At 45.6% G+C, this 288,358-nt stretch overlaps 1 protein-coding gene across 1 annotated transcript; it reads right to left on the bottom strand.

Moving 5' to 3' along the window:
* Positions 1-89,668: 89,668 nt before the first annotated feature.
* Positions 89,669-216,753, bottom strand: RNF114 (ring finger protein 114). Its single transcript, XM_078652026.1, has 6 exons — positions 216,582-216,753; positions 191,370-191,520; positions 143,413-143,519; positions 131,105-131,219; positions 129,477-129,584; positions 89,669-92,424 (listed from the first exon to the last, which is right to left on the bottom strand). The coding sequence occupies exons 1-6, from the start codon at positions 216,719-216,721 to the stop codon at positions 92,359-92,361; spliced, it is 687 nt and encodes a 228-aa protein (XP_078508152.1). The 5' UTR covers positions 216,722-216,753; the 3' UTR covers positions 89,669-92,358.
* Positions 216,754-288,358: the final 71,605 nt, after the last annotated feature.

Raw genomic sequence — 288,358 nt, 5'->3', positions numbered from 1 at the left:
AATGGGAAGGCTGAGGGTGCATTTAAATGCTGAGGGTGTCTTCGAGTGGGAAGGCTGAGGGTGCATTTAAATGCTGAGGGTGCCTTCGAGTGGGAAGGCTGAGGGTGCATTGAAATGCCGGGGGCTCAATCCAGTGCCAAAACTAAGGCTGAGAGTGTATGTACATGCTGAGGGTACAGTCGAGTGCCATAGATGTGAACGGAGGGAGCATTCGAGTTCCATTTCAAGGGAAGATGCAAGTCTTATTTTGAACTTTGATCTGATTCAGAAGAGCTCCAAAGTCTTTTAATTTGCTTTTAGCTGATCTCTGGGGTCCAGCATTGTGCTCCAAGTGAACCCGGGTGCGCCCTTCCGCCACGTCTGGGGGCTCATTAGTGGGATTTAGGGTAGCTGCCTTTAGCAGTGAAAGAGACAGGGTTCTCGTGTTGCCCATGCCTCACTATGGCCAGGGTGCATTATGGAACTGGTATTTCTGGCTATCACTTTGTAAAGTCATTAAATCCAAAATGCTAAGGGAAAAACTGGAGTGCATAGGTTGCCGACGCATGAACATAGCAAACTTGAGCACCCGGTGTTATGAATTATGGCAATTATGCGACCGCAACGTTTTTCCGCATAGCTCTAGATTTGCCATATAATCCATCGTCTGCTGCATAACCTGCAGATTGTAACTAAACAAAAAGTTTTAGCTCAAACGATTCAAAAGTTACTAAAAATACAGTGATACGTGCTGCTGCGGAGTGGAAGATCCTTTGTAAAAGTTTACTAGTTATGCTCTCTATTGCTATATTTGATTGTTCAACTGGTACTAACGAGGTGCAACCAACGGCCAGACAGTGTTAAACAAGTGTGAGAAAATGGCCAAATAATGAAATAATACTGTCCAAAATGTGCCGCATTACGCCGCATAATTTGCCCTTCTTGCAGTACGGGTGGTCTTTTCTTGTCTCATAATTTGGCCCTCTCTTCCCGCATAATTCCAGTGGCCCACATTATATATAGCGCACACAACAAATTAAACTTCCTCTTGGCGGTTAATCCTGGGTGTTAATTGATTAAGGGCTTTAGACTTCAGAGCATGAAATGAGTAAGTGTGAAATGCACCCTCATCCTCTTCCGGGTGTGCGTTAGCCGAGCAGAGCCTCAGGGACGGCTGACGAGATTTGGGCAGGCATACACAGCTGCTGCAAGTAGCAGACACCAATGTAGGACTGAGCCTCGTTTTGAGAACGAAAGCTACACTTTTTAGGTCGAGCTGACGTTAGCATTCATGCGAAGCATGAATGCTGTCAGCTCGACAACTAATGTGATCCGTTTTTAGGAGAGTGGACACCAAAGTGTTACGAGCGTTTTCAGTGCCGGATTTCACCTCGGGAGCGCGCAGCATTGTCTGCAGTGGCAGTGTCAGTTTCGCTTTTGTATTACTTTCGTTTTTTCTGAGGCTGGCTGAGGGTAGCTTGAAATGAACAGGCTTGCTTTGAACATCATGAGTAATTATTTCTAGCCGTCTTGTAATGAACATGCACGCTGGTATTCTTTTTAAAACACTTCTTTGTAAAGGCACATTTTTAATTATCGGAAGCATCACAGTGAATAAATGGGTCAAGCTGCTGGTTTATTTATTTATTATTTTGGCGTCATATTTACTTTTAAATTTAAATGAGTGGCCCCCACCCCTCTGCATGCACGCACGCACACACACACACACACACACATACACACACACATACACACTGCCGCCCTGCACCCCCTGCATACACACAGACACGCAAGCACGGAGCCCCACTCACCCGGACTTCTACTCGTCCCGCTCCGGGCTGCTCCCTCCGGCGTCAACGGGCACAGGGACACTGGCACTCCGCTCCTTGGCTTCCCCGGCGGACGCCGGCTGCACGCAGGGCTCTCCTCTCTCTGCTCCGGAGCCTTGCGCCAGCCATTGCAGCCTGCCTCCTGGGAAGCTCCGGTCGCGGTCGACTTCCTGCTTCTGGTCAGGCCCCGCCTCTGTCTCGAGGAGGGCTGCCTGACTTCCGCCCAGCCCGGCCTGCTTTCGCTGGAACAGCCGCTGGACGATCAGAGCCATCAGACGAGCACAAGAGGTTTACGGTCAATGTCTTTTTAAATTTTTTTTTTATAAACACTATTACTAGCCTAAGCACTGATTCTCTTATCCCATACCCGCATATGCTATCTCTCATCACGCATCTCACTATATGAGTGACATTTTGATAACGTATGAAACTTTTTGAGAGGCACTTCACTGCGAGTAGAAGGCGGCAGTTATGTCGTTGTAATAAAATGAATATAAGAAATAGATTCCTTTGTGCGTTACAGTAGGCACTTAGCTTTGTTCCCATTCAAGCATGGGTTTCCCCGGTCCAACATACAAGTGGCGATGACTAAAAATACAGGACTGCCTGAACAAATAAACTTTCAAACAACACAATGATTTTGGACTTTAAGCAAAAAAAACCTGATAGATTAGTTTTGTATAGCCCACTGTTAAACAGCGCCTTCACTGAGTGAATTTAATTGTCCTGGTGGCAGACACTCACGAAAGCTACACAAATGAAGCCTTTTTTCCTACATATTGCCCCTTTGTTTCTCTCTTCTCTGCTTTATATCAACCGCCTCAATACAATTTCTTTTCCCCTCTGCCTTTCTCTCATCTCCCTGCTCTCGCTCTCCCTCCCTACTTACACCCTCCCCTCTATCCACACCCTGTGATGTCGGCTTACAGGCCCTCTTGCCGCACATGGAATCTACCCGTCTCTCACTGAGAGGGACTATTTTAAGTGAAAGTCGATGACATTATGTAAGCCACTGGTTTTTAAATGCCGCAAACTTTTATCCCCCTCCTGTGATGTAAACCTTCTTTCGGGACGTGGTCGCCTATCGCCACCTGCAGGCCAAAACTGCAGGCCTCACACCCTCACTCACCCTCACTCACCCTCACACCTCCTCACCCTCACACCTCACCCTCACACCGCCTCACCCTACCCTCACTCATCCTCACTCATCCTCACTCACACACCCTCACACACCCTCACACACCTTCAGACACCTTCAGACCGTCACACCCCCTCACCCCCCTCACCCTTATCCTCACACACCCTCACTCACCCTCACCCCCTCACTCGCCTTCGCCCCTCACCCACCCTCACTCACACCCTCACCCACCTTCATACCCTCACACACCCTCATCCTCACTCACCCTCACACCTCCTTACCATCACACACCCTCACATCCTCACCCACCAACACACCCTCACCAACACACCCTTACCCTCACTCACACCCTAACACCCCCTCACCCCCTCATCCCCTCATCCCCTCATCCTCATTCACCCTCACACCTCCTCACCATCACACCCCCTCACCCCCTCACCCACCCTCACACACCCTCATTCACCCTCACACACCCTCACTCACTTTGACACCCCCCACCCTCACACCCTCACCCCCTCATCCTCACTCACCCTCACACCTCCTCACCATCGCATACCCTCACATCCTCGCACCCTCACCAACCCTCACACACATAATCACTCACCTTCACACCCCCTCACCCCCTCATCCTCACACACCCCTCACCCTCACAACCCTCACACCTGCACTCACCCTCACCCCTCACTCACCTTCACACCCTCACACCCCCTCACCCTCACACACCCTCACCCCCTCACCCCCTCATCCTTATACACCATCCCTCACCCTCACACCCTCACCCCCTCACTCACCCTTACACCCTCACACACCCTCACTCACCCTCACCCCCCCTCACTCTCCCTCACACGCTCAGCCTCACCCCCCCATCACTCACCCTCACACCCCATCACCCTCACACCCCCACTCACCTTCACACCCCCTCACCTTCACCCCTCACCCCCTCATCCTCCTACACCCGCACTCACCCTCACACACCCGCACTCACCCTCACACACCCGCACTCACCCTCCCACCCTCACTCACCCTCCCACCCTCACTCACCCTCACACCCTCTCACCATCACCCCTCACACACCCTCACTCACCCTCACTCACCCTCACCCTCACACCCTCCGCCTCACACACCATCACTCACCCTCGTCACCCTCACACCCTCATTCACCCACCCTCACTCACATCACACCTCCTCACCTTCACACACCCTCACATCCTCACGCCCTCACTCACACCCTCACCCACCCTCACACCCCTCACCCCCTCATCCTCACCCACCCTCACACCCCTCACCCACCCTCACACCCTCACTCACATTCACACCCTCACACACACTCACCCTCACACCTCCTCACCATCACACCTTCACATCCTCACCCACCCTCGCACCCTCACCCACCCTCGCACCCTCACCCACCCTCACTCACCTTCACCCCCTCATCCTCACTCACCCTCAAACCCTCATCCTCACTCACCCTCACACCTCACTCACCCTCACACCTCCTCACCCCTCCTCACCCTCACACCTCCTCACCCTCACACCTCCTCACCCTCACACCTGCTCACCCTCACACCTCCTCACCCTCACACCTCCTCACCCTCACACCTCCTCACCCTCACACCTCCTCACCCTCACACCTCCCCACCCTCACACCTCCTCACCCTCACACCTCCTCACCCTCACACCTCCTCACCATCACACCTCCTCACCATCACACCTCCTCACCATCACACACCCTCACATCCTCACACCCTCACTCACACCATCACACCCCCACACACACTCACCTTCACACCCCCTCACACCCTCATCCTCACTCACCCTCACACCTCACCATCACACACCCTCACAGCCTCATCCTCACCCACCCTCACACCTCACCATCACACACCCTCACTCACACCCTCACACACATACAACCACGCACACACACACAACCACGCACACAACCACGCCCAACCACACACCCAACCACACACATACAACCACACACATACAACCACACACATACAACCACACACATACAACCGCACACACACAACCGCACACATACAACCGCACACACACAACCGCACACATCTATCTATCGCCCTGACCCTATCTATCGCCCTGACCCTATCTATCGCCCTGACCCTATCTATCGCCCTGACCCTATCTATCGCCCTGACCCTATCTATCGCCCTCACTCAATCTATGGCACCACCACAGCATCACTCAGGGGCACCACAGCATCACTCAGGGGCACCACAGCATCACTCAGGGGCACCACAGCATCACTCAGGGGCACCATAACATCACTAAACACCACACCATCACTCAGCGCCACCACAGTATCAATCTGTGCAACCATTCAACAACAACTGGTTCAAATATGTTCTCTCAATGTTTCAAGCTTTATTACAAATGTCACAAAAAGTTGGTAATATTTCACTTCTGTTCTTGGATTTTCATCACAATAAAATACACTGAACATATTCTTCACAAAAGTTATTTACAAAAGTTTAAGATATTGCCATTATAAGTTACAATAACTTTTATTTAAGTATTAATTATTGAAAAAAATTAAAAGCCATTGTTATTTGTAATATCAATACATCTAAGTCACGTAAATACAAAACATGTTGCATTACAAATGCCTATAGGTGTCACAATTACAAAAGATAAAAGTATTGGCATTGAAAATGACAAAGCTATTAATTTCGCTATTTTCAAAACAAACACATAAATAAAAAATGTGTCATTTACAAGACCAATAGCTCAAACTTTCCTAATGCGAGACCTATTGCATTGCAAATGCTTGTTTTAAATATTGAAGGAGCATGCTTCTTCTTACAAATCCAACCAGCCCCAATACTTTCACTGGATATCTGGATATATCCGAATCACATATACCCCCAGGGGCTTAGGTTCCCCGTGTAGTGCCTGCGTGCTGGTGGGGTGGGTGGAGGTGGGGGTGTGTGCAGTGCCTGTGGCTCTGAGAAGCATGCCGTGCCTCGGTGCGCGCAGCACCGTGGTGCACCTGCAGTCCCAGACTACCGAGAGGACTCCGGCTACGAAGTACGTGCACCGCGCGCCCCCTGCTGGATCAACTTCATATCACTGCTACTTGGTGTTAGGGAAGCACTGATGAAGATGACCCGCAGCGCTCCCGTAAGCATCAACTTGTTTTAAAAAAAATAATACTGTGAAAAGTCGCTTTTATTATTCGTTTTATTATAAAGGTAAATACATAAAAACGCACAACATCGCCCAAATGCATTTTTACACAACATAAATACTTGTTCACGTTGCCAGCCCGAGATTGTCATCCCCCTCGAAGATGGAGGGCATAGCAAAAGATGTTCCCGAAATAGAGGTTGCCCTCAGATTATCCAATGCTCCTGCAAATAAACAACAACGTCTAGTGCAGTCAGCCACTTAACCAAGATCACCAGGCAGCACCACTTTCGTACAAACGTGACAACTAACCACATAGACGACAACTTCCCTAAGTAAGAGAATGAGTACTCTCATTTCATTTTATAAGAAATGTTGGTTTTCAACTTTAACCCCTTCCCCACCGTCATTATGTTTTCATATCTAAATAATTTAAAGTAGGTATATATTTAAACATTAAAAAGCAAGTTATTTCTTTACCAAAAAAATAGACAAATGGGTTCAATATTGAAATATAACAATAAAAACCAGAATACGATGAATAAGAATTAATGAATATATACTACTTTTTTGTATTTATTAATTTATCATTTCGTTGAGCTCGAGCTTTCAAACTGCAGACACAACTTTGCCCTTGTGTCTAGACATCGGTTTTTAATGCACTTTAATGACTCAGGCCACTCAGGCTTAAATCAACGCAATACATTTGGGACAAAGAAGGCCAATGTGAGTTGGCGTCTCTGCCGCCACTCCGTCACCTATAGCTGTTTATAGCAGGTGCGGTGCGCCCTCTAGTGGAGAAATGGTGATGACACATCTGGGATGAACGAAAAAATACTCACACAATTGTAAATTTGCCTTCCAGTGTCCGCCACGCCCAGTGCTGCCTCGAGGGCACGGTTCAGGGCAACAAGAATTGGCAAAGCCAATAGACCTGGTTCTAATGAACTAACGAGGAGGGCCGTGACCAAAGCCAGGAGATTCGAAGGGAAGGCCGATCCAGGGTTCTTGCTTGGCTCTAAGGTCCAAATGAAATGAGTCATCAAAAGAGTCACTATGTAAATAATGCAGCAAATGTGAAGTAAAATATGATAAAGACTTGAACATTAAAAATAAGTTATTTTTTGAACTCTTGTTGTTCATTATAGTAAATCAGATTCTATCACTGTGTTGGCACCAGTTGAAAGTAATCGTTTTTAACACTAAGCTTTTCCCCTCCCATGATGCTCTGAATACACTGCTCTGAGCAAATCAAGAGATGTCAGTTTTTAATGTGTATTGCATGTTTTGCCAATATTGTTATATGTTGATCAGCATTATTAACTATTAAACCTTCATAAGTGCGACCACTGGCTTCCTACAAGATGCTATCACTAAAAGGGTTTCAACTCCTAAGAAATAGCAACTATAGGTGCAAGTAAAGCACAGGTCTCCCCTGCAAAGCAAAAGGTTTTCTTAGAGGCAACGGTGAAGTGCAGAGCTCAGCTGCATACAGACACAGGTTCAAATAAGATGAAAAGGCTCTTTGCGATTGTAATGCCCTGCTAGGGGTGGGGTGGTGTTGATGGGCTGACCATGAATGGTCTGTGGAGTACAGCCTATTCATAGCACTCTGTAGCATCTTTTTGATTAGCCCATCTGAATCCGCCCCCTTAGTGTTAAAAACAAATGCAGAGACTGCGCAGCACATTTGACTGGTACCGCTTCTGCAGCACAGTGGTCTTCGAGCAAGAGGTACGACCATTACAGGAAATGAAGGGGATCCAGCCGGATCTACAGCTGTTAGCCAGCTGGATCCAGGCCGACCCCAGCGAAACATGCTGAATTTGATGCATTATAATTTGGTGACAGTGTGGCATATTCAGCAGCACCCACACATTGCCTGCTTTCTATTCGAAGAAGCAACCTGAAGGGGGGTGAATGGGTTTCTTAGTTTCTCTTCCAGCTGTGCCCAATAAAATGCCTCACTTAAAGGGCCATCAGCCCTACTTTTCTATGAAAACACCCTCTACGCCGGTACTACCGCTAAACTCCAGAAAAAACTCCAACGGATCCAAAACGCCTCAGCCAGGCTCATATTAGACATCCCACGTAAAGAACATATCTCTGGTCACCTGAAAAACCTCCACTGGCTTCCCGTCAATAAGAGGATCACTTTCCGGCTCCTAACCCACGCACACAAAGCACTCTACGAAATCGGACCAGAATGCCTCAACACACGACTTTCCTTCTACACCCCCTCCCGCCAGCTACGATCATCCAACCAAGCCCTTGCCACTGTACCTCGCATCAACAAAACCACCATGGGAGGTAGATCCTTCTCCTACCTGGCAGCCAAAACCTGGAACTCACTTCCCACTTACATTCGCCTTACCCAGAACCACCTAGCATTCAGAAAGCAACTTAAAACGTGGATATTTGACAAGTAATTCCCCACCCCTCCTCAAGCGCCTTGAGACCCTATGGGTATGTAGTGCGCTATATAAATTCTCTGACTTGACTTGACTTGACTTTTTAGGTTTCGCCTGGCGTTTACTGCGCAAGCAGTATCGCGCAGGCGAAAACTTCCATTGGCTAGCTCCATAAATGGAGGCTAGCCATTGGAAGACAGATCTGCCCGTCATTGCCGGAGCAGATTCGTGGGCGTTCCCGTGATTTGTACTCATCCCACCCCTTTCCCTACGTCATGCGGCGGTGGGCGGTGTTTTTTTTTTCTTTTTCAAGCCATGTTTTTGTCATTTGGTTGCCTGTGGTCTCCGTGTTATGTTGTGCTTGGCTCGTGGCTGTCGTCTCCGTCTTCCGTCTTTGCCCGGTATGTATACTCCGGTTATCGTGCGTGGCTGTCGTCTTTGTGCCTGTGCTTCGGTTTTCGTGCGTTTTTTAATTTAAGTTGCCATGGAAGTAATAGCACCGCACTTTCCCGCCTTATGTCTTTTAGTAATCAGTGCAATGTATATCAGCGGTAACGCATATGTCGTCCAGTTTGTGTGTGTCCGAATTCCACCACTGCTCTCAATTCGAGTTGCACTATTTCTTGTTTTTTTTTAAACATCCATCGTGCGTCGAGTTCCCTACCAGGGTAGTACAACACTCCGTTTTGGTTATCAGCATTCACTCCTGCCTCCGCCGGGCATCATTCAACTTACAACTGCCGTTACTATCCACGTGGCCTGGTCGTTTTCCTGGCACCGTGTCTGTTGCGTAGCTCTCGCCTGCCGTTTCTATGTATATCTTATGAGCGTCGCGCTGCCATTCATCCAAGGGTCCACGCACTCTGCAGCAATTACGTTAATGCCCCGTAGTCACCCCTCTTTCTCCTTGCCTGTTATGCAGTGCACTCGCCTCTGGCAGTCCTGGGTCTTGGGCCAATCTCGACTGTTTTCAAAATGGCCGCCTCCCGGTTGCCGCGTAGCATAAACCAACAATAACTTGATTTTCGCCAGTTCCTTCACTTTAAAAGCTGGGTGATTTTTTAAGGGCAGCACAGTGGAGCATTTACCTCTATTTGTCCCCGACCATCACAGTCACTGTTGCGCAGGTGACACTTTCCTCCCCCGCGCGGCCTGCCACCCACGGGGGAACCATGGCACTCGCTTGATTGCGGTATCAGCCCCGCGCTCCACTCTGATTCCAACGTCTCTCCACAGGCAGACATCAGCCGTCACCGACACCTCCCATCTCGCAGTACGGCCAGGTCGCTCTCTCCGTCAGGTGCACCGCACATTAGGCTTTCATGGGCAGTGTTTAATGATGCAGCAGTGTAGTGTAGTTCCTATCATCCCAATAGGCTCTGCGCATTGGAATAATACCTACAGCAGTAAAGGCCTAGGCCAGACGTTAACTAGGTCTACTACTGTCGATACTAGACTTAAAGTTTTGGGTTTGCCAGCTTAGCTCAGAGTTCACTAGAAACTTTCTCGAATGTTCAAGGAGGACTTAACTTCCCTGATTAGACAAGAAGGGATTTAGTTTCTGACAACCATAGAACATGACAACTTTGCTCTCCCCTAATCAAGAGCAAATCTCGAGAGTCGTGTGAACAAAAGGCAATTTATTTTACTCAGTCAGTACGTGCATTCTTAGTCTCATCAGAATGTAGAGAAAAGGAAGAGACGGGCGTGTTCAATAAAAAGGTGTTATTTATTGATCAGTCTCTTTTCTCGTACAAGAGAAATGGATCGATATTATTGCAATACTTATAGCTAAGTAAAGTGCATACATTAAAAGCAATAGTATAAAATAATACTGTAAAAACATTGATATGGTTTCTAAGCCATAAGATGTTTTAAAATGAATAAAATATATTACATACACATATATATTTGACTAAACGTGCTCAACTGGTGTTTCTAGATACGCCTACCCCGTGTACCTGACCTAAGCCTAATACGTGGGCGGGAATAGAAAGTTACAGTTTAAGTTAAGTTTGTTTTTGCCAAGTGAATAACTAAAGAATTCTCTGCGAGGGGTTATTCAGTTCTGTACCTGGAAGTTAGGATGAATGAGGAATGGTATCTCTCTCTCTGGTCTCGATATTCCAGGCTGCCTGCGAGGGCTACCCAGAAACGCCGGTGCTGGATTCTCGGCAGGAGAAAGCAGCGCGTCTCTCAGCGGGGTCTGCTCTGCTCTTGGCTTCGGCAAGTATGGCTGCTCCGTCTCGTCACCACGCGTGTGTTTTCATAGGGCAAGATCGGTAATATTTATACCTTTAAGGTGCCGAGATTGACGTAAGGATGGACATAGATACGTCAATAAGGATGTCATACGACTTGCTCGTTAGCACATTCTTTTACTGAAGTTCTCTGTGAAATCAAAACAATGGCCGCAGGGTTTTGCCCAGGTTGTCATAGGTTTGATTTGTTATGAGAACTCCGTATGCCTTATCAGGGGCTGGAGGAATATCGCTTGTCTAATTAGATCGCAAGCGTTATGACCTAATCAGATAACACGTTCCTGTGCCGTAGTGTGACTGCGTCAGATAACGGTATCTGCATCAAGGGGGTTTTCTGCCTCATGGGCTGACTGCTAGTTAACTTGTTGGTTTGTTTAACTAGAATAGGGTCAGGAATAGGGGGATCGATTCAGAACCTATAGGAATACATGACACCCACTCCATGCTAACTATGGACATATTTACTAATCTAGGCATAGTATAACAGAGTACAACATACTGTAGAGTAGTGTGTATACCTTACCACCCCAAAATACATAAATGCATTTTGAAATTCTTCAAATATACGGAAAATTTGCAGACATATATATTGTATGCACTTAAGCCATGGAATAATGCTAAAGTAATCACGCATTTGTATACATTATTGCTTATTTGGTATATGAGAATTACACATGAAATGGTTTCTTAAATACAGAAAAAAGTTTCGAGACCATTCCATCACAGAATAAAATATTTGTGAACATACCAGCGGGCAGCTAAAGTCTATAAAGTATCTAAAAATAGAAATCTTAGTTCTTTAGGAATAGTTTCTTACTTTAAGCAGAAGATAAGTGTCCCGAAAAACCGAAAAAATGAATTGGGGCTTCTGAAAGAGTTGCTGTCCGTGAACTGGAGTGAAAAATAGTTCATGTGACTTTATTATTTAAAGTTGAAGGCCGAATTCAGGGAACGCCGTGTGCGAGCTTGCTCAAAAGTCTCTATTTCTGTTCGGGTGAGAACATCATATCATTTAGGCTTTCGAAAAAACTGTCAACAGCTTCCTGGGAAAGTTCCACTAACTCGGAAATAGGTGTAATCATGCATTCTTGTGCATGATTGTCTCCATTGACATTCTGATTCGCATTGCTGACAGAAGGTCGTACCTGTTCGATGCTGCTTTCATCTTGAACTTCACTACCCATCAATCGCAGTGGTGAAGCTTCCATGAATGCCGTCATCAGGATTGGTAGCCTTTGAGGGCAGCACAAAGCATGAACCTTGATCGGGCTCAACAATGTTTCTGCATCCATCGGCGCATCTGATTGTAGCGTCAGACATGTGTCTAACACGCATTCTTCTCCGCATAGCAGACACCTCAATACAGGTAAAACACATCTTTGCCACATTGGTCGAAATGATAGAAACCAAGTCATGTTCAGGTCTCTAAGCCGGGAGAGTCCCAGGATTTTTGATATCCGGTCCCGGTATCCAATGGCTAGGATTGTTTCTTCTCTTGTCGCCAGAGTTTTGTCTGTGACATGGGTTGCCATAACGAAAAATAAGGACTAAGAATAGGATTCCTGCAATTAGTCCCAGGATCAGGGGAAGTCCGCCAAAAATCGAATGGACGAAATCTGGAAAAATACCCAGTATGGCTTTGAATGGTGTTAATGCCATCGAAAATACTGTCTTAAATACCTTTGAGACCCCATTGGTATCAGAAATATTTAAGATTTCATTCAGGATTTCCGCGAAATGTACGGGGGAATTAGTTGATAATAATGTATGTATCTCTGCAGTCGTCCTTGCGACTTGTAGATCATACGTTTCTTTTGATGACGAGAGCCTGGTAGGCGTCTGAAGAAGCACTGTTTTCACTCTGCTTAAAGTATCTATTCGAATAGAAGTAATTTTCAAATCGGGCCATGCCCTTGCCTCCCTGTCTGGGAAGGAGCTGGGGAACAACGAGCGTCCACAGCACTTGACCTTCGCAGTGGTAGTTACTAGATAAGGAGTCCCGGGCATAAGACTACAACATCTGCGGTCTACAATTAGAATGTAACTCCCATTATAGAGTCTTTGAAAGAATGGTTCTATTTCTGTTGCAGGTGCGCCTTGCTGGTGACATGAAAGGTTGTATGAATTCCCTTCACAGGCTCCATGCAAACTAATTCCGTTACACAGAAGTGTGCCACTTAGTGACATCGCACAATTGTTGCCACTAAGAAACACTTTCTGTCCTTTATTACTGACACATGCATGTGAATAGGGCAGGTTCCATGTTGTTTTAAGGTACCCCTTTCCCAATTTCTCGTACATGCCAGCCTGTATATATTTTTGGCAGTATTGAAACCTGAAGGTTGAGATTGGAATATTTATTATCCCATGTATTATCCATTCACTGACAGGTCGTTCTGACATTGTCACTGGTAATCTTTCGAGTTTTTCAATGCTCAAGATTGTATAATCAGCACCCTTTTGTGCCATACTGATTTGTCTATCAGTAAGGTTAAAGATTTGGAATAATGACGTTGTGTTGATTAGACGCCAAGGCACATAGCCTGAACGCAGATTTTGTAACGTCCAGCCAAGCTGTACAATAGAACGCAATTGTGACTGACCGTGTTGTAATAACAGTAAGTCTTGCGATAATATGTCGATTGCTGAAGACACAATGCTGTCCAAAGAAAAAATTCTGGAGGACAGAGTCATTAACCCATTGTCCACTACAGAAAGTGATTTTTCCAAATTAATACGGTCAATTTCCCGTATTCTCTCTGCTGTTTCAATTTGAGTAACCTTCCAGGCCTCATTATATGCTGCATATACAGAGGCTGCTATGAAACGCTTTTGACGCTGTTTGCGTGGTCCCATAGTGAAATCACGCAAGTCAGCACCATCAGTAAGTAAAGTTAGGTGTTGCTTAATTTCTGCCAGTGTGGAAGTTTGTAGCCATTGAAGGCATAATTTGCCCACACTGTAGGTGGTTATTATCCCTGGGTGATGTCTTTGAGGATATCTAGGGTCTGGCCTGGTCATTTTGAACCCCTGCGTTTTGTTCAGGAATCTGTCTTGACAGTTATTAGTATCTGTGGGCCAGATCAACCACTGTTTCCAATCAGGATGTGTTCTGTTTTGGTTTAATATATGGTTTACGTCTATCTCTTCATCTGTATCAGAGTTATTGCTAAACATTGTTGGCTTTGGAATAGACGGTTTATTTAAATCTTTGATTTTGGCTAAGCCAAGACAGGTGGTCTGTTGAACAGTGTCATTTAAAAATATCATTTGTTCTGGGATCATGCAGGCTCTAAACAAAGCTTCTATACCCTGTACTTGCCAATCTTTTGTACCCCAAACACTTTTCAATTCAACATTTTTGTCCCAATAATCAAACCCAAAGGTATTCATTTTTTCAAAGAATGAGTCTGAATATAACAATTTTGTGTTGGTTATCATGGTCTTGGTCCCTGTCTTATTTGATAATTTAAAATAAAATGCTTCAGCATTACTTGTGTTAAAACCTGAAAAATATGAATATTTGTCGTAAACGGTTCTTGAGCTCCCTTTTGGAGGTGTTGCACAATGTTCCAATTGATTATAGTTTAAAACATTTCTAGGTTGTGCAGATCTATGTAAAAAATGGTTACCATAGTGGTTATAACAGTACATACTATCATAATTGGTAGAACCCAGCAAATAATCATGTTTGGTAAATTTAGCAGACATTACTAAATCAGACATCATATTATTAATGCTTTCGAAGTCCCAATCATCAGCAAATGAGTTTGGTTTTACAAAGTCACTCAAGGAGATCTTAATTTGGTGTGGATATTTCAGGATCTCGACCGGACCATAAATTTCATAGTCAGTGTTGTCCCAGGCTACCCCACCAGGTATCGGATTGGCTGTGAAGTTGGCTGAAGAAAGTTCTCTTTTCTCGACGTGTGAAGATGTGTGTGGTTTGAGGATCAAGTTGATTTTCTGACTTGCTGTGTCCATTTTTGCATATTTTCCCTCAATAAAGCGTCCCAATGTTAGTATCATGATGAGCCAAAGTATGAGGATAAATGCACCAAAACCCACCCAAAATTCAATCCATGGAGAAATCAGATATGTTTCTTTCAGTTGTTTCAAAAGTTCTTTAGCTTTATCTTTAAAGGTTTTTGATGATAGCTGTGTCTTTGATTCACTGAAGCCTTCAGAGGAATCATCGAAGTTTATGAAGTAGCCAGATGCTGTTCTGTCAATTGTTCCAATTGCTTCAGGATTACTGTTTCTTGCATTTTCACTTGGTACTTCATTATAGATTGGTGTGTCTCTGCTAAATGTTTTTATTTGGGTTTTCAGAGGTCTGAGTTCTATTGCATTGTTGCATAGTCCTTGTTGTTCTTCTGTAGGCGTTTCGAATGTGATGAGCCTCTTCGTTAGGACCTCTGTACTGGTAGCAAACCTTGGTGTTCTGCTACTTATTGGGAGTCCACTTGGCCTACTGTTTGTTATCGGCCACATGTTGTGGTTTTACCAGGTCGATGGATACAACTCGGTTCTCCTTTTTACCAGCAAGTGGCGGTAGTACAACTGATCTTGTCCCGTTGACAGACAAGACAGGAACTGCTTTTCTGTAAGAAGGCCCAAATTCCTTCTTTACCGCGATCTTCTCCCTGACTAGATCCCCGACTTTAGGAATCCAGACAGGTCTTGCTGGGACAGGTGGTGGTTCTTCAGTGGTTGTTGGCTGTTGTTTCAACTTTATGTTGCTCAGGTCTTTTCTTGTTTTGTATAAGTCCTGCAAAATAGCCAAACGGTCTTTGATATCAAAGCTTTTTTCTTTCACCACTGAAGTCTGACTGTCAAGGTCAGAGATAATCATCCTAGTTCCGAATAATAATTCGTACGGACTGAATCCCTTCAGAGAATTTCTTGGCAAGTTATTGAGACTACGTTGGACACTTATTAGATGTTTGACCCATCCAGCTCCCGTACCTAATATCCTTTCCGTTATAGATTGCTTTATGCCTTGGTTTTTTCTTTACACCATCCCGTACCCTCAGGAAGGAAGTGAGAAGATTCCCGCTGGGCTATGCTCATTTGGCCATGTTTCCCCCCATGCTTGAGGGCTAGAGTGGAGACAATGGTCAAACATAGCATGCTCTTAGTGTATATGCCATTTAGACTCGCGAATCTTTGTATAACAGTCCGGACGTCAGCCGAGTGCTGGCGACCTACATTATAAGTGGAACTAGCCTGTATAAGTTAATCGCAACCCTTCCTTTTTACTCCAGATTTTTCCTGGAGTAAACCGACGAGGTATTAAACTGTTTCTCTCCCCACTGCGATCTCTGTTGCAGTTTGGGCAGTTTTTTACAAACATGGTGTGACGCAGGCTCATGCCTGGCCACCAGTACCGTGATTGTAATTCTTCCAGAGAATCTTTTAGTTTGAGGTGTCTGAGACCCTCGCCCATATGTGCGTCTGTGATTAACAAGTTTCTCCTGTCCATGTTTGGAATCACTCTATCCCCCACTCCAGGGATTCGAGCAAAAGGGACGGAGTTTGCATCGATTTATGTATGTATAATTGAGTGGATAGTTGATCGGTAACGCTGAGCAGTCGCCTTTTGATGACGTTTTCACTGCCAGCACTGTTTCACCGTCAATGTATTTTAATGTACGCTTTTTTCGATCTACGGGAGCCGTTTTAGTCGCTGCCGCTGTGGCTGTTTCAGCCAATGAATTCCCTGCAACGTGAACGCCATCACGCTGATGACTCAGTGAGTGTGTCACGTGAGTCTTTGGTAGTTCTTTTTGTAAAAGAGCTATTTGTTCCCAGAGCAGTTTCTGCTTTATTGGTGCATCTGTGTCATCTTTGTAACCATTTTGAATCCATGTCTGCAAATCCTTGTTATATGATTTGACGCAGTAATATGAATCTGACACTATAAGTGTCGGGAATTCGCGATCCGCATTATCTAGCGCCATTTTCAATGCTATTATTTCTGTTTGTTGTTCAGAATTAGTTTCTACTGAGTGTGTTTTTGTTAATAGAGGTTTTAGTTTACCTCCGCGCCACACTTCTTTTGTAATCTCACATGTGGGGTTGTATGCCTGTTCTCCCCAAACGGGGGGTTGAGCATGTCCGTCTGTATAGATTACACAGGCGTAATGTCGTAAAGGCAGAATGTCGATTGGCAGAGGATATGTTTCTTCATATTCTAGATTTTTTAATTCTTCTAGTTCTGGATCAAAGTAGTAGTATACTTTGTCCGTTGTGATTGAATTCACCCATTGTATCCATTCTGGATTTAATGTTGTTGTTGGTAAATTACACGGTGTTGTTAGTGCCTCGAAGGCTGATTCTGCTGTTCTGACTGTGATATGTCTACCGTCAGCTTGATCTTTTTCTCTAGCTATTGCGGTTTGAACTGCATGAACAATTTTTTCTTTGTTGCTGAATTTCTGTTCAGCTTCTGTGTACAAGTGTGATTTGAATGCAATTGGTACCTTTTCTCCCTCATTCGAGGTCAGGTATGTGAATCCGCATCTTCCTGGGATGACTCGAATCACAAGATTGCGTGTGTTATCACGTGTTTCTAATTTTGTTTTAATTAGCATGTCTGTTTGTAGGGATCTCAAAATTTCTGTGTGTATTTGAGTCCAATTGGATCTTTTAAAATCTGGTTTTATCAGATCATAAAGGGGTTTGACCCTTTCTGCGTAATTTGCAATGTATGTTCTTCCGAAATTTAGGAAGCCTAGAATCGACTGTAGGTTTTTTAGTGTTCTAGGTGCTTGGATTACGGCACATTTCTCTAGGAAATTGTCAGCCAGGCTTTTGCCTTCACTTGATAACTCATATCCTACGTACAAGACTGTTAGATGGGCAATTCTGGATTTTTTAAAGTTGAATTTGTAACCCTCTGCTGCGAACCCAAGTATTATGGTGTTCACTCTCTTCAAGTGAGTCTCCAAGTCATCATCTGTTAAGTAAATGTCATCGACATAAGATAATGCTTCATCATCATATAGTTGTAGTAATTCTGTTACTCTCGCTGAGAATACCCCCGGGCTGTTCTTGTACCCCTGGGCTAACCGACAGAATTGTTTTTGAGTGCCATTTATTGAGAATGCAGTTAAATATCTGCTCTCTGGTGCTATGTTTTGACAAAAGAATCCATTAGAGATGTCCAAGGTTGTTTTGTATTTTTTGCGCACTATGTTATTCATTAGTGCAGCACTGTGTGAGTTTTGCACTGCAAAAGTTTTGCAACATGTGTTAAGGTGTCGGTAATCCAAAACTAGACGATATGAATTGTCTGGTTTGGAGACCGGAAACAAAGGGTTGTTCATTTGTGAGGTGCAAGTTTCAATCACCCCCTGGTATTCTAATTGATCTAGTATTTCTTTTACCTGTTTTTTAGCTTCTTGCTTAATTGGGTACTGCCTTTGTGCAGTTGGTTGTGATTTTAACTGGATTTTGTGAGGAGGAGAGTCCTCATCCCATCCTACATGATTTTTATATAAGGCAGGAGCTAGAGCCACTGCCCATTTTCTGGCAAGTGTGTATTTTTTATGAATCGGGATATGATTCGAGAAGGCAGGCATAATTACTTCTTCGCCATGAGGGCACTCCCTTACAAACTCTGGTGGCCAGTCTTTTTCAGCTAGAAGGATATCATAGCCCTTGGAGAGATTATCCCAAAATAGTCCCCTTATTTTCCTAGTCTTATCTCCCTCTATACGCAATGTTATTTCGTATATTTTGTGAGGTTTGCTAACTCTGGTGTCCGCAGTTTCCACTTGAAGATATTCATTCGTGTCCACTGTCTCCAGATGATTCATAAGGACTTTGCGAGCTATGCTCACTTCTGCTGCGCTGTCTAGCATTGTCTGAGCCCACTCTCCGTTTTTCAGTTGTGTCCTCAGTATTCTCGGCATTGTTAACTACCTTGATACTGGCTACCTTTTTTTTGGTGAAATTGTAATTTCTTTTTTAGCTGAGCAGGTTCATTGTCTTTGGACTTGGTGTGCTCTTCTCTTTGTTCTGATCGTCCTCTTCTTTCCGATTTCTGCGAGGAAGTCTGAAAAGATTGAGAGGGACGTGTATCAATGTCTTGATATCTATCAGGCTTTTTTATATTATCCCTATTTCTAAGGTTATATCTTTTCCCAGAGGGGTCACTCTGGGGTGACCTGTGTCTTTGGTTCGGAGATTTCTCTCTTCGCCTAGGAGACCTTCCTCTGGACTGGAATTTCTTTTCTTTAGGATTGGATTGTTTGTTTCCATCCCAGTTCTTTTTTGGTGAATTATTATTAAAAAATATTTTTTCTGGACTTTCAGTCAGTTGTGGTTTTACTGGTATTCCACCTAAACTATCTCTACCTAGTTCCTCATAGGATTTTTCTATGATTCTGGCAATTTCAGCTGGTTGGTCTGCTATATCTGTCTCTTTTAACCTCTGGCGGATCGCCACGTTTGCTGCTTCTCCTTTTATGTTGGATAATAATATAGCCGAGACCTGCTTGAAGTCTTTTAGTAATTTCATACCAAGAGTTAAAGCGGGTTCAGGTCCATATTCATCTTGAATTTGTTTTAGCACATCTGGTATTACCGAAATGGATGGAACACCGTGCGTTTTTGTGTAGATGGAAGCAAAGACTGTACCCCAAGTGTCACAGTCCTCAATGTGTGGTGCGATTCCCATTGGAAGGCAGATAGTCAGAATCCTGTGCTTTTCTAGCGGGGTGGTGTCAGGAAACACCGCCTCTATTTGGGTGATTTTTTGCGCTAGCCAGAATGGTATTTGTTCCCGTTTAGCCGGTACTTTACCTAGGCAGGATTGGATGTTCTGTGGTGTAATTTTATTTGTGTTCCCCTGGTGAGGGGTCAGCTGTGGAAGTTTAATCGCTGGCTGAATTGTTGATGTCCGCATCACATACTGAACTAATTGTCTATGAATTTTTATTAATTGTTTTATTTGTGTTAACAGCTCTGCTGCAGACATCCCATTGATGTCTGGATGTGGTGTGTATCCGGCTAGGACCGGCCACGTTGCTCCTGGTCTACCTAAAGGACCGAGCCTGGTGATGTGATTGTTATGTTTTAGGGCGCCATCAAATAAGAGCAAATGCTCTTGAAATTTGAGTGGTACTTCCACCTCCTCGAAAGGAGTGTACTCATTAGGAGGTTCCTCTATTTTGTAATAGTGGAAGTACTTTGTTACAGCATTTGCTGCTGGAAAATGTATCCATGAATAGTATACCTCTGTCTGCCGATATTCGTGCGCCTCAATTACGAATATGACTGTGCCACCTCTAGGTGTCAGTCCATTTTCTATAAGTTTCAGGGTTATAGATCTCCTTTTGATGACCGGGATGAGTATTATATCCCCGTCCGCATCTAGTGCTGCAGCATCAGCCGCTGCGAGTTCAGCTGCTAATCTAACTGCCTCTCTTTCTTCTTCATTGTCTGACATTTTACTGTCCTGAAGGTTATTTCTTTTGTTTGCAGATCAGGTTCCTTATGGAAACAAAGATTAGATGCACAATATTTTGGAACAGTGTATCCTTCAACGTTGACTATACCAAGACCCATACATAGGAGTTCCCTCCTGCGAGGTCTGGCGGATATAACCTTTCACCCACTCCAGACGTCTTTGGAGTATTTGGGAAAAGGGTCTGAGTGAGAAAGCACGACTGAGTTACTCTAAATGTCTTACGTTAGTTTTATCGCCCTTTCCAAACGCGTTGGGCGCCATGTAGTGTAGTTCCTATCATCCCAATAGGCTCTGCGCATTGGAATAATACCTACAGCAGTAAAGGCCTAGGCCAGACGTTAACTAGGTCTACTACTGTCGATACTAGACTTAAAGTTTTGGGTTTGCCAGCTTAGCTCAGAGTTCACTAGAAACTTTCTCGAATGTTCAAGGAGGACTTAACTTCCCTGATTAGACAAGAAGGGATTTAGTTTCTGACAACCATAGAACATGACAACTTTGCTCTCCCCTAATCAAGAGTAAATCTCGAGAGTCGTGTGAACAAAAGGCAATTTATTTTACTCAGTCAGTACGTGCATTCTTAGTCTCATCAGAATGTAGAGAAAAGGAAGAGACGGGCGTGTTCAATAAAAAGGTGTTATTTATTGATCAGTCTCTTTTCTCGTACAAGAGAAATGGATCGATATTATTGCAATACTTATAGCTAAGTAAAGTGCATACATTAAAAGCAATAGTATAAAATAATACTGTAAAACATTGATATGGTTTCTAAGCCATAAGATGTTTTAAAATGAATAAAATATATTACATACACATATACATTTGACTAAACGTGCTCAACTGGTGTTTCTAGATACGCCTACCCCGTGTACCTGACCTAAGCCTAATACGTGGGCGGGAATAGAAAGTTACAGTTTAAGTTAAGTTTGTTTTTGCCAAGTGAATAACTAAAGAATTCTCTGCGAGGGGTTATTCAGTTCTGTACCTGGAAGTTAGGATGAATGAGGAATGGTATCTCTCTCTCTGGTCTCGATATTCCAGGCTGCCTGCGAGGGCTACCCAGAAACGCCGGTGCTGGATTCTCGGCAGGAGAAAGCAGCGCGTCTCTCAGCGCGTCAGGAAGGCGGGGCTGCTGCCAGCGGGGTCTGCTCTGCTCTTGGCTTCGGCAAGTATGGCTGCTCCGTCTCGTCACCACGCGTGTGTTTTCATAGGGCAAGATCGGTAATATTTATACCTTTAAGGTGCCGAGATTGACGTAAGGATGGACATAGATACGTCAATAAGGATGTCATACGACTTGCTCGTTAGCACATTCTTTTACTGAAGTTCTCTGTGAAATCAAAACAATGGCCGCAGGGTTTTGCCCAGGTTGTCATAGGTTTGATTTGTTATGAGAACTCCGTATGCCTCATCAGGGGCTGGAGGAATATCGCTTGTCTAATTAGATCGCAAGCGTTATGACCTAATCAGATAACACGTTCCTGTGCCGTAGTGTGACTGCGTCAGATAACTGTATCTGCATCATGGGGGTTTTCTGCCTCATGGGCTGACTGCTAGTTAACTTGTTGGTTTGTTTAACTAGAATAGGGTCAGGAATAGGGGGATCGATTCAGAACCTATAGGAATACATGACAGCAGAGGATCGAAATATACAGGATAATTAAAATATAATTAGCTGGACAGCAGGAGCCTCACATAGATGTGGCCATTTCGCTCGTGTGCCACCTAGCACCCCCACTTTTCAGCTGTTTATTTCATTTTGCTATTGGCCACAATAAGAAAAGATAGGGGAGAAATGTAGCAGCGCACTTCAGTCACTGTTTCTCTTGCACTGTGAGTGAAGGAATTTTCCTCATCACATATGCACATTCACCTAAAATAAAGTGCACTTCAGTGCCCTGGCTGGTAAGCTAGTACTATATTACACCAATGCTTTTGCTCTTTTCCTTTTTTTTCTTAAAGATTACCTTTTCCATACGCCAGTAATTTTTAACATATGCCTGCATGTTTAGGCAGTGTTGTTTTTGTATTCTTTGTATAATTGTGGTACGTATTTGTTTTCAATATAAAGTAAAAAAATAACCACTATGCCACCCTGCTAAGGCCAAGCCTATTAGCTTTGTCAAAGCTTATTGAATTTTTATCTTGCAACCCAACCTAGCAGGGAGCTTTTTAGGATTTATCCACCAGTCAGTGCAAGCTGTCTGGTTGGAAAACACCTTTTGTAAGCTTACCAAGAACTTACAGTGGACTTACCATTGGATGGCTTCATTGTCACTCTCATGTTTTGTTTCATAGTCGATGGCTTTCCTTGTGCATATTGTTCTTGTGTTTGTTCCTCCCCTGTAGCATAGACTCTTTACCATCCTTTGACTTCTATGACTTGTATTCTTCCACTGCTCACTTTAGAGAACTATTTTATTCTTTTTGCTTAAGCACCCCCTGAGAATACATATTTTCCAGCTCTCTCCCTCATGCACTTTCTACATGTTTCTGTCTTCGTCCTGTTGCAAGCTGTTTCTCATGTGCTTCTCCCACTGGCAAACTATCCTTCCCCCCCGAGCTTCAGACCGAGACCCTGTCATGGCGACTTGGATGTAGCTTGTTCCCTTGTGCCTGAAAAATGCGAAAGATAAATAAAAGTGTAGGTTTAAGTGTTGTTGTTTTTTTTTTTTTAAAGTAACAAACGTTATAGATGGAAATGAAAATTGGGTTCTGTTTTGCCTGAGATGACTCTTGTGGAATACAAACCTACTACAGCCGTGTGCCGCTTCAGCAAGTATCAGTAACACTTTCTAAAAAGTTTGGCTTACAGATTCATCACTTGCAACAGCTCATTCAAATGCATGCTTCAAGTTTAGTTGCCTGATTCAAGTTAGCAGGACATCAAGACATCAAAACACGAAAACGTGCATGGTCAATGCCTTCTGGCACTTTAAAAACATCATTAACAAACAGAGGGGGGAGAGAGAGAAAGAGAAATCAGAATGGATTCATTCTCCCTGGGCATAGATAAATGAACAATTAGAATCCACTCCTTGGGGTTAAGGGTGTATCCTCCACAGTGGGGAACACCCTTATTGTTTTTAGTTCCCCTCACACACCAACAGGCCCCTTGGAGTCATGCTTCATCATCGGGGTCATCGTACCCCTCTACGGGGTACGGCGTGCTGCGACCTACGGATACGTGGGAGCACTTGTTAGACTATGTGTGGTGTTGGTGAGGGAATTGTTATTATATGCGAGTGTAATGTGGGGTTTGGAAAATAGTGAAAGTTTAAAAAGAACCTGGCTCGTGGGGTATTTAACAAATATTTAATAAGCCCCCGGGCTGGTGCTGTTAAAAAATGAGGGTGGGAGGTCACTACGCTGACAATGTGCGTTACCTCCTTTTGGTGTGCGTCGACATGTTTCGGTGCCAAAAGCACCTTCTTCAGGACGGGGTGCACAAATCCCCACCTTACTCACGTTTCTCTAACTAATACATGAATTTTCTAATAAAAGTGAGGAAAAAATATAGTGCAGGTCAAAACAAATGTACCTAGCAAAAAAAGAGACGTTCGTCTGTTGATCAACCTGTAAAGGAAATAAGACAAAAAAAATTTCTGGTAGTCTATCTTTCCATATCCATAGGTAAAATGTCCAGTGGTTACAGGTAATATACTATAGCTACATTCCAGTGCTTATAGTGGGAATTCCTTTTTTTTTTACATAAAACACACTAGACTCACTAACACATTACACTTAATAAAGAAATTTTAGTTTAGGTGTTTTCAAATTATTTTCTGGTCGTGACACCGTTGTTAAAGAGGGAAAGGACAAAGATATGTTATGTCTCTGTAAAGTGAAGAGGAAAAATATCATGCCAATACATATTCACAACATACTGTTTCGGAGTTGGAGGAAATGCCTCATGAGCCAAACGTCAGGATCTGGTGTGCTAATTAGCACCTGTTTGCAAAAGAAAGGCATATTCAGGTCCTAGTTCTACTCACATTGACGTAGTGATGGTAGTGCTCGCGGTCATCATACCTTTCTACTCACGATTTCTGCGAGGAAATACCTCCCGATCGATCCCTTCGTGGCTCCGGTGGTAATGCCCGAAGGATTCTTGAAAACGGGGTTTTATACCTTTTCCCGGGTTAAAGTTAATTAGTTAATTGCATAATTGAAGCTTCCTTATGGTCATATAAGGTCTTTGTCGGTTTTAGCTCGTAGTTGCTGTTTGGACGCGTCTTCTTTCGCGCATGCGCCTATATGCGCGTCTGGTCCTTCTGTCGCGCATGCGCTCTCTAAGGCGTATTTGTTTAATGTTTTGCGCATGCGCTATCCTGCGCGTGTATCATTTCTCACGACGTTTTTTTGTGGCAATGTGAATGATATCCTTCCTCATATATAAGGCACTATGGATGGTGTTTTATAGGAATAAGTGCCTATTTTGTTCTTAATAAAGCGTTTTATTGTTTGCTAGTTTTCTCATTTCACGGTTCATTTTCTTTTACAAACGAACAGAGAGATACCCATTCTAAAGGATGAGTGGTCCATGCAGAACCCTGGGCATGTTGTAATTCCCTTGATAGATGCATCATGTGGGGAAAATATGGAAATCTTCATGGGATACTCAGTTTCTATAGATTGTTTTTACCTCGTAGAAGAGGTCATTCATCAGGACACCATCTATGTTAACTGACCCCAGGGGATAGTATGGAAAACTTCATGGGATACCCAGTTTATATAGATTGTTTTTTACCTCGTGGACGAGGTCATTCAGCAGGACACCATTTATGTTAACTGACCCCAGGGGATATCGTCATTTAGACCTGTGGTGTTAGTCCCCAGTCTAAAGACCCATCTCTGCTCCTTCTCAAAGAGTCCTTGTTCCGATAGGAGTTGTTCAACTACTGTCCACCTGATGTCATTTACACAATGTCCATTCTCTATGAAATGTGTGGCCATTTTCGTCGTCGTCTTCTTACATCGGATATTGCTCTTATGCTCCCCGATTCGTATTTTCACTGGTCTCTTTGTCATGCCAATGTACTCCAAGCTGCAAGGGCAGGTTATCATATAAATTAAATTTTTGCTGTTACAATTGGTTAGCTTCCGTTGCTCCCATTTCGTACCATTTGCAAAAGTCAGATCTTTACTCTTCTGAGTCAGGTGACAACTCGCACAATTACCACATGGGTAGTGGCCTCCCAGTCCTTGAAGACTGAGTTGTGACATTTGTTGTAGTTTTGGGCGTGTGTGCACTAGCATGTCTTTGAGATTTTTGCCTCGTTTGTGGGCAAATAGGGGTTTCTCAATGTTTAATTCGCCACTTGTCAGGATGCGCCAATGTTTATTCAGCAGTTTGGAAACCTCATTGGTTTGGGGGCTATAGGTTGTCACGCAGATGGGCCTGACTGTTGCCTGGTTGCTCTGGGTCTTGTTTTCCAGTAGTGCCTCCCGATGATTATTTCGCGCCCTTTTCATTGCGTTGTTGATAATCTTCTCTGGGTATTGTCTTCTCTGTAATTTGACTTTTAAATCCTGTGCTTGTGCCTTGTAGTCCTGGATTTGTGTACAATTACGTCTCAAGCGTAGGAATTGTCCATACGGCAAATTGATGCGTAAGTGCCGTGGGTGGAAGCTGTCATAGCGAAGGAGACAATTCCTCGCCGTTGGTTTAAAGTGGGTATTGGTATGCAGTTTCTAAAAACAATAAGGTTGTTTCCCACTGTGGAGGATACACCCTTAACCCCAAGGAGTGGATTCTAATTGTTTATTTATCTATGCCCAGGGAGAATGAATCCATTCTGATTTCTCTTTCTCTCTCTCCCCCCTCTGTTTGTTAATTATACTTAGGCGGCGCACAGCTTGTGATGTATTTCCTATGGGAACTGTATCAATATTCCTGTTTCTGACCCTTGTCCGGTTAATATATCAATAGTGGCCATACAACGGCACAGAAACCCGTTTTCTGATTAGGTCATAGCGCATGCTACCACGTTAGGCAAGCACTATTCCCCCAGCCCCCATAGAAAGCATACCGAGTTCTCAAAACAAATCAAACCTCCAGCAACCTGGGAAATCCCCCGCAGCTATTGTTTTGATTTAACCAAGAACTCCAGTAAAGAATGTACGAACGACCAGTTCTTATGACATCCTTATTGACGTATTTATGTCCATCCTTACGTCAATCTCGGCACCTTTCAGGTATAAATATTACCGACATTGCCCTAAGCAAACACGGTGGTGGTGACGAGATTGGAGCAGCGATACTTGCCGAGGAGCCCAGCAGAAGCAAGAAGCCCACGGACGCTGCCCCTCCCTTTTGACGCGCTGAGAGAGAGACGCTGCCTTTTCTCTTGCCGAGAAATCCAGCTCCGGCGTTCCTAGCCGCCCTTGCGGGCAACTGGGATATCGAGTCCTGAGATTGAGATACCAGCCCTCCAGCCTTCTAAATCCCAGGTACTGAACTGAATAACCCCTCACAGAGAATTCTTGAATCAGATCCTTGGCAAAGCAAACTTAACTTAAACTACTTATCTACTCCCGCCCACGTATTAGGCTTAGGTCAGGTACACTGGGGTAAGCGTAGTTAGAAGCACCAGTTGAGTACGATTAGTCAATGTATATATGTATATAACTTTTATCCATTTTAGTATCATATGGCTAAGAAACCATATAAATGCTTTTACAGTATTATTTTATAATTATGTTTTTACTGTATGCACTTTACTTAACTATAAGTATTGCAATAATAGCGATTCATTTCTCTTGTATGAGAAAAGAGACTGATCAATAAATAACATCTTTTTATTGAACCACGCTCATCTCTTATTTCTCTACAAACTGGTGAAACTATGAATGCACGTACTGACTGAGTAAAATAAGTTGTCTTTTGTTTTCACACGACTCTAGAGATATACTCTTGATTAGGGGAGAGCAAAGTTGTCATGTTCTATGGTTGTCAGAAACTAAATCCCTTCTTGTCTATCCAGGGAGGTTAAACTCCTCCTTGCCTATTCGAGAAAGTTTCTAGTGAACTCTGAGCTAGCTGGCACACACATAACTTTAAGTCTAATATCGTCAGTAGAAGACCTAGTTAACCACAGTCCTACGTCTATACTATTGAAGATATTATTCCAATGCGCAGAGCCTATTGGGATAATAGGAACTACACTACATGGCGCCCAACGGTTTGGATAGGCGATAAATCTAACGCAAGACATTAGAGTAACTCAGTCGTGCTTTTTCACACAGACCCCTTTTCCCATAATACTCCAAAGACGTCTGGAGTGGGTGAAAGGTTAAATCCGCCAAACTTCGTAGGAGGAGACTCCTATGTAAGGTTCTTGGTTTATTCAACGTTGAAGGATACACTGTTCCAAAATATTGTGCATCTAATCTTTGTTTCCATAGAAACCTGATCTGCAAATAAACAAAAAAACCTTCCTGACAGTAAAATGTCAGAAACTGAAGAAGATAGGGAGGCAGCTAGAGTAGCAGCTCAACTCCTAGCGGATGACAATAGTCTCCTACAGCAAGACCCGGAGGCAATACTCATCCCGGTCAACATAAGAAAAACTATAACCTTAAAACCTATAGAAAATGCACTAACACCGAGAGGTGGTACAGTCATATTTGTAATTGAGGCACACGAATATCGGCAGACAGAGGTATTCTACTCATGGATAAACTTTCCAGCAGCAAACGCTGTAACAAAAGAGTTCCACTATTATAAAATAGAGGAACCACCGGATATCTACACTTCTTTCTAGGAAGTGGAGATATCACTCAAATACCAAGAGCACCTGCTCTGGTTTAAAGGCGCCCTAAAACATAATAAGCACATCACCAGGCTCGGTCCACTAGGTAGACCAGGAGCAACGTGGCCGGTCCTAGCCGGATACACACCACATCCAGACATTGAAGAAATGTCTGCACCAGATCTTTTAGCACAGCTAAAACAACTAAATAAAATACACAGACAATTAGTCCAATATATAATGCGGACTTCAACAGTCCAACCAGCTATTAAAATTCCACAGCTGACCCCTCATCAGGGGAACACAAATAAAATTACACCACAGAACATACAGTCCTGTTTAGGTAAAGTACGCGCAAAACGGGAACAAATTCCATTCTGGTTAGCACAAAAAATCACTCAAATAGAGGCGGTATTTCCGGATACCACCCCGGTTGAGAAACACAGGATTCTGACTATCTGTCTTCCAATGGGAATCGCACCACATGTGGAGGACTGTGACACTTGGGGTACAGTCTTTGCTTCCATTTACACAAAAACACATGGTGTTCCATCCATGTCAGTAATACCAGATGTGCTAAAACAAATTCAAGATGAATACGGTCCAGAACCGGCCCTAACTCTGGGTATGAAATTACTAAAAGACTTCAAGCAGGTCTCGGCAATATTACTAGCCAATATAAAGGGAGAAGCAGCAAATGTGGCGATGCGCCAGAGGTTGAAAGAGACAGATATAGCAGACCAACCATTTGAAATTGCTAGAATCATAGAAAAATCCTATGAAGAACTAGGAAGAGATAGAGTGGGTGGAATACCTGTGAAACCCCAACTAATTGAAAATCCTGAAAAGATATTTATTAAAAATAATCTAAACACTCAAAAAAAGAGCTGGGATGGAAATAAACAATCCACTCCTAAAGAAAAAAGATTCCAGTCCAGAGGAAGGTCTCCTCGGCGGAGAGAAAGATCTCCGGACCAAGGACGCAAGTCTCCCCAAAGGGAGCCCTCTGTGAAAAAATACAACCTCAGAAATAGGGATAATATAAAGAAACCTGACAGATATCAAGATATTGATACACGTCCCTCTCAATCTTTTCAGACTTCCTCGCAGAAATCGGAAAGAAGAGGACGATCAGAACAGAGGGAAGAGCACGTCAAGTCCAAATACAAGGAACCTCCTCATCCAAATAAAAAGTTACAATTTCCAAAGAAGAAGGTAGCCAGTATTAAAGTAATCAACCATGCCGAGAATACTGAGGACACAACTGAAAAATGGAGAATGGGCTCAGACAATGCTAGACAGCGCAGCAGAAGTGAGCATAGCTCGCAAGATCCTGATGAATCATCTGGAGACAGTGGAGACGAATGAGTACATTCAGGTGGAAACTGCAGATACCAGAGTTAGCAAACCTCATAAAATATATGAAATAACATTGCGTATAGAAGGGGATAAGACTAGGAAAATAAGGGGTCTATTTTGGGATAATCTCTCTAAAGGCTATGACATCCTTCTAGCTGAAAAGACTGGCCACCAGAGTTTGTCAGGGAGTGCCGTCATGGCGAAGAAATAATTATGCCTGCCTTCTCTAATAATATTCCAATACATAAAAAGTATACACTTGCAAGAAAGTGGGCAGTAGCCCAAGCTCCTGCATTATATAAAAATCATGTGGGATGGGATGAGGACTCTCCTCCTCACAAAATCCAGTTAAAATCACAACCTACTGCACAGAGGCAGTACCCAATTAAGCAAGAAGCTAAAAAACAGGTAAAAGAGATCCTAGATCAACTTGAATACCAGGGGGTGATTGAAACATGCACCTCACAAATGAACAATCCTTTGTTTCCTGTCTCCAAACCAGATAATTCATATCGTCTTGTTTTGGACTACAGACACTTGAACTCATATTGCAAAACTTTTGCAGTGCAAAACTCACACAGTGCAGCACTAATGAATAGCATAGTGCGCAAAAAATACAAAACAACATTAGACATCTCTAATGGATTCTTTTGTCAAAATATAGCACCTGAAAGCAGATATTTGACGCTTTCTCAATAAATGGCTCGCAGCAAATTTCTTTCGTTTGCCCCAAGGGTTCAAGAACAGCCCAGGATTATGCTCAGCAAGAGTAACAGAGTTACTACAAATATATGATGATGAGGCATTATCTTATGTCGATGACATCTATCTAACAGACGATGACTTGGATACTCACTTGAAAAGAGTGAACACCATAATACTTGGGTTCGCAGCAGAGGGTTACAAATTCAACTTCAAGAAGTCAAGAATTGCCCATCTGACTGTCCTATTTTTAGGATATGAATTATCAAGTGAAGGCAAAAGCCTGGCTAAAGATTTCCTAGAGAAATGTGCTGTAATCCAAGCACCTAGGACACTTAAAAACTTGCAATCAATTCTAGGTTTCCTGAATTTCGGAATAACTTACATTATAAACTATGCAGAGAGGGTTAAACCCCTCTATGATTTAATAAAACCAGAGTTTAAAAGAATCAACTGGACTCAAAAACACACAGAAATTTTGAGATCTTTACAAACAGACATGTTAATTAAAACAAAACTACAAACACATGACAACACACGCAACCTTGTGATTCGAGTCATCCCAGGAAGATGCGGATTCACATACCTGACCTCTAATGAGGGAGAAAAGGTACCGATAGCATACAAATCACACTTGTACACAAAAGCTGAAATGAAATTTAGCCCAACGGAAAAAATCCTTACCGCAGTACAGACTGCTGTAGCGAAAGAAAGAGCCCTAGCACAAGGTAAACGAATAATCATCGTGACACCAATACCAGCCCTGGAGGCGGTAACAAAGGCAAGCATTCCAAATGCTAAAGCACTTCATCCGAGATGGATACAATGGGCTAATTCCCTTGCTGCAACAGACGTGGTATACGAATTTGATCCTAATTTAAAAACACAAGAATTTCTCCAATATGAATTTGAATGTCCTCTGCCCACAGAAATTCTGCCTCTGGAACATTACGGCTGTATAATATATACGGACGGATCAGCACAACCCGCAGTGGGGGGTAAGCAAGCTTACAGTGCTGCGTGCGCGATTGTTAAAGGTCGCTGGCACGAAGGAAAATTTAGACCACTTGTAACTAAAACACAATCTCTAGGAGATTGTACAGCTCAGCGAGCTGAACTACTAGCATTCAAGATGGCGCTTGAAAATACCGATCGAGAATTCCCCACACTCATAGTGTGCGATTCGTATTATTGCGTTCAGTCTTACAATGAATACTTGCAGATCTGGGTTCAGAACGGTTTTAAAAGATGCAAAAGGTGGCACAATCAAGCATAAAATGCTTTGGGAACAAGTAGTTCTTTTACAAAAAGAACTACAAAAGATTCACGTGATACATACACTGAGTCATCAACGTGATGGCGTTCACGTTGCAGGGAATTCATTGGCTGATGAAGCAGCGAAGGCAGCTGTGCAGACGGCTTCCGTAGCTGCTATCACCCGGTCAAAACCAAAAATAGACAGCAAAATATTACAGGCTGTCAGCGCTACAGTAAAAGATGCGATAGAAACACTCCCGAAAGGCTTTCCAATAAAGTACTCATACATAACTGATGCGAATAACGTTCCATTTGCTCGAATCCCTGGAGTGGGGGATAGGGCAATTCCAAACATGGAACATAGGTTAGGACTCATTATAGCGGCACACGAAGGGCTTGCTTCTGTACATGCTGGCGTTTCAGCCACAGTATCATTATTAAAACAGAGATACTGGTGGCCGAGAATGAGAAGACAAACTAGGAACTATGTTCTAGAATGTGAAATATGTCAAAGAATGAAGGTATCAACAGTGAAACGACCAGCCCAGACGCCCCTTCTAATCTCAGATAAACCATTAGCGTGTGTTTACCTGGACCACTGCGGTCCCTTACAAAGGGATGGTAACTATAAATATATCATGGTCACAGTGGATTCATGCACGAGATTCATATGGATGTGGCCCCAGCGATCGGCTGACGCCAGAACTGTTATAAAAGATTTGCGAGTCTTTATCGGCACATACGCAATTGGCATGCTGCATTCTGACCAGGGTCCTGCTTTTAGCTCTCGGGCTTATAAGGAGGCCATGACCAGCATGGGCATTGCATTGCGGTACTCTTGTCCCTTTCATCCTGAGGGAAACGGAATCGTGGAAAGAAAAAACCGTGACATAAAGCAATCTATAACAGCAAAGGTATTAGGTTCGGGAGCTGGGTGGGTCAAACATTTAATAAGTGTCCAACGTAGTCTTAATAATCTGCCAAGAAATTCTCTGAGAGGTCTCAGTCCGTACGAACTATGGTTTGGGACTAGAAAGTTAGTCCAGGACTTAGATAGTCAGACTTCAGTGGTTAAAGAAAAATGCTTTGATATCAAAGATCGCTTGGCTATTTTACAGGACTTAAATGAAACAAGAAGAGACCTGCGCAACATAAAGTTGAAACAACAGCCAACAACCACTGAAGAGAAACCACCTGTCCCAGCAAGGCCTGTCTGGATTCCAAAAATCGGGGATCTGGTCAGAGAAAAGATCGCGGTAAAGAAGGAATTTGGGCCTTCTTACAGCAAAGCAGTTCCTGTCTTGTCTGTCAACGGGACGAGATCAGTAGTACTACCGCCCCTTGCTGGTAAAAAGGAGAACCGAGTTGTATCCATCGACCTGGTTAAACCACAATCATGTGGCCGATAACAAGTAGTAGGCCAAGTGGACTCCCAAGAAGTAGTAGAACACCAAAGTTTGCTACAAACACGGAGGTTCAAACTGAAAGACTAATCACATTTGAAAATTCTACAGTGAAACAACAAGGACTATGCAACAAAGCAATGGAACTTGAACCTCTTAAAACCCAAATCAAAACTTTACATCAAGAAACTCCACTCTACAATGATGTAACGGACTATGCTAATGAAACAAAGCAAATCCTAAAAACAAAAAGTAATCCAGATGCAATTGAAACAATTGACAGAACGGCATCCGGCTACTTCATCAATTTCGATGAATTTTCTGAAGATCTGAATGAACCTGACGATCATCCAACAAAAAGAACTTTTAAAGACAAAGCAAAGAAACTTTTACATCAACTGAAAGAAACCTCTGATTTCTCAATGGATTGAAATTTGGGTGGCATTTGGTGCATTTATCCTGATACTTTGGCTCATCAAGGTACTATTCTTGGGACATTTCATTGAGGGAAAATATGCTAAAATGGACACAGCAAGCCAGAATATCAACTTGGTCCTTAAACCACACACATCTTCCCACGTCGAGAAGAGAGAACTTTCGTCTGTAAACTTCACAGCCAATCCTATACCCGGCGGGGTAGCATGGGACAAAACTGAATATGAAATATATGGTCCGGTTGAACTACTGAAGTACCCACACCAATTTAAGATTTCATTGAGTGACTTTGTAAAACCAAGCACATTCGCTGATGATTGGGATTTTGAAAGTATTAATGATATGATGTCTGATCTAGTGATGTCAGCCAAATTTACAGAACATGATTATTTACAAGGTTCATCAAATTACGATCAAATGTTTTGCTATAACCATTATAGTAACCATTATCTGCATAAATCTACCCAGCCTAGAAATGTTTTAAATTTTAACCAATGGGAATATTGTGCAACTCCACCAAAAGGCAGTTCAAAAACATTTTATGATAAATATTCATACTTTTCAGGGTTTAACACAAGTAATGCAGAATCATTTTATTTTAAATTGTTAAATAAGACAGGAGTGAAAACCATGCTTACAAACACAAAATTTATATATTCAGACTCATTTTTTGAAAAAATGAATACATTCGGTTTTGATTTCTGGAACAATAACATTGAAACGAAAACGATCTGGGGCACAAAAGATTGGCAAGTGCAAGGTTTAGAATCATTATTTAGAGCCTGCATGATCCCAGAACAAATTATATTTTTGAATGACACAATTCAGCAGACCACCTGTCTTGGTCTAGCCAAAATCAAAGACTTAAACAAACCGTCTATTCCAAAGCCAACAATGGATAGTAATAGCACCTCTGATGTTGAGATAGACGTAACCAGTATTTTAAACCAAAACAGAACACATCCTGAATGGAAACAATGGTTGATCTGGCCCACAGACACAAATAACTGTCAAGACAGATTCCTGAACAAAATACAGGGTTTCACATTGACCAGGCCAGACCCTAGATACTCCCAAAGACAACATCCAGGGATTGTAACTACTTACAGTGTGGGAAAGCTCTGCCTTCAATGGCTACATACATCCACACTGGCAGAAATTAAGCAACACCTAACTTTACTTAAAGAAGGTGCTGACTTGCGCGATTTCATTATGGGACTACGCAAACAGCGTCAAAAACGTTTCATAGCGGCCTCTATATATGCAGCTTATAATGAAGCTTGGAAAGAAACTCAAATGGAGACAGCAGAAAAAATACGGGAAATTGACCGTGTTAATTTGGAAAAATCACTTTCTGTTGTAGACAATGGGTTAATGACTCTGTCTTCCAGAATATATTCACTGGACAGTATTGTGTCTTCAGCAATCGATATAATAGAGCAAGACTTACTGATGTTACAACACGGTCAGTCTCAATTACGTTCTATTGTACAGCTTGGCTGGACGTTACAAAATCTGCGTTCAGGCTATGTGCCTTGGCGTTTAATCAACACAACGTCATTATTTAATATCTTTAACCTTACTGATACACAAATCAGTTTGGCACAGAAGGGTGCTGACTATACAATTCTGAGCATTGAAAAACTTGAGAGATTACCATTGACAATGTCAGAACGACCTGTCATTGAATGGATAATACATGGGATAATAAATATTCCGATAAAAACTGTCCAGTTTCAGTACTGCCAAAAATATATACAGGCAGGCCAGTATGAAAGGTTGGGTAAAGGATACATTAAGTCGACATGGGACTTGCCCTATACACACACATGTGTTAGTAATAAAGGACAGAGTGTATTTCTTAGTGGCAATAATTGTGCAAAATCACTAAGTGGTATACTTCTGTGTCAGGATTTAAGTTTGCATGGGGCCTGTGAAGGGACTTCAAATAACCTTTCATGTCACCAGCTAGGCACACCTGCAACATGAATAGAACCATTCTTTAGGAGACTCTCGAATGGGAGTTACATTCTAATTGTAGATCGCAGATGTTGCAGCCTAATGCCCGGAAAAAGTTATCTTGTGAGCGTGACTACCAGGGTCATGTGCTGTGAAAGAGTATTGTTCCCAAACGATTCTCCAGACAGGGAGGCAAGGTTATGGCCCAGTTTTAATTTCTCTTCTATTCGAATTGATACTTTAAGCAGAATGAAGACTGTGCTCCTACAGACGCCAACCAGGTTGACGGCATCAAAAGAAATGTATGATCTCCAAGTTGCAAGGACAACGGCAGAGATTCATTCACTGCTATCAACGAATAGCCCCCTACACTTTGCAGAAATACTAAACGAAATCTTAATATTTCTAATACCAGTGGTATCGCCAGTGTATTTAAGACAGTTTTTTCAGGCGCTTTAACACCATTCAAAGCGATCCTGGGTATTTTTCCAAACTTCGTCCATTCTCCCTTTGGCGGACTACCTCTCCTGTTGGGACTAGTAGCAGGCGTCCTATTTTTGCTACTTTTGCTTCGATATGGCAAACCGTGTCACAGACATGACTCCAGCAACAATGGAAGAAACGATCCTAGCTATCCGCTACCGGGACCGCATAACTAAAGTCCTTGGATTAGCACGGCTACGCGATTTAAATATGACTTGGTTTCTTTCATTCAGACCCTTGTGGCAGACCTGTGTTATGCCTGTATTAAGGTGCTTGCTATGCGGCGAAGAATGCGTGTTGGACACCTGTCTCACACTACAATCAGAAGTGCCATTGGATGCAGAGACTTTGTTGAGTCCAGTAAAGGCTCATGCATTGTGCTGTCCCCAGCGGCTACCAATCCTGATGACGGCATTCGTGGAGACTTCACCACTGCGAATGAAGGGTAGTGAAGTACAAGATGAAAGCAGCATCGAACAGGTACGACCATCTATCAGCTATGCTGATCAAACCATCACTGAAAGCAATCATGCTCATGACTGCATGGTAGCGTCATTTTCCAACCTTGTCGAACTCTCACCAGAAGCTGTTGACTGTTTTTTCGAACATCTAAATGATATGATGTTTTCACCAGAACAGAAAGAATGACTTTGAGCAAACGTGCACACAGCGTTCCCTGAACTCTGAATTTGGCCTTCAAATTTCAAAATAAAGCCACTAGAATTCTTCGAGTCTGCTCCTGCACACAGGAATGTTCTCCAAAACATCCAAAATATTTACCTTTCAGGCACTTATATTCTGCTTAAAGTAAACTATTCTTAGAGAACAGACACTTCTATTTTTAGGTACCTGTAGGAGACATTACCTCGACCTCTAGGTTATTTACACATAAGATTGTCTTTCTATGTGATGAAATGGACTCGCATTTTTTTTTCTGTACTAAGAGCCATTTCATGTGTTATTTTCGCAAATCATTCGTGCAGATATACAATGTGCATCCTCTTTGAATGAGTACACTGCTTGAATGCATACAGTAACTATTTTCATTTTTTCGTGTGTTACGCAAATCCAAAGTAATGCAAAATTAATGTATTTTGGGCGGTTTTGAATACACATACAATATTAGTTATGTTTACTATGCTTAGGTTAGTAAATATGGACATAGATTCCGTGGAGTGGGTGTGATGTATTTCCTATGGGAACTGTATCAATATTCCTGTTTCTGACCTTTGTCCGGTTAATATATCAATAGTGGCCATACAACGGCACAGAAACCCGTTTTCTGATTAGGTCATAGCGCATGCTACCACGTTAGGCAAGCACTATTCCCCCAGCCCCCATAGAAAGCATACCGAGTTCTCAAAACAAATCAAACCTCCAGCAACCTGGGAAATCCCCCGCAGCTATTGTTTTGATTTAACCAAGAACTCCAGTAAAGAATGTACGAACGACCAGTTCTTATGACATCCTTATTGACGTATTTATGTCCATCCTTACGTCAATCTCGGCACCTTTCAGGTATAAATATTACCGACATTGCCCTAAGCAAACACGGTGGTGGTGACGAGATTGGAGCAGCGATACTTGCCGAGGAGCCCAGTAGATGCAAGAAGCCCACGGACGCTGCCCCTCCCTTTTGATGCGCTGAGAGAGAGACGCTGCCTTTTCTCTTGCCGAGAAATCCAGCTCCGGCGTTCCTAGCCGCCCTTGCGGGCAACTGGGATATCGAGTCCTGAGATTGAGATACCAGCCCTCCAGCCTTCTAAATCCCAGGTACTGAACTGAATAACCCCTCACAGAGAATTCTTGAATCAGATCCTTGGCAAAGCAAACTTAACTTAAACTACTTATCTACTCCCGCCCACGTATTAGGCTTAGGTCAGGTACACTGGGGTAGGCATAGTTAGAAGCACCAGTTGAGTACGATTAGTCAATGTATATATGTATATAACTTTTATCCATTTTAGTATCATATGGCTAAGAAACCATATAAATGCTTTTACAGTATTATTTTATAATTCTGTTTTTACTGTATGCACTTTACTTAACTATAAGTATTGCAATAATAGCGATTCATTTCTCTTGTATGAGAAAAGAGACTGATCAATAAATAACATCTTTTTATTGAACCACGCCCATCTCTTATTTCTCTACAAACTGGTGAAACTAAGAATGCACGTACTGACTGAGTAAAATAAGTTGTCTTTTGTTTTCACACGACTCTAGAGATATACTCTTGATTAGGCGAGAGCAAAGTTGTCATGTTCTATGGTTGTCAGAAACTAAATCCCTTCTTGTCTATCCAGGGAGGTTAAACTCCTCCTTGCCTATTCGAGAAAGTTTCTAGTGAACTCTGAGCTAGCTGGCACACACATAACTTTAAGTCTAATATCGTCAGTAGAAGACCTAGTTAACCACAGTCCTACGTCTATACTATTGAAGATATTATTCCAATGCGCAGAGCCTATTGGGATAATAGGAACTACACTACAAGCTGCGAGAGTTCCCCTTCTCCCACTAGTATCCCTGACAACACACCATTATTAACACACACATCGGTCGTATACACACACTAACAGCACGATGGAGTCTGAACATGGACTTACATTTGGCGAGGACGAAATTGATGAGATTCTGGCAGCGGCTAACGCCTTTGAAGGCAAATGGTACGAAATGGGAGCAACGGAAGCTAACCAATTGTAACAGCAAAAATGTAATTTATATGATAACCTGCCCTTGCAGCTTGGAGTACATTGTCATGACAAAGAGACCAGTGAAAATACGAATCGGGGAGCATAAGAGCAATATCCGATGTAAGAAGACGACGACGAAAATGGCCACACATTTCATTGAGAATGGACATTGTGTAAATGACATCAGGTGGACAGTAGTTGAACAACTCCTATCGGAACAAGGACTCTTTAAGAAGGAGCAGAGATGGGTCTTTAGACTGGGGACTAACACCACAGGTCTAAATGACGATATCCCCTGGGGTCAGTTAACATAAATGGTGTCCTGCTGAATAACTTCGTCCACGAGGTAAAAAACAATCTATATAAACTGGGTATCCCATGAAGTTTTCCATACTATCCCCTGGGGTCAGTTAACATAGATGGTGTCCTGCTGAATGACCTCTTCTACGAGGTAAAAACAATCTAGAGAAACTGAGTATCCCATGAAGATTTCCATATTTTCCCCACATGATGCATCTATCAAGGGAATTACAACATGCCCAGGGTTCTGCATGGACCACTCATCCTTTAGAATGGGTATCTCTCTGTTCATTTGTAAAAGAAAATGAACCGTGAAATGAGAAAACTAGCAAACAATAAAACGCTTTATTAAGAACAAAATAGGCACGTATTCCTATAAAACACCATCCATAGTGCCTTATATATGAGGAAAGATATCATCACATTGCCACAAAAAACCGTCGTGAGAAATGATACACGCGCAGGATAGCGCATGCGCAAAACATTAAACAAATACGCCTTAGAGAGCGCATGCGCGACAGAAGGACCAGACGCGCATATAGGCGCATGCGCGTAAGAAGACGCGTCCAAACAGCAACCACGAGCTAAAACCGACAAAGACCTTGTATGACCATAAGGAAGCTTCAATTATGCAATTAACTAATTAACTTTAACCCGGGAAAAGGTATAAAACCCTGTTTTCAAGAATCCTTCGGGCATTACCACCGGAGCCACGAAGGGATCGATCGGGAGGTATTTCCTCGCAGAAATCGTGAGTAGAAAGGTCTGATGACCGCGAGCACTGCCATCACTACGTCAATGTGAGTAGAACTAGGACCTGAATATGCCTTTCTTTTCCAAACAGGTGCTAATTAGCACACCAGATCCTGCCGTTTGGCTCATGAGGCATTTCCTCCAACTCCGAAACAGTATGTTGTGAATATGTATTGGCATGATATTTTTCCTCTTCACTTTACAGAGACATAACATATCTTTGTCCTTTCCCTCTTTACCAACAACGGTGTCACGACCAGAAAATAATTTGAAAATACCTAAACTAAAATTTCTTTATTAAGTGTGTGTTCTATGTTATGTGTTAGTGAGTCTAGTGTGTTTTATGTATAAAAAAAAAAAAATTCCCACTATAAGCACTGGAATGTAGCTATAGTATATTACCTGTAACCACTGGACATTTTACCTATGGATATGGAAAGATAGACTACCAGAACATTTTTTTTGTCTTATTTCCTTTACAGGTTGATCAACAGACGAACGTCTCTTTTTTTGCTAGGTACATTTGTTTTGACCTGCACTATATTTTTTCCTCACTTTTATTAGAAAATTCTAGTATTAGTTAGAGAAACGTGAGTAAGGTGGGAATTTGTGCACCCCGTCCTGAAGAAGGTGCTTTTGGCACCGAAACATGTCGACGCACACCAAAAGGAGGTAACGCACATTGTCAGCGTAGTGACCTCCCACCCTCATTTTTTAACAGCACCAGCCCGGGGGCTTATTAAATATTTTTTAGTCACCCCACGAGCCAGGTTCTTTTTAAACTTTCACTATTTTCCAAACCCCACATTACACTCACATATAATAACAATTCCCTCACCAACACCACACATAGTCTAACAAGTGCTCCCACGTATCCGTAGGTCGCAGCACGCCGTACCCCGTAGAGGGGTATGATGACCCCGATGATGAAGCATGACACCAAGGGGCCTGTTGGTGTGTGAGGGGAACTAAAAACAATAAGGGTGTTCCCCACTGTGGAGGATACACCCTTAACCCCAAGGAGTGGATTCTAATTGTTTATTTACTTTAAAAACATCTGCTTCCAAGGCTGTGGAAGGAAAAAAACAATTATTCATGCAACCGCCGCACTTCTAGCCGCACCTTGCCTGCCACCACGTCCGTACATGCTTTTTCACTTTAACTTAAGTCTGGTTTGGGTGTGATTGAAAACTGACTCCTTGCAACACCCTTTCGACAAGAGCAATGTTATGATGAAGGACCGATTTAATTACATTTTATCAGGCTTGAAGTAGCCGTAATTGCACACTGTTAGGTTTCCACGTTCAGTGCTACCCTGTTTTCCCCTCCTGTGTGGGAAAGGGCACGTTGTAGGTAATGACTTTGATAACTTTTCCTTTAAATCTGTTGATATTTCATGTCCTAAATTTCAACCTTGTAACTGGCATGACTGGCTTTGCCTAGGTTTGTAGTAGTGTCTGCCAATACCTTTGCAGCTGAGTACATACCTGAAGACACAAATCAGCTAATTTGATGTGTGTACCATTAATGGTACACCTAACCCCAAATGCCTTGGAAGCTCTATCCGTTATAGTGTTAGAAAAGTGACACACTGCATTAGAGAGCAAGCGTTTGATTTCTGGAGCAGATCCACTCACTTTATGCTGTGGTTCTAGGCCAATAAGGATCAAACTCTCTGTGTGTGTGTGTGTATGTGGGGCTCTGTTTGTGTGTGTGGGTCTGTTTGTGTGTGTGGGGGTCTTTGTGTGTGTGTGTGGGTCTGTGTGTGTGTGTGGGTCTGTGTGTTTTTGTGTGGCATTTGCCAGAGATTAAACTATTGGCATTGTAAATGACAATGCCATTTATTTATCTGTTTTCAAAACAAACACATACATACAAATTTTGTCATTTACAATGCCAATAGCTCAAACTTTTCAAAAGGCGAAACCATTGCATTGTAAATGCTTGTTTTACTTAGGACTCTAGAGCATAACACCAAGATCACAGGCGTCCTGAACCCCCCGAGTTAGCAGCTACATTAGGGGTGAGGTTCTATATGGGCTTCTTCTGTCTGCAGTTCGGCAGAGAAAAGCTCATAAATAACACTATAAAGCAATTCAGAGCAAGTGGGAGCAAGGAAAACAAAATATGTGTAAATAGAAAAGGATAAGAAAGTAGGACTATTGAATAGAAGGAAGGGTAAAGGAAGGACAGATGGATGCGCGAGCTGATGAATGAGTGGCTGGATGAAAGAGCGAGTAGATGGGTGTAAGGATGAGTGGGTGGACACGTGAAAGGATGGGCGAGTAAATGGATGGATATGTGGATGGACAGGTGAAAGGATTGAAGAGTAAAGGTATGAATGGGTTAGGGGATGGGGAGGTGTAAGTATGGCACAGGAAATGTATGGAGGGATAGGTGGAGAGACAGATGAAAGAATAGTAGAGAAAAAGTATGGAAAGATTGATGGACAAGTGACGGAATGGTAGAGTAAAGGGAGGGATCGATGTGTGGTTGGAAGGATGCTTGAATGGATGGCAGAGTGGATGGAACAAATGAATGGATAGCAGGGTGGATGGATGGGCAGCAGAGTGGATGGATGGATGAATGGCAGAGAGGATGAATGATGAAATGAAAGATAGAATGATAGATGAAAAAATCAATGGAAGACAGAATGTAAAGGTGTAATAGTTGATATCACTAGGTGTATGGAAGGGTGAAAGGATGAATGGATAGGTGCAAAAGAGAAGGGAGCTCTTCTAGGGAGGGGTCAGCTCACTTTCCTTGCTGCCTTAGTACCATCAGAGTTTTTATTTCAAAGTGGGGGTATTTACATTTTTTGCTACTCCCTTGACCTAGATGCAAATTCAATGGAGGAAGACAAAGGCACACAGCTTTTAGTTATTTAGGTGCATGAGAGAAACTATAATTTGATGGCAGTTTTCCGACTTTGTTTAACCCTTGTATGTAACAGTTATGCATCCACTGCAAGAATGTCAGCTGTATCGGTGTGCATGAGTAACTACACTAATACCGAAATAAATAGCACATATTAATGTATTTTTTATTAAATTTTTTAGCAGTGATCAGCATATCGATGTGAGGCGTTAGATCACTTCGCATGTCACACACACACACATTACAGAGAGGCAACAAATCATGCAAGTCAATAAACAGCAAATGTTAACAAAAAACAACCGGGTTTACAAGGGGCAGGAGGCACATGACATTTCTATTGATAAGCATTATATGTTAAGGTTGCTTTGTCTCGAGAAATGCAAAGCCAGGATTCAAAACGTAACGAAGTGGTTGGGGTTTTCTGTGCTAAAAAGGCTTTGTTATTACCAAATTGAACCCTTTCTTAGCAACCTAAGACTAATGAAAGCTTGAGAAACAAAACAATGAGATTCTAAAACCTGTCTTTTTGGTGAGGAAATATGCCAGTTCAGTGCATCACTCTTGTGATATCTCAATAGACTTAAAGCGGTCAATAGTTTGAACTTTAAGGTGGTTTCACTTAGTCTTTGAGAAAAGTGGCTTTCAATTTTAGTACGCAGATTTGTGTGAGGGCATTCAATGTGTATACTTATGGCCAGTGTGGGCATGGGTCATATTTCCATTTTTGCTCAAGTTACTGTTGTCTGGGTGAATGAGTGTATGAACCGTTCTTTAGAAGGCCTTTATTTGATCTTTTTCAGAATATTGGTGCAAGGGTCTCGGGGTGGTTAGGGTGAAGGTGTTGTACTGGTCAAATCAGGAGAAGACATTTCTTTGTTTTTAGTCAAGGGGTGATAGTGATCTCTGTAGTCAAGGCCTCAACAGATACATATTATGGGCTTCTCACTCATTGGTGCCTGGGTTTAGATTATAAATAAGATTTAGGTAGAGTTAAAGGAAATGGGATTATAAAGGAGACATGCCAATCAATTTGGATGGGGTATCAATAATGAAATGGTCTGGATCAGCGATAACTAGGTGAAGGGTGTTTCCCATATGATGATTGGTCGGCTTTAGTTATAGTTGAGTAGGGATGTGAACCAGACATAGATTATCGAGTGTATGCACAACTTGTGGTTAATGCGTGGTATATACAATCCCTCACTTATTTAGGGTGTGCATATATACTGAATAATGCATTGTGTGCATGTCATGGCTAATATATGCTACAAACAAGCAATAGTAATGTCACTTCTTGTACCATATGCATGCTTTGGCTAACTCGCAGCAGTCTCCAGGGCTGTTCTGCTCAAGAAGAAAGACAGCACAGTGTAGATTTACACTTTATTGGCATACCCGGGCGGTCTCATTTGGCAATTGACAGCATCAAAGGATGCTGAACAGCACACATCTAGAAAAGCTCCTGGAAGAGGGAGTCCGTGCACTAAAGGTCCCAGACTACACATGAGTATCCTTGCTGCATCATCTGACAGGCAGTACCCTTAAATTGCATTGCTCATCACTGTCATGAAGATGTTGGGTCGGGCTACACTCTCTAACTCTGTAAAAGGAACTGTGCGGGTGGTAGAGGTATGTGGTTTTCAAGTTCCCTCCAAAAGCTTTGAGGAATTTGATAAAGTTGAGGCCTTGCTTACAAATTACCAAATGCATGGTATCTTAAATTCCTTCTATGTGACATAGACACTTTAAAATACCTTCTTCCACAATGCCTCTGCAGCCACCAAGGTAAACAAAATAAATCCTTTAATGGCTTTCCTTTGCCGCTTAGTGCTCTGATCTATGGAATCGAGACACTTTTGGACGGGCTTACACCCCAGTTCCTAAAATGAACTCTGCTGAATTTTCTTCAACTCTTCACTTTCAGAATGCATGGCCTCGCAAACCTGTGGTTGAAAAGATGCAGAAGTCAGTACGTACATTTCAGCAAAAAGCTACCACTCCTTCTGCAACTGGATTGTGTTCCATCAGGACTGTTGAAAAGGCCAACTCAACACCCAATAAGTCTTCATCTAGCAAGTTACAAGTGTGGAAATGCGAGATGCAACCACAATGTGCAATAAAAATGGCAACCTTGGTCGAGGCTTCAGTGTCAAAAGTCTATGAATATTGTGAGACTAATTTCCAAATTCCTGAATGATAACCTTTTAAGAGACACTTAACTAATTCAGTTATTTCTTTTGTGCAGCCATTCAGGTTCTACTTCTTTAAACCCTTAGTGATTGGTGCCGAGTTTACCCATGGAAGCCCTACATACTGAAGAACAAAGTAACATTAAAAAAAGAAGTCTAAAACCTCAAAAGCAGCAGCGATCTTAGAGAAGGGCGCACGCCCACCAACTAAACACCAAGGACAGCGGCCACCAAAACACCCATGTGGTTGGTGATCTTGATTTGAGCATAACAATAGAAAGAGGACTAAACACGAAAACTTCAAAAGTGGAAGCTATCTTGGATTGGGCTCATGCTCACCAACCAAACACAAAGAACAGCAGCCATACTGGTTGGGCCAGCTGCACACCAAGGTTAATCCGTACTGCATTCACACCGTCACCTCCCTACAATCCAAATGGAGAATCAACGTTTCGGCCTCCTTATCTTGAGAGTCACCATGAAGAGTCAGAATTTTTTACTCGCTGCAACTCAAATGAAGACTCTTTTTAAATCACCGAGGTATAAGAAAATACAATTATACATGCTTCCACAGCACCCCCCACCTTCACACTGCCCAACAACCTGAAGCCCGTGGGCCTAACTTCTTCCCCATAACCTACCCCCCAAACATCTCAGCGAATGCCACCAAAACCTCAAACAAAAACTGATTAAGCAACACCCAGAAACTTTGATTGCTGATATCTACTACAAATCCTCCAAAGGGCTAAAGAAAACCAGTCTTATCTTCCACACACTCCGACCAGCGACCCTAACTAACCTCCTTAATACTACACGATTCACTAATATCCCATACTGCCAAATACTGATGATTGCCAACTCTCCCATCTTCAAGGGCAAATCCACCATAACCATCTACAGAAAGGTAAGTATCATGATCCAAGATAATGACATCAAGCTACGTTACTTCGACCAACACTAAGGAACGGCGTTCACCTCAAGACCAACCACACTCTCCCGACCCAACCTCCACCTCAGAGTATGTTACAGGATGGTAACCATTCAAGACCCGCCAATCATCCCAACTCTAGCTCCTCTACCATAACTCTCTCTGCCCCCTCCACCACCCTGACTGAACCTGCCTCCACGACCCCTCTCAATTATATTGCTTCCCATCACCTTGAATTGGAAGGCCACCCAGCTAAGGATATTACGGAGAGCAGATCAGCTCTTAGCAACATCAACAACCCCATTCCACTACCCTCCACCACCCATGTCCATCCCCACCTTAACCTACCCCCTTCTATCCTCCTGCCACACCTCACGGAATGCAGATTGAGAGGCACTTGATCCCGACAATCCCAAATGATCCACCAGTCCTTTGGACTCAGCAAAGACTAAAGTTAACAGATACTCTTTTAATCCCTATGCCAACCCAGTCCAATTAAGGGTAGAAACTCCACTCTCACCCTCATTAAACTCTGCCCTCTGCACCTAAAATGCCTCGCACAGGATAAATCTCACCTCAACTACTATTCTCTCCCCTCACCAAACCCTATACCCATGACCGATCTCAAGGAATGACTAACTAACATGGATAATCAATTCAATAAAGTTACAGAGGACATTAATAATATCCTTTCATGCTCAAATCTTATAATGAATTGGCCCAAAGCCCACTCCTCCCCTCCCCCAACTCCTCAAGATAACCCACATGGTTGTCCAAGAGCCAGCCTCACAGCTGGTGCAAAACTCCTCTCAACAGCCTAGCACACAGACCGAAAAGATCAACCACCGGATGTCTCTGAAAGAAGCAACAGTGCTACCCAAAACCTATCACTTAACTCCCACCTGGAACAACCCCACCTCCAAGATACTGGAATCGGGACAAACAACAACCCTCCAAAAGTTGTCCAACCCACCACATCGAGATCCCTCTGGTGCCAACCCCTCAGAAGTCCAACAGCAGCTGTAACATCAACTGCATGCTCATAAACTGCAGATCAGCAACTAAACATGCAACCGACCTAGCTGAAACCATCCTGAGCCATGGCATTGACATCGCATTTATAACAGAAACAGTTCCTAGCCCATCCTTGACCTACTAGCCCCTCCCGGCTTTTCTATCATCAAGAAAGATAGGGAGAATCACAAAGGGGTGGCATAGCCATTATCCACAAGAACAACATCCACATGGCAGAAACAGATACCCATACTTACTCCACATTTGTACATATCAGCACAAACATAACAATGAAGAAAAATAAACTAACCAAATGCTACCTCCTTTATCACCCACCAATCAGCATGCTTGACTTCGTCGAACACCTATCACAAATGATAACGCACGGCTCACTCTCCAACGACAAAACTTATTCCTTTCAAACTCCAAGCCCATCCCTCACCTGGCAGATCCTCTTCTGGCCTCCCTGGCAAAGAGCCTCAACCACGTCCTAACATCACTCTGGACCAAGATAATAAACAGTTCCCTGAGCATTGGGGTGATGCCCGTCTGCCTCAAACTAAGACAAGGTACTCCCTTGCTAAAGAAACCATGTGCTGACCCAGATGACTTCAACAACTTCAGCCCCACCTCTAACCATACACTCCCGGTCAAAATACTTGAGAAATGCGTTCTCTTCCAACTAAACCAAGACATTGACTCAATCAATCTTCTCAACTCACTACAATCAGACTTTAGAAAAGGATGTAGCACCAAAACAGACCTTCTGAACATAGCTGATGACATACAGAAGTCGCTGGGCATGGACAGATGCTGCCTACTCACGCTCCTAGACCCATCAGCGGCCTTTGACACTGTTGATCATAAGCTGCATCTAGAATTCTTCAAGAATGGATCAGAGCTGGCGGCCTGGTCATGAAATGGTACACCTCCTATATTTACAACCACTCCCAACAAATAAAAATTAACAACTCGACCTCAGACACGGTCACCATAACCAGAAATGGATCCCAATCGAAGCCAGTTGCCGCTTCAAAATGGCCTGACTCACTCACAAAGTCTGGCACACTGGGAAACCAACAGACCATGCATCAAAACTATTAAAGGCAGGTGAGACAAGAACTCAAATAAGCACCAACATTCTACTTCTCATTCCACCAAAACACAAACAAAAGCCATTTCACGCTTCTTCTTGGCCAGTGACTCAAAATTCTGGAACTCCGTCCCAGTTCATATTAGAACTAACCCCTCCTTCATGAGCTTCAAAAGGCAATTAAAAGGTGTTTTCAACCAACACTTCAACCCTTCAGACTCCAACACCTAGCTCTCAACAGGACTCTTTTCCTCATATAATGTTCTATATGTATGGCCCCTCTCCGTGCACTACTTTGACCCGGCCCTCAACAAATCTGTCCTTTGTAATTCTATGCTCTCCAAATGTCTGCAAAGCAGTCTGATACCTCTGTGTCTTGCAACAACTGTATAAAACGCTCTAAATAAAAGAAATGTAATTCCAACCGTAGACTAAAATGGGAAAGGGTGCAATCCCAGGAAGGGAATCTGAGCATGATTAGTGAGCACTTAGTAGAGATGATTGCTGACCTAGAGTAACTTGCAGCTGACCCTGTAAGTTTACACGGCCTTTCTTTCCCATTAGTGTACAAAAGCGCAATAGAGAAAGTGGGCCAATATTTCACCATACAGGGTAGTAGTGGTAGACAGAACCACACTCAGGTAAAATCAAGTAATCCCTGTTACTCGGCTCATTGTAGGGATAAAAGGAAGGCGCTAACTGCAGTTTTGCTTAAAAAAAATCCTTCACTAGTTAGAGCGGCTAGGAAGGACTATGCCAGGTCCTTAGTGCTAGCTAAACGGGAATAGGAAGAACAACATTGGTAGGATCTTAAATCCGCTTCCCAGATGAAGAACTCTTCCCTATTCTGGGATCTAATTAACAAAGCCAGGAGGGGGGCGCAGAGCCCATCTCGAATCATATATTGGAACAACAGTGGCACTCACATTTCTATGAGTTATATGGCGGATCAGTCGAGCCATGCTCTCTACCATTAGTACTTGATAGTGCTGGTAGAGTACTTACGGTTGCCAAAGACCCCATCTCCGTTAATGAGGTAAAAACAGCCATTAAACATCTGGCGGCGGGGCCCGATGGGCTCCCCGCGGATCTCCTTCTAAATGACCCTGCAACATGGGCAAACCTCATTTCCCTAATAATGAACCTGATTTCAAGGGGCCACCCAGTCCCGGATTCTTGGAAGGGGGCGGAGGTGGTAACAGTGTTTAAAAAGGGGGGGAAAGATGACCCTGCCAACTACAGACCAATCAGTCTGATAGATGTGATTCAGAAAGTGGTTGGCAGGGTCATTATCTCCAGGGTAGGGTCCTGGATAGAAGAGGAGAACATCCTTTCCCATTTCCAAGCGGGATTTAGACAGAAGGTGGGTATGATGGACCAGGTCTTCCGATTCTTTGCTATTTATTGGAAGACCATGGCCATCGGGAAGGGTAGCCTGTACTTGGCGTTTATAGATCTTAAAACAGCTTTTGATCTAGTGCCACGCTCCAGGTTATGGAACGTACTACAAACAATGGGGCTCCCTGTCACCCTCCTTGAATTCATTATGAAATTACACGAGGGGAACTACGCAAGGATTAGATGGGGATCTCAGGGCCAGCTGACAGAGGTTGGCTGTGAGTAGGGGAGTCCGCCAGGGATGTGTGATGGCGCCGACTCTGTTCTCCCTCTTTGTGAATGGGGTGGTGGACCATTGAGGGAGGACCCAGCCGACGCCCCATCCCTGGCAGAGGAAAAAACACCTACCCTGCTCTTTGCGGACGACACCCTCCTGATTTCTAAAACCCCTTCTGGCCTTCAAAAGCTGTTGGACCGCTTCAGCTCATTTTGTGAGGATAGAGGTCTTACCATTAATACCTCTAAGACAAAGCTTATGGCCTTCTCCCCTTCTAAGAGATTTAAGAATAATGTCTCCCTTACTGGCACCCCACTGGAGTTGGTAGACTCATTCGACTATTTGGGAGTAAGGGTCAATAGTCGGATGAATTGGAGGGACCATTTGGCCAAAATGCTTTTAAATCATAAGCGTGTATTTGGAGCGATCCTGCGGGAGCAGCGAGAGTCAACGAGCAAACCTGTAGCCCCGGCCCTTTCTGTGTATGAGGGTCGCTCTGCCCTCACACTTTACGGATCAGAGTTGTGGGGGTTCGAGAATACTACTGACCTAGTGAGATCGGAAAATAAGTTTTTCCGTGAACTGGTGTCACTCCCCACCTCCACTCCGTTAAAATCATTACGTCAAGATATGGGTAGGCGGTCATTAATGGATATAGCTTGTCTGCGCCCACTACTTTACTGGGTTCGGTTAAGGAGGACCCCAGACCACTCAAACTACGCGGCTGTCTTGGACGAATTACTCACACTCAATTTGAGTAACAAGATCAAGTGGTTGAATAATCTCAGACAGCTGGTTTTAAAATTAGGATTGTATGAAGTATGGGCCAGCTAAGCACCTCCCCCCAAGCAAGTAATAAAGAAATTATACTGGGAATGGGTACTGGAGGAGGACCTATGTAGAGGGAAAGGGGGTACCCTTTCAGAGCGGTTCTTAGAGTTTAAACCTGGAAGGAAACTTGAACCGTTTCTTGATTTTATACAAAAACCCCTGGATAGATTACTCTATTTAAAATTAAGATTTGGGACCCTCCCGGTGAATGAATGTACGGAAGAGTGGAACAATTTAAGCTCGCCAGCTAAATCTTGCCCTGGGTGTGCTGCCCCTAAAGAGTCCGTGGCCCATCTCCTCTTTGCATGTCCAGCATATAGGGGCTCAAGAAAGACATGGCTAAAGCCAATATGTAAGGAGCTGGGCCTTAGGTGTCACAGGATGGCCCTGAGGGTATTTATTACTGATACTTCCTCCCTAGTCCTGATCTGTGGAGTAGCAAAATTTTTGGGTAGTGCATGGCAGGCTCGCATGCGCATGATAAAGCTCAAGCCCCATTAGACGACTCTTTTTATGGACTTTGGCACGTTGTTTTTATGTAATTATATATTTGTGTTTTTATTGTATATTTACTCTTTTAAAAAAATGTGCGTACATTTTTGTATTTTTAATCTATAGCTGAATGTACGTATGGATTGGTGGTCTTTCTGGTACTGTAATGAATGTCACTTTTATGATAAAAATGTTATCGAATAAAGTACTACTACTACTAAATAAGGAACTAGAAAAAAGCAAATAGGCAGTTGCTTAAAGTACTACCTTGTCATAGGCCTGGGTTATCTAGCTATTATTGGTAAGGATATCACTGGGGTATTTGTTTGATGATGGTTCACAAAGATTCATCTTATTACAAATTAAAATGGAATCACATCTTAATTGATCAGGAAAACATGGCATAGACAACTGGCGGGCCACTGTCATTCCCTCCTGCCAACCCAAGGCTCCTCTATTTAAATTTAAGTCTGCTACATTAGCAACCAACCAGTGAGTAAGATAAAAACCTGATTTTGGATCGATTTGGAGGGGTATATTTTCAGCCCACTGGATATGTTCACTGTAGCCATTGTGACGTTCAAGTGATCTAGGTGGCACAAGAGCAAACGTTTTGATAGAAAATAGTAGTATTAACATGGCAAAATCCCTCCAGGTTTATCCTCAATAGCTTTGTAAAACATCTTGAAAATGTCCCACAAAGTAAAAAACTGTGTACTCTATGGGGGCAAAATCTGTGGTTTATGCAGCACAGGTTGTAGGTTTGATACATAGCACTGCTGACTGAACTGCCATACTACCAAGTTCTGTTGTTTGGAATTGTGATGCGTTATTTACATTAGTAAAATTCAAAATTCTATGGTTAAAAGGTGTTGTACAAAAAAGCATTTGCAGAGAAAGAAGACCTGGGTAAGTTTGTGGATACCCACCGCCATAGAACATGCAATGAACCTCGCATGCAAAGTAACACATGCACACAATCTTAATATAGGCCCCCAATGCAACAGCCATATAGACACACATAAACCTTGCGAGACAATATATATTTTAATGGCAGGCTATTTAAGTTTGCAAATCCATTACAAGTGACATCAAGTAATCTTATTTTTTGAGTCTAGTACAGGATGGATGGTTACAGCCAATGCAACTTGCTAGAAAAGGTGCAAGACAGACCTAATCAAGCGAGATAATTCCTTATAAGTTATGCACTAATTTGCTGCGTGCCTCAATCACATTTATTATCAGTAAATTCATAGCCAGAAAGAAGACAGATATTCTTTTTATATTCTCATGTTAATGAAGGTCTTGCTTTGATAGCCATAGTAACAGTTAATTATTTATTGTACAGCCAACAGCCAACACGTCTGTCATCCTTTGCTACAACTTTTTAAAGACATATAATAAGGGTAAATCGCTATCTATTGTACCTATATTGTTTTCCAAAAGTGGAGGATAATGATATAGAACAAATCAAATTGAAGAGCTGCCAATTGGAAGTTCAACATATGAGGGCACACTTCCCACCATTTTCCCTCTATTTTATCTCTATAGCACCATTTTTTCCCTTTCCCCCATTTTCTCACCACATTACCACTATTTTCTTTCACTTTAGCAACAGAAAAAATTGTAGAAATATGTAGGAAACGGTGCTAAAATGTAATGAAAATGATGCTAAAGTGGTGGAAAAGTGGAAGAATATGGCAGTAAAAATGGATTACAATAGCCCTAAAATGGAGATCAAATGGAGTAATACTGACAATTCACTTTTTGTGTGTAGCACAGCAGTCACAATCTCTTTCATCCTTTGCTTAGGATTTATTTGAAGGCATATAGGTAAAAGGAAATCAGTATTGGTTGTACTTCTCGGGTATTTAGTTATCCAAAAGTGGAGACTAAGAATGCAGATAAATCAGATTGATAGACTGTCCATAGTACAGTGTATAGGTTCCACATTTTCCCACCTTTTATCATCCTGATTATTCCACTTTCTACCATTTTTACTAATCTTTAGTACCATTTTATCCCATTTTCCACCATGCTAGCACAACTTCATTCCACTTTACTGCATTTTAGCACTGCAAAAATGGTGCTGAAATTGTGAAAAATGTAATAAAATGTTCCTGAAAATGGAAGTAAAATAGTCCTAAAATGGAGGAAAAGTAGTCTAAAATGGAGGACAAATGGAATAATATGGTCCAAAAATGGCCAACCGATCTCCTGGGGGACAAATTAGAGGCACTTTTTGTTGCCAGGATTGAACCCCTACTCGTTGGGATCGCGAAAGACATTGTGGACACACTAAACACCTGCCTAGAAGGACTACTAAAGAAATGAAAGGTGCACTAATCGATAGACTTGTTAACACCCCCCACCTCGCACGGTACCACATGATAGAGCAATGTGATGAGAGGGTGAGGGAGGCAGGAAGGTGACTGATAAGGGGGGTATGGTACAGGCACCATGTGTGGCACTGCAACTTGAGAGCAGCGTAGGGGCTACCAATACATCATTTCCAGTCAAGGATGCACCGCCTCTAATTTTAGAGGGGCAGCCACGCCCGCAGCACCAGCCTTACACACCTGATCTTAGGAGGGTATCCTACAGTAAACATAAACTTAATTTACTTCCTGAAGCGTCCCCATTAGTAGCTGTCTTCATCGGGGTTCCCCCACTGAGGGATGGGGAGGTGGAATCTACCACGGACCTTATGGCTGAGACTAACAAGTGGTGTTCGGACAAATGTTGCGGGGAGAACATTACTGATAAGATTATCCACGCTAGGAGGGTGTGTTGGATTGGTAAACAACAGAAATCTACCCAAGGAGATTGCGTGGTCTTTAATTTTAGCAGGGCCAACCTGGCGGATAGACTCTTCTGGGATGGCTCTGATATATCTTTAAAGGACCAACTAAGACCTGTCCTGCTGGGTTTCTTTTACCCTCCCCCCGTTCGCACTATGCAAACCAGACACTCTGGGAGCAGCAGGTTGGGAGGGCGCTCACTTCTAGGAGAGGGCAGGACTAATGTACACACATCTTCACAATCTCTAAGGTGCCCAACTACCCCATTAACCTGCCATCCGCGTGACCACCAGAATGCCCGGGAGGATTTGGGGTTGGCCACGGAAAATCCCCCTGTCGGGTCTGGAGGATATAGACTGACTATCAGTCAACCCCACACGTGTGACAGAGGAGGTAGGGCATTCATTTAATGTTGAAGTAGGGGTTTGTAAGCTACTTAGCTGGAATGTGGCAGGAATTAACTCTAAACGCAACAATAAGGAGTGGATTAGATTTATCTCTGGGCATAAGGTTATTGCCCTCCAGGAAACATGGGACAGTACAGCTAATTTTTGGATGGACGGGTTTACCAGCTTTGCTAAAGCTGCTACCCCTAGCTGTGTTGGTAGAGCTAAGGGAGGCCTCCTATTTTATTTTCCCTAGAACTTAAAGGATCCCTAAGACAGATCAATAATGTCACCCCCAATATCCTTATTGTTGAAAGGGAAATCAGCCCTTCCAGGAGGACATTATACATTAATTTTTATAATTCCTGGAATAGGGACAATAGCGATAATAATATTGCCAGACTAGATGCTGTTTTAATGTCAGTCAGTCAGAATACATATCTCGATTCGGAGTACATACTATTGGGAGATTTTAATATTCACCCCTGCAAGCTAATGTGTGGTTCAAGTAACATGGAAGGGGGAGAAGGTTTCGAAGGCCCCCACTTCGAGCATACTACATCAGGTGAGGAGCTAGAAGATCTCCTGGCCAACTTTAACCTCTTTGAACCGGAGGGGGGCTCGAGAATAGCTACCTTTACAGGCACTAACCCTGGAACTATTATAGATAAAATTTTTGTAACACCAGGTATCTTAAACAGGGTCATCCCCTATCGTACAGTTCCCTCACATTACAGCGACCACAATCCTGTTATACTCGATGTAGCTTGGGGAGATTTTATGGGGCCAATCCCGGGGCCAGTAACACTAGGGCATACCATACGCACATCCGACCAGGGGAGAAGACTTAAATGGGCCAAGGTGGTTCCGGAGAACTTTTATGCAGAAGTTTTCCCGAAAATCAAGGCCCAGGTGGAGGTGTGCCAAAACCCAAATGCCCGGGACTGTGAAATTATAGGGGCCTTTGAGACTATGTGTGGGCAGATCTCACAGGATCTTGTGGCAAAACCCAGGAAGGGTGTGTGTAACAAGCAGCGCTGGTTTGACGCTACTTGCTCAAAAGCACATAAATCCCTAATGGCAGCATTGAAGAGAACACCTAGGATAAGGGCTGACATTGTCATTTTGAGGAAGAATTACAAGTTAGCAGTCAAGACCAGACAAGACAATACAATATCAGACGTGAAGCCTGGGAGAATCTCCTCTCCGCGGCCGTCCTGAAGGATAGCAGGCAATTCTGGGAAATAATTAAACAGCCATTTTTCTCTGATCTAACTAATGATGTCATGGACTGTGTTATCCCGGATGATAAATGGCTGGCCCACTTTAGAAAGGTGTATGGAGACATCGAGACGGCTAGTCAAGCATGCCCCCTGGTGGCCCCGGACGCTGCTCCCATTTATTTTAAAAGATCTGAGGTGGAGAAAGCTATTTTGGCCACTACCAAGAACAAGGCTCCTGGACCTGACGGGTTGCCGGCTGACTTTTATATACACGCACCCAAGTTATGGGCGGGGGTCTTGGCTAATGTCTTCACCGCCGCTAATGGCAACTCCATACCATCCACCTGGGCTACTTCTACCATCGCCCCCATTTTTAAGAAGGGCCAGTGGGACGATCCCGGGTGTTATAGGCCCATATCCCTCCTGGACTCTGCAGTTAAGATCTTAGGCAGAGTCCTTTTGGTTAAATTGAGGGATAGTGTAGAGGGTTGCGGGGGGCTGGCCGACATTCAGTACGGGTTCAGAGAGAAGAAAGGAACGGTTGAGCAATGCTCCAACTTACACCTGTTGATCTCGAAATATACGGTGGCCAATGAGGGGTCCCTATTCCTAGCGTTTATGGACCTCTCCTCGGCCTTCGACTTGGTGAACAGGTCTAAGTTATGGACCACCCTCCTGAAGATGGGGATAGATGAGGCGTTGGTCAAGTTCATGGCCTCTCTTCACCAAGAGCTATTTGCAGCAGTGCGGGTCACTAATGAGGGAAGGTGTATGTCCCGTTTTAACTCCATGCGGGGGGTCAGACAGGGCTGTATATTGGCCCCGCTACTTTTTACCATTTACATTAATGGCTTGGGTGCCTATCTGGAGGATGTTGAGGGTGACGTTCCGCGTGCAGGAGCAGTTAAGATCCCCGCGCTCCTGTACGCGGGCGACACGGTGCTGCTAGCTCGCACTGGTGTCTGTCTGCAACGTCTTCTGGATGCCTTTGGCACATTTATGGACCATCTGGATTTAAAAATAAACACGAATAAATCCCATACCATGGTCGTGGGGCACCAAAGTAGCAAGGGGAAATCCAAAATCTTTGAATGTAAGGGCGAGGTCGTCACCAGAGTCTCCACGTTTCCCTACCTGGGGGTTCTTTTTGACCAGAGGGGATCTTGGGGACCCCAGGTTAGGGCGAAGAGGTTGGCGGTGACTAGATCATCAGCAGCCCTCATGGGATTTGCAGGCAGGTTGGGTGCTAGGCCGATGGAAGCCCTTTTGAAGATCTATAAAAGTAAATCAGTTGCTCTGGCCTCATATGGTTCACCCCTTTGGGGTTACGTAAACCTGGAACCAATTCAGAAGGTGGAAAACAGATTCTTACGGTCCCTCCTGTCTGTCCCACAGTCCACACCGACCTTTTCCATACATATGGAGGTGGGCCTAGATTTCGTCACTGATGGGCTGAACATGGCACCCTTGATCTTCTGGCTAAAGACCTGGCTCAATGAAGAACTGCCCCTTAACCATAAGATCATGGCTGATGTCATGTCTTTGGACCACTTTAATAGGGTGCCATGGTTGGCCTACTTGATGAAGTCGTTCTCAGACCTGGGACGACCAGATCTCTTTACATCCTCCCGGGACATCAAGAATCAGGACATTGACTTGATCAAGAAGCAATTCATGGGCAGGGCAAGAGTGTGTCGCGAGGAAAAGGAACTAGTGAAACCGGCAGTGAGGAGACACTATCTGCTTGTAAATTCATTTGCACTAGCACCTTACCTTGGTTTAGTTACGATCCCATTCCATAGGTTTCTCCTGACTAAGTTTAGGTTTAATTTGTTACATTTTTATTTGGGTAACTTTAAAACGTGGGAAAAACCTGAATTAGCCCCCCCGTTGTTGTGATCATTTTTCTGTCCAAGACACCATGCACTTTGTTATGTTTTGTGGGTTTTTCTTAGAGCCTAGGAAAAAATATCTGTTACCTGTTTTAAAGGAGGCTGGCTTCAACCAAGTGAGACCAGCCCTGCTCTATCTGCAATCATTGAACAACATACGCATTACATTCTGTATGGCTAATTTCTTGGTGGCAGCAGCCAGAATTAAAAAAACACATCAGAACATTGGGCCCCTCTAAAATTGCGTTTTATCATTGTATTTGAACTTTGCACAACACTAATTGAACTTAATCTGCTTTTTTATGAACCTCATGTATGCACTGATTTGTATGATACTGTAAATAGTTTTTATTTGTATGAAATGTTTTTATCTCTTTGTATGATTTTTACCTAAATCGAATAAAGATATTTTGACTGGATGAAAAGTAGAGATAAAGAGAAGGAAAAATAGAGGCAAAGTTCAAAATGGAGGAGAACTTTAGCTAAAATTGAGGAAAAATGGGGCTAAAGTGGATGAGGAATAATGGGGCTATAGTGGAGGAAAATTAGGCTAAAGTGGAGGGAAAATGTTGCTAAACTGGAGAAAAATGGGGTTAAAGTGGAGGGAAAATGTCGCTAAAGGGAAAATGTTGATAAAAGGAAACATGGAGGATGACATCGGAGTTCAAATAGAGCAAAACTTGGGCTAAAATAGCGGAAAAATTGTGCTAAAGTGCAGGAAATTTATTGCTAAAATGTTGGTAAAATGGACGGAACATGGTACTAAAACAGAGGTATTGCAACCTTTCATTGGGTTTCTCCCATTCCATAGGTATTTTTCGAGGCATATGGGGTAAGAAGAATTCACTATCATTGTACATATATTGTATATTATTTTCGAAAAGGGGAGATTAAGAACAGACATCAAGTCAAATTAAAGAGCTACCAATATGAAGGTAGATAAATAGGGTCCACATTTCTTCTCCATTTCTTTCAGTTTTTTCCACCATGTTCCCATCATTTCTACCATATTTTCCCACCATTTTAGTTCAATTTTCCTCACTTTTCCTCTATTTTCGGAGGAGAAAAACTTAGAGGTGGAGGATAACTGGTGCTAAAATCGAGGATTAATGGTGCTAAAGTGGGCAAAAAAGAAATGAACAACAATTAAAAAACAGTAAAAGAATGAAGGAAAAAGTGAGGTAAAAAGGTGCTACGGTGGAGGTATCATGGCTGTTCATTCTTCTATGTGCAGAACAACGGGATAAAATGTGTTTTGTCCTTTGCATAGGACTTTTTCAGAGAACATTGTGTAAGACTGATTGTACTGACTGTACCACTATGACATATCATTTTCCAAAAGTGGAGACAAAGAATATCAATCAAATTAATTGAAGGCCTGGAATTAGGTAGTTCAATGTATGGGGTACACATTTGCCACCATTTTAAACCATTTTTCTTCTTTTAAACCTCCATTTTAAGCACTTTGTCCTCCATTTTGCCTCCCAGTAATCCTCTATTTTAGTACCAGAAAAATACAGAGAAATGGTGCTAAAAATAGTAAAAAATATGCTAAAATGGTGTAAAATGGAGGAAACGGGTGGTAAAATGGTGGAGAAATGGAAAATATGGTGTTAAACAATGGAGGAAAATGGTGGAAATGTAGTAAAAATAGTGCTAAAATGGTGTGATATGGAAGAAAAGTTAAGGAAAATATTTCTTAAGTGGAGGGAAAAAACAGCTTTACATGGATGTAAACTGTCGCTACATAATATGAAGCAACACAGTGCTAAAATGGAGGAAAATGGAGCTAAAATGTTTCTAAAATGGAGAGAAAAAGCGCTTAAAAAACAGTCAACATGTTTCATCCTTTCTTCCTCACCATTGATTGCATTTCTCTGGTACATCCATTTCTGGATGTGAAAGATAAGACTATAGATGAAATCAAAGTGACAGTGTGTCAATTGTTAGTTCAATGTATAGGGTCCACATTTTTCTACTGCTTTAGCAGCATGATAATTCATTTCTCACCATTTTCCTCCATTTTGTCACCATTTTCTTCCATTTGTAGTCCCTTTTAGCACCACAAAATTGGTGTTTAGATGAAGGAAAAATTGTGTTAATAGATGGAAAGAAGGAAGAAATTAAATAAATTGTTGATAAAATGGTAAAAACGATGCGAAAATGGAGGACAAATGGAACAAAAATGAAAGAAAATATCTGAAAATGTTGTTAAAATGGAGGAAATATGGTAAATTGTGGAAAATGGTGCTAAAATAGAGGAAAATTGAGTTCAAATATAGACATTCTTACTGGGTCAGACTGGGTTGACTGTTGTGTTGCACAAAAAAAATATGAAAATTAATTCTTTTTTGTGCAGCACAACAGCCAACCCGTATTTCATCTTACACACAACACTTTTCCAAGGCATACCGTGTAAGTGGAAATACGTATTTAATTATGATACATCTCTGGTATTTAGTTTTCTGAGCGGAGAATAAGGATATAGTTTAAATCAAATTAAAGTGCTGCCAATAGTTAAATAAGTACAGTGTCCACATTTTCCGACCATTTTAGCACCAAGTTTTCTCCATTTTTGATCATGGTCCCCCAATTTGAGCATCACTTTTATTATTTATTTATGTATTCTATTTTAAAGTTTTATAGAGTGCGAACCAGACCTGTGAGGGTATCAGAGTGCTTTACAGGATTGACGGGTGGTATACAAAAGACTTAGGAGGGGATGATACCATTGGGATAAAAACAGGTAGATACATTATACAAGAAAAACAGTCTCAAATCCCAGATACATTTGGGATAAAAACAGGTAGATACATTATACAAGAAAACAAGCAGTTTCAACTCCCGGGTGGGATGCCCAGAAGTGCCGGGAAGGTATTATCCGGAAAAGCCAAGGATAATGCCGTAAAGGTGAGTGGAAGGAACAAGGTCGCTCATTGTAATGCATTTTAGCGCTATAATAATGATACTTAAATTAAATGTGGGACTAGGTGATAAATAGAAGAAAACGTTCCTAAAAATGGAAGAAGATGGTGCTAAAATAGAGAAACTAATTGTGCTAAAAATAGAAAATGGTGAGGGGGCGTGACTAGGATGTACAATATGGGAGCTGCCAGATCATGGAGCTCCCGGATCCGGGCCAGATATCTGCATTCATCCATTCAGGTATGATGGCACAAGGCCTTTAGACCCTGCAAGCATACTGTGCAGCAATTGACGCTTTCCCCGGCTGGTGGGGAGGTACATTTCTCATCTTTATGGGTTTGCTGAGTAGGTCTGTTGAGTGCCAAGTTGTGGCAGGCACACGGAACTGCTCCTGTTGACACCATCAGTGACCGAGATGATCTTATTGGTGGATTAGGGTGTCTCCTACGCCCATGCTCCGGGGGACCTAGTGAAGTAATGGTGTTAAACAATGGAAGAAAAATTGTGGAAAATGTAGTACAAATCGAGCCAACATAGTGAGAAATGGAGGAAAAGTTAAGGAAAATATTGCTAAAGTAGAGGGGATAAAACAGCTCTACAGGGGAGGAGCCTAGCTCGCGACCGAGATGGCCGCGTTTTAGCTCGGCTCCGTTCAGCCACCGGTTTTCTTCGATTATCCTGTATTTCTCCTGCCCCGGGAAGCCCTCCTTGCGGTGTTTCGGTACCGCGGGCACTTTGCGGACACTTACCCGTTGCTCCGGTGATCCTGGGTGCTGTCGATCCTGTGCGGTGGTCCCGCTCGGAGCCTTCGGGGCGGACTGGCCTGGACCTCCTGGCAGCGACGGGACGTGACGGAGCGCGATGGTCGGCCCTTGCTGGCGCTGTGGATCTGGTTGCGGGGGCTGATGTGCGAATAGGCCGGCTGTGCCCGTTGGCGGACCCGACTGGCCTGGGCCTCGGGGTGCGGACGCTGCCTCCTGCGGGAGAGCCTCCTCATTTATCCGGCTTGGTCCCCCCTTTGTTCCCCGGCCCGGCCATTTTGGATTTTCCGCCCGGGCTCGGAGAACGGGGCCGGCGGCACGAGGGGGCCGCCGAACATCCTTCTTCTGGTGGGTCTCCTTCCTGCCTTGGGGCGCCCCGCCGCAGTTCGGCTGATCTCCTTTTGCTTTGGTGTTGCTCCGGCCGGGGCCCCCGACGACCGAGGGCTTGCTGGGCTCCTAAGATGGCGGCCGACCCTGGGAGTCTCTGCCGGGCCTGGGCGAGCACTGGGGGCCCGCCACACGGCCCGGATGTCGGCTCTTGTGAAGGGTTTCCTGCACTTCAAGTTGTCCTGGATGCACTATACTCCTGGCGGACTTCCGTGGCTGCGCCTGTTTCCCCTGTGGAGGCGGACCCACTTTTTGATTTATGCGGGCCCCCATCGTTGGATTTTGCTTCCTTGTTGCAGGGTACGGCTGGTGTGCTCCTGGTCTCTGTGCCTCCGGCGGAGACCGCATCCTTGAATTGGAGACTCTCCGACGCCCTTCGTCGTCCTGCTTTGTTGCCTCGGCCGCTGGTCTGCGGTCCGTTTGCATCCTGTCCAGGCCTCGATGATCCTTTCTGTTTCTCATCACGTCGGCTCCCCGGCCGGGGCGCCTGTGCCGACCCAGCTGGGCTTGCCTCGTTGGACTTGTCCATAGAACTGTGCCTGCGGTGCGAAGATAGTACCGTAACTTTTTTATATCCTCCGTATTTTCTTTCACGTTTCTCCTCAGGACTGCCGCTGGATTTCCTCCTGAACCCTGTGTCCCTCGTCGTTTGGACTTTGTTTGTTTGGATGATTACAACCTTGGACAAAAGCGGACAGGGCTGAAATGACTTATTATATGCGGTAGTCTTGTTTTTGATCTATGACCGACATGTGCTGTTGTGATGTTGCGTAACTTCGTTGGACTCCTGAAACTTATCCTGATGTCGTTTAACTTCCCGTGGGCTCTGCCTCTCCCCTTTTCACAGGTGGTGGGATGGTTGCTGATAATACTGTTTTTTGCCCTCTCCCGTGTGTAATGTTCCTTCCTTTCCCTGGCCCTTCTTTTTTTGCCTTTGTTTCTACCTTGTTTCTTTCTCCTATATTTCGGGTTCTATTTAGGGCGACAGGCACGCTGCTGGGGGGTTGGCCGTAGCCTTCTGCAGGGGTGTAGGGTGGGCTTGTGGGGTGGGTGGGGGGGTCTGTTGCTGTTTTTGGGGGATCTTTTTCCTCCTTTCTTCTCCCTTTTTGGTTCTATGGCCCTTGTGTATCCCTTCTTTCGGGGCTCTGTCTCGTCGTCTGTCCCCCTGGTGTCTTTCTGGGGTATTTTTCCGGTATCACGATGATTCTGATTTGCTGGGTGTGTTTTCTGTATTTTTAATGTCTATTTTGTACCGGGTTATTGTTTTCCTGTTTCGTCGCCCGGGGGCGGGTGTTTGGATAAGAGTCCCTTCCTTTCCTTCTTCCCCCTTCCTTTCCCCCCCCCTCCCCCCTTTATGCGGGGTTCTTTTCTTTTATTGGGGGTCCGTTTCGTATTGTTCTTGTATTTGGGTCCTTTTCTGTGCTGTTCGGTGGGACAGGTGGTAGCTGCGGTGGGCGGGCATTGGACGATGGGTGCGATGGCCTTTCCTCATGTCTGTTGTTTTGACCGGTGCTTATTGGTATGCCTATTTCGTATTTGTTTCTCCTGTGTTTTTTACGATCATTGTATTGCTGCCCGCCGCGGCCCCGCCCCTTTGGTTTGTCTCTCGGCCCGCCATATTCCTGTACTCCCTAACCCGTCCTTTAAAAATGAGAAAACTACCTTTCTAATTCTTATCTCCTGTGATTGCTCTAAGATGCTTGTTATTTCTCCTGTTTCTTTGCCTTTGTATACTGTGATACTCTGTGCATTGCTCCTGACATTCGGCTCTGTGGTGGCCAGCCCGGTGGGTTGTAGGCCCGTATTTGTGAGCTCTTTCTGTACAATAAAGGTTTTCAAAAAAAAAAAAACAGCTCTACAATGGAGGTGAACTGTTTCTTAAATTGAGGCAACATTGCATAAAAAAAGAAAGAAAATGGAGTAAAAATGTTTCTAAAATGGAGGAGAAATAGCGCCAAAAAAACAGTCAACACATGTTTCATTCTTTACATAGGACTTTTTGAAGACATATGGGATAAAAGTAAATCACTATTGATTGCACTCCTCTGGTACATCCCTTTCCAAAAGTGGAAGATAAGAATATCGATCAAATCAATCAAGATCCTTTATTCAGTTACATAACCATCAAAAGTTCATAACATTCATGAAGTTCATGCAGCATATCGATCAAATCAAATTCATGAGCAGCCAATAGTTAGTTTAATGTATAGGGTTACATTTTACTACTGCCTTAGCATCATATTGACTCCATTTTCTTTCATTTCTAGTCAATTTTAGCACTCCAAAAATGGTGCTAAGATGAAGAAAAGATGGTATTAATAGGTGGAAAATGAAATAAAATGGATTAAAATGTTGCTGAAATGGAGAAAAAAATAGTTATAATGTAAAAATTGCTGAAAATGTTGCTAAAATGGAGGAAATCTGGAGATTAAGCAGAACTAAAATGGAGGAACTGGTGCTAACATGGAGGTATTCTGACTGAGTTGACTGTTTGCAGCACAGAAAAAGAATGATCATTCATTTTTTGTGTGCAGCACAATAGTCAACCAGTGTTTCATCTTTCACATTAAATTAAAGAGCTTTCAATAGTTCATTTAAAGTATAGGGTCCATTGTTTCCTACCAAGTTTATCCAATTTTCACCATTGTCCCTCAAATATTGGCACCACTTTTACCATTTTTGTCCACTATAGCACTATAAAACGCTTCTAAAAATAAAGGAAAAAAGTGCTAATAGTTTGAAAATGGAAGAAAATGTTGATAAAATTTAAGAAAAAATTTGCTAAAATGGAGGAAAATTGACCTAAACACTGTAAAATGCTACAGGGGCGTGGCTAGGACACACAACATATGCAAAAGAAACAAATGATGGACGGAATGCTGAACAATACAAACAATCACAAAGATCTGGATTTAATCCATTGTTCTTTTGCTCACCACACTACCCCAGTTTGGACACAGCCAGATGCAAATCAGTCTTGACCCTGTTCCTCATGGAAACAGTCCAACCCGAACTGCAAAGTCAGGTCCTCCCTGGACCGAAAACAGGCATCCTGGGAACTGTTTCAGGGCATCACCCCTCATTAGCCAGGATAGCTTGAAACCAGTGGAGCAGTGAGCACGGGACCCCAGCCTGGGCATACCCTTCCCACTTAGGCCGACAAATGCATGAGGAACGAATGCAAATATTTATCCCCAGTGACAAAGATCTGGGCTTAATCCATCGTTCTTTTGCTCTCCATGCCACCCAAGTTTGGACCCAGCCATATGCAAATCAGTCCTGACCCTGTTCCTCATTGGAACAGTCCAGCCAAACCTCCAAGCTAGGTTCTTCCTTGACCGTAAACTAGCATGGCGGGTGAAGAGGGAGTAGACAGACAACGAGAGAAAATTAAATAAAAAAAGAAAACCACTTACCTTGCACCCGCCGCATCACCATCTCAGCGATGATGCGAGCGCAAGGTAAGGGATTTTTTTATTTTGATTTAATCTTCCCTCATCGTCCGTTGGCTCCCTCCCCACCCCACCCAACCCTATCACTCTTATCTGCATGGGCCGCTCCTGCTATGTTGCATAACCCAAGGGCTCCAGTAGGGGAGTCGGAGGGTCCCCACCTGCAATGAACATTGCGCAAGGCACCTGGGGGGCACATGGGACCCAGTTTTCTGCTCCATGGCCAAAACAGATAGAGCTGAGTTTCTAGACTTTCAGGGCTCTACTGGTAGACCCAAACTGCTTGTGGTATGACACCACATAATTGGATCCTTGACCATCTAACTCCCTCAGCTTCGTTCGTGGGGTCTTCTGTGATCTTTGGTGGTGGGCGGTGACTGGTGGGGTGCCCTGTGGTGGAGGGCTCTCTGTCGCTCCTCAGAGCTCATCTCTGGAGATGGCCATGGGTGGCGCTGCTGCAGATTAGAGACTTTCTTTACTTGGAGACTACTGGAGTCCGAATTAACAGCTGGCTGCCATCCCCTGGCCTCATGATTGGAGCTGCCGGGGAGGGGGGGGCTGCTCGTGCTGCCCGCCTTGTTGGTGGTGGCAAATGGGGAGTAAGCAGCCCCCCTCTAACTAGGGATCAGCACTGCCAGGTCTTTATGAACTCCTTCTTCTGGCCGAGCTGCTCATGCTGCCCTTCCACCTTCCTTCAGAGAAAGGGAGGACAAGAGAGCCTGAGGCCGGGTCTCTCCTACTTTGACAGGGGACATGGGCCACACAAAGCTGACCAAGGTGACTCTCCCTCTGAGAGACCCCTAGATGTTGACCTCTGGTGCATGGAGCTCCACAGGGTCCCAACAAGTTGAATGCAATCTTGGCAGCAATCAATATCTCACAGGCCCACTTAGAAGTGAAGGTTGGGGTGGTAGCAGAGGACATCAATATCCATGATCGATCATGGCATAGGCTGGTATTGACACACAGGTGTTTGGTGCTCCTTCTGTTAGAGGTGCAATGGCATCTAAATTGTATATGTTGGGTTCAAATGTTCAGGATATAATGAAATCAGCTGATTAGTCTTCTGAATCTATGTTCAAACAGTTTTATTACAAACCTGTGGGCTATATCGCATCTGTGGTTTTTGATAAGCAAGAAATTCGCATAATCCAAAGTCTCTGGTCCTTTAATAGAATAAACAATTTGCTAGCATTCGCACCAAGAATTTTCAATTCTATTAAGGACAGGGAGTAGAGGATTATCCCGCCCATTCTGTCACGGTCATATCACAGATATTACACTTCCTTTTTTATTGCAGGTGCAGAACAAAAAGGGGAGTGATCCTTCTTCAAGTTTCTGGCAAAGTTGACACTTTGTGTCCTGGTTCACGTTTGAACTATCGTTAAAGTCGAAGATGGCTGCCGGGAGAGCTGTCGACGCTGGAATGTTACAGATGTTGGTGTCATTACTCGTTTTGATGCAAAGAAAGAGGCTCTCAATACATAATGGGCCCTAATTATAGGGACAGAGAGACTGTGATTGGTGGATGTATACATCATGGAAAATTTAGTTTTATAATATGTTGAAAGTTTTTCATTGGTTGCTGAATTTGTCAGTAAAGAAAGAGAAAGCATAATCCTCGCCTTCGTGTCCTTAATAGAATTGAAAATTCTTTGTGCGAATGCTAGCATATTTTTTATTCTAGTTCCAGTTTCTTTGTAAAAACAGGTCCTTAATGTGTGTGTGTCAGTTGACCACAACCTGCAGTCTCAGAATTTATGTTCTTGATTTAAAAAGCTGTGTTTATAATTTTTTGCCTGGGTCTTCCCTTGACTCCTCAACACTTCTTTTGTTCCTGAGCTAGTGCTAGACTATAACTTGTCTTCAGTCCTCCTCTCCTATTCTTTTGAATTGTCCAGTTTCCTGCTCTAGGTTTTTATATTTCCTATAGCTGGTTATTATTTCCATTCTGGTTTTCAGTTCCACTTCAAATTCAGTCCACTGTTTGTTACAGTCCCGTCTCAGTTTTCAGTGAGACAGTGCCTAATTTGAGCCATTGGTTTCCAGTGCTAAGTACCAGCACTTAATCATCAACACCAGCACTTTTAAGGAGCACCAGTTAAGGACACATTAATTTATGGAGAGATTAAGGGATTTGCCCAGAATCGCAGGATGTTGAGCGGAGCAGTTGCAGAGACTGAAACCTGGCTCCCCAGCTCTGAAGTCAGCAGCTCTGGCCATTATGCCACATCATCGCCCCACTTTCATGGTTAGTAGTTGTTCTGGTTTAGGCAGCGCTAACAGGAGAAATGGGCAGGTGCAAGCAGCCTCCCGGCGAGAGCCCCAGCACACACTTTTTTTAAACAAATTAACCACTGCAGTGAGACCTCTGGATGGGTTTCCGTTCTCTTCAGGTAACGGAGAGACTTCTGTTGTTGCGGCCAAATCCATTGGAGTGTGGCTCAAATGGTTAGAGCGGCAGACCCTGATGCAGAGGTCTGGCCCGGGACCAGGGTTCAATACCGGCCTCGGCGGGTCTTGGGCTCAATTTCCTCGGACCTGATTATTCTCGCCTCGGTGCCTATTCTAATCACGGGTTCCACTCTGTGACTCTGGGCAATAGCTTGCTTAATCTCCACAACGGCCCCAAAAGCGCTGGGATGCCTGGTTTCACCGTGGGGGTGCCCAGGAGTGGACACTCACATGGAAAACCAGGAAGGGTTCCTAAGCGGTATACGGACAGCGCCGGGACACTACCTCAGGGAAGTAGCTGTGCGCTCTATAAATACCGGTACATTTACATTTACAGTGTTACATGTCCCATTCTTGTTGTCAGTCTTGGTCCACCTTGCACTGAGTACAACAGTCTATGTAACAACAGGCCCAAACTATGACTTTGCTGTAAGACTGTTGTTAAAAGCAATCTGTTGGTATCAGTCCAAATAGCTTGTGTTAAGCTACTAAAAGCCCCATGTCTTATACTAATACATCCCTTACTTTGATCAAACCTTCTTATCCTGTACCCTTGCTTGACTCCTGTACCTCTCCTTGCCTCTTCTTACAGCCGCCGCACCGTCTGTCCTCTGTAGTCCTGTGATGATAATGTATTCTTTGGGCAGTCTGATATTTAACTTGCCTTGTCACATTGCTATGGACTCACCCATCTCTGCCATTGTTCCCTGACAGAATGTTGAAGAGCTTTACCGATGATGCATGTATGTTACATACAAATTACACCCAACTGTATGGCAAATATGAGTACACCAACTAAAGTGTATATGTGGAAGGCTTTGGGTTTAAAAAACGACTGCTTTGAATTGTAATAGCAGCTAAGAGTGTGCGAGACCGACATTTTTATCAGAAGCCTTTAGTTGTTCTACCAAAAATAACAGAACTATATCTGAGACAGGGTCGGACTGGGAACATAAATCGGCCCTGGCAAACTCCTCAGCTGCCCCCCGGGTGTGAGGGGGAGTGCAGCTGAGCAGTTTGCGTGGGCCGGTTTTGGCCGATTTTGTTACAGGGGGCCGATAGTGCCGACCCCCGGTAACAAAAGCGGCCCCCCAGGGGCCCAAAACCGGCCCCCACACTAGCGGCCTACTGGGGAAACGCCCGGTGCCCGCTATGGCCGGTCTGGCCCTGATCTGAGAGCATTCTGATTCTGCACTCCACAGAGCTAAGTGTTGTGAGCAATTTTAAAAGCAATCACAGCCCGGCTCACAGCAAACGTTTCATATATTTGAGTGCCGTTGGACGGGTCACTGACTGATGCCTTTTTTTTCTGTGGGCAAATACAAGAGACTGCATAAAAATTCTCCCTTCGCTCTACATAGAGAATCATTGAGGAGAAAGCTATAGATTTAGAAGGGATCAATGAATTTTGGGAGGAGCAGGCACAAAGGCTGGTTGCTTGGGGGAAATGCAGATCAGCCGTTATTCGAGTACAGGCCTGGAAGCTTCCTAAAGCAGATTGGGATCGTGTATAGCTTGGCATAAAATAGTTAGGGTAAAAGGGTAATCATTAGGCAAATACAATAAAAGTGAGGTTGATAACACTGTAGATATAGATGTTAGGTAGAGGTAGGCCCATTCATTGTAGGTAGCTCGGATGAACAATCTAAAATGCTTTTCAAAGGTTCTTCTGATTATAAATTATGACTACTACTACAGTACATATTAAAAATGTATATATATATATATTTCTACATACACACACAGACAATAATACGATTACCATAACACTTTCCATCATTCTTATACATATGGTCTGTGTGCTGTTAGCATTTTATAATAAGAACGTATTATGTACAAACAGCCATCTGCGTCTACTGTTTCCAAGGGCCAGGGCAAGGGGCCACACAGAGTATTGCGGCACGTATTAGGAAATATTGCGGCACAAAAATGGAAATTTTGCGACGCGCTATTGCGTTTTTTGCAGCATTTTAGCAGGACCTTATTTTAGCGACGTTTAATAGTTATGTCCTAACAAAAAAGGATTCTGCAGGAAAAACACATGCACATGGGCTATGGACACTCTGTGGTACCTATGCCTGCTGTTTGTAATCTTCCCTTCACATTCAGTGTTGGACTGTCAACACCAGGCCCTGTTCTGTAGTGTCCCCAGGTATACAGGGCAGCACGTGCTGAGTCCAATGCTTTAGAAGAGCTGCCTACTTCATGGGACATGGGTAAGTCGAAAGACAGTCTTTGGAACTTCTTGATGAATACTAAAGAACAGGGGTTAGCGTTGAAGACTACAGAAAGTGATTTGCTGGCCTCCAACAGCTCACTGCAGTTAGTCTGCTGTGAGACCCAGTTAAATTAGATGGTACACATTCACTGCATCAGTACTCCCAATCAAAATGCTGCGTTGTGCTCGGCCAACAAGATTACTAATGCCAGCAGAACACTCTCTCTCTCAGTCGAGGATTTTTCTTTACCGAGGTCTTGCCTCGTTTCAGTGGAACCAATAGGACTAACGCACCCAATGGGATGATTTCTAAACTGAAAGATCAGGACTGGAACCGGATGTCCTCATGACACAAAGTTATCTGCGGCGCTAAACTCCGACCAAATATATACGCTGCAAGAACACACACAAAGTACAATGTAAAAAAATACAAAGGTTTCTCCGGTATCTCCAGATGAATGTTTTCTTTAAGGCTCATTTCTCTGAAATCAAGTATATGTGATTTTCAAAAAACAACAATTGCCCAGGTATACATTTCCCACTGGAAACCACTTCCCTGCTGGCCAGATGGACCAAAGCGTTTTTCGCCACTTTAGCCATTCATCTGAATAATATTTCTAACAGACAGGCTTAACACATTGTCCACGATTCTTTTAAAATACATTGTTTTACGATTCTTTTAAAATACATTGTTTTACAACCCCAATAAGTCCGCTGTGCCTCGTGAGCGTTTGTGGAATCCTTCGTCACGCCCAGGGGTTTTTACAGCAAACAGAGGACCTGTCAAAATTCAGGAGGCTCTGAGCACTGCAGTTAATCTGGGTCAGCAAAAGATTTATGAAATATTGTCCTGGGATCTGACTGGCGCTGTTAAGGACCGGAGAAACAACAAGCATTTACAATGCAACGGTTTCGCCTTTGTAAAAGTTTGAGCTATTGGCATTGTAAATTACACATTTTGTATTTATGTGTTGGTTTTGAAAGCAGATAAATGGCATTGTCATTTACAATGCGAGACCTATTGCAGCTGCATCAGACCCCACTACACATCTATCCAGCACTACAACACACGTGCAGCTGTGTCACCATTAAAGTGTTACAAAGCACCATAGACAACTGCACCAGCCATCGCACCCTGAAGGAGCCCCAGCAATGGATTATGCGCAATGGGACAGATAAAAAAAACACTATTAATTAAGCAATATTGACAGGAATGGGACAAATTAAAAACACCATTAAAATATTGGCAGGCAGTGTGTAATATTCTGTGTTATATATTTATGTTCCTGTATTTCCCTGTATCTAGCTGCTCAGCCAGTGTGAGTGTTCCAAGTAAGAATGTTGGTGTGATTGACATGTATGGAATGCTTGGGTGCTTGGTATGAGAGTTGGCAGTTGAGAATGGGCTGAGTAGCTAGGAGGCTGCTCCGGGTGGGGCTACTTGTTCCACAGTTATACTTCTTGCTATCTTGCTAATAGCTGAATAAATCTACTTCATAACTCTACTTCATCTGCCTCGGCTACATCTTTATATGTATGTATGGACCTAAATACTACATATTTTATGGCGACGATCCGGAGACTTTCCTGCGCACAACATGGCATCTAACAGGAGTTAGGACCATCCAGTAACGCATATGGAACAAGAAACTAGCATCACAAGATGGAGAAACCTTTACAAACGCAAAAAGAAGCCCCACCAGTGTCAACAACAACTGACAACCCAGTTCAGTCGTGCTGTCAAGTCTTCAAGAAACAAGGTTTCTGCGTCGAAAATCATCACTGAGACTGCCTATGTCACGCAGAAGAAACAACATCGATTTTGTGTCTATAGTAACAACCTACATCTACTGCCGTTGGAAGCAAGCAATGTCAGCACAGAACTTGTTTGTGGAACCAAGGTAATTGGTGTCTATCTATGTAAAGGATCTAGTGCGTTGTGAATGACTCTCAATTATTCAGGATGTTAGATATATTACCATCTTCGTATGCGTGTGCTCATCCATACTGGCACTGCACAAGAATGAGATTTTCCTGTGACTGCTTACTTAATTTGTGAACGGCCGCTGTGACAGTTATCACGATTCCACTTTATTTTTAACCAGATCGTCTTTGCCTAATTGGGAGGAGGCCGACATGGCAAGTGACATTTTTCGTGATCTAAAAGTCATTTTCGTATCTTTTTGCAAGGCTTCTCAATTTGACAGTTGGATTTTGTTTTAAAATTTAATAATGGCTCGTGTAACTTACCTTGAATACAGTGCCGCGCGGAGCCTCGCATCAACCCTCTGTGACGTCTTCTGGCTTCTTCATCGTCGATGCCGTCTTTGGACGTTTAGGAGCTGGAGCGCGCCGTGAGCCACCCGGCTTGCGTCTTCTGAGCGTGCCGCCATCTTGGGATTTACACGAACAGGCATTTTTATAACTCCTTTGCTCCGTGATGTTCTGCCAGTCACTGTTCTGCCAGTCACTGTCCACTCTATATCGGAACATCTTCGTTTGGCACATCGTTTGAACACATGGTTTGGGCAAAGTATTCCTTTTTCAGGAACAGGGACACCGGACTCTCTTCAGCTTCAACGTCTGGGAAGTATGCCTTTTCTTTCCCTGTTAAATGAACGGTGCCGAAATTCTTCGTGATGAGTTTCCTTTGTTGTCATGTTGCCCTGACACATTCTCAAAATTCGATGGGCATGGTGTCTGCTGCCCAGCACTCTGACTTGCTGCAAGGTTTTTGGGAATGTACCTTGGCGAAGTTTTTCTTCATGATTGTCATCAAAATATTTTCAAGAGCCTGTTTCTCTTCCCGGTGACAGGCACATCTATGACTATGGTTATTCATCTAACATATTTTTAATTTACAAATTGTTTATTTAAGAAATGTGAAGTTTTTTTATCCGACATGTTATTTTCTTAACGCTGTGTCACATTTCATTTTGGGTTTTCACCCTCAAGTTGCACTACATTATTGTTTTAAGTTCTAGTATCCCGGTCTTTGGGATTGAAAGTGGGTTGTAGTTCCATTTTCCCTCAGTTAAGGGTTCTCTCACCCTCATCGTTTAGGGTTCTCTCACCCTCATCTCTGTGGTTAAATTTGGTACATGAGTTCTCTTACTCATGTCTGCACAAAAGTTTTGATTAAGGGTTCTCTCACCCTCTTGTGTGCTTCATTGTATCCCTGTTTTGGGATGGGTTTGGGTTGCAGTCCCATTTCCCCTCATGATTCTTTTATCAATTGTTAACCCTCTTGTCTGGGTTATAGGGTCAAAGTTTCTTCTTAGGACTTTTAACCCTCTCTGCCTATGTTGGACACTTTGTTGTACGTAATTTATATGCAATGTCTCGTGTCCAGTGTGTAAGACACCCCTGCATCACATTTCAATTGGGTTTAGTCATAATTTGACTCACTATGTCTTGTGTGTAAGCTTATTGTGCTTCACTTTTTCTATGTGTTGGTTTGACACATTGTGCTGCACCTGTTCGTGCTGCTTGTGTTTTTGGGTATGTCCTTATAACACATTCGTTTAGGGGTTAGCCCCATACTTTCAAGGTTCCTCACATGAGGAGTGGAATTTTGCCACATTGTGCTGCACTATCTTGTGCCGCGAGTGTTCTCAGGTCTATCCTTTGTAACACATTCGTTATGGGTAGCCCCATATTTTCAGTGTTCCTCACATGAGGAGTGGAATTTTGCCACATTGTGCTGCACCTTCCAGTGCTGCGTGTATTCTTAGGCTTGTCCTTTGTACACCTTCGTTCTGGGTTTAGCCCTTGTTTTCTCAGTTCCTCATTTGAGGAGTGGCTTTTGTCTGCCACAGTCTACCTTTATGGACGTCTTTTTTTCATTCTAGGTCTTACTCAATTGCTTTGTGAGTACATTTTTATCTTTTGCAATATTAAAGGAGGAGGATAGTGTCAGTGCTTGTGTTTACTGTCTCTTTCTTCCTTCTTTACCTTGTTTGTCTGGTTTCCCTCTCGTGGTGTGGTTTCCTCCTCATCCCTGGGTTTACAGACCATTATCATCAATTATATTTCATTGTCTATAGTTTTCCTCTTCGCTGATTGTTTCTTCTTCCTTTTCTTTTTGTGAGGAAGAGGATAATGTAATATTCTGTGTTATATATTTATGTTCCTGTATTTCACTGTATCTAGCTGCTCAGCCAGTGTGAGTGTTCCAAGTAAGAATGTTGGTGTGATTGACATGTATGGAATGCTTGGGTGCTTGGTATGAGAGTTGGCAGTTGAGAATGGGCTGAGTAGCTAGGAGGCTGCTCCTGGTGGGGCTACTTGTTCCACAGTTATACTTCTTGCTATCTTGCTAATGGCTGAATAAATCTACTTCATAACTCTACTTCATCTGCCTCGGCTACATCTTTATATGCATGTATGGACCTAAATACTACACAGTGTTTCTCGGGAGATTCCCACGAGTATTATTTTTCCACTTCACAGATTTCTTCATTGTTAGTTTATAGAATGGAGTCGTTCTTTGAACCCTGTGCTCTTCTGGCATGTGCACCCTCCCTGCCTATGACTTTCTGTCATGTACCCCCACTTCCGGGATCCTCACCCTGCCTCAGTAAGCCGTCAAGTGAGCGCATAGCACATTTGACATTCTATCGTACATGCCACTTGAGACCCACTGCGTGGCGGATGTGTCAACCCGCTGCGACATCTCACATCGTGCAAAGGTGACAACTCGTTTTGGATGTGAACAGTGCGCGCATGTGAAGTGGTGGGAGTGAGGAGGAAGACGCTTGTAACTGAGCAGAGGTGGAAAGAGGGGTGGATATCATAACAGAAACAAACTGGCTACAAATAGCTCACCTTCCCGCTTTTCTGAGAAAAAAATACCTAAGTGCACACTCTTTAAATAGAAAAAAACGATGTATTATCATTGTACCGTGCAAAATGTAAAGCGTCTTAATGATTCTTCTACCCGCACTTTCATTGATTCTGTCTGCTTGCAGCTGCAAAAGTGTTAACACAAGATTTTTATGGCAGTCTTTTTTGACGTAGGTATTCGCAAACTTGAAGTGACACTCTTTCACCATATTTGTGTATGCACGGCGGGCTTAGGCGATTTGCCCACAGTCATATGATGCTGAGCAGAGGAAGATTCGAACCTGGGTACCCAGCTCTAGCCGCTAGGGCACATCTCCTCCCAGACTGGAGAAATTAGCCATCCTCAAACGTGTTTTAAACGCGTACACAGCTCAGTCAGTCATAGAGCTGCTCTGTTCCTAAGAACACGGAAAACCATTTGTGAATTTTCTCCGGGAACTGTTAATTATTACCTGCTAACAAACCCCGGGCGCATCTATTTCTCGACAGTCCCAGCTTGCATAGGGGGCCAAGCAAAAGAGGTGCGCGGGCTGAAAGCGCACCGGCAAGAATACCTCCCCTGTCTCGCCAAACATGAAAGAAATTGGAATTCTCCACACACACACACACACACCCCAAACCCCCCCACGCACACATGCTCTAAGACTCAAGCTAGACCCTTGGCTCGGCTCTACCTGTTAACTGGCCCCTTTAAGCCTGTGATGCCAATATGTTGCAAAAACCATGCATCTGACTTTTGTGTAAAGGTACTTTACCTTCGTAAAACATTGCAATGCTAAAAGGAGGCTGAGCTACAAAAAATATATTTATCAGTGCACATTGACGCCACGATACAGTGTTGTTAAATTGTCTTTTGCTAGTAACCCCCAAGCAGAATAGATTCACTACCTGCAGTAGGATAAATCATCTCAAAAACATGCATGTGGACGTGTTAAAATGGGCCGCGCAGCTCAGCTCAAACAATGTCTGCCGGAACTATATATACTCTGGCACTTTACCAAAAACATCACCACAATTTTTTTTTAATTATTGTTTATCCTTGTCCTTTAATAGCGATCTTGCTATGAGAATTAACTTGCATTTCACGATACTAAAACAAGCTTAACACGGAAAGACAAATTAGCCACGCCTTGTAACATGCGCCGTTGCCAAATATTGAATTAACTCTCTCGATGGATACACCTCCAACATCCCGTCTCAGATCATATAGAGTTCCAGCTGCATCCTGTGGCAGCATGTCAATGAGCAGTGTGCAGGAGAGCTCCTGTCTCTGCATGACGCAGCAAGTGCCAAAAAGCGACCCCTTTCATACGGGCCAGCGGAGGAAACCCCACTCCCTCTCGCTGTAAACGCTGCCGGGTATAACTCCTTCTCATCCGTCCGTTTTAGCGTTGACTGAGCACAATTCCTTCCTCCTTCCTGTGACCTCACTTACTACATCCTCCGGCCTGGCGAACTCACGCAAAATAATGGACCCCAGCTGCTCCTGGTCAAGCACAGAGATGCTCTCAGTGCAGCTGTCAGATTACTTCTGGTTCACCAAGTGTGTCCGGAGATACAGCCCAACATGACTAGGCCCGCTGAAAATTAAGGGGCCACAGAGATGTCGGTAGTTCTCAAACGCATTAGCTGAATGAAGCCGCCCCACCTGGAAGGAGCGCCCAACCCACTTGCAACAAGATTATATGCGGTCCCATAGTGCGTTCAAGTAGAATAGCGTAACCTCCATTAATAACCATTAAAAGTCTCGTCCCGCACGTATTTTGCTTTAATGTCAGGTCTAATCTCTTTCTCTTTCCTCTCTCGTGATCGCTGCAGCTCCACAGCAAGTGCTTCACACCGCTCCATACCCCCCAGGAGTCCACACGGCTGCAATCTTTGTATGTTCAGATTCTGACCCTTGCCCTCCGGATGTCCATTATATATCTCTAGCATGAGCAGGCCAGTTGGCTGGTGCACTTTAGTGAAAGTGGCCAAATTAAGAGTTAAGAAATAATGAACGCAGACCATTTTGCTGACCCGTCATTGTTCTATTGATTCAAACAGCAATCGAGTCAACAACACTATACAGCATCTCTGGCATACTTCAACAAGTCAGGTCCCGGGCCGGCAGCCAATCATAGCGCGGCCCGGGGAATGACGTCACGTGGGTGTCCCGGGCCGGCAGCCAATCACAGCGCGGCCCGGGACACACGGCATCAAGGGGCGGGACTTAAAAAAAGAGTCAGAAACGCCCACGATTCGCGTTCTGACCGGGAGAAAGTGATTGACACTGATGTCTTCCAATGGCTAGCCTCCATTTATGGAGCTAGCCAATGGAAGACAGAGGTAGGACCAAAGCCCCATATGTAGGACATAAGATTTCGCCCTGGGCGGAGCACTGCTTACGCAGTGCTACGGCCAGGGCGAAACCTAAAAACCTGACACTGGCAGTGAAATGGTTGACCAAAGGGGACATTTAAATTGACTCGAATTAACTCACTCACATGTGGTAAAGTACAGGTCACTTTCACACGCAGTCTGTTGTGTGCTCACTAGTTTGTGCTGTCACTTACATGCCCCCTGTCCACTCCCTCCTACCAGCCACACTTTACTGTCACTGAGGCACTGTACAGCTGCACGTAGTGATGTGTGTGCATACAGCCACCAATAAGTCACCATTTTTAGGTCAGGGCTTTAGCGGCAGTGCGCATGCGCTGCTCGCTCTGCGAGGCATGCAGTAGTACAGTATGGGAGACAAGCTCCTCTCACTCTCCGCCCATATTTTTTATTGGCTTCTGTCTTTGTCCTTCATAAGTTCTGTCTTATGATTATGAGGCTTATTATTCCCACCCTATTATGGCCATGTCATCATTTGTACCCTCCCATGGCTATTGGCTCCTTTACTTCGAGTGTTACACTGTACGGTATGTGATATTTAGAACACTATTTTTCCCCATCGCCCACCCGCACTCCCACTGTCCTTACCTTCTCCCATCTCCCCCAACCTGCACTCCCGTTGTCCGTGCCTTCTCGCACCCCTCGCCCGCACTCCCACTGTCCATGCCTTCTCGCCCCCCTGCCGCCCGCACTCCCGTTTGCAGTGCAATAGGTCTCGTGTACATGTGAGTCTTATTGCATTGAAAATGCTTGTTTATTTTACAAATATCTTGTTCAAACATCTACATTAATGACATTAGAGAATGAACACTTACATTAATTTCTCGTTGTGGGCTGGATTCACAACCTTTAAGAAAAACTGAGAGAAGCTAATATTCGAGAAACTTTCCACATCGGTTACAAGGAATTTGCTAACAATATACAAACAATCTGGCCAGCCCCACTGACCACCTTTCGGCCAGGGAGGAGAGCGAGGCACGAAGGCTAACAAGAGAACACACTAGGTGCCTGGGACAGAGGGAGCTCGCCACAAAGACCCTGTAGCATTGTTCCTCCATCTGGGCCATCCAGAGGTTTGGTCTCAGCTGTGGTACTCTCTTCGGATGGTGTCCTCTTGCAGGGGCACATTTCCCTCATCTCTTTTTACAGCAGGTTGGCCTTTTCCCTCAACCCAAATACACCCCTTCCAGCAGGGTTACGACTCAAGTTCAATGCCCACTCCTAGGGATTCCAGCCTGCAGGTCAAACAAATTGAGCTCGGCTGCCTTTACTCAAACCATGCCCACCCACACCCAGGAATGCCAAGATGGATCCATGTGCCCCTAAGGTAAACGATAACTCAAATACACACTCCAAACTCACCCGGTCTTCTGCGCGCACATTGAACATGCACTCTCCACTCATGTCCCACACAAAGGAGTGAAAGACGAGGCTGAGGAATACTAACAGACCTTTTAATAGCGGGGTTAGGACTAAAGCCCCATGCTGGGCCCCTTGCAAACAGGCAGCGGGGCTGATGACAACACAAGACTGGCACTTGTTAGAGGTGTGCAGCCTAGCAGCCATCTCTTCATCCTCCTGGAGGTGGTCTTGAGCTCTCCTTGCAGGGCCTTGCCTCATGCTTGTTTTCAGCCTGAACACGGCAGTTACACTCACGGATCCCAGCCCTGGCACATGTCTTCTCACCCACACTACTATCCGAGTCAGCTCTCTGCTATGTTCAAAGTTTGAGAAACATCTTCAGTTAGATCCTGCATGCTCCCTGAATGACCAAAGCATGAACAGGGAATGCCAAGGTGACTTCCACAGGAGCTATCCCCAAACCAGTTCCAGGCAGAGACTGTACATTGCGTATTGGCGCCAGACTGGTACACCCCATTATATGTCACCCAAATGGAACAAGATCTGGGAGAGCCAGAAGAGATTAGTAAGTTTTAGTTTTTAGAGAACGGCACAAACAAGGTGTGCGCTAATACTCCAATTCAGAGCCAGAAAAGGGAACACGAAGCAAAAAATAAAATGGAAAGAAAAGGCATCCTCCCTCCATAGCTGCAGAAACCTGACTTCAGTGATTTTCCTGGCAGAAGGGCCAGAATCTTCCAGTACTGACTCCCAATGAGACAAAAGAAACGAATTTACTTCCCTGCCCAACAAGAAGCACACATCTCTGTGTGAAGCTTTAATAAACTACTAGGCCTGTCTTTAGGTCAAACAAATGGGCCTAGCTGCCTTTATCCAAATCCTCCATTCTGCATGCTCTTTCACAGACAGGAGTCCCAAGATGGCTTCCAAGAATCCCAAGATGGATCCCTTCACCCATAATGTCATAACACAAGTAAACACTCCACACTCACCCTGCCTTACACATGTAGAGTGAACACACTCTCCACCAGCGTCCCACACGGGTGGAGGGAAGGACATGGTTGAGGAAGACTAGTAGACCTTTTAAGAACAGAAGCCTTCAAGCACCGCTCCCTTGAAGGTGATAGTCAAAATGGGGACTCTGACTGCCAATTCTTCTCAGCCAGGCAAGAGAAGAGTAGAAATTCTCAAAAGTGTGGGTACACTTTGATCGCACCTCCTGTACACAGAGCCACGCTCTGGGGTCTCAGTCTTATTACATGGGAGGTTCTCTGTAACATGCATGATTGTTGTGTTCATTGAGGTGAAAATGAGACATACCATGACAATGTGACACGGAGCAGAGCCCAACACTGAAGAATGATGGGGCTTGATTAATAAGCAGAGGAGATTTTAGTAGTAGTCATAGGAGAACATTCGACTGAACCTCTTTGACAATATATTTAGTCCTCCATACAACAGCCCCTTTAATTCCCTTTACGTCAGTGCTACATGAGTAAACTGGAGAAGTGTGGCTCAATGGTTAGAGCAGGCAGACCTTGATGCAGAGCTCTGGCCAGGGACCAGGGTTTGATTCCTGCCTCGGCGTGTCTCCGGCTCATTAATTCCCCTGACTGGATATTCTCGCCTCAGTGCCTGTTCTGATCATGGGTCCCACGCTGCAACTCTGGGCAATAGCTTGCTTAGTCTCCACAACGGCCCCAAAAGCGCTGGGATGCCTGGCTGCACCTGGGGGGTGCCCAGGAGTGGACATTTCCCAGGAAAGCCAGGAAGGGTTCCTAAGCGGTATACGGACAGCGCCGGGACACCTCCGGTGGAGGTAGCTGTGCGCTTTACAAATTCCGACATTTACATTTACATTTACATTTAAACTCTATACACCTGCACTGCCTTGTACACACTCTCCCTAGCCCATACGTTTGTACACACCTGTGTACTGGGATCCCCAGGTACTGATCTGCCTCCTTCGGTGGGAATGACTTCCTGCATTCTTCCATGCCTCCAGGTGCATACATTGATATTCTACAGGAATACTCTGACAAAGTCTGTGTTTCAATGGAAAGAGTAAGAGTATAACTTGAAAACTCTCCCCTACAAGCTGACATCACAGCCTTTGTTGCAAGTTGGTACAGAATTGGTGCGCTGTGGCAACATGCATGACCGGTCAGTCCCGACAGCCACTGCGCTCCCTTGGAAGATGGATGTAGGATATTCTTTTCATGCTGAGTTAACCTTTATCTTCATCTCCCTGGGGTGATGAGCCATCTATATCCCTGTGTCTCAGACACACTCTCTGTCCATCATTTGCAGGTAAATGGTGTGAGGTCTGTTCAGAATCTTATTGCTAGAGCATCTTATGTGAACATTTCCTCGAAAGGATCTCCGTCAGGGAGGTAGAGACGCTCGTCTCATCACAGTTCTTACTGGATAACCCCTTCGCGTCTGAACCCCGCCCACTGATTACAATGCCAGCACCGCAGCAGAATTTGCAGCGCGGTTAACATGTTAATCTCCTTTCTCTCTTGAAAGTCCCTCTTCTCCCTTAACAACGTCTCTCTTCTCTTTCTCTCCACCGACCCCCACTTACTCTTATCTCTTTCTATCTGTCTTTTCTCTTTGGTAGGCTTCTTTCCCTACATCTTTTTTTCTGCCTGTCTGGCTGCTTCCTCTGTTTCTCGCTACTTCTCTCCCTCTAAGCTGTCTTTTCCAACTTTTTAGTTGTGTGTGTCTTAGCTTATGAAACCTAATGTCTATATAGTATCTGAGTACTTTGCAAGCCATGAAATAGATTTAAAACTCTCTCTCTCTCTCTCTCGCTCGCTCCGAGAAGGCTCGCATCTCATTGATAAGTACATTGTCTTCAAGTGGTCTTGAATAAATTCCTTCTTAACTGAAACGGAAAGTCAGATCTCAGGCAGGAATTGAGTTTGCCAAGGGCTTGCCTTTACTTAAGGTAACGAACAGTTACAGGGTTTTCAAAACATGAACCTAGCCTGTAGACATCTCCTGTGCAGCCCAACCTAAATATTAGTAATATGGGCCGACCTGTCTGTCTCTCAGTGTCTCAGATATGGTAGTGACTGACTGTATGGTGCGTTTGCTACGGACGAAAGCACAGCAGTTGCACATGTTTTATTCTCTCTGAGACTGGACTTGTGTGCTACAGCTCCATTTTTAGGTCGAGCATTCGAGACCTCTTGTCTATACTTTAGTATATACTTATATGTGTATGTACTTTGTGGGCTCTGGAGATCAGCCATAGGACTTGCCTGCTTCTGCTTAGGGGCTTTTGCTTTCTGTTAAACTGCCTCTATTTAACTGTCTTGATAGAAAACGACCAGTAAAGGTCAGTAAAATGCCAGATTTGCTTTGCGCCGAGGGACTTTCTTTTAATTTTTCTGGCAACTGCCTCTAGTTAACTTTCTTGATAAAAAACGACCAACTGAGGTCAGTAAAATAACAGAATCACTTTTGCATTCTCTAGATTCCAGTCCATAGAAATGGTCTTCCACAAGCACCCGTAGACAGTAATATTTTTTTCAAATCTTGTATTTTCAGTGATATGACCACCAAAGGCCCTGATTTTATATTAAAAACAGAGCTTTGGACTATACCATTTCCTGCTGAAAGGCAATATTTCCCTCCATGTGTTCCCATACCTGGTGTGTCAAGCAGTTTGGTGCTTACTGGCCCTCCATGTTAAACAACAGTAGATGTTTCAGCACGCAGGCTAATGTGCTGCATAGCTAAATACATAGAACGTCCCAAAGGCAAGACCGTAAAGGACTCCTTCAGGGCAGGAACGCAGGAGATTAGGCACTCTCTGCAAATATCTGCAACAGAGTTTGCCATAGTGGGTAGATAACAATAGAACATGGAGAGTGCTTCGCTGTGGACAATGAAGGGAATCAAAGGTATGGTGACACTTTATTACACCAATTCTGTGGCCACACCACAATAAGGTGTACCAGGGATAACGGGACAATCACCCAGTCAGCCTTAATATAGCTATGGTCCGTTGCGATAGGCACTTCTTGTAGAGCGCGGACAGTCCGCTGTTTGTACTACCCAAAGGCAAGACCGATTGCATTGCAAATGCTTTTTTTTGCGGTCATCCAGAAGACCTTTTTTTGCAGTCAAAATGGTAAATATTGCATTAATCACGCTCCTTAGCTGATTTCACATTTCGCAAATCCCAAAATTCTGGAGGGCCTGGTTCAGAATTTACACACACAAAATCATATACAGTCGGCAGTTATAGTTAGATCAAGAAACCAACTCGTGCTCTAAGGTAACTATAATTTGCGTCCTCGCCATGCACTGGTAATTTCCCCACTTATTACCTCACTCATATCTATGACATCATCGATAAATAATGTATTTGGGCAGAGGGCTATTCATGTGGGAAGCTGTTACTGGAATAAATTTAAGAAAATATTAGAAACAATGGATGCATCACTGTTAACTTGAAACCTGAAGGAGAAGAAAAGTTGTTGTTACTGGGCGCAGTTTCCTACCTTTACTGGACATTGCTGGATCACTTTTGCTGATGCCTGCGGGACGTTTGGAACGCCGAATCGGGCTATCGCGGGACTGCGAGGACCAGAATCCTGTACGTGGTGTCATTACACGCAGCTGGCCCTCTTCCCGCCCTCCACCTCCCTGCAAGCTAAATACAGCTCACGGCCCCCGCTCCGCGGGAGCCGCTCGCAGCCGTTGTTACTGGGCGCAGATTCCTACCTCTACTGGACATTGCTAGATCACTTTTGCTGTTGCCTGCGGGACGTTTGGAACGCCGAATCGGGCTATCGCGGGACTGCGAGGACCAGAATCCTGTACGTGGTGTCATTACACGCAGCTGGCCCTCTTCCCGCCCACCACCTCCTCCTACTTAGTAACGCTCGCCCCCGCGCAACACGGGACACGCGCGGGCGAAGCCCGGGCCAAGGGCCGGCCCGTTCTAGCCCGTTACAGACCGAGTAAGACCGGACCGGGCCACCCCTCTTGGTTCCTGCTTGTTTGATTTTGTGCCCAACAGACACCTGCTCATCTTCGGCTGGAGGATCTTCGTGGATCTAGGACTATGTCAACCCGGGAAACCAGAAGCAGAGGCACGGCGTCGAGTACCATGGTGGCAGGTACTTTGGACAATTTTTTGCTCAGAGCAAACTCACTCGTGACTAATGAACTAACTATCCTAGAAAGACGGCTTTCGCAGGGAATTGAAAATGTTAGAAGATCTTCATTGGGCCTAATTGCTAATGCTAAAACCCCTGGAAAGTCTGGAGACTCCCCTACTGCTCTCCTTAATACTATTGATCAAACAATAACAACTGTACTTCAAGAGCTTAGGTGTAGCCCCGTTATGCACAGAGACTCCCTCGCGGTTATCCCTGAGGTTATTTCTGTGCAATCAAATGATAATAGCAATGTCACTAGGAGATAGGCACGATTCCAACACTCTACACCTACAAGGAATACGGGAAGGAGCTGTCCCAAAAAGAAAACGCGGGGTGCAGGTAAGGGGTGGAAAAAAGGTGAAATTAGACAAATGTCCCACAGAAGTCAGCGTGGTCCCTAAAGCAACTAGTGATATTACGTACCCACCACCCAAAACCTTGCCTATTGTGCAGCCCACCACATTCAGATTTGGGGAGGTAACGCATGCTGGGGGTGATCAGTTTACTCTCGCCCTCGGAAATACTCTGAAAAGTTTGATTGACCCCCTTGTAGCCAGACTCGATCGTATTGTTCTTAGGCTGCAAACTATAGAAACGGCCCCCGAGGCTATGGCAGACCATTTGAAGTCTTTGGAAAATGCGCAGAGGGACCCTGATGCTACTAGGGGAGGTGCTTTAACATCTAACCACCCCCCCAGCAAATATTCCTGCTCAAGTAACCCCCACCATTTTAGTACAGAACATCGAGTCTGCTGCATCGATTAACTCTCACAGGTTGGTCAGCAAATCTACTGTGAATGATGAGCGGACTATTGTTGATGGTAATAGAGCGAGGCAAAAAAAGGTAGTTAATTTAGCCCCCTGAGGCTGCTCCTCATGTAGTGGTCCTTACCGGTGTCCCTGAGCTTAGTAATTCTGCAGTAGAATCATTTCCATCTCTGAGGAATAAAGTAGCAAGCTGGTTGAATATCTTTAGACCCCTTCCCCCCCATACCTCAAGTGATATTCTAATGGTTAGAAGGATTCCGTGGGTGGGTCATACCAACAAAACAATCAAGGGTGACAGCATCTTCGTAAATTTTAGGAACCCAGGGATTGTCTCGCATATATGCAACTGGCCGGGCAGTATGGCAGACACTGCAATTCAGACCCTCCCATTGTCGTTCTTTTACCCGCCTGATAATATTCAACCTGAACCTGGGCTCGAAGAGGGCTGGACAAGGGTGGGACCCAGGGGCCACACTAGAGGGTTCAGGACTAATGTGTATGAGCATTTTCTGCCCACCCATTACTTTCATACAAACAGGTATAGCTGCTTGGACCAGGTAGACTGACATCATGAAGCCAGTGCAGGGGGCAGACCTGGGAGGAGGGGTGTCTAGAATCATCATAGCAGCCAGGAAGAAGGCAGTGTGAAGAACACTCAACCAGGGATATCGGTGGCCGTACCATCTGGGCCTTCTACCGACAGTCAAGCTACGGGGCAAGTAAACTCCGATAGAGCCCCTACTCTAGTCATCGATGCTGAAGCCACCTTGCAAGCCCAAGGATTGCAATCGGACTCTACCCCACTAAAAATCCTTTCCTGGAACGTGGCAGGTCTTTGCAACAAAGTGGCCTGCCCTGAGTGGGGTTCTTTCATAGATGCGAATGACGTATGCCTCTTCCAGGAAACCTGGGCTAGGGAAGAACAATTCCGATCTGGCTTTGCCTCATTCTCAGTCCCGGGAAAGTGGGCGGGAAAGGGCAGACCGTCAGGTGGGCTAACAATCTGGGTGGGAGCCCACTTGGGCTGTAGCGCGAGGGCCATGGATACTAGTTCAAAGGATGTGCAATGTGTGGTTCTAGAGTGGCAGAATGGCTCTAGACTCGCTTTGGGCAATATTTACTCTAGACCTGTGAGTATTACATCTGAGTCTAGAACCATCGAAGAGCTCTCCTCTTTTTTAAATAAGATCCCCGAGGGAATTACAGTTGTGATAGGGGGTGATCTCAATTCTCATTTTGAGCCACTTGCGGGCATGTTGGATGGTGTAAGCCAGGAGGAGGATGAGCACTGGAAAATCCCTCGAGTGGCTGGTCCCCCCACAAGGTCATGGGCGCCATTGGCCATACAGATTATGGCCCTGACCTTGAACCATTCAATCAGGGCCTGTAATGGCGGTGTAAAATCAGATATCCCCTCAAAGTGCACCGTTGATAAACTGGGGCAAGAATCACGCCTGGATTATGGTTTTGTTGAGAGGCGTGCTTGGCACAAGGTCCTTGACTTTAGGGTGGTACCCAGGGGTGAAAGTGATCACAATGCACTGATACTAGACTTTCTATCCCCCAGTATCCCCAAAGATAGCTGCAGCGCAGAGTGTGGACTAGGTAACAGGGTTCTTCTATCAAACAATAGGCGCTGAGTTAGATGGGACAAACTGGTTACCCATCCAGAGCTAGTGGCTGAGCTATATGCTCGGATAATTCCGGTATTGGAAGCCGCTGGCGCCCTAAAGCTGCAGTACCCCCAGCATGAAGTATACGTAAAGCTAGGAGAACTTAACAAGAACCTAGTCAATAGTCTAGCAGAGATCCTTAACCCCCCAGGGCCTAGAGGGAGAAGAGCCGGTAATAATCCCACCTGGTACAATAAGGCCTGTAGAATGGCGAAAACAGAACTCCTCGAGGCCCTGAAACAAAACAATAACAGGGCACTGATAAAACAAAGGAGGGTAGTATGTCGGCAGTTAATCCATCATTCCAAGGTTGAGTGGGGTAATGAGAACTGGGCTAACTTAACATCGGCTCTGTCAACAAGAGATGCTTGGAAGTTCTGGCTAATTGTGAACACGGGGTCGGTCGACCCCGTATTGGCTGTAGCACCCAACATCTCTGCGGATGTGTGGGAAGAACATTTTCACACTCTGTACCAGGGGGAAAATGTTACTGAGGACTTGGCACAAGGTGGATCAGCTTCTTGTTCTACTCCTGAAACGATTGGGCTAGAATTTACAGAGGGAGAAGTGAGGACTGCCATTTCCAAACTCCCGCTTGGCAAAGCCGCTGAGTTGGATAAGGTGCCTGGCGATCTTTTTAAGCATGAACCCAGGGTCTGGTCCCCTTACCTAATGGCTATTTTTAATGCTATTCTAGGAGGCATGGCGGTCCCTAGCACTTGGCTGGGAGCAGAGATAGTCCCTATCTTCAAGAAGGGCTCACCTCTGCTCCCAGCCAACTACAGGCCAATCAGCCTTATTGACGTGTCGCAGAAGCTATTCACAAGGTTGATTTTTAGTTCGCCTCTTAGATTGGATGGAGGAATTTGACATCTTAAGCCCTTATCAAGCTGGATTCAGAAAGAATGTATCCACTACGGAGCAGATTTTTCGCTTAACCCTGCTTTATTGAAAAACTGTCAAGATCGAGGGCGGCTCACTTTACACTGTCTTTGTGGACCTTCGTGCGGCTTTCGATCTAGTCCCACATCAGAAATTGTGGAGTGTGCTTTCGGAATTGGGCATTCCTCCCCCTCTTCTGAATATAATAATCAGACTGCACACTGAGAATTTCGCACAGGTCAGGTGTGGGAAAAATGGTTCTTTGTCATCTAGATTCCCCGTTGGCAGGGGGGTAAGACAGGGGTGCGTCTTGGCGCCCACCCTGTTTTGTCTTTATGTCAACGGGGTAATCTCCCACCTGAATGCGGTCCCCAGTAGTGATGCTCCAAAACGTGCTGGGTATGGTATCTCTGCGATTATGTTCGCGGATGATACCTTATTGCTCTCCAAGACTCCTATGGGCATCCAGCGAGTCCTGGATGGTTTTGCGCTTTTCTGCCAGGACCGGGGGTTGGAAATAAACACCTTGAAAACAAAATTTATGATTTTTAACCCTCCAATAACAACCCGTCCGAGCCCTGTGATAGGTGGAGTCCGCCTTGAAAGAGTTCAGACGTTTGAGTATCTGGGTCTCACCCTAAACGATAATATGACATGGGGCCAACATCAAATAAAATTGCAACTCAAGCTGTCCCAAAAAGCGGGGGCCATTATCAAGCTTTTAAATAAATCCTCTGCTAAACCAATTGGCCCACCACTGAAAAATTTATAAATTGCAGGTACGGGGGGGGCTGTAATCCATGGTGGCGAACTGTGGGGTCACAAGTGTGCACCCGCGATTGCCGTCGTGGAGAACAGATTTCTAAGACAGTTGGTAGCATTGCCACCTAGTACACCATTGCTGCCGCTCAGGCTAGACCTGGGCCTTAGACCCATAAATGAGGAACTGGGCCTCAAACCTTTAACTTTCTGGAGGAGACTCTGAGTTACCCCAGAGCTAAAGAACTATAGACAAGAGCTTTCGGATGTTTTAAGACTTCCGAATGCGCGGAAACTTCCATGGTTGAAGTACATAAGAGAGGAATTTGAGAGACTAGGTCTCGCGCCCATGTGGTCCGACCCGGAGCATGCTTGCAGAAATCTATCGCGCAAGTATCTGGTCAATCTGTACCATGAAAGTAATTTAACTGCTAGTTTAGCGAATGTCCAAACTGGTACTCTGTCCGGCACGTTTTTAATGACTAAAGATTTTTTATAATTTTGAGTCTGTCTTCGACGATGTTAGTCCAGCTGCTTTTAGGAAGTTGTATTTTCAATAGAGACACGGATCTCTGCCAAACAGAGATTTTACAAGTAAGTGGTGTCCATCTTCACCCAAAAATTGTCCGGGTTCCACCTCGGAGCTGGAAAATGAATTGCATGTTGTGTTTTTCTGCCCTGTTTATCAAAAAGCCAGAAAGAAGTGGATTATTTCACTGTGTAAAAATCTGGGGATCATGCACTGTCTGCAAGCATACAGAATACTTAAAACGGATCTTTCTAATCTAATTGTTTTTGCTGTAACAAAATTTCTAGCAGCCATGTGGACCATTAGAAGGAAATATGTGAACTTTGTTTGAAATAGGATCCAGTAGATACGACTGTATAGTTCCTAGGGAACGGGATCTCTGATTCTAGATGGGCAGGGGATTTTAGCTGACCATGCTTTATTTATTTATGTCTACTGTCATCTACTAGACTGTGATGAAATTGCTCTCTGGGCATGTGATGATGTAAGCTTTCTTTTTTACTGTGTATTTGAATGTAATGTATCAACTTTTTTTAAACTGTTTAAACAAATGTGATTTCTTTTATGACAACATTGTCGAAATAAAGATGAAAAATGAAATGAAAATGATATAACAGAAGGGACTAGATACTGACTGGCTAGTTTGATTAACAGACAGGGACCCTTGGATGGATCTTCTTAACAATAACAGCATTGTAAGATGAACGGGACTTGTGATTACCTAAAAGTTTTGTTTTTGGCTTTGAGCCTCTCGTATTTAAAACCAATAAAATGTATTTGAAAAAACAACGCAAAATGGATTGGCAAAAACCTGGTTAGCTGCATGCCGTATTACAGAAATACTTGCAAAGCACCCCAAAGCATACCATTTTGGCATCAGTTCAAATTCTGTCATATGTGACTTGCTGGTTTTAATGTTGACAATAATAACTGTTATTGCTTGGTCTTTTTGAAGCATTTCCTGTTGACATTTTGTTGCTGCAATATTGAAAATAAAACACAGCAATGCATTTTTCTTCTCGTACGGTATATTTTTAAATACACGGTAAAAATTCGATTACCTCTCTGCGACCTTTATGGCAAACGTGAGGAAAGGTTCTTATCAAATTTAAGCACCTATGAACTGTGGAAACCCATACATATGGTGTGACAGCCAAACTCCACACTTGATTCAATCCTTATATGCCAAGCACCAATTACAAAGCCCGCAATATAGATTTCGAGCCCCAACTCCATTGTTTGCTGATATGTTCAAAGGTCTTGCCATCAATGGTAATAAAGTGCCATTAAAGCTAATGTTAAAAATAAATTCGAATGAATTAACTTCCAAAAGAAGGCTGTGCACTCCTCCTTCCAGAAATCCATTTACATTTTATGCAACTGTTTAAATGGCCGCCTGCATTATCACATCATTTATTACTTTATTTGTATTATTGTTACAAATTACCATAGGGCATCACTTCCTGAGCCTTATTGTACTTCTTTTTACAAGTTATGTAACAGTTTAGCATGGTTAATGCTACTCTTTCAGTAAAACATTTTATTTCAAAAGTGAAGTCAATAATCCGTGCAGACAGACTCAATATTTTCTTCACCAAGTAATCCTTCCATGTTTTCAGCATGCTACATCGCTCTAGGCGGCTATTGCTTCTTATCTAATGGCATTGTTTTGCAGATTACATTTTCTAGATCTTATTTTGGACACCCCCTCATTCAATTGAATGACCTCAGAAAAGTTATCACCTGAAATTAAAAGTAAATTAATTTAGTTTGCTTACCTTTTCCATTGGCCATGGTGAACAATATATCGAAAACAGCAGAGTGACTGATGGTGGCCTTAGCATGGCCTTTAATGATGGTACATTTAGGTGAATGTCAGGCAGGTAACACCTGCAATGTGACGGACTACCTCAGTCATACAACACTACTATATTGAGATATAGCCCCTTTTCCTAGTATGCCAGGTCCTCTCTGATAATGTACCTACTTCCAAGATCTACAGTCTAATTTCTACTTTAGCCGAAACATTTCTCCTGGCATCAGGGCAGTCAAATTTTTCGTAGGGTGTTTCCAGAGTGTTATCAACAAAGGTACATTAATGTGCCTAGTTAAATGTATGCGGCACCTTCCTTTAACTCCACGGTACCTCTAGTATCTGTATTTTGAACTAAGGCATTCTTTCTGCTGACTTCCAATACATGCTGCTGTTTGTCCTGACAGTCACAACCTCACTTACCAAAAAGAGTTATACTGAAATGTAGGTTTTTGATTGATTTTTTTTCTTTTTCTTTTTTTAAATCGGAAGATGCTTTACACTCAGCTTAAATAACCACACACATTCTTACCACAGCATTTCCCTATTTCAGTTATCAGTGCCTTACTTGACAAAATAATGAAGCAAAACACAGGTTTATCGTGTTATTCTTTAATGTGAGACATTACAAATGACCGGGGTACATTATACCAGGATAACGCATCCCTCGCTAGACAAATTAAGGCTGGTCCTGGAAAAAATCAGTGGCAGTGGAAGCACAGTGTCTAAGAGATGATAATGGGTTCTATTCCTAAAGTTTCAATGTACTCCAAGGCAATAAGCAACACTGAGAGTTGGGGTTAAACATACACCAGCTCTTTAAAGCCGGCAGAAAGAGCACACACTAGATAAAACATGTGTCAAACAAAAAGTTCTTTTTGGTGTTTATGAAACAGAAAAAAAACTAGATGAAATTAAAAAAATAACGTTCTTCCTCTAATTTTGACAAGGAAAGTCATCTCCAAATAAGCTTCCATTAGGAATAAACAGAAACTGAAATGAACTGAACACTTATCAATGTGACACTGTCACATGCTATAAAACCAAGAAAACCCCAAAAGGAGGTTGAATTTTGGTTGATACTTTGGATTACAGAAATCGAAGAAAAAGTACCACAGATACTTTTTAATTCCTAAAGTTGTGAACAGAGTGTAATTGCGATCAACATCCAATCTTGCTGTCAATGTTTCAAGTTGAAGAGGAAGTCGCAATTAAGTACATGCGCAATTCGCACTCAACAAAAAAAAGCTATACTTCCGGGCATGAAAGTGCAAATGAAAATATCTCGAGACTGTAGGCTGTGATTTAAGGGGAAAGGAGCAATGTGAGAAGAATCTTTGTATGGTGAAGGTTAAATGTTGTATTATATATTTAATAGTGCTTTGAAGAAAATTAAATATCTTATTAAGATTTATAAGTCTCTAGGGCACTGACCATGGTAAGGGTTGCAGAAGACACTTGACAAATTAGTTGAAAAGGTAAAAATGTCATAAATCTATGACTTGTGCCATCCTCATCGCAGAGAATTTATTATTTGCATATGATTTGATAAATGAATATTGTAGCATTAAACTTGTGTACAGCCCAGACCAGATGTCTTCCCCATGAACACAGCTTTTTGCCCAAACTTTGAATGTGTGCAAGAACCCTCACAAATTTTGTGCATTACTGTAAAGCATAACCTACGTACAGACAGAAATGGCAGCTGTTTCTTAAGTAACAAACTGCTTAACAGCCATTACAGTATTAGTAATGACTTACCTTCAACATTCATTTTACCGCTTTGAGTCCATTACTATTTTACACGCTTTGCATATTAAAGCCATCTGGTAGTTGGAGCAGAAACAGTCTTATGATATTTTTCTTTATAACCAAATATGCCATCGACGTCCCAGTCTATTTATCATCAAACACCCCTGCCTAGTAGTGCGACAAGGTGGGGGGTTCGGAACTATAAGCACAGGCTGCCACGGAACCAATGTTAAAAGTCACTTATTTTGCAACACACATAGGGAGTAGATATAAATCCTTTCTATTGAGAGGCAAGCAATGTCAAATTGTGGAGGTGGGACAGAGGTTTGCAAACCTACTGCTGATCAGGTTTCTTAACCATGCTCAGACTACTTCAACTGCAGGTCATGCATCATATTGCAGGTTCTTGTCAACTCTTTGCATCTGCCCAAGACTATGGTGCACAGTTACACATTTTACTCTAATCCACATGCTCAATATTCTTGCCACTGCCAAATGTATTAAATAAGGCGAATACTGTGATACACCTTATTACCTAAACCCACATAGCCCTCCAGATAAGTATTTCAGAAAACATGCGTGCAAAATTAAGATGGTCTGTAGATAGGTGGGTAATGAAAGAGACAAATTTTGTAACCCAGCTACAATATATTGTAGGTGAAACCTAGACCCTCAGTTTGGGATACACTAACGGTGGTCATATTTGCAGTATGTTCAGATCACCATAGGGTTGCTTTCAGATCTTAGAAAACACAATGGTTATCAAGAAAGCAGCAGTTTCTGTCTCACTTTGGTGGATATTTGCAGCAGTATAATTAAATCTCTGATTCACGTTAGAATCCACAACATATTGACACCGCAGAGCTTCTTCAAAGGTTGCATAACAGAAATGTTTTAGTTCCATCAACTTTGTGTTTCAAGAATCTCTCTCTGTCCATGTAACGGATAACACGCAAACAAAGATGACCGGCATTACAAGTGATTTTCCATTATGAACAATATCCAGGTAGTCTCACAAGAATGACATCCCAGACAATTTCAAGACTGCACATGATGGCGGCAAAAACATGAGAGGGTGACACTGAATCAGACCGGATTCTGCAATTACTGCTGTTGCCAACATGCTCTAGTTGCACACATTCCCGTCAATAGCTGCTTAACACGATCATGGATCCAACCTCAACGTGGGGCAATACGCAAAGTATGTGCATTTCCAACAGATCTCTGCTGCAAAACTACTTACTTCAAAATTAAAATGTTAACTACAAGTAAACCCAACTGTATTTACTTTTAACAGCAAATAGCCAACTCCATAGCCAAGACTCACTAACTAAAAATATATGATTTTTCCTTTATAATCTAATATTTACTACTTGCTATCTGGACATATAGGACTCCTGGAAAAACGAAATTAGTTAACTAGATGTACACTGTTTGCAACATTATAATTTCTGCTTCAGAAAGAGCTGTGTAAGACTCAGAGTTGAATGGCCTTTCACAAGCCAAATCTTAATGAAAGAAGCGGAGATGATCTTCATTTATCCATCAAGGAACGCATCAGAGCATCGTTCATCATAGCATCTTCATCAACACTGTAGTCCTGAAAGAGAAGAAAAACAGCTGTGACTATCAGTCCGACACAAATGCTGCAAGGACGAACAGCATTTTTGCACTGGCCGATTTTGTTTAATAAAAATGGAAGGAATAAATGTTGAAGACGACTATAGGACTGTATAATTTTTACATAGTACATGGGAGAGAGCCTGCATCCACTGTATACAAGTAAGTCTCTCATTTCCTTATGACAGTCGAGTGGTGACGGCTCTTTAGACTCCTGTAATAAGAAAACAACCTAACTGCTCAACTGTAATAACTGATTACATTTAAATGGTGACGTCATAATGCCTGCTGCCAGAGCCAGCAGCCAAAGTGAAAGGCAGGTCACTGTAAAGTTGAAGTTTAAAGAAAGAAATCTAGAACTGGCTTTCTATTCTTCCCTTCAGAGCTGTTTATGTGCATTAGTGAGTAATGCCGTGAATAGTCGTAACTTAAAACTGGGCAAGACAAACAGAATTTACAAAAGTTCAAGTTTTTCTAAAATGAATAGCGACCAGCAAAAACCGAAAGACAGATTCTCGCAACATTTTTCTACAAATTCTGATATACGACATTTGGTTAAAATGACTTACAATATACAGGCTACTATCTTTTTTAAAGAAATTCGAACTGCTTTTAGATGTGTTCAATGTTGTACGATAGCCTTATAGCCCGCCGTAGAGGGCTATACTGGCTATTAAAGGCCCTCTCCAGCGTTAAAGGCCCCGAGCCGAAGGCGAGGGCCTTTAACAAGGGAGAGGGACTTTAATAGCGGTATAGCCCATCTACGAAGGGCTATAAGGCTATTAGAACATTCTGTCACTAGAGGACAGAATGTTCTAATAAAAAAAACAAAGCCTTTTGGGAGCCTGAGGGGATTGGAATCCCCTCAGGCTCCCTGAACCCTTTGTTCACAGCCAGAGCTGTTAACAAAGAAACATTGGAATGTTGGAGCTCCAGGCTTATACCAGCCATTATAAGCCCGGAGCACTCCATTGTTTTCAATGGAGCTCCCAACATTCCAATGTTCTAATAGAGAATGATTCTGCTTTAACTCTTTATGTACACACCAATACGATCTCTTTCACTTGAAAGAGCAAGGCACAAAGGATTTTAGCAGATTGTGGGAATGAGGATAGTCTGACCATGTATTATAAGGAATAGAGTGACCTCTGCCATGTTAAAAGGAAATTGCAAATCCCCATGGAGTTTGGAGTTCCATGACCTTACAGAAAGAAAATCTGTTTTTGGATTGTTTCTCTATTTGGTGAAGGAAATATTCAGTGACTTGACCTTATATTGTGTGGCATGGGTATTTAACTCACATGTTATAAAGATTTATACTAATCATTTATTTAATTTTTACAAAGCTACAAATAACATACAACTTTTTTTTAGGGTGACATGTGCTTCTATTACTTATTCATTTGACCAGTCACTTTCAATGTTCTAGTTGCAAAATCAGAACAACACGTCCAAGGCTATCCAGGTGTTCTGATGAAGCAATCAAGGCGACTCTTCAATTTCTGGAGGGGCTCCTGCATCTTGAGGGAATACAACAAAAACATAAAAGGGGATCTGTTACCAAGTGACAAAACATGGTGCCAACAGGGTGTGAGGTCCCTTTTAATCGAGAACACAAGCCATCAACACCTGGAGTTCTGGCCAGCGGCAAACCAGTGTTTCTGGAGGTTAACTCCATAGATGGAAATCCAGGTCACAGTCAGGTGATGCTCCAGCTCAAGTGAGCACAGAGAAAGCAAACTCTTTCAGCCTTCTGAGGGTCAAGTCTATTCCTATGCCTGATCTGCATTTATGAGAAATACTGCTATATTGCTGTGTGTCTGAGCGTAATTTAACAATTATCCTACAACTGCAGCACATGCACCATATGGAAAGGTTACCTGTAATCTAGGTTCTTCCTCAAAGGATTCCACAATAAATTCAAGAACAGAACATCACAACTGCCATGCAAGATCACAGAATTCTTGTAGTGAATAAGTATCTGGGACTGACCACAAAAGTCAAAAAGTTGGCCAAGGATGAGATGATGTCTCTTGAGCCCCGTAGTGAACGTTACATACCTTTGATCGAGAAATGTGCTCACTGGTCTTCTGCTCCTGGCACATGGAATATTTTTAGTGCTGCATCTTCCTTCAAGAAGATCTACAAACTTATTCCTTCAGGTGATACACTGGACTGGTATCGTCAAAGCCATGGGAAGGACTTCAGTGTAATTGGACACCTCTAAGCTACAGCAGGTTTCTGTGGTAAGTCTATTCTTTTGGGATCATGTCTCCTCTATCTACAGCTCTCCAAAATTGGGCTTCCTATCATAATAGGGAGACATCTGTGAGAATTGTTTCAGTAGCTTCTGTTGGAAATGGGGTTCCCTTCAAACTGTACAATTTTGTCTGTCATGAGAATGCCTGAGGCTGCCACTGACGTGTATGTGTATGATATTTCTATACAATGAACCAAGTCAAAAGGCGGCTGAGCACAATACATAGTCAAAAGCAGGATTAAAGTCAAATAGTACTAGGAGAGAAAGCTGGGCTGTGGAAGGTCAATACATTTGAAGTAGTGTTCTTTAAAGAGGCAAGTTTATAATTGTTTCCTAAATTGGAGCTGTGAATGTGCTGGTCATTGAGCCAGGTTTGTACTGTGTCTTTTTTGTTGATCTTGGCAAATAACAGGTATTTTTTCTCGGTTGGGCTGAGCTTCAGGTAGACGCAGGACATCCAGGTCTGGATGGTGTGGAAGCTGCGTTTGAGACCCTGGATGTCTGAAACAGGAGGTTTTCAAGAAGAGCTGTGTATCATTGGCATATTGGTGAAACTTGATGTTGTTATTTAAGAGTAGAGCACCAAGCAGTTTCATGGAAAGGATGACGACATGGGAAAGGAATCTTATGTCCTGGAGGTGCCAATGTGAACAAACTGGTGTTTGTCGGAAAGGTAGTAGAAGGACATTCCCGCTCAATCCAATTCATTACTCAAGAGTGCATAAGAGGGTGGGATGGTTAAAAATGTGGAAGGCAGTCAAGAGGTACAACAATATCAGAAAGCAGGGGTCATCTTCATCAAGAGGGCAATGTCCATATAATAATAACCCAGGACTTGTAAAGCATGGCAAATCACCTGTGAGGGTTTCAAGGCACTGAAAATGTAGGCACAGGGAGATTACGTGATTATCCAGAATCACAAGATGTTGACACTGGTGCTGAGATTCGAACCTGGTTCCCACAGGCTTCGAAATCAGCAGCTCCTGGCTGTTAAGCCACATCCTATATGATGTGTAAGCTGGTGGTCTCCGTGGCACAGCGTGATATAAAGCAAGACTGGTAGCTGTGCAGGAGATGGTTGGCACTTTGGAGCTGAACATAGATTGCTGTTTCAATGATCTTGCCGATAAATGGTAGAGGAGGGATGGGCCAGTAGTTGGTGAGGACAATACGGTCTACTGTGGGTTTCTTTAGGAGTGGGAGGATCTGGCCAGTCTTGTGAGCTACTGGGAAGTGCCCTTGAAGGAGGAAGGCATTGACAAATGTAAGTACGAGTAGGGTAGAATCCCTAGAGAGAGCTTTGATGAAGGAAGATGGTAAGACCTCTTTTTCATTAGTGATATATGTTAGCCAAATCTTGGAGAGATAGGGCTTTGAAGGTTGACCATTGCTGGATTCTATGGGGTGGGGTCAGTGTAAGAGATGAAGAAGGCTTGAGATCAGCGATGTACTGTTGGATCCTCAGTATTTTTCATCGAAGAGGTTGATTGCACTGCTTTTTTTCTGTGGATTGACGAATAGTTGGGTTTGACAGGGGGATGATGCAGTGCCCGTCTTCAACAGCATTCGACTTCCATTGGCTTCTTAATTGGTGGTACAACACGTTGCTTTGGCTGATGTGATGAACTATCTACATGTTGAGCAGAAGAACTTCAGTATCAATCAGTCTTTCCGGTTCAATGTGTGACGACTTCGTGAGTCCTCTCAGGCTCTGCAGTAACAAGCATTACAAAATGTAATGATGCAGAAAGCCATAGTTCCTAGAAAAATGTTATCAAGTCTGAAAGTATGATAAAAGAATGAATGTTAAAAAAATCATGATTTTTAACCTATGTTGGCAGCTCTAAAAACACTTTTTTGTTTTCATTTAACAGAATGTAATGTCTCCCTAAAAACTATGAATCAAGAAAAAACAAATACTCAAACAGTGAAGTTTAGAACAAAAAGAAAAAAAGAAAAAAAAAAAAAAAAAGACGAGGGTTTTTTAAATAAAGATTTTGAACAAAACAATTAATTCTGATGCTTGCCTTGCAGTGGACACCGAATAGATTGAAAAACCCTAAGCGCATAACCATTACCTGAGAGATTTCCTGGACCTACAGCGAATACATCACGTAAAAGAACCTAAGAACGCTAGTTAGAAGAGATTTTGAGTTAAAAAAAAAAAAAAGAATAAAACCATTGTAAATGATTAGATACAGCTCTTATGATACCAGGGAGAATGTTCTGGAACTTGGAGATGCAGTGTCCTCTAAAGTAATCTTTCTGAAACAAAGGAACCACCATATGTTTCACAGCACCGAGTTGTTCAACATATGGACAGGGTCTGTCCGTGGCAGACCAGGCGGTTCGAGAGCATATCGCCTCCTAGCACAGGACTAAAGACCCAACCCAGTCATGCTTGCCACAGTATTGTATGGCAGTGTTGTCTGTGGGCACCTGCACAAGCCTTCCTCTAATGGTTGGCAGAAAGGCCATCAATGCCACAAGATAATTGCTGTTAACTCAATAAGTTGATGTGGAGATGAGCGCTTCTGCTGAGACCTCTGATCTCCACTTTTGCCATAAGGCCTCCCCAACCCAGAAGCAGTGCATCTGTCACCACTGTCAAATCTGGGTGGGGTAAAGAGCAGGTTCTGCCAATGAACCGATCGCGGTCCGGCAGTCACCGCAGCATACCTTTTGCAGATTCCTCAGAAATCTGCATACAATCAGACAAATCTCCCTGGTGCTGTGCCCAGTGGAACTTCAGGTCCCAAAGGCCTGGATATGGCATCTTTTAAGCCTCAGGAGCAGGATGCAGCTGGCCAACAATCCTAGCAGTGTCAGAATTATCCACACTGAGATCCAGGACAGAGTCTGAAACATAGGGATTATAGTCCAAATGTCCAGGACTCTCCTCTCTAGGGGATAGGCATGAAACTGTACTGTACCATATCCAGATCGCTTTGATGAAAGGGAATATCTGAGGAGGAGTCAGGTGTGACTTTCGCACATACATAACAAACCCCAACAATATAAGCAGGTTCTCCATTGTCTGCAGGTGGGTGACGGCTACATGGGGTGAGCCAACATTTAACAGCTAGTTGCCTAGGTAGGGTAAGACTGCTACCCCTAACAACCAAGGGACATTGGTGAGGTCAACAGGTAGCACTGAGAGGTGAAAATGTTCCTGGCACATTGTGAACCACATATAGTGCCTTTGGGCCTGCAGGGTAGGAAGTGTGAAAATTAGTGCCCTGCAGGTCTAACGCTACCATCCATTCTCTGGGATCTAGGGCAGATAGGACCTGGGCTAGTGTGAGCATTTTGAATTTTTCCTTCTACAGGGAGGCATTGAGAGGAGGGAGATCTAAAATAGGGAGAAGGCCTCCATCTTTTTTCAATACACGGAAGTAGCAGAATTAACATCCAGCTTCTAGTTCCCATGCCTAAAAGTCTTTAAGGCCTTTTCACCCAAAACAGCCTACAATTCAGGTGCAACATGGAGAGATGCTACTCATTTAGCTGCCCTAATGGTGGTGTAAGGTGCAGCGGGATGGAAAGAAATGAGAGGGACAACTTGGAGAGTCCATTTGTCTGAGGTGATGGTCCGCCACCCCTGGAGGAAATACAGAAGACTGACTCCGAATGCGTGGCTGTGTCCCAAAAAGAACACACTAAAGGAGTTCTGCTGCAGTGGTTCCTGGAAAAGCAGTAGACTAAACTGCACAAGGCCTTGATGCCCTGGCTGTTTGTGAGCTCCGACCTTGGCCATGAATAGGTTGGGAGGTTTGCTTGAATGGCAGTGATGTCTGGATTTGGTGAAACAGAAAACTTCCACCACAGCTATGGAGGAGGCAAAATTGCAGGTGGAATTGTAAAATGGGGGAAGACAGACCTAGACCACAGGAACATGCTGCAGCCGTGCTTTCCATAAACCATTCCAGGACTGAATGAGTTTTTTTTGCCAAAAAGGCAAGATATTGAATGACATGTCCATTAAAGATCCCTGAAAATCCCAGGAGAAGCACGCAGACTTAATCCAGGAATGGCACAAAAGTGCCATTCCTGTTCCCATTGCCAACCTAAGCAGTTGGTTATGTCCAAGCCATAGCGAATGACAAGCTTAGCTGCATCATGTCAATCCTGACTAGCCTGGCTGAGAGATGCTTATTGGTTGTCAAGGACAGCTGGCAAAATCTGAGCCATTGCGTTCCAAACGGCATGTGAGTAGCAACCTACGAGGCAGCTGGCGTTGACAGATTGAGTGCAAGGCTTACAGACAAGACCATATGTTCCGAAACGTTTCAAGAACTTTTGATTCACAATCTGGTGGGGTGGTGGGGTAAGGTATAAGGGTTCACCTTAACTGTGGATGCTTGTACCACCAAGCTCTCAGGTGTAGGATGCTGTGTAAGAAAGTCAAGGTTGCATGGTGCTGATCTATGGTAAAGAGCAATTTTTATATTTACTGGAGGTCCAGATCATGGCTGTGCTCGAGCACCCAAAAGAGCATCTATAAGGGCCACATTGAAGTGTAAGAGTTCGGCAATCGTATGGCCCGATTGGGGAACCTCTGTGAGGACATTAGTCTTCACCTCCACCGAGGGTAGTTGCCACCCTGTGCATCACTAGAGCAATGGAGACGCTTACTTCCGTGGCGGGGAGAGGTGGAAACCAGTCAGGTGTCTGGAGAGGTGGGTAGGCCAAGGAATCCTGTAACTTCGCATGCCAATTGTCCTCAGTTTGTAGGGGAGAAGGTCACCCCCTTCGTTGAAATTGTCATCATAGTCGGCGCCTAACATATTGTGTGACCTCTGAGCTCTGCCTTGAGGTAAGGGCAAGGTATCAGAATCAAAATGGTTGTGGAATGGCTGCATCACAGAAGGAATGGCACGCAGCCTTGTCGAGGTTGAGACAAATTCGATTCAGAGGGAGAGGTGTTTACTGCAAATGGGGAGACTACCAGTCCCACTATCCATCAGGGCATGGGAGCCTTGAAATGAGCCACACCTGCTGACCTGACAACGCTATTAAAGCGCACCTTGCGTTCCGCAGTGCAGGCCACGCCTAGGCCAAGGACAGGCTGTCTGTGCCAGTCAGAGCCAGTTAGAGGCTGGGCTGGGCTGGGTCACCCTCCTGGCCCCAGTTTTTTTGGCAGCTGGCCCTTTATTCTAAATCGTCCACTCAAGGCCAAAGTACTGTGGTTTTATTTTTGGGTGCTCATATTTTTATTGAATAGAGAAAAAAGGCAGAAGCCAGGAACACTATGGATAAACAAGGTTGGAGAAGAGAATTTGCAGGATAAAGTCAACAAATCCGATTGGTCAAAATTGCTTACTCCTTTTGATATATGTTTTCAGGAGACCTGGGATGCTAAGGGTGGGATTCCCGTAGATGGATATGTTTCCTTCACAATTAATGCTTTACCCTCAGCCAGCGGGAGGGCAAGTGGGTGCCTTGTGACTTCTGTCAAACTTAACCTGCCCTTTAAAATGGAAAAGATCATGAGGCCTTCTCACCACATATTACGGGTTCTCCTTTCCTTTAAGGATAACATAATGATCATGTGTATTAATATCTATAATGTTATTCATGGGAAGGAATCTTAGGATGTGTTGACCCCACTTAACACCCTTCTTTACACCTTTTGCACTTCCCTTTCGTATAAATACATGGCTCTACGGATCCTAGATGATTTTAATCTTTTCCCTTGTGGATGCTGTTATCTCAATGAGGAAGGTCTAATGAAGGAGGGTGGGTCTGATGATCAGATACATATTAAGCTTAATCCACAGGAGGATATGATGAATGAGTTGGCCAATGTGTATTTGGGTGCTGTGTGTATTTCCCTCCTGAGGCGGAAGCCGGGAGGTTGCTGTGTTGTGTTGCCTTATTTTTACTCACCTTGCACTTTTGCTTGAATAATAAGCGTTTTTTATCCCATTCCCCCGCATTTCCCTGCACTCTGGGCCAGTCTCAGCCGAGTCAGGCGCTGAGTCCTTCGGTCCCGGGCGGGCTAAATTTCGTAGCGGCCATCTTGGGTGGGAGGAAGCGCATTGCGCAGTCTAGTTTACAGCATAAAAGGGGCACTCTGGGCTAGGCGCGAGACCTTGCTGTATGTATTTCCCTTCTGAGGCGGAAGCCGGGAGGTTGCTTTGTTGTGTTGCCTTGTTTTTACTCACCTTGCACTTTCGCTTGAATAATTAGCGTTTTTAATCGTAATCCCATTCCCCCGCATTTCCCCGCACTCTGGGCCAGTCGCAGCCGAGTCCGGCGCTGAGTCCTTCGGTCCTGGGCGGGCTAATTTTCGTAGCGGCCATCTTGGGTGGGAGGAAGCGCATTGCGCAGTCTAGTTTACAGCATAAAAGGGAACGGGCATGTCTCCGCGCAGCGGACGCGATCAGCGGATGCGCCGTATCTGCGCCGGAGTCGTGCCTGAGTCCAGCCAATCTGCGCCCGTCCGCGCTGAGAACGCGCCACGGGCCAGGCTGGTGGGGCCTCGCTGCCCTCTTTCTGCTGAGCGTGAGTTTTTTACACTCTCCTTCTTGCTAGCTCTTAGACCTCCTCCCAGGCCATGCCATCATACTTTTACTCCTGATGATATATCATCCAACAACTGCAGTTGTAATGCACCCAGACCAGCTCGCACTCGACATCCTAGAAAGTACCGGGCTAGTCTGGAGGTAGCTAAGGTCTCAGATAACCCTGTAAAGGAGGCAGGCTTTCTTATTAATGCCAGGTCACTGGTCAAAAACAATGTAGCATTCAACGATTTTGTATCACAGAGGAAACCCCCCTGGGTCTTCATAACTGAGACCTGGGGTTCGGATTCCTCTGGTCCAGAACTGGTTGATGCCATTCCGGATGGTTATGCCCTGACTAGAATGGACCGAATCAGGCACAGGGGTGGAGGGTTGGGAATCTTATGTAGAGACTGCTTTATATGTCGCACTGACCCCCTCTCGTCCCCCCAAGATAATTTTGAGGCATTATACTTTTCCATACAGCTTACCCCTACAGCCTCCTTTTCAGGCATTCTTTGCTATAGGCCCCCTGGCCCCAGGGCCACTTTCTCACATGAAATACTTAAACTGTTAGAGCCCTTCATTAACAGGCCCAACCTAACCCTTCTTGGCGATTTTAACTTCCATCTGGAAGTGGTATATGACAGAGACACAATGTCCTTGGTGGAGGGCTTGGCTGCCTGTGGGCTGAGCCAATTGGTTGAAGGCCCTACACATCTTGCTGGGCACACGCTCGATGGCATTTTCTCGAATGACACCAGACTGGTGACGGGGACTTCGATTCCCTTATCCTGGTCGGACCATCGTGCAGTTCCTCTCCACCTTAACATTACTTCCTCCGCCCCCAATCAAGTGAATAAAAATGTATGGGAAACCAGAAGAAAGTATAGAGAGGTCTCTAACATTGCCCTCGCCCCATTTATGACGGCCGTCAGCTCCCTTTCCTTGTCAGACCCCAATGACGCTGCAATTGGTTTGTCCAACGCCTTATCTAACGCGATGGACATCCTAGCGCCGCCTATAAAACATTACTCAGCCAGGAAGAGTCCCTCGTCGCCTTGGTACTCGGACCGTCTAAGGCTTTTGCGGCAGAAGTGCAGACAAAAAGAAAGATCCTGGTATGCACGTCCCGACTCCCCTGGGAAAACTCAACACAAATTGGCACTGAAGGAATATAAAAGGGCTATAGCCGATGAAAAAAAGAACTATTTTAGCAACATCACTGCCTCGCTAAAATCATCGAGAGAGCTCTTTAAAATTATCGAGACACTGTAGATATCGAAAGCTGCCAACTCTGTTGTTGAGACTCAGGAGCTCTGCGATAATATCGCGAGCTTTTTTCACTCTAAAATTGCAGATATCCACAATTCCCTTAAAATTCTTCATTTGGAGTTGGACACTAATTGCGCATCCTTGCCTCCCTCCCCTTCTCTCGTCGAAGATGAGGCTTCCAGATCTGGTTCCAGTCCCGGTTTTACAAGCTTTCCTTCTTTGACCCTGGAAGAACTAAATCGCCTTCTAGATGCCACTAAGTCATGCTCGCCCCTGGACCCCTGTCCTGTAAAAATTTTGAAGGTTTGCAGAGAGGCTGTCCTTCCTCCTCGTCTAGAGGTCATGAATATGGCTATCACCAAGGGGATTTTCCCCGTATCCTGGAAAACTGCAGTGGTCAAGCCTCTTCTTAAAAAGCCCTCTTTGGACCCTGAAGTTTTGAAAAACTTCCGGCCCATATCATTGCTTGCAGCCCCGGCCAAGATACTTGAGGCCCATCTTAATCGCCATCTGGCCTCCTACTTGGAGAGTGCAAACTTGTTGGATATCTCCCAACATGGTTTTCGTGCTGCCCACAGTACCGAGTCTGCCCTCACAGTCGTGGTCAATAACATCCGATGTGAGGTTGACAGGGGACAGACCACGCTGTTGGTGCTGCTCGATCTTACGGCAGCCTTCGATACCCTGTCCCCTTCAATCCTGGTTGACAGGCTGAAGGGGATAGGGGTGGGAGGTAGTGCCCTAAATCTTCTATCCTCCTTCCTCCATCAGAGACAGCAGAAAGTAAAGCTGGGTAACTTTATGTCCCCCTCTCAGTCTGTGCAATGTGGGGTTCCGCAGGGCTCTGCCCTGAGCCAGCTATTATTTAACATCTATGTAACCCCACTTGCCAAAGTGGTACGATCTTTTGGCTACCAGGTATTGTCATATGCTGACGATACCCAGATTATTGTTTCCACTACTCAGTCAACAAAAGATTCTGCCCTCAAGTTCCGAGCTTGCATGGAGGCAGTCTCGCAATGGATGGTACAGAACTATCTAAAATTAAATGGAGAAAAGACAGAGGTCTTGATTTTTGGAGTAAGTCAAGATATGTGGTCTGGGGATTGGTGGCCCTCCTCCTTGGGGGATTGTCCACACCCGACCCACTCGGCCAGGAATTTGGGCGTACTTATAGATATGGCCCTCTATTTTGACCTTCAGGTCAACAGAACAGTGTCCACCTGCTGTGCCATCATCCGGACGCTGAATAAGATTGCCCCATATCTGTCGCCTGATGCCCGCAAACAGTCAACAGTTGCCCTTGTCTCCTCCAGGCTTGACTACTGTAATGCGCTCTATGGTGGCATTAATAAGAAGTCTCTCCATCGCCTACAGATGGTCCAAAACGACGCAGCCAGGATGGTCTTGAACCTTCCTAGGCTTGCATCTGCAACTCAGGCCAGGAAAGATCTTCACTGGCTACCAATACAGGCCAGGATCTCTTTCAAGCTTATTTGCATTGCCCATAGGGCAGTTTTTGGATCAGGTTCTGAAGGTATTAGGTCCCTTGTTAGCTCCTACATTCCTAGTAGAGCTCTCCGCTCTGCCTCTAGAAATCTGCTCTCTGTCCCCAGATTTAAAAGGGCGAAGTGGGGGGGGGGGGGGGGCGGGGAGCCTTTTCCACCTTGGCCCCCAAACTTTGGAATTCTCTCCCTCCTGAACTATCCAGGCAACCCTCACTGGGGATTTTCCGCAAACTCTTAAAGTCCTGGCTCTTTTCCCAGGCCTATTGATTTTATCCTTTTCTGCTTTTCTGAGACTTTAGGTTTGTCTGTGTCTGAGACTCTTTGTTTGTCTGTCTCCTGCGCCTTGATGCCCTTTGGGCTAAGCCAGCGCATTACAAGACCTCTATTCATTCATTCAATCAATGAATACAATCTATTGAACCTTATGAATACAGAGAGTTTCCTCTCAGGTAATATTGCCCCTACCTTCAAGAGCCTGGGTGGAGGAACGTTTATTGATTATATCTATCTGTCCGAGGGTTTATTTTCCTCCCATATTTCCCTTACGGTTGAATGGAACATTTTCAGTGACCATAACCCTCTCCTTGCTAGCTTTCTTTGGGATACAGTGCAGGCAGTATCGTCCACCTGCTTTAAACCCCAAGTTAAAACAACTTGTCATGGGCGCAGACTGAAGTGGGATAAAATTATCCCTAAGACCCTTTTTATTAATTCAGTTAGTTCTTGCTTTTTAGAGATTCAGACATGCTTCAATGCAGAGGCCACTTATGACACTATTTTTGTGGCTTACGATAAGATATGTGCATATATTAATACCGCCCTCTTAAAGCCTCCAAGTTCTGGACTTCAAGTACTTTGCCGCTGGTTCTATAAAATTTGCACAAAGCAAAACTTATCAGAGATTGCCGACTCGACCCAGATTCATACCCACAAATTCCAAACTGCTTGGCAAGACGCAACCCAGAGGGGACTCTCCCTCAAACAGTGGGACACGCTGTGGCAAGACATCCCCAAAACATACCGTAGTCTTACTTCTAGTGAAACCGCATATAAATTAATGTGCTAATTTATTTAAGCAACTTATAAAGCGCGCAAATACCCTTGGGTGTCTTGGCGCTGTGGACTAGGCAGAGGGAAGGCCAGCCGGAGGCGGTTATTGGTTGAAAAGTCAGGTCTTTAGTTGTTTCCGGAAGGTAAGCAGAGTGGGACTAGTCTTGATGTGGAGCATGTTCCATAGTTTGGTGGTGGTGACCGAGAATCTTCTATTGCCCCTGGAGGTTTTCTTGGTTCGGGGAACAATCAGCAGGTTCGCTGCAGATGAGCGCAAGGGTCTGCTGGGTTCGTAGGAGCGGAGAGTTTTTTTTTTTTTAGAAACTCAGGTGCAGTGTTGTGGATTGCCTTGTATACAATGCATAGAGCCTTGAACTTGGTTCTGCTCCTGATGGGTAGCCAGTGGAGCTGTCGCACTACCTTGGATATTGGTTTGAATTTGGGTGTGGCTGTCAGAATCCTGGCAGTTGCGTTCTGTACCAGTTGTAACTTATTTAGGACTCTTTGAGCGTTAATGAGAAGACCATTACAATAATCAACCTTTGACATAGCCAATGTACTAATGAGAGTCCTGCTGGAGCTCGGTGGGAGAAAAGGTAGGAGTTTTTTTTATCATCCTGATAACTTAAAAGGCTGCAGAAACAACTGCGTTGGCATGGTGTATGAATGACAACTTGCCATCAAACATAACACCCAGATTTCGGACCTTTGTGACAGGGAACGGAGGTAAGCCTAGCTTAGCTGGCCACCAGGTAGGGGACCAGCTATGGGAGAGGTTGCCAAAAATCATCACCTCCGTCTTGTCTGAGTTTAATTTGAGGCAGTTGTTTGCCATCCATGCACCGATGGCTAGCATTCCCTCTTGGTAGTTTGCAGAAACTGCCCATCCATCATTGTGTACCGTTAGCACCAGTTGTGTATCATCAACGTGCAACGTTAGGCCCATGCTGTAGGATTTCATGACCCTCGCCAGGTCTGACACGTATTTGTTAAACAATGTCAGACTCAGCGAGGATCCCTGCGGCACGGCGCAAGGGAGAGCAAATGACGGGGAGCTGAAATCACCAAGCATCACTAGTTGAGTCCGATTGGATAGGAAAGAGGCCTAGGCTTTATGTGTGATGCCGATGGCTGCGACATGGTCGATCAGGATTGCTTGATTGACCGTGTCGAATGCTGCTGAAAGATCCAGCAGCACTAGGACAGCGACACACCCTCCATCAAGTATCTTCCTGATTTCATTGGATGCCTTGATGAGGGCTGTTTCAGTGCTGTGGCCCTTTCTGAAGCTGAATTGGGTGTCATTTAGTAGATTATTTTCGTCAATAAAATGGGCTAGCTGAGTGTTCATGACCTTTTCGAACTTGTTTGCTGGGAATGGGAGGCAAGCACTTGGTCTGTCATTTTTTGTTTCTGTGGGATCCAGGTTGTTCTTTTGTAATGGTTTGATAACGGCCTTTTTTCCAGATGGATGGGTAAGTACCTGTCCTAAACATCGAGTTGGAAATTCTTGCTAGGTTGGGGCCTATGATGTTAGGAATCAGTTTCAGAGTGGATGGCGGGCAAGGGTCATCCGGAATTGAACTTAGGAATTCGGTGAATGATCTGTTCTGAGAAGACCTGGCTAAGTTCGCTAGATTAGGAGTGGTTTGATCATCGCTGGGTTTGAATTTGGGAGGGGGGGGTGGGGGTCGGGGTGGTCGGGGGGGGGGGGGTTAGGAGAGTTTTTAACTTCACTAGGAGCGTCCGTCAGGTTAATGGTCTTGGTATGGGCTAAGAAGTTGCCGTAAATAGGACTGGCTTTTTCTTGGAAAAATCTGGGCAGAGAGTTTGGGTGGCGATTGTGAGGGGGTTGGCACTATACGCCCTCTCTCCTAGCTACTATATATCGCAAAGTCCCCAGCCTCTGCTGGCACTGTGGTAAAGATGAAGGCCCTTTATATCATATATGGTGTTCATGCCAGGTGATAGCTACCTTTTGGAAGGAGGTGTAGGGCATATCAAGGGCATTGTGGGGTACCCGGTTACACACTTGCAACACCTGACAATTTTAGGTATACGTCCCTCTACCCTACTTGCTATGACCGGGGCTGACTGGGCCCTCATCAGCCATTTACTTCTAGCATGCCCATGGAAACAAACCTCGCCCCCCCCCTCCGTGGTCCAATAGTTTACCAGGGTCTGGCATATCCTGGCGATGGAGAGGCTCTCCCACAACAAAGCCAACACCGAAAAGACATTTCAGCGCATATGGCAGCCATTGATATCTAATTTAATGCGCATCGAGTTCACCAGCTTTAGCCCCCCCCAAAACTTAGAGCCCTCCAGCTTTTTCCAAGCGACTAAGCTGCATGCTCGCTTGGCCTACCTGGTCTATCCTAGATGCTGCTGGTGCTTGGCCCCCCTCTCACATGCGCCACTACATGGAACATGCTAGACACCACATACTCCATCGCGACCTGTACAGTTTTTGTTTAACTGATGTTGTCAGATTTCTTTTCCTTTTTCTTTTGATGCTCTCCTGTCCATATGGAGCAACACACATTCAACTACGCGGTGCACCTCACATAACGCAATAGTAGTCACAACAAGGGCTACATAGGAGCAGACATCCCCTCAGAGACTCGGCCGTGTCTCATGATATTACGCAACTTAGCTGTACCTAGCTGGGAACATAAGTGCATCGATTTTATGGCGGTTGATTATGACATATAGGCTTATGCTCTGCACGGATTGAAGACCTTTCTATAGAATGTTTATTTTTGTGAATAGTGATTAGCTTTACGTGGCCGGCCCGAAGTGGTTGTAGGCGACGTGCTGGGTAGCCCCCTGCTGGACACTCTGGTGTCGTAAGTACTCAAACTGCCGGCCCGGCCAGGGTTGTAGACACCATGTTGTGTTTAACGCTGATTGATTTCAAGAAAGGATTTAAAAAAAGAGAACAAATGTGCACTAAGGCACGCAAGACTCTGTTAGCTTTGCTAAAAAAGAATCCTTGTTACAGGGGGGAGGTAAGAGATAGCAAGACCAATTATAGAGCTGTAGTAAAACATAGTAAGCAGAAATTAAAGAATAAGCTCTGGGAGGACCTTCTTTTTGCCTGCACTCATAAAGCTAGCACTATGTTTTGGAAAATTGTAAACCATCCGTTTTTCTAAGAGGATCCAGTGGAGGATCTAGCTGCTCTAGTACCTGCCCAGGACGGGGAGGACCAATTTTCAGCTTTATACCAGGGGAGAAGTCCTAGATTCTCCTCTCTCGTCTCTGGCACCAAATTGAAGTTACAGTGGGAGGAGTTTAGAGATGTTATTGTGTCCTTGCACTTAGAACGGGGGCTTGGCAGGGGTATATCTTGGTGCCCTTTCTTTTCATTATGTATGTTAACCGCTTAGAGATGGTTCTTTCAGTGCAGGGGATAGAGGTCCCTAGAGTAAGGGGTAAACTGCTTCCAGCTCTTTTAAATGAAGACACCATGTTTCAAGTGCCTGCACGGCCAGAGGTCTGCCGTAGCTTTTAGATTTTAGACATCTTTGTTGATTTTATTGGCAGCTTGGGCTTATTTATTGATTTTCCGAAATCACACACGATGGTATTAGGGCCAAAAAATACGATAAGTGCCACTTTTTCAGTGCAGGGCCAGGTTTTAAGTAAAGTTGATAATTTTACCTAATGGGGAATTTTTAGTAAGACTCCAGACTTTAATTGGCAACCCTATATAAAATAACCGCTGGAAGCTTAAAAAGGGCATGTGCCTGGTAAATTACTCTCACGTTTAGGCCGTAAGCCTTTTAAAACTTTGTGGGAAATCTACAATGCATGCGCATCCCCAATCTCCCCTTTTGGTTGTGAGATTTGGGGCTATACGAAACTAGGCTCAATGATGGTGGTGGTGAACACATTTTTTAGGGTTTTCTTGGGGTAGGGGCAAAGTACCTCAACTGAGATCCTTCATGATGAACCAGAGATGAGTTTTTATCAGACTTTGTTTGAGTCCCTCTCTTGCTGTGGTGTGCCGTCTGGTTGAAGGAACAATAGAGTCTCAACAAACTAGTTGTTAAGGACTGCAAGAAATTGCATAATATTCCTTGGTTTGTATACATCAAAGCAAATGTTAGTGCCCTTGGGAGACCAGAGCTATTTTCCCAACCAGAGAGCATTATTAAACAAGATATTGTGTGGTTGAAGCAGACTTTGTCTCCTAGGGTGGCAGCCGAGAGGGAAGCCTCAGCCCTGGTCAACTCATTATACAGGAAATGTATCTTGGTAAAAACTGTACCGGAGCTGGAGCTTTATCTTCTTCATTAAATGCAAAATAATCAGCATCATCTTTTGACTTATTTCAGGCTTGACTCGTTTCACCAGCTGCTCTACCCGGAGAAAACGTGGTATAAGGACATTGAATTGCCCTTATGTTCCACTGATCAGCTTTCAACTTGTGATACTTTTCACATTATATTTATCTGCCCTTTTTTTATAAAACTCTCATTTATTTGCATACAACCTCTATTTTTAGAGACCGTTTTCAAGGTAGGCTTGCTCTTTTATATTTGCGACTTTTAGCTACACAGAACATGTTTTTTTATGTGTCAAGATTCCTAATGGGGGGTCAACTGCACAGGACGCTAGGGAGAGGTGCCTGGGTGTTGGTCATATACAACGTTTCTTGTTTGTTTTAACAAAGAGAATTTTCTATGGACTGTAGATATATATTTCTATCTCACAAATGTAATCAGATGCATTTTTATATATTATTGTGAGGATGTGACCTTTTTCTGTGACTATTTGTAGGATTTTAATTTTAAATTTGACTTTGACTCTGAGTTGGAAATAAGAATGGGTTGAGTTTCTTCCTCCTCTGCTGTCAGCACCAGTCTTGATGCGAAAGAAACAGCACAAGAGCGGAGCATGGACCAAAGTTGGAAGTGGGGCCTGTGCAGAGCACGAAGCAGGTTTGGAGAGTACGTACAGCATTGAGGGCCAACCTGCTGGTTTAAGTCTGACTGGAGCCTTGCAGATCCTTGGGGCCCGAAGGTGGGCCAGAGAGTACAGGTAAAGTGCCAAAGAACTGCAGCATTGCCTCACAAAAAGCCTTTACCTGGTGCGTTGTCGCAGACATGCCGGGAAGTTTAGAGTGCAACAGGACCAACGTTGGAATTGGCTCCGACTGGGATCGGGAGCTAGACCACATGGCTACATTTGTAAATTGAACTTTCCTTTTGACTTCGAACTATCACGGCATGGAATCTTTCAATGTTTAGCGATGTTAAGTTTCGTGGTCCCGGAAGGCCTTCAGGTTCACTTGGGTATAGTCATCACAGGTTCTAGAATTCTGTTCCTATCACAGTCACAACACGCATGCCTCACTGGGATCGACCACAGACATGTGTTTGGACAGTCCCTACAAGACTTAAACTCTTCTGTTTTGGGAGGTGCCAACCCTTGCACATTGTGAAACATTTGGAAAAAAAGTCTTGTCAAAAGGTTAAGGAGCAGCTCCATATCCGCATTTGAATGCACAAAAAAGAAAGGAACAGACATCCTCTATCATCACACAAGAGTGATACTTTGAAGTTTCAGGATCCAGTCTGACTCTTGTGGAATATCCACAAGTTGAGGGATTTGTGATAAGTATTCATCAGAAATTGCTTTTTTGTCATGCTAGCATCCAGTAGCACAACTTACTACTTGTGTAACAATATATCGGTCAGAGACATTAGTTAGTGATAGATTCCTTACCTTAGAATATCCCCAGGTGTCAGACTGGATCCGGAAAGTTTTGCTTAGCAGTACTCTGTGCGTCAGTAGGTGGCGTCCTGCGGCTCCGCGTCCGTCACTGGCGTCGTCCGCGCCGAGATGACATCACGGAGAGTACTTAGGCGGCACTCATGCGCGCTGACGTCAGTTCTGTACACGACTTTCCGCGCCAGGAACGCAGAGCCATGCAAGATACTGACCATAGGTGCATAAAACTAGGGCCCTAAAAGGGATGACCTTAACCCTAGTAATCAGTTTGCAGAACGGGGAGGATGGGAGGGGCGGTAAGGAATCTATCACTAACTAATGTCTCTTACAGATATATCGTTACACAAGTAGTAACTTGTGCATCTGAAAGAAACACGTTAGTGATAGATTCCTTACCTTAGAATAGATACCCCAGCAATACCAACCCCGGTGGTGGGTCTGCAAACAAGATTACACCAGAAAGTCACAGAGCACAGAACGGCCAAATAAGCAGTCTCTCTGGACCGGACTGTCAAGGCAGTAGTGCTTGGTAAACGTGAGCAGCAAGGCCCACGTAGCTGCCTGACAAATATCCTGTAAGGGAACACCGCCTCCCAAGGCAGTAGTGGCTGTCGTTGCCCTGGTGGAATGGGCACGCAGTCCCGGAGGAGGCTCCTTCTTAGCCAAGGAGTAACATGCTTTGATGCACAGAACGACCCACCGGGAGATGGTCCGCTTGTGCACAGCCCGACCTTTTTTGGAGCCCACGTATCAAACAAAGAGCCGGTCATCCAACCAGAACTGTTGTGTACGCTGCAGATAGAAAGTGAGCGCCCGTTTTGGGTCCAGACGGTGGAGCCTCTCCTCCTCCCTAAAGGGATGCGGAGGCGGAAAGAAGGTAGGCAAAGTGATAGTCTGCCCGATGTGGAAGGGCGTGACAACCTTTGGCAAGAAGGAAGTACTTGTCCTCAGAACCACCTTGTCCAGATGAACAGAAAGGAAAGGAGGTTTAGAAGCCTTCTGGCAGAGGTGATAGCTACCAGGAAAGTCGTCTTGGGAGTGAGAAGACGTAAGGGACAGTTATGAAGGGGCTCAAAGGGAGCACACATCAGAAAGTTCAAGAAGATTCAAGTCCCGCTGAGGCATAATGAAAGGCACGGGTGGGAACGTACGCGTAATGCCTTTGAGGAAACGGTTAACAGCCAGGGCCTTAAAAAGAGAAGGCTGATCTGGAAGCCGTAGAAAGGAAGAGATGGCCGAAAGATAATCTTTGATAGTGCCCAGAGCAGAGCCCTGCTGGGACAAGGAAAGGAGGAACAGAAGAACTTCGGAAAGAGGGGCAGAAAGGGGATCCACAGCCTTTGCTGTGCACCATGCCACAAATTTGTTCCACATGCAAGTGTATACTATTTTAGTGGAGGGACACCTGGCTGCAAGAATAACTTTACAGAACTTGGCAGGAAGGTCAAAAGCTGTCAACTGTCGCCGCTCAATCTCCACGCATGGAGGTGGAGGCTTAACAGGTTCGGGTGAAGGACCGTCCCCTCTGCTGCGACAGACAATCCTCCCGAAGAGGCAGACGGAGCGGGGGATCGATCGCCATGCCGAGTAGCTCGGATACCAGTATCTTCGAGCCTAATCTGAAGCCACAAGGATGATCTTCTTCAGCACTCTGGGCAGAAGTGGTATAGGCGGAAAGGCATACAACAGACCGCAACTCCACTCGCGCCGAAAAGCGTCGCCAAGCGAATGCCGCCTTGGAAATTCCAACGCGCAGAACTGAAGACATTGCACGTTCTCTTCGGTGGCGAATAGATCTAACCAAGGCTCTCCCCACTGCTGAAAGAGGCCTTGGGCCATATCCAAGTTCAGATGCCATTCGAGATCCATCAAGCACCGGCAGCTGAGTTCGTCCACCCTGGCGTTCAGAGAACCTGCCAGGTGTTGAACCACCAAGGTAAAGCCTTGATGTTCCAGCCATGTCAAGAGGAGCAGAGCCTCCTGATATAGGGTCCAGGACCCCACCCTGCCCTGTTTGTTGCAATACCACATGGCAGTGGTGTTGTCCGTGAACACCTGCACCACACTTCTTTCAATGATTTCAGTTGGAGGGGCGCATCCGTCACAACTGTGTGCTCCGGCTGGGGAGGGGAGGGGGATCTGCCCCTGACCCAATCTCGATTCGTGAGCCACCATTGCAATTGTTGAGCAGTGCCCTCCAAGATCTGGACATGATCGGACAGGTTGCCCTGATGTTGCGCCCACTGGAACTTCAGGTCCCACTGCAGAGCCCGCATATGCCATCTGGCATGTGTCACCAGCGTGATGCAGGAGGCCATCAGGCCCAGAAGCCGGAGGGTCAACCGGACTGTAGCCCGGGAAAGAGTCCGAAAGATCAGAATCATAGCCTGAATATCCCGGACTCGCTGCTCGGGAGGATAAACCCAAAACAGTGTCAAATCCAGAACCGCTCCAATGAAGGGGAGCTTCTGAGAGGGACTCCGGTGCGACTTCGGCACGTTGATGGAGAACCCCAGCAGATGCAGGAGGTCGGCCATAGTCTGAAGGGGGCTGACGACTGTTTGGGGCGAGCCCACCTTCAACAACCAGTCGTCTAGGTAGGGGAAGACTGACACCCCTGACCTGCACAGGTGAGCTGCGACCACCACCATCACTTTCGTGAACACCCGAGGGGCACCGGTAAGGCCGAAGGGGAGCACGGCAAACTGAAAATGCTCATGGCCTACCGTAAACCGCAGGTAACGCCGGTGGACCGGCAGGACGGGGATGTGAAAATAAGCATCCTGCAAGTCCAATGCTACCATCCAGTCTCTAGGGTCGAGGGCAGACAGGACCGGAGCAAGGGTGCACATTTTGAACTTCTCCCTTTTGAGGAAGAAGTTGAGGATCCGAGGTCTAGGATAGGACAAAAGCCTCAGTCCTCCTTTGGAACCACAAAAAATAGAGGGAAGAGCAACCACAGCCCATTTCTAGCCCGGGGGCCCGTCCTATAGCTTCCCTGACAAAGAGAGTCTTGACTTCCTCGCAGAATAAGGTAAGGTGATCCTCCGTCAGCCGATCGTCAGACATGGAAGGAGGGGTAATCTCAAAGGGGAGGGAGTAGCCCCTTCGGACTATTTGCAGCACCCAGCTGTAAGAGTTGATATCTCACCCGTGGTGGCGGTGAAGGCAGATCCTGCCACCAGCTGAGCATCCTTTAGCTGCAAGGATCAGACTAAGATGGTTTTGTGGTGGAGAGGGGGTTGTGGCTTGATCTGACTTCTGAAATATAGACTGTGGGGAGCGCAAAAATCACGCTCCTCTCCAAAATGCACTGCATCTGCATCTATGTGGTACTAGGTCCAACTTATGTTTTTGTTACAATAAGATACATGCATTAATTTAAAATGTAGTGAGGTGATCAATACTAATGGACTTGTTTGTAATTTTCAGTTACCCCAGACGAAGGGCAAAAAATTGCCCGAAATGCATTGGGTTACGAATAAAGACGCTGCTCAGAACTACTTGTTGTTTTGGATTCGTATTTACAAAGAAGCCTGGATTGGCACATGTTGATACGCAAAGTTTCCTAAAACGCAATTTGTTGCATATGTGGATAAAAATGAAAATAATGATAAGAAGATAAAAGTGTTTTGGTTAAAATATGGATTAACATTTAACATGGACAAATGGATTAACATAAGTTGGACCTAGTACCACATAGATGCAGTGCATTTTGGAGAGGAGCGTGATTTTTGCGTTCCCCACAGTCTATATTTCACGTAAAGTGCATGATGGCGAGGCACAATCCAGTTTGCACGCAAAGGACAAAGCAATCTAAATAGATTTGGACTCAATTGAATACACTAAGTAATAAGGTGTGCAGACCACCTCATTCATTGTTTATACATATTGCCACTTGTTGGTCTTGCACCCGAGGATAAAAAAGCTGTAAATGAAAGAACTGATCGTGAGAAATATGCCACATATTAATTAACAACGAGTTCCTGGCAGTGTGATTAAAGGAGGTTGCTAAAAAGGACAAACGAAGGGAGTGGCGAAGAGTGTGTCACTCGATACGTACACAAAATTAGTATTGGTTCATGATTTGGATGCGCACTTTTTCATTGTGAGGATGAAATGTATTCTGGGAATGATAGTTTACGAGAAACATAGGGTGTTTCAAACATACTTTTTTATTGGGAGCACGTGAGGGGTGGAGCTCTATAAGCTTAACGGTTAAATCGCTTGAGTGAGAGCCTGACAATGAAGCTTGAATTTAATCCTGCTTAGGGAGGAAAAAGAATATGAGAGCAGGTATGTTGGGCGATGTAATAGAAGTGAGATAGATAAACTATGTAAGCGTGTAATGATGCAAATAGCAGTCGGCTTTTACTGAACATGTAAATATGTCAATTGCAAGAAGTAAGGACAGTTGAATGCTCTTTGCGAAACAATTTAAGGCACCTTGTAAATATTTTTTAATTTGAACAGAAATGCACGAGCGAAAGATAGAGCTTTACATGTAATATCGGCAATTAAATTCACTCCGGTTTCAATTGTTTTTTAAGAAAGGCATTCATCTGAATCAGTGAAGGTAGTGCACCTGCAAACTCAGTTGGCGTCATGTTTTTGTAATTGTATTATGAAAAAAAGATTTGTTTTTGTTAAAATAAGATACATGCATTAATTTAAAATGTAGTGAGGTGATCGATACTAATGGACTTGTTTGTAATTTTCAGTTACCCCAGACGAAGGGCAAAAAATTGCCCGAAATGCATTGGGTTACGAATAAAGACGCTGCTCAGAACTACTTGTTGTGTTGGATTCGTATTTACAAAGAAGCCTGGATTGGCACATGTTGATACGCAAAGTTTCCTAAAACGCAATTTGTTGCATATGTGGATAAAAATGAAAATAATGATGATAAGAAGATAAAAGCGTTTTGGTTAAAATATGGATTAACATTTAACATGGACAAATGGATTAACATAAGTTGGACCTAGTACCACATAGATGCAGTGCATTTTGGAGAAGAGCGTGATTTTTGCGCTCCCCACAGTCTATATTTCACGTAAAGTGCATGATGGCGAGGCACAATCCAGTTTGCACGCAAAGGACAAAGCAATCTAAATAGATTTGGACTCAATTGAATACACTAAGTAATAAGGTGTGCAGACCACCTCATTCATTGATCTGACTTCTGGCCACACGATCCATGGGGTCAGCGTGTACCACACCCACGGCCCACAGAGGTTGTTGGACTTGCAGGGTCCTCTGGCTGGAATAGGGTTGACGTGGTTGTAAGCACCTTACATAGAAGTCCATACCCTGTAGGGAAATGGACGACCTCAACAACTTTGGGTTTTCACCCCTCATCTGCATTAGCCATCTGAGGGCCTGTGGTCGGCCTGAACCAGGAAGTGAGTCCCAAACAAGTATGGTCTCAACTTCTTCAGTGCCCAGACCACAGCAAATGCCTCATCCCCAATTGCACTCCACCTCTGTTCCAGTGGAAGTAACCTCCTACTGATGAAGGCCACAGGTTGGTCTGGGCTCTCTTCATTAATCTGTAATAGAACAGCCCCCACACTATGCTCTGAAGCGTCTGTCTGAACAATGAATTATTTTGAGAAGTTGGGCACCTGAAGCACGGGTGCTGTGCACATGGCAGTCTTCAGGGCGTCAAAAGCCTTCTGATAGGTATCAGTCCAGTTTACTTTCTTGGGCTGGTACCTGGAAGTCAGCTCAGTCAAGGGTGCAAAAATGTTGCCATACCCCTTGACAAACCTCCTGTAGTACCCCGGGAGTCCTAAAAAGGCTCTCACCTATGTCTGAGTCTTGGGGGTTCCCATGCCAGGATGGTATCAATCTTGGGTTGTAGGGGCACCACCTGGACGCTTCCTACCTGGTTACTCAAGTACACCACGGAACCCTGCCCGATCTGGCACTTACTCGCCTTGATCATGAGGCCTGCCTTGCGCAGTGCCATCAACACTTCCCAGAGGTGGTGCAGATGTTCCTCCCAACTGGCGCTGAACACAGCAATGTCAACCAGGTAGGCGGCACTGAAATCCTCCAGTCCAGCCAACACCTGGTTGACCAACCTCTGGAAGGTGGCAGGGGCATTCTTCATCCCAAAGGGCATAACCCGGAATTGGTAGTGCCATCTGGCGTGGAGAATGCTGACTTCTCTTTGGCTCCATCAGTCAAGGCGATCTGCCAGTACCCAGACGTCAAATCAAACGTGCTGAGGTACCGTGCAGCCCCTAACCGATCAATGAGCTCATCAGCTCTGGGGATGGGCTGTGCGTCAGTCCTGGTGACTGAATTGAGCCCTCTGTTGTCCACACAGAACCGGAGTTCAGATGTGGCACCTGGCATGGCAGCCTTTGGGACCAAAACCACTGGGCTGGCCCATGGACTGTTTGAGGACTCAATTACCCCTAAAGCAAACATCTTGGAGATTTCCTCCTTAATGTAAGCCCTAACCTTGTCAGTCACTCTGTAAGCCTTGTGCTTCCCAGGAGGACTGTCTCAAGTGTCTACATCATGGACGCACCACTCTGTGACACCAGGAACCAAGGAAAATAGATCCGAGAATTGCCCCAACAGTTGGCGACAATCTTGCTGATGATCAGGGGTCAGTGTGGCAGAGAGGCTGACACCATCCACTGACCCATCTTGCTCTGTTGCAGACAGGAGGTCAAGAAGAGGCTCGGTCTCCTCCTCCATTCAATCATCTGTCGCTAGGAGCATGCCCACTTCGGACCTTTCTAAGTGGGGCTTCATGCGGTTAACATACAGGACCCGCAAGGGGTTCCTGGGAGACTGCAAGTTCACCAGATAGGTGACATCGATCTTGCGCTACACCAGCTCATATGACCAGTCGACCTGTCTTGGGGTGCACAAGGCTCCACAGGGGCCATGACCCAAACTTTATATCCAGGCTGAAGCTCAGAGTGGCATTCTGATCGTACCACCGCTTCATTTCCTCCTGGCTGGCTTCCAGATTCGCCTGAGCGAGATCTCGGAATCACCGAGTCTGGTTCCTGAAGGCCAGCATGTAACTATATACATCCTGGGGAGGTTTCCTGGGAGATTGCTCCCAGCCTTCCTTGACCAGACTCAAAGGTCTTCTTACCAGGTGTCCATACAAAAGCTCAAAGGGGTTGAACCCTAGGGATTTTTGTGGCACCTCACGATAGGCAAACAGAAGGCATGGCAAGAGGACGTCCCACTTACACCTCATTGGTTCCTCAAGACCCATGATCATGCCTTTGAGGGTCCGGTTGAACCTTTCAACCAGCCCATTACCTTGTGGGTGGTAAGGAGTGGTGAACTTATAGGTAACACCACACTCCTTCCACAGAGACTTCATATAATTAGAAATGAAGTTTGTACCTCGGTCAGACACCACCTCTCTGGGGAATCCCACACGGGAGAAGATTCCCATCAGTGCACGTCCCACCACGGGGGCCATCACTGTCCTGAGCGGAATTGCTTCCGGGTACCGAGTAGCATGGTCCACCAAGACCAGGATAAACCGGTTGCCCACGGCTTGTCTTGGGGTCCAGCGGCCCCACAATGTCAATGCCCACCCGTTCAAAGGGCGTACTGACTACAGGGAAAGATTGGAGAGGGGCCTTGTGCCTCCTCCCACTTTTACCACTTGCCTGGCAAGTTTGACAGGTCCTACAATGAGTATCTGAACTCTTCCGCATCTGGGGCCAATAAAAGTGGGAGACAAGCCTTTCAAAAGGTCTTGTTCTGCCCTAGATGACCAGCTAAAGGAACATCATGAGCCAAACCCAGTAGGAATGCTCTGAAGCGCTGGGGTACCACCAGCACACTGATCCAGGCTCAGCTATACAGTAGACCGTTCTCCCAGTAGATCCAATGAGATCCAGACTGATCACCTGCTGCCTGGTTTGTGGCCTGTTGCCACAAATCCACAAGGGAAGGGCACTTCTGCTGCTCTTCACAAAATTCCTCCCCTTCTTGCTGCCAATGGGTCAGCTCAGGTAGGTTCCCCAGTTCAGAAACTTGCTCCCTTCTAGGTTCGAGGGCATCCCCCTCAAGGTCTGCCTCCTCCTGGACCGTGGGAAAAATGGGGGCTGGTTTCCCGCGCCCCCTACCTCTTCTCTTTAAGGCAGATCCCTGGGCCATACTTTCAGGCTCCAGGGTCTCTTGAACACCCTTAGCTGCCATAGACCGAGTGGTCACACATGCCCACTCAGGGAGACCCAACATCTCCAAATGAGGCTTCTTCTCCACCTTAACCCAAGGGAGCTTTCCAAATCATTGCCCACAGACAATCAACAGGCATGGCGGGCCTCACAGCTACTTGAAGAGTACCAGAGACCCCCCCCCCACACTCAAAGGAAACCTGAGCCACTTTGCAATGGCTCTCTGTGTTGTCAGCGGCAACAACTGGGAAGAATGCATTGGGGACCACCTGCTCTTCAGACACCAAGTGACACTTGACAGCTGTCACACTGGCTCCGGTGTCTCTCAGAGCCTCCACTCTATGGCCATTGATGGTCACCCACTGCCTGTATTTTTGTGTTTTATCATGCAACTGAGTTCTAGGGACCATCTCAAATTCTCCTAATGAGACAAGGGACATTTCTGCTAGACCCCACCCACCTTGGGCACTCATCTCCTCCCCACCCAGGGCTACACTGGCCATCGGACGAGGTGGTGCACGGGGTGGCACATACAGAACCTTTTGGGGACACTGGGGATCATATCAACGGTGTCCCACCTGCTTACATTGAAAGCAGGTAACAGGCCCTCTATGAACAGGTTTACCTGTCAGGGGTCCTGACTTCTTTTCAGGGGGAGGCTGGGAACCCTTACCTTGGTTCCCTTGGGAATTACCTTGGGGCCCTTTCTGGAACTCACTCTGTTTACCCTTGTATCCCCCACTCTTCTGCTGGGGACCCTGCCCACATTTGGCAGAGTCTCCCACAAGACCCTTGTGGACCCTGGCACTGAGCCAGCAAGCTTTCTAGGGTTAGTCAACTTGCTATCAATAAGGTGCTGGCGTAGCTCTGGAAAACAATTAGCAGACAAGTGCTCCCTAGCAATCAAATCATAGAGCGTTTGAACATTATCCGCATTGCTACCCCTCACCCAACCATCCATAGCTCTGCAAAAGAAAGACACATATTCTACCTAAGTGGTTCCCTCCAACTTTTTACAAGTCCTGAACCTCTGTCTATAGAGTTCTGGAGTTAAACCATACCTTGTCATCAGTGCTTCATTCATGTGGGCATAAAACATCCTATTCTCACTGGTCAGGTCTAACAAAGTAAACCTACCTTCAGTTAAAAAGCGGCCCCTTAACCCCGCTCTCCAATACTTCTTAGGGAACCGGTGGGCAACTTTGCTATCTCATAGGCTGCAAACCACTGCCCAATATTTTCACTTTTGTGGAAATCTTTGATAACATCCTTGGGAATATGTACCCTGCCTTCTGAAGGCACAGATGGTGCGCTGCCACAAGAGGGACTGATTTCTAAGCCCTTGGCCTTGATTTATAACTCCCTCAACATCCTCTCACGTTCCATTCTCATTCTCTCTCTTTCCAAAGACAACCTGTTATTCTCGGTATCCCTCTGACTCTCCATTTTAAGCTTAGCCAACTCCAGCTTGAGTGCCCTATTTCTCTCCCTTTCTTCCAGCTCTCTGGGGGACAGGTCTTTGGAAGATACTGCTGCCAGGTGGAGAGAGTCCCCCTCCCCTGGCTGAAAACACTGGCCTCTCAATGGGCCTAGTTGCCTTCCCAACTGGCTCCACCACAAGATCGAGGTCATTTCTGGCTTCTACCCAGGCCCTCAGCGCCTTTTGGTAGTCACCCTTTTTAGAAATGCCTGGTGTAGCAACTTTCAATTTCTTGCAGAGATGCTTGAGCTGTTTCGAAGTGTAGGTTTCCAACCTCTCTTCCTCAAATTCAAGATCCATAGATGCAACAGATGCTGGTTTACTCATGGTAGTAAGAATTGGGGAGTTTTCAGGGAAAACTAACAGTCCAAGGAAAAAGATTTTTTTAAAGTATGTGGTCGCGTTTGGTCTGCACTCACTAGTAGTGTACACCAATCACTGTATATGAAACACAAATGCAAAGTCCAAATCCTCACAGCTGACCACCAATGTTAGATCTGGGGGTCTCTAGTTGGCATGGTATACACCTGTGTCCAAATGGGGACCCTTACTTCTAAGTCAGGATAAGGGAATTACACTCCTTAATAACCCCTGCTCACCCACTTGGTAGCTTGGCACGAGAAGACGGGCTTATCTCAGAGGCAGTGTGTTAAGAATTTGTGAATATACACAGTAATACAGTGAAAACACTACATATGGACACAACGCAGGTTTTATAAAAATAAGTCTTCTTTATATAGGCTTAACACAAGACCACAAACGACAAAAATCCACAATACTACACTTATGATTGCTTTAAAGATGATAAAAGTTACTTAGTTCAAGTTGATGATAAATGCGACAAAGTTCTCAACAAAGTACCTGGATGCGTAACGCAAAGTAAACAAAAGGCTCGCAAAAGGGGAGATGCGTCGGTTCCGTGTTCCAGGGGAAATGATGAGTCGTGCCTCAATGCTTGCGCAGAGTAGGGGATGCGTCGTAATCCCTACTGGTGCGGAGGTGATGTGTAGATTCTCGGCCTGCAGGCCCGCTCCGGTGCGCAAGATGGTGCCTTGATGCGATGCGATTATCCAGTTGCGATGCGAGAAGATGGCGCCCTTGATGCGACTATGCGATGACGCTGTGATTATGATGCGTAGGCACCCTGGCAGCCTTGCGATGACTCTGTTCTTTGGAGCAGCGACAGGCCCTGCGACACGCTTCTCCAGTGATGCGATGGCGACTCCCTCGATGGCGTCACGGTTCTCTGGTGATGCAACAGCAGGCAGCTTCGATGAACACACGCTTCCAGGGAGATGCGGCGAAAGCTCGCTTCTCCGGCGATGCGACCATTTCAGCTGCGGGGCAATACACTTCCTCTCGATGCGTCGCGCTTCCAGCTCCCAGCGACACGCAAATGTCTATGGATAGAATTCCCAGCAAGGATAGTCAGAGGGGAGCTGGAGATGAAGTCTTTTGTTCCTGAGACTTCAGCAGGAGGCAAGCAAAGTTCAAGCACTTGGAGAATATTATGTAGATGATGAAAGTCCTTAAAAAGTTCCTTCTCCTTTCCTTGGCAATGAAGCAACCACTGCAGGCCAACCCAGCAAACAGCACACTGGCAGAGGGGCAGTAAAACTCCTGCAGCTTCCTCAGTTCTTCTTGGCAAAAGGTTTCTTGTTCCAGAAGTGATCTAAAGTTCTTGGGACTGGGTCCCAATATTTATACCCCAAAATCCTTTGTTCTCTGAAGGCAGAGAGGCCTCTGCCTAGTCCAAACCAGTCCCTGAGCACTTTGTTTACATGACTCCTTCCTTCCTTTCACAGTGCAGGGCAGAGACATCAGCCGCCCCACAGGAGGTGGAGCCAGCACATGGGAGGGAAGGCACAGGTCTGGAGCACTTTGTTGACAAGATTCCTTCTCTCCTTTCACAGTGCAGGGCAGATACATCAGACACACCACAGGAGGTGGAGCCAGCATTGTAGAGGGAAGGCCCAGCCCTATTCAGGTCTCAGGTGCATCTCCTCCCTCCCATCTAGATGCAGATCTCTCTATTCACCACTGGGCTGCCCCATCCTGTCCCCTGGAATCCCCCAGCCCTGTCACTCACAAACTCCAGACAAGGAATACACAACCTAGCAGAGGCAGGCCTGGACAGTTAGGCAAGAAAATACCTACTTTCTAAAAGTGGTATTTTCAAACACAGAATATTAAAACCAACTTTACTAAAAGATGCATTTTATTATTCTGAGTTCGGGCATACTAAATTCGAATTTCTACCATGATCTCCGAGTCAGTTAGGATTATAAGAAAGTAATAATCTAACTGCCCATTCTAGCCTATGGAGAACAGGAAGCCTTGCAATAATGACAAACATTTGCAATGCAATCGGTCTCGCCTTTGGGACCTTATATGTATTTAGCTATGCAGCACATTAGCCTGGGTACTGAAACACTACTGTTCTTTAACATGGCAGTAAAGTAAGCACTAAATTGCGAAACACTGCAGGTAAGGGAAAACATGGAGAGAATTACGGCCTATCAGCGGGAAATTGTATTGTCCAAACCTCTGTTTTTAATATAAAAGCAGCCCCTTAGGTGGTCATATCAGTGAAAATACAAGATTTGAAAAAAATATTGTCTATGGGTGCTTGTTGAATACAAGTTTGCATGGCCTGAAATCTAGGGAATGCTAAAGTGATTCTGGTATTTTACTGACCTCTGCTGGTCGTTTTCTATCAAGAAAGTTAAATAGAGGCAGTTGCCAAAAAAATAAAAAAATAAAGTCCCTAAGTAGAAAGCAATTCTGGTATTTTACTGACCTCTACTGGTCGTTTTCTATCAAGGCAGTTAGAGGCAGTTGAACAAGCAGAAAGCAATTCTGGTATTTTACTGACCTCTACTGGACGTTTTCTATCAAGACAGTTCAATAGAGGCAGTTGAACAGAAAAAAAGTCCCTAAGCAAAGGCGGAAGCAGACAGATCCTAGGGCTGATCTCCAGATCCCACAAAGTACATACAACAGATCTTCCAGACAGCGCAAGAGCGGTCTAGGCTCGACCTACAAATAAATGCAGTGACCTGAGGTTTCCAATTTCTATAGTTGAGAAGAAAATTAGGAGCCCAAGCAGATATAGCGTGGGATTAAGGGCTTGTAACAAAAGAGAAGGAGGATCGATGCAGAAAAGAACACTCTTTGGGAAATTCCAACGCTGGCCCTTTCAAGATGGATCACTGCTTTCAGGATCATTTCCAGGTATTATGTAGGCAATATAATTTCTGCCCTCCCCATCGTACTTACATATATTCAAATAAGTGCCTACATCGCTGACAATACATTCCTCTCCTAGCTCATTCAGTTTGCTTTTAATGATATCTCATAGAACTGGCCAGAGGTCCTCCATAACCGTCCACGTCCTGAGGAGGTTTCAAAAGGTCAAGAGATTGAAACGCACCGACACCTAGAAGAGCAAGGGAATCAATTGGATTGAAAATAAAAAACTAAAACACTTACTTAAGGGTCATACTCTGCAAAGTGGGGTTGCCCCTTGGCTGAATGTTATTCATCCCTTTGCATATTGATAGTGGGGTACACAAGAAATGCTATAACTTCCCACATGGACGTTTTTTGAAACAATTGACTAGTTGCTCCGAATCTCACCTGGGTTGAAAATAAAAATACCCTGTACTTTAGGATACAAACGCACACGTGTTCACCTTCGTGCTGGCACGCACTTTTTTGTATCATGGTTTGCTGGGGGCACACATCCGTACCATGTCTGATACATGGCGAATGGTGGCATTAATTTACAATGTGCTCCGACCTGTTGTCTGACAAAATAATATAATCTGAATAATTTAAAAAAGTTTTAAAGTACTGGTGCAATTTATTCGCAAAAGAGTGTCATTCAAGTGCACCATTTTCACAGAAGTGTTTTATTGAGATCAGTAGAGGCACCTTTTTTTGTCAGCTGTAAAGTTCAGGAATTGCTCATACTCACAATTACTATTACAAAATGGTTGATATGAGTCAACAAGCCAAAAGATGTTAAACCATTAATATTTCCAGCAATATCGAAAGTAGTATCTGGTAATTCTCAACCGAGTTAACAAACATCTTTGTTTAATATTCCTAATATCACGTGTGTCCCATGTGTTCGTATCAGGTCTTGGCTCTCCTTAATTTGGCAACAGTAAATACAAAAAGTCAACTTAATGAGTTGTCCACTGCCAATCACAATTAGGAATACTAGTCAACAGCATAAGATGACAAACTATCCTGTATTTGAGGCACCATGTCGGTTCTCCAGCAGAATTTTGCTCCACTCTGCAGTACTCCAGAGATCAATCAGCTTCTTGGCCTTAATACACAGGTGAACACTGTCCTGGTCCTATTCTGTGCCCTACTAACCCTGAAGAGGCGCTTCCATGTGCCGCCTTACTCTTTTAAATAAAAAAACAGAATGCTCCAAATGAGGGTAGCCTCATCCCTAAAACCAATGCTCATATTTTAAACTTTCCAATGCACGCTAGTTAATACACGGTCTTTAGTAAAACAGGCTCTGGAGTGTGCAGACTTTCTGCAAACTCAGGAGTAATCTCCCGAAATTGCATTACCTTCATAACGGCGTCATGGACAGACATAACCTCAGACCCAGAAAAGGCCCCTGCAGTTCATACAGGGTTCTCTATACACAGACAAGACTGTGCTAGGAAAAAAGGCGACAGTTTAGCCATCATTTACCGTAGCACTATGAAAAGTACGGTTATAAATCAGAATTGTCTTACTGATCTTGAAGCATCTTCTTCAAAATTCAGCTCACTAACAATCATTTGTTTGTAGGTTTACTCATTTATCGAGCCCCAGCCACAAAATAGCTTCTTTACAGGCCTTGAGCTAACTTCTGGACACTGTGGTTCAGTCGTCGTATTTCACTATCCTGGGTGATTTTAATATTCATTTGGAGGACGCGAACGACAAGGATGCTATACATCTGATTGACATAATGGAGAGCACGGGTCTCGCACAACATGCCTCAGGCAGACTTTGAGGCCTGCGGAGCTTCCACTTCCTCAGCAGGATAGGCTTAGAAGAGCGCACTATTTGCAGGGCAAAACAGGTCTAGTTTGAGACACTCATCTCATTTCTATCTTCATTTCGGTTCTTATAAAACCATAACAGCACACATAAAATACACACAGTGCATAAAAACATGAAAGGTTAAAATAGTCCACTGTAGTGCACATAGACTTAGAAGATAAACATAGTACAATCATAATCACTCATGTGAGGACACAAATGGTCGAAGAAGGAAGAAATGTAAACAAAGAAGAACATGCAGGGAGGGTGCACCAGAGCAGGATGTGCTAGAGAGGAGTGATCCAGCATTCAGATAGTGAGCGGGGAAGCAGGGCCTAAAAAAAAAAGTTACAAAAATAATTTATAACAGAACAAAATCATTAAATTTGTGAACTACTTTTAAAGTGTTCACATCTGCAAAATGTGTTGGGCTTATTCCAGCATCAACGAACATCACTGCTGCCCATTGTCAAAAGCCTGCTGAATGGTTGCAACCAATGACTGCCTTGGGCTATCCAAAAGCGTATCATTGTGTGAGTGACAACATGAGCCCTCGCCAAACTGCTATAGCAGTCTTTGGGCTACAACTAAAGAGGGAACTGGGGAATAAAATGACAGGGACAGAGATAGACCCTAGGAAGAACGTGTAGACTGAATATATGATCCTGTAAAAGTAAAAAAGAAATAATGAGTGAGTTAAACACCCGTAGAGACGCTGTGGGAATAATAAATAATGGTGCTGCACCATAGATACATTTTGAAAGTGTTTTAATGTATTATGTGTAAAATCTGTCTCTGGTTCAGATAGTTCACATTGAAATTTAAGAACGATATGTTCATGGACACATCAGGACAGTGAGATGAGATGACAGAAGCAGGGCAGGGCAGACAGAAGCGGTTGACAAAGACGAACATCATAAAATAAATCATTCATGCAGCGGGTGTTTATCATCTGCTTCTAATGAAAAACACGGTTTCAACAGGAGCAGAACAAAGGGAGGAGGCAGCCGAAGCCAAGAAAATGTCAATGTGCAGTCACAGATGCACTGGTCTCTGAGGCGAATTGTCTTTGTTAATATGAGCGACCTGCAGGACCTTCCTGAAAACACTACGGTCTTCTAAACCATCTGCAAATTAAAACTCAGACAGACAAGCAGACAGAGTGGGAGGAACCCGGACAATCCTGGGTACAGAACACTGGGGGTGACAACACATCTAACCAATAGCTTATTCACGAACAAAACAACGTAAGCAAACGGTGACACGGACAGACTACAAACGCTGCCAGAGGTACGCACTTTGTAAAGCAAGGTAAACAGGCTAGTAATGGTCTTTAAACCCACAAAGACGTGAGTTTTTTTTTATAAAACTATTGTTGGAATAGATGCTGTAAATTGTCCATGAGCGGCACCCAGTGTGATAAGGGCCAGCCCGAAACGATAAAGTACTTCATTAGAATAAAATGAAGGCCATTGACGCAAGCGCGCTACACGTGGGCGAGGTACCGCCAGGAAAGAGCCGTCATCAGAGGCTGCAGCACACCGGGTCAGTCATCACTGTCACCTCCAGGGCTGACGCTGACTGGGAGAGGAGCCGGCAGGGAGGCAGGCTGACCTTTGCACCTAGTCTTTCATTCCCAGTCAAGCTGTGAGTGATAGCCAGAGATCAATGCACGGATGCATTAAAACGGCCATCGTATGAAAAGACCTTAACGATGTGTGAGCTGCAACATTCGAAGATGGGAGTGTGTCACTGAAAGGGAGCCCCCACACTAAGACCCTCATTAGGTGCGGCCCAACTCAAGTGGGGTCATTAACAGGAGTGACTGGCCCCAGCGGTGACACAGCGGGTCAGTGGTGTGAAAATAATGCCCCCAGTGTAGGTAAGGTGGGGGAGGAAGAGTTATGGAAACAACTCCGGGGCACGGGGAATGACAACACCCCCTCTAATGATTGGTTGACAAACCAACCTATAAAGAGTCCAGATTTGTGCTGACGCAGGGAAAGAGTGACAATGTAAATCGAAGCTTAATGATGAAGCTAAGCGTATGCTACATTAAACAAGGGTGAAATACAGCCTAACTGACGTCGCTCTAGAGCCTGCAGTGGAGCCCGCCCTTCCTCTCCATGACCACGGTGCGGGACGTGCGGAGTCTAACGGGCCGCTTCGCGCCCGCGCTTTCATCCTTCTCTGACGACTACAACCCAAACAAGTCGGCCTAGAGTGCACCTTGGAAGAGACGCGGGAGGGCAGGAGCGTGACGCCGTGAGCGTGCACGTTGGCGTTCCCTGCGGCTCGCGCGTTCACAGACCGGTGTCTGCTCGTGCACCGGTCTGTACCACTTGGGGAGACAACACAACGACAATAAGGCTCGCTAGCGGCAGCGCTTCGCGCTGCAACGCCAGGCGAGCCCTAAAAAACGAAAATGGCTATAATTCACTATTAGGACATGCTACACACACCAGAGCATGTCCTACCTTATACTTACAATGCACCATGCCCTTGGGCCTACCATAGGGGTGTCTAATATGAAGCAAAGGGAAGGTTCAGGGACTGGCAAGTGGGTGCACTGGCCAAGTCGACATGGAAGTCGCAGACTGCACACAGGCCTTGCAATGGCAAGCCCGAGACACACTTTACAAGCTGCTTCTGTGGGTGGCACAACCAGTGCTGCAAGCCCACCAGAAGCATTTGATTTACAAGCCCTGGGCACACATGGTGCACTGTACTAGGGGCTGACAAGTAAATCAAATAACCCAATCATGGAATCACTAATCAGTACATCAATTTAACATAGGGAGCACTTGCACTGTGGCACTGAATAGCAGTGGCACCCTGCCCATAGCATATAACCAGCAAAAACATATCAAAACAGAGGAGGCAATCCGTCAAAAAAAATGGAAGGGAGACTCGCGCCAATGATGCCAGGTCTAACAGTAGGTCATGAGTTTCACAATTTAGTCTTAACCCATATATTATTTTTTTAAACTGTAACAAAGCATATTGGTCACCTGCTGCCTGAATATACGCCTCAAGTGCTCCTCTTGCTTTGAAAACCACATCAGTAAGCGGTCTGCTTTATTGCACACTTAATATTGTTATTTCTGCATATTCAGATACTCTAAGCACTCTTCACTTGGCAGGAACTGTTTATATTCATCTCTGCATGCAGTGAGCTTGTATTATAGTCTGTAGACTCCTATGTGGTTGTCTCTCAACATCTAGTATCTCTTAAGCAAGGATCTTGTATTTATATGTGCTTCCTTGAGACTTACCCAGCTTAGTGGCTATATAAGATGACCACTCATAGCCAGCCAACTCCCATAACGTCACTGCACTCGTAACCGATGCAGTGTTTTTGTAAACTAGTTTACTATAGACATCAATAATGCTTTTATGGACTTCCTACATTTGATTTGCCTTGGGGTCTACCCTCCAGGGCCCTTTCTGCTAATTGCACCCGGGTTAGACAGCCATCATCAGTGGAGAAAGTGCAGATTTTGCTGGCACTAGGTATGATGCTTCACATTAATTTAACCTGGTATGGGAGTGTGACATGTGTCTTACTGAATAGCACCAGATGTAAAGGCATTCATCGGGACCAACCCTTTCTCTGCTGGTGGGACCTGCTGAATTAGAGTACAAGGAAAATAATCATAAGAGAATATACAACCTGAGACAAATAGTTATTTTAAAAAAGTACACAGGCTGTCAACCAAAAATTGTTAAAAGTGTTGCCATGACTCAATCTCCAGACAAGTTGTGTGTGGCCTCTCATTAGTATGCCCTTTACATTGCAGTGCATCATTTTATGGTTTCTAATGGTTAAATGTTGTGCCAAAAGTGTCTGCAGTGGCAGATGCGGTTACTTTTCGCTGAGGTTTATATTCACATATGCATGTGATCATCAGGTTCTTTCAGACCGAGCCAATATTAGAAACTCCTCTACAAATAGGAGCACGAATATTGTAAAATTTTAACATACCACAAATGTGTCGTAGGAGAATTTGTGTCGTCGACGAATATGCTCCATAAAGTTTCCACTCCTATAGTTGGGGTCCCCCCATGGCATTGAGGCACATATGGGGCATACCTAACAAAGGAAACAAGTTATTGTTTTAGTAATTAAAAAACTGTTAAATACATTTTAACACTAACAAATCATTTATTATACACTAGTTCAAACTATAGTAACCATATTTGCCCTGAAATAATTTATTTTTGGCATGGTGAAGCAAAACCAACTTCAGAGTGAAAATGTATTAGAGACATTTGCAAACACTCTTTGAGATATTCCTCTCCCAAAACGATGTTAAAAGTAACCAATGCAACATATATTAAGAAAAATATAAATGACATTCTAAAGTTCAAACAAATGCTAGCCGCAATGTAATATATAAATTATTGTTAATTTGAAAATGAATATCCCAAATAAAATTTAAAAAAATCAAATAGCTGGATAAACAGCTCTACATTGGTTAATATTTAATTCATTTTGGTAAATCGATTGAGGGTGAAGCAACTGATGTGCGTGTCAAGTACAGCCTAAAATTACCAGCAGGTTAACACCAATGCATGTATTGACTCAGAGTGCAGGTCATTGTAAAGTAGGTTTAATACACTTGCACTCAAGGCAGTCTTTTCTGTTTTTGCTAAAGCACAAGGCAAAGTAAACATATGCATGGGGTAGATTCAATATTTTGAACATTTTATAGTGATATTATGAATTAAACTACATTTCAGTACAGCATTGGACACATCTAGAAACCAACTCTGACAAGCATACTGGTTTTATATTGGTTTTAGAATAATCTATTCTGCAGTGATTGCATTATCAATAACAATGCAACAGAGAACATAAGGGAAAAATAACACATTACCATCAAGTGTGGGTTCTAACAGAAAACGTTTAAGATCATTTAAATCAATGTTTTCTACTATGTTAGAATTAACTTTGCATAAGATTTCACAAAACTTTTTTACAACAGTACGAACTACGTGTCATTGTGTCTTGCAGCAGGTTGCAATTAAATGATGCCATGCTGGATTGGCATTTGGGCTTTTGGTGATTTCAGAAAATTAACAAAATAAATGTGATAAACCAATTTTGAATCATTCCAGTCGCAAATCGCAAGAATCCATAGACTTGTTACAAATATTTTTTTATTTATTGATTATGCTGCAATAAATGGTTTTAAGAAGTAGGACAATATATAAAACACAAATGTTTCACAACATGAAAGCACACCATTAAGGCAATAAATATAAAAATAAAGTTATCTTACAATTAAATGCCTCACTTCTTATTTAGCATCCGTCTTTACTTTTTGCTTCCCCTGAAAAATCCTACTTTTTCCAAAATGAATCTCATGGACACTGGAAGTTGAGTTCAAAACAAGCAAACACACTACACTCATTTGATAATCCTCTATAACCCAAATGAAAGACCAGTATCTCATTCCTGGAATTACAAAATCGGGATGCACGTATGTGCGATACTTTAAGAAAGTCATTGTAATCAGGCTTAAAAGCATTAGGTAATTATAATAAACCACCATTCAGAATTAAAGACAAATTAGAGAGAGGAGTAACTAAAATTAAAATACAGCTTACCACATGTCTCGAATCCAAGCTGTGGTACTTTTTGCAGTGTTCCACTAGTCCATCTTGATCAAAGTTCTTTTCAAGGCAATAGGGACATGGAAATGTGAAACGATTTGGAACATCTCTGAGGAAAAGTAACATTTTGTATGTTAAAATTTGTTATCACACGAGCACAATTTGTATTCCTCTTGCCAACTATGAACTCAGGGAAATGTAAAATACATTAAGATTAATGGTTTTCTAGTGTACATCAGGTTATATAGAATATTCAGCACATAATAAGATAGTAATAAGTGAACCTCAATAACGGTTTGTAGTAGATATCTTTGTATATATTTTACAGTCTGCAACAGCAACTCTGATGTTCTGGGTACACATCACACTCTTCGTAGGAATGTTAGTTTTTATATCTTTAACAACGTTTTACAGAACATCCCTAAAGTTTAATTTACCACACTGAAAGTTGTAGGGAGCCCAGAAGTGTTACACCAAATGTTAACTTTCAATGGGAAATTTCTGTCCGAATAAAAGCAGTAAAAGCTTCACATATTAGCAACCAATCTGGATGGGGTGAAGCTGCCAGGGCCAACTGGTGATCCATTTGTGGTATTATGAAAATCCATTCAGTCTAGGGGCAATAATACAGCATGGCATGGCAACTGGGCTACAAAATTGGATACTCTAAATCAGTCAATAAATTTGGTATTCGTCATAATAATGGTTTCCTATTACAATTACTTACGAATAAGACTTTGTTATTATATTTGTTTAATTTGTATTTTCACATTTTAGAATAAAGTATATTTGTGTATTTAAATTTGAAATAAGTATTGATTAAACAAAAAAATGCAAATAAAGGAATCTGGGAGTAGGAGAAAAATATTTTGGTCCAAAATGAATTTGTGGATTCTCAAATGATTTGTGACAGCAGGTCTATATTCAGTTTAATACAATCTTTGATTACTTCCCTTGAGAACCTTAGTTAAACAGTACACATTTTTGCCCATAAAAGCAAAGGGCCACTACCTATGCGGTCCTCTATATGCTCCAACCCCCGTTCTGTATGACCGAAGCATGTGGGGCACTATTTGAAATGATCAATAGTCTTTTTATAAATGTATTTTCCAAAACTTGTAATTGACAACATTTATGGTGTCCCCACAACCCTGCCCCATATGTTGCAACAGACTAACATATGGCTTTATAAAGGGTAATCAACTCTCTCACCGGGTGGTGACCTAATTTGGATGCAAAGCGAAATAACCCCTCTGCAACCCTATTTGTTTGATGTGCACTAGCTTTGATATGCGATTCCCAGTTCATCTTATTATTAAATAAGTTCCCGAGGTAACTAAAATTATTCAACTTTTCTAATCTCATTCCTTTTACAGCAAAATTTGCAATGTCAAATTTTTATCTTGGAATGAGGTAGTTTGATTGAATATTTTAGGTCGCCAAGGCTTTCAGGAGTTTTTAAATGAGTATGCTATAATGTGTTTCCAGTTGGGCAAGGGCCTGCTGTCCCAGATGGATGGATTTAAACTGAGGGCTTTGAACAAGAGTTCACATCCTGATATTTTCATTTATAATACACGATTGAGCCCCGCACCTCTAACTATAATTTCTTCTCAGTCTCAAGATCTGGAAGTGATCATGCCATACGGAACTTCGAACTGTAAGAACATTTGCCCAAGCCCTCCTTTATGAACAGCTAGTTACAAAGACTAGAACTTATTCGAACAGGCTATCAATGGAGTGTGGTGGATTCACAAAGGATTCAAACTGGAAGGAGTTTACCTCAACACAAAAAATTCTGAGCCAATAAGTAGAAAGGAAATAAATACAGATGGAGCCTGTACTTAAAAATTGTTAACAGGCTCACTAGTCCCATCATTTGGGCAAGAAGACAGAAACCGTTTCATAGAAAGCAGTAATGATGGGACCCCCTCAAAAAAGTAAGTTACGGCCAAGGAACAGAGGGGAAAGAAAGAAACAATAAGAAAGGTGTTCCCTCAACGGCCACAATCATTCAAAGTCTGTATATATCATATTCCTCATATAAACAGTGATAAATGTACAACAACCATGTTTTTTCAGTTTTTTTCAAAAAATATATATCATTTATTTTGTATTTTTTTTAAATATTAGCATTGCTCTCAAGAATACATTATAATGTTCATTGTTAAAGAATACAAAAAGACATTAAATCACAAAATCAATTAATCAAAAAGATTTACATAGTTCATACAATAAAGAAAACCAATATTATAATAACATTACACAAAAGACTGAAAAAAGGAAATGTATATGTAAAAGAGAACAATCCATGTGTCCCTGGAGGTTCTCACCCAAAAACAACATCCACACTCATACATACACATTCACATACACTACAAATGTCAAAAGGAATCTGGGTACTAGTAAACAGGGAGCCCCCTGCCACTAGAGCGGTCTCAAAATGAAATGTGAGACCCGCACTCTGGTAGTCGACGCGCGTTTCGGCGGCTCTCGGCCACCTTCCTCAGGACCTTTTTCCAGATGAACAGCAACCCAAAGAGACCCCAGGGGACACTGTAAGGTCTTTGTTTATATTCTAGACAATGGTAGCAAACCAATATGCCACAGGAAGGATGACTCTCGTTCTAATCAATCTCTCTTTGTAATTTTGGAGATGTCTCTATGAGGGTACCGAATTGATGTATGAATGATGTCGCACACGCTTAGGGGCTAAGTCCATATCTTACACTTCACTAGGATGAACTAGAGTTGTAAATCAGGATGCGTACTTTCCATAACAAGGAATTCCTTGAATTTCTCAATACACAACGAAAAACGTATCAATCAGTTTCCAACCGAAGACCCACAAGAGAGGATTCGAGTGTATGCACTGAGTGCAGGGTCAAACGAGAACTCCACGAAAGCTGGCGACATCAACCCGATGATGATGTTGTTGTACATTTATCACTGTTTATATGAGGAATATGATATATACAGACTTTGAATGATTGTGGCCGTTGAGGGAACACCTTTCTTATAGAAACCGTTTCATAGCCAGTGCTCTAAAAACCTGGTTTGCGGCAGGCTTAGAACTACTACAAACAAATGTAAAGGCGTGTTGTAGGGAAAAATGGTCCTAGGAGAAGAGCATCACTGACAACCAGTCCAAGATGCTTATATTTGGGAAAAGAAATCTGTATAAAAATGTATTTTGGGCAGCCAAGAGACAGTACATAGTCCATTGGAGGCTTTTACACTCAGACATAAACTCAGATAAAGACAGCAAGAGTTTTTGGGCATGTATCAATATATACAGATCAGGATAGCACCTCCAGCCAGTGAATAATTTTCAGAGTGGGCAAGGACCGAACTGGTCTCATCCATGTATGCTTGTCAGACAGTGAAGTGACTTGAAAAGGTAGACTGGTCCAGACTGAGCAAGTACCAGAGCTTATTTGGTCTACATAATAAATGACCGGAGAAAGAATAGGGAGCCTAGACAGAATAGTATACCTACCTCGGTTTCTGCATCACACTTAGAGCATTGGTCTGAAGGACTCAAACTGTTATTCTAACGTGCCCTGACAAATCCTAAACCTACATTGTTGTAGAAAGGCTAAATCTGACACCCGATCCATAAGAGAGGTAAATTAAAGGCAAATTGCTCTACTCAATGTTGAAGCAAAGGTGAATATCATGATCATGTTTAAAGAAAGAGATCAACTGACAGACAATGGTAAGTTAACTACTCTATTACACTGTTTTCCAATCCCAATCTGAATTTATTATTAATGAGTTACATTCATCTAATACCATAAAGTAAGACTTATGACTGCTTTCTGTATCATAAAGCAGCATTTGACAGGGCAGATTGAAGAATTTTATGGAGGAAAGAGGGTGGATGTGAAATATCACGTAGGTTGTTGCAGCAATCCAGGCCTTTTACTGTGACATGGGAATCAGGTCAAAGTTAGATTACGGCAGATTGATAAAGTCTCCTTCAAAATGTACACTGCTTAAGCACAGGTGCGTTCTCACACTCCTGTTGTATAGCCTCTTTGCAGTCGATTTGGGACATCACCTTAGTATAAAAAAGGTTTTCAGCAAAATTAGAAATGCAACCTGAAACTGTTATCTGCCGAGAACACAATAACTTTAGGTAAAACCATAGCAGCATCGTTCCTTGGCATAAAGTGCTACACACAGTGATGAAAACAAACTTGTAGTGAACTCTATTAAGCCACATGTTTCAGTTTTTACATGGAAAACTGAAATGTTGGCGCAGTAGTAACAATCTGGTTAAGCAGGGAATCGACTACAATTGGTTGAGTCTCTAATTCAGTGATGAGGATGGCAGCCGGAAGGCAAAAAAATATATACTTGTGTCTAAGTTAATCAATGTAATATGTGCCCTTAGGAGATTGTATAACTATTTCCAAGCTTCCACACTGACCTCAATCCTGTCCGTGTTCAAAGGCAGACTAAGTTCCGCCAAAGTGTATGGTCAGATTGCATTTTCTGGAAAACTTCAATTAGTTTGATCCAGCCAATTACTTTTATTTGCCTCCATAAAATCTTGCTATCAAGGGGTATCTTGGCACCACACTGAGCTAGACTCTGATATATACCAGACAAGTGTAGACAATTTTTTTAATTTAATGGGAAAATTAGCAACCCATGAATGAAGATTCTAAATGAGGAAAGTGATCACCTGCGATGCAAGTCCTAAACAGAAAGTGCAGTGTCACTTCACATTTATGAGTGAAGTTGAAGCAATAATAAGAAATATTTTACTACAGTTAGACTTAGAACAGTTCAGAATCAAAGAACTATCAAAGTACATACTAGTAAGTTATCAACAAGCACCGTAGCCTACCTACCTGTTGAAATCGCTCACAAGGAAAATGATGATTAAGTTCCTCTGAGTCACGTTTATTAATTCTATTATTACAGAGGAAGCGCGCACTGAATAATTGTTTGGACTTAATGTTAGATATGTGTCAAAGGAGCAGAAACTACAACCAGTAATTTCTCTATATGTCCTGAGCCCTTGGGACACATGCACACAATGAGTTTGTATAAGATGTTTGGACACTGGTGTCTGCAGCTGCTTTGCAGCAGTACCCTGGGCATTAGAGCAGAAAATCTCAGGATGACGTCTACAGTTGTGAGATTTATAGACCTATTCTTACAATGCAGGGGGATTAAACATTATTATTTTAGATTTTACAAAGAACAAATGGGAAGAGATTAACAGATTTTAAATGTTATCAAGTACAGAAAAGATCTGTTGTTAAACCGCAATATTAAAATTGCAAATTATTATGTTATAAATTCTACATGACTTAACAGGAAATATAATCACATATATGGGTATGGTTGACTAACTTTTATTTCAGTATCTGTACTCTAGTTACCTCCACAGGGAAGCAGATTAATTCTCTTTCTTCTTTTAAACACATTTTAGTAACAATGTCTGATGCTATAATGGCCAAATTTGAACACAAACAATAAAACTTATTAGTACAATTTTCTTCTTCTAGAAATCCTCACTACTGCTGCTAAGCAATTGTTTGACTAGAGTTATAAAACCTACTGCCTGACCTTTCCCCACAAAATGTTTGTAGGAAGATTTTCCCTTCTAAATACCAAAAAAACTCTTAAATCAAACGTTGCCTGAAAATACAGAATACCCCATAACAAATCAACTTCAATTGGATCACTGATCAGTTTGTGGAGTGGTCTATGCTAATAGGTCTGTAGTGGGCTACATATGAGCTTTAAACTTCACACCTTTTGGGCAATACGGATTGTACTGGATTACACTTATATATTCAATTATGGTAGTTTCACATCACGTATCACAAGCACAGGTTTTAAGCAACTGGTAGAGGGAAAGAGCGTTATATTTCTCTGCTAAGCCATTTATTGGTGCGATGGCTAACTGGCAGTTAAAGAGTTTTGGAGGAGAAGTAGCTGATCTTTTCCTTTAGACTGGCAGGTAACTCAATTACCTTAAAGGGCTGAGGAGGGCATTACAGAAGTTGTTGAGGATGCCTTTTTGAGGATATATTCTTTGTTGGTTGTTAAAGGATGCAGCTTACCGATCTTAGTTTTGTATACAGGCTATATTTCTTGTTCTACCTTGTCGCTATATAGGGTTTGTACTATTACTGTGATGCGCAAGATACACAAGTGGAAACACTCATAAAATGTTAGCCATTATAGGCTGACCAAGGCAGGCTAGTTGCGATAGAAAGCCTAATGCAGGTGACATTTCCACTGTCCATCAGTGAGCAGTGTAGGCCAAACAGGTAAAATCCTTAAGGTGCAGAAAGAGGAGTTTTACAACAAGCTAAGTGCTAAACATGTTTTTGCTGTTTAAGTTATCTGAGATTTGAATGTGACACAAACTCCAAGGGACGTTTTCACAAACTGCATTCTAGTACGTTTATTAGTAAAACAATATATAAAAATAACTTGCATTAATATTTAACATAACAATATATGTACTAGCTTTTTCCAAATTAAATAAACTTTTTTGACTTCTCCCTATAGTTTACCATAGGGAGACTGTGCCCATGGGTGGAGACCTCCCTACAGTAAAGTATAGATACATTGAAAAAGTTTATTAAACTTTATAATAAATTAGTTAAAATATTTTTCTGTTAAATACAAATGGAAATTAATTTTATACATGTGTTTTAAACATAAAACAAAATAAAAAATGCTACAGTACTATTAACTTCATGTTGAATTAAATCTTATCTAAATATCAAATTAAATAAAAATTCTGAAATTTAAATTTAAAAAATGCTTTAAAAATATATCTTTTACTGTGCATTAATAATCATTAAAAGTGATGCACAGAATGTATTTACAGTAGTATAATACTTTATAAATTCAAAAGCAGAAATATTTATAATTGAATAATACAAATATTATTTGTAGTTTTTTTTAACATTCAATTATATTTATTCATATTTGAAACTATTTTAAATCATTTAGTTTAACATGATTTCCTTTAACATTATTTCCTATGGGGTTTTAAAGTTAGCCCCTACCTCTATAATTTTCTATGAGAGGGTATTGCAGTATCAGTGGTTGGCAATGTGTAGTGCTGGACTTCTGTTTCTTTTGGCAGTAGTAGCTTACACTCAAACATTTGACTCTACCCCCGTTTTCAGAGCATGGGACCTTATGTCTAAACTTCTGAGTAACTGAGCACTCGGATTTTGTGGATAATAGCCAAAAGTAATACAGTTACTCAAAAGTATAAGAGTAAATTAAGTGTGGAAATTACTCACAAGTTTATATTACCTTTGCAATTAGTACTCTAAGACTCACTGTGTGCGTTATAGTCTGTAATTTCCAAACTGGAAGTAGAATTCTTTTAAGGAGAAAGGCAACTGTCATGGATAATGACAGAAAGGTCTTGCAACCAGGATTTCTACAATGTGTTCCAGGAAATCTTTATAATCTAGTTCTTTTATACTAACCCTAGATGAAAAGCAGATGACAAATGGTGTATTTTGTGCAGACCTAATCCCTGCAGTTTCCTCTTGGAGGTATACTTGGTTGGCCTCCCATGTGGGAGTTCTGCCCTTAGCACAGAACTGTCAAACCAATAGTTCTTAAATACAAAAAAGCAAGAACGGTTGACAAAGGTTATGCACAAGTACTTATAGAGTATGATACATGTGTCAATGTCCTGTGCACGATGCGTCCAGAGTGTGCCGAACCAACACTCCACTACTAAGCAGATCCGAAAAATCGTATACAAATGGACGGTGCACCAGAGAAGAATATCAAAGCGCTCCAATTCGTGTTACACAATTCCTTTATTGAATTCCAATAAAAACAAACTCCTCAGCCAACGCGTTTCGTTCACAAGGAACTTCGTCAGGGCTGAAATAATCCAAGACACAATCAATATTGAATAAAACAAAAGAAAATATAAACAATCACAAGTGTATAGATAAAAAGAAAAAAGAAAAAGAAGCCCAGCTCAGAACACCATACGTAATTTCATAGCAAAGTTAAAAGACATTTAGCCATCAAGAATATTTCCATATCAAAGAAAAAAGCATTCATAATATCGCATAGGAGAAAGAGAGTACATGTTATTGACAATACATTACAGGTAGTTCATGATTCAAAATAATCAAGAAAACAAAGTACATTTTATGTATGACAGTACATTTTAAGTCATTCATAACTAGGAACGCAACAATGTCGTATTACTCTAATGAAAAAATGACAGAGAGCCCACCTATTTTAAGTGTCTACAAAACTATACCACATAGTAAATCACAATATATAATCTCTAATCAGTCTGTACAATTGTAACATAGGAAGAAAGAAGCTCATGTTACCTATGTTATAAAAAGGAATTCCCTGTACATTTGTCCATTACTTAAATCTGAAAAGAGTATATAGCAGGCCACTTGATAGAAGGCCTATAAATTTGGTGGGCAATATTTTGAATGTATTGCGAGAGGATCTGTAAATAAACAACATAATAATGCTATAAGATATTAAGAAACATCAAGTCACTAGAATCGCTATAACTAGATCGATCAGAATGGATACCTCAATATGCGATCCATATATTTAAAAGAGGTCCTAATACTAGCACACTCTTAGATTATAAGTTCGTGTAAAAACACGTATATCAGGCGATATTAAAGAACAATTGCCCTGTTCCAAAATCTACACCACAGTATTTAGAAAAGGTCCAATACTGGCTCACGCATACGTTTTTTAAGTAGAAGAACGAGTGCCCTGTTCCAAAGTTTATATGACAGAGTCTATTATTTCTTTTAGGGATGACAATTATCTATTTGCAAGATACAAGTCATCTAAGAAAAATATATATATATATATATACAGCCACTCCGTTATTGCCTGACGCGTTTCATCATTAGACTTCTTCAGAGGCTGACGGAGATGGTGCGTGCTCCGAACTGCCTCCCTTTAAAATGCTATTGCACGCTCTAGATTGGGGCGGTTACATCGAAGCAAAGCATTGTGGGAGATGCAGTCTCGGTAATTAATTCTCCTGTATGGATGCGCAGAATTTTCTGTCAAAGTTCATTTCAATCCCTGGATGGGCCTCAATCAGCAGACTGTCACCTAAATCCATCGACTAGGCCCTACAGTAAAGCTCCGTAGTTACCGAGCCTCGTGGCCCCTCTCCATCTTTGGGTCGGGTGGTGCGTTCTCGACAGCAGGGCTGCTGCCGTAGTATGCAAGCTCCAAGTTTACCCCTCCGGAATAATAATCACTCAAACCAAGGCGTGCTGAAAGCATTTAATTGGTATGGTCACAGGTCCGCTTTTCGATAGTCTTATAAGACAGCCACTCCGTTATTGCCTGACGCGTTTCATCATTAGACTTCTTCAGAGGCTGACGGAGATGGTGCGTGCTCCGAACTGCCTCCCTTTAAAATGCTATTGCACGCTCTATTATGCCTGTATACACTAGCCCTTATTTATAGATGGAAGCACCGACATCTGATACGATATGCTTCATACACTTGCTCCTCTTTTTTCTCTTTTAAGTACATGTTTATCGTATATTTATGAGAAGTAGATACTCCTAAAAATAGCGATGATAAAATGTTCTAGTTATTTACATATATACAACATCTAAACATAGGTCCTACAGAGGACTTCATTTCGTTAGCTTGGCTTCAGTTGCACAGTGTCCTGAAATGTAAGAACGATTGCTTGCTTGTCAGCGGGGCTCTCTTAGTATTATTTTTTGTCCATTCCAAGATGGTGTCTAGGAAGACCGATATTATCACATGATCCTCATAGGATCGGGAGACCGTAAACGAGATGGGCGGTCACAAGGCTAGTTTGCCGGGATATTTAAACCGACCAATGTGAGTAGCTCGGTTTACGCTCTCTTCACTCTTCTGACCACCGAGATTGCGGTAAGATTACATCTAGGGAATGGGTCTTGATTTTTTCCTTTTAATTTGGGCAAAAATTGTGAATTATAGTACTGCATAGCAAGCAGACTACTTGCACCCTATTAGTGAGCCTTGTAGACGTATTCACGCGGCTTGTGGTATCAAATTATACACATAAGATCTCCAGGTTAAAATCGACATGATCCTACATCACATTGTTACACTTGACCGTTTGTTGGGACATTTTTTAAGGATGTTTTGTGACGGCTTAAAGATACATTTGTTGTCCTACTAAATATAGAATGGTCCCGTTCATGTACCTTCTAACCAGTCTATATGCGGTTTACATGAATTAGAAACTTGAGCACAGCACAATATTAGACCTCATTTAGATATTGGGGCCATTTATTGTGATTGTGACTTTGGGCCTAATAATCTTGTAGTGACTCTATTTCTTAATAGCCGACTGGTTGACTCTATATTGAACATCCGTCTGTTGTATTGTTTGATCTACAGTGGGTGACCGTGACTAGAACTTTTCCCAAAGCGATCATACGGCGGGAGTTCCATCTGTTGTCGGCTCTAATATAAGGCGAGAGTATGATGTATTACTTTAATACATCTTTTACTAGTTGTTAGTTGTTACATATATACATATATATATACATATATATATATATATATATAAAGATTTTCTTAGATGACTTATATCTCGCAAATAGATAATTGTCATCCCTAAAAGAAATAATAGACTCTGTCATGTAGGCTTTGGAACAGGGCACTCGTTCTTCTGTATCGTTTGACATATGTGCGTCTACACTAACTTAAAAAACGTATGCGTGAGCCAGTATTGGACCTTTTCTAAATACTGTCGTGTAGATTTTGGAACAGGGCAATTGTTCTTTAATATCGCCTGATATACGTGTTTTTACACGAACTTATAATCTAAGAGTGTGCTAGTATTAGGACCTCTTTTAAATATATGGATCGCATATTGAGGTATCCATTCTGATCGATCTAGTTATAGCGATTCTAGTGACTTGATGTTTCTTAATCTCTTATAGCATTATTATGTTGTTTATTTACAGATCCTCTCACAATACATTCAAAATATTGCCCACCAAATGTATAGGCCTTCTATCAAGTGGCCTGCTATATACTCTTTTCACATTTAAGTAATGGACAAATGTACAGGGAATTCCTTTTTATAACATAGGTAAGATGAGCTTCTTTCTTCCTATGTTACAATTGTACAGACTGATTAGAGATTATATATTGTGATTTACTATGTGGTATAGTTTTGCAGAGACTTAAAATAGGTGGGCTCTGTCATCTTTTCATTAGAGTAATACGACATTGTTACGTTCCTAGTAACGAATGACTTAAAATGTACTGTCATACATAAAATGTACTTTGTTTTCTTGATTATTTTGAATCATGAACTACCTGTAATGTATTGTCAATAACATGTACTCTCTTTCTCCTATGCGATATTATGAATGCTTTTTTCTTTGACATGGAAATATTCTTGATGGCTAAATGTCTTTTAACTTTGCTATGAAATTACGTATGGTGTTCTGAGCTGGGCTTCTTTTTCTTTTTTCTTTTTATCTATACACTTGTGATTGTTTATATTTTCTTTTGTTTTATTCAATATTGATTATGTGTCTTGGATTATTTCAGCCCAGACGAAGTTCCTTGTGAACGAAACGCGTTGGCTGAGGAGTTTGTTTTTATTGGAAATCAATAAAGGAATTGTGTAACACGAATTGGAGCGCTTGGATATTGTTCTCTGGTGCACCGTCCATTTGTATACAATAGTTCTTAGTACTGATTTGATGAATATAGAAATTTGCATCTTCTACTCGTTATACACAGATGCATGGGCTCACATAGTGACTGGGGCAAAGGAAACGAGTCATTTCAAAACTTTTCTGGCAAGCCATCTAATATAGTAGAACTTCCTGTTAAATTATATTTGAATGTAACACTAGTGTGCTTAAAGCCAATAACAAGACACGTGATATTAGCTACTCACATGTAGTTTAAAAGATCATTTCTTTTAACATCCATCGGGGACTCATATAGTTCAAATGAAAAGAATTTTACTTATAAACAGTACTATCAAGACTGCGCCTTCCAAACACAAAAAAAATGTCCTGCAGTAAGCCTAGAACAAAATGAATATGCAGTTTTTCAGAATTACTAGAAAATCATTATAACAGTGACATTGTAATGAAAATAAAATTTAAAAAAACACAAAGAACAAGTAATACATATAAAAAGTACAAATACAATCAAAGGCTAAAACTAGTCTAGAAATATATCAGACTTTAACACGAACAAGTGATCATGACTTAAATAAATTGAAACAAACATTTTGTTGAAAACAGCTCTTCACCTCGTCTCATGAAGCGGATCTTTAGTCGCGGCTTTAATGCCTTCCATCATGTAGTTCTGATACTTGGAACAGGAAGCAACATGGGCCCTCATTTTGGATAGGTAAACCTGTACAGAGAAACCACAGTGGGGAGCAATTTATGATAAACATAAGCCATCCAGCTGTGTGGTACAGAAGAAAAGGCTGTATCCGTGCTTTACATGACTTTCCCTGCCCTGCCTCTACCCTGTGCATATCACCATAAAGACGGTGTGGCCAATTAAAAGGCTGAACTACTCGGTTCGATTGTCAACTGTGTGAGTGAGTTAAGAAAAGAAAAATAGGTAAGTTGTATGCCTACTCTCACAGTTCACAAGAAAAATGAAATAATGGGTGTGGTCCCAGTTATACCTTCACAGTAGCTACCTTCTGTAAAGGCAAATTATCTTCAATGGCGTAGCTATCTTCCACCAAAATATGCTCCTATTCCGTATATGTGGATCAACTGGGCTGTTTATTATTTAATTCTTTCCAAAAATAAATGTCTTTTAAGGTGGATTACAGACAGAAGAGATTAGGGAGTGTGTTCCTTGTTCTGAGGAAGCAGAGAGACAGACTGCTGCCACAAGATGCCCTAGAGAGGTAGCGATCATAAGACAGCCCTCAGTTAAATCACACAAGGACTTTACTTATTTACCTGGGTTCCGAGCAGGAGCAAAATACAGAAGTCACACTTCCCTGGGCCTAAGGCACCTACCTTAAAACATGTAAATAGATCTAAAGCCGCTGCCTGAAGCTACTTAAAAATATTGAACATAGCTGTGAATTGACGTATGCAAGATATTTTCTGTACCTTTGTACCAGCGCTCTGAGACTTTGCATCATCCCGGATTACCGTTTGCATTTTTAACAATTTACTAGCAGCCCGTCCCGAAGTTGTCCGGGGCTGAAATAGAATGTGTGCAAAGGAAGCTTTGTAATGTTCGCCGGTACGTTGATTGGCCTTAATCCCCGCGTGAGGGCCGTAGCAACTTGGGCAGTGGTAAATGCGAAGGCAGCCTGTTGTAAATCTGTGTACGCTGAGACTGCAGTGCGTGACATCGTGCTTGCGAGGCCTGCGCGTGCAATAAGCGAAGCTTGTGCTCCTTGCGGTTAGTGTGAGTGGCTTGAGCCCCCGCCTGAGCACCGGAGCAGTATGCAAAGCTTTGTGATCCCCACTGTTAGGCTGAGTGGCTTGAGCCCCCGCGTGAGCACCGTAGCAATGCCGCAGCCCGTGAAGCCTTGCCCATTGGTGTTTGGCCACGCCCCTCTTACAACGTCCACGAGGCACGCCCCTTGAATGCGGCGGCCATTCAGGTTTTGCCACGCCCCTCTGACAACGGCCAGGGCCACAACAGAGTAATGTGAAGGTTTTTGTTTACAATGCAGTTTTCGCTTTTACCAGTAATGACGGGAAATGGCGCGCCCCGCGCCTGACGGGGAATGGCGCGCACCGTGAATGACACGCCTATTGGTGTTTGTCCACGTCCCTCTCACAACGCCCACGTCCACAAGGGAGTCCTGTGAAGGTTTGTTTGCCGTGCCCATCGCTGACAGCACAACACCCACAAGGGACTACTTTACCCCTAAGGTTCTTTTACCTTTGTAATGTATATGGTGTCCCCTTGTATAGCCTATGTCCATCTGTTGCAACTGTCCTTTCCAATGCTGTATTGGGTGCTGTGATTGGTGCTGTACTTCTTGAGCTTACTCGCCTCAAAGGTTTGGGCTCTCTCTTTATAATAGTAGCATAGATAGCAACATAAATTTATTTTAACGTTTCATAGAGCGTGAATCAGACCTGTGAGGGTATCAGAGTGATTTACAGGATTGACGGGTGGTTTATAAAAGACTTAGGAGGGGAGGATACCATTGGGATAAAAACAGGTAGATAAATTATACAAGAAAAACAAGCAGTCAAGTCCCGGATACATTTGGGATAAAAACAGGTAGATACATTATACAAGAAAACAAGCAGTCTCAACTCCCGGGTGGGATGCCCAGAAGTGCCGGGAAGGTATCATCCGGAAAAGCCATGGATAATGCCGTAATGGTTGGTGGAACAAGGTCGCTGAGGTGATAGTAATGCGATCGTTAGGCGAGGAATTTGCCCATTAGGAAAGTTTTGGTCTCCTTTTTAAAGCGTGCCAAAGGCAAATGTCTTCTGTTGGCGTGCGGGAGAGAGTTACATATTCTTGGAGCGGCCCCAGTGAAGGCCCGATTGTAGGCTGTTTTTTTCGGAAGCGAGCTAGTTGGAGCAAAAGGCCTGTGGCAGACCGGGCGTTTCTGGCTCCTCCGGATATCAGTTTCTGGGAGAGAAATGCAGGAGAATTGGAGTATAGAACCTTGTGAGTGATGCAAGCCAGCTTAAGTTAGATTCTGGCCTAGAGAGGAAGCCAGTTCAGAGCTTTAAGATCGGGAGAGATGTGCTTGAATTTCTTTGAACCGGTTAGCAGTCTGGTGGCGGCATTGAGGCAGGCTTTCAATGGGCCCAGAGAGTTCTTGGGTAGGCCTGCGAGAGTAGAGCATCCATATTCTAGTCTGCAGATGACTAGTGGCTGGATTGCAGTTTTTAGGTCGGGAGTGTCGAGGGAAGGTTTCAGGTTTCTTAGGTAACTCAGGTGAAATCTGGCAGTTTTGGCCACGGAGTTGATATGGCCACGCATGTTCAAGCTGCCGTCTAGGGTTATTCCAAGGGATTTGGCAGAGTCCACAATGGTAGGAGGGCAGTTTAGCGCTCCGATAGCCTTGATCCATTCCTGAATGTCTGGATTGGTTTTGGGTTCAGGGTAAAGATTGAAGAGGGTGGGGGACAGGGTTGATCCTTGGGAGATTCAAACCATGACTGGAGAGGGAGCGGACAGGTTACCGTTGATTAGGACTCTCTGGGAGCAGTTCTGGAAGAAGGACCTAAACCATTCAAGAACGGTGCCATCCAACCCATCCTGAGTTTGAGGCGATCAAGGAGTGTTTCGTGGTTAACCGTATTGAAAGCCGAGAATAGGTCTAGGAGGATTAGGAGACTTGCCTTGGTCAAGGGTTTGGAGGGCATCATACACAACGTGGAGGAGGGTGGTTTCAGTGCTGTGTCCAGGTCTGAACCCGGATTGGAAGTCGTCTCATAGGTGGAAGTTGGTGATGTGCAGGCTCAGCTGCTGTTGCACACACTTCTCAAGAACTTTGGGTAGGAGTGGGATGTTAGATATAGGTCTATAATGGTCAGGGGAAGCAGTATCCAGTGTAGGTTTTTTAGATGGGGATGACTTGGCCGGCTTTAAGAGAGTCAGGTATCGATCCCTGTAGGAGGGAAGCGTTGATCATTGCTGTCCAAGATGGCGGCTAGGAAGTTAGAGGGGAGAGGATCATTGAAGTGATTGTTCAGGTTTAAGGAGGATAGAATTTTCGAGACAGAGTGTTAGTCATAGACTTTAAAGATGGACCAGTGCGCTTGGTTTTTGGGTGAAGTCTGGGAGTGCAGAGCGGAGAGAAGAGGTAGGTCCGACGGACTTTGGGAGGAAGTTGCAGATTTAAGTTTGTTTCCTAGGGCAGAGATTTTGTCGCAGAAGGAGGAGGAAAATTCCTCGCATGATATTAGAGATTTAGGGGTTTCTTTGGAGGTTTTTGCTGGTTGTTGGATTGGTGTTTGACCAAATCGAATAGCTTGCAAGGTATATTCTTGGCATGCTCTAGTTCTGTTCTGAAGAATTCTTTTTTCGAGTTGAGAATTTTCCTATTGCGGGCATTTTTGGCCTGGCGGAGAAGTTTTAGATGGGCAGCTGATGGGTGCTGTTTCCAGTTACGTTCTGTCTGCCGAAGGGATCTCCTCTCCTTGTTGAGGGGTCCATTGAACCAGGGATTCCGGTCTTTGATCTGGGTTCTTTTTAGATTTAGCGGAGCAAGGTCATCTAGAATGTCGGATATAGTTGATGAATAATGTTCAGTGAGTTTGTTGACCGTAGTGAAGCGTTGGGGGGGGGGGGTGGTCAGTCTCATAGCACCGAGCCATTTCCCTTGATCAAGGTTCTTGGTGTCTCTAGCCCATCGTTTGGGAATCACGGGTTGTGGTGTCCATGTGTTGTGGGTGCCAGGAAGAAGGTGATAGCGTGGTGGTCAGACCAATCACATGGGTCTATAGAGAAGTTTGACCACATCTTCCTTAGCGATGATCCAGTGTAGAGTGGCGCCTTTCGAGTGAGTAGGGAGTGAGCAGGCTTGGTCGGCCAAGAAGTCTCTGATGGCATTGATCGGAGGGTCCTTGGGGTCGTTCCAGTGCAAGTTGACGTCGCCAAGGAAAATGTCATAGTTAGGCCTTGGCTGTGATGATTTCCATGAGGTGGTCAGTGAAAGTGTCATTCTTGCCTGGGGGATGGTAAAAGATGTGCAGTCTGCACAGTTGGGTGGTGTTGTTGCAAATCGAGAGTGCAAGGTATTCGCAGGAGTCTAAAGGATCAGCCAGAAGTTCAGTAACAAGGAGATTAGAGCGGTAGATGCAGGCAATGCCTCCCCCCTTTTTTTTTTTGATTGCCTGTCCAGCCTTACGATGTTGGGGCGGGACTAAGAGGTCTAGGCAAGGCGATGAGGATTCATTGAGCCAAGATTCAGTCAAGATCGCCAAGTCCGATTTGTGGCTCAGGATGAGATCGGTGACATCAGAGGCATGCTTTACTGCTGAGTGGCAGTTAATTAGTATGCCGGATAGTGGGGGGTCGGAGTGTGTGTCGTGGGTAGGGGCAGAGATAGGTACTAGTGCTAGGTTGCTATTGACCACTCCTCTGTCGGGGAGGGTAGCTGATCTGTTGGGGTTGGTTGCAACCGTGCGGATAGGGTGTTCGCCACTCAGGTCTGAGGGGCATGGGGTTGTCAGGGCAGATTCGTAGCTAATGAGGAGGTCTACAACTTCTTCCTCCGTGAGGGCTAGGCGTGACAGGGGGAGGTTTGTAGGTACTGTACTGTAGAACATGATTTGTTGTGGTCCATAAACAGGTGAATTGGACAATAATGAAATATTTTCTAGCTATCATAATGGAAAGTTTCAATTCAATTAAGGACACAGAGGCAAGCATTATGCGGTGTTTCAAGGCTTTATTGGGACAATAGTTCAACATGAAGTGAACATCCAATCATCTATTAGGGACTCCTTAATAGTCATTCAACTCGTGCTGCCTCCTTTCTTCCTGCGACCAAGATCACGTAACGTAGCCTTCATTCCTACTTGGGTGCTTCAGAACCTGAAGAAATAGTGAACAAACATGAGTACATTTCTACACTTGTCAAGCATGATATAAAGCTTTGGCTAGACACTCAGCATACTATACAATTATCCAGTAGATCATCTGATGTTCCATATAACAAAGAATACACCACAGTACCCCCCTGTACAGAAAAGTCCCCTGAATGCGAGGGATTATGGATCATAACATAGGGTGGGCTAATCCTCGCCTCAGTGTCCTTACTAGAACTGAAACTTTGTTACGATAGCTAGAACATTTTTCATTCTATGTCAGGACCAGAGGAAAGAATTTTGCTGGTTTAAAGCTTCTCCACGACTAACTAGGCGATGCTAGTGACTGGTTTAAAGTAAAACCTCTTGAAGGTAGAATCGGAAGACTAGTCCGCTGCTTTGAGAATATCATCAAGGCGAGACCCCAAGGGAAAAAGCTTTTAAACCCATGGCTCCTCTAGCAGAGTGAGCGCCACAGACTGTATTGATGCCAGCCTCAAGCATGACCCATCGGACCCATCTAGCAATGGTAGGTGAGGACACTGCTGTGAATGGCTTCCTAAGGGCAATTAAGAGTTGCCTTTCTCTGTGTGGGTGGATGTTCGCCATCATTGTCTCATAACTCTTAATACAACACACAATTTAGGGGAATATGGAAAGGAAGGGTAAGAAACGAATCGTGAGCTACATTTTGTATGACAAGAGACACTAAAGGTAACTCCACCCAGAAGAAATACTTGATATGCCCAGTGCTCTGACGTCAGAAATCCTTCGGCATGAAATCAGACAGAACAAGGAGGCCAATTTGGCCAAGAGTTCCTTCCTGGAAAGGTACTTATTGGACTGCCAAAACAAAAAAAGCTTAAGGACTTAATTGACGTCCCACAGGGTTCAGGACAGACCCTCTGGGAAGAGGGATAACCGAATGCCTCTGAGGAGTTTCCTGACCAAAGGGTGTTCCCCCGTTGGACGATCCCCAATCGCCTCATGGCCAGCCAATATCGCCAACATGAAGGTGTTGATAGATCTTTAAGCTAGGCCCTCTGCGGCCAGGGAGGCTAAGAAATTCAAGATATGGACAATGTCTGCCCCCACTAGATCAGGTGTCATTGGTGACACCAGCCCAACCATCGAGACCATGCTGACCTTTACAGTTTGATGGTATTGTCAGCCCATGCCTTGAAGCGTTTGTGTGCGTGGCTCGAAAGCCCTGGGAACTTCTAGCGTTCCCTGTAATCTTCCACGCCGTAAGAAGGAGGGACCCTTCCAGCACCAACTAATGGCAATTCCCCTTGGGGTCCAAAAGGAAATCTGGAAAGATGGGCAGAAGGACTGGAAAATCCCAAGAAAGTTGCAGTAGAACCGGATACCAGACTTAGTTAGTGGGACCTCTTGAGAATACGCAAGGCCTTTCCGGAGGTGGAACGCCTGGAGTCATTGCAGGGCCCAATAGTGTAGGGGCCCCGCAAAGATGGCCTGGATTGAGGATGACAGCAAACCCACCACACTCCTCATCTGTCGTAAGGAGGTGCTTGGTCTGTCTGCCGTCCGACATAGTTCATGTCTGATCTTGTTCATCTTTCTGGATGAAAGGCTGAGAGTGGCTTGCACCGAGTCCACCTGAAAACCCAGAAACACCAAAGTCTGAGCGGGTGTACGGATCGATTTCTGTTGGTTGATAATAAAACCAAGGGATTCCATCTGAAACCTTTAGGTTCTCCACTATGTGCAAGGTGTGAGTTAGATTGTTGAACATGTCTAACAACTTATCTTGGAAAGCCCACCAGAACCTGTGAATACCCTATGGAATCGCACATATATTTCCCCAGAAATGTGGCCATGTGCTAGTCTATGTATAGGTTTGTGCCACTCAGTAAGGGGCATTCTGCCAAAGTCAGTTAAGGACCTCTTTGTCCAAAGGTTTGCACAATTGGTGTGTGGCATAAGATGCCACTGTATCTGACAGGGCCCACTCTAAGGAGCGTGGGTGTTTATGTGATTTGTAGAGCGCATAGCAGCCCAAGGGCATCACAGCACTGCAAAGAGGAGGATGGGGTGTTGTGGAGGAGCAATCATGGGAAGAGCCAGGTTTTGAGCTTCTTCCTGAAGCTGCATACGTCCTTTAGAAGTCTAAATCCCGTGGACATTGAGTGCCAGAGTTTTAGGACCAATTGAGAAAAGTAGCTCCCACCCATCTGGCTCTTTTTATCCTCGTTGCGCTCTTGAGGAAGTCAGATGTTGACCTGAGGGACATGCTGGGGACATATAGGGAAATTATGGATTGTAACAGGGCTGGACCCCTGCTGTGCATAGCTTTGTGGGCTAGGCAGAGGGTTTTGAACTTGACCATCGATTGGATGGGAAGCAAGTGGAGTTTGCTTAGTAAGGCTTTCACGGACTCCTGCTTGGGTATCTTCAGTAGGGTCCTGGCCGCTGCGTTTTGGACAACCTGAAGCCTGTTGACTACGTATTTGGGGGGCCCCTAGGCACAGTGAGTTACTGTAGTCCAATCTTGAGACCACTAGTGCCTGGATCACGGTTCTTTGAGTCTGATCTGAGAGAAGGTCTATGATCTTCTGGATCAAATGTAGAATACCGAAGCTGGTGGCTGAGAGATTTTTTGCTTGGGTATCCTTAGAAAGATTCTGATCTAGCCACATCCCCAAGTTCTTGATGGAGGGCTAGGGCGTGGGGGGGCGAACCCTAGTTATCAGGCCAGCTGATCTTGTCCAAGGGTCTGTGCAATGGCCCTGAAACATAAACTTACGTTTCTCACCGTTGAGCTTTAGGCTACTGTTGGCCATCCAGTTTGCCATCCTTTCCATGCATGGGACCAGCTGCAAATGATTGGAGTTAGTTGCATCAGACACAGAGACTACCAATTGCGTGGTGTCAGCATAGGTCACAATTGACAGTCCAAACTCCTCTACAATTTGTGCGAGTGGGCACTTGGAAACATTGAAAAGGGTGGGACTGAGCGCCGAACCTTGAGGAACTCCATCCAGCCAATGAGTCAGAGAGAAAGCTGGCTGCCATAAATTGGACTGACCGTTCACTTCGGAAGGAGGCCAGCCAAAGGATGGCCTTATCCTGAATACCAATCTCCCCTAGTCTATCTATTAAGATTCTGTGATCAACAGTATCAAACGCTGCGCTAAGGTCAAGAAGAAGGATGGCAGCCACTCCCCCCCTGGTCAAGTATCATTTTAAGTTTCTCAGTGACTAGGAGGAGAGCAGATTCTGTGCTGTGTTCACGGCGAAACCCCATCTGAGACTGTTGCAAGATAATATTCTCTTACAGGAATTGTGAGATAATGCTATTAACATGTTTCTCAGCGGCTTTGCCGAGAATGGGGAGCAATGAGATGGTGCAAAAATTCCCCAATACTGTTGGATCAAGATGAAGATTCTTGAGCAAGGGCTTTACTATGACATGCTTCCATTTTTGTGGCACTATGCCGGTGCTCAGGGATAACGAGATGAGGTCTGCCATCGTGGAGGGAACAGGCTCCCCACCTTGGAGAAGAATGTAAGGGGGGGGGGCTGAGTCGAGTGGTGAACCTGATTTGATGTTCCTTAGGAGAGCACCCAGGTGTTCCGTGCATAGGGCCAGATAATAGACAAGAGCAGGGACGGATGAGAGGGAAGATAGGTCAGGACTGTGGTTCTGGCCACAGCTCCCAGAGATGTCCTGCATACCTTCAGAGTCACCCAAGGGGTTCAGGTGTAGTGAGCGAAGTATAGTTTCAACTTTATTTTTAAAGAAAGTAGGTAGCTCATTGCATCTCTCCTTGGAGGGTTGGAGTGTGGGGGTACTCTGTTCATTTGTGGTAAGGGACTTCACAATTATAAAAGGCTCTTTGGGGGAGTTGGAGGCCATACTGATCAGCTCTTCCTAGTGTTTGTCTGAGCTTCCTTGATATCATTGTGATACTATCAGATGGCACTTTTGTACATCGTCCTAAGATCAGGGGCATTGGACTTCCTCCAATTCCTTTCTAGTCTCTAACATTTCTTTTTTTGGGTGACTAAATGGCTGTTAAACCAGGCAGCTCCCCATGGATTGCATTTTGTTTTCATAATAGGTTTACAAAAGCATTTTTCCACTGAGTAATTGATCCAGTCCGACCAACGTGCGTCCAGCTCAATCATATGTGGGCATTGCAGGGATAGGACAGGCCTGAGCTGGTAAAGTTAGTCAGTATTATACCTTAGCGAATTACGGTGTTGAGGAGGAAATTGAGCAGGGTTCCTGGCTCCTGGTCCTGGCTAAGCGCAGACGGGCACAGACAGGCTTGCCTTTGGTGCGCCAGCAGAGAGCCCGCTGCGCACGTCTGCTGCGCGTCTACGTTGCAGCCGCCATAAATGGGTGAGCACGTGCAGTTAGACTGCTAACCTGTTCACTCTATGACCGAGAGGAGCAACGATCCTCTCTATGGTCAAGGTGGATTGTAGGGTCCCAATGAGCAATGTGTAAATAATGCAGGCACACAGAAAGCGCCCTAAAAATGATTTCCCAGTGTTTAAAACCAAAGTTTCGAATTAAAACCGGCAATTTCAAGCTGTATATAAAATAAAATTAAACCAGAGTGGTAGTCAAATTCAAGCAGTTTCAAGGCAGTGTGAGCATAGGTAAATCAAATTACAAAGCTTACTTAAGAACAATTAAAAACCATAAGCCCCTCCAGAGAGTGCGAACACCGAAGTGCAGAAGCTGTTCGGGGTCTTGCATGTCCGAGGACCCTTGGGTGGGGCTACATCCATGAGCATTTAATCTCTGGCTTGATGGGGGAAGGGGTGTCAGGGACGGGACCCCATGTTGGGTTCCTGCTCTGAGCCCGAGGGAGAGTCAGGATCTGGCATAGATGGGGTAGGTGAGGCAGGGGGATCAGCCCTAGGAGTTTGGTGCCCTGGAGACCCAGGCATAATGAAAGCGGTATCTAAGGGTAGAGACTGGTCCAAAAAGGCTCTCTTTAGTTTAGCCCATCAAACCCATCCGTATCGACACATGGGGTAGGTTCCCTCTTGCATTTAGGAAGCTGAGCAGGTTGGTTAGGCATCCCCAGAGGTAGTTGGAGCATGAGCCCTAGGGAAAGATCGTTATGCATGCTGCTAAGGTTTCTGCTCCAGGGGAGCCACCGCCTCCATGACCCCATACAATATAGAGGCATCCAGGACTTCAAAGACACGCTCATCAATGGGAAGGTAAGTAATACAATCCTCCTCAGTATACGTCTCTTCAACATCACCCATGCTGAGAAATCTTAATGGGGCTGCCCAATGCATTCAATATAACAATCTGGTGCTAACAGGCTGTGATAGAGGGAATATTAGTAGGTGGGGTTTTTCCAACCAAAGTATTGTTAGCCCAGAGGGCTGATAACAGGCCAAACTGGCAGAACCTACGTGTGTCAAGGGGTAAAACATTTATGCCTGGGCCAGTGCCCTCATGCACAGATCACTAGAAAAAAATGGCCAATTCAGCAAGGTAAGTGCACAAATGAGTATGGACCTCACACGGGATGTCAAGGCTCGAGGCAAGGAGACAAAGCAACACTCACAGTACCCGGCCGGCCGTGCTGAAATTGGAGAGATGCCAGAGTGAGCAGGTTGCGCCAGCAACATGAGTGTGAGACGCGGGAAGCATGGCCGACGAGCGGTGCCCTCTAGAGGTCGGAGGACCCTGTAGTGTTGGGCCCTAGGCCCACATGGTATAGGAAAGGAGACACACGGACACCATTCAGGGATAGCAGATCTGGCCACGAGCACGTGCGCTCTGGCTCTTTTATTGACAGCGTCACCTGACCTAGTGACGTCTGTGGTGGGTGGGTGTTTAGTGTAGGATTACATAGGAAACAACTAGACTGTGTCCTAGCAGGACACTACATTCCTCCCCAACTTTAATGAAAAGAAAAGCGAATGTCCAACCTGTAAGAAAACAGAACAATAACAGTCGATAGCCTCAACAGATCTTCTTCAGGCGATCAGCTGGGAGAATGTTGAAAGTTCCAGGACTACAAAGTCAGTCAGATGAGCTTCACCTCGGCGGTGTACTTCAGATCATCCTTGTCTTGCTGTGTTGACGCTTATGTACAGTGTTCTCACTTTGGGAGCAGAAAGGGTGTGACCCTTGAGGGGTCTCGCAGGTGTTCCTAGTCCAGTGGATGACCACGCTTGTTGGTTGTAGGAGACGATTATGGCACGAGAGGTCTTTCTTTGGATTTGCTGATCTTGCTGCCTTCACATCTCCGTCCGGCCAGGTAACTTCCGACTTGCCTTTCTTGCTGGACTCCTCTCTCACGGGAGCCTCGAAGACTGGCCTCTCCTGCTTGGACTCTTCTCTCACTAGAGACGCTGGGAGGACCCTCTTGCCGGACACGACGGGACCGGGTGGGCCGTGCGGGCTTCGCATGAGCCGCGCAAAGGCGTCGCTGCCGAACTGCCAACGGACTCACCGCCAAGTCTCTCATGATGTCCTCGGGGTGTTGATGTCATCCGCCAGGATGGTCTTGCCGTTAGGACATGGGTTCAGTGTCTTCAACCGACCGTTTCTCGGTGCCAGGTGATTACCTGGGGCCTTCATGCTTCCTGTTGCCTGTCGTGGAGCTGCCGCTGCTGCACCTCTCCCATCCGGATTCCTCTCTCACAGGATATGCGGCCGAGGCCCTTGTCCCCTGGACCGCCACTTGATCGCGTGGGCTGTACGGGTCGCTGCCGAACTTCGGACATGGCCACAGTCGAGTCTTGTGTAGTCCACAAGGGTGGATTGTCTAGTGCTCGGGTATGCTCTGCTTCGGTAAGCTTCAGGTTCACGGGGCACCCATGCAGTTCATCAGTGGTTGGTCTCTTCGAATGCAGGTTGTAGGGATTACTGGGATCCACACGGATGTTGCGATGTTCCTTGGACAGCACCGATGTTCCTGTGTGCTGATTGTTACGATGCTCCTTGGACAGCACCGATGTTTGTGTGTGCTGTAGTTCTCTCTCCTCCTCTGTGGAGTGATGTGATTCTCCATTCTTCCTCTTCGTTCACTTCCTCGACGCGGTCCGGTCTTCTTTCTTGCTTTCTCATGCTAACCAGGATTCTCCATGTAGCGGGCCCTCTACATGTCGTCTCCGTGGTCTTGTCCATGTGGTAGGACACTGTCTTCACTTGGCTTGGTGACTAGACCTGTCGTCGTATCTTCTCTGTTGTTGCTTTTCTTTCCTTGGTGACCAGACTGGGTGGTCGGTTTTCATCTTGGGCATGAGTTGTCATGCTGTGCTATTTTCTTTGTGGTCGCTATTCACCGTCACGGTGTTTTGGCGTTGGCGCGCTTTGTCTGCGCGGAGGAGGGTTGCGTCACCGCTCCTGGTGCAACTCTGGTGCATGCTGCCATGCGTGCTGACGATGGCGCTCCGGTTGCTGCGAGACATCGCTGTCTCTGTTGGGGACCATTGTGTGCCGTCCCGTGGCGTTGGCGTGTCGCTGTGTAGCGTCACTCTGGTGCTCCTGGCACGTTTCGGCGCAGTGCTGCGCGGTCCTGGCGTGCGGGTGTGGAGTTCTGGCACTCCTGTCGCGTTCTTGCTGCATGGTTCCGTGCATCTGGTGCGTTCCTGCATGGTTCTCCCGATGTGTTCAGGAGGTGGCATGTTGACATGGCGTCATTCGGGCGTGGCAGTGTCCTTTTGCTTGCGTCCTTCGGGCGTGGCAGTGTCCTTTTGCTTGGACAGATTCTCCTGTTGCTGTGTGGCGCGTTTTGGCGCACCTACTGGTCAGGGTTCTTGGACACCTGTTGAGTGGCGTTGGGTACTTGCTGCTTTGGCTGGTGTCAGGGACTTGCTGCTTTGGACCGTTGGCGGGAGTGGTTGATGCTGCGGTGAACACCTGTGGCCACAAGGCGTCGCTGCTCTCTCCGTCGTTTGATCTCGGCACTCGTTTTCCTGGACGTTCTCCCAGTGTTTGGCAGACGTTTCCCTCCAGACGTTCTGTCAGTGCTTGGAAGCTTAGTGAGGCGTTCGTGCCTCTTTCCCACGTCGCGCTGGAAGTGGCATCTGCAGACTCCTTGCTGGTGTGTGTGGGTGTCTTTTGCGTGGTTGCGCACTTACTTGCTGCGTGGTAGTAGATTCTAGTTGTGGTTGCGTTGTGTTACGTTGCGTTGCGCATTTACTTGCTGCTTGAGATTGGATGCTTTCCTTGGGGCGTTATTCAGTCTGTTGCCCCTTGCTGCTGTTGACCTATCGTGGGTTTGTGCAATGCTTGTTTTTTTTTTTTTTTGTAGTGGGTCACAGTAACCTGGGACTGTCTTTGGAGTTTCCGGCGCGTTCCTGCGCTGGTATGGCGTTACAGTGTGTGCCCTGTGGTGCTGGCGTGGCGCTGCGCTTTGCTTGGTTGAGTGCTTTCCAGCTTGCCCTCCTCTGCTGGGAGTCTACTCTCCTTTGGCACGCTTGGGGCTATACTGCAGGGCTGCAGTGGTCAGTTCACCTCATGGCCGGTCTGTCCATGTCTTGCCATCTGCTTTCGTATCACCTGTGCCCCCTTTTCTGTCCTGTGCATTCAAACAGGCTGTCCTGCTCCTGACTGACATGTGGTCGTATGGCCACTGGGTGGCAGTGTTGCTTTATTTCTGACCTCAGGAGTCTCGGCAGGTTTTCGATGCTGCGGGGCTCGTGCACTTTTCCTTAGTGTGAAATGCCCCCACCAGCTGGCATACCTTCTTGGGACTCCCCTCGGGCACCAGCAGTTGCAGTCAGGTAGGTGCTGTTTTCATTTAATCCATTCATCTGTCGTGTGGAACTGTGTGTACTTGGGACCACACGATCGGGGCTCTTTGACACTGCAGTGTTTACAAAAGCCTAGCAACGGCTTTGCTGCTCCTTTACTCACGGAGTCTCTCTGCCTCCATGGTGCGCGGGAGCGGGGGTTGGCATCAGTTGTGCGGGGCTGAGCAGGCGGGCAAGATGCACGTCCAGTGCTTGGAGTTTCCCGCCCCTCGCAGCAGGCTTCCTTACGCTCGAGGTGCGGGCGCTGCTCGGTGCAATCGCGGGTGGGCACCGCTTGCTCTATAGTCACAAGGGGGGTCGGTCCAGGCTTGCGCGGCCCCTCCCGCCTCTCGCAGCGTCCGAGCACACTTACCCCACCGCCGCGGCAGCTTTAGTTACACGCTGCGCGGCAGGGGTCAGGCGTAGCTGCAGGCAGGCCGCGGGTAGGCTCCGCGAGTCCTGCATAAGTTATGTTCATTCACCCTCGAGGCGGGGGAACGAAGGCATCACAGGCAGGCCGCGGGTGGGCTCCGCTGGCGCTGCTTTATTTGACAATTAAAGTGGCTGCAATTACGCCCGGCAAGGCGCGCTGATCGTGCGGGTGGGCTCCGCTTTCATTGTTCTCCCGCCGCCGCAGCTTTACACTACACACGCTGCGCGGCGGGGGCTGGGAACGCTCCTAGCAGGCCGCGGGTGGGCTCCGCCGGCTCTGCTGTAATGTTAATGTCTATAGCGGGTGGGCTCCGCTTTGGTGCACAGTCTTCCGGGGGGAGTCACCTCCCGCTCCCGGCTCACCTTCGGCCGACGGGCCAGGTCCTGGGCTGCGGTCGTGGCGGGTGGGCTCCGTCCGGCCGGTGCACCTCTCCGGTGGGGTCTTCAGGCTCGCGGCAGTCGCAGGTGGGCTCTGGGCGGTTCGCTGTTTCCTGGAGGTGCGTGTTGGTGGCGGCCGACGCGGGTAGGCTCTGGTCGGCTCGTCCTTGAAGGCTGGTGCGGTGGGCCTCACGGTCGCTGCAGGCTGCGGGGCTCCGACGTGCCCACCGGCTTCTCGGCGCTGCTGCGCCCTGCTACAGGGGGTGCCCAGCAGGCGGGCAGCTCTCTCCCCTTTTTCCGGGATGAATGGCAGTGGCACGCATGGCTTCACTACCGGCCTCGTCGCCAATGTAGTGTTGGGCCCTAGGCCCACATGGTATAGGAAAGGAGACACACGGACACCATTCAGGGATAGCAGATCTGGCCACGAGCACGTGCGCTCTGGCTCTTTTATTGACAGCGTCACCTGACCTAGTGACGTCTGTGGTGGGTGGGTGTTTAGTGTAGGATTACATAGGAAACAACTAGACTGTGTCCTAGCAGGACACTACAGACCCCATCGCAAGCCCCCAAACGTCAAGGCGCGTACACGCACTGAGAGCGACGAGCGTTCCAGTGGCCACGTGAAAGAGAATAGCATAAGCAGAACACAATATCATAAAAAAATCACAATCACATTAAAGAATAAACAGTAAGGGAAGGCCGGAGGCACTTATATCGGCTGCTGGATCAGTGAAGAAAGAGGCAGCAGCAACAGAGTTGGAGGACTATTAAGGAGCCCCGGACAGTTGATTGGATATTAACTTCATGTTGAACTATTCACTTTTTCCCAAAAGGCTTCTGGGTAATGAAGTCTTATGGTTTTATAGGGGTGCTGTTTAATAAAGCATAGAACGTACATCGTAATCTTTGCCTCCCGTCCTGGCATAGAATTTAGGTAGCACATTTATTACATAACTATTACATAACTATTTATGACGAGTCAAGTTCGAATTGCTTGCTTCTCTCACATTGAAAACGAAAAGTGGCCTTAATCTATATGGTTAAAAGTTCTCCAAATAAGGTGCATTTCTATTTCGTACAATATATTGTGCATTTAATTTCATGTATACAACGTTTTAGTAGACTGCTTGGAGCGATCTGATGTAGACCAACTGGTTAAAACTACAGTCTGAAAGAAACCAAGATTATATTTGTATACAGCTTTAATCCCTTCGGTGCTGAGGATGGAGAGGTTCAGTCCTCAGCCACAATGGTTGTGTGCTGAGGTCGGAATGGTTCTGTCCTCTGCACACAACCAGATAATCCCTCTGATGTTTTGGGATAAATAGGGGGGCATCCGGGCGTTTGTTCCAGAGCTTGGCAGCCATCTAGGGAAACCTACCAAACCCAGACAGTCTGAAAATTAGACACCCGTGGAGTCCAGGGAGGTCTGGCTTGCTTGGATCCCTCAACGTTTTCTTACATATAAGCCCCTGCAAAACCTCAAATTAGGGGAAAACCGTCACTGTTGGTTAGAGGGCAGAGCTTTTGCTGTCTCTTTGCCAAAAGTTAAAAGCGATTTTCTTCTACCTGTGACTGCATCATTTTCACCGGTTTTGTTTAAAAAGTGAAGATTTTACTTGTCCGTGACGGCATCAATTTACTTGTTGCATTATGGGCTTTGTAGTTCAAAACCAGTTTGCATTTACCCAGGACTACCTGATTTTCCTGCCTAGTTTCTCTCTTAATCGACCCCTAGCTCCCATTTGGTCTTAGCAAGTGAATTAAACCAGATTAAGCACCCCCCCCCCCCCCCCCAGAAACCGAGATGTTAAGAGGGTGCTATGAGACTGGAGTAATCAGCAGTTAGTTGTTTAAGTTGTATTTGGAAAGGGATTGTAACACTCTTTTTTTGGCTAGGAGAGTGATTTGTTTAAGTGTTGGAAAAGCAGTATTGTTAGAGGGCAATGTTTTAGGCCCTTACCTGCTGAACTCCAAAGTGTGGATTGAGCCAGTCTGTCTCCTAGGAAATTCAGAATTGAGGAGCAGCTTCCAGCCCCCTGCCCAGCAGGCTGTAGCCGCAGGCACCTTATATAAGCTGCTATTGGATGCTGCATCTGTGCATTGATTAGTGTCTGTATCTGGTGTTTCTATTGGATTAGGGTTAGTGTTCTTGCGGTTCGGTAATTTGAGGGTTCTGATTGGTTCCTGGGTCAGGGATTCTATTGGATAAAGAGCGTAGGGTTAGTGATCTTATTGGTGGATAGGATTAGGGTTTCTGATATGTCCATGTGGTTAGGGTTTCTATTGGACGTAGGGCTTAGGGGTTTGCGACTGATTGGCTGTTAGGACTAGTGCTGGGACTACAGTTTTTATTGGACCTAGGGCTTAGGGTTTCATATGTGACTGGCTGCTGGGACAAGGGCAGGGATTGGCTGTAAGAGGCTGGTTTCCTATTGGTTCTAGGGCTTAGGGCTGGTGTTCTGTTTGGTCAGGTTAGGGCTAGGGTTCCCATTGGCCAAAGGGGTCACCAGATTACTAGGGCTATTTATGCTTAGGGTAAAAGGAGTCTCAATTCAGGCATCAAGGTTAAGGCCAGAAAGGACAAGGGCCTGTTTGAGCCTGGTTGGGCCTAGGGCCAGCAATGCTTCCCAAATTCATACACAACAGCACCCACCCTACCCCATCCACAACCAGATTAACACACTATGAGCACGCGTACTCTACTCATTTACAACAAACTAGCACTAGACAATGTTCAATGTCTCAGCACCCACAGCAAAACGCCAGGAACCACACCTATACACCCTTCTACCCCAGCTAACACACATTTGCGCCATCACTTACAAACAATACACAACTCTATCCCATACCACTAACCTATTCACTCATCACTAACATAACCCAATTCCACACCTTACTTAACTATATATCATCCAAATATGCACTGCCTACTCAAATTATTCCTAACAGACCCCTTTTAATCACAAACAAACCTATACTTAACCTTCCCTTCCATCTTTCCAGCCACCAACACCCTCCTCTTCATTCTACCACAATAACACAACCGCACAACACTTACACTCCACTGCACCACACATATGACCTCTTTCAGCAATCAAATCTAACGAGAACTCAACTTAGTTCAACCCCTATTATACATTCTACTCACAAACACATCACCACCACCTTTAACTTACTACTTCCACTTACAAACAATACTCTACATACAAATCCTTCTCTGAAAAAGAATACAGCAGCACCTCCTTTCATACTCCTCAAAAACAAAACCGAACACACACACACACCAGCACAACAAAATCTCTCACGCACAACCCCTCAAAATACATTACATCACAAACTACAAGCATACACTCACCTTCCAGACCACACAAATGATATACACTATGAACAAACATGCTCTCTTCCCCCACACCTAACACATATACATCCTCTCATTCATTGGACAATTTAGAACCTTACTGCATGACCAACATGCTGCACCCCCACCCCTAACTCATAGACCTTTCACCCTTAATAGACAGAAACAAAATAAGCAACACGCCACTCCTCACAACTTCCCTTCTCAATGTCTACTGCACAACAAGGTTACACTACAAAACCAACACAGCTCACCAACTCACTCAGCTCACCAATTCACTCTCAACCACCATCTCCACCACCTACACATGCAGACCCATCAAAATGCCTTCTTAGCCTGCTTGATGAGGAACACAATACAGAACAGCTACACAATTGCTATCCTCATACAGCGAATACCAACACTAAGGACACACCTGCTGCAAGCCCACAAAATACTACTAATTCTTCTACAAAACAGTCACAATATCAAAACTGCCTACTAATAAATGCTCAAGCACTCTCTAAAAACAAACATCACATCTACGACCTTCTCACTAAAACAAAAGCTGACATACTCTTCAAAACTGAATCATGGTTGGGAGATGATATGGCTCCAGCCCTGCATGAAGCCGCTCCTCTAGGCTGTCAAACTTTCAAGCAAAAGTGTATAGGCAAAAAAGGAGGAGGCTAGCTGCTGTGTCCAGGCCAACATTACATATCACTAAAAAGGATGACGTCTCCATACAAGGTTGTGAGGCCTTTTTCGCCAGATGCAGTCGTACACCATCTTCCTCCTGTAACTTCCTACTCCTTTACAGATCTCCACCTAGCAATTCAACATTCCCAGACACAATTCTAGACACGATTTCTAACCTCATAGCACTACACTCCAACCTACGCATTCAAACCCAATATACCCCATCCAAAAACAAACAAATATCGCTGACCTAGACGCACTGAACCTGCATCAGATCTTCCACAAACCCACGCACATCGCTGGACACATCCGAGATGTAATTTTTGCTATTACAGAACTAGTTACCTTTCAAACAATGACTCGAATCACATGGTCAGACCACCATTTGCTTGCTTTCCAACATAAAACAAAACAATGCACCTAAAACCACCTTACGTGCATCCACCCTTCGACCATGGAACCAACTAAATTTGGAATAGATAGAAACACAACTAACATCCAGTACTGATCTAGACACAATAAACTCTGTTAAAAAACTATGAGTGGCTACAGGAAGCTTTTGATACCCAAATACCACTAAAAATGATACAACAGAACAAAAGAATACAGGTACCTTGGAGAAGTTCTGATATAAACGAGGTAAAACAACAAAATTAGAAAGCTGCAAGGTGCCTGTCACAAAGACCAATCAAGACAAACTTCACCTACAGAAAATTAACAGATTATACAAATCAGCTATCAAAAAAGCTAAGAAAAGGTACTGTTCAGACAGAATTCAAAACCCTAAATGTGCAAAAAAAGAATTCTAATTGAATTTTGTAAACTAATTTGCCTAGAAGTAGCTCATCCTGTTACTTAAGATTTCACAGACAAAATGGCAAATGATTACATTCCAAAGCAGACACGAAGACTCATATTTAAAACAAAGAAAAAGCACACGCAGCAACACTTTTTTGAAACAATCCAAGAATACTCTAACCCAGCCTCTCTATTCCTTCCAAAATATTTCACACAATTAATTTATGGACCTGGTTAAAGCAAGCAGGCCTGCCAGGAGCCCTTCTGACCCTTGTCCACCACAAAACTTCCAGACAATTCTTCAAACAACCTCTGCTGCTACACCAGTAAGAAGAATCATCAACAATTCCTTAAGTACCGGAATATTTCCAGAACAACTAAAAAAAAGTCATACATACGCACATTACTAAAGAATGACAGCCTGGACCCGCTGAACCCCAACAACTGCAGACCAATTACAAATTGATCTTTCCTGGGCAAACTGATAGAAAGAGCAGCATTTGCCCAGACGTCACAATTCATTAAAGATAATGACATACTTGCAGACTTCAAAATGGGATTCTGTCCAAGACAAGGCACAAAATCTGCCTTCGTTGCCATCTGGGATGACCTCAAGTACAGGATGGCTGCACTACTTCTCTTGGACCTCTCGGCTGCCTTTGACAAGGTTGGCTATGACACTCTGATACAAAGACTCTGCGAAGCCGGCATAGAGGGGACTGCTAAAGGCTGGATCACATCCTACCTTCACAACAGACCTAATGTTATCATTCATACCCCGACTGTTCTCTTCCAAACCGAATTTCACAAAAGCAAGGGTCTCTCAATGCTCGATCAGCTCAACTATGCTTTTCAACGTCTACATTAAGTCATTACCGTCACTGATCAATCAATTTTACCTCACGTGCTATAACAATGAGGATGACACGCAAATACTCCTTCAACTGGAATGCTCTCCAAAGAAATTGGAAACTCACCAATTTTCAGTTGTCTCAGAGCCTTGGATGAAATGGAGCCATCACAAATTGAATGCTTCCAAAACATAAAGACTCATGTGTGGCTATTGGAAAAATTATGACCCACTCACTGCCTGGCCTGATAATCTGGGAACATTGCCTAAAGTATCAAAGGAAGTAAGAAACCTTGGAATGACCACAGACTCGAAGCTATCAATCAATGCCCAAGTGAAGAAACTAGCAAGATCAAGCTTTGTTACTATAAAAACTCTGCAACAAATCTTCCCCCATATGGGATTTCCACACAAGGTCCAGGCTACCATCTCTCTTGTTCTGTCCAAACTTGATTACGCCAATAGCCTCCACAACAGATCACCTTTAACAACTATGAAAAGACTACAAAAGATTCACAACTCGGCTGCAAGACTACTCTTACATATAAAGCCACAAGCCCACATCTCCCCTGCCTTGAAAGCCCTGCATTGGTTACCAGTTGACAGAAGATTCAGATGCAAGTTGCTTTATATCACCCACAAAGCAATACATGGAACAGGAATACTCTTCATCAGGAATAAAATCACTAAATACATTCAGAAGAGGAACCTCGGCACTAGAGTGGCACCTTGCCTCAAAATCCCACTGCACAAGAAAAGAAAACATGGGTGGCACATCCTTGTCTGTTCAAGCAGCCAAACAATGGCACTCTTTACCCCCGAACATAAGATCCACGGATAACTACCTTATCTTCAGAAGACTACTCAAGAATTGGCTCTTCCCCACATAACCACCATACGCAAACAAGCATACAGCATATCCCTCTGTAGATAAGCATTTCTTTGGACTATAGATATGTACCTATATGTGTATTGCTTTGTATAAAAGTGTATAATTATGTTTTTAAAAATATAGATATTTGTTAGTTCAGTTTAAACAAATGTACACATTACTTATAGTTGCATTATTGTAAGTTTTAACATGTATATCACTGACTGCATAAATAAGTATATATTTTATCATAACTATGTAGGTACAAATGCTTCACCAATGAAATACAAAAAATAAAAATAAAAACATTACTCTAAAGTACAACAACATTTGAAAGAAAGTTTATTAAATGCAACTTTAATCTACATATATTACCTTCCTTATGTATGTATATATATATATATATATATATATATATATATATACACACATATACACACATATACATATATATATACATACACATACACACACACACCTCTCCCATGTACTTATGTATCTAAATATTTATTACTTTGTTTCTAATTCAGCATATCCAAAGCACTATCCCATTTCTCACCCTATATCGTCTCAATATATCCTCTACATCAATTCTCTGACTCATCTTAAAACTCATTCTACTACTCTTTCCAATGCACCACCCAGTTTCTCACCCTATACCTCTATCAATATATCCTCTACCTCCACTGTCTCATTTATCCAACACCCCATACCACTACTATGGTGCCCAAAATAACCCTTTCTAGATTCTTCACTCCTATACTCCTCCTTGCATCATCTCATACTTCTTTTACTATTCGAATCTCCCAAACAAGTATTTCCACACCCTTCCCTCCAACTCTTGCCCCTCCACCTTCCCTTTACTCACCCCAAACCCTCTCCTATTGCTGTGTACTAAAAAAAAAAAAGACAGTTTCCTCTTCTATCCCCCCACTATTCTTTTTCAATCCAAATAACAGACTAACATGTCTACCACTCAAATTAATTTCCTATTTTCCTACACTAATTCATCACTACTCCTTTAGGAGCTCCAGGGTAGCATGCTACTAGCCAAAAAAGTGCTTCAACACCTCAGCAGGGGTAGCAAGAGCTATATAAATGCAAACAGTTTCCCTCTTCTATCCCTCCACTATTCTTCTCAATCCAAATAACAGGCTAACATATCCACCACTCAAATTACTTTCATATTGTACTATACTAATTTGCCACTAATCCTTTATGGACTCCAGAGTATTGTGCTATTCCCTGATAAAGTGCTTTGACACCTAGTGAGGGGTAGTAAGCCTTATATAAATGAAATTACAATACAATAAGTTTTCCTCAGATTTCTGTGTGGGACAGCTGTGGCATCACAAGGCCGGCACAAATTTCTTACTACCCAGTGTTCCCGCACATCTCCCGATAAAAATGCTACCTCACTTGCGTGGGTGGGCTTAGTGCCCGCTACAGGGAAGGTCCCAAAACATATTGTGGAAGAATCAAAGTTATTGATCACAAAACGACCGTGTTTTGCAAGGGGGTCATCTGCCTTTTTGGTCCAGGGCTCGGCGGCCATCTAGGGAAACCTGGAAGAAGGCTGGAAGCCAATTAAAATGACAAAACTGCGTAGAACATTTCGGACAATAGTTTGCCTGTTCCTGCACACTGGGAAGATAGTGATTTTACCACTGCAAACCCTTTGTTGATGCCATTTGCAGGGGAAAAAAGAAGATGCTTTCTTCTGCAGCACTTTTACCCCATTTTTCCCAAAGAAAAAAAAATAATGTTTTGCTGTATTTTGGCTAATTTGTCAGTCCCCACCAGGGTACCCTGAGAACCATCAGGATGTTGGAAGAAAAGGATGCAAATTAGGCCTTTATACCTAATGTTGACAAAAAGCTATGGGTGTCTAAGTGCGAACTACACCGAATAGCTTAGCATGGTGAAGGGGGCTAGCAGTGAAGGGATTAATAAACTGTGAAAACCCGAATTGTGTCTGGATGCCATGGAAGCCTACCTCGTGGCAGTAGCCAGTGTAAAGTATCTAGTTGGGCAAAGGGATTTCTACCTGCCCACCCGCCCACGTTTGTCAGCTGCTGCTGATGATGGTGGATTTTATTCTGGCCTTTAAAATTTCTTTTTTGGGGGTTTCAATAGTTTATTCCAAGCTGATCTAATAAAACAGTGTTTCTCAATTTGGAAACAAGGTCATGGTTGTGAGTTTTTTTTCGGTGGAAGAGGGACGACATACTGGCATGCCTTTCTTTCTTTAGGGTCAAGCCTGCGAGAGCATGCGCTAGTGGACGAGTCTCGCTTACGAGACACTATTGTATACATAAAAGGTTTTGGAGCTCGCCCATTGTTTACCATTTGTTGGCTTGCGTGGCACTCCTCTTGTCAAGGCAGACCTAACATCCTTTTCATACCTCTCTGTGGAGCAGGGTCCAAGGACTGATGGATTCAACTTAATCGGTGCCTCCCCGCTCCTCCAGACTTGATTGAGGTACTATTTTGTTCTGTGTAACTTTTAGTGCCCTGCAAACAGAGGGCATGTGACTTGCAAAAAGGTGCCTAGCAGGGCAAACAAAATTGTAAAGATTTATTTTCTAAAGTCATCATAAATTCTTTATTTGGTTGTCGAGAGCAACCATATAAGAACAAAATGAAGATTTAATAAAAACATCCCTATAAAATACATATATATTGAGTATAAAGTTAAAGACCATGATTCAGTGAAAACAGATTAAAAAGGAACACCTAATACATTCGAGCTAATCTCAATCAGGTCTTGAACGCCTGCATGCCAGGACAGCTCGTAAAAACCGAACCACAGAAAATAAAACATGTTCATTAGGGAGCATCTGTAAATACATATGAGCTGGGGAACTTGGATAAAACTCAGAATCTTTAACAGTGGTGTCAAAAGCTGTTTTCTGGGTCAACTGTAATAGTTACAGATCATAACAAAATGCAGGGTGTCCTACAGAGAACTATTGTCGCAGCCGCAGGGCATCCTGTGACCAGGGTAGGCCCATCCACAGGGTGTGGCCTGATGATGTAACGGATTACATCGAAACCTGTCCAAAAGAAAACTATCTCGCCTATTAGATAAGTAATGCTCCATGGCCGAAGCCGTCTTTAGGAGCACGTGTCTCCTCACCAAGGATTTCATCAACTCAGCCTCTTCTCTGATTAGAGATGCCGACTCCAAAAACAACACTTTTATTCTTTGTAGTTCTAGGGGGCGACAGTAAGTGGGGAGTCGAGTATGCACAAACAATCAGAGGGGGAACAGTCCATTGAGCTTGAGATCCTCACTGGTCCCGTTTTTTATCCAGCAAAGCAGAGGACTAAAAGCAACTAAATCGGCTAAACACCCAATTCAGAGTTCCGCATGAACTAAAAAAGCCGGAGTACATTGCAGTACCCGGGCAAGTCACCTTAGGAATTGATTTTTGGCTGATTGGATTATACCAGTCTTCAGGTATCCCCCACATCTCACTGCCACACTGGATCTGGGACACCCAGTTAGCGTGGTAAGTCTTAAGTAAGACTTGGGGACACCAAGAACCCAATCTACATGAAAAGACACTTCTCCAGTGGTTTTAACAAGCTCAACTTCCTTTCCCTCAATCAGAGGTTGCCAGTTGTTCTTAACATCAAATAGCACCCCAAGATAGGGAAAGGCTCAGACTTTACCCAGGATATGGTGACCCACCTTGAAGGCCTTGGAACTAGTGGCCGTGGCCTCACTATGATAACATAAGATTTGGTACAATTCACAGCTAAATCTAAGCAGATTATAAATGGGACACATTTTTCTAGGAGGATCTGCTGCTCTCTAGCCGTACGGGCCATAAGGACAGGATCATCAGCATATAACAATGCCGGGAGAGACCTCAAATCTACCCTGGGGCAATCAGTCTGAACCAAGAGAAGGGCTTTCTCAAGCCCATTGACATATTAGGGTAAACAAGAATGGTGCAAGGATGCACCTCCCCTTAGTTGAAAAAGAGAGAGTAGGGGCAGCACCCTGCAAAAAAGCACTGAGGCTGAGGCGTCAAAATATAGGGCCACCAACAAAGCCACTATGTTTGGCTCCACCCCTAACTTGAGCAGCAAAGCCCACAGTTTTGCATGGTTAGCCCTGTTGAATGCAGATGCGAGGTCCATGAATGCCAAATGGAGGGATTCAGGCTGGGCTACAGTATATTTATTAACAATTAAATAAAGATTCAGACATTGGTTAGATGTAGACCTCCCTGGCCTAAAGTCATTACGGATGTCTGTCACAATATCAATATCATCCGACCAGGCCATAAGGCTGTTGAGTATGACCCTCCCCATGACCTTCACAACCACACCAATCAATCGATAGCTTGAGGGTTATCTTTGTCACCTTTCTTAAACACGGGCACGTTCAAAGCTGTCAACTACTAGGGTGCACCCATCGGTGCACTGCAGCATTCAGAACCTGAGTCAAGAGGGGGGCCCCATAACTTATCATCCATCTGGAACAAGCCCTGGAGATCCCATCAGGACTGGGGCCTAATTCAGTGTTAGCACAGCTATGCCCTTGGTTACTTCTTCCAGGGTAAAAACTACGAGAAACTGCCACAGCTCTGGAGCTACCAACGTATCACCCTCCGCCACTTCCCCAAAACTGGAGACCCCAGGTCTACCCATTGTAGCCCAGCAATGTGAGTATATAGCCAGACCTGTCCCACTTGTACAACATGGCCTGTTTACTACTCCAGTAAAGGGAGCCACCGCCACTCTCACTCGCCTGGATTAGTTTGTCCAAGGCTAATTCCTGCAAGGAATGTTTACGCTTAGTTAATGTCTGCCTACAGACTACCATAAGGCTCATCTCTTGGGACCTGTTTCAGGGCAGCCTTCATCGTCCATAGGCACCTGGAGGTGGCTTTGTTGAACCATTTTGGGTCTTTCCCACCCATGTGGGTTAATTGTAGTCAATAACGCTATGACTGTACAGGCACCCTCAAATGCTTGCAGAGCGTCCTTCTCGGGGCATCTGCATCCAAACAGATGGCTTGGAGTGAACAAAATGAAGCCCATCTGACAAAATGCACCTAGATTTAGAAAAATCAATCATTAAAGGACAATCACATAATTGGCAATTAAAATTTCCCACTAACACCATCATCTCCCAACCCACCCACACATCACATTCAGTCAGGAAGTTCAGGGACATATTTAGACGTTGAAGACTAGAAACCACAACGGGCCCATCTCTGTCATTACAGATATTAACCAATAAGATAGGGATAGAGCCCAGTACTGATAACATTAGCAAAATCAATGCTTCCCAATACAAATTAAAAACACGTCCAATCAGTTCCACTGCCAAAAAGACACGCTATCCCCTTCTGGCCCTCCCTGCCACGAGGGCGGTGAAGGTGAGAAACAGGTATTATTCACCTCCCACATTTCCTGCAGACAGATAATCTGTTAGGATTTGACAAACTCCACCCAATTCGGATCAATAAACTGGACTGAGAGCCCTGCGATATTCTAGGACAGTAGCTTTAAAACCTGAAGAAATAGCAGACTGGTATGGGTAGACGAGAGTGGGGGGTGGGGTTGGTTTCTCTTTGGGCTCAAGGGTATCCTCTAATGGATTTATAGACAGAGGAGGTGAAGAGGAGGAGTCAGTCAGGTCCAGTCAGTCCCACATCTCAAGTCTGCTCAACAGGGCAAATCAATTTGAGAGGTTCAACGGTAGGGCCTGAGAAGTAGCCTAGTGGATACTACCGTAATAGCCTGTGTCTGCCTCCCTTGAGGCATATGGGGGCAACACACCTTCTCCGGTTTGTAGAAAGAACCCCAGAGGGAGAGCGACAATGCCCTTCCAGTCAGGGAGACTAAGAGGAGGATAAGATGGCCAGAACAAGTGCCGCAATCAAAGGTTTATTAAAATTAAAGACCATGCAGCGCCCTGTCCAACTGTTACAGTCCATGCCCACCCAACTAACTCTGCAAACCATAATTATCGAATCAGCAATCCTCATGCCTATGTGGAAGTGCAGGCGCAACCAATGCACCACCTTGTTTGTTTAAGCACCTGAAAGTATTCGGGGCAGAATTTATTTGGGTGGGACATTCCCCAGAACCACAACATATGGAGTCGCCTCTGGTGGCAAACTGAGTACATCCCCCATAGTAGTGGAGCTGTGGTTCTATGACGGCTATCCGTGGTGGGTGCAACTAGAGTTTTGGGGACCATGGGGACAACCTTAAGACGCCTCAGATGCCTGATGGAATATACTACGGTATCCGATGCCCCAATAATATTTCTGGTGCGACCTGCAGGGCTAGGAGCCACAAAGGCCACTGGTTCACAGGGAATAGTCTGCCTCCCCTTCAAAACTGTCCTTGTATTAATTTGAAGAAGAATTTCAGACGCTTCAGACTCAATGTTGTTTAACCAGGACATAACTGGATCAACCTTGGTGTTTAAAACCGGCTTAAACTCAGAGTAGATACTTGCTAAGGGAATCCCCTCCTACCGGGTTAGGTAAATTAGAGCCAATCAGGGAATCCACACAGGTACAGGGGCTATGTGATCCCATATTCGTCCCCTTCTCCTCCGCTTACAACTAGAACGAAAGGGGGATGGGGAGGTTGAGACATGAACTATGGTCCCCATACCCACTTCAGAGGACCCCCCTGACCCTCCCCGACCCCCTCACATCTCCACGAGTCACTTGAACACTCATCCCCTCCACCCTCCTAGGTTCCTTAGAGGGAGAGGGGTGATGCCAAAAAGACTGAGAAGGGCTGTTTCCTAGGGAAAGATAGCCTTCTCTCCACTAGGTCAATTTCTTTCGACACCACTGAAACTGCCTGGGTTAAAAATCTCTCAATAGTGGTGACTCGCAGTACGGTGGGCAGAGAAGATACCTTAGTAGAAGGAGCTTTTCTCTTCCTAATGTTTGCACTACTCAAATAATTCCGACCCTCCTCACCTCAGAAGCCACAAAAACAGATGGGCACCCTAGGGGACCCTCGTTTACAGACAGACCAAAACAGAACAAACCCCGCAGCAACATAATCCCCCGCCTACGTTTACCCTTGTGCACAAATCTGGGAGTCCGCCCTGTACAAACCCAGGGTGCTAAAACAGCAAGGTGCTTCTAAGAGCACTTTCCTTACACTCCAAGCCTGGGTGGTAGGTATTTGCAAATCCCTGCTGCACTCCCAACTCTGTCAGGGTGGGGTAGGGCACTCAGCTTGTCTCCAAGACTCCACAGTAGTCTAGGACAGTATCAGCCAGTCTACATTCAACCAGGGCCCCAGCCAGCCAAGAGAATGATCCAACCACATTCCTCTTCCTGGCGCTGACAGGAACAGGACGGGACTGGCCTTGGCCTGGGCTTTGCCCGGGAGCATCCTGCACAGCGGGACAACAGTGCGCTTTAATAGCGCTGGTCAATGATTATCAGTTGGAGCTCTATAGCGGGATTCTGTGACTTGTGGTCGTCAGTGGGAGCGGCAATCAGCTGCTGTGGCTTCCAGGTTAGAAAACAGGATGTCACAAAGTGTGGTGAGGATAGCCGCGAGGTATAAGGCTGCGAGATTCCACATCGGCTCCCCCAACAGTGAATGAATGTGCAGTTAGCTCAACGAGGCCCGCTATAGTTTAGTTAACTTTTTTATTTTGCCAAACTTTTTTTCTCACTTTGCACTCTTTTTTTTCTTTTTGGTCGTTGGAGTTGTTAAAAAAAGAAGAGTATTATCTTACTGCAAAGCAACATTGTTTCTATATTATGTGTAATTTCTGAAATGCCTGCAGTGCACACCAAAGCACCCCATCCAATCCGCCCACTAAAATCCACGCCAATCCACCTCACACCAATCCATTCCCCTCAATCTAATCCACTCCAATCCACCCCACACCAATCCATTCCCCTCAATACAATCCACTCCAATCCACCCCACACCAATCCATTCACCTCAATCCAATCCACTCCAATCCACCCCACACCAATCCATTCCCTCAATCCAATCCAATCCGCCCCACACCAATCCATTCCCCTCAATCCAATCCAATCCACCCCACACCAATCCATTCCCCTCAATCTAATCCACTCCAATCCACCCCACACCAATCCATTCCCCTCAATACAATCCACTCCACACCAATCCATTCCCCTCAATCCAATCCACCCACACCAATCCATTCCCCTCAATCCAATCCACCCCACACCAATCCATTCCCCTCAATCCAATCCACCCCACACCAAACTGCTCCACTCAATCCAATCCACCCCACAGCAAACCAATACAATGCAATCCAACCTAAACCAAAGCAATACAATACAATACAATCCATCCAATCCCCTCCAATTCACCACACTCAAATCATACCACTCCAATCCAAAACAGTTTGGCCCGCTCCAATCCAAAACAGTCTGGCCCGCTCCAACCCAAAACAGTCTGGCCCGCTCCAACCCAAAACAGTCTGCCCCGCTCCAACCCAAAACAGTCTGGCCCGCTCCAACCCAAAACAGTCTGGCCCGCTCCAACCCAAAACAGTCTGGCCCGCTCCAACCCAAAACAGTCTGGCCCGCTCCAACCCAAAACAGTCTGGCCCGCTTCAATCCAAACAATCCACCCCACCTGAATTCAGTCCACACCACCCCACTCCAATCCACCCCATCCCACCCCAATCCACCCCACCCCAATATATCCACCCCACCCCAATATATCCACCCCACCCCAATATACCCACCCCACCCCAATATACCCACCCCACTCCAATATACCCACCCCACTCCAATATACCCACCCCACTCCAATATACCCACCCCACTCCAATATACCACCCCAATACATCCAACCCACTCTACCCTAATCCAATTGACCCCATCTACTCCAATCCATTCCACCCCACTACCTCAATCCACTCCACCCTATTCCACCCCACTGCACTCTACAACACCTTCTGCCACAGAACTCTACTCCGCCCCCCAATTCTACGACAATCCACTCTCCCTACTCCTAAAAATCCAGTCTACAGCACTGTACTCCCCCCCACCCCCAACCGACTCCACTCCAGGACACTCGCCGTCACACCACTAACTTGGAACCATGCTGAACAGCAGCCATACTGTACAATATGGCAAAAACACATTGCCAAAGCTAATACTTCTTCTTGTATAGGCGAGACCTATTGGCTTTGCAATGGCTAGTTTTCTTTGTGGAGGTTTCTAGATTTTCACTAATATAAAGATATCCTGTATATGAGGGAGTAACTGCAAGATGAAATAAATTCCCCAACATTAGCGATTAAAGGATACCATAGTTCCAAGATTTATAAGAAATAGAATTGTTTTAATATCTCAGGATTGTTTTTAGCGTTGTATGTGTAAGATATGCGAAGGCGGCTATTACCGTCTTTAACATAAGCTTATGAATGGGTGTTCAGTAAAGCGTACATGGAGTTGCAAGTGCCAGGATACCTCAACTAGAAGCTACAACGCAGCCTTTCTGGTCCTTCCAAAGATGCCAACAAAGCAAAGAAATTGTTCAGCCTCTCTACCCAAGCAGAACTCCAGGACGCCAGACACTTCAGCTTGAAAAACAAGCATTTGCATTTACAATGCCTGTGAGAATCTGGCCTGGCATATGATGTCCACTTATGTAAGTGGGCACCTTGCACCAGTCCAGACAACCCTTATGGTGACTTAAGAGGTCTTAGACAACCATAGAAAGATCTCGAAGTGGTAGCTGTTGCCTGGCATATGATGTCCACTTATGTAAGTCAGACAACCCTTGTGGTAATTTAAGAGGTCTTTGACGACCTTAGAAAGCTCTCTAAGTGGTATCTGTGGAGAGAAACCTTCAGGCTTCGTCCAGGAGGAGTGTAAAGGAACTTGTTTTACCAGAATGAAATCTTATAGTATAAATTAAGTGAGAAAGAACCACACCAAGTATTTATAAATATGTGTATTTATTATATAACGCTCTCTAATTCGTTCATGTATCTCCCACACAGAGATAAACACAATGGACACAATTCTTTAGCAAGAAATACAGTAAATAGCACGAAATACACAGAGGGCCGGGGGGGGGGGGGGGGACCAAACCATATATTAAGAAAGTGGTATAAGAATCAGGACTCAAGTTAGGACGATTTCGAGAGGACATAGAATTGCTGGGGACCCACAGAACCACTCAAGGTAAGTAGATAGGGATCCCATGGAGAGCGTGTGCAGTGCGTGAACACGACTGCGTGCTCCATACAAGTCTATGTGCATGTAGCGGTTGGATTTTTAAAGATTAAGGACCCTTCACAGTGGACCCTGGAGAAACCCCTTGGAAGACAGGAGGTTGGAGAGCCACCCCACCCGTGGATACCAGTGGATACCACAGTACCCACATTACCTACACCAGGGAAGCCGGGTGCATACGTGTGAAGTGGTGTCGGAAACATAAGTCAACCCAATGGAGGACTTCAGGAAAGTGCTGCTGTTGAAGAAGGAAGAAGTGTCCGATGGAATCCAAGGCTGGATTCTTGATGAGAGGTATGTGCAAGCAGAGGGCACAGAGTCTATGTCACTCAGGGGTGAACAGGAGACTAGGAAGACGAATGCCCTCTGATGTCGGTTGTTGCAGGACTGATGACGAGGACCTTGACTCCGCAGCTGTGAGGACCAGGCGACGTGGAGGAGGACCAGGATCTGTGCACGAGCAGTTCCATGAAGGCTGTCGAGTGCTGAGGGGTCGGTGTCCGTCGGGAGCACCAACAAGCCTTGGTAAATGCAACCAACAAAGGAATCAAAGAAGTAGCAAAGTTGGGGCCTCGTAAGTCCAGGGGACTTACGAAGAGTAGGGGAGTCAGGTCAGGCCCAAAACAATCAGGGGAGCCCAAAAGAAACAAGCGTGACCCTCAAATGGAACCACAGGCCGGAGGACCAGGAGTCGCAAGAGGAGCTCAAGCAGCTCACCAAAAGATGCAGGCCACGATGCACAAGATGCGGTGTGGCTCAAGATTATGTTCACAGGAGATGCTCGAGGTTAGGGCTACGTGGAGCCTGAAGATGTTGGAAGGAAGCCAACAAGCCTTTGCAACTGCAGGTTTGACGCGTTGCACAGGGGTTTGGTTATTTCAACCCCCACGAAGGATACTGGCCTTAACTTGGTGAGAGGGGAAGGTGGGCCCCAGGAGCTGTGGAAAACCACCACCTGTGTAGCAGAGCCCACGGAGTCCGGAGGAGCTCTGGATCTGCAGACCGGTCGACTTAGTTCAAGTGCCTGCGAATGCAGGGGAGTGTCTCCTTCACTCCAAGGGAGATTTCTTCAGGTGTCTTTGATGCTTCACAGGCCTTGGAAGGTTCCTGTATGATGCACAAGCACAGACGATGCAGCAGACTGGAAGGGAGACAAAGTCAGGCACAAACAAAATCCAGCGAAGTCCAGAGTGCCCAGACTATAAAAGTAGAAATGGCGTCTGATCTGAATAATATCCCACAAAGAATCTAGGGTCTTACACCCAGGTAAGCCCTTAAGTACCCTAGGAAAAGGTTTGGGAAGATTCAGAGGACCCTCCCAGGGGAGGGTTTGGACAGAGCAGGAGGTTACTCCCATGACCTTTGTCCAGTTTGGCCCAAGAGCAGGAGCCAATGGCTCCAAGAACTGGTTTGAGCTGGACTATGCATGAGACACCAAATGTGCCACTCATGGAGACTTTCTGGCACTGGCAAGTGCACCCACCTGGTCCCAATACGCTAAATCCTGTCTGGGAGGTGGGCACACCTCCCTGTGATAGGATGCCTATTGTTCCACCTTCCTCTGCTTGAGTTTGGCTCAACAGCAGGAGGAGGGTAGACATGTGTCTCTGGTCGGCAGCAACCATTTTGTGCCGCCCGGGTCTAGAAGGTTAGCACTGGAACACAGAGCCTAACGGAGGGCTTGTCCAGTGCTTGGAATCATTCCTCTCACACCATTTTAGGTGTGGGGGTATGTAGGAGGATGGATATCTGACTATGGTTACCCCTAACTTTTTGCCTAGTGTTTAGCTGGTTTTCGACTTAGTTGGCCTGGGATCCTGCTAATCAGGGCTCCAGGCTATCTGCTCTCACTGTAAAATGGACTCCATGTACTTTAGGTACATCTCTAATTGGATGTTGGGTCACCTTTGTGAGCCCCTGTATAGTGTACCATAGGTACCCAGGATATAGGTGCATCCAAGGCCTACCAGGGGCTGCAGCATATCTTATGCCACCCCTGACTGCCCATCCAAATTGACACAACTCGCTGATCACTCAGCGGGGGCAAGGTCGTGTAATCACCCCTTGCTTAGGTATAGTATTCCTATACCTACCAGTATATATAGACACATATATACCTATAAGCCACTCCTATAGCAGGCCTTAACAATCCTGGAGGCAGAGTGCTTGGTTTTATGTGAGATGGTGCTCTAGCATGAGCTGAGCCTGTCTGCAGCTTTCGGAACCATGTCCTTATAGCTGTTCTATGATATAGCCATACCATATACTCTTAAGTGCATTATAATCCGCACGGTTATTGCTAACTTTGGTTTGGCTTTATCAAAACATGCCGTGTAAGGTGTCATACGCTTTGGAATACTACCCCCCCCCCCGCCAGTTCTGGCGGCGGTGGTAGCATTCCCCCCCTTCTAGAGGGAGAAGACATGTAAGTGTAGCTTTACCCGGTTAAAGGTAAACAGAGCCGCAGCATCACAAAATGGATGCTGCTGCCACAGACACAAGTCTGACCTCCTGCAGCTGGGAGCCCTTCCAGCGAGGGAAGCCTGGACAATAGATTTCCTGCCTTGGGAGGTGCTAGCACCTCCCCAGACAGGCTATAGTGTATTGGGGCAGGGTGGGTTGAAAGGAATGAGACACTGCCTGGGGCACACAAGGTGCTCCATGCATAGCCTGGTTCAAACCAGTTGCTGGGGCACTCCAGCCCCAGCTCTGGCGCGAAACTGGACAAAGGGAAAGGGGTGTAACCACCCCCTTCCCTGGTCCCACCCATAGGAGGGACCTAGCAGGTAATCCAGCCCCTTTAATTCGTATAAAGCTAGGAGCTGAGTCTAGGGACTTTAGATTATCCTTAACAGAAAATCTGAAACGAAACTCTGGACCTTCGACATTCTACTGCAACTAGAAGACTGAAGAATCTCCCTTGTGGTCAAGGAGTGACCACCCTGTGCAAACAGGCACCACCAGTAACTTGCCAGTTTGCTTAGTTGCCGCTCCCGACTGAACCAGACGACCTAGCGACGCAGTCTCTAGACTTCCAGACTTCTCTGACCCCGACCCACATCCACAGCAAAGCTGAGCCCTATGGCGGACACGAGAGATGTGGGACCGGACATCCTGCAGTACCTGCTTTTTGCTAACTGTGCAGCTTCTGAGGCGTCCTCGAAGTTGTGCATTGGACCCTGAGAAGTCCAAACCCCGAGCAGTAAGTGCACCGAAGCTCAGCCCTCCCCGAGTGCCGCGTGGGGCCTGCGCCTGCATTTCTCCTCAACGCGTCTTCGCGGTTGCTAGCCCGTCGGCTAGTGGCCCTCCTGAAGACTCCATTTTGAAACAACGCTGCTTGCCTGGTTGCTCTGGGCTTGCTCCTGCTTTGCTGCAGAAGGGAAGCCCCTCCGACCTTGCTGGTCTGAACAGAAGCCGATCTTCACATCCTGCGTGGGTTGCCTTTGCCAAGGCTTGTTGACTCAAATCCGGAAGCCGACACCGTCAACAGCGAGATCCTTCGTGAGACAGTCCGTATCCAGCTCCTTGTCATTGTCGACGCCTCCTGGTCCACGTAGCTGCAGAGACAAGCTTCACAACATCACCTGATTGCATCTCGACATCGCCTGGTTCCTTCCTGGTCACTGGCTAGTGACCCAGACTCTGTCCCCTCTGCTTTCGGGTTCTTCACTTCCTCGATCCACCCTTGGATCCACCCGGACATCTTCCTCCTGGTCGCCTGCAGCATCTTCTTGCAACTCTCCATAGGATTGTACGAAAAAACCCGACGCCACTTGACACCTATGCACCCGGCTTCCCTGGGTGAGGTAACTCGAGTACTCCGGTGCTCCCGTGGGTAATAACTATCCAAGTGTCCTACTTTAACTGGGTTTTCCCGTAGTCCACCCGGAAGGTCCGAAATGAACTAGTTTCTAAACTTTACGTTCCCATTGAAAGTCTATGTGAACCAGCGTGTGTGTTTGGACACTGCACACGCATCCTGTGGGACTCCTGCTTCCTAACCTTCGGTTACTATGTGTAGCCCCACCGATTTCCAAGGCCCTAGGCCTGTTCACCTGTCCTGAAGTGGTTCTTATACCACTTCTTTAGCATATGGTTTACGAGGCCCCTAGGGCAGAATTGTAATTGTGCAACTTAACGTATGCTTATTAAGTTACTTGTGATGTATCTCGAACTCGGACCTCATAAAGAGTGCAGAGGGGTTGTGTTAGAAATAAATACATATATATTTTATATATACCTTCTGTGGTGTCCTTTCATCTGGTATACAAGGGGTTATTATTGGTAAAACAATTGGCTTCACATGCTTTCTGAAGTGTTAGCCTAAGACTGCGTTGTCCATGCTACCACTAGGATAGCTGGTCTATAAGATTGACTTTACAACCATCACCATAAGGGTTGTTTGGACTGGGGCAAGGTACTCACTAGAATAGTGAACATCATATACCAGGCCAACTTCTCACAGGGTATTATTCCAACATGTTTGATATAAAACAGGATAGGATTCGTTGCAGCCGTTTTTTCGATGGTCACCGCGTAATTACATGGTGTCCCTCTATATAGTATATGGCTGCTTGACTGACAACCCAGGAGAACGGACTCTGTAGGCTGCAGGGGTGATCTGCTCATGCAGGGGCACTCTCTCACTTCGAACCAAGCAGCCTGCCTTCAGGATTGTCAAGGCCTTATATAGGGGTGACATATATGTTTTAAGTGCAGTGATCCGTAGATATAGTAAACCTATATCTTTAGTAAGTGGTGCATGTACCAACATACACAGGCAGCAATGGCAGGCCTGTAGTTCCCTTTTGCATGGTCTCTCATGAGTGGCATAATACATTCTTCAGCCCATGGGAAACCTCTGGGCTACCTATGCCCTGGGTGTGAGAAGTTGGCCTGGCATATGAAGTCCACTATTCTAGTGGGCACCTTGCACCAGTCCAAATGACCCTTATTGATGGTAGGTTTAAAGTCAACCTTATAGAAAGCTAGCCTAGTGGTAGCTGTGGAGAGCAACCTTCAGGCTAAGGCTTCGAGGCGAGTTAAGCAAGTTGTTTTACCAGTCTATAATCTCTTGAATGATCAAATGAAAGTACACCACACAAGGTATATATCAAATATATATGTATTTATTCTAAACACAACCACTCTGGTCTCTTTATGAGGTCAGAGGTAAAAGCACAATACAAGGAACTTAATTAGCATACAATAAGTTGCACAGTATACGTTATGCCCTAGAGGCCTCACAAGCCATATTGAATATGCTACTTACCAGTATGCATCTGTTCTTGGCATGTAGGGCTGCTAACATTCATATCTTATGCATAGATCGCCGCCTAGTGTTGGGTCCGGATGATTGCACATTGTTGTCCTGGAAGAGTCTTCGAAGTATCACGAGATAGGTGGCTCCTCCCCTGGACTACAGTGCGCATGGGCATCGACTCCATCCCCAGATTGTTTTTAGCCATTGTGGCAGAGATGGAGTGAAATAGTGTAAAGGATGTCCATGCTAATGATGAATGCATAGAGAGTATCTGCAGCCGCTACGGGCACCGGGGAGGAGGGCGGGCGATATGAATGTTAGCAGCCATACATGCCAAGAGCAGATGCATACTGGTAAGTAGCATATTCAGTTCGAGGCATGTGGGCTGCTAAATTCATATCTTATGCATAGAATACACAGCAGTCCCTCCATTAAGGGCGGTTGCCCGTGCCAGCTGCAGAAGCTTGAAAAAGTGTCTTGAGAACAGCCTGTCCTACAGCTGCTTGCTGTTTTGAATGCACATCTACACAGTAATGTTTGGTAAATGTGTGTGGTGTAGACCATGTGGCTGCTCTACAAATGTCTTCTAAGGGAATGTTGCCCAGGAAAGCCATGGAGGCCCCCAATTTGCGTGTGGAGTGCGCCCTTGGGGGTATTGTTAAAGTACGTTTAGCCTTTTGATAACAGATTTGAATGCACTTAACAATCCATCTGGCTATTCCTGCTTTGGAAATGGGGTTGCCGTTGTGCTGTGCTGAGAAGGCAACAAAAAGTTGTTGTGTCTTTCTAAAGTGTTGTGTTCTGTCAATGTAGTACATTAGCGCCCTCCTAACGTCTAATGTAAGAAGCATTCTTTCTGCTACTGTTTGTGGGTTTTGGAAGAATGCAGGCAGGTCAATAGTTTGGTTGATATGAAACTGTGACACCACCTTAGGAAGGAATTTGGGGTTAGTGCGGAGCACTACCCTGTTGGAATGTATCTGGATGAATGGCTCTTGGATTGTGAGCGCCTGCAGCTCACTAACACGTCTGAGCGATGTGATAGCAATGAGAAAAGCCACTTTCCATGTGAGAAACTGAATCTCGCAGGAGTACAGTGGCTCAAAAGGTGGGCCCATCAGCCTAGTGAGGACCACATTGAGGTTCCACACTGGAGCCGGTGGTGTTCTTGGAGGAATGACTCGCTTCAGTCCTTCTAGGAAGGCTTTAATGGCAGGCAGCCTGAAAACAGAGAGGTGTTGCCTATTCTGGAGATAAGCCGCTATGGCGGATAAATGTATCCGAATGGAAGCGTACGCTAGATTGCATTTGTAAAGATGTAACAAATAGCAGATGATGTTAGGAATGGATGCATCCAGCGGGTTGATATTGTTGTCTGTACAGTACATGACAAACCGCTTCCATTTTGCTGCATAGCAAGCTCGGGTAGTGGGCTTTCTTGCCTCCCGGATAATGTCCATGCATTCTGGAGGCAGGTTGAGGTAGCCAAATTCTAAGACTTCAGGAGCCAGATCGCCAGATTGAGCTGTCGCGGATCTGGATGCTGAATGTCGCCATGGTTCTGCGTCAAGAGCCTGGATGTGAGGTGCAGCCTTTGATGCGGTACCACGGAAAGTTCTAGAAACGTGGTGTACCATGGTTGGCGTGCCCATGTTGGAGCAACCAGGATGAGAGTCATCGAGTGTTGCTTTAGCTTTCTTGCCACCAGCGGAATGAGAGGCGCTGGGGGAAAAGCGTACGCAAATTTGCCTGACCAGTTCATCCATATCGCATTCCCTTGCGATTCCGGGTGAGGGAACCTGGCGGCAAAGCTTTGGCATTTTGCGTTTTCCCTTGTGGCAAACAGGTCTATCTCTGGATGACCCCACTGCTGGAAGTACGGGTGGAGTACTGATGGATGTATCTCCCACTCGTGCATTTGATGGCTGTATCTGCTGAGCAGATCCGCCATCTGATTGTCCTTTCCTGGGAGGTGTTCCGCCATGAGGAAAATGTTCCTCTGAATGGCCCACTTCCACATGCTCTGAGCCAGATGAGACAGCTGTGGTGAGTGAGTACCTCCCTGCTTTTGGATGTAGTACATGGCTGTCATGTTGTCCGTCCGGATCAACACGACTTTGTTGCACAAATGTACTTTGAAGGACTTTATCGCCATGAAGATTGCCATCAATTCCAGATAGTTGATGTGCAACTTCTGCTGCTGGGTGGACCACAGTCCCTGCACAGTGTAGTGGAGCACATGAGCTCCCCACCCTTGGAGAGATGCGTCCGTTGTTAGGATTATCTGTGGCACTGGCTCTTGGAACGGTCGTCCTTTGCAAAGGTTGTGTGGATTCCACCAATGCAGAGAGTTGTATGCCCGACCGGTCACCAACACTAGGTCTGTCAGTTGTCCCCGAGCCTGTGTCCACTGATTCGCCAAGCATTCTTGGAGCGGACGCATGTGCAACCTCGCGTGCAGGACTATGAAGATGCAGGAGGCCATCATGCCTATCAACTGCATGAACACTCTCGCTGGCAGGGAGTGATGCGGACTGAACTTTTGGATCAGCGACTGAATGCTGTTGATTCTGACTGGGTTTGGCTGAGCCATAGCAGTCAGGGTGTTTATTGTCGCGCCCAGATACTGCCGCACATGGTTTGGTTGAAGGTGCGACTTTGGGTAGTTTAGCGAGAACCCCAGGCTGTGAAGGAGTTGAATAGTGTGGGACATGTCTGCGGCGCACTGTTGTTCCGACTTTGCTTGAACAAGCCAGTCGTCTAGGTACGGGTAGACATGTATGTTCTGTCTCCTGAGGTGCGCCGCCACTGTCGCCAGACACTTTGTAAACACTCTGGGGGCAGTAGTCACCCCGAAGGGTAGGACTTTGAACTGATAGTGCCTGTTTTGAATGGTGAACCTGAGGTATTTTCTGTGGGATGGGTGGAGTGGGATGTGGAAATAAGCATCCTTGAGGTCCAAGGTTGCTAGGAAGTCCCCTTGATTGAGCAGGGGAAGGATTTGTTGCAGTGTCAGCATGTGAAAGTGTTCTGACAGTATGTACATGTTGAGGGGGCGTAGATCCAGAATAGGTCTGAGGGATCCGTCCTTTTTTGGGATGAGGAAGTACAGGGAATAGACCCCTGTGCCTTCCTCTTCCACTGGTACGAGCTCGATTGCGCCTTTTTGCAGCATCACCAGTACTTCCTGCTGCAATAAGTGCAAGTGCTCTGCCGACATAGGACGGTGTCTTGGGGGAATGTTGGGAGGAGTGGATGTTAACTCCAAACAGTAACCGTACTGGATAAGTTTTCTCACCCACCTGTCTGTGGTGATGGACGTCCAGACTGGCAGGAACTGCTGGAGTCTCCCCCCGACAGGTGTTGTATGGTCGGGGGGCAGTGACAGAGAGTCACTGTTTGTTGGCGGCAGAGGAACGGGAGTTGTTGTTCCCTCTGCCTCTGCCCTTGGCACTGTTACCTCTGTAACCCCCTCTACCCTGCTTGGGGTACGAGGATTGGGCACCACCCTTTGTGAATTGTGTTTGTTGACCCAAGTGTCCTCTGGTAACACCACGTGCTCCTGAGCGACGAAAAGTGCTTCCCCTGAATTGTTGTGACTGAAGCGCCCCCATGGACTTAGCAGTCTCGGTGTCCTTTTTAATCTTTTCAAGGGTGGTGTCTACATCTGGACCAAACAGTCGGTCAGGATTGACGGGCTGGTTGAGGATTGTAGTTTGAATGTCAGGCTTAAATCCAGATATACGAAGCCAAGCTTGTCGCCTTAACATGACGCTAGTGTTAATTCCCCTAGCCGCTGTATCTGCCACATCAAGTGCACACTTTATTGCAGTGTTTGAGATAAGCTTTCCCTTTTGTATGAGCATTTCGGCTGCTTCCTTAAACTCATCAGGTAGGTGTTGAAGGAGCTGTTCTAGGGTGTCGTAATGCGCCCTATCGTATCGTGCCAATAGTGCCTGTGTGTTTGCTATACGCCATACATTGCCAGCTTGCGCAGCCACCCTTTTGCCGGATGCCTCAAGCACTTTCGACTCCTTGTCTGGGGGAGGAGCTTCACCCGTCGTTTAGGAGTTTGCCCTCTTGCGGGCATTGGCGACCACCAACGAGTCCAGAGGCAACTGTCCCCGAATATAGGCAGGATCTCCAGGTGCTGGCCTGTATTTTTTCTCGATACGTGGGTTCACCACTCTTGCCCTGGTAGGTTCCTTAAAGATCTCCGGGGCATGTTTAAGGACACCTTTGAGCATAGGAAGTATTTTAACTGTTCTTTCAGAGACAGAGAAAGTGTCGAACAAAAAATCTTCCTCCACCGGGTCAGCATGCATGTCCACATCATGATTTGCCGCTGCCCGTTCTATTAAAGCATTAAATGCTGCAGAATCCTCTGTTGGAAATGTACGTGTCCCAAAACCTTGTGGATCTTGTACCACCTGATGTCCACCTTGGTCCCCAGTGTCGTCATATGAGTCCTGCAGAACATCAGGGTCATTGTCAACTGGGAAATTGTATTGGTTATCTTGTCCATCATCCTCTCCTCCTGATTGGTTGGGTGAAGGAGATGGACTTCTTCTTGGTGGTGGCAGAATAGGTTCAACAAAGGCAGGAATGTCCTGGTCCGGCCTCTTCTTCTTTAGTGGAATAACATAGGATTCCAGCGGTTGGGAAGTGATTTTCCTCTTGTAGAGGGTCAATTTCCCTGTTTGGGCATCGATGTAATGCTCAGAATGGTCTTCTGAGGCTTGATGTTGATCAGAGCGCCCCTTTTGCGTCGAAGGATCCGACGTGTTAGCGATTTTCGGCACCGATCTCGGTGCAAATGCTTTTGGTGCTACCCTAGGGGGCAGAGTGTAGAGAAGCTTGGTCGAGGTCTTTGGAGGCGATGCAGTTGACGACAAAGTCTTCTCCCGAATACGTTTGAGGGAGTCGATCACCTGCTTTGTGAAGGAGGCAGAGGGTTTGGTAACCGACGGCGGATGTTCGGTGGCGTCGGACTCCCTCGGTGTGGTCGAGATTTGCCTCGACGAATCGACAGCTGCAACGTGTCGCGGCTCCGTTGGAGTCTTTGGCGCCGACGCCGTTGCTGCCGTAGTGCCTGCGGCCTTCGGGTTGTGGCTTTTAGTCGACTTTGATTCGACGGCGCGTTTACTTGACGGCGCCGTAGGAGCGTCCGAAGGCGTGTCAACAGACTTAGATGTCCGTGCCGGAACGACTGTGCTTGACACTTGATGGACGGCCTTCTTAGAGGATGGTTCCTTCCGCACCTTTTGCGACGCTGTCGACTCTACAGCCTGCTTCGACTTCGGTGGGCCGGAGGGCGACGGAGCCGATGAAGGAGCAGGCTTCGATACTTTTTGTTGGACGTCGGCCATTTTAGGTTTGGTCGATTCCGAAGGTTTCGGTTTCGATTTTGGCTGGACGTCGGCCATCTTTGGTGCCGTCGGATCCGAAGGTTTCGGTATCTGAGATGGCGGCTCCGCTTGAGTGTCCGTGGCCGGGCCAGAAGGCGGGGAAGGGGATAGCGGTGCAGGGTCGTGGGTAAGGCCGAGTGGCGATCCCGTGACCTGAGCCTCAATAATGTAGACTTCGGGGCATAGCTCTTCCTCTGAGCTATCTTCCGCGGCCCCATAAACTTCTTCGTAGTCCCCTACCTCCTCGACGTATTCAAGGTCGTGGCCCTGTTCCTCGACATGTTCCTCGGGATCGGCCTGGACGTCCGTCGACGGTGGTGAAATCTGGAGATGATGGCTGCCGCCTTCTTCCGCGGGGTCGTCGAATATGTCGTCGGGTGCCGGCGCCGCTCGCTGGGCCTCGAGGCGCGCCGCGCGCCGATGCTTGAGCGTCTTCTTGGACCTGAACTTAGAGCAGGCCATGCAGTTTTCTTCGTTGTGGTCCGGTGATAGGCATTTATTACAGACCGGATGCACATCGATATGCGGATATTTGGATCCACAGACGGGGCAGAACTTGAACGGGCTCCGCTCCATGTTAAGTTCGTCTGGTCTTGCTGCGACGAGAGGGCCTCGATCGAAGAGTTACTTGACTCCGTAGATGTCCGGCTTAGAGAGTCGGACGACGCTCGAGACCGTACGCAAACAATACCGACGCAGGTAACGAAGGCCTTTTGGCCTTAAGAACAAAGTTGTTTTCGGTTCCGACACGGAGACGTCGAAACCACATCCGAACCCAATGGCGGAAAAAAACTATCTGGGGATGGAGTCGATGCCCATGCGCACTGTAGTCCAGGGGAGGAGCCACCTATCTCGTGATACTTCGAAGACTCTTCCAGGACAACAATGTGCAATCATCCGGACCCAACACTAGGCGGCGATCTATGCATAAGATATGAATTTAGCAGCCCACATGCCTCGAACACTAAAATAGTGGTATAAGAACCACGTGAGACATAGAAGTCAGGCCTAGGGCCTGTAGAGCCGCTGGGGCAACCAGTAACCACCCAAGGTAGTGACACAGGAGACCCATGGGGGACGCACGCAGTGTCTAAACACAGCAGCGAATCACCATTGACTTTCTATGGAGAACGAACAAGTTACAATTTTAAAGATTAAGGGCACTTAGAGGTGAACTACGATGGAACCCTTTTAGACTAGGACATTTCGAGAGTCAAGACCCACGGGAGCACCGGAGTACTCATGTTACCTCACCCAGGGAAGCCGGGTGCATAGGTGTCCGTTGGTGTCGGGTTTCGCTGTCGATTCCAATGGAGAGCTGCAAATAAATACTGCAGGCGACCAGAGGAAAAGTGTCCGGGTGGATCCAAGGGTGGATCGGAGATGTGACGAACCTGAAAGCAGAGGGGACAGAGTCTGGGTCACTAGCCAGTGACCAGGATGGCGACAGGAAGATGCCAGCCGATGTCGGGTGCTTTCAAGTGAAGTAGGTGAAGCTTGACTCTTCAGCCATGAGGACTAGGAGGCATCGACGACAACCAGGAGCTGGATTCGAGCTGTCCCACGAAGGATGTCGAGTGCTGCAGCGTCAGAATCCAGATTGGACCCAACAAGCCTTGGCAACAGCAACCCACGCAAGATGACAAGATTGGCTTCGGTGCAGACCAGCAAGGTCTGAGGGACTCCTCCTTTGTAGGGGAGTCTGAGCACGTCTGGAGCAACCAGGAAAGCTCAAGAAACAAAGGGTTGGCCTTCGTGGGGGCTCACTAGCCAATGGGCTAGGAACCGCGAAGTAGCCTCGAGCTGCGGTGAAGAAAGGGGACTCACAGGTCACTCGCGAAGTGCGGACCTCTGTACTTCGGTTCAAAAGGTGCTCGGGCAGGGACTTCAAATACCCCAATGCACAACTTCGGGAAACTTCTGGAAGTAGGTGCAGTGGCAAAAATGCAGGATGCCCAAGAGTTCCGGTCCCATGTCTCTCGTGTCAGCTACAGGTCTCAGCTCTGCTGGAACTCGTGTCAGTTTCAGAGATGTCTGGAAGCCCGTGTCCTGTGTCGCAGATTCTTCGGGATCCGGTGGGAGTCTCGAAAATGCAGACCGGCAAAGATGCTTCTTTGGTGCCTGTTTGAACAGGGGGTCACTCCTTGACCCCAAGGGAGATTCTTCAGTCTTTCAGTCGTAATGAAATGTCGAAGGTCCAAGATTTCTCCTTCAGAGTTTCGTCCAGTTTAATCTAAAGTTCTAGGGACTGGGTTCCTATATAATACTACGTTTATGGGTTGAGCTAACTCTAAGGTGCCACCTATGGGTGGACCTGGGGAGGGGGTGGTTACACCCCTTTCCCTTTGTCCGGTTTCGCGCCAAAGCTGGGGCTGAGTGCCCCAGCAACCGGCTTGAACTGGGAAACGCATGGCGCACCTTGTGTGCCCTAGGCAGTGTCTGAAAAGCATTCACTTAATGCAACCCACCCTGCCCCAATACACTAAAGCCTGTCTGGGGAGGTGCCAGCACCTCCCTGGACAGGAAACCTATTGTCCAGGCCTCCCCTGCCGGAGTTTCGTCCAGCAACAGGAGGGCAGACTCGTGTCTGTGGCAGCAGCATCCATTTTTTGATGCTGGGGTTCTGTTTAACTTTAACCGGGTTTACCAGTATATACATGTCTTCTCCCTCTAGAAGGGTGGAATTCTACCCCCGCCGCCAGAACTGGCAGGGGGTGGGGGTAGGATTCCAAAGCGCTTGACACCGTACACTACATGTTTTGATAAAGCCAAACCAAAGTTAGGATTAACCGCGAGGATTATAATGCACTTAAGAGTATATGGTATGACTATATCCTAGAACAGCTATAAGGAGATATTTCCGAAAGCTGCAGAGGGGTTCAGCTCATGCTAGGGCACCCTCTCACACAAAACCAAGCACTCTGCCTTCAGGATTGTCAAGGCCTGCCACAGGAATGACTTACAGGTAAATATGTATCTATATGTAAAAGGTAGATATAGGTATACTATATCTAAGTAAGGGGTGCTTACACCACCTTACCCAGGCTGCACGTACAGACCTGTGGTGTCAGTTTGGAAGGCTAACCAGGGGTGGCATAATACGCGCCTCAGCCCCTGGTAGGCCTCTGGGGTACCTATGCCCTGGGTACCTAAGGTACCATATACAGGGACTCACAAAGGTGACCCAGTAGCCAATCTGGTATGTACCTAAAGTACATGGTATCAATTTAGAGAGAGAACAGCGAGACTGTGTGGTCCTGATTAGCAGGGTCACAGCCAAACTAAAGTCGAAAAACCAGTGAAACACAGCAAAAAGTGGGGGTAACCATAGGAAGCAGACATTACTCTCCTACACTGGGTACCTTAGTACCATATACTAGGGGCTGATAAGAGTACCCCAGTATCCAATCAGGGAAGTACCTAAGTACTGAACACTGCAATTTAGGGAGAAGGCAGACAGACTGAGGTCCTGATTAGCAGGATCCCAGTCAAAGTCAAAAAACAGCTTTAGCACCTTGCACAACATGGGGGTAACCATGCAGAAGGATCCCACCTTCCTACGATGCCAATAGCATAAACTCTACCAAATGCTAAACCTATTGCGTTGCAAATGCTGGCTTGTAAAAAAGCGCCATGCCATGCTTTCACTTTGTCGCGGCTCGTCTAAAGAAAGGTTTGCGTCTGACATTAAAGGCACTTGCAGAAGTGCTGCGCTGTGCAGGGAGCATTTTTCAAAGATAAAGTGCAGCATACATGATTGGGCACCGCACTGTAAGATAAATATGGTGGGTTAGGGAGTGCCTGTCATGCCTGCAACAGCAGCTAGAATAAAGATATTAAAGAAAAAGGTGCTCACAGACTGTAGATAAAACAGACCATGTAACAACACAAGTAAAACGTCCAGTCCCCATGGGAGGTTACAAATGCAGACAAGGCGGTACTAAGGAGGGACTACTAAGCCTATTCATGAATCAAAAGCAATGATTTAGAAAGGACAGTAACAGGAGCCAATTGAAAAGATTGGTGGGAAATGGGCGGAGCTTCAAGTCCATACCTGAATACAGCATGCCTCACAGAGCAGTGTATTCGCTGGCCAGGCCTGACCTAAAATCTCCTTGGGCCAGTAAGCATTCTCTATCCTAGTTGCTCTCTCTTGGAATTTCCTTTCCGCTTATTTTCATTGTAAAAAGATCACCTGATCTGACCTTTACTGGAGTTGCTTTATTGAATCAGGTCAGTAAGCTCAGCGAGTATGGTCTCACTTGGGGCGAATGTGCAAAAAAACATAACTAATTACATTCATCATTCGCTCAGTTTTTTCTCTGGTGATGCAAATTTCAATCTCCAATTGTGATACACTGACTGTCATGACTAACTTAACTGTGTGGACATCTCATGATGAAGTGGACGGAGAGCTATAAACACCACCTACAAACACGCTGCCCAGTCAACAAGCATTGGCAAAGCCATTATGTATCGCCTAAGCAAGAGCTATTGGTTTTGACAATGTGTTTTAGCCAGGTTGTACTTGGCAACAGTTCAGCATGATTAAGAGTTAGTGGTGTAGAGTGGATTGCTACAGAGTGGAGTGCTACAGAGTGGAGTGCCGCAGCGTAGAGTGGCATGGAGGGTCATGGACAAATGATAATGTGTGGAAATGGCATCACCTAGTGTATTGATTTGATCATATTAACTTATTTGTTTCCACTACACTTCAGATTAACAAAAATGTTCTTCGTTTGTGCTTTCTTAATGCGGATATATTCTGAAATATTTGCACAGTTTATTTACAGGCATTTAAATTTTGTTGTGCGCTAGAAAAAAGCATTTCATCTCACTAACCCAGATTGTCAGATAAATCCTCTCACGTTTAAGTCAGAGAAAGAAAAGTAAACACCAAGCTCCCTTGGAAGACAGAGCCTGACATTTGACCTGTGTCTTTGAATGCACAGCAAATATGACAAGATAATAGCAAAATGTATAGGACTTTCTACAGAAAGCAAAGACCCGCGGTTGAAAAGAGTAAACATGCTCCACGGGATGGACTAAACCAAGCTGGATAGCCTAAAACAAATATAGTCAGAAAATAGGAAGCAAACAATAGTGAATAACAAAACACAAAACCAGTGGTAAGCAAAGAGTGGAATGCATTCCCAGGGAAGCTTTCAGAATGTCCACCAGAAGTTGAATGTGTTGTCTGGTGGGTATTGACCTAGAAAGGCACTGCTTTAATCACTTTTCTATGGTATGCCGATGGTTACAGTGCAGCAGATGAAGCAGAGATCTCTGCCTCGAGTTCTATTTTGAGGAAAGTTTCCTAAATTACTGGAGTTTAACCTGCATTTGTGCTGTCTTTTTTTCAGATAATGAGTCAAACTAAGTTATTTTCAATTGCTTGTACTTTTGCAGTCTTAAATCAACACACTCCAAGGTACACTCGGAGTTGTCAACTATGAATTGATAAAGCATCCCTATAAGAAGTAGCCATCATTGAGGCCTTGTCTACATACACACTATTCTCAACAGTTCTTAAACTGCTATTTCAAAATCATAAACACATATATACCAGTTAAGTATTGTTATGGGGGACATAACAGTTAAGTACTGATATAGGGACACTTAAAAGTAGCAGCCCTCAAACTTCTTTAAAGTAGGCATTTATCAGAAAAACAGGCAGTTGCTTGTGGTAGTGGACATACTTTTTTATCACAGCCTCTGCATGTAGTCTCTGTTGATTCAATGAGCTTTTCCACTTCTAGGGCTCTAGTGCCCGGTGTTAAGCCAGAGCGGCACACTCCGCAAACTGGTTTTCTTGGTTTGAGACACTCCTGCAGGCACGACGTGCAAAATCTAAAATGAGAAAAAGAAGAACAATTCTGTTCAAAACCATTACTACAAGACTCCCCTGTATAACAAACTATGCAGAGCTAATTTACTTTATAATAAACAATACCGCATTTAGAGGCATTAAAATAAATCCCAGGTTAAGGACTAGAACTATTGGAAATTTAAGATTCCAAATACATGTAAAATGTCAAGCTACCTATGATGTGCATTTTTAGAGAGGACAAACACATTTCTGTTGCACAAATGGTGCTTATCTCTTCATCTTAGATTCAATAAAACATAGTATTATGTGATGTCTGACTGCACTGTGGTACACACCAAGAGTACACAGTATTCATGACTATAGGATTCTATATATTTGCAAATGACATACCTTATACTCCCTAGAGTAGTAATTTTGAGGCACCAATCTTTATATTATTAAAGGCAAATGCACAATAGTAAACTAAAGATGGGTAAACTAGGGGAAGTTGACAGGTTTGATTCAATCTAAAATACAGAATCTGGATTTTATTATAGAAAGATCATATTCCTATTCATAAGCCTTGTGTGCTTTGTCGTTTGATTGCAGCTCCTCTTTGGAATTGTGAGATCACAAATTGTCAGCAATTAGGAGCAACAGACGGTAAGAGTGTAGCACTTGTATGTTGGTGCTCCAGAGGAAGTGTAAAACCTTTATTGTGGAACTTAATAAAAATTGATTGAATAACGTTTAAAAATCACAGTATTATAAAAAGACAATATTATAAAATAGATAAATATAAATCTAAAGTGTGTATGAGCAGATTTTGTGTAGAAAGGATGCAATTCATAGAGATCAGATCAGGACAGATTTAACCCTTTATTGTGCAGTGGTATTAAGGGAGTTCATGGTGTCATACAAACTTTATGTAAATTTCCCCAAACAGAGCAAGGTCAGTCAGTCCATTAGTACTTAAGCAGTATGACCAGGCCTCCTTACAGGTATGAATACTGAGATTTGAGAACACTGGTTTCAATAAGGTGCGTTGTGCTTTGAAAAGTAAATAATAGATGAAGCTCTGATTCTCCCTTGTAATCACAAAATATGCAATGTTGACTTGTTTTTGACCAGTTTGTTCAATTTTCTCGGATCGGAATGATCATTAGCCTAAGGCATAGAAATGCAAAAAGAACAATTGATGGAGAGAATGCTGAACTATTTGGACTGGACTTTTCCCAATGGGGCAGGGTCAAGCCTGATTTGCAATTAGCTAAGTTCCAACTGAGGTGGCATGCTGTGCAAAAACATGATAGACTAGGATGCAGCGAGAGTAGCTATCAATGGCTGAGATTAATGCAAGCATTCCATCCATCACCTTTTGTATACTTTCATATGTCACCCTGAGTGGGACAGGCATGTCCAGACATGGGTCTTGTGCACACTGTCACTGGAACCAAGCTATGTTTGACTGATGAGCTTATAAAAAGGGCCAAACCGGTCCTGGATTACTTGTGCTTCAGTTGAGGGAGGGACTGGCAGTTTGGGCTGGACTATTCCCATTGGCACAGGGTCAAAACTGATTTGCATATAGCTGGCTACAAACTGAGATGGCATGGTGTGCAAAATAACGATGGACTGGAAAGTGGCCCGAGTAATTACCAGTGGCAGAGATTAATTCAAGTGGTCCATCCATTACCTTTTGCACATCATATGTCACCCTAAGTGGGACGGGCATGTCTAGACATGGGTCCTGTGCAAACTGTCACTGGAACCAAGCTATGTCCGGATGATAAGCCCTTAACAAGGGCAAAACCAGTCCTAGATTGCTTGTGTTCCGGTTCAGGGAGGGCCCGGCTTGGCAGTTAGGGTTGGACTGTTCCCTATAGGATACAAATCTATCCACATATAGTATATACATGACTGTTACCTTGTGGACCATAGGGAACACAAGGATATCTGGAACACAGTGGTGGTGCATCCATTAAGGGCGCTGGGGCGTTGCCCCACAAGCCGCCCGCACCCGCAACTCCCTCGGCGAATCTAACCTTAAGTAAACTGACTTAGTTTACTTAAGTTCAGAGAGGCAGAGGGAGAATTGTCTGACCATCATGTCAGTCAGCATGAACTCGGACCGCCCACCCCTTCAGAGTCTGAAGGGGGTGGGCGGTCCGGCGTCATGCTGCTGAGTGACTGACATGCAGCAGACCAGGGGTGGGGCAGAGCGCACAGCAGGCAGCAGTGCGCATGCTGGGTGAAGGTTGGTGAATTTGTTCGCCGTACCCACTCATGCGCACTAGTGTCTGCTCTGCTGGCGAAAGCCCATTAGGAGAGCGAGGGTTGAGCAAAGGATCAAACCTCGGTCTCCTAATGGGCAGGCGTCACCCTGCTCTAAACCAATGCTGGCGCTGCTGGAGCAGCGTCAGTATTGGCTTAGTGGGGTTGCCAACCAGTGCTGTTCCTTAAAAGGGGTGCCAAAGGGACCAGCCGAGAAGCAGAGAGGCGCCTCATGGACCTGGTAAGCTTTTTTTCTTAAATTGTAATCTCTCACTGAAATGTAAGTGGGGGTACGGGGTGCTGTCTCAGTAAATCTTTCGCTAATTAAAAACATAAAAAGGTTGTCTAACCATAAAAAAAAATCTTGAAACTTCGTATTCACATGAACATTTTTCAAACGTGCCCCGAAGAAAATTACTGCATTCCTAACCGGCAAACCTGAATAGACAATTAAATAAAAGTTTTCTCCAAAGTCACAACCTGCGAGTACGATCACAGGAAGCGCGTTATCTTAAAAGTAGCTCAGCTCGGCAGCTGGATAAACTCAGGCGCGACAAAATTATGTCAGTGCCAATTGGTAATATTGACAGGGAGTAAAAATAAAAGCGTAAGAGGAGAGAGAGAGGAAAAGGAAGAGTGGGTAGAAGTAGCCACAGATCAAGAAATGGAAAGGGCAGGAGCAAAGGGAGTGCAAAGAGTGACAATGAAAGGAGGGGGACAGGGAGTGCAGAAGAGAGATGTTCACAGAGAGGAGGGATGGACAGAGGGGAGTGCAATGAGTGACAATAAGAGGAGAGAGACAGGGATGGAGATGAGAGAGAAGTTCACAGAGAGGAGAAAGGGACAGAGGGGAGGGGAATGAGTGTCAATGAGAGGGATGACAGAGATGCAGATGAGGGAGATTTGCAGGGAGGGACAAAGGGAAGTGGAAAGTGGTACAGCAAGGAGAGTCACACAGATGGAGATAAAGAGCGTGTGATGAGGTTCATAAGGGCCAAATGAGAGTGGAAACAATGGCAATGAGAGGAGAGTGACAGAGATGGAGGTCAGAGAGAGAGGTTCAAAGAGAGGAGGGAAGGGCAAAAGGGAGTGGAAAGAGTGACAGCAAGGTGAGAGTGACACGGATGGAGATGAAGAGCGTGAGATGAGATTTCATAAGGGCCGAATGAGAGTGGAAACAATGGCAATGAGAGGAGAGTGACAGAGATGGAGGTCAGAGAGAGAGGTTCGCAGAGTGCAGGGGGAGGGCAAAGGTGAGTGGAAAGAGTGACAGCAAGTAGAGAGTGAAAGGATGAACATGAAAGAGGGTGCAATTCAGGTAGAGCTGTAAGGGGGAAAACAGGAGGTAGAAAGAGTGATGGGCAGACCTAAGTGTGGGGGGTGGAGGGGGAGTGCAGAGGGCAGCTGAGGAGAGGGTGGCAGAGATGGTGAAGGGTGTGAGACACAAAGACACCGAAACACAGAAATGAGTGGGAGGCAGAAAAAGGAAGGTGGTCCTTTTTGAACACAGAAAGAAACTCGACTTGCTGGGACAAGCACTCAGTATTTCCTCATCCTGGCCAGAGCGTCTCCTGGAAGCTCCCAGAAAGGGGAAGGTGTGACCAGGGGTGCTTGTGAGGTGGCCCAGTATGTCTGGCTGCGGGTTTTGTGTTTGTCACTTTATGAGTAAATCGAGTATTTCACGTCTGCTTGCAGCTGCAGCGGTCTCTGTATACTTTTTTGTGTACAGGTCTTTAAGCCTAAACAAATGTTTGTGATTCGTGCTTTATGTGTGTACTTGATACTAGTGTTTGAGTGTGCGTTTTTACTTGTGTTGGGGTGAAGTTGATGGATATAAGGATGTTGTTACAGTCCTGTCATAACACTGTCGCAAGAGCTTTATCAACCTTCCTACTTCTTCAAATTTGCTTGAAAATGCTCCATTTATCCACTCTTTTTCACAATGTTCTCGCCTCAGTGCAGTACCACGATAACTTTACGCCTCACCACTTTCAAATGTCACCAGCCGCCACTGCTGGAACATAACCATTAAGCTACTGAGCTATCCTACAAAAAAGACATTCAGTAAACTACATGTTAAGATTAGAAACAAACCCATTAGCTACTATTGGGTCTTTTTAAACCTCTGAAGAGAGAATCCATACACACATCTCTTCAGCAAATGCATTATACCCCAATGTTACCTTGCCACTGCCATATGCGAAAACTTGCTGGATTAACATACATCTTTGCTTTGATGCATGAGCAAGACCTCCGACCCTCGGTCTAGGTCCACTCTCCCCGCAGCTCTGCTGTGCCGCCTCTTGCCTCCAGGCCCCGACCTCCTCCTTGGAAGGTTCGAGGCTGCTGTCCTACCTGCACCTGGTGCCCGCTCCAACTGGGACCAGACTGCCTGCTACCACCGTAACCTTTCTCAGACTTTTTTTTCCCTTAATTTTTTCCCTGTTGTGCCACTGTTATTGTGCCCATCTGTATGTTGCTCTAATTCTACCACTGTTTTTATTTTCTCGTGCCTGCCGTTCCTTTAGCTGCTGCTGCGGGCCCTCCCCCCCCCCCCCGGAATTCCCCCGCTCCAGCCTCTCCTCCTTCCCACCTCTCCTACTTAATGGCAGCCGATACGCGCCAAAGGCAGGCCAGTCTGTGCGCGACCCAACAGCGGCCAGCGCCAGGAACCCTGGATCTCCCACTACCCATCGATACGACACCACCACCCTCCTCACACTCATCCCTGGAAGACTTAGAGAATGCCAAACGGCCTCACCGAACACGACCCAGGGCCAGTTCTCCTGCCTCCACTGCCGCCAGACCCTCACCGCCACCTCGGCCTCCAACACCGACGATGCCAGCACTGGCGACACCCTAAAATGCATCCTCCTCAACGTACGCTTCGTACACAAACACACCATGGAAATCTGGAACCTACTCAACTCTCTCTCGCCCGACATTGCCTTCTTCACAGAGACCTGTACCAGCGCATCTTCCGCCCCCGGCATCAGCACCGCCATCCCAGGCGGATACAAGATCCAGAGGAAAGATCGCCCCAACCACCCAGGAGGGGGCCTCGCCATCGCCCGCAAGAGCACCCTGCGCCTCACCACCTCCAGCGAAACCTTCCCGCCGCTGAACACCTGCACTTCCAGATCCAGACCACCCCCAAAGCCACACTCTGAGGAACCCTCGTCTACAGACCCCCCGGCCCCTGAACACCCTTTGCCACCACCATCACCGACTTCATTGCACCGCACGCCATCGCCTCAACAAACTAAATACTCATTGGAGACCTGAACTTCCACCTCTACAACCTAAGAGACCCCAACTCCACTATCCTTTGTGACAACCTCACCAGCATCAGACTTAAACAACTCGTCAACACACCGACCCACAGAGCAGGACACACCCTCGACCCCATCTTCGCGGCAGGAAACCACACCCAATTCAGCCACACAATGCAGCTGCCGTGGACAGAACAGCACTGCGTACACTTCGCCATCAACAAACTCAAGGCACCCAAACCAGCCCCACGCCCAGCATGAAGGAACTGGAGCAAGGTTACCGACGAGCAACTTAAATCCACCCTCACCCGAGACAACCACACCTGGGCCCCAGACGCAAATGACACAGCCAGAGAACTCCACACCTGGATCTCTGACTGCACAGACGAGCTTGTCTCGCTACTTAACCCCGACAGACAACACCCCAGGGAAGCCGCTTGTTTCACCACCGCTCTCCAAGACGCAAGAAGCACCTGCAGACGCCTGGAGAAGAACTGGAGAAACACCAAGACAACGGAAAACCACACCACCTACAAGGACGCCTTGACAGACTACCACAACCAGATCAATTCCACCAAGAGGAACTACATCCACAACAAAATCCTGGCCAACTCCAATGAACTTTTCAGTGTCATTCAAGAAATCACCAACCCAAGCAGCAAAGCCACAGACATCACCCCATCCCAAGACCCCTGCGACAAGCTTGGAACCTATTTCCATCTCAAGATCAAAAACCTCTAAGACAACTTCATCGACCATCCACCAGGGGCCACAGACGGCCCCCCGCAGCCCAGAAACACAAGCCAGCCCACCATCTCCAACTGGACACCGATCACAGCCGAAGACACCGCCTCAACTATGAAAAGCATCTACTCGGGGCCCCCCACAGACCCCTGCCCCCCTCACATCCACCACAGAGCCGCAGCCACCATCGCACCAGAACTACAATGCACCATCAACACCACCTTCAAAAGAGGCACCTTCCCAGATGACTGGAAGTGCACAGAAGTCAGACCTCTGCTCAAGAAGCCCACAGCTGACCCCACTGACCTCAAGAACTATCAGCCCATCTCGCTCCTCCCCTTCGCAGCCAAAGTTGCAGAGAAAACAGTCAACAGGAAACTGACACGATTCATTGAAGAGAACGCCATCCTTGACCCGTCCCAATCCGGATTCCAAAGCAACCACAGCCCAGAGACCACCCTACTCACCGCCACAGATGACATCCGCACCCTCCTGGACCAAGGCCACTCCGCAGCCCTCATCCTACTCGACCTCTCAGTGGCCTTTGACACCGTCTTTATCCGCACACTAGTCGCCAGACTACACGACGCAGGCATACAAGGAGCAGCCCTGGACTGGATCCAATCATTCCTCACCGGAAGAAGCCAAAGGATCAGTCTTTCACCGTTCCTCTCCAACCCCACGAAAATCACCTGCGGAGTCCCACAGGGTTCCTCCCTGAAACCCACCCTCTTCAACAGCTACAGGGCCCCCCTCGCAGCCATCTTCCAACAACATGGCCTCAACATCGTATCCTACCCCGACGACATCCAGCTCATCCTCTCCCTCACCAAAGATCCTACCCCTGGGGGACCTAGGATTTGGTACCCGTGGGGGACCCTCTACTCTGTACCCCTGGGGGACCCTCTACTCTGTACCCCTGGGGGACCGAGGGTTCGGTACCCCTTGGGGACCGAGGGTTCGGTACCCCTGGGGGACATAGGGTTTGGTACCCCTGGGTTAACCCCTGGGGTACACTCTAGTGGGCACCCCTGGGGACCTAGGGTTCGGTATCCCGGGGGGGGGGCCTAGGATTTGGTACTAATACCCTCTATTTGTTCCCCTGGGGACCCTCTAGTGGGTACCCCTGGGGGACATAGGGTTCAGTACCCCTGGGGGACCCTCTACTCGATACCCCTGGGGGACCCTCTACTCGGTACCTCTGGGGGACCGAGGGTTCGGTACTCCAGGAGGACCGAAGGTTTGGTACCCCTGGGGGACCGAGGGTTCGGTACCCCTGGGGGACCTAGGGTTCGGTACCCCTGGGGGACCAAGTGTTCGGCACCCCTGGGGCCCCTCTCCTCGGCACCCCTGGGGGACCCTCTCCTCAATACCCCTGGGGGACCCTCTCCTCGACACCCCGGGGGGACCGAGGGTTCAGTACCCCTGGGGAACCATCTACTAGGTACCCCTGGGGGACCAAGGGTTCGGTACCCCTGGGGTACCCTCTACTCGGTACCCCTGGGGACAGAGGGTTTGGTACCCCTGGGGGACCCTCTACTCGGTTCCCCTGGGGGACCCTCTACTCGGTTCCCCTGGGGGACCCTCTACTCGGTTCCCCTGGGGGACCGAGGGTTCGGAACCCCTGGGAGACACTCTACTCAGTACCCCTGGGGGACTGAGAGGATGGTACCCTGGGGGTCAGGGGGTTCGGTACCCCTGGGGGACCGAGGGTTCGGTACCCCTGGGGGACATAGGGTTTGGTACCCCTGGGTTAACCCCTGGGGTACACTCTAGTGGGTACCCCTGGGGACCTAGGGTTCGGTATCCCGGGGGGACCTAGGATTTGTTACTAATACCCTCTATTTGATCCCCTGGGGGACCCTCTAGTGGGTACCCCTGGGGGACATAGGGTTCAGTACCCCTGGGGGACCCTCTACTCGATACCCCTGGGGGACCCTCTACTCGGTACCTCTGGGGGACCGAGGGTTCGGTACTCCAGGAGGACCGAAGGTTTGGTACCCCTGGGGGACCGAGGGTTCGGTACCCCTGGGGGACCCTCTACTCTGTTCCCCTGGGGGACCTAGGGTTCGGTACCCCTGGGGGACCAAGTGTTCGGCACCCCTGGGGCCCCTCTCCTCGACACCCCTGGGGGACCCTCTCTTCGACACCCCTGGGGGACCCTCTCCTCGACACCCCTGGGGGACCCTCTCCTCGACACCCCTGGGGGACCCTCTCCTCGACACCCCTGGGGGACCGAGGGTTCAGTACCCCTGGGGAACCATCTACTCGGTACCCTTGGGGGACCCTCTCCTCGACACCCCTGGGGGACCCTCTCCTCGACACCCCTGGGGGACCGAGGGTTCAGTACCCCTGGGGAACCATCTACTCGGTACCCTTGGGGGACCCTCTACTCGGTACCCCTGGGGACAGAGGGTTCAGTACCCCTGGGGAACCATCTACTCGGTACCCCTGGGGGACCCTCTACTCGGTTCCCCTGGGGGACCGAGGGTTCGGAACCCCTGGGAGACACTCTACTCAGTACCCCTGGGGGACTGAGAGGATGGTACCCTGGGGGTCCGGGGGTTCGGTACCCCTGGGGGTCCGATACTCCTCGGGGGACCCTCTACTCGGTACCCCTGGGGGAACCATCTACTCCTACTCGGTACCCCTAGGGGTCCTAGGCTTCGGTACCCCTGGGGGATCCTCAACTCTGTACCCCTGGAGGACCCTCTACTTGGTACACCTGGGGGACCTAGGGTTCAGTACCCCTGGGGTACCTAGGGTTTGGTACCCCAGGGGAACCGTGTGTGTATTCGGTAAGTTAGTATAAGCATATAGGCGTATTTACAAGCCCCTTGCGCCAATTTTGCATCACTTTTCCCATGTTAAAAGAGATGCAAAAGTGGCGCAAGGGGCGTGTAAATCTGCCCCATAGTATTTTGTGCCAAAAGTGTATCCTACCAGGACAAAACCTATACAAGAGTTACGAAGACACCTTTGTACTTGGCCAAAACTGTGTCAGTGGTGCTTGGCAGCCTAATTGTGCGCCAGCGCTAGGAAGAAAGGATAATGGCATATATTAATAGATAAGGTACTTTCCAGCTCTTTCTTTGTCTTGCAACTTAGGACAACAGCTTTGGGTTCTACGCTGCGTTGTGGGACAGTTTTGAAAATTTGTACCTTGGTATTTAGCCACACTCATATATAAACAACAAGTAAGTATCTCCTGAAACAAAGGAATAGTTTTCTCTCTAATGTTGTGAAAACCAAGAAAGCTGTCCGGAGATTTCCATTACTGAATGAGCAAGCACTTAAATACTGAAAGAATTGAAATGTGAATAAAAGGAACTGAAAATGTAAATGAATTTTTAATAAACTGAACAGAATATTTCATAATGCATTGCAGGAGGATTGGGGCAACATGTAAGAGGGTGAGAAACACGTTCTAGAAGGATGTGCCTGTAATAGAGCCTGTAGTTCATAAGAGAAGCCAGCTGGTGGCAATACTGGCTTACTAACATTTCTATAAATAGTGGAGAATTCTGAGAAAAATTCCAAAAATAACTTAGAGCCTCATTTATGGGGTACTGGCGTAGGGCAGTACCTCAAGTATTCTTGCTGTGCTGCCCTATGCCAATGTAAAAGGGCAGGAATGCACAGTATGTATGAAATGACTATGGAAACGCACTCTATGCCGGCATCAACAAGTCCCTACTCCAGAAACTGAAGGCAATACAGAACATCGCAGCCAGACTCGTCCTCGGCATTCCCCGACACAACACATCAGTCAACACCTACGAAGTCTCCACTGGCTCCCCGTGGAGAAAAGAGTCACTTTCAGAATCCTCACTCACGCCTACAAATGCCTACACAACAAGAGACCCAAATACCTCAACACCAGAATCAACTTCCACATACCCAAAAGAAACCTCTGATCTTCCAACCTCGCACTGGCCGAAACCCCACGCATCCACAGAGCAGGCGGAACATCCTCCTCTCACATTGCAGCCAAGACTTGGAACGAGCTACCGGCAGACATCAGATGCGCCCCCGCCCTGAACACCTTCAGGAAGACACTCGAGACTTGGCTCTTCAGCTAAACAGATCTGTAGCACCCCCCCCCCCCTACTCAGCGCCTTGAGACCCTCACGGGTGAGGAGTGAGGAGCACGCTTACAATTCCCTGATGGATTTATACACCTGCATTAATCATTTTCTGGGAATTTGAGAGGGCTGGTCCTGCTAATATTCTGCCCTTACAAAGGAAAACAAGCATTGGCAAAGCCAGGTATCGTTTCTGACACCTATTGGATTTGCCAATTGTTTCTGCCATGCTGCACACAATTCTGGATGCTGTGCACCATGGCTAATGAACAGTAAAAAATATTACAAAAAGCCCACATAGCTAGCTGTGTCATATTACAGCTGTCACAACCCCCCCCCCCCCCCAAAAAAAAAAGTTTCGCGGTCGGGGAGTAAGGCAGGTGAGAAAAACAACATGAAGAGAGGAACACTGAGGACAGGTAAGCAATGGGGATGCGCAGGGAAAGAGTAAAATGGAGGGTTTGGGTGGTGAAAGCACGGGTGGCACAGGAAGCAAATGGAGACTGAGTAACGTGGTGAATGAAAGCAGACAAGAGAAAGCACAACATGGAGTTTAGAAAAGCCCACGGGTGAGAAATCATTGCAGAGTTTGGGGAGAAACAAGAACGGGCAAGCCCATCACAGCGAAGGAGGAGATGAGGGGGACAGGGGGGAGAAGGAGATGAGGGAGACAGCTGGAAAACACACATACTCTCAAGGAGTGGTTAAACAAACATAACAAGCATGGGCAAAGCCAAAAGTTCTAACCTATGCATGAGCTACTGGCTTTACCAATGTGTTAAGCCATGTTGTACACCAGTGTGGCTGCTGTTCAGCATTGCTAAAGGTTTGTGGCATACAGGAGAGAGGCGAGTGAAGTGGCACAGAGCAGAGTTTTGTAGAGTGGCAAAGAGTACCGTGGATTAAAGAGAAGTGATGCGGAGTAGAGTGTCATGAAGGGGCATAGAGTTGCGCAGCATGGAGTTGAGTACATTTCCGTAGAGTGGATTAAAGTGCCAGAGCGAGTGGCACAGAGTGGAGTTGTCATGCATATAGTAGCGTGGCATAGAGTGGAGTGACGCAGAGTAGAGGGTCGTAGAGTGTTGTGGCGGGTCCTAGAGTGTCGGGGTGAAGCAGAATGGATAGAGTAGATTAAAGTGTCGTAGGGTGGAGTAAATTGGAGGGACAGATAGTGGAGTAGAGTGGGACAGAGTGGAGTATAGTGGCGTAGAGTGTGAAAGAGTGGAGTGACATACAGTGGGGGGTATAGAGTGTTGGTGGGCAGAGTGGAGTAAAGTACTGAAGACTAAAGTGTCTTAGAGTGGAGTGCCATGCCGTGGAGTGGCCAGATGACTGACAGGCATCAACCATAAGATTCTTTTGGTGATATTTCAGCAGCATTCACTAAACATTGGTAAGTTTGCTTGGAATAGACATAAGGATTGGCTTGTTGTTGCTCGTTTGAAGTTGTTCTAATCTTGGCAACTGCGGCCTGTGGACGCTTATTAAGATTCGATGTAGGTTGATGAATGCTCAGCCTATTTGAATGAGCATTTCCCATTACTTTGCACAGGTACAGGTTTTGTTAACACTGGACATAACACATTGAACATAACCTTCTGACATTTTACACAAGGTAACAACATCTCACACTCAGTGAGTTGATTAAAGTTGAACCTAGACACTGAGAAATGCACTTGGAGAATCTTTGTGCAATCATAACGGTCATCACATTTTGTGTGTCGAGTGAAATAAAAGGGTCAGGCTTGGGGCCAGCTATGATGCAAGGACGTGGACTAAAAGAAAACTAATACCGTTAAACATGGTCACTATAAAGCGCTCTGGCATGGTCTTTAGATTACGTCAGCTTTACCCAAATCAGAAACATATACACTGTAGAAGAAGAGTTACACCTCAGAGGCTTCACTTGTATATTTATTTCAAGAACAACCAACATCAAAGCACAGGTTGCACAGCAAATACACTGTAGACAAGCATTGAAAATGCAATAGGTCTCGCAGCATTAGAGTTAGTGCTTTTAGAATTGTTTATGGGTTTTTTTTGTAAATCTTTAGCATTTTTGTTTCCTGTAGCCAATGCTAAAGAATTTCAAAAAAAAAAAGCCATAAACATTTTTAAAAGCTCTGAAATGCAGTCTGAAATGCTGGATATATATTCAGTACAGATACACTATATTGTTAATGAAGACATAGGATATAATATGTTGTACTGTATACACACAATTAGATGGGAACGTGCTGTGTGTGTCAGCGATTGAAAGAGACTGCACTCAGAGTTGCTGTGCGCATCAGCGAAAAGATTGCAGAGTATCACATCACACAGTTGTTCCTTTTCTATTACTTTTGTTAGTTTGTATTCATTAAAAGGCAGCATCAATTAGTGGAATAAAAGCGTGTTGCCTTTCTGTGAGTAATGTTGAGAGGTCCCCTCTGAGGTCGTTACGGATAATAACGGCAGCTTTCGGCCCTGCGTGTTGCCTTCCCTGGACACTTAAGTAGCTGGCTATGAGATTGTTGGTAACCGAGCAAATGAAAGGCGTTTGTGCACAGCCCTGGGAGTTGTCACAAACACACCTCTCCTCCCCCCAGCCTACCTCTCCCGACACCACACCCCCTCACACCACCGTGTTGATATGCAGGTAGAGGAGAGAAGCACTGAAGTGAAGCTTTCCAAACTGGGCAAACTGGTTTTGACGGTCCCGGGACAGTGTCAGAGTGGGTAAAAGAGGAACAAGATGTGGCGTGGTGCAGCCTTGCTTCTGCAAGATTAAAAGAAGTCGCACAGGCAATGACTCGTAACGTTTTTGTCACGAAATGAACTAAACAAAATAGAAAATACATCTCAGTCGCTAGATTTAAAACACGGACTTCATGCAAGTATTTATTTATTTGATCGTTTTTTATAGCGCAAACTTGACGGGTATCAGAGCGCTTTATAAATTTGCAGAGAGCAGCACAGTGATAGAAACAAAGTCATATATGAAGAAGAAAAATACAGGATATAGCACTTAGCACCCATAGAAGAGAGGGTGCGATTTACAATGTTCAAGAGCAGAGGGGATAACTCAATAAAAGCCAAAAAACGTGTGTCTGGTCACAGAAAGCAAGCTAGACGCAGCTGGGACATCGGACTGCCGAAAGGCTTATTTTTTGTTGGGACTGTAGCTCCAGCAAGAGACTTACAATGACAGTCAAATGCTATTGTTTATATACTTGCAATAAATAGTTTCTTTTGGTATAGCGCCTCGTACCACACAAATGATGCTTGTAACCACTGTAATTAACAGTTATTGTAATTATTATCCAGTGTTATGGCACTCACTTTACCAACCCTCAAAAGCCCGGAAGCTTGAGTTGCCCAGACCTGGATTTGTACTTGTGGCTAACAGAACAGCAACTGGTTCAGCCATGAACTTTCAACTCACTGAGCCATTCTGCCCACTACTTCAGATGTGTGCTATATTGTGCAACTCTGGGTGTATACATTTACCTGTGTTTTTAACTTGTTAAATAAAAAAAGGTGTACTTCAAAAATAATGATTTTAATAGTTTTAGGTGTAAAAATGAATTGGATACTAATGGTGGGAGCAAATTAGATACACGCATTGTGTATTCTAATACATTACGTTTCAATACTACAAATGGTCAAGTTTGGAGTTTTGCTTACTTTTTTCTGTTCATGTCGAAAGTTGGATGTCCCACCCCTTGTCATTCAATGCTTGGTTTCCTCAGGGCTAAGGTAAAATGTGTACTGAATATATGGGAGAGGTGTGGTGCAGCGGCCAGAGCGGCTGACTCCGGAGCACAGGGCTCACGGTTTGTTCACCAGCAGCAGCTCAGCATCTTGTGACTCTGGGAATAGCTCACTAAATCTCCCTGACCGCCCCCAGCGCTTTGAAACCCTTAAAAGGGCGATATGTTTGTGCTTTATAAATAGGAATTGTTATTATTACCTGTGACTGGGTAGCATTCTTATACTGGCGTCAGGCGGCATGCACATGGAACTCCATTTTGTTCCATCACATTTAAAATTTTGCACAATTGACAAATTCAAATGGATAAAACCCTGCAGATACACCTCTATCTCAAATATCTTCGGATGCTCATGAGTATCGGAACTGGGGAGGGTTTCCTTTGTGCCCAGCCATGGACAGCAATTTACCAACATGCCAGGGTTAGCGCAAGTGACATCACATGTTATGTGACCCTGAATAACATCGTAAGGCTGACTCCTTGTCTCGTCTTTAGCCCCTCAAAAAGCCACATACTTGCTGTTGGGGTCTCCGGAATGAGCAAGGTCCAAACTGGTTTACTTTCTGTTCAGCTGCTGCCTTTACGACGGATGAGACCATGTGTAGCAAGGACATCGACTGCGATTTAACAAGGAAAAGGGGGGCATCAGCAGGAAGGAATGTTTAGGAGGAGAACAAGGAGGACGGCCGATATACGGGCTGGCGATTGGGGAGGGGGAGCTGAGGCTGCTCCTCCAGGCACAGCAGGGAGCGAGAGATAAGGGGGTGGGGGGGAGGCAAGGAGCAACACAACGTCGTTGGATGTCCAAATGGGGGCGGGGTGAAGGGGCCAGGCAAGCGAGAAGAGGAGGATGCCCAATGGGGCAAGAATAGGACATTGGGCGAGATAGATCGAGGCTGCCACGGTGCGCACAAGGGCATGTGCGTCGGGTTAGGCCCCTAATAAAGTGCCGTGGCCAGGGGAGGTGTTGAAGCAGCGCGAGGGGGCAGGGATGCGAGGAGGAAGTCCTGGGAGGGGGGAGCCCGGGCGGGGCCGCATCTCTACCAAGTTAGCCGAGGGGACTGGTGGGGGTGGAGAAGGGGGTTGCTGAGGCCAGAGTACGGAGAGCGATGCGGGGGTGATAGTTTGTTTGTTGGTTTTGGTAGCGCGGACTTTGCAGTGGTTTGGCGGGGCGCGTCTCGATGGGAGCATTAAGGATGCGTGAGGAGAAAATTATAGGTGAAGGAAGGCAACGTTGAGTTGCGTGAATGAATAGTGACAATGGTGAGCAGCAAAAATACATGAAGTAGCAATCGGTACATTATAGGAGGAAAAGTGATATGTGTGCAGGTTTCAGAAGCGTACAAAGTGCAGGTAGAGGTACAATACTGCAATAAATGGCAGACACTTCAGAACAAAAATAGTGTAAATGAAATGGGCACCGCAATAAATTAAAACTAGTCAGTCACAACACGGGTAAAGTGTGGGCTGTAGTATTTCGCAACAGATTCGGGGAATGGAATTCACGGAACGTGTCACACAAAGATGCGCGATTATAGTAGGCTGGGTTGTGACTCGTACGAGTGGTATTGTACAGGGTCTGCGTTCACTCGAACAGAAAGAACGCTGCGGTCTTAAAGGTCTGATGCCTCGTGGTAGAGGAACAGTGGGGTCTCCTCTCACTTAGTGAGGTCTTGAATGTGTTTTAAAGTGGGCGGCAGAGCTCTTTAAGACTACCAATTTTCGCAGAAATCTTGCAATCTCATAGTCCTGTTTCACCCGTTTCAGACGTCGAGAGTGTGAACATGTTTAGAAATAAGCCTCCGCGCTGAAAGTAGAAACAAGGTCACAGCAAGATTAAGGGATTTGTCCAAAATCACGGGATGTTCAGCCAACGCTAGGACTCAGCTAGCGGCAGGCAGGCAGGGGAGGAGGGGGGAGGAGAGTAGGGGAGGCACGGCCTAGCGGCCGTGCAATCAAGTAGTGAGGGGGCGGAGCTGGGGGAGGCTGTGGAAGAGAGTAGGCAAGGCGACACGGCGGGAGGGGGCGGAGCGGGTAAACAAAGACGGACATGCACGCGCCCGTGACTTTTAAGGTCAATGCGCATGCGCATAAGCTTAATGCGCATGCGCATTGACCTTAAAAGTCACGGGCACTGCAAGGAATCGCCACGATTCCTTGCAGTGTGGATAAAGAGTGGATAACTCGCAATACTCTCGCCTTGCTCGATGCGCATGCGCATCGACAGGCGAGACCTAAAAATACAAGGTTATAATGTGTATTAATAAAAAAGGGGAACATTTGTATCGCATCCGCTGCCGGAGCAACAGGTAGCTTCTGTACATTTAAGGGGTTATTAATTAAACACAACGCACTGCCCTGGTGAGATACTGAATCACCATATGAAAGATATATGTAGCAACATGAAAGGGCAGTTCCTAATAATATACAGGACCAAAAGGTTCCAATAGTTACAATTGCCCACAGAGCTGTTGTTTGTATTCAAATTATTTTATTGTCATTAATATAAAAAGATCATAGAGACAAGTGCATACTTCAATGCATAGGACAACAAATATATTTTATATAGTGTCAGCCCAGAAACATAGAAAACAGTAAAATAGATACACCCACCAATCACTCATTCTACCAATCACAAACTCACTTCCATACCAATGCAACCATAAAAAATTCAAACACCTCAAAAACTCTCAACAACCAGACAGAAACAAGCATTTGCAATGCAATAGGTCTCGCAGTTGTGAGTTTGAGCTATTGGCATTGTAAATGGCAATGCCTTTTATTTTCTGAAGACACACCTGCATCCGGCGGCCCGAGCGCCCCACGACCTTGTTTTTAACCCAATATGAAGCGCATTGAGTTCATGGTGCTCGCCATGAATTCCTTAAATAAGGGCAGGGGCGCGAGATGGCGGAAGAGCACACCCTGCGGCCCCATGTTTGGGCTGCCCCACTACCCTCCTGCGCACTTTCTCTGCCGGGATCCCTACGTGGTCTCTGGAGAGCAGGGTATCTGTTTAGATCCAAGTTCTAAATTTAGCCCCGATTGCCTGTTGTCCCCTCCCGCCCACATCCTCCCGCTGTTGTGCTGTTTGTTCGGTCACTCCCAGGCCTCGTGCGAGGGGAAGGGGCTGCTAGTGGGAGGTCAAGGAGGGGTGCAAGACTACTCTGGCTCCTGGAGCACGACCCTCACCTGCTGCAAAGATGGAGGTAAAGTGCATTTTCCTCTTTAAAATGTATGATGTCGGCCCTTAACTTAAAGCATGCGATCTGGTGTCACAGAGCAGATCGGCAATACTTGTGTTTATTTCGTCGACACAAACTCACTGTCTTTGAGAATAGTTTACATCTCGAACTTATTCAAGTTATCAGCATCCGAAGGATGAAAGGCTGAGCCAGCGCTACTGAGATTTACTCAGAACCTGAGCTAATTGCAAGTTACTTTTGAGTGAGGAAAACGTCTATAGTGCCTACCATAAGCGGATTTAACTCTATGCGCTGAAGTGCATTAGCGTACGCGTAGAAGGGTGTGGGCTGCTGCGGGTAGGGTGACCACACGGCCCCACTTTTTATTTCCAGGGCTTTGCTTTTACAAGATAAAGTGCAGCGCTTGTGAAAGAGCTCTGAGCCAAGCTAAATTATGTTAAAGAGTCTTCAAAGTTAAAAATAAAAATTGAGGCGGGCAAGCCACCTTGTGCCGATCAAAATAAAGGCTGACCGCCGTACTTACTGATTAAACGCAGCATCGCGATGTGCAGAGCTGGAAGTGCTTGATATGAATGTAACAATTTAAAAACGAGTAGAGGCAAGCCACCGACCTAATTAAGCAAGACGGCTGCTATCCATCGAATATTCTGTCGTTTATCACATGATGCTTCAGTGCCATGACTTGGAAGGACTGCTGGAAACTCTCTGGAACCGTGTTCAGGAAATAAAACGTACTCATTAAAAATAAAACTCTTGTTGCTCAAAGAGAGGACAGTCAGAGGAGGAGGAGAAGAAAGAACCAGTGATCGGGAGAGTGCCGCCACGCTGCCCGCGGCGACCCGGAAGCTCTTGGCCGGCCGGCCAATCCGCTCGCGGCCGACCGGAAGTCCCGCCTCCCCAGGTCCGCGAGCTGCCGGCGCATGGAGCGCCCTGCCGTCCGGTGTAGCCCGGGTCCCCAGGAGGGGGCCGGGGAGAAGGAGGAGTGTGGCGCCTGTTGCGGGGCTCCTCTGACCTGAGGGAGCCCCGATTTAGATGGAGACGCGCCGTGAGGAGCCCCGCCGGAAGAGCGCAGTTGGTGAGTGGGGCCCAGGGCTGATGTAAAGTGCGTGCGTGCCTGTTTGTATGCGTGGGGGGGGGAGTGTGTGCGTGTGTGCGCGAGGGAACGTGTGTGCACATGCGTGACTGTGTGTGATTGAGAGAGAATGCGAGGTAGCGGATAGTGTGCCTGTATGTGTGCCTGTATGGGTGCTGTATGCCTGCGTATGCATGCGCGCGCCTGTGTGTGTGTGTGCGTGCGTGCATGCAGAGAGGTGGGGGCTGCCTGTGTGTGAGCAAGGGCTTTGCGCATGCGCAGCGGCTTTGCGCATGCGCAGATACCAGACGCTCGCTCCCGAGGTCAAATCCGACCCTGAAAACGCTCGTAACACTTTGGTGTCCACTCTCCTGAAAACGGATCACATTAGTTGTCGAGCTGACAGCATTCATGCTTCGCATGAATGCTAACGTCAGCTCGACCTAAAAAGCGCCGACGCTCGTTTCGGAACGGTGCCACAATGTGGAATTCCTTCAACAGGGCGCCAGTAGTTCATGTAAATAGGGTCCATACACTCTTCAAGATGTCCAGGTAACTTAATTTACAACATATTCATAAGTTCTGGGCAGCCAACAGCCTGTCAGAAAAGGACTTTTTCACGAAGCCTCAGCCAAAGGAGTGGTTGGTGGGCGGCCTCACAATATGGATTAGAATAATTTCGACCGTGAGAAAATCAGGAAAAACTGTGCTGTATGTTCAGAGGACAAGCATTCGAAAGATGTATAAATTTGCGACCTTCAATGCACACGTAACATGGAGTTAAGAAATTCAATAGATGTGCCCTCTTTTAATTAGACAGGCGGGGCATATTCAAGCATCGGGGTGAAAACTCCAGCCGGTGCAGTCACAATGGAGATGGAAACATATGGTCTCCGCACAATTCTCTCACGAAGTGGATAAGAGCGTCCGGATATCACGACAGACGAATCTGCCTTCTGGCCAACGGGAACATCATATGAAAGAACCAGCAAGAATTTGCAAGAAAATCCCACTGTTCATTGAGGCACCAAATCAGTTATTTTGTTGCAGTGCTGTCTGACCGCATTCTGATTGGGACATCAGATTTCTATTGCACCTATACTCCCGTTTGCATATTTTGGACCCCTTTCCTTTCAGGATACGGTAAAAATAAAGCACACTCACCAGAGTCAGCAGTCTCTACTTTCTCCTACTCAGCCAGTGAGTGGCCCTGGGTAAGTTGCAGTCGCCTTGAGGCGGGCTGTGGACGTCTGAAGACATCGCAAGACCCTGCTGCAGGGTTCAATGATGGTTAAAGTTATCTCGCACAATGCACAGACCCGGAAGGGGAAACAGTGTTTACAATGAGGTTTTTACCTCGTTGTGCCTTTACCACACATTTTTTAGCATGCATATTTTTACCAGGGGGGTGGGGTAGGAGTTCTCCCCCCCACAAATACATTGTTTTTATATCTAAAAGCAATGCGTGGTATTGGAATGCGCTGTAAATGCATATTCACTGTAAAAACATGCGTGCTAAAAAATGCGTGGCAAAGGCATACAATGTATTTACATGCATTGTACTATCGTACAACCACCCAGAAGACGCTAAGTGAAAGCAGTTTTGTGGTAGAGAAACAGCATAGCAGGATAGGCTAGGACCTTCTGCTCAACAAAGCAAAATGGGCACGTCTATTCAATTTAAAAACAAAATCTAGTCACGAGTTACTGTAGAAAATCAAAAGAATAGCGTGCTTTTGGCTTATAGTGGCTCTAGCATTGCTTCCTGTGTAATTGGCATCACATCTGGATGATCAGGTCAATTGGGATGTGTTGATTTTTTTTCTTGCTATCATCTGGTATTTCTCGCAAGAAATACAAAAATATTAAATTGTGTGAAGTTTCAAGCATATAATCTAGGGGTTTCCTGAATACTTTGAATGTGGTCTCATTTGTGATCAATTAATGACTAAGCAAGGTTTGCATTTGTATAACAAGGGGAGAGGATGTGGCATAACGGTCAGAGCTGCCAACTTAAAAGCCGAGTCTCGGTCGGAGGCTTCATCATGAGACTCTGGGCAAATCGAAATCTATCCGTGCCATAAAAAATAAATTGCCTGTCTGTAATGCAACTAGTGCTCCGATACCTTTAGGACGGGTGTGCGCTTTAGAAAAGCAGCACCCTATGATGGTGTAAGAGGAACGAGGCATGTAGGGACGGGGGAGGGAGCAGCAACAGCGAGAGGAGTGTGATTGAGGGACGGGAGAAGAAAGAATGTGAAGTGGGGTGGTAGTACAATTTGAAATTCATGCAAGCGCTGTGTATGAAGCAGCAGGATGGATATGTAAAAGTACCCCAATCACTTCAGGAGCAGCAGATAGGCACAGATTAAGTTGAATCAATCTGTGCTTGGTCCCTGCTCCACGGCAAGCATCAGAAGTGACGATTCAGTAGCACAAGCAATGCACATGCTTCGAAAAAGACGAGTGATGCGGAAGCAGACAAATGGTGAGCAACGGGTGGGGTTCAAGCTCTTTTTGGCTATACAAGTATCTCGCAAGGGAGACGCAAGCTCTCCTAGGCTCGACCCTAACAAGCATTTGCAATGCAATAGGTCAAATATTTTGAGCAATTGGTGTTTCAAATGCTAAGTTTGTTTTGATTGCTTAAAAATATTCCAGCAGTAGTACAAGTAATAGTAAATTAAATTGTACTTATTAAGGGATAGGTGCAGTACCAAAGGCTGCTATTACACATCCCTGTGGAGCTTTGAAGGGACCTCAATTAGCCACATACCTTTAATGGAATTATAAAAGAGAAAGATTGCTGCTAAGCGCAAGTTTTTGGTTTTATTGGAAGTGAGATTTTTGTCAGTTTGCATTTTAAAAATGCATCATTGGTTTTTTTTGTTTTGTTTGTGAAATAAAACTAAATTAATAAATCAAGAATGGTGCATTTTGAGAACTCAAGCTCACAAAAATTTCACTTCTAAGAAAAACAAATGGAAACTTATGTTCAGCTTTAATTTATCTGTTTATAATATGGAGCAGTAACGAGTGCGAGCATTTTAATGTATGTTTTTGCAGACTTTGTGGTATGTGGCGCATTAACTTTATATGTTGAAAGCTAAAGAGTGCCGTGCCATTAATGGTAGAAAATTAAATAAATAGAAAATAAAGGCGGGTGGCCACCATGTTGAAAGTGAAAAATCAACAATGATGTAAAGGTAGCTGCTTATCTTTCTTTATGTACTTTATTACCAACCATGGCGCGCCGCTTTTAACTTTTCACGTTTAAAGCTAAAGTACGGTGCGTCGTGATTGCTACAAAAGTAAATAAATAGAAATTAAATGCGGTGGCCCCACTTTTTTTCTATTTATTTACTTTTGTGGCAATAGAAGCACGCCACGCTTTAGCTTTAAACCTATGAACCTAAATTGTGTTGTGCCACGAATGGTAATAAAGTATTTAAATTATACAAAAAAGGTAAAGCCCGTTTCTATGTGCCATTATCAGTACAAAACTAAATAAATATAAAGGAATGGCAAGGGGCTGCCACTTTAAAGGGAAAGCCAACAATTTTGTAAACGCGACCGGGTGGCTTTTTATATTTATTAAATTTATTACCATTTGCACCACGCCGTGCTTTCTCTTTATATATTTAAAGCTAAAGCGCTGCATGCCGCAATTGCTACAAAAGTAAATAAATAGAAAAGAAAGTCGGCGGCTGCATGTTTTTTTTCTATTTATTTACTTTTTTTAGCAATTACATTTTCATAAGAAAATAATAAGAGCAGGAGTTGGAAAAGGCAGCTGCAGCACAAAGAGAGAGCATATCGAAAGAGAGAGCATATCGAAAGAGAGGGCATATCAAGGAAGTGCGGTCGGAAGGGGCTATCGTGCCTACAACTCCAGCTACGTTTAACCCCTCCCACGCTCATTACGAGCTGAGCTCGTCACGGACGTTAGAACGCTCACACGCGGGGATAATTCCCCTGCTGTGCTGAGCGTTCTATTGAAACAGACGTGACCGTGACCAGCTCAACTCGTCATGAGCACACGAGAACTGTGGCTCATGACGAGCTCGTCATGAGCACTGAGGCGCTGTGCGCGCCCCCCCTCCCCAGCACAGCAGGGGAATCGGGCCAGCAGCGAAGGGGTTAACAGGTCATTAAAAAAATTGTACTGAGAAATTATAAACAAAATATTATAAAGTAAAGTCACATGTGAAAGAGGCTGTCCTTTTGGGAGGTCACAACTGAAGAGAAGGAGGTACTAATGAGGTAGAAGAAGGGACTGTAAAAAGGAATAAACCAATGAAACATAAACAATTGTAAAAGACACCGAAAGGAGCCAATAAAATACATGGGTGGAACGTAGGTGGAGCTTAAAGACCATATCCTGAATACAGCATGTCTCGAAGAGACAGTGCAAGCACTGTTTAGGTGGGACCTACAAAGGTGCACCTGAAAAAGCTAATTGTAATGTGTCCATGCTCCAGAGGAAGAGCAATCACAAAAAAAAGGAAAGTCCACACATGCTAATGAATAAGAAGCAACTGACAAAATACGAGTGACAAAGCCAAGCAATAGGTGGCCTTAAGCTTAAGCCTACTTTAAGCTAACAATACTACTCGCAACAGACAGCCGATGCCCTCTCTAAAAGACCGGGTCCTATCCTCTTTTTAGGGCTCGCACCCTGCGTTGCACTGCGTAGCCGTGCTTCGCAGCGCGAGCGCATTTTGTAATCGAAAAACGGGGTTTGTGAGCTGCCCTAGGAATATCACACGCTTATGCGTGTGCTTTTCCTTCTGTGGCCAACTATTAGCCTTTGCGTGTGTCTTTTAATGAAAGACTGCACGCAATAGGCCACAGGTAGGCGCATTGCTCCGCCCATGGCCTATTTGTGTCTATTACGCGCTTGGTGCGCGTAATAGACATCAATAGGCCGTCACGTGTGTCGCAGTGGCGCGCTCGCACCACTCGCAGGCTTGTTTTAATTCGCTGCTCGCCCGACTTTCACCTTTTGGTTTATAAACGCGTTTATATTTTGACAGCGCTGCACGCTTTAACAACAGTGGCCGCACACCTTTCTTTTTGTCGGACTAAGCAGGCAATGGTGGCCGCGCGCTTTTCTTTTCAAAATATTCACCTTGCCCCATGTGCACCTCTGCTGAAACTTGGCAATTTGTAACAAATGTTTTTTTTTCTACTCCGCACGCTTTAACAATAGCGGCTGCACGCTTTCCGTTTCTTTGTATTAATCAGAGGATTACCACAGCTTAAGGAGGAGTCCTCAAACGCCACAGAGGATGCCTCTCCCCACTCTCCTACAGGGCAGCCGACACTGCAGCCGACACTGCTTCAGAGCAGCGATGAAGCTGCTCAGCATGGCATAGCCAGATTGCATTATGTAAGGGATCTTTAAATATAGCAGGGCTTCAAAAACAGTGCTTTCTTCCTGCTGCCGCAATTAACTATGCTAAAAAGGATAAACATTGATTTTCTTGGTGACCTTGAGAAATGACATTAGCATTGAAAACAGCAACAAAGGTGCCATTTTGTGCCACGTACATCTCTTATTCATTCTTCTCAGGTTCCTGGTTGACCTTGTATAAAGTTTAAATATGAATTCATTTTCTTTCTTACACAAAACCTTGGGTATTATATTTTTGCTTCCAAACAGTGAAACTATCGATTTTAAAACAGAATCTTTTTTCCCCTTCGTACTGTGTTTGTATTCATACATCCACTACAATCCAAACCAAAACACATAGATATAAGACATTATCAGTTACAACCCCAATAGCTCTAACTCTTACAAATGCGAGCCCTATTGCAGTGGAGTAGTGTGGCTCACTGGTTAGAGGCGGCAGGCCTGAGAGCAGAAGTCAGCCCGGGACCAGGGTTCAATTCCTGACGCGGCAGGGTCGTGGACCTTGGTCAGCGGACTCGATAATTCTCGCTTCGGTGCTTACTCTAATCAGGGGTTCCACTCGGCAACTCTGGGCATTAGCTTGCCTAATCTCCACAACGGCCCCACCAATTCCGGGGATGCCTGGCTCCACCTTGGGGACTCCCAGCAAGGGACCATCCCACAGGGAAAGCCAGGACGGGTTCCCCAGAGTTATACAGCGCCGGGACGCCCTGTTGCTGGGGCAGCTGTGCGCTTTACAAGTATACTACATTTACATTTACATTACAAATGCTTGTTCTTATTGCCAATTTCATCGGCTCTGTTGCTCACGGAGATGCCCTTCAAGACTCAGACTCCTTTCTGCTGTAACCAATTTACGGAATCCCCAATTAGTTTTACAACAACCACACTACTCGCCACATTTGTCTGATTTCCCCTTTTCCAGAAATGTATTAGGCTGGCAACTTAATCACTGGCTCAGAAACCCTGCCTACGACACTGCTGCTTGCAACCTAAAGTCGTGACCGTTCCCCTCTTCCAACCAACTCCATTCTCCTGCAGCGTTGCAGTCCATCTGACTATATGCTACTCAGTGAAGACTGAGAGCTACTTTACTTTTGACTGAACAACCGCAGCTCGCGCATATGTTCAATGTGGGGCCTCCTCCCACCACCCTCCAGCGGCCTATAATTTTCCTATTAGTGACTCGCTGACCCACTCACTGGCCCTTCCAGCTTCCCACTTTGCTTCCCTAACACATTATGTCCTTTTCGAGCTTCGGTCCGCGGGTGCCACACTCACACATGTCCGCACTTGACTCTCACGGGGTTCTCGAAGACCTCCAGGCAGACGGGGCACGTGAACCGGGAAAGTGGGTCGACAGGTAACGAGCCAAATGCACCTTCCTGCTGCTGTCTGCCTAACTCCATCGCCATCATCATACACTTCCGCAAAAGCCGCTGACGTCAACGGTGACAACCCGAAGTCCCGCCCACTTTCCACACCTAAAACCCAATCGCTGCACTGCGCATCCTGTGCTGCGTGACGTCACAACCAGGAACTTATTACCATAAATTAGGGTGGCGACTGGCGGGGTGGGCCTGGCTTAAAAAGCATACAGGTTGAGCTCATCCCTTCGGTTCACCGACCGCTGCCACGCTGAAGATAATATCCATATGATGGCGCTCACGTAACCAGCTGGACTAAAAAACACCAACGCGGAAAGTGGAGTCTCTCAATGACAGTCCAAAGCCGTTCATTTGTTCGGGCAGCTTTTTCTCAGGAGTCGTCTCGTAAAAATGCTCCAGGTGAATGGATTGTTGGAAGGATCGTTACACGGAATGTCCTATATTTGTGTGTGAGGAATTAATGATTTATTATTACCTCTAAGGAGAATAAATTCACATATAAAACGTAAGGCTTTACACAAGTGCTTAAGTATCATATACCTTCATTTCCTTCAAGACTATCAGACGTCATGTGCAGCAGGTGTGTGAAGCGTTGCCGGTGGATTTTGTGGGCCCCGTATAGACTTTGGTGCATCATAATAGGTACATCATTGTGCTGGTTGACTATTTTAGCAAATGGGTGGAGTTAGACATTGTACATAAAGCAGGTGCAGATATGCTGGTGGAATTTTTGGAAACAGAACATATAAGAGAAAAGTTTCCGAGGAGGTTTATAAGTGAAAATGCAGCGCATTAAACAGCTTCTTAGGTTGAGAAGCTTTTAAACAGGAATGGAGGGAAGCATGTAAATACCTCTGTGTGCCACTCAGCAGGAAATGGGCAGTGGAGCGATGAAATCCAGTAATCAAATGTACCATCCAGATAGCATGCAAACATTTTAAAAAATGGGAAGTTGAGGTGAAGAAAATGTGGACGTACAGATTGACATATTCTCTTACAGGATGCAGCCATTTTGTGCTGATGCGGAGTAGGGAGCCATTCACCAAAGACAATATGGGGTGGATGGGCTGTGCCAGACGTGTGTTCAGTGGTCACCGGAAGAGGCTAAGGAGAACATTGTTAATGCACAGGGGGCATATAAAAAGTATTTTGATTTAAAGGGAGCAACTAAAGATGAAATGTTGGCGGGTAGGAGATTGGGTGAAAGTGAAGGTGAGGAGAGTACCAAAGTACAAAGTGTGTTTACGAAACCTAGGAGGGTGATAGAATGTTAATAAAATTCTGCAAGGTTGGGCGATAATAGAGTACGGCACATGTGTCGTTTGGCCTAATGTAAAGCTGTGGAAAAAAATAAAGGAGGAAATGTTGGAGATGAAACCACACAGGGTGACTCGTTGTGGGAAGATGAGGTGGAAAGGGAGCACGGAGATGTGCTTAATGAATTTGAGTCTATGGATGAAATGGAGGAGAATGGGCCGTTTGGGAAGGTCATCCACACTCCTACCAGGCTCCGGGATTTTGCATTAAACTGAGTAAACTCTTTTTTGCCTGTTTACTGTAACCTGTTATGTTGTTTACTATATTCATTGGGACAGAAAATGTATTTTTATATATGTTGGAAAAATGTTAATTTGTGTAAATTAGGGAGAGGTGTGGCGCCGCGGCCAGGGCGACTGACGCTGGAATCTGGGGACCCCGGTTCGATCCCCAGCTCCGGCGGCAGGTTTGCCCAGCACCATGTGACTCTGGGCAATAGCTCGCTTAATCTTCCCGACGGCCCCCAGCGCCTAGAGACCCTTACGGGTGATTGTGCGCTATACAAATGTGGACTTTACTTTACTTTAAATTGAATTATTAGATCAAATTGTTAATTATGTTATTTAGCATATGCCAAAGAGGGATGTGTGGTGTTGCTATGCAGAGGTTTGGAATGTGCAGCACACCTTTGTGCGGTAAGATCGATTGGGTTTAGATTTGGGGATGACAGTTGGCGATTCGTTGGGAACGTGTAGAATGCTTTCTTTTAACTGTCCTGCCTCAATGCAGAGTTGTTATTAAATAATAATAATAATAATAAAAACATTTATTAAGCGCCTGAATACACTAAAACAGCGCGTCTCCGCGCTAGAATGCCTACCCACCTAAAATCAAACAGAGATCACCTCATACTAAAGGGAGAGGACAGGGAGAGAGGGCGATGGATTGAGACTAAACTACGGGAAACAAATAGGTCTTAAGTTTCTAACGGAACCTCATTTCCGACGGTTCCATACGGAGCTCCACTGGGAGATCGTTCCATTGCTTACTTGCCAAAAACCTAAAAGAACGCCCACCCATCCGTGATTTGTGGATGCGGGGAACCGAGAACTGCATACTACCCATAGATCTCAGAAGGCGTTTGGGACGGTATATACTTAGTAACCTATGGAGATGAATCGGGCCCTTGCCATGTGCAATCCGATGGCTTATGCACATGGTCTTAAACCGGAAGCGTTCCCTCATAGGGAGCCAGTGCAATGTCTGTAACGCACATTTCCCCGAAGACTTCATAGGCAACTTTAACACCAGCCTGGCCGCCGCGTTCTGAACATATTGCAACTGGTTCAGGCCCTTATTGCTAAGGCCACAGAGCAGGGAATTCCCATAGTCAAGATGGGACATGACAAAGGCATCTACTAATATTTTCCTAGCTGTAATAGGTAGGAGGTCCAAGATTTTACGCAGGACCTTCAATATGCCATAACACTTCCCTGCTATCTTGGCAATATGTTGGGAATATGAAAGATTGGTATCCAAGAGAACACCCAAGTTCTTCACTGTATTAGAGGGGACGGGTGTGGGACCCAATTCCATGGGCCACCATGCAGATGTCCAAATAGATGGAGAAGAACCAATCACCAAGAGTTCGGTCTTATTGCCATTAAGGTGGAGGCAATTGCTCTTCATCCATGCTTCAAGTGATACGAGACAGGCAGAGAAATTATCAGCGTCTCAACTGGGTTGTGAGATAGAGTAACCACCAGTTGCGTATCATCCGCATAAGATACAATGTCCACCCCGTAGGATTCCACCATCCTAGCCAGGGGTTCCATATAAAGATTAAACAACGTAGGGCTCAAAATAGAGCCCTGCGGGTCCCCTTGTTTTAAAATTTTAGGCGTGGACCTAAAGGGGGGACAGTGTATTTGGAATTTTCTGTCCGCCAAAAAGGAGACCATCCATTCATAGGCTGACCCATCAATCCCCAACTTGCTCAAGCCGGCCAGAAGTCTCGGGTGCGACACAGTATCAAATGCCGCACTTAGGTCCAGCAATATTAGAGCGGCGGTCAGTCCTTCATCTACTTTCTGACGAAGCAGTTCTGTAGAAGAGAGGAGGGCAGTCTCTGTGGAATGTTTGGCCCTAAAACCAAATTGGGAGGAATGTAGGAGATGATTGTTAAAGGAAGTTGAACACAGGATTCAGAGCCGTAGCTAGAGCTTCTGGCGCCCGGGGCTATCCCCCAGATTGCCGCCCTTGGCAGGTAGCGGCGGGGACGAGGGGAATCTGTGGAAAATTGACAGCGAGCAGCAGGGGTGGATTGGCAGAGTGTAAGTTACGACGCCACTCTCTACACCACTGCATAAGAAAGGGTGTGAAACTGCAGCGTAAGCATAGAGCACCTCTAAGATCAAGTCTCAGTTGATGAAAGCTCACCAGCACTAAAATGGTAGCTAAACACATAAGTAAATGTATCCCTTCCTCCTCTTTACACCACTCCATACTTAACTGCTGCTACAAGACCACAGTAGTAAAACCACCTGCTAGACATCAAGCACAACACCAAAACAACTCCCACATAGGTCATACTCTACACCCACTCTGTACACTAGCAGAGCCGAAAAAACACTTTTACACCCTAAACAATACTATAATGAGTGGGGGTAGAAGGCTGGACCCCTTCTGGCCTTGCAGGCTCACCAACAGGAAGTATCTTGTGCTATACTGGCTATCCTCCACACAGACAGAACACCCTGAACGCACCCACCACTGGACATCTTTGAGGCCTTCTGCTCCTTCTATGCAGCCCTCTACACCTCGGAAACCGTTAGTCCTACTACTGTCATCGAACACTTTTTGACAGAACATGTTCTACCTAATCTTTCCCCGATGCAACGGTCACAACTCGATCTCCCCATGACTGAGGACAAGGTCAGGGAAGTTGTAAGGGGAAGCCATACAACAAGGTATTACAACATGCAGGCATAGGGCCCACTTTTCTAGCATGGGTGCGGAAGCGCTATACTCAGTCGACAGCGAGGGTAACGTGTAATGGTCATGTATCTCCACCCTTCACTGTCCACAGGGGCACATGACAAGGGTGCCCCCGCTTCCCATTGCTGTTTATCATAGCTTTAGAACCCTTGGCAATTGCTATCCGTAATTCCCACAACATTCATGGCATAATAACGCAGGGTGGGATACACGAAGTATCATTGTATGCGGAAGACATCCTGGTTACCCTCTCAAACCTGACGTCATCGCTTGATGACATGACTTCACTGATATCAAGATTCACAGGCCTCTCTAGCTACAAGATGAACTGGGACAAATGCAAAGTTTTCGTGGACACCCGATTCATTGAAGTACCTGAGTATTATGATATCACTAGGGCTGACTAACATGGTTGAAAACAATCTTTGGCCCATTACACTCCCGCGTCAGAGCAGAGTTTCAGCGGTGGACTCAGCTTAACCTATCCTTATGGGAGAAGACCCAGTTACTCAAAATTAATGTTTTACCCAGACTCAACTATCACTTTCTGATGACCCCTCTCCAGATTCCCACTAAAATAATGCAGGTCTTTTTAAAAAAAACTTAAAACCTTTCATTGGGTGGATGCAAGCCCTAACATAGATTTGCTAAACTGCTATCCCCATAACAGCACCTTAGACAGATCAGATGCCCTAGCCAGGATCTCTAAATAATCATTTCAATGACGGTGCTCGCCCTTTTTAACCCTTCACAAAGTTTAAGCATCAACAGCGGTGGCTTTGATAATTATGCACACACATCATCTCTGGTCTTATCCTCACACTCTATTCTTGTGGTTGCAACTTTCATACCCACACACTAGAAGCGCCTCCATAGCTGCCAAGGTTTCAGATTGCCATGTGTGACATTTTCATAATTTCAGTGAAATTATGAGTGACATTTCAGTGACTGTGAGTGACACTTTCTTGTGAGCAAAAATCATACAATGAAGACGAGGGAAACTTCTTAACATCAGAAATTACAACCACTTGAGCAACAAGAAACTCCAAGAAGTTCTTGAAACTGCTGCGGAGCACCAGAAATGGAAGGGCGCTAACCCTAGTGATCCCTCCTGACAGATGAAAGAGAGCCCTCCTGGCAAAAGAAAACACCAACATGGGCACTGGTGCACCGTGACTCTCACATTTTGGTTTGGTGTGACTGTGTTGCATCCTGCTTCTCCCTGCTCTTCTCTCTTTCTAGAGGGAAGTAAGGTACAACACAGTGCGTGCAGCTCTGTGTGACAGACAACAAGAGACACCACCGCGCTGCGACACAAAAGGTTTACCAGACGCAGCCCGCCGCCGACAGTACAACACACGACACAGTGAGTCTCAGATTGGCAGCACTGAGTGACGTGACTGTGAGCAGGCTGCCTCTCGGACACAGAATCTGTTAAGTCACGAGCGTTAGAAGTACTTTAGTTTCTTAGTAAGTTACTGAGAGTGTCGAGTTGTGAGTTCAACTTGTTCTCTCTCTGGCTGCTAGGCACGGCAGTGAGCCCAGGACTGAGCTGCACCGTGACCGCGGGAGTGATTCATCTGCGCCTCGGCCGCTGGCCTCTCGTTGGCCGGTGCCGCACCAGAACAACATGTTTGCAGCAGTGTACACACTGCAGCGCCAGTCTCCCCAAACACGCTGTGTGCCCGTTGATGCAGCCACAGGCCTCTCGATGCGGCTCTACCATCATGGTGAGACTCTGCGACTCAGAGTCCTGCCGCCGGCCGCTTCTCACTCAGGAGCCTCACTTCCTGCAAACATTCCCTGAGACCTCCAGCCCGCTTCTTTGGCCCCCCGCTGAAAACTCTGTCTTCTCACTCCATGGCCTGACCCTAATCCGCTCCCTCTGCTGTCAGGCCAACTTTCGGATCCTTGACTCGCCCCCTGGCATCACTCTGCTCCCTCCCCTCATTATGCAACAGGACCTTCCTGCATGGACTCAAGAGATCTGCATACGCTGTAACGGAGGAGCATTGAAAAGGGCCGCATCTACTCCAGCGGACCTCCCGCTGCATTTCTAAATTCAGCACCTTTTGTTTTCCCAGCAAACCCCCGTGCCAGAAATGCACTGGGGGTTGTGGTGATGGGGCCTTAGGCCCGCATGGTGGGGTACAGGACGACACAGGACACCAATTAGCTAGTACAACTATGGCCACGAGCACGTGCGCTCGGCCCCTTTTATTGGCAGCGTCACCTGACCCAGTGACGTCTGTGGTGGGTGGATGCACAGTGTGAGGTTACACTGAAAACAACTAGACTGTGTCCTCGCAGAACACTACATCCCTCCCAAAGTTCAGGGAAAAGAAAACAAAATGTCCAACCTGCAAGACAAACAGAATAAAACAAATTTCCAACCCCAACAGATTTTCTACAGGCGATCGGCTGGGAGAACGCTGAAAGTTCCTGGATTACAAAGTCAGTCAGATGAGCTTCACCTCGGCGGTGTACTTCAGATCATCCTTGTCTTGCTGCGCTTATGTACATTGTTCAACACTTGGGGTTGTCTGGAGCAGAATAGGATTGACCCTTGAGGGGTCTCGCCGGTGTTCCGAGTCTTGTGAATGACAACGCTTGTTGGTTGTTGGAGATGACTGCGGCACGAGAGGTCTTTCTTTGGATTTGCTGATCTTGATGCTTTCACACCTCCTGCCGGCCAAGTAACTTCCGACTTGCCTGTCTAGCCGGACTCCTCTCTCACTGGAGCCTTGAAGATTGGCCTCTCCTGCTTGGACTCTTCTCTCACTAGAGACGCTGGGAGGACCCTCTTGCCGGACACGATGGGACCCAGTGGACCGTGCGGGGCTTCGCATGAGCCGCGCAAAGGCGTCGCTGAGGAACTGCCAACGGACTTACCGCCAAGTCTCTCATGATGTCCTTGGGGGTGTTGATGTCATCCGCCAGGATGTTCTTGCCGTTAGGACATGGGTTCAGTGTCTTCACCAGACCGTTTCTCGGTGCCAGGTGTTCACCTGGGGCCTTCGTGCTTCCTGTTGCCTGCCGTGGAGCTGCCGCTGCTGCACCTCTCCCATCCGGATTCCTCTCTCACAGGACATGCGGCCGAGGCCCTTGTCCCCTGGACTGCCACTAGATCGCGTGGGCTGTGCGGGTCGCTGCGGAACTTCGGACATGGCCACAGTCGAGTCTTGTGTAGTCCACAAGGGTGGATTGTCTAGTGCTCGGGTATGCTCTGCTTCGGCAAGCTTCAGGTTCACGGGGCACCCATGCGGTTCTTCGGTGGTTGGTCTCCTCAGGTGCGAGTTGTCGGGACTACTGGGATCCACACGGATGTTGCGATGTTCCTTGGACAGCACCGATGTTCCTGTGTGCTGACTGTTGCAATGCTCCTTGGACAGCACCGATGTTCCTGTGTGCTGACTGTTGTTCTCTCTCTCCTTCTGTGGAGTGATGTTGTGTTACTCCATTCTTCCTCTTCGTTCTCTTCCTCGACGCGGTCAAGTCTTCTTTCTTGTTTGCTCGTGCTAACCAGGCTTCTCCATGTAGCGGGCCCTCTACATGTCGTCCCCTTGGTCTTGTCCATGCTGTGGGACACTGTCTTCTCTTGTCTCGGTGACTGGACCTGCCGTCGTATCTTCCCTTTTGTTTGATCACTTCCTTTGCTTTCATCTGGACACCCTTCCTTGGTCATCGGGTTTCTTGGGTTCCTTTTTCCGGCGGCACTTCTGCAATTCTCTGGCGGATTGGCTTCTTGTCTTCTTCCCTTCTTCCCTTTCTTTGTGGCACCGCGCCCTTCTTCTCCCTGTTCCATCTCGCGACGCGGTCTGGTCACCGTACTGTCTTGCTCTTCCCAACCAGTCTTCTCCAGGCAGCGTGCACTCCACCTGTTTCTCTCTGGTTTGGGCATGGCTCTCCGACACTGTGATCTTCTCTTCTTGTGACTGGACCGGTCGTCGCGATCTTCTCTCTTGACTCAGAATGTTAAACTGTGGTTGTCGAAGTTCGCTGGTCCATGTTCGTGAACTGTCTTGGTGGTCGAACTTCTTTGCTTGGGTGTGACCTTTGGTGGGTCGGCTGCTTTGTGTGGGCACAACTGTTGGTCGAGTCGTCTTCCTGCTTGGGTGCGACCTTTGGGCAGGTCGGCTTCTTGGCTTGGGTGCGACCTTTTGGCAGGTCGGCTTCTTGGTTTGAGTGCGACCATTGGTCCATGTTCGTGAACTGTCGTGGTGGTCGAACTTCTTTGCTCGGGTGTGACCTTTGGTGGGTCGGCTTCTTTGTGTTGGCACGCCTATTGGTCGAGTCGTCTTCCTGCTTGGGACCTTTTGGTGTTTTGGCGTTGGCGCGCTTTGTCTGCGCATGAGGAGGGTTGCGTCACCGCTCCTGGTGCATCTCTGGTGCATGCCGCCGTGCGTGCTGACGATGGCGTTCTGGTTGCTGCGAGATGTCGCTGTCTTTCTTGGGGACCTTTATGCGCTGTCCCGTGGCGTTGGCGTGTCGCTGTGCAGCGTCACTCTGGCGCTCTTGATCCTTGGCGCTCTTGGCACGTTCCGGCGCAGTGCTGCGCGGTCTTGTCGTGCGGGTGTGGAGTTCTTGCACTCCTGTCGCGTTCTTGCGCTTTGTGGTACAATTCCTGCGTTGCTGGCGCGTTCCTGCGCTGTCTCCTGATGTATTCCTAGCGATTCTGGTGCTTCCCGGCGCTGTCTTTCTTGGGGACCTTTATGCGCTGTCCCGTGGCGTTGGCGTGTCGCCATGTGGCGCGTTTCTGCGCACTTCCTGTTCAGGGTTCTTGGACGCCTGTTGCGAGTCGTTGGGTACTTGCTGCTTTGGCTGTCGTCAGGTACTTGCTGCTTTGGACCGTTGGCGGGAGTAGTTGATGCTGCGGTGAAACACCTGTGGCCACAAGGCGTCGTTGCTCTCTCCGTCCTTTGATCGCGACAGTCTTTTCCCTGGACGTTCTTCCAGTGCTTGGCAGTCGTTTCCCTCTAGACGTTCTGTCAGTGCTTGAGTTCTCGCTGAGGCGTTCGTGCCTCTTCCCACTTTGCGTTGGAAGTGGCGACTGCCGACTCCTTGCTGGTGCGTGTGGGTGTTTCCTGCGTGGTTGCGCACTTACTTGCTGCTTGGTAGTAGATTCTCCTTGGGGGCGCTACTCAGTCTGTTGCCCCTTGCTGCTGTTGACCCATCGTGGGTTTGTGCAATGCTTGTTTTCTTCCTTTCTTGAATGGCAGGTGCAATTTTCCCCTCCAGCCACTAGATGGCGGTAGACACCGATTTGGCAGCAGCCTGCCTTGTGGCTCTTGTCTTCCCTGTGTTGTGGGCTCTACTGTCTGTCCCTCACTGGCTGCACACAGGGGGGGCTGGAGCTGCTGCTGGGCACCGGGTCTCGCGCTGCCTTCCTGGTAAGTCCGTTCCCTTTATTTATTTACTGGTGGGGGCAGGAGGCATAGGCATGTGTAGGGCACTGCTCTGATTGCTCACGGGCAAATGTTTGGCTTCTTGCCGGGTGCACTTTTTCTTTTATTTAGTGTCCCGGTGGGGCTCATTTGAACTTTTGGCGGCGCTGGCCGCATGCAGGCGCTTCCTTTGTTCAGCTTTTCCCTCCCCGCCCGCGGCAGCCTCAGCAGTCCTCGCGCGGGCGGGGGTCGAAGTTTTCCTCAGGCGGGGGAGCTCGTCGCTCCCGTCACTCCTCCCGGGGCGGGGGCGCTCGAGGCAGGCCGCGGGTGGGCTCCGCCGGCTCTGCTGATTTACCCGCTGCTCATTCCTCGGCACGGGAGGCTCCACTCTTCCCGGTCTCCCACCGCAGCAGCTTCACCTTGCTCACGCTGCGCGGCGGAGACCTACCATGCATGTCGCAGGCCGCGGGTGGGCTCCGCTGGCTCTGCTCAGTCGTTCTTCTGCTGGGGGCCGTCGGCAGGCCGCGGGTGGGCTCCGCTGGCGCTGCTGAGTCTTCCTTTGGGGGGCCGCTACCGGCGGGCCGCGGGTGGGCTCCGCTGGCCCTGCTTATAATTGGGCATAGTTCATGAAAGTTACTTCGCCCCTGGGGCTCACCTTCGGCCGGCAGGCCTGATGCTCTGTCGCGGTCGTGGCGGGTGGGCTCCGCCCGGCCAGTGCACCTCTCCGGTGGGGGTCTCTGCCTCGCGGCCGTCGCAGGTGGGCACTGGGCGGTCCGCTCGGCACCGGTGGGTCACTGTGTTGCGTCCGATGCGGGTAGGCTCCGCACGGCTCTCTCTTCGCCCCAGGCAGGGGCTCAGTCGCGGCCGACGCGGGTGGGCTCCGGTCAGTCCGCTCCACTCTCTCCTCACGCCGGGAGACTCACGCTGGGCATGGAGGTGCGGGGTGGACTCCCGGTCACCTCTGCTTTATGGATGCCTAGGCCCGAGGCACGGCACACGCCCCTCGGGCCTCTCGGCGGCCGGCGCTGTTTCCCCGGAGGGGTGCCCTGCACATGGGCACTTTCCTTCTTCTTTCCGGGGTTCTGCAGACGTGGCACGCATGGCATTGCGTTACCGCCTCGTCGCCAATGTGGTGATGGGGCCCTAGGCCCGCATGGTGGGGTACAGTACGACACAGGACACCAATTAGCTAGTACAACTATGGCCACGAGCACGTGCGCTCGGCCCCTTTTATTGGCAGCGTCACCTGACCCAGTGACGTCTGTGGTGGGTGGATGCACAGTGTGAGGTTACACTGAAAACAACTAGACTGTGTCCTCGCAGGACACTACAGGGGTGTCGCACACAGTTTCCCACCCCCTCCTGCCTAATGCACTTCGAGGCAGAGACCAGTAGTAAACAGCGTTTTGCAACTCACCAAAATAGCAGGCTGGCTGCAAGCAGGTTCAGGCTGTGAGTCACAGCGGCCCACGGCAATTAGAGTTTGCTACCCCGGTCCGGCTCGAGTGATACTCATGCTGGCGGCTGCTCACGAGAGGTGAGCGTGTGACGTGTCACTGCTGCCGTGTTGCCTACATTTCAGCGCGACGGCTGGCCAAACATTATGCCCAGGGCCGTCATTGGTAGCGCTTTCACGCGCTACACAAGATTGGCGGCCCTGGGACGGGAACCACAAACTGGAGACGTCGCTGCTTAACAGGTGTGTGCGCTTGCTGTTCACACAGCGTCCGCGCAGCACTGGCGTCCCGTGGCGGCGGCCTTTATCATTTATTTGGGGACACGGTCACGGACACTACTGTGGAATGAGTGACCAAATAATTAATAAAGGTTGCTGCCACGGGCGGCGCCGCCGCCGCTGGCCCCCCGAAATAGTGCCGCCTGGGGCAGATCCCCTCCTAGCTACGCCGCTGGCCCAATGTCACTGACCAACCTATACATGCACACCTGGACAAAGAATTGGCCGCCATCGCGGATAGAAAAGCCACTTTGCAACAGGACAGAGGGGCAGTGTCGGTAGGGCTGGGCCTATTGCAAGCTGAACATCATAAATTGGTGGATAGATTGAAAGAAGTGGAACTTGCTGTGGAAGTGCTACAACCAGAACAAAAAACTGCATCCCACAGACTTGATGACTTAACCACTAGAGTAGCTACACTTGAGCGATGTGCTGAAGACGCAGAAGGAATGACATTTGAGTTGTGGAAGTCCAGAGGGAGCAGAGGGCATGAACAAGATGACCTTCCTGGAGGATTGCCTCTGGACAACGGTGGCTCCAGGACTACTCTCAGTTCTTCGGTCTAGAGAAAGCACACAGGGTGCCGGCATGGCTGTTTGCGCCGGGGCGGCCTCCGCGCCCGGTGGTAGCAAGACGTCTACACTACAGAGATCAGGATTCCATAATCCAACACTCTCTCACCCATGGACCCTATGTAATAGACAACAGTAAAGTGTCAATGTTCCCGAATTTTGCTGTGAAAGTACAGGCGCAAAGAGCTTTTGTTTTTGGAGGCAAAAAAGGCATTGCGTGAAGAAGGCATACAATACTCTCTGCAGTTTCCAGCCAAGCTCCGAATACAATTGGACAGTAAAGCTTACTTTCATGAGTCCCCAGAAGAGGTGTGTTCATGGCTGGAGAGCTACAAGACAGACGTACAGCCTCCCAGACCGCAAAGTGACCCGGTGGCAGCAAACAGACCGAACGGAGAAGACTGCAGCGATCTGCCCAGAAGGTCATGCTGCAGAAACCCAACTCATCTCAGAAAGCACGGGAGCGACTTGCGGTTCTGAAAGTGGTTTCAGAAGTCATGTCGACCCAAACAGTAGACAGAGGTACTGCAGAGTCCTCAGATCACATAACTGGTCGTTCAGATTCAGGGGCATCAGTCCAGAGTGAAATGATGCTCCCAGTGGTGATCTTTGGACGAACTAATTTGATGTTAAAATGGGGGGCTGGCCTTGCCTGTTGTAAGCTGAAAAATATGAGACCATTCTCCTCTGCCTCTAGAAGAATGGGTAGAAAAAGTCAGATGGGGGCGGCTTGTATGTTGGGGTGACACGTACACTAAGATCATAACATGAGAGGGATGACTATGTCCAGAACTGAGGCCACGAGCCGGACCCCGGCTGCTGCTGTTCCTTACTGAATACTGGGCCAGGAAAGGAGATACACATCTCTGCTCCGTAAATCACCCCCAACTAGATTGGCTCTGCCAAGTAACTGGAGGAAGCCATCTATTTTGATTGCTTTTGTCTTTTTACAAGTTTGGGCAGACAGCTGTTGCAAAGCTGCCCTAAGGATGGAGAGTCACTTGTTTGGGGTGTTCTGTGCTTGTCCAGTGGTCCTTGTCACTCTTAGGAAGGGGGGGGGAGATCGGAGGGGGTTGGGGGGATAGGGGATTTTAAAACCTCGCTGGGCCAAGTGTAAAGCAACTACACCAGGAATTTAAAATGTTGTCCTGGAATGTGAGGGGTATGGGGCCAGTCACCAAGCGCCATAAAATACACACCTATATTACCCGGAGTGGAGCGCACATAGTATTGCTGCAAGAGACCTACCTTACATCTGAATAAGGGGCTCGATTGTGGTGCAGGTGGCGGGCCAATTATATGCCACTTCCTACTCCACGTTTTTCAGGGGCACATTGGTATGGATCAGATCTGGAACACCATTTGAGATGCAACACAGGCTTATTGATCCTGAAGGCAGATATGTATTAGTGCAGGGCAGACTGTTGGGTAGAGAGCTCACATTAGGGAGTACTTATGCCACAAATCAGGACCAACTCAACTATCTGGGGAAGCTGTCTACATCCCTCTCATCTCTGGGTCTAAACAATTTGATACTAGGGGGAGACTTTAATTGCGTTGCAAATGTTGACCTAAATAGATCTAACCCCCCCCCCCCCAACCATTGTGTGGCACATTGGCTTCCAAGGTGGCACAGGATTTAAGGAGTGGTTAACACAATGGGAACTTACAGACATCTGGAGAGTGCATCAGGGGCTGTTGCAGGATTATTCTTTCTACTCTCATTTATACAGCCTCCACACTATATTTGATATGTTTGCCTGCTCCGCTCGACTTGGTCCCGAGGTAACGCATACCAAATATTTGGGGCGCAAATTATCTGATCACAACTCACTACTTCTATGTCTCCAGCCTTTGGAAGACCCCACAGTGACCCCCCAAATGGTGGCTGACCAGACCTTTTTAAATGACGAGTGTTTTAGTAATTCTTTACACATGATAACTACTGAATATTTCCAGTTTAACCAGGATACGACTGTCGCTAGAACGATGGAGTGGGAAGCATTTAAAGTAGTGGTGAGAGGGCATTGCCTGGGGCAGACAGTGGGATTATAAAAAGAGCTGCTGAAAGAGCTCTCCCAGCTGGAAAGTACCCTATATGATCAACGCCTTAGATTGTCGGGGGATACTGAGACGTATAAACAGTTGGACACTACGAGAAGGGAGTGTAACAGAGCACTAGAATGGTTGTGATCCTAGATTTGCGTAAATACTAGTTTCAAGTGCATGAGGAAGGAGGTAAGGATGGTATACTACTCGCATGGCTGGTGCGTCTCCAATCTAGGGGGTCAACCATCTCACAAGTCATGAATACAGAAGGGGCAGTATTTTATTCTCCTAGGGCCATAAATGGAGCATTAGTGATTAATACGAAATGTTATACGAAGCTCCGCGCCCGCAGCACAATGATAAACTGATGGAGTTCCTGATGTTCCTACCAATAAAGATACTGGATCCTGGTTTGCGAAGTGGATTGGGGGGGGTCAGTGACAGCCAAAGAGGTGCGTGAAGTCCTTAGAGAGATAGTCACCAGGAAGACACCAGACCAGATGGTCTGCCGGTGGAATTCTATTCCGTGTTTGCACAGACCCTGGCTCCTAAATTGGAGGCACTTTATGCGGCGACACTAGATAAGGGTGTGCTACAGGATTCTGCTAGGATTTTAACATTTTGAGTAAAAGCTTAGCTACGTGACTCTTACTCCATATGGTAGGCCTCCTACTTGGGGACCAAAATGGTTTCATACCAACTAGGTCCACCTCTCGCAACCTTCGTAGACTCTTCCACATCATGCATTATCCAGACCGGGGTGAAGATCCAGAGGGTTTTATAATGTCAGTCGATTCGGAAAAAGCATTTGACTCGGTGAGATGGGACTTTCTGTATGCCACAATTGACAAGAATGGGCCTAGGTGATGGGTGGATAAGATGAGTAAAACTATTATACTTACATCCTACGGCTCGGGTAAGAACAGGTTGTGTGATATCACACTCTTATAACACCTATAGGGGTACAACACAGGGGTGCCTGTTGTTTCCACTTCTGTTCGCTCTGGCTATTGAGCCTCTGGTGGAATTGTTCGGGCAAAGGGGAGGCCAACATGGTATGTGCCTAGGGAGGAGGGACCAAGTTATTTTTAATTTATGCAGATGAATTAGTACTATATCTGGAGGATGGATGTCGAGGGGTAGAGCAAGCACTAGCCCTTCTAGATGAGTATTCTGCCTTAGCAGGCCTTAAGCTCAATAAAGCAAAACATCAAATTTTTCTACTGACATGTGAGGCTCAATGCCCTGCGGATTTGCCTGAGGCCCTGACCTGATCCCCGTTCCTTTAGATATTTAAGGGTACAAGTATTCCAAAACGTGGGCCATCTACGAGATGGAAATTTGAGCCTGGCGATGTGGTCCCTTAAGGTAAGTGTCTCATTTTGGCGTTCATTGAAACTACCCATGATGACTCGTATAGCGCTGCCTAAAATTATTATGCTTCCAAGGTTGCTATATTATTTCGTGAACCTACCGGTGATAATTTCACCCCGTGGTTCATGGGGCTTAACGGACTACTTCGGGAATTGGTTTGGGACGAGAGAAGGAACAGGGTCTCGTTGACCATCTTACAGAGGACACCGGAGGAGGGAGAATTAGGCACCCCGGAGTTTGAATTATATTACCTGGCAGCCCAACTACAATGGCTGGCCCAGTGGTTAGATGGAAAGAACGTTGAACGGCTAAATACAACAAACCTAATTGATAATCAGTGACTGCTGCTGGCTAAGCTCCTACATCCTTCGTTGAGCATTCCGGAACCAGGGGTGTTGTTGGAGGCGGCGTTACATAGTTGGAAGAGATGTCTCTGGTGCACAGCTGGAGTCCCTCCCTATGCACCAGGCTTTCCTTCAGTTGAACTTCCACATGGGGTTCCGCCTGTCCCATTTTCACAGGTGCAATTGTCCGGGTGGATATCTGCTGGGATCAATTCAGTGGGGGACTACTTCCAGAAAGGAACTGTGATCCCCCTGGAAGAGTTTTTAGCTCAATACGATCTGCCCAGTGGTCAGTTCCGGACTAACCACTCGGTAGTGAAAACGTTTGGGGATCTTTGAAAAAGCAGCCAGTAGGAACCGCAAATTCATGAGACTCTACAAATGTTGGTGATATTAGGGTCGGCTTGACACTTAGTGAAGTGGCACTATAGAGAATTAATTGGGATGGCAAAAATTCCTCTCGAGTGAACATGTGAGGGGTGGAATGTAGCACTGGGGAGAGACTTGCAGGACAAGGAATGGGCTCGGGTACTGCGGAGTTTGAAACAGGTGTCCAGGAATACTGCATTAAAACGTATCCAATAAAATATGTTTAATTGGTCTAAAAACACCTCACATACTGAACATTATGCACAGGGGAGGTTTGGGGCTGCCCAAGATGTGGAAAGCAAGATGCAGGATTAGTGAACATGACCTGGGAGTGTGTGAAGCTGCTGGAGTTCTGGGGCACGGTTCTCGGCCATATCAACACAACACTGGCCCATGCACTTCCCTGCACTGTTAAGGTTTGTCTTCTAGGACTGATCCGTAGACCAAAAGCAGGAAAAGTGGGATCCACACTCGTAGATCTAGCCCTGGTGTAGTACGCAGACAGATTGAAATAAAATGGAAGGCGATGATGGGGCTCACCGTGTTAGTTTTGGAAAAAATGTAGAGATATGGGCCAAAGCAGAAGAAAGGGCAATACAACGAGAGGAAGCTCGGGAGATTTGCCGCAGCCCAATAGCAGAATTGAGGACGGAGGTGCTAAAAGCATGGAGTACAAGGGATGAAGTACACTCTGGAGAAAGAGCGGACAATGATGTGAGTGCGGAGAGTGAATGGAGTAGCTCTACAGAACCATGAGGGAGGAGATAGAAGAGATGTCTCACTGAGGGGAGGCTTCCTCCCCTGTCCCCCACACCCCGTCCCAGTGAAAGACTAAGATTCTATATAGGAAGACATATACAATCCCACCCGCATGAAAAGAGTCATCTGGGGACAGCACTGGACGATACTAAGTTATATTGTTTCCCAGAGATTGGGACAAATTGTTTTTAGGTCTCGGACCGTAGGCTGCGCTTGCGCAGTCTCGCTCCGAGATTTAATGTTTCTAAGTATGGGAGCTTTAACCTGGCCCTCTTCTCCATTGGCTGGCTTCCTAAACGGAGGCCAGCCATTGGAGGAGAGGGACGTCACTCCGTTTTAGCCCCGTCTTTTTCGGATTCGGGGGCGTGTTTTTTCGCTTCTTTCTTGTTTTCTTTCTCTCCTCTTCCCGTTGGCTGGAATTTTACATTCCAGCCAATGGGAAGAGGAGAGAACGAAAACCACGCCCCCGAATCCGAAAATCACGGGTCGTTTCTCCGAGGCATTTCTGCTTGGCCTCGGAGAAACGTGGTGTTTCTGGAGCTGCTCGGCTCCGCTCGCGTCCCCCCCTCCCTCTGCCCGCAGCCCTCCTCCGTCCCGCTCTCGCCTCCCCTCCTTCCATCTGCCACCGCTCTCCTTTGTCCTGCTCCCACTCTCGCCTACCCCCCTCCTTCCCGCTCTCGCCTCTAACCCCGTTATGAGATGAAATCCTGCTTTATAGCCTTAGCCACCATGACTACCTCAAATCAATGCTTTCCGTGCTTAAGTTATACCCACGTGTGAGAGCTATTTATCAAGAACATAAGGCATTTTTACTGATAATCATCCCCACTCGAGATGGCCGTTGTGAAATGGAGTACTTCAAAAAAGATCAAGCGAATATGAACAGACTGTTTTAGTCTCTATTAAAGATTGATTGACTGGGGGCGACAGAAGGCAGCAATCCCCAGGAAGCTTCTTCTGGCAACCACACAGGTTCAGAGACACAAAAGAAAGACAGTGAGATTTGGTACTTGACATTGAACTGATGAATACGGCACCATGGCTGAGTTTCCTCGATTTGAATCTCTTTCGTACACACTCGCTTCATGTGTGCCTCTATTGAATGGGTAACAGCCACATACATGCCCACTGATAAGACTATTCGTTTAAACACGTACTCGCAGCTCTAGAATAGAATAGCCACAAGCTGACTAAAAGTGTTAACGTGAGCTGTCTATATATAAGGGATAAGTTGTTCCTGGTTCGGTTTCGATTGTGCCTCATACTACCTGAATGGTAATCCTGCACTACGGGACACATGGAGCTCACCCACACCCAACATGTCCGACCAGTGTCCTTCTGCCTTTTCGCTGTAGCCTGTAGTTGTTTACGCACCTCGTTCCTGACGTCACAGCCGGTGCTCTGCCGAAGCTGAGGGTGGGGGCAGGGTAGGGCTCGGCCACCTCCTGGTGGGCGGCGCGCGCAGTAGCAGCAGCAGCAGCTCCTCGGGGTCCGAGCCTCGGCCGCCTGCAGCACCATGGCGGAGAGCGCCGGCCTCGAGAATCACCGCATCAAGAGCTTCAAGAATAAGGGCCGTGATGTGGAGGTAAGACTACATGCCGCCGTCGGCTGGCACCGGAGGGGAGTGCGGACTAAAGGCAGGCAACGACCTGTGTGTGTGTGTGTGGCTCTGTGTGTGTGTGTGTGTGTGGCTCTGTGTGTGTGTGTGTGTGGCTCTGTCTGTGTGTGTGGCTCTGTGTGTGTGTGGCTCTGTGTGTGTGTGTGGATCTGTGCGTGTGTGTGGCTCTGTGTGTGTGTGTGTGTGGCTCTGTGTGTGTGTGGCTTTGTGTGTGTGTGGGGGCTCTGTGTGTGTGTGTGGGGCTCTGTGTGCGTGTGTGGGGCTCTGTGTGTGCGTGTGTGGGGCTCTCTGTGTGTGTGTGGCTCTGTGTGTGTGGCTCTGTCTGTCTGTGTGGCTCAGTGTGCGTGTGTGGCTCTGTGTCGGTAGCTTTTTTGGAGGTGGCTCTGTGTGTGTGGTTGGCTCTGTGTGTGTGTGGGTGGCTCTGTGTGTGCATGTGTGTGTGGGTGGCTCTATGTGAATGACTCTGTGGGTGGCTCTTTATGTGTGTGTGGGTGGCTTTTGTGTGTGTGGCATTGTAAATGACAATGCCATTTATTTATGTTTTAAAAACAAAAACATAAATACAAATAATGTCATGAGCAATGCCAATAGCTCTAACTTTAAGAATGCAGAGACCATTGCATTGTAAATGCTTGTTTTTATTACTTATAAGATGTGTCTAAATGATGAAGAGACATGTGTGACTCCCTAGAGTGCATATTGTTAATAAAAACTGGAATTATTGTTATTATGATGCTATGTAGTACTACTTACGGAGTTCACAAGTGCAGACAGGGCAGATAGAGAAGCTTCATCGCAAGAAGATGGTATAGGAAGTGATGAAGTAGTGACCTAGATGCACAGGACACTACATATAGGTTGTGGTAAACGATTGACAACGGGTCACAAAACACATTTGCCAGTATGGGAAGTGCTGGACACCTTTTAGGGTGGCGCTCATCACAGCATGGAGGGTGGGATGACTCTACAGGAAAGAAACAAGAAAGTGTATGCACAGAATACACATAAAATATATATTTTTGTTAACACCTGCGACAAAAGTAGAAACACATGCGATAGATATATGTGATGGAAAAAAAAAAAAAAACACTGTATATTGGTAGTTAATCTGTATGGTGTGGAATAATATCCTTTGATGTGTTCAAATATGAACTCAATTGTGACTCTGGAAAATGTTTGGAAAAATGCAATAAAGTTATATAAAAAAAAATATGCCATGTAGTACTAGATCACAGTGTCATACAAGTGAACTGATTTGGACCCTAGCACCAAGTTAATTGTTATCTTGGCAATGTCGAATATATACGGTGTGTATCGTACTTTACTTGATAGATGACATTTTCAACACCTGTATGCATGTACTAATATATAATTTAAAATACCAATAAAAACATTAAAAAAATATATATATATATAACTATCATTTTCTCACCTCTTTAACGTTTGGCCGAAGTATCTTCTATCATGTATTTCCTTGTAGGTGTGTGTAATTTTAGCTATATTGTTATATGATTTTTTTTATGTATGTCAAGTTCTTGAGCCTAAGTAGGAAATGTTTTTATATAGGTTCACAAGGACTACTTGTTAATTGGGAAATGTGTGTAAGGGTTTTTATACTGATACAGCATATGCTGATACAATAAATCAAACTGAACAATTGTACTTGGACTTTAACTACAGATTCAGTTGTTTCTGTTTCTGGATCTCATTCAGACTTTCATTCTCATTTGCTTGAAACTTCACATTCTCCAGAACGTAGTCCCAATGATAATGTTGTTACTGGTTCCGGTAGTCACAAACCATTTCGAAGTGTAACATTCTCTACAAGGTTTAAAGATTTTTATTTGCACTAATGTAACCAGCTTCATTTATTTCTTTTTTGTTGTTGTTTTTTTTTTTATTTTATGAGGGAAAGGTGATGGATGTGCCCTGTATTTATGTGCATGAGTGTGTTCAGTTAACGGTTGCACTCTACTCTGAAGAATAAAGATGTGCACTACAGGGATCTGTATGAGGCATGGTCCTTTGCATGCTACCGAGCTGGGAAGGAAACTACAGTGGCATCAAGATAAGCGATATGTGCCCCCAATCATACAAGGCTGCTCTCCCTTAGTGTTTGCAGTGGTCCAACAAACTGCTCAGGGGTTCCATGTGTGCCTCAGTCAAAGTGAAGCAGTCAACGGGTTGGGCATGTTGAGTCAAAGTGCCACTCCAGCCAGTGCAAAGCTTTTGAATAAGGTGAATACCCTATGGAAAGTTCAGTCACAGTCAGCCCAGATTCTGCTGGTAAGAAAGAAAGAAGAGGTACCTCGCCACCACATAACACAGAGATGCCAAACACACAGAACAGGAAATGCATGGGTTTATGGCTAGGCGAGACCTATCCATAAACAACTCGAAATCGTATGTGATGCAGGTAGGGCAGTGCTCAAAAAGACAGTATCCCTTCAAGGTCAACGGAGTAAGGGTGCCTACATGCACATCCTTTTCGTACCTGGGTGTCCTATTAGATCAACGGCTCAACTGGGCCGCACTCTTAAACAAGAAAAGGGGTGAGGTCACCAGGGCCAATGCAGCGCTATTCGGTTTTGCCTCTAAAATGGGCAACCGACCCGTGGCGGCCATGTTAAAGATTTATCGAGCAAAGAGCATATCGATAGCCAGCTACGGGAGCGATCTATGGGGATACTCTGGCCTTGAAGGTCTTCAGGTGACTGAAAACAACTTTTTAAAGCAGTTATTGAGTGTCCCAACGGGGACCCCAAACTTGTCCGTGCACGAAGAAACCGGCACGCCTTTTATCAGTGTCTTTGCGTCCCCTCACCTTTTGGCTACAATGTTGGCTTAATAAACATCTTGGTCTCACACATAGCCTTTTAAGAGAGATCCTGAGTCTAGATTACATGACCAACATTCCTTGGATAAAATATTTAAAATCTAGCTTTAGCAAGGAGGGCCCCCGGACCTGTTTCTGAAACCAGAAGGTATCACTAGAAAAGATGTGGAGCTCATAAAACACTCCTTCACCGTACGCAAAACAATGGAAAGGGAGGAGAAAGAATTGCTGAAGCCCAGTGTGCGCTCACACATGATGCTTAAAACATCGCCAGAAATGGAACCATATTTACTCTGGTCGCTACCAGCTTATGAGCGATTTTTATTAATCAGGTTTAGGCTTAATCTCTTACATTTTTTATTCGCAGTACCAAGGGGTTGTCACAAAGGGAAGGTGCTAGCACCCTGTGGCTGCGACAACATGTCTCCTCAGGATCTGCTGCACTTTATGTTTTTTTGTAAATATTATGAATTCCCAAGGGCTTTTTATTTAAAACCTATTTTAAAAAAGCTAAACTTTGTGCAAGTATGTCCCGCTTTACATTACTTGCAACTGTTAAAACCTGATTGTATCCCGTTTGTGGCCGGTTTCCTGAAATCCTGAAATGTTTAATGAAGTACAGAAAAAGTTTGGAATTTTAATCTGTTTTAGTATTTTTATGGAATTCTTTCCGATGCCCTTCTCATTGTGTAACTGTTGAAGCGAAAACCACCATAACTGTTTTAATCTGGGTAACTTGTATTCTGTGTATTTTCTTAACTTCATGTCAGAATTGTATATTGTAATTTGCCCTTTTATGGTTTCTTATAAGTAAACCGAATAAAGTACTTTTGAATTGAATTGAAATGCAGAAGGCAGAAAAAGCCAGGTGAAAATGCACGCAAAAAGCAGCAGTATCTAGGCGCCAAGAAACGCTGACGGCAGTAAAAAAACAGGTAAGGTGCAGAAGGTTGAGAATGGTGATAATTATGTACAGGAGACAAAATAGCTACTCACTGGTAGGTTAAAAAAGAGACCATACGACATCAGATCAGCCACGACAAAACTGATGCAAGCACGCGGCTGGGGCTTAGAGGTTGTATGAATGGAGCCGGCACAAGCGGGCAGCAGACGGCGCTGGAGAGGGCCCTACTCTCAAGGTCAGTGAGGTCCATAACTGGCTGTGTCATTTTCCTGAACCTGCCTCTTCCAATTGATGGCGCCAGATATACTGCATGGATTGAAACATTTGAGTATTTCATCAACGCGCTAGAAGAAACAAATGACAAAAGATCATCAAATACTGAAAGAACCTTGCAGGTGATGGAGTGAAAGAAGCAATAAAGAAAATACCATAAGCTGATGAAACATTTTACCATCAGATTAAGGTGGCATAAGAAATCAAGTTAAATCCAATGTCGACTACATCAATCAATCTGCATTTGTAAAGTGCACTTTGTCAAACCTAGGAGTACCTATACACTGTTACTATGTTGAAGAGCCAGGTTTTCAGTCTATTTCTAAAGTCTGCTATTGAGGGAGCCATACGGAGCTGGAGGGGGAGGTTCTTCCAGGTCTTGGCTGCGATGCGGCAGAGGGAGCAGCCACTGCTGCGGGTGCAGCTGATGCGGAGGGTGAGGGCTAGTGAAAAGGAGTGTAGGTGTCTTGCGGGTTGGTGGAAGTTCATTTGATGGTTGAGGTAGGCAAGGCTTTGAACGAGTGTGTGAGGATCTTGAACCGGCATCTTTCCTAGAAGGGGAGGAAGTGGAGGTCTCTCAGGTGGGGGGGCAATGTGGCTTTGTTTGCAGAGGTCCAGGATGAGTCTGGCCGCAGCATTCTGAATGGTCTGGAGTCTTCTGAAGAGCTGGATGGATATGCCGATGTAGAGTGCGTTGCCGTAGTCAAGGCAGCTGAAGATGAGATCCTGATTGACGGTCTTTCTGGTGTTGGTTGAGATCCATCTGAAGATTCTGTGGAGTATGCAAAGTGTGTGGAAGCAGGAGGAGGCGACTGTGTTAACTTTTCATTTTATGGTCAGTTTGCTGTTGAGGATGATGCTGAGGTTGCGTGCGTGGTCGGTCGGTGTTGGTCTGAGTTCTATAGTCCACCAGCTGCGGTTCCATGTGGTGTTCTTCCCAAAGATGGGTAGTGGAGAAGCGTGGCTCAGTGGTTAGAGGCGGCAGACCTGAAAGCTGAGATCAGTCGTGGACCAGGGTTCGATTCCCCGCCTCGGCGGGTCTCGGGCTCAAAAATTCCACGGACTCGATAATTCTCGTTCCGGTGCCTACTCAACTCACGGGGTCACACTCTGCGACTCTGGGCAATAGCTTGCTTAATCTCCACTATGGCCCCTCGCGGCGGGATGCCTGGCTTTCACCTTGTGGACACCCTGCCGGGGTATCTCACAGGGGAATACCAGGACGGGTTCCCTAAGCAAGCGCCGAGATGCCTACGGGTAGTCGTGCGCTATACAAGAGCGTAATCATTTCATTTCATTTCACTTCAGTTTTGTTGGAGTTCAGTTTGAGGTCGTTGTCTTTCACCCATTTGGCTAAGTTACTGATGGCATTGCAGAAGTTGGTTTTGTCGAGTTCCTTGGTGAGTGAGAAGATCAGTTGAGTGTCATCTGCGTAGGAGATTATATTGAGTCAGTGAGATCTGAAAACGTCTATGAGGGGGTCATGTACATGTTGAACAGGGTGCGGCTGAACGATGATCCTTGTGGTGAGCCGCATATGATGCCATTGGGTGCAGAGGTTAAGGACGGCAATTGGATGGTCTGTGTGCATCCTGTAAGGAAGGAGGTGATCCACTTGAGGGCATCCTGCCATATGCATATGTTGTGGAGTCTGTTGATGAGGGTGAATGAAATGAAATGAAAAGAAAATGCGTTTTATAAAGCGCGAAGTAGTTGCCCGGAGGCGTCCAAGCGCTAGGATTGCCGACAAATTTAAACAGAAAATTAAAACCTGTTGACACAGAAAGAAAAGGGATTTATTTATTAAACAAAAAAGTTTTCAGATGTTTTCTAAAGGAAGTCAGATCTGGGTTAGACCTTAGTTGAAGGGGTAGGCTGTTCCATAGCTTAGCAGCGTTCAAGGAAAAAGAACGGCCTCCTGATCTAGCCCGGTTGACTTTGGGCACCATAGCCAGGAAGGCACTAGCCGACCGCAGCTGTCTGCTAGGGAGATACGGGGTAATTAGGGGACGAGTGATTAAAGGGCCAGTTGACCAAAATGACTGATGGGCAATACAGAGGGATTTAAAAGCAATCCTGTCTCTCACAGGAAGCCAGTGCAGTTTTGTCAGTCCGGGTTTAGCGGAGGACCTACGAGGAATTTGAAGTAGATCCGGGCTGCACAATTTTGGATCACTTGTAGCTTCCGCAGTGTGAAGTCAGGGGCTCCCAAATAGAGAGCATTTCCAAAGTCCAACCTAGAATGGATCAGTCCCTGTACAACAATTTGCTTAGCTTGGAAAGGTAGCAAGGGGAGGATCTTCCTCAGCAATCTAATAATACCAAAGCAAGTGGCCGACAGCTTAACAGCCTGGTGGTCTAACGTTAAATCCTTGTCCAGCCAAATGCCCAAGCTCTTAATAGTATCCTTTGGAACTGGGGGGGAGCCCAGGCACGCCGGCACACAGGGTGTTGTGGGAGACTGTGTTGAACGAAGTGGAGAGGTCGAGGAGGATCAGGGCCACCATTTCTCCATGGTCAAGGAGTGTTCTGATGTTGTCTGTTGTGGCAATCAGCACAGTCTCAGTGCTGTGGTTTGCAAGGAATCCTGATTGAAAGACGTCCAGTAGGTGATTTTGTTCCAGGGATTCAGTGAGCTGCTGGTTGATGGCTTTCTCAAGAACTTTGGCTGGGTGGTGGAGCAGAGAGATCAGATGATAATTTTCGAGATTGTTGCGGTCTGCGGAGGGTTTCTTTAGGAGGGGTCTGACATGTGTGTTTCCATCTGTCAGGGAAGGTTGCAGTGAAGATAGAGGTGTAGAGGATGCTGGTGAGTTGCATGCTGATTGGGTTCATTGCAAGGCTGTAGAGGTGGTGGGGGCAGGAGTCGGTGGGCACCCCAGAGTGGATGGAAGACATGAGGGCTGCAGTGGTCAGGATGGTAAGCGGTGACCAGGTGGTGATGGTTTGGCTGATGTTCACTGGTGGGTTGAGGTTGTCAGGGTTGATGGTGGAGGGTTGGATGTTGAAATTGTTGTAGATTTTGGTGATCTTGCTGTGGAAGTATTCCGAGAGTGTGTCGCAGAGTTCTTGGGAGGGGTGGATGGGGTTTTCTATGGCTGTTGGTTTGCCAAATTCTTTGACTATTTTAAAGAGTTCCTTTGTGTGGTTGGCAGCGGAGTTGATGCAGGTGGTGATGGCTGCTTTCTCGGCTTCTTTGATGTGCCGGTGGTAGTTGCTGAGGGCTGTTTTGTGAGCTGCTCTGTTGGTGGGGTTCTTGGTGGCATGCCATTGCTTCTCTAGTTGTTGGCATTTCTGATTGCTAGTCATGAGTTCTGGGGTGTACCAGCTGCCATGTTTTGAGCTCTTGTAGGTTTTTGCAGGTTTCAGCGGGGTAACTCTGTCGCCGCAGTCGGAGATCCAGGTGGAAAAATTCTGGATGGCCTGGTTGAGGTCTGTGGAGGCCTTGGGTTGGGGAGGTGGTGAGGGTATGTGAAAACTGAATTTCAGTGACCTTGCTCCAGCTGCAGAGGGAGAAGATCTGCTGCCTGGTGGTGGTGTGCTGGGCGTCAGTGATGGTGAATTGTACGATGGTGTCCATGTGAGTTCTGTGGTGTGACTGAACTGGATTCTGTCGCTGGAGGTGGAGTTTGTGTCCAGCTAAAGTGTGTGTCCAACTTTGTGCGTGTGTTCGGTGACTAGTTGGGTGAGGCAGATTTTGTTGAGGTTCTCCAGGAAGGTGATAGTGTTGGCTTTGAGGTCATCAATGTGGCAGTTGAGGTCGCAGAATACGATGTAGTGGTGTGAGTTGATTGTTGAGGGTGAAATGAGGCTTTGGGATAGTGTTACAGAATGTTGCTTGGGTTCCCAGGGGTCTGTAGGCAAGGGTGCCTCTTAACGGGGTCTTCGTATCAGTTTATAGTAGGAAGTTGAGGTGTTCTATGAGAGGCGTGGGGTCGTTGTTGGTGATGGTGCATCTGATGGTTTCCTTGAAGATGATGGCAATGCCTCCGCCTTGTTTTTTGGCGTGGTCACAGTGTATCATCTTGTAGCCTTCGGGAGTGGCATGGTGATGTCAGGGTTCGAGGAGGGGTTGAGCCACGTTTCGGTGATGAAGGCAACATCTGTGGAGAGGGTGGTGATGGTGTCCAAGATATCTGTGGTGTGTTTGCATAGTGAGTGGGTGTTGAGCAGGATACAGTGGAGTGGTTGCTGGGTGTTCCTGGTCTTGTGGGCAGGAGTGGTGCGGTATCTTTTGTAGGTTGTGTTGGAGGATATTGTGGCAGTGTCTGCAGGTGAAAGGTCCTTTGGTGGATTGTGGGTAGGAGGAGACACGGCTGTGTCGATGTCTGGGGTCCAGGGCCAGGAGGTCCTTGGCGGTGTAGCATTGGGTGGCGGGAGAGCCAAGGGTCTTGGTGCTGGATGTTGTACAACCAGCGATGCATTGGCAGTGGACCCAATGAGCGCGTCCGCTGCTTGGTTGTGATGCAGTCTCTATTAGTGGTCCTGGTGGTGGTCCTAGTGCAGGCAGCACAGAGACAGTGGGTAACGCAGGGACACGAGGTGGCGCAGGGACAGTAGTTGGCGCAGGGACAGTAGGCAGTGCAGGGACAGTAGATGGCTCAGGGACAGCAGACAGCCTAGGGACGGCCTAGGAATAGCAGGTGGCGCAGGGACAACAGGGAGCGTAGGGACAGCAGGCAGCGCAGGAACAGGTAAAGCAGGTGGCAAGGGACAGCAAACGGTGCAGGTACAGCAGGTGGCACAGGGACAGCAGGTGGCACAGGGGCAGCAGGTGGCGCAGGGACAGCAGTCATCGCAGGGACAGGTGGGTAGGTACCTTGAGCTGGAGTCAAGTGAAAGAGGGATAGCCCAGCCTGGGCTGTGACGAGAGCGGACTGGCCCACCCTTGGCCCTGGCTTCACCTGGGTGCTCCTCGCCTGCTTACCATGATGCAGAAGCTGTAGAAACACTATATCCTGTGCTGAGAGGTGCAAAAAAAGGGATTCCCAGCTGGCCTGCCTCATTCAATGAATGCAAAAGGCAGCTATAAAAGGTAAATTTTCAACCAAACCAGACAGCAACCAGGTGAGATAATGGATACATTTGTTGACAGACCTGATATGATTATAAAGCACTGGACATTCAATTCATTCAATGATGAAGAAGCCATGTATCTTAGAGTTATTGATGGTTGGCTCTCTGACTCATTCGGAGGACGCATGTTTAGAAAAATGCTTAGTTTGGAGAAAGTGCTCATGGCTGCTAGAGCGGAGGAACATGCTGGTCAACAAGCTGGTCATATGGAAGTTGGAACAACTCAGAACGAATCAGCATTGAGCATGAAAAGCAAGAAGAAATACAAGGCAGAGGCCCACCGAGTGATGTCTCCGACAAAAAATAAATTGTGTTTCCGCTGTGGATTCTCCTTGCCATACAAAGGTAAATGTCCTGCTATCGGACAAATATGCAAAGGCTGCTGGAAGGAAAACAATTTCGTAAAGGTTTGCAAAGCAATAGAGAAACTAAGTGCGTCGCAAAGAGACAAGAAGATGGATGCCAGAAAGTTCCAGAAGTATTCCAGCCACTCCCACAAGTCCAAAAGGCAAAATCGACTAAGGCAAGTGAAATGAAACAAAGTGGATCGTTTTCATATTCACTGTCCAACAGTGTGACGATGAGGAAAATAGATGTGCGATGGTGATGTCAGTCACAGATTAACGTGTGCATGTAGGATTGGTCGCTTGCAAGAAAAAACATGAGTCTGAGAAGAATTACCACATGAAGCAACAAAGTTCCTTTGGACATTGTCTTAAAATCATTCTCAAGGTAAATGGGTACCCAGCAACTTTCATTATAGACAGTAGTGTGTCGCTGAACATGATGCTGGCAGAAAAGTACAAAGCACTATCTCCGATACCATGTCTCACACTATCAAGAATAAAGGTGTACACCTGGGCAGCTTCTACGTCCTTCCATAGCAAAGGATCCTCGTGGCAACCATGTGGCATAAGAAAACGACAGAACAAGCACTGATTCATATACTCCCAGGTACTTCATTGAGTTCATGCTTATTTAAGTTTTGACACTGCTGCTGGCAATGGACTGATTTTTGTTAACAACACCTTAAAGGGCCATTCTGAAATAGTGAGTCGGTTGCCGGAATAGTTTCAATGGCTTGGGAAATTTAAGACAATGAAGGTAGAGCTTTAGATTAATGAAGATATTTGTCTTGTTCCACAGCAACACCGCTGAATCACTTTTCGCTTACAGGACGCTGTTGAGAAGGAACTAGAAACACTGTTAAAGCATGACATCAGCTAGTGCTCTGCTGGTCTGACACCATTGGTTTCATCCATTGTGGTGGTGCCAAAAAAGACAAGTGGAGGTGCAGTGCACATTTGTGTTGATATGCGGCAGGCCAACAAAGCAATCAAAAGAGAAAGACATCCAGGTCCGCACATTTCAGATATGCTCACACAGTTGAATGGCGACAAAGTCTTCTACCGCCTTGATTTGAACAAAGGTTACCATCAACTTGAACTGGAATGAAACTATAGGCACATTACTACTTTTTCAATGCATATTGGTTTGTTCAGATATAAAAGACTCCGTTCTGGTTTGTCATTCAGCCTGTCACACGTGCTTTTTACTACAGTAATGATCTACACTGTTGTTTGGAGATTCAGAAAAGGAATATGACAGAGCATTCATACAAGTGTGCCATCTGCCTGCTGGTGCAGGTCTCACTCTAAATGCTGAGAAGTGCGAATTTCACAAAAAAAGACTTACATTCTTTGGGCACATTTTCTCTGACAAGGGGATGACTCCTGACCCTTAAAAAGGTACAACCATTGACATCCACTTGCCCTCCAGAAGATGTTGCCATATTGCGATCCTTCCTGGACATGACCAGCTACTGCTTCAGGTATTTTTGTGACTTGCCACTGTGAGTGCCCCTCTGAGAGAACAAACCAAGTTCAGTTTAAATGCTCTTCTGAACATAATGTGTATTTGTAAAGTGCACGTTCACCCAAGGGTATCTTGGCGCTGAATAACAGATGTTTATTGTTATCCAACTCAATGATACTCATTTTACCTATCTCAGAAGGATGAAAGGCTGAGTGGACCCGCCAGGATTTGAACCTGTGACCATGAGGATGAACACAGGCCCCTACAATGGACGCATTAGTCCACCAAGCCACCAAACCCGGCTGAATGTGACCGAACTTTCAAGAAAATAAAACGCGCAATTGAAAATGTAACTGAAATGGCATACTTTGATTAGAAAGTGCATGCAGAAATTGTGGTGAATGCAGGCCCTGTGGAGGTGGGAGTGATCCTTCCACAACATAATGGACAGCCCGATGCCCAGAGACAGACACACTGTGACCTATGCTAACCGGAGTCTATCTCAGACTGAATGTGCTGTTTCTCAACCGGAGAAAGAAAGCTTAGCTGTAGTATGGGCATGTGAACACTTCCATGTATTTCTATATGGAAAGCATTTCACCCTTGTCACAGATTATCAAACATTGCTCACAATTTTCAGAAATCTGAAAGCCAAGATGCCCCTGGCATCAAGAGGTGGGGGTAGCGTCTGCAGGAGTCTGATTACATTTTAGTGAACAAACTGGGGAAAGATCCAAACCCTGCAGACTGATTTTCAGTAGTGACGTTACGGCGTCATAGCATAACGTTCAAAGCAGCTGAGGCCTACATTAATTTCATACTAAAGTCAAGTGCGCCTGCAGCTCTTACCATTGAACAGATTCTGGAAGCCACTAAAGGCATGCTTAAGCTCAAGGAAATCCTTACAACACAATCATGGAGGAAACATACTCAACCAATTACAGATGATGAGTACAAGGAATTCATGAATGTTTTTGTAGAACTTTCTGTTACACATGATAGTGTCATACTAAGTGGGGCAAGAATAGTTATCCCTGAAAGCCTGAGGCAGCAAGTTATTGAATTGGCATACAAAGTACATCTTGGAATTGCTGTAAATAAAACAGCCGCCAGGGATCATGTGTGGTTCCCACATCTTGACAAAAAAGTTCAAAGGAAGCTCAAAGCATTGTCATCTATGCAACTGCCTGTCTCCTAAAAAAATGCTAGAGACATGATTTTCGAGAAAGGAGGCCGAGTTCTTGATAAGCAATTTCCGATTTCAAATAGCTTTATTCGAGAAAACTCATAACAGCATGACAAAACATACATAATGCACACAGAGTTCCAGAATTACATAGAGCTAAATTAAAAACAACGTGATCGACATAATTTGATTCAAATGTACATAGTTCAAGCAAATGGAAGGGTTTAAAATTTCATTAAAATTGATTACAATAAATAAAATCATATAATCTGAGGTTAAAACTATTAAAATCATATTACAATCAATCAACAAAGGGCCAAGATTTGACGATAGACAAATACTGTGCAAAAGCAAGCAATCAACTATCCCCGTTTTGAGTTCTGCCTTAAAACCCACACCCATCCTAGATATTTAGCTACCGCTATTGAAATAAATGGCAAAGTACTGGTACATATCAGCCTTTCGGCTTCAGAACTTCTATTAGTGCCCAGTAGTTTGAACATTGGGGTTAGCCAGACATGCCTTGGGGTAGCATATACAGGGCAGGCGAAAAGGAGGTGAGCAATTGTTTCCCTTTAACTGCCAGAGGCCGGGCAGAGGTTAGCACTTTTGGCAGACCACCTAGAGGTCAATGCTTTCAGGGGCAATGAACCAGCTCTAGGCTGAAAATAGAGCTTCCTGTCCCCAGGCTTAGTAATGGTATCCCAATAGGATTCGAGCCTGGGCATAAGTTTTGCCCCTAAGAAAACCCCCGCCATGGATGTTGAGTCAGAGACACTCCAGTCGTGAAATGCGGCCTGTTCCCAGTACTTCTCCTTTAATAAATTCGTAGATGGGAATATGACTTCATCTGGGCTTTCCCACAGCGTTTGCATGCCTAAAGCAACCAGACTTTCCCTAAGATGTTTTAGCCACCGGATCTTATGATAGGAATCAGATTTTATGACATCCATAAACCCTGCAGCATAGACGGAAAGCTCAGGCGTCATCCACAACCTACACCAACACAAGATAGGGCGTAGCTTGGCGATGACTGCATTAGTCTTCCTGCCCAAGTCATATCTCAGCCGGAGTAAGGGTGTGCTCTGGGGGAGACTAGTGATGCTGCGAAAAAATTTATTTTCAGAGAGTGTCAGTTATGTCGTCTTCTCAAACCCCCATAATTCTGCACCATATAGCGCAAAGCTAATGGCTTTATATTCATAAACTTGGAGAACCGGCTTAATTGGTTTAGTTTGCGACTTTTTGTGCTCCAAGCTTAGTGCACCTGAAATCTGACGATGTTTGGGAGTGGCTAAATCTCTATGGTGATTCCATTTGAGATCCTGTCCTAAATGGACACCCAAATAAGTAAAGCCTTTAACGATTTCAAGCGGCTTCCCGTTCATGTAAAATGTCCCCTTAAAACTAGAATGCGGATTAAAAGTCATCAGTTTAGTCTTAGTCACGTTAACTTCTAGGCCCCGCGCAGTGCAGATCTCTTCAAATATTACTAAGGCGCGCTGGAGGCCACTTGGGGTTTTGGATACAATTAGTGTGTCATCCGCAAACATTAAAATCGGAATCTTAACGCCGGCTAGGGTAGGGGCATCTGTATTGACTGATAACAGGCAGTCAACAATTCCATTAATGTATAAAGAAAATAAGGTTGGGGCCATGGCGCAGCCTTGCCGCACCCCACGTTCAACCGGGAATTGGGCGGTGACCCTGCCCTCACCCCCCATTGAATAGTGGCATAATCAGCCTCGTGAAGCCTCCTAACCATAGTCAAAATGTCTTCAGAAAGTCCCAATTTCTTGAGTGTAACCCATAGCTGTGCACAGGGAACAAGATCAAAGGCAGCACGTAGGTCGACAAAGGCAGCATAAAGGCTGCCTTTGCCCAGAGTCACAGTCTTCCAATGAAGAAGAATAAACCGGAAGACTTGATCGATTGTGCTGATGTACTTACGGAAGCCTGCTTGGAATGGGGATAGCACACTATTCTCCTCAGCCCAATCTAAGATTTTATTCAGAGTCATCCTCCTAATTACTTTTTTAATTTACTTTACTTTCCAATCTTTATTTCGACCATTTGGTCATAAAAGATGCACAATACACATATACAAATCTCATTACGGGTAAAATATTGAATATATATAAAAAAATCTGTACAGGGTTAAACAACTTTACAATGAATTTAAAAAATGTTTAAACACTACCCAACATTTTTTAAAAGACGATTTCGTATATACCACACATTAGAGAAAAACTTAGAAAGTGCAAAAACTGTTGGGCCAGTAACATCAGTTTTTAAAATCCTGTACATTGGTGCATATTCCCTGCCACCCAAGTTCCTTATCAATGGAAGCAGCCAATACTTTCTGGCTGCCCTATAGGCTGGGCAAAAAAACCCAACATGCAAGTCATTTTCATCCCTATCCTCACACACAGGGCAATGCTTTACAGGGGCAGCCGACGGCCAGAGACTGGTAAAAGACCGGAGGGGTAATGTGCCATACCGCCACTGAAGGTACAATTTTCTGGCAAGTATGGGATAGATGGGGTCCAGGGCCTTTTCAAGCCTATAAGTGTCCTTACTCTGTAGGAACACAGCTGATAGGGACCCATCTGACTGGGCAGCTATGGCCCCTGCCAATTTGCGTTCATGATATAGAGTCGACAGGGACTTCTTGGAAATATTAAGTGCTGCCGTGGCCGGGTCTGTCCATAAATCGGGGAGCCCCAAGTCCATACAAGTAGATTGAATGTTTTTGACCCAAGGGACACTAAGCACCTTCGGGTGTTTCAGTAGTTTGACCAGTTCTACCCTGTAGTCCGTGAGATCAGTGCTGCTCCATAGCCTGCGCCAAAAGACTATGGGTCTCAGACCTATCTCATCCGCTAGTGGTCGTAGTCCTAAATCAAGCCTCAATGGAAGAAGCGGTGTGCTCTGGGGGAGAGCAGCCACCTTTCTTATGAATTTGTTTTCTGTGAGAGAGAGGCTATGACAGGGCGTGTGCCCCCACAGTTCGGCCCCATACATAATTGCTCCCCTCGCCTGGGCCTTATATATCTGAATTAAGGGGCCCAATGGCCGATATGACGAGCCAATCATTATTCGTGCAATACCTCCCGTAGCTTGCACGAGTTTAAGATTTGCCCTGCTCTGGTGGGATCCCCAGGTCATAGTTTCATTGAGGGTCACACCCAGATATTCAAAGGTGGCCACTCTCTCCAACCGCGCAGTTCCCAGTTGCGGATTCTGGCGCAATTTATGGCTCGGGTTTAGAACCATAAATTTGGTTTTAGTGGCATTAATTTCTAACCCTCTTTCAAGGCAGAATGCAGTGAAGGAGTCAAGTATCCTTTGGATACCCATAGGGGTTTTTGAAAGCAGCAGGGTGTCATCCGCAAACATAATTGCGGGCACCCTGCGGCCATTTAGTTTGGGGGCGTCGGTATAATCAGTGGCATTGAGATGGGCGATTACCCCGTTGACAAAAAGGCAGAACAGGGTCGGCGCCAGCACACAACCCTGTCTTACCCCTCGGCCAACGGGGAACCTGTCAGTCAACTCCCCCGACCTCCCGCACCTCACTCGGGCAAAGTTACCATGATGGAGCCTCTGCAAGATTAACAGGATGTCTGGGGGGACGCCCATCTCTGCCAGGACGCTCCAGAGTTTCCCCCTGGGGACCAGGTCGAAAGCGGCCCGTAAGTCCACAAAAATTGTGTACAGACTGCCGCCGTCGAACTTTGCTGTCTTCCAATAGATTAAATTCAATCTAAATACTTGGTCCACTGTGGATACCCCCTTCCTAAACCCCGCCTGATAAGGACTGAGGGCTCCCACCTCCTCTATCCAGTCCTGAAGCCTGTTCAACAAGACCCTGCCAAACAGTTTCTGGGGGACATCAATCAAGCTGATTGGCCTGTAGTTGGCTGGGAGAAGAGGGGATCCCTTTTTAAAGATAGGGACCACCTCTGCCCCCAGCCAAGTACCGGGGATTTCCATCCCACCAAGAACACTGTTGAAAAGGGCCACGAAATAAGGTGCCCAAACAATGGGCTCCTGTTTGAACAAGTCCCCCGGTAGGCTATCTAGTCCCGGCGCCTTCGCAGAAGCCAGGCCCGAGATAGCGACAATGACCTCGCCCAGTGTAATTGCCTCCCCTTGGTGGCCCGACCCCTCCATCTCGATAGGTGCAGGGAGTTCTCCTGGCTCAGAACTATAGAGCGACTGGAAATGGGCCTGCCAAACCCCAGGCGCTATGTTTGGCTCCAATGCCGATTGTAAATTCCCTGACCCCCCATTTACTACCCTCCAAAATAGCCGTTGGTTTTGGAGTGCCAAAGCCTTTGTGAGCTCTTCCCACTGATTTTGTTCCCATTCTAATTTAGCCTGGTTAAGGAGCCTTTTATATGCTTGCCTGCTATGTTTCAGGCCTTCTCCTCCTACCCCCTCCTTGACTACTTTGAGAAGTTCTGATTTAGCCTGTCTACATGCTCGATTGTACCACAGTGCTTTGCCTCTGGGCCTTCCTCTGGTCTTACGTGGACTACTAGTTAAGTGTAGTGCCGCCACTTTTGTGAGGTCCTCATGGGCCTTAAATACTCTAGTCTGGGAGTCTATATCATTTTCCTTAATGTCACAACTTCCCACGACTTCCAAAATCGGGACAATCTCAGCATATAGTAGGGGAAGTTTGTCCTTGGTTGCAACCATATTTTCCCACCTAATTCTTCTCCTGCTGTTATCAAGGAGGAGCGCGGGTTTGTTCCCTTCAACTGTAGGCCCCAAGGCTAAAGGGCCTGGGTGCACCAGGTCAAGCTCCAGGGCATTATGATCGCTCTCATTCCTTTCTACCACCCTAAAGTCCCGGATTGTAGCCCACCTCGTAAGTTGGACCATAACATAGTCCAAATGCGACTCTCTCCCCCGTCTATTATAGGTGGTTTTACTTGGGATATCGGATTTCATCCGCCCATTACAGGCTCTGATTCCGAACCTTAGGGTAAGAGCAGTAATTTGAAGCGTTAGTGGGGACCAAGCTTTCGCGGGGGATGTTTCCACCGCGGGAACTGCCCACCTTGCATCTTCTTCCGCTGAAAGCCCTTCTACAAGGCCAGGTAATGGCTCAAAATGGGAATTAAAGTCCCCACCCACCACATAATATGAATCATTCGGCAGTTCTGATAAGAGGCTCAATAGTTCATCAATGGTTGGTGATTCCTTTGCCCTTCCCATCGGCCTAGAATAGAGATTAATCAGCACAAGTTTAACATTGTTTGGCCAGATTAACGAAACCACGAGTATATCTTCAGAATTAAGCGGTCGTCTAGTGGCCACACATCCCAAATAAGAAGCTACCCATGTCGTAAGCCCACCAGATGGGCGGCCTTTGCCTTCCCACCGTGCTGGAATGGAAAATGATGCATAGCCCTGGTGCCTTTAGTCCTCTCGTGCCCAAGTTTCCTGGAACATGCAGATGTCTCCCGTTTTAATGTAATCTTCCCAGTCTGGCTCGCCCAGTTTATTGGCCAGACCCGCAATGTTCCAACAAATTAACTTCAACTGGTCAGACGCCTCATCGGCCAGGCCAGGGGGATTCGGGCCATCAGATCCGGGTACCCCATCCATCAGGGTGCCTAAAGCAGGAACTGTGATAGAAAAAGATGGCTCAGAATGGCTAAACGAGCCATCACCCATTGTCAAAGAGTCCAGTGCGCTTCCCTCAGCTATGTCATCATTAACCACAGGTAGATAGAAAGGGCCACAGATATCAATTTCGGGAACCCCTTGATCATCCGCCAAGCCAGAACCTAAACCAATTTTTGAAATAGAAGATTCCAAGAGTCTACTGGCCCCGTTATCCCAGGTATCTGGCTTATGAGCAGCAAGTCAATCGACCCCATCCAGGGCACTCAAACAATTGAAACGGTTAAAATGAGAATACGGTGTTTCTGGCACTTGGAAGTGCTGACGTTGGCTGTGGTCCTTGCGACTGCGTCTATGATCCACCCTTGTCCATTCATCATGCATTGGGGCCCTATGCATGCGAATAGGGGGGAAGAAGAAGGAAACTGGCAGGGTCTGGATGGTAGAATCCAGGGATCTATTGACGCCTTCACATATATGCAGCACTGTACCCTGATCTTTAAAAGTTACCAGGACACAGTCCCCTATTATTGATTTCCTGGTCTTCCCTAACCACGGGACCCTTCTCACCATAATGATCTCATTATTTAAATAAGGGGGCAGTGGCCGATTCCAATTAAGCCATTTAATAACCTTTTTCTTGAGGGATAAATAATCTTCTTTTTCCCCAGATCGTAAATGGGGGGCGCCTGCTAAGACTACTGTAAGGCTATTGGCTTCAGGCGGAAGATCTGGCCTCCTTGGTCTTGGGGAGGGCCCAACCGGAGAGTGTGGGGTGCCTTTACCGGTTTCCTGGCCTCTTTCCTTATGCTCTACCTGTAATCTTTGGGGAGGGCAATCTGATAGTTGCGCTAGCCCGTTATCTTGATTGTGGTGCTGTGCCTGGAATTTGATAGCCATAAGTGGCTGCAAAGGAGGGGCAGAAGGCGCACGCTGGGGCAAGCCTACATTAGCTGATTTTAAAACTCCTGCTTCCAGATGGTCCCCAGCCGAGAGCTTGGATCCCACTTGCTTAGTTACTACGGTGTGCAAGGTAGTAAGGGATGTTTCTAGTAAAGTGAGCCTGCTTTCCACTTTTTCTAAACTGACGCTAATGGGCTGCAGGAGGGAACGAAATAGAATTTCAATCCTCTCTAGGGATATGGGTGGGGGGGTTTTGGTAGAAACCTTGGCCTCTAGGTTCGTGTTAGTAACCTCTAAAATAGGACCTTGGACCTTTGCTGGAGGAATAATGGAGACTTTCTCACCCACCTTCCCTGGTAAAAATGGGTTGGTATGTTTCTTGCCAAATTCAAGATGGGATAATTTAGGTTTTCCCCCGCCCCCTATTGATTTCCTAATACGTTTGCTAGGCGGAGGCCTATGCACCTGAACAGCAACAATAGGTTTTAACTTGCTCTTCTTGCCCATTTGTGCAGGAGAGTGTTGAGCTACAAGATTGACCGGAGTGTCGGACTGAGTATCAACCACCAGGACCGGTTGTTTACCTGATGCCAACCCTGAGGAACATGGGGTTTCCCTCAATAAAAGGGGAAAGTCCTCAAGGGTCAAGGGGATTGGGCTGTCAAGGAGCATACCGTCCTCTTGGGAGATTGGGTAGGGGACAATATCTGTCAAAGATCTGTTTTTCATAGATTCAATGGAGCGCCTGCGCTCCGCCCTACGCTTCTCTAGTGAGGTCTCTTTAGCCACCTCTCCCTTAGATGGTTTAAAATAATTGTCCAGCGTCCCGGAACTAGATGCACCCTCCCTTGATGGGGTTTCACACACTGTTGGCGAGGGCATAACCTGAATGGAGATTTCCGCAAGATTTTAGGGAATGGGCCTGGCCCGGCCTCCTTCGGCCCCGGACGGCCACAGACGGTCCCGCCCTTGTCCCGGGCTTCTCCCGGTCGCTCCCGCGCGCTCCCGCGCAGCGGGTCAGATGCCTCCTTTTGAAGGTTACACCGAGGGGGCGTGGCCGGCAGGGAGAGGAGCCCAGCTGGAAACGGGCGCGCGGAGACTCCTGGACACTGGAGTCCTCCGCTCTACCCTCGCAGCCCTGCCGGTGTCAATATCACAGAAATTGCCCCAGAGGTGAGCAGAAGCCACACACCACGAAGCGGGACCCGCGGAGCGGGTCCGGCGAGGCGTGGTGTCTCAGGAAGGCTGGGTCCGAGGTTTTGCAGACAAGTGCGCAGAGCGCGACGTTTAGGCAGGGAATCCACCTGTGAAGCCCTTGTCAGCCCGTTAAATCTTGAAGTGTTGGGGGCGTGGCCGGCAGGGAGAGGAGCCCAGCTGGAAACGGGCGCGCGGAGACTCCTGGACACTAGAGTCCTCCGCTCTACCCTCGCAGCCCTGCCGGTGTCAATATCACAGAAATTGCCCCAGAGGTGAGCAGAAGCCACACACCACGAAGCGGGACCCGCGGAGCGGGTCCGGCGAGGCGTGGTGTCTCAGGAAGGCTGGGTCCGAGGTTTTGCAGACAAGTGCGCAGAGCGCGACGTTTAGGCAGGGAATCCACCTGTGAAGCCCTTGTCAGCCCGTTAAATCTTGAAGTGTTGGGGGCGTGGCTGGCAGGGAGAGGAGCCCAGCTGGAAACGGGCGCGCGGAGACTCCTGGACACTGGAGTCCTCCGCTCTACCCTCGCAGCCCTGCCGGTGTCAATATCACAGAAATTGCCCCAGAGGTGAGCAGAAGCCACACACCACGAAGCGGGACCCGCGGAGCGGGTCCGGCGAGGCGTGGTGTCTCAGGAAGGCTGGGTCCGAGGTTTTGCAGACAAGTGCGCAGAGCGCGACGTTTAGGCAGGGAATCCACCTGTGAAGCCCTTGTCAGCCCGTTAAATCTTGAAGTGTTGGGGGCGTGGCCGGCAGGGAGAGGAGCCCAGCTGGAAACGGGCGCGCGGAGACTCCTGGACACTGGAGTCCTCCGCTCTACCCTCGCAGCCCTGCCGGTGTCAATATCACAGAAATTGCCCCAGAGGTGAGCAGAAGCCACACACCACGAAGCGGGACCCGCGGAGCGGGTCCGGCGAGGCGTGGTGTCTCAGGAAGGCTGGGTCCGAGGTTTTGCAGACAAGTGCGCAGAGCGCGACGTTTAGGCAGGGAATTTTAATTGTATCCATCAGGCTAATTGGCCTGTAGTTTCCCGGTTGAGTTCTGTCGCCCTTTTTGAACCCTGGAATGATTACCGCCCCTTTCCAAGAGTCCGGGACCGGGGCTCCTTTCGCTATTGCATTTGCCAGCAACTGGATATATCTGCCCCAACGTGGTTTGTCATAAAGAAAAACATCGGTGGAGACGCCATCCAGGCCCAGAGCTCTACCTTCTGCCACTGCGTTAAGAGAAATTAATACTTCATCTTTACTAAAAGCATCATCTTTATAATAGATAAGACTAGGAACTTCCACTTGATTTTCTAAAGGGTTACGCGCGTACTGTGGTTTAAAATAGTTCACCCACCCATCCTGAGAGACATAATTTTCAGGTTGATCAGAGTGGCCCCCTCTGCCCCACTTAATAATATTCCAAAATAATCTGGAATTCTTGTTACCAATTGCTTCCCTAAGCTCCTGCCAACGGAGCTCATCCCATAAGGTCTTAGCTTTGGAGATAGCTTTTTTGTACTCCTGCCTTCCTTGGCGAACAGCTGCTAGATTGCCAGCCCTTATAGCGTTACCCAAGGAGATTCTAGCTCTCCTGCAATCCTCATTATACCACCGTAACGGTTTAAGATGCGCAAGATTCTTAGTTTTGGCAGGGACTAGAAAATGGGCACTAATACGTTCAAACAAAGTATCATGTTTTGAGGTTACCCCATTCCGATCAGTTCCAGAAATGTTGACTTGCTCAAGCGCCAACAAGGCACTGTCAACCTCCTTAGTTATTTTATTCAGTACCTCGACCTTGGGGGCTATACGGGCCCAGTTGACTCACCTCATATCGTTAATAGAGACAATATTTGGGGGGCACAATTCAGGCCGAGGATCATCCTTCTTCCACCAATCGTGGGTAACACATAAAGGGTTATGGTCGCTTTCCATACGGGCAACAACCATCATATCAACTATTGTGTGCCAGAGCCTCAGGTCACAAAGAACATAGTCAATTCTGCTCTTACTACGCCCATTATTAAATGTTTCAACCCCAGCCCTATCTTGCATGGTCCTGCCATTAAGTGCCCTAAGTCCCCTTTCGTAGCAGAGAGAGTTAACCTGGATGACAACCTCTGTCCACTTCTTAACGGGGTTAAGTTCTAACTTGGGCACCCCCACTGGCTAACTTCATCGTCATCAGCAAGATGCCATAAGCAAAAGCGGGCATGCAAGACAGACACCCGTTTGATGCTGGACCGCAAAGAGGTGTGGTGAGCAAAGGACATATGGTAACTGCCCAACGACCTGGGAAATACATAACCAGGGATTCGTCACACTTTAAGTTGTGTGTCCAAGTCAAGCATCTGACTTTTCTCCAGAGATGCCAGATGAAGGTGCCACTCCTCTATCTCGCACAACTGGAAGACTGGTGCAAGCACCTCAATGACTCCTTGAGGAGTTGTAATGTGTATATGTGTATATATTTGTGCATACTTTATATTTAACAAAGGGGGAGATCTTGTGTTCTGTGTTTATGTGCATGAAGACTTTAGTGGCCCTTGCCAGACTCCTTACAAGTATTACGTAATTTGATGGGCGTGGCTGGGTGTGGTTAATAAAGTTTGTGACGCAGTGCGTTCAGTTAAGGGTTGCACTCGGAAGAATAAATACGTGCACTACAGAGCTCTTTGAGTGGCATGGTCATTTGCATGCTACCGGACTGGGGAGGATGCCACAGCGTTACATACAGTGTTAGTATTATACATACTTTGGAGCATTTAGTATATATTGTGTTTAAACTGTTATATCTTTTTTGTATGTAATGCTTCACTGTCACTTACATGCTTCTTGTCATCATTTGTAATATGCCGATGATCTGCATTTTAGAACTTCACTTTGTGTGACGTTTCAGGCAACAGCTCTCCTGGCAGTTGGTGCAGGACTCTCATGGAGAAGGCTGTTGTTCTGTGGGCTCCTTTAGTTTAAAGAATAAACTTTGTCTAATCAACTCCTTGTGCAGGAAATCTTACTTCCAATACTGATGGAAATTTTAAACCACTGAACAAATAGTGCAAGGATAACCAAGCCAAGCACCCATATGCTTATTAATTGCTTTTATTTTCAGTAATCAAAAGTTTTCATTTGAAAAACATATAGGGGATATATACATACATATGATACAACTAGCAAACTAAAATGATTTGTTCATTGGCGGCGCAAGGAACTTGGAATTAGGAGTTCAAGCGGGTGAAAGCCTTCAAGTTTATGACGGCAAGGGGAGGCGGAAGCAGTGGGTACTCCGCTTGATAACACCCTAATAAACAGGTGCCCGAACATTGGCGCAAAGAGCGTTTTTTGGGATTCATGAACATTTAAACCCTCATCAGAAATACTTTGTGAGGGAAATACACTGTGAATCAAGAACCTAGGAAGTCCACTGCGGTGGCTTGTTACTTTAGATTGTTGTTTCTGGTCCTGATGAGAACCCCTAAAGTGTTCGGGTTTGAAACGCGTAGACCATTTTGTGTTGCCACTACCAAACAATTGTTCTTTTATTTTGATTAAGACGTATGGTGCGCTGTTAAAAAATGGTGTTGTTTAAAATTATTTTTTTTTCATAAAAAAATTTGTTTCATATGAAAAACTGGTGCACATTCTAAAATACCCTAAGCAATATTTTGCTTGGGTAGTGGTTTGGCCTCTTTTCAAAAAATCTAGATTGGCCTACTAGGACTTTGTGGTGTATGTTAAATGTAATGATTGCTTGAGTGTAGTTGGAATGTTTGTGAGTGTATGGTTGAACAATTGAATGGGTAATGATTGGAATTAATAGTGTGTAGTAAATATTTATTTGTTTTGTATCATATGTATGTATATATCCCCTATATGTTTTTCAAATGAAAACTTTTGATTACTGAAAATAAAAGCAATTAATAAGCATATGGGTGCTTGGCTTGGTTATCCTTGCACTATTTATTCAGTGGTTTAAAATTTCCATCAGTATTGGCAGCGTGTTTGGTTTTTGGTTTAGTGGACTCAGCCTTACTGATTAGAGTCAGGCCCTTTCTTGTTATATAGTCTTATTTCCAACAGTCTCCTGCCTGAAACTGCCTCTCATTCAATAGAAGTCAGTGGGGGAAATACATTCTTTCGATTATTATTATTATTTTTGTAACTCTCCCACTTTTCTAAAATGTTGGCATGTATACTGTTGGATGCATTAAGCCAATTTAAACTTCACTTTAAAATCTATTTTGAGAACCCCGAAAATGAGGTGTAGTGTCTTGCGAGTTAGAAATGATGGCACCCTTTTTGGCTCTTGACAGACTCTGTAGAACTGTGATGTAAGCGTAGAGTGGAATGCATGAAGACTGGTTTATAATGCTGAGTTCACAGTAACATGCAGACAAATAAAGACGTGTAATCCTAAACTCGGTGTGTGGCGTAGTCAAAAAATCGCTCTTGGGTGGGAAGGCTTTCTTTCACCTAGCCCCTTTTTACTGGAATCAACTCCCCATTCATCTTCGGAAATGCCAGATCACCTCCAATTGAAAAGGCTCCTCAAAACGGAACTGTTCTAAATCTACTCTTTCTCTGGCCTTCTGCAGCACCTCCGTAGCGTGGAGATACCCCTCTGGGGGTGATTCGGGGGCTTTACAAGCAAAATAAATAAAAAAAATATATATATTGTGGGCACCGAGGCTAGAGAGGACGCTACAACTGGTGACAAGTTTGGGGATAAGCAACTCAAAGATAAACAGTGCTCTCCCTGAGAGTTTGCAGTGATCCAAGCAAACTGCTCATGCGGGCCACGTGTGTTGCAGCCGACGTATGGAAACAAAGCCTAATGCATGTGGAGTCAAAGTGCAACTTCAGCCGCTGTAAAGAAGCTGAAAATAACAAAAGCATTGCAAGGAAATCTACATATCGGTGACTGAGAACCTGCTGGTCAAACTGTACATAAAGGTACCTGGCTGTTATGCAACATACAGTCACACGTAATATGGAGTGTTAATGCTGACGGCAGATACAACCAGGTTTTCAAAGACCAGCTATTGATAATCACAAATTGCAAGATAATGTTACAGTGGTGAAGACAAAGAGCATGTGAAGAGACGCCAAAGAATAAAAGCGTTATTTACTCACCAGAACATGAGTAAAGTGAGCCAGTGTGATCACAGTGCCGGGCGCCGCAACCCAGGCAGAGCACAGGGGCTGGGTCTCCAACGCTGGTGACATAAGTGTTAGAGCGGAATGCAATAAAGACTAGTTTAGAATGTTGAGTTTGCAGTTACACACAGACGAATAAAGACTTGTAATCTAAGCTCCGTGTGTAGCCTAGTCATTGGTGGGTACCCAGGATAGAGAGGATCCTACAACTGGTAGCAAGTTAGGGGATAAGCAATCTGCTCATCAACAGTGCTCTCCCTGAGAGTTTGCCATGGTCCAAGCAAACTGCATGTGCGAGCCCTTTGTGTTGCAGTCAAAGTAACAAACCTACGCCTAATGCATGTGGAGTCAAAGCACAACTTCAGCCGCTGTAAAGAAGTTGAAAATAACAAAAGCATTGTAAAGAAATCTACATATCAGTAACCCAGAACCTGCTGGTCAAACCGTACTTAAAGGTACTGCGCTGTTACGCAACATACAGTCACACGTAATACAGAGTGTTAATGCTGACAGCAGATACAACCAGGTTTTCAAAGAGCAGCTATTGATAATCACAAATTGCGAAATAACATTACAGTTTAAAAGTGGTGAAGATAAGGAGCGCATGAAGTGACATCAAGGAATAAATCAGTTATTTACTCACCAGAACCTGTATAAAGTGAGCCGGTATGACCTCAGTGCTATGCGCCGCAACCCAGGCAGAGCACAGGGGTAGTGATGGAGCAAGGTTTCGCAAATAAGCAACTTGCCTGGATGTAATCCTCTCATATAACCTCATAATAAATTACTAATAACATCTGTCATACTAATTTTACATGACATTTTTACACTTATTAGAAAAGGGGGAAGCTTGTCTATGAGTTTTACTAACAAAAGATGGCTTCTAATGCGGGAAAATGCATTGCGCACATGTCAGCTGCATGACGTCTTAAAGCTTGCAGGGAATGCTTTGCTTCTGGGAAATGACGGTCAAAATGGCCGTGTAAGAATGCACATGCTAAGCGTCTGCTCTGCTGAAATTAAATTGCATTATATACTAAATGCTAATGCATAAATAGTCTTTATAATTAAATGAGATTAGAGTAGAGATAAGTGGTATACAGTGAAATCATTTTAGTTGAATCTAACATCTTGTCTTTTTGACTTCTCTGTTAGTTCGTATTTGAGCCTTAAAGAGAGCTAAGGGCTGACAGTCATGTGACACCCATCCGCATGTGCGGTAGAGGCAACTCCGGAGTCATGAGCTCAAGCCTTGGAACCCGATCAAGGACAACCTCTACATGTCCTGGGAACCAGCTGAACATCCTGAAGACTCAATGGACAACTGTACAAAACTGTATACATTGTTGATAATGCATTATGAACATGGGTGGGAAATAAAGCTTGGGAGAAACAAATTAATGGGCGGGAACATAAGACAAAGATCTTAAGAAAAAGTATTAAACTTAGCATGGTGTAATGATCATCCCCTCGGCTTGTCCAATCAGAATTAGGAGTTTCATAAGGTTGAAACATTTAGGGGTGGAACATGCCACTAAAAAGGTATAATTGGAGTAGTTAGTTAGATTAGTTAGTGCAATTGCTGCCAGAACGCTGAGAGATAGAGATGCTGTCCAATTGCTGATCCAAATACCTAAAGAAGCAGACTTAGAATTTCTTTTCAAACAAATAGAATTAGGAAGGAGTTTGCGGAAGAGTCAAGGAGGTAATAGAATTAGGAAGGAGCTCGCGGAAGAATCGAGGAGGAAATTATTATCAGAGAGAGGTGAGACTCAGGTGTCGAATCCAGAAGAGGCGACCCGTCCTCTCCTATTCCTGTCCTGAACCTATCACCTGAATTTCCAAGGGGTCCACAACTCTTGCCCAGAGGGGTCTGATCTCGCACCATCCTAGGTAAATATAATCAGTGTATTGTGTCAATGTGCCTTTTCTCTCTATTCTCTTTTCCTGAGGTACTTGTCATTAAATTCAAAGTTTTGATTTGATTGAATCTTACCTCTTCAGAATGATGGAGTTAACACTGTAATTTTTCTTTGATTCTTATGGTAAAACATAGATACATTTTAAACCTATCCGAGCATGTGGTTATTTAAGAACAGAACAGGTAAATTCTTCATTGTCATAATTACTAAATATAATCAACTATAATAGATCCATTTTGTAAGAAAGGGCTTAGTATTAAATAGGCTAAAGACATAGAGGCAAACAGACACATAGAATTAGCCCTAAAATTGATCCCCAGCGAGTTTTCATTGACCAGGTAATGAGTGAGTGTGTGGTTTATGGGCCGAATGAGTATTTGGTGAATTTTGTCTGCAGGTTGGTGTCCCGCTGCATCAGTATGGCTTACGATGCTGGTGAGTCTTGTCAAACTGAATAAAGGGTTGTGAAGGTGGTCAGAAAAGGAACATAGCAGTGGGCAACAATCAGCACGGTTGCATATTTTTTGGAATAGTGAAACACGCTTATTAAATGGAGGCAAAGACAGAGGTAGTTTTTCTAAAAATCATCAAGAATGATCTAGAGCCCAGCGCATCTCAAGGCCTTAAAGTTGGCTCACCTGAACAGGTTCAAGATGAACAGATGAATGAGCCTGAAAGAGTTCCACTCTCAGCGTCAGACACTTCCAGAAATGGCTATAACACTGCCGCTTTCCTGAAACCACCACCACCGTTCGATACGGCCAATGAGCCAAATATCTGGGCTAGATGGACGGCTTGAATAGAGACATTTGATGACTTTGTTGATGCACTCAAAGAGATTGATAACAAAAAGATTACTAAGTATTTCATATATCTTGCTGATGGTGGTGTAAAAGAAGTCATAAAGAAAATGATGCAAACTGACAAAGTCACATATCGTCAGATTAAAGAAGTATTGAATGTAAAGGTTAATTCAATGCCTAATGTTGATTACGAATGATACATCTTTAACCAAGAATGCCAGAAAGTTGGTGAAAACATTGATGAATTTGTGGAGAGACTCAACACTCTCATTAGACATTTAAAGTTCAATTAATTTAATGATGAAGAAGCTATGCAATTGAGAGTTATTGATTGATACTTGTCAGATTTATTCAGAAGAAGAATGCTGAGAGAAACTCTAAGTCTGGAGTGAATGTTAATAGCTGTCAGAGCTGAGGAGCTTGCAGATGACAAGCTGCTGAAAAGGATGTCAGAAGTGGCCAGAATGACTCTGTCATGAGTGTGAAAAGTAAAACAAAATAAAGACTGAAGAACACAGTGATGTCTACTTGTAAAAAGAAGCTATGTTTTAGATTCAGATTTTTCTTTCATATGAAGGTAAATGTCCCGCTCTTGGACAGATATGTAAAGGCTGTAGGAAAGAGAAACATTTTGTGATGGTTTACAAAGCGAAGGAAAATGTAAGTGCATCACGGGCGAAGACAAAATGGCCACCAGAACAATCCAGAAGCAACATTCAACGCACAGCCACAAGGCCAAGCGGTATCATCAGTTAAGGCAAATCGACACTCAACGAAGTCAATCGTCCTCTAAATCATCGTCAAACAGTTCTTCTGCATCAGTATCTAGTGAAAGTGAAGAAAATTCTTGTGTCATGTTGTTGTTAACCTCAGAAAAATATGCACATGTTGGTTTAGCTGCTTGTGAAGAAAAATGTCAGTAAAAGAAAGATCGGCATGCCAAAGCAGCAAAGTCATTCAAACATTGTCCCTAGATTATACTGAAAGTAAATAGGTGTTTGATACCTTTCATTATCGACAGTGATGCATTGATACACATAATGCCTGAGGAGAAATATAGTAAATTATCTCCATTGCCGCAACTTATGCCACCGAAAACCAATGGCTGCATCCCGGACTTAAAAAGTCAAGGTTCCTTTGTAGCTACAATGAGACCCAGGCAAACAAAGGTGCAAGCACCCATCCATGTTCTTATATGCTTCAAGGCACATAGTGTAGTGCCTGTCTACTCAATTTCAGCATAATTGCTGATATTGGACTGATTTCTGTGAATAACAACATGTATGCTCACCACAAAAATAGTAAGTCAGTTCCCTTTGCTATATCATGGTTTTGGAAAGTTTAAGACTATGAAAGTAAAGTTGTATATTAATGAGGACGTCCTTCATGCTGCTCAAAGACTTCGATGAATTGCTTTTCGTTTGCAAAAAGCAGTTGAGAAAGAACTTGAATAGTTACTTAAGCATGGTATTATTGAGCATTCTACTGGTCCAACACCATGGTTTTCTCCCATATTAGTAGTGCCTAAAAAGTAAAGTGAAGATGCTGTGTGCATATGTGTTGATATGGTCAGGCAAACAAGGCAATTGAACGAGAACAACATCCGGTTGAGAGACTTGATGAAAAAGAATGTTTTATTTCATTGGTCACATGAATGTGAGAAAGGTTTTATGAAAATTAGACAACTAATTGAGAATGCTACTGAAATGGCATACTTCAATCCGAAGCTTCATACAGAGGTTGCTGTTGAAGCTAGTCCAGTCAGGTTAGGCCCGATCCTTGCAAAGCACAGCAAACACCCAAATGCATATTGGTGCATATGCAAGTAGAAGTTTGTCCCACACAGAACGTGCTTGCTCACAACCAGAAAATGAACATTTAGCCATGGTATGGGCTTGTGAACATTTCCATGTATTCCTGTATGGAAAAACGTTCATGTTGGTAACAAATTATCAAGCTTTACTGACTATATTTTGAAATCTAAAGACCAAAATGCCTCCATTTGGCACATTGAACGAAGGGGACTATGGTTACAAGAGTATAAATAGTTTATTGTGCATCATCCTGGGAAGGATCAGAACCCTGTTAACTACTTTTCCAGAGTGCCTATACAAGGTACGGTACTCCATCGAAGACAGCTGAGGCCTATGTTAACTTCATTGTAAAATCAAACACACAAACTGCCATTTAGTTACCCCAGATAATCACTGCTACGAGCCACAATAGTGACATGTTGAAGTTGAAGGATCTCATTACACATCAGTCATGGAACTAACACACTTGACCGCTCACCAGTGATGGGGAATATCAAAGATACAAAAATGTCAAGGATGAACTGTCCGTAACTCAGGAAGGAGTTATACTATGACGGTTGAGAATTCCGATTCATCTACTTTCCTCTACTACTCAAGAGCATGTCATTGAAAGACTAGATGACATCTTTGTGACATGGAAGTGTTCCAGTCATAGTGAAGTCTGACACTTACCTGCCTATTAACAGTAGAGAGTTTAAAGTTTCTTGGAGCACTTGAATATAAAGCGTCAGAAGAGCACACCTTTGGGAACAGGCCAAGAGACTTGTTGAGCATTTTATGAGTTCCATAAAGAAAGCAGTGCAGCGTGCTACACTTGGGAAGCTCGATTTGAAAACGGTTGAATTCTACCTTAAGAGCTCATGGTTCAACACCTCACTAGACCATAAGTGAAATTCCTGCGACATTGACGTTCGGGAGAGCAATGAACACTAAGTTACCTCAATAAACCAATCAGGGAAAGAAGGATGAGACAACAACTCATGAGAAGGACTTTGTTAACAAACAAAAGGTGACAGCGCATGCTGACAAAAGGTAAAATGTCAAAAAAATTGTCTTTAAGAAATGAGATCCTGTGTTTGCACAACAAATGCAGAGAAGAAAATCTAATGATCCATTTGATGCAGAACCTTTTCAAGTGGTGTCTAATAAAGAACACATGGTGACAGCCCTGCGCACTGGGAAGTCAATTACCAGAGACTCTTCTCATTTCAGGCACTAACTTATTGTTCACTAGATCTAACTGTTGAAGGAGAGACTAGGTCTGAAACATCAGTGACTACTGTTGCCTGTACAGTGTTGATGCTGACAAACAGACTCCGTAGAGCTGTGATGTAGGTGTCAGAGTACAATGCTATTAAAGCTTGTTTTAGAATGTTGAGTTTGCATTTAGAAAAGGGGGTGGTGATGAACAGAGTGCCTGAATTAAGCAGACCACTCTTACCCAGTCCAAAGATCAGGGCTTGATCCATCACCGTTTTTTAGCTCACTGCACCATCCCAGCTCAGAACTTGGCTATATGCAAATTAGTCTGTTCCTGTCCCAGTGCATGATGGGAACAGGGCAAACCAAACTACCAAGCCAATTCTTGTACTGGGAAGGAAACAAGCTTCCGGGGACCGGTTTCTGCCATTTCAGGCGTCGTCGGCCCGGCTTGCTTGAATCCTGATGGTGCAATGAGCAAGGGACTCAGATCTGAGTATACCCTTCCACGCTTATGGTGGACAAAATGATTCAGAAAAGGGGGTGGTGATGAACAGAGTGCCTGAATTAAGCAGACCACTCTTACCCAGTCCAAAGATCAGGGCTTGATCCATCACCGTTTTTTAGCTCACTGCACCATCCCAGCTCAGAACTTGGCTATATGCAAATTAGTCTGTTCCTGTCCCAGTGCATGATGGGAACAGGGCAAACCAAACTACCAAGCCAATTCTTGTACTGGGAAGGAAACAAGCTTCCGGGGACCGGTTTCTGCCATTTCAGGCGTCGTCGGCCCGGCTTGCTTGAATCCTGATGGTGCAATGAGCAAGGGACTCACATCTGAGTATACCCTTCCACGCTTATGGTGGACAAAATGATTCAGAAAAGGGGGTGGTGATGAACAGAGTGCCTGAATTAAGCAGACCACTCTTACCCAGTCCAAAGATCAGGGCTTGATCCATCACCGTTTTTTAGCTCACTGCACCATCCCAGCTCAGAACTTGGCTATATGCAAATTAGTCTGTTCCTGTTCCAGTGCATGATGGGAACAGGGCAAACCAAACTACCAAGCCAATTCTTGTACTGGGAAGGAAACAAGCTTCCGGGGACCGGTTTCTGCCATTTCAGGCGTCGTCGGCCCGGCTTGCTTGAATCCTGATGGTGCAATGAGCAAGGGACTCACATCTGAGTATACCCTTCCACGCTTATGGTGGACAAAATGATTCAGATAAGGGGGTGGTGATGAACAGAGTGCCTGAATTAAGCAGACCACTCTTACCCAGTCCAAAGATCAGGGCTTGATCCATCACCGTTTTTTAGCTCACTGCACCATCCCAGCTCAGAACTTGGCTATATGCAAATTAGTCTGTTCCTGTCCGAGTGCATGATGGGAACAGGGCAAACCGAACTACCAAGCCAATTCTTGTACTGGGAAGGAAACAAGCTTCCGGGGACCGGTTTCTGCCATTTCAGGCATCGTCGGCCCGGCTTGCTTGAATCCTGATGGTGCAATGAGCAAGGGACTCACATCTGAGTATACCCTTCCACGCTTATGGTGGACAAAATGATTCAGAAAAGGGGGTGGTGATGAACAGAGTGCCTGAATTAAGCAGACCACTCTTACCCAGTCCAAAGATCAGGGCTTGATCCATCACCGTTTTTTAGCTCACTGCACCATCCCAGCTCAGAACTTGGCTATATGCAAATTAGTCTGTTCCTGTCCTAGTGCATGATGGGAACAGGGCAAACCAAACTACCAAGCCAATTCTTGTACTGGGAAGGAAACAAGCTTCCGGGGGCCGGTTTCTGCCATTTCAGGCGTCATCGGCCCGGCTTGCTTGAATCCTGATGGTGCAATGAGCAAGGGACTCACATCTGAGTATACCCTTCCACGCTTATGGTGGACAAAATGATTCAGAAAAGGGGGTGGTGATGAACAGAGTGCCTGAATTAAGCAGACCACTCTTACCCAGTCCAAAGATCAGGGCTTGATCCATCACCGTTTTTTAGCTCACTGCACCATCCCAGCTCAGAACTTGGCTATATGCAAATTAGTCTGTTCCTGTCCCAGTGCATGATGGGAACAGGGCAAACCAAACTACCAAGCCAATTCTTATACTGGGACGGAAACAAGCTTGGTAACTAATTATCAAGCTTTACTGACTATATTTTGAAATCTAAAGATCAAAATGCCTCCATTTGGCACATTGATCGAAGGGGACTATGGTTACAAGAGTATAAATAGTTTATTGTGCATCATCCTGGGAAGGATCAGAACCCTGTTAACTACTTTTCCAGAGTGCCTATACAAGGTACGGTACTCCATCGAAGACAGCTGAGGCCTATGTTAACTTCATTGTAAAATCAAACACACAAACTGCCATTTAGTTACCCCAGATAATCACTGCTACGAGCCACAATAGTGACATGTTGAAGTTGAAGGATCTCATTACACATCAGTCATGGAACTAACACACTTGACCGCTCACCAGTGATGGGGAATATCAAAGATACAAAAATGTCAAGGATGAACTGTCCGTAACTCAGGAAGGAGTTATACTATGACGGTTGAGAATTCCGATTCATCTACTTTCCTCTACTACTCAAGAGCATGTCATTGAAAGACTAGATGACATCTTTGTGACATGGAAGTGTTCCAGTCATAGTGAAGTCTGACACTTACCTGCCTATTAACAGTAGAGAGTTTAAAGTTTCTTGGAGTACTTGAATATAAAGCGTCAGAAGAGCACACCTTTGGGAACAGGCCAAGAGACTTGTTGAGCATTTTATGAGTTCCATAAAGAAAGCAGTGCAGCGTGCTACACTTGGGAAGCTCGATTTGAAAACGGTTGAATTCTACCTTAAGAGCTCATTGTTCAACACCTCACTAGACCATAAGTGAAATTCCTGCGACATTGACGTTCGGGAGAGCAATGAACACTAAGTTACCTCAATAAACCAATCAGGGAAAGAAGGATGAGACAACAACTCATGAGAAGGACTTTGTTAACAAACAAAAGGTGACAGCGCATGCTGACAAAAGGTAAAATGTCAAAAAAATTGTCTTTAAGAAATGAGATCCTGTGTTCGCACAACAAATGCAGAGAAGAAAATCTAATGATCCATTTGATGCAGAACCTTTTCAAGTGGTGTCTAATAAAGAACACATGGTGACAGCCCTGCGCACTGGGAAGTCAATTACCAGAGACTCTTCTCATTTCAGGCACTAACTTATTGTTCACTAGATCTAACTGTTGAAGGAGAGACTAGGTCTGAAACATCAGTGACTACTGTTGCCTGTACAGTGTTGATGCTGACAAACAGACTCCGTAGAGCTGTGATGTAGGTGTCAGAGTACAATGCTATTAAAGCTTGTTTTAGAATGTTGAGTTTGCATTTAGAAAAGGGGGTGGTGATGAACAGAGTGCCTGAATTAAGCAGACCACTCTTACCCAGTCCAAAGATCAGGGCTTGATCCATCACCGTTTTTTAGCTCACTGCACCATCCCAGCTCAGAACTTGGCTATATGCAAATTAGTCTGTTCCTGTCCCAGTGCATGATGGGAACAGGGCAAACCAAACTACCAAGCCAATTCTTGTACTGGGAAGGAAACAAGCTTCCGGGGACCGGTTTCTGCCATTTCAGGCGTCGTCGGCCCGGCTTGCTTGAATCCTGATGGTGCAATGAGCAAGGGACTCAGATCTGAGTATACCCTTCCACGCTTATGGTGGACAAAATGATTCAGAAAAGGGGGTGGTGATGAACAGAGTGCCTGAATTAAGCAGACCACTCTTACCCAGTCCAAAGATCAGGGCTTGATCCATCACCGTTTTTTAGCTCACTGCACCATCCCAGCTCAGAACTTGGCTATATGCAAATTAGTCTGTTCCTGTCCCAGTGCATGATGGGAACAGGGCAAACCAAACTACCAAGCCAATTCTTGTACTGGGAAGGAAACAAGCTTCCGGGGACCGGTTTCTGCCATTTCAGGCGTCGTCGGCCCGGCTTGCTTGAATCCTGATGGTGCAATGAGCAAGGGACTCACATCTGAGTATACCCTTCCACGCTTATGGTGGACAAAATGATTCAGAAAAGGGGGTGGTGATGAACAGAGTGCCTGAATTAAGCAGACCACTCTTACCCAGTCCAAAGATCAGGGCTTGATCCATCACCGTTTTTTAGCTCACTGCACCATCCCAGCTCAGAACTTGGCTATATGCAAATTAGTCTGTTCCTGTTCCAGTGCATGATGGGAACAGGGCAAACCAAACTACCAAGCCAATTCTTGTACTGGGAAGGAAACAAGCTTCCGGGGACCGGTTTCTGCCATTTCAGGCGTCGTCGGCCCGGCTTGCTTGAATCCTGATGGTGCAATGAGCAAGGGACTCACATCTGAGTATACCCTTCCACGCTTATGGTGGACAAAATGATTCAGATAAGGGGGTGGTGATGAACAGAGTGCCTGAATTAAGCAGACCACTCTTACCCAGTCCAAAGATCAGGGCTTGATCCATCACCGTTTTTTAGCTCACTGCACCATCCCAGCTCAGAACTTGGCTATATGCAAATTAGTCTGTTCCTGTCCGAGTGCATGATGGGAACAGGGCAAACCAAACTACCAAGCCAATTCTTGTACTGGGAAGGAAACAAGCTTCCGGGGACCGGTTTCTGCCATTTCAGGCATCGTCGGCCCGGCTTGCTTGAATCCTGATGGTGCAATGAGCAAGGGACTCACATCTGAGTATACCCTTCCACGCTTATGGTGGACAAAATGATTCAGAAAAGGGGGTGGTGATGAACAGAGTGCCTGAATTAAGCAGACCACTCTTACCCAGTCCAAAGATCAGGGCTTGATCCATCACCGTTTTTTAGCTCACTGCACCATCCCAGCTCAGAACTTGGCTATATGCAAATTAGTCTGTTCCTGTCCCAGTGCATGATGGGAACAGGGCAAACCAAACTACCAAGCCAATTCTTGTACTGGGAAGGAAACAAGCTTCCGGGGACCGGTTTCTGCCATTTCAGGCGTTGTTGGCCCGGCTTGCTTGAATCCTGATGGTGCAATGAGCAAGGGACTCAGATCTGAGTATACCCTTCCACGCTTATGGTGGACAAAATGATTCAGAAAAGGGGGTGGTGATGAACAGAGTGCCTGAATTAAGCAGACCACTCTTACCCAGTCCAAAGACAGGGCTTGATCCATCACCGTTTTTTAGCTCACTGCACCATCCCAGCTCAGAACTTGGCTATATGCAAATTAGTCTGTTCCTGTCCCAGTGCATGATGGGAACAGGGCAAACCAAACTACCAAGCCAATTCTTGTACTGGGAAGGAAACAAGCTTCCGGGGGCCGGTTTCTGCCATTTCAGGCGTCATCGGCCCGGCTTGCTTGAATCCTGATGGTGCAATGAGCAAGGGACTCACATCTGAGTATACCCTTCCACGCTTATGGTGGACAAAATGATTCAGAAAAGGGGGTGGTGATGAACAGAGTGCCTGAATTAAGCAGACCACTCTTACCCAGTCCAAAGATCAGGGCTTGATCCATCACCGTTTTTTAGCTCACTGCACCATCCCAGCTCAGAACTTGGCTATATGCAAATTAGTCTGTTCCTGTCCCAGTGCATGATGGGAACAGGGCAAACCAAACTACCAAGCCAATTCTTATACTGGGACGGAAACAAGCTTGGTAACTAATTATCAAGCTTTACTGACTATATTTTGAAATCTAAAGATCAAAATGCCTCCATTTGGCACATTGATCGAAGGGGACTATGGTTACAAGAGTATAAATAGTTTATTGTGCATCATCCTGGGAAGGATCAGAACCCTGTTAACTACTTTTCCAGAGTGCCTATACAAGGTACGGTACTCCATCGAAGACAGCTGAGGCCTATGTTAACTTCATTGTAAAATCAAACACACAAACTGCCATTTAGTTACCCCAGATAATCACTGCTACGAGCCACAATAGTGACATGTTGAAGTTGAAGGATCTCATTACACATCAGTCATGGAACTAACACACTTGACCGCTCACCAGTGATGGGGAATATCAAAGATACAAAAATGTCAAGGATGAACTGTCCATAACTCAGGAAGGAGTTATACTATGACGGTTGAGAATTCCGATTCATCTACTTTCCTCTACTACTCAAGAGCATGTCATTGAAAGACTAGATGACATCTTTGTGACATGGAAGTGTTCCAGTCATAGTGAAGTCTGACACTTACCTGCCTATTAACAGTAGAGAGTTTAAAGTTTCTTGGAGTACTTGAATATAAAGCGTCAGAAGAGCACACCTTTGGGAACAGGCCAAGAGACTTGTTGAGCATTTTATGAGTTCCATAAAGAAAGCAGTGCAGCGTGCTACACTTGGGAAGCTCGATTTGAAAACGGTTGAATTCTACCTTAAGAGCTCATTGTTCAACACCTCACTAGACCATAAGTGAAATTCCTGCGACATTGACGTTCGGGAGAGCAATGAACACTAAGTTACCTCAATAAACCAATCAGGGAAAGAAGGATGAGACAACAACTCATGAGAAGGACTTTGTTAACAAACAAAAGGTGACAGCGCATGCTGACAAAAGGTAAAATGTCAAAAAAATTGTCTTTAAGAAATGAGATCCTGTGTTCGCACAACAAATGCAGAGAAGAAAATCTAATGATCCATTTGATGCAGAACCTTTTCAAGTGGTGTCTAATAAAGAACACATGGTGACAGCCCTGCGCACTGGGAAGTCAATTACCAGAGACTCTTCTCATTTCAGGCACTAACTTATTGTTCACTAGATCTAACTGTTGAAGGAGAGACTAGGTCTGAAACATCAGTGACTACTGTTGCCTGTACAGTGTTGATGCTGACAAACAGACTCCGTAGAGCTGTGATGTAGGTGTCAGAGTACAATGCTATTAAAGCTTGTTTTAGAATGTTGAGTTTGCATTTAAACGCAGCAGAATTAAGGCGTGTAATACTAAACTCTGTGTGTGGTGTGTATATTGATGGGTTCCCAGGCTAGGAAGACAACACTACAAATGGTGATGAGATAGGGGATAAGTAACCTGAAGAATGACTGTGCTCTCCTAGAGAGTTTGTCACAGTCCAAGCAAACTGCTTGTGCATGTCATATGTGTCACTCTTGAAGATCGGAGGTGATGCTTCATGCATGTGGAATCAAAGGGCAACTCCAGCTGATGTAAAGCACATGGCGACAATGGACAATGGAAGCACTGCAAAGAATGTATACGTTGATGATCGAGAATGATGGTCAAGCCATACATAAAGGTACTGCGCTGCCACGCAAGATAAAGTTGTACATTATACAGAGAATTAATGGGGAAAGTGGATTCATACTGATTACGAAATACAACCGCTGAAAATCATGACCTACAAAATAACGCTGGGCACAGAAGCACTGCAAGGTAGAGATCAACCAGGTGTTACAAAAAGCAAATTGCCATGTAGACAAAAAGGAAAAAATGATTTCCTGAATGCCCTGAACAGCGTCCTCATACTACCGTACTCGGTGACGGTGGCTCAAGAAGAAGTGTTTGGGGTTGTGCTTACAGAGGCGTCCATACCCAAAGCAGGCTTACTCACAAAGGTGCCACGTGGGGCTCAGAACAACTTCACAGGTCTTCGGAAAATAAGGAGCCGAGAGCAACTTTCAGAATAGTGAAAGTTTTCAGATGGCTGCGAAGAAAGTCATGTTTCCAGCTATCAACATGTGTCCAAGGCAAGCACATCACAAGGTCTCGGAGATGAATTGTCTAAAACAGGTCACAGGGATTTACCTGCTGTATCATTAAGTTCCACACTGGTTTACAATGCTGATGTATTTCTGAATTCATCATACATTTTTTTTCATAACGTTTTATTAGATTTTGTTTCGACATTACATGATGGGCAACATGGCGGTCCAAACTTACAGTGCAGTAACACCCTGTCACCCACCCCCAATAATTCTGACATATGTTATCAAAATTCAGATCTACCATTCCCATCACAAACAACATTCTATAGCCTAAATATAGGGGACATGTGGATGTGATAGGGGACTAGAAACCTCATGAACTGCCATCAAATTGCTGTATCTATGTGTTGAGGAGAGAATCTACCGAATGAACGGGTGCCCTTGTGCCATGCCCATCTCTCCCATTGCGGGTTGAATTCCGGTAGTTCATGTAGCTCACATATATAGGGTGAAAGTATGACCTAATTGGAGAAATCTTTAGAATGCAATTAAAAGTCTGTCTGCAGTTACTGAAAAGATTTAAGAACTAGACCCTGCATGATATCTCCTAGGGTTGAGATGCTGATAGCATCCTACTGACGAAACCCTGACAGGGACGTTACCTGGCCCAAGACGTTTCCACCCCACAGTGGTGTCTGAGCAAATCAGGTCCAATAGCTTATCTGTTTTAATGTATGTTACCACCATAGAGGAAGTGTATGAGCGAGACATCTCCCATTGCTCAGCATTCTGTTACGTACGCTGGGTCTTTCCATTGTGTGTACCACCATTCATTAATAAGGAAGAGATGGGATGCTGCATAGTAGAAGTAGATGTCCGGGGCAGTAATAACTCCATTAAAGGTGTACTGAACACCAGTCCGTAAAGCAATGCGACCCACCCCTTCACCCCAAAGAAACTGTGTGAGGGCCGTATTGACCTGTTTAAACCATGTTAGGGGAACGGTGAAGATATAATTCTGTAGTTGATAAAGCATTCGCGGCATATAAGCCATTAAAAAAAATAATTGAGCGGCATCGTAGGGAAAGGGGCAGTGAGGACCACACTTTGATCTCTGGTATTTGGGGCAGTAATGGAGCTATATTGTGGTCCCAAGCAATTGCTAGGCCTGGAGCAATATGTACCTCCAGATACCTGAAACAGTCAGTTGCTATGTTCAATGCAGAGGCCCATGTCCTATCCCTCGCTGAGTCCCTCATGAAGAACACTACCGATTTCCCTGCATTCCAGTGTAGTCCTGACTTCTCCCCAAAAATACGCAGAATCTACAATAATCGTGGACCTGAGGAGCGTGGATTAGTGAGGAAATAGTATATCATGAGCAAACAGGGCAACTCGATCTGATAATTCCTTTGACTACTCAAATCCCGTCAGGAAAGGATCTGAACGGACCCAAACTGCCAGGGATTCTATTGCCAAAGTAAATAATAGTGGAAAAGTGGGCATCCATGTGAGGTGCCCTTGCCAACTATGAAGGGGGCCGAAATCGTTCCCGCGACCCATTCCGAGGCGGTCAGGCCCATGTACAAGTGTTTCAGGTAGTTGAGGAAGTACGGGCCGAAATGAATGCTCTGCAGTAAAGCAAATAGGTATTGCCAGCTGACAGAATCTAATGCTTTGTCCATATTTGCTAAAAGCACTGCTGTCGGTAGTGCCAGGCAATATACCATAGCCAAGGCATTATAGACGCCCCTGGTGCTATGACGTGTGGACCGCTGAGGCATGAAGCCTGCTTGGTCTAAGTGTACAAGATAGGGCATGTATTTCAATAGTCTATTGGCCAGGGTCTTGGCTAAGAGCTTCTCTTCGAAATTTAGAAGGGAACTCACACAATAGGACAAGTGTAGATCCGGTGGTAACCCTGGCTTCTCCGCATGTCGCCAGTCCTGGGGGAGCATGACGCTATCTGATGCCTACTGTATGACTACTAGTAAGGTGCTGCCAAGGTGTAGCACAAAGAGCTTCAAAAACTCACTCAGGAAGCCGTTTGGCCCTGGAGCCTGCCCCGTATGCATTTCAGTTAAAGCCGTCGCCAGTTCTTCCAACGAAAGTTTCTCCTCCAATTGTTTACGCGCCTCTACCGATAAAGCGATTGGCAGAATATCCCTGAGGGATTCCTGGATGAACTCCATGTGAATTAGATCATTTGGGGCATGTAACACTCTATAATAGTCTGCAAAACTTTGGGTGACTTCTGTCGACCCGGAAATCAAACCTCCCTAATGATCCTGCACCACCAGTACCGGCGACACAGACTGCACCGCCTGGCATAGTCTGTGCAGCATACGACTGGACTTATCTCTCAACTGATATATTCATTGCTTTGTGGCTTGTCACGCTGTTTTTGCCTCGTTTAGTAAGTCCTGTTGTTATAATTGTTGGGTCAGGCTAAGCTGTAGTCTTCCTGCCTTATTGCCTGACTTCCTACAGTCGCCCTCCAGCTTCTCGATTTGTGTCTCTAGGGCTATCTGCTCCTGGGCCCCACGCCTACAGTCCCCTGCACAGAAGCTAATGTCCACCCCTCAGATAGTTGACTTGAGTGCCTCCCACAGAACTATTTTCGTGTAGACTGTGGATGTAATGAATGTAAGATATTCCGTTGTCAAAATCCAGGGCGATTGGCACCAACACGGAGCTCCAGGGAAACAGGGAAATTAATGGAGGGCCCCCGTGGGTGAATATGGGACGATGACACTCTGTGGAGATATGTAGTTGGTATAAATAAGTAGTCCAAGAGGTAAAGGGACCCATGGACCGTCGAATAGCATGTGTAACTGTTCTCGGCTGGTGATAGGCCCTCCCTGTGTCTGCCCACCCCAGGGTAGCCATCAGAGTGGACAGGCTAGAGTTATGTTGGATGTCCCTCCCAACCTGGTGTCGCCATCTGTCCACCCTGGGGTGAAGGAAGTCGTTCCAGTCTCACCCTACCAAGTAAAGGCCGCCTGGCATCTCACCCCACAAGTGGAGAAATCTCCAGTGAAGGTGGCCCCCAGCAAGGGGGACATAGACACTTAGAAGCGTGTGCTGTTCCCCATGAAGGTCACCCATCACTGCAACATAGTGACCATAAGTGTTCACCCACACCCTCCAGATGGTGAAAGGGACCCTATGATGGATTAGAATGGCTGTTCCCCGGGAGTCCCGCACACAACCGGAGTGAAAAACCTGTGCATAGCCAAAACGGGCTAGGAAGGAGGGTTTTTCCCCATGAGTTGGGTCTCTTGTATGAGGAGAAGGTCTGCCCCAAGTGTTTGACCTGCAGGAAGACTGCCCCTCGTTTAATTTTATCCAGTACCCCCCTCACATTCCATGTTACTATGCGGAGTTGACCTCCAGTATCCCCTGGTTTGTGACTAGTCATGTATATTCCTGGTGGTGAATTAGCCACTCTATGCACATGTCTGATGTAGTGTGAACAACAGGACTGAACTTGTTTGATAACCAACAAAGCATAAATGCAACAAATAACCCCCCACCCACTTCCACCATACTTCACAGAACTGGAAGCATCTATCATGGTATGCGCCCCTGCCGAACCCCAACTGGGAGAACGTGGAGGAACACCACCAATAAATCCCACTATCCCAGCACCCAAAAAACATGACCACTAGAAAGGATTCCTAGGAATATGTCTCTGAAGTGGCAGCTTTATAGAAGACATCCGTCTCGGCTGGACCCATATCTAGTAATCACATTAAACTCCCTCCATGCAATTGACCCTCCTATAGATATGCAAAGGAGGGGGTCCCCTAAAAGCTTGAAATTTAGAAAGGAGAGCAGTAGAACAGTTGGAAAGGGATATAAGAGTTGGTGTAACATTCTCACATGGGATGACAGCCCCTTAGTAGCTTCAATGATCATCAGTTGTGCGTGAACTCCTCCCAGACGATCAAGATCTGTTGCACAGCTTGGACGTGGACTTCTTGGAACAATTGCATTGGTCGCTCTGTGATGAATCCGAGTCTATTCTGGGTGAGGTATGTGGTTTAATCACCACTGATTTGTCCAGCCACTGGAAGGCAGCTTCCGGAGCATCAAAAAACATTGTCTGGGAGTTGTATACTACCCTCAGCCATGCTGGATATAGCAGCATATATTGGATCTTAAGATTCTGCAGTTTTGTGCTTAGCTGCTAGGAAGGAGTATCTCAGTTGCTAGACCATTCTTGTATAGTACGGAAAGATCATGCTGTGGGCAGATTTGTACATGAATTTCTTTATACTTCGGGCATACTGCAGGATCACGTTCCGATGTAGGTAGTTTAGGAGATTTGCAATGATAGGTCGGGTCATGTACCAGGCGTGGGCTTCTTCACTAGGGCCCGGTGAGCCCATTCAATCATGAAGCATGTTGACAGGCTTTCTGGTGGAATCACAGATTTCAGCCACTGCGTCAAAAACTGTTCCACAGAGGAGCCTTAGCATCCCCCTGGGAAGCCCTCGAATTGTAGGTTGTTGCGTCACACGCACCCCTCTGCGTCTTTCACCCATATTGCAAGTTCCTTGGTCATAGCTGTTAACAATGTGACCTTGTGCTGTAAGGTTACCACTGAGTCCTCAACCTCAGACACTCTTGTTTTGGTAATGCGATCAACCGCCTTCCGCAAGTCCTGGCACAATAAATTCACGTCGTCTCCCATGGCTCTAATCTTGGCCTCCAGAGCCTGCTGTGATTGAGTGATGGTGTCAGGGTTGTCAGATCATCCCATATAAAACGGGTCCATGAAAACACAATTGTCCCCCAGTCAAAGGTTGTGAATAGGGGGAGCAAATCCGCGGCACTTACTGACACCAAGATGGCCACCAGAAATCCGAGATCAGAACAGCAGTTCTCCTGATCCAGGTGTTGTGCCTGAGCTGTGGCGCACTTCACCGAATTTCGGAGAGCAGAAGGTCATGTTGGAGCAAGCGTCGCGAAGCTTAGACGAGGGAAAAAACTTTGTTGCGTTCGAGTTTGGCAATTCTTGATTTTTGGAGGTCGGAGGAGGAGAACGAGTGAGCTGAAAAACTAGTAAGACTGTTCTGAAATATTTTCTGGAGCATGCGCATACTCTGACAGAGAAAAGTTCTGTCTTTCGTGCATGCGCAGTGTGTTGTAAGTATAATTAGTAGAGCGCTCTCATGAGTAAGGACACAGGTTATCGGTGTAAACAAGAGTCAGCATAAGTCTGTTTTCACTGAATATTAAAAGGCAGAAATAAATAAGGAAGAATTCAAGAACTAGAGTATGGAAGACTAGAAATAATTGTAGTTGGAGTGAAGTAACTTCAGCAGCAATACAGTTGAGTTCCCAGAAAGGAAAAAAGGCAGCAGTAATTCATAGAGATAATTGTAGTGATGGTCTAGTGTTTGCACGTCACGTCGGCGACGTGACGTGCTGGCGGCCATGATTGGCTGCGCGCGCATCGCGCGGCGGTAGCGCGAAAAGTGAGAGCAGAGCCGGAGCGCACAGCAGAGGCTCGGCGCTCTTTAGGGAAATTAAGTAATAAACACAGCTACAGCATTACAGGCTCCAGTGTCTTTATTGGTGGCACACACATCACCACAATGGCGACGAGGGTGGGATGACGACCCCCCAGCAAGGAAGAACCACCAGAGCGACCACAATACAACATAGAGAGCACCAGTGTAGCAGGACCACCAAACAAAGAGCCCCAAAGGACAGAAAGCCAAGAGGACCTCCAATTACAGCACAGGTACCCTAAAGAGCGTGGCAGAGCCCAAGAGCACCCGAAGGGGCGGCACAGGGAAACGACAAAGGGGGGACAGACCCCAGAGACAAGCAGAAAAGCGCGCCAACCCACACTGCAGCCCAAAAGACAAGGGAAACCGCGCTGGATAACCCACCGAAGAGTGAGGGGGCTGACGCAGGTAGTCCCCACGCCCAAACAAGCGAGGAAGAGCAGGACGATGTGCCAGGGAGTCCCAGAAGCCAAGGGAGTGCACAACTCAAGGTCAAGAGAGAGAAAATGAGTGCGCAAACTGGATACGCGATGGCGCCGGTACAGTTTTTACCCCGCCCCGGGGAACCACTTATGAAGTGGGAGGACTGGAGAGAATATATAGACAATTTCATAGGAGTCCTGGAAGATGAGAACGAAGAGGTGTTTTAACCCACGAGGAAAAAACGCATCTTGTTACTGAACCTTGGTCCGGAAGGTCTGAGAATTTACAAGAGCCTAGTACCGAAACAGAGAGCAGCCACAGACGACGATGTATACGCTCACGCACTCGACGACCTCAACGAACACTTCAGGCCAGCGGTGTGTGTATCTGTGGACAGGTTCAATTTCCAACAGAGGAAGCAACGTCAGGGAGACACGGTGGAGTAATACGTGGCGGCACTGAAGCGGTTGGCATCCACGTGCAAATATGACAACTGGGAAGAGGAGTTCATTAAAGATCAGGTGGTGATGCATACCACGTGTACGACAGTGCAGGACAAACTGTGGGCCAGCGGAGACACCGCACTGAAAGAGGTGATGGTCATCGTGAAAAGGGCCGAGTTAGCACGACGATGTGCAGAAGTGACGAGGAAAGAAACAGCGTCCAACGCCATGGTGAACAAGGTAGACGACGAAGGACCTCGCAGAGAGTATCAGAACAAGAAGCCGTTGGAGAGGGGACCCAACAAGTGGCAGAGCAACACAAGCTCATCGGGGAAACAAGCAGGGAGCAACAAGAAGCCATGCTACAGGTGCGGGAGGTGGTCGCATGAAGCGCACGACAGGAAGTGTCCCGCATTTCGCGCCAAGTGCATGTACTGCGGAATAATCGGCCACTACGAGAAGGTCTGTCGGAAGAAGGCCTCCAAAGGCACGGTGAGATACGTGGGTCAAGGCAGCGAAGATCAAGACGAAGACACAGAGGAGGATGTCGTCACGGTGATCTACATCGATGATCAGGTGTTGAGCGCGGACGGCCAAGTCCTGGGCATAGACGGAAGAAGGACAATGAAACCTGTCCTAGAAATGGCAATAGGAGGTGTCACAATCAGCGTGGTGGCAGACACAGGCTCTCCCTACACTATTGTCCAGAGAGCAGTGTGGGAGGAGAAATTCGCACCGCGACTAGGCCCAGAACTAGAAAAACTAGACATTCGCCCCGTCACGTACAACGGAGATCGAATACCAATGGCAGGATTCAGACCTTTGAACTTTGAATTCCGAGGCCGGTCAGCACACTGCAAGCTCTACGTGTCGGAGAGAGGCCCATCGGTCTTAGGATAGCTAGATCAAGGCGACCTGGGAATCAAGCTGGATCCGGGAGGCAAGGAACAGATACTACTAACGGACCAGGAAGCGTCGCCCGATCTCGACAAATGGAGGAGTGAATACCCCAAGGTGTTCGGGGGCACAGTAGGAAGGCTGGAAAAGTTCGCCCACAAAATCGTCCTAAAGGAAGACGCCGTACCTGTGGCCCACAAAGCAAGAAATGTCCCGTTAGCAGTGAGGGAAGCAGTACGGGAGGAACTCCAAGACCTGGAAAGGAAGGGGATCATCGAGCCCATCACATGCGCTGAGTGGCTGGCGCCCTTGGTAGTAGTCAAGAAACCCAGTGGGAAGGTTCGGCTATGCGTCGACTTGCGCGAACTGAATAAGAACATTGTGGTGGAAAGGTTCCCCTTACCCAGAATAGAGGAGATGCTGGCTAGCACTAGGGGAATTAAGTGGTACTCCACCATAGACTTGACCTCCGCTTACCATCAAATAGCTCTACACTCGGAGAGCCGGAAACTAACATCTTTCATCACCCCGTTTGGGTGCTATCAGTTCCGCCGCATGCCATTTGGACTGGCCTCAGCAGCAGCGGTGTTCCAGAAACTGATGCACCAATTGTTCAAGGATATCGCCGACGTCCAATACTTCCAGGACGACATCCTGGTGATGGGGAGAGATAGACCTGAGAAAAGTGTAACAATGTCCCTATGTTAGAAGATGGTCTAAAGGTGGGGTACCTACAACGTAGGCCGCCCACTAGGCAAATTCCTTTACTGGACACAACCACTAGAGTTCAGTTGTCAATGAGTAAGTTCTCACAGCACCAAGTTTTTTTGTGTTTCGGTCATGGACATGGACATATTAGCATATCACTGTGTAAGACATTTCATGTGACAAGAAGCAGTCTAAATCAAAAATTTGGTATGTATAAAATGGTCATAAATTTATTGCACATTTGTCTTGAGTTTTTTTAAAAAAGCAGATACATTGTACACAACAAATACAACAAATACATAAAATTATACACAAAAAATTATTAAAAATGTTCAAAGGAACACAGGTCGACGCGGCGTTTCGGTTTAAAAAACCTTCATCAGGACAGTTTCTAAAAAGAAACACAGTATTATTACAATGTTATAACAAGTGTACATCAATAAAAATTGTACATCAATAAAAATAACAAAGCAGCTATCACATAATCTATCATGTTCTTTCATTCCAGTGATATGTCCTAGCGTCCTCTCTTAAACAGTTATGAGAGATATGAACTTACGAAACGTTATGGTGAACAGCCACTCGTATGAAGATGTCTTACCTTCAGATTTAGCGGCTGAATTCACAATTTATTCAGTCACCAGCTTTTGTGATGACAAAGCCTAGATGTGTCCTGGTTTGGGTCCACATATGAAGATATTAACGTCCCATATATACGGGATAGGATAAAACGTTTCACTCTAAGGATACAGATAAATACCAGAGATAAATTCAGTGTCCACTATCGTTTGTGCACAAAAAATAAATAAAGGGTCAATGTGTGGCATAAATACCTCATGCCACACATTGACCCTTTATTTATTTTTTGGTCTATTGACATAGCCGCCCTGGAATAATTGAAATAGATCACTTACTCTTAAGACTACCAGTAATATCACAACATTTTGTGTTATACTCTTCGAGCAAATTCAATGGCACAACCATTAACATAAAAAATGACTGTTCACCATAACGTTTCGTAAGTTCATATCTCTCATAACTGTTTAAGAGAGGACGCTAGGACATATCACTGGAATGAAAGAACATGATAGATTATGTGATAGCTGCTTTGTTATTTTTATTGATGTACAATTTTTATTGATGTACACTTGTTATAACATTGTAATAATACTGTGTTTCTTTTTAGAAACTGTCCTGATGAAGGTTTTTTAAACCGAAACGCCGCGTCGACCTGTGTTCCTTTGAACATTTTTAATAATTTTTTGTGTATAATTTTATGTATTTGTTGTATTTGTTGTGTACAATGTATCTGCTTTTTTAAAAAAACTCAAGACAAATGTGCAATAAATTTATGACCATTTTATACATACCAAATTTTTGATTTAGACTGCTTCTTGTCACATGAAATGTCTTACACAGTGATATGCTAATATGTCCATGTCCATGACCGAAACACAAAAAAACTTGGTGCTGTGAGAACTTACTCATTGACAACTGAACTCTAGTGGTTGTGTCCAGTAAAGGAATTTGCCTAGTGGGCGGCCTACGTTGTAGGTACCCCACCTTTAGACCATCTTCTAACATAGGGACATTGTTACACTTTTCTCTGTCATTTCCCCTGGTCCCAATCTGTTCCTAAAGGGGTCCCCCTATACTTTTTTTGAGAGATAGACCTGACCATGATGTGAAGCTTGGGAAAGTGTTGAGGATCTTAGAAAGAAAGGGACTCACGGCGGAGTGGTCCAAGTGCCGGATAGGGATGAACTCGGTGACCTACCTTGGGCATGAGATAGGAGTGCAAGGAGTGACTCCAAAAGCAGAAAACGTAAGAGCGATCTGTGAAGCACCCCCACCCACCAACAAGGAAGAGGTCAGATCATTCCTGGGAATGGCAGAGTACTACAGCAAGTTCGTGCAGCACTTTGCCTCCAAGACTCATCACATGAGGCAGCTGACAAAAGAGAACACGGAATTCTGCTGGTCAGATGAAACACAAAGAGAATTCGAAATCATCAAAAAGGAAGTAGCTGGAGCAATACCGCTCCAAGAGTATGACCCTCAAGGAAAGACCGTACTAACCACGGACGCCAGCGATAAAGGACTAGGCGCCGTCCTCATGCAAGACCGGGGACAGGGGAGACTGGAAACATTAAGCTTCGCCTCACGCACGCTGAGCGAAACAGAAAAAAAGTACAGCGTGATAGAGAAAGAGATGCTGGCAGTGGTGTGGGCTACCACGAGATTCAGACAATTTCTGTGGGGCACACGGTTCCAATTGCGGACGGATCACAAGCCGTTACTGAAGGTGCTAACGTCGAGCGGGCACGCGGATGCCACGCCACGAATATCTAAAATGACATTGAAGCTACTCGAATTCAGGTATGATGTGGAGCACATCCCAGGCAGCAAGAACAGAGTCGCAGACTATCTGAGCAGAGCGGCGGCCATGGAACCGAGTGAGGAAGACAAGGCAGGAACAGAAGAATGGGCAGCACTCATGGAGGACCACGAGAAGGTCGTCAGCCTGCAAGAGTGGAAACAGGCGTATGAGGAAGACCAGACCTTAGAGGAAGTGAAGCTATACATCACCCAAGGATGGCCTGACAAGAGACACACCCGCGGGGAACTCAACCCCTACTTTGAAGTCAGGGAAGAACTGTCCATGGACGACCAAGGAATATTCATGTATAGGGGCGAGAAAGTCATTCCCCCAACAAGTATCATCCCCAGACTGCTGGACATGCTACACGAGGGACACCTGGGAATTGGAAAACTTAAGCTGAGGTCCAAACAAGACTATTGGTGGCCAGGAATGGGCATAAGAGCAGAACGACATGTAAGAGACTGCTCAAGATGCCAGGGTGCAGACAAGACACTCAAACCACTACGCCCAGCACTGGGCACATTCGAACCTCCGAAAAATCCGTAGGAGGAGCTGTCGGTAGACATCCTAGGCCCGATCCTAGACACACAAGGAGTCCAAAAGTATGTGTGTGTCCTAGTAGACAAATATTCAAAGTGGCCAGAAGTGAAAATAGAGGAAACAATGGACACAGAAAGCATCGTAAAATTTTTGGCAGACACCTTCGTGAGGGAAGGCATTCCAAAGTCCATCCTCAGCGACAATGGCCCCCAGTTCAGATCGGAAAGATGGAACAACTTCATGCAAAGAAACGGCATCCTAGCGAAGCACACGTCCATATACCACCCGGCGGGGAATGGTCAAGTGGAGCGCTTCAACAGAGTAGTAATGGGGTCCATCCAAGCAGCCATCGCGGATAACAAAGATTGGGAGAAGGACATATGGCACATGTTGTGGGCGTACAGGATTACTCCCACTGGTACCGGATACAGCCCTTTCCAGATATTGCGCGGCCGCGAACCATTCACCCAAGACAATCGGGTGTGGAAAGAGAAGACAATTGTAAGCGAATGGTCCCCCGCAGTGGTGCGTGCCAATATAGAGAAAGCACAAGCGGTCTACACAAAACACTACAACGAGCGGAAGAACGTGAAAGACACGGAACTGGAAGAAGGGGAATGGGTGAGAATAAAGTTGCCCATGCTACAAAGGAAGGGAGAGAGCAAATACAGCAAGCCCATGCAGGTGAAGGAAATACTGGGCAGAGCGGCCAGGTTGAGTGATGGGAATGTATGGTCACAGGACCGCATGGCAATATGCAATAAGATTCTATCTTGGAACTATGGGGGAGTAGACGAAGAGGATGGAGAGAACGAACTCGGCCAACAAGAACATCTGGAGGCGGAACCTGAAATGAGAGGAGAAGTACAGCGACAGGTGAAGGCGGGAAGCGTCGAGCAGGAGCAGAGGGCTGGAGAGGATCCGAGTGATGTAAATGGACAAGTAGAGGCACGAGGAAGCAGAAGAAGCAGCGAAGAAGAGAACCACACCACCCCAGTAAGACTGACCCGGCGCGGCAGGGTGGTGATCAAGCCTACAAGGTTCAGAGACTTTGATCTGAGCGACGGACTGTAAGTTACAAATGTTATGTGTTGGAAAAAGGGGAGATATGTAGTGACGGTCTAGTGTTTGCACGTCACGTCGGCGACGTGACGTGCTGGCGGCCATGATTGGCTGCACGCGCATCGCGCGGCGGTAGCGCGAAAAGTGAGAGCAGAGCCGGAGCGCACAGCAGAGGCTCGGCGCTCTTTAGGGAAATTAAGTAATAAACACAGCTACAGCATTACAGGCTCCAGTGTCTTTATTGGTGGCACACACCTCACCACAATAATATATATCTAACGATAGGAATTTGGTGAAGCAATCGTTTTTTCCCGAGTTCTACTTACCTCATTAGGATTCGGTAAACTACTACAGCTGTGTATTACAATGGTGAGGAACCTGTAAACATAATATAGAGAGAGAAAGTAATTAAGGAGGCGCAAGGGAAAATATTACATTCTTGTACATTTAGTCCACAGAATACAGAAGAGAAAAAAACAAACTACAATCCAAATAGAAGTGAAGCATAGGCCACAGTAACACAGGGTAAGAGTGCAGGAGGAATAACATGTATTAGAGAAGACAAGAGCACATAGTAACTATTTTAATATGAGATTTTCCTTACAGATTTACTTACCAACCTGTTAAAGCCAGAAAGAAAAGATGAAGTTGAAAAGAAGACTTCAGAGCCTGTGAGAAAGAACATACGCAGTGTGGCTGTCTCTTCTCTGTCCAATCCCCTTCCCCCCCTGGGGTTTCATTGGCCACGCGCTGCCAATTGCGTGTGGCTGAGGAATCTTAGTGGGGCATTGGGAACTTGCGGCATTCTTGTCCTGTGCCTTTTGAGAGGGCTCTGATCCTGACAGATGGCAGCAAGCAGCATAGCATTGTCAGGGCAGCCTGAGGGGGATTTTTCTTGGTCCATGCCACCGGAGTTTGCATTTGTAAACTGGACTATCATGCTCTGTTTGACCAAGGCCGATGGTGGTTTGTCCTTAGACATCGTGAGGGCCCCATGGCTGTTCCAGTCTACTGGTGGATGGTTGACCACCCTCCACTCCTACGGCTAGCTGTCAGTAGCTGCAGTGGGTCTTTGGTTGATCGTTCAACTCAGGCCGCCACCGCCACAAACCACAGCAGGACCTAGCCTAGCCGCTTCTATAGCTAGGGGTGAACCACGTTGTGGTACTTCTTAATGAAGCACTGCACAGTGTCTGCTGTGTGGGTGTGTACCCTGTCGCCAGTATCCCACGGAGAAAGCCAGGGGTATAGGCTGGAAATTGTGCTCACCCACCACCACGGCGTACCCCTGGTGGGGCAGTGCCCCCCATGCTATACCTGGCTTCTCACTGTGTTTTTTATAGCTAGACAGTCCCCCCCTGCTGTGCTGGTCTGTGAAAGAGGGAAAGCAGGGGATACCGAGAAGCTGCTGAGGCCTGCCCCGCTCTCCACATTGGTTATTGAGTGTCAGGAGGTCCCTCATCTGATGCATGCCTGTTTGGGTTTGTATTCTCAGGGCTGGAGGGGGATCGTGACATGGCTGTGTCCCGGAGCTCCAGCAGAGCGGACTGCTGCACTGCAGCGACCGAGCACTCTTGACCGCACCCCCCTGCTGGCAGAGGTCTTGGCCCACTCACAGCCGGCACTGGCCAGTGATCTGGAGGGCTCCGAGGGGCAGCACGCATCTCCTCCCCAGTGCGCAAGCCACCTCACAGGCCGCAGAGACCCAGGGCGGGGGAGGCAGCAGGACCGGCCAAATCAAGCGGCCCCCGTGGCAGTCCGCACTGCATTAGAGAAGAACCAAGTTCGCTGTTTGCGTCCCCGTCTGCTGCACTGCTTGTCAAATCAGGAAAACATTCCTCATGCATAAAGTTTTATTTTTTGCCAAAGTTCCACAATGTAATCAATAGTATTCACTAATTTTTGTCGTTCTCATATTCCAAATGTACTTCAAAAGTAGATCACTCCGGAGACAGCCAGATAGTCCTTGAAATGTTTTATTTAGCATTTTCAAATGTCTAATGTTGCCGAGGCTTTTACATAGACATGTGCTTCAAACATTGTTACGAACAAACCAGTCTTGTCACCCAATGCATTTCGAACTATTTAGTTCTTCTTCAGGGGTACTGAAAAAACAACAAATAAAGGGCCACATCAACCAACTGCATCCCATGGGCAGCAGCCTATCCTCTGGCTCCAACCACCGCTCCTCTTGCTCCACAGTACAGGGGAGTCTTCTCGTCAGCAACAGCCGAGCTCAGATCCCCACCATGGTGCCGTCCGATGAATCGGCCTGGGGGAGCAGAAACCGACCGCACAACACCACGCTGTGTCTCCATCTTGCCGCACTTTGAGACTCGAAGGTATCTGTCATAACTGGGGTAGAGGCGTCATGGAGGGTAGAACTGTTGTCCCAATGAGCTAGGCGGGCAGGATCACCGTTGGATGTTTATGGATCTGACAGAAGCTCGCTCAGTGCACGTCCACCATCGTGCATGCCAGGCCACGCCCCCCCAAAATCACTACCTGTTGTTGGTGCTAAATAGCAAAATGTTGGCGACAGTCTGCATGGATAGAGAGATTCAATGATTTCATTGATGCACTTGAAGAGACCAATAACAAAAAAATTATCAAGTATGTTAAAAATCTTGCTGGTGATGGTGTGAAAGCAGTCATAAAGAAATGTTGCGACCTGACGAAGAAACTATATATTGTCAGATTAAAGAAATACTGAATCTAAAGTTCAATCCAGTACCAAAAGTTGATTAGGAAAGATATATTTTCGGTCAAAAATGCCAAAATATTAGTGAGACCATTGATGAATTTGTACAGAGACAGGATTCA

Source organism: Lissotriton helveticus, chromosome 7 (assembly GCF_964261635.1).
Source record: "Lissotriton helveticus chromosome 7, aLisHel1.1, whole genome shotgun sequence".
Lineage (NCBI taxonomy): Eukaryota > Metazoa > Chordata > Amphibia > Caudata > Salamandridae > Lissotriton > Lissotriton helveticus.
This window is presented reverse-complemented; position numbering and strand designations above follow the sequence as displayed.

Excerpts from the sequence above, each read along its gene's own strand:
- RNF114 (XM_078652026.1), bottom strand. The coding sequence starts at position 216,721 with ATGATGATGGCGATGGAGTTAGGCAGACAGCAGCAGGAAGGTGCATTT. Across the intron at positions 143,520-191,369 it reads GCAGAGGCTGTGATAAAAAA|GTTTACCTATCCAAAATGAG; the intron begins GTATGTCCACTA and ends TTCTCTGTACAG. Across the intron at positions 129,585-131,104 it reads GCTTGGATTCGAGACATGTG|GTATGCCCCATATGTGCCTC; the intron begins GTAAGCTGTATT and ends TTCCTTTGTTAG.